The sequence below is a fragment of the Homo sapiens genome, chromosome 2 (assembly GCF_000001405.40).
Source record: "Homo sapiens chromosome 2, GRCh38.p14 Primary Assembly".
NCBI lineage: Eukaryota > Metazoa > Chordata > Mammalia > Primates > Hominidae > Homo > Homo sapiens.
Genome location: NC_000002.12, coordinates 239,852,853 through 240,119,171, shown reverse-complemented (window position 1 = coordinate 240,119,171; position 266,319 = coordinate 239,852,853). Strand labels below are relative to the sequence as shown.

At 46.2% G+C, this 266,319-nt stretch overlaps 3 protein-coding genes, 1 non-coding gene and 2 pseudogenes across 12 annotated transcripts, besides 18 other annotated features; 4 read left to right on the top strand and 2 right to left on the bottom strand.

Moving 5' to 3' along the window:
* On the bottom strand, positions 9,123-10,070 carry OR5S1P (olfactory receptor family 5 subfamily S member 1 pseudogene; annotated as a pseudogene).
* OR9S24P (olfactory receptor family 9 subfamily S member 24 pseudogene) lies at positions 38,812-39,739 on the bottom strand (annotated as a pseudogene).
* Positions 63,056-63,696: an enhancer, noted in NCBI's record as "H3K4me1 hESC enhancer chr2:240994893-240995533 (GRCh37/hg19 assembly coordinates)". NCBI's record gives its function as "activates a minimal SCP1, AML or CMV promoter by ChIP-STARR-seq in naive H9 embryonic stem cells {active_cell/tissue: H9 hESC(naive)}" and the evidence as "EXISTENCE:reporter gene assay evidence [ECO:0000049][PMID:30033119]".
* Positions 63,697-64,339: an enhancer, noted in NCBI's record as "H3K4me1 hESC enhancer chr2:240994250-240994892 (GRCh37/hg19 assembly coordinates)". NCBI's record gives its function as "activates a minimal SCP1, AML or CMV promoter by ChIP-STARR-seq in naive H9 embryonic stem cells {active_cell/tissue: H9 hESC(naive)}" and the evidence as "EXISTENCE:reporter gene assay evidence [ECO:0000049][PMID:30033119]".
* On the top strand, positions 65,651-74,601 carry OR6B3 (olfactory receptor family 6 subfamily B member 3). Its single transcript, NM_173351.2, has 3 exons — positions 65,651-65,712; positions 72,112-72,220; positions 73,075-74,601. The coding sequence occupies exon 3, from the start codon at positions 73,100-73,102 to the stop codon at positions 74,093-74,095; it is 996 nt and encodes a 331-aa protein (NP_775486.1). The 5' UTR covers positions 65,651-65,712; positions 72,112-72,220; positions 73,075-73,099; the 3' UTR covers positions 74,096-74,601.
* Positions 72,187-73,386: an enhancer, noted in NCBI's record as "CDK7 strongly-dependent group 2 enhancer chr2:240985203-240986402 (GRCh37/hg19 assembly coordinates)". NCBI's record gives its function as "activates an origin of replication core promoter dependent on BRD2, BRD4, P300/CBP, MED14 and CDK7 cofactors, with strong dependence on CDK7, by STARR-seq in HCT116 cells {active_cell/tissue: HCT116}" and the evidence as "EXISTENCE:reporter gene assay evidence [ECO:0000049][PMID:35650434]".
* Positions 74,602-88,742: 14,141 nt separating the features above from the next.
* OR6B2 (olfactory receptor family 6 subfamily B member 2) lies at positions 88,743-89,681 on the top strand. Its single transcript, NM_001005853.1, has one exon. It carries the CDS (start codon positions 88,743-88,745, stop codon positions 89,679-89,681), a length of 939 nt encoding a protein of 312 aa, NP_001005853.1.
* Positions 93,006-93,835: an enhancer, noted in NCBI's record as "H3K27ac hESC enhancer chr2:240964754-240965583 (GRCh37/hg19 assembly coordinates)". NCBI's record gives its function as "activates a minimal SCP1, AML or CMV promoter by ChIP-STARR-seq in primed H9 embryonic stem cells {active_cell/tissue: H9 hESC(primed)}" and the evidence as "EXISTENCE:reporter gene assay evidence [ECO:0000049][PMID:30033119]".
* Positions 93,006-93,903: a biological region, named in NCBI's record as "H3K27ac hESC enhancer GRCh37_chr2:240964754-240965583".
* Positions 93,644-93,903: a silencer, noted in NCBI's record as "silent region_12505". NCBI's record gives its function as "represses an Ori minimal core promoter by ATAC-STARR-seq in GM12878 lymphoblastoid cells {active_cell/tissue: GM12878}" and the evidence as "EXISTENCE:reporter gene assay evidence [ECO:0000049][PMID:35858748]".
* On the top strand, positions 93,830-226,730 carry NDUFA10 (NADH:ubiquinone oxidoreductase subunit A10). 9 transcript variants are annotated; one of them, NR_136158.2, is made up of 11 exons: positions 93,830-93,945; positions 96,832-97,000; positions 97,760-97,975; positions 100,533-100,619; positions 104,312-107,555; positions 111,802-111,856; positions 113,877-113,962; positions 206,182-206,371; positions 206,738-206,923; positions 223,858-223,967; positions 226,465-226,730. NR_136158.2 is itself a non-coding variant. In NM_004544.4 (10 exons), exons 1-10 carry the CDS (start codon positions 93,871-93,873, stop codon positions 158,052-158,054), a joined length of 1,068 nt encoding a protein of 355 aa, NP_004535.1. In that variant the 5' UTR covers positions 93,830-93,870; the 3' UTR covers positions 158,055-161,800. The 9 variants fall into 9 exon arrangements, 5 of the variants coding, with proteins under 5 accessions (NP_004535.1, NP_001397916.1, NP_001308948.1 ...); NM_004544.4 differs by lacking the exons at positions 206,182-206,371; positions 206,738-206,923; positions 223,858-223,967; positions 226,465-226,730 and adding exons at positions 128,990-129,098; positions 157,986-161,800 and having other exon boundaries at positions 104,312-104,433; positions 107,476-107,555; NM_001410987.1 differs by lacking the exons at positions 206,182-206,371; positions 206,738-206,923; positions 223,858-223,967; positions 226,465-226,730 and adding exons at positions 128,990-129,098; positions 149,410-149,952 and having other exon boundaries at positions 104,312-104,433; positions 107,476-107,555.
* Positions 97,647-97,696: an enhancer, noted in NCBI's record as "active region_17393". NCBI's record gives its function as "activates an Ori minimal core promoter by ATAC-STARR-seq in GM12878 lymphoblastoid cells {active_cell/tissue: GM12878}" and the evidence as "EXISTENCE:reporter gene assay evidence [ECO:0000049][PMID:35858748]".
* Positions 161,756-162,676: an enhancer, noted in NCBI's record as "H3K4me1 hESC enhancer chr2:240895913-240896833 (GRCh37/hg19 assembly coordinates)". NCBI's record gives its function as "activates a minimal SCP1, AML or CMV promoter by ChIP-STARR-seq in primed H9 embryonic stem cells {active_cell/tissue: H9 hESC(primed)}" and the evidence as "EXISTENCE:reporter gene assay evidence [ECO:0000049][PMID:30033119]".
* Positions 162,677-163,597: an enhancer, noted in NCBI's record as "H3K4me1 hESC enhancer chr2:240894992-240895912 (GRCh37/hg19 assembly coordinates)". NCBI's record gives its function as "activates a minimal SCP1, AML or CMV promoter by ChIP-STARR-seq in primed H9 embryonic stem cells {active_cell/tissue: H9 hESC(primed)}" and the evidence as "EXISTENCE:reporter gene assay evidence [ECO:0000049][PMID:30033119]".
* Positions 167,517-168,016: an enhancer, noted in NCBI's record as "H3K4me1 hESC enhancer chr2:240890573-240891072 (GRCh37/hg19 assembly coordinates)". NCBI's record gives its function as "activates a minimal SCP1, AML or CMV promoter by ChIP-STARR-seq in naive H9 embryonic stem cells {active_cell/tissue: H9 hESC(naive)}" and the evidence as "EXISTENCE:reporter gene assay evidence [ECO:0000049][PMID:30033119]".
* Positions 172,515-173,450: an enhancer, noted in NCBI's record as "H3K4me1 hESC enhancer chr2:240885139-240886074 (GRCh37/hg19 assembly coordinates)". NCBI's record gives its function as "activates a minimal SCP1, AML or CMV promoter by ChIP-STARR-seq in naive and primed H9 embryonic stem cells {active_cell/tissue: H9 hESC(naive and primed)}" and the evidence as "EXISTENCE:reporter gene assay evidence [ECO:0000049][PMID:30033119]".
* Positions 173,451-174,387: an enhancer, noted in NCBI's record as "H3K4me1 hESC enhancer chr2:240884202-240885138 (GRCh37/hg19 assembly coordinates)". NCBI's record gives its function as "activates a minimal SCP1, AML or CMV promoter by ChIP-STARR-seq in primed H9 embryonic stem cells {active_cell/tissue: H9 hESC(primed)}" and the evidence as "EXISTENCE:reporter gene assay evidence [ECO:0000049][PMID:30033119]".
* Positions 173,593-173,702: an enhancer, noted in NCBI's record as "active region_17392". NCBI's record gives its function as "activates an Ori minimal core promoter by ATAC-STARR-seq in GM12878 lymphoblastoid cells {active_cell/tissue: GM12878}" and the evidence as "EXISTENCE:reporter gene assay evidence [ECO:0000049][PMID:35858748]".
* Positions 173,833-173,882: an enhancer, noted in NCBI's record as "active region_17391". NCBI's record gives its function as "activates an Ori minimal core promoter by ATAC-STARR-seq in GM12878 lymphoblastoid cells {active_cell/tissue: GM12878}" and the evidence as "EXISTENCE:reporter gene assay evidence [ECO:0000049][PMID:35858748]".
* Positions 176,078-176,157, top strand: MIR4786 (microRNA 4786). The gene has a single exon (NR_039949.1). It is a non-coding gene; the product is annotated as a microRNA 4786 (primary transcript).
* Positions 190,047-190,268: a silencer, noted in NCBI's record as "fragment chr2:240868321-240868542 (GRCh37/hg19 assembly coordinates)". NCBI's record gives its function as "represses an EF-1alpha promoter that drives an FKBP-Casp9 reporter gene in an ReSE screen in phorbol 12-myristate 13-acetate-treated (for megakaryocytic differentiation) K562 erythroleukemia cells {active_cell/tissue: K562(+PMA)}" and the evidence as "EXISTENCE:reporter gene assay evidence [ECO:0000049][PMID:32094911]".
* Positions 214,729-215,636: an enhancer, noted in NCBI's record as "H3K4me1 hESC enhancer chr2:240842953-240843860 (GRCh37/hg19 assembly coordinates)". NCBI's record gives its function as "activates a minimal SCP1, AML or CMV promoter by ChIP-STARR-seq in primed H9 embryonic stem cells {active_cell/tissue: H9 hESC(primed)}" and the evidence as "EXISTENCE:reporter gene assay evidence [ECO:0000049][PMID:30033119]".
* Positions 222,278-222,778: an enhancer, noted in NCBI's record as "NANOG-H3K4me1 hESC enhancer chr2:240835811-240836311 (GRCh37/hg19 assembly coordinates)". NCBI's record gives its function as "activates a minimal SCP1, AML or CMV promoter by ChIP-STARR-seq in naive H9 embryonic stem cells {active_cell/tissue: H9 hESC(naive)}" and the evidence as "EXISTENCE:reporter gene assay evidence [ECO:0000049][PMID:30033119]".
* Positions 222,779-223,279: an enhancer, noted in NCBI's record as "NANOG-H3K4me1 hESC enhancer chr2:240835310-240835810 (GRCh37/hg19 assembly coordinates)". NCBI's record gives its function as "activates a minimal SCP1, AML or CMV promoter by ChIP-STARR-seq in naive H9 embryonic stem cells {active_cell/tissue: H9 hESC(naive)}" and the evidence as "EXISTENCE:reporter gene assay evidence [ECO:0000049][PMID:30033119]".

Genomic DNA, 266,319 nt, shown 5'->3' with positions numbered 1-266,319 from the left:
GGCAACAAGAGGGAAACTCCATCTCAAAAAAAAAAAAAAAAAAAAAAGGTAAAATGAGGTTATATGGATGGGCTGATGTTTTTATATGAAGAGGTGATTAGGACACAAACAACACACAAACTGGGGGGTAGCCATCTGCAAGCCGAGGAGAGAAGCGTCAGAAGAAACCAACTCCACTGACCCCTTGATCTTAGACGTCTAGCCTCCAGAACTGCGAGAAAATAAAAGTGTGTTGTGTAAGCCACCCAGTCCCTGCACCTACTTTGTTATTATGGCAGCCCTGGCAAACGAATGCAGGTTTCCAGGGCTTTGGTTGCTGCCAGTTTGGGGCTATTACAATGACGAACGCTATGACCATTCATGTACAAGTCTTCATATGGACATACGCTTTCATTTCTCTTGGGTAAATATCCAGGAATGGATTGGCTGGGTCACATGGTAGATTTATAACTTTTTAAATGGGCTGTTTCCCAAAGAAGCTGTACCACTTTACATTCTCATCAGCAGTCTATGAGAGTTCCAGTTGCTCTCTGTGATCAGACTTTTATATCTTAACCACTTTAGTTAGCATGTTATGGTATCTTATTGGGGTTTTAATTTGTATTTCCTAATTACTAATAATGTTAATAGTTTGTTACATGCTTATTTGCTGTCTATATTCCTTCTTTGATTAAGTAAATGTATGTTAAAATTATTTGTCCATTTGTTTATTTGGTTGTTTTCTTATTTCAAATTATATATATATGTATTATATATATGATGTTAGTCCTTTGTCAAATATATAATTTACAAATTTACATATATTTTCTTCCAGTTTGTGACTTGTGTGATATGTGGACAGCTTCCAATACAGCCCCCAAAGATCCCTGCCTCCTGGTATTCCCACTGTTGTTTAGCCCACTTTCCTCAAAGGTGAGCTGGAGTTAGTTATTTTCCTGTAATAAGTAGAATATGGCAAAGGAGATGGTATGTCTCTCCCAGGATTAGGTTGGTTATGTAAAGACTGAGGCTTCTGATTTGAGTACTCTTTCAAAATTATGTCTTGAGGCCTTGAGACATAAGGAATGTTCAACTTTTTCTAGCTGAATTTTGAAATTACTGTGGTCCAGTGGCCCCTCTGTGCCTCCCATTCTCCCCACCATCTACACTTTCTGAACAGGAATGCCTATAGATGTTATCCTGGGCCTGTCCAACCATTGTAATGTTGGATGTTGGGATCAGATAACTTGTATCTTTGGTTTCACCGTTCTACAGATTGAGAAAAACTGTACTCAAGAAGCTGTAATTAAGAAACTACACCTGAGGAGCCTCATCCACACCTGGACCTAATATATATAATAAGCTCTTAGACTTTGAGTTGGTGTAATAATGAGATAAAATTTTGGAGAATCTTGGTATGGAGTGAATACATTCTTTATGGGGGAGAGAAATAAATCAAATGAATAAAATACAGCAGAAATTATGTATGGTTACTTCTGTTTTTGGACTATTAAAAGGACTGTAGCTTCTGTCTTGAGGTTCTCTCTCCCTCTCTCTCTCTCTGTCACTGCTTATTCTGGAACAAGTTAACTTCAATGTCATGGGTCAGTCCTTATATGCTGCATAAGTGACCTTGGAAGTAGATTTTCTGAGGCCCGACCACGGCCAATGTGTGAGTTTAGAAGTGGCTTCTCCCACAGCTGAACCTTGATATGACTGCAGTCTGTGCTGACACTCCAATCAAGAAAGACCTTGAGTCAGAACAAAGCTGCTAAGTTTCTCCTATGTTCTTGACACTCTGTTCAACCCCAAAGTTTTGGAGGTAATTTTTTAAGTAGCAATAGATAACTAATAGCACTATCCTAGTTCCTTCTTCTTTCCATGTAAATGTTATAATCAGCTCATCAATACCCACAAAAAATGTCTGCTAGGACTTTGATTGGGATTGCACTGAATCTGTAGATCAAATTTGAAATAATTGATATCTTAATATTGTAGAATATTCCAATTCATGAACACAGTTTATCTCTCCATTTATGTAGGCCTTCTTTAATTTTTTTATTGTTGTTTTATAATTTTCCATAAGCTAAACATCCTTTGTTTATTCTGAGGCATTCCACTTCTTTGATTCTATTGTAATTGGTACTTCTAAAATATTCAAATTGCAATTGTTTATTGCTAGTATATATAAATATTATTGATTTTGCATGCTGATTTTCAATCCTGAGATTCTGTTAAATTACTTATTTTTCTAGGAGTTTTTTTTTAGATTTTTTAAGAGATTTTCTATGTAAAAAATTATTCAGTCTTCCTATTTGAAATTATCTACTAAAGCGAAGCATATGTCTCAGTGACCCACCTATTGTACAGATTTCTTTACATATTTTCAATAGAAATAGTTGCATATGACCATCAAAATACATGCAAAATATTGCTTATAACAGTCCTTTCAAAAATCAGAACAGCTCAAATGTCCATCTACGACACAAGGAATACACAACCTGTGGTATATTTTTGCAGTGGAATAATACACAGCAGTGGGAAGGAATAAATGACTGCTACCTGCAACAGAATGGATCACTTTCAAAGGCACTATGTTGAGCCAAATAAGACTGACAAGAGTACACATTATATGATTCCATTTTTACGATTTTTAAAGACAGACTAAACTAGTTTATGCCACAAGAGATCAGAATAGTTGTTAACCCTGGAAGCAAAATATTAATTGGGAAGGAATATAAGGAAGTCCTTTTTGGTTCTGAAAATGTTTTCTACCTTGAAGAGTGTGGTAGTTTTATGAGGATCTTTATATGTGAAGACATTGAGCTGCATGCTTAGTATATGTGCACGATGAATGGGAATAGATGAGATCAGAGGATCTCATATGAAGACAGTGGCCTTGGATGTCATTGAGGGAGGGAAAATAGATTACAGACACATTTAGGACAAGAACATCCCCTTAGGGGCATCTACATTTAAAGGGCATGAAAAAGAGGGCTCAGCAAATACGTGTGGGCAGGAATAATCAATGGTGTTTGAAAAGAGCAGGGATTGCCAAAGATCCCACCCACCAAGGGAGGAGGACTGTCAAAGAATAATGGACTAACACACCCAAATCCACTCAGAATCGCTGTCTAAGGTTCATTCATCATCCAAACTGGTGTACCCTTTATCGTTCAAGTGTTCCAGGTAGGCAGGGATATTTCTTCTTAATTTTCTAGGGCTTCTTTTTAAAGTTGGTTCCTCCATAGAAATTTTAGAAATAATTTGTCCAGTTCTATATAAAAATTATGTTAGGGGCCAGGCACGGTGGCTCACACCTGTAATCCTAGCAGTTTGAGAGGCCAAGGTGGGTGGATCACCTGAGGTCAGGAGTTTGCGACCAACCTGGCCAACATGGTGAAACCCCGTCTCTACTAAAAATATTAAAAATTAGCTGGGTGTGGTGATGGGCACCTGTAATCCCAGCTACTCAGGAGGCTGAGGCAGGAGAATCGCTTGAACCTGGGAGGCGGAGGTTGCAATGAGCCGAGATTGTGCCATTGCACTCCAGCCTGGGCAACAAGAGTGAAACTCCAACTTAAAAAAAAAATTATGTTAGGATTAAGATAGTATCAATTGTATTGGCCATGTATAATAGCATAATCAAGGTCTTTATAATGTTGAATAATGTTGAAATCTCCTATCCTTGAACATGGTATAGCTCTCCATCTATTCAGTTCTTTCATAGCTTTCAATAACATTTAAATTTCACACATCATTTGTTATATTTATTCATAAATGTTGAAGAGTTTATATTACAACATTTTACCTTTAAAAAATCCAATATTATGAAAGAGTAGAAGAATGGACAAATAGCTCAATAGGACAGAATATAGACTCTAGAAATCAATCTACATATAGAGACACTTGGTTTATGACAAGATGACACTGTATAACACTGGAATAAAAATGTTTAAAATGTGGTCAGCAGGATAACCATATGGAAAACATGAAGCTGTTAATCCCCTCTATCACAGAAACAAAAAATAATAATTTTATGTGACTTATAAATACTAATATGAAAGACTTAGTGAAAAGACCTCACCAAACTATAAGATAAAGAAGAATATATTTTTGGATCTAACGCAGGCAAATATTCTTTAAACATGACAAAAAATGAAGTACCTATGAAGGAAATGACTCATAAGCTTATCTTATTGAGCAAGTTTAAGAAATTATGTTAATCAAACTTAAAATCGACATGAGTGTAAATACAGAAGCTTCAAAGTGGGAGAAATATTTGCAAGCCATATAACCAAAAACAGGCTCATATTCAGAATATGTGAATAATTTTATGATCAATATGGAAAAGCAAAGCAACACGGTAGAAATAAAGGGCAAAACACATATACGTCCTAAAAAAGAATATCCAAATGACTGCTAACTATATGAAAAGCTGATTAAGCTCTATAGCCACTGTAGAAATGAACATGAAAATCGCAATGATCTATGGGCACAGATCCACCAGAATTGCTAAAATTTATACAATGAACAACACGGACTATCCCTGATGATGTGCAGCAACGGCAACTCTCATTCACTGTGCGTAGGAACAAACATGGCTATAACATTTTAGGAAAACCATTTGGCATTATCCAAAAAACATGAACAATTCCACTTCTAAGAATATTCGGGAGAAATTCATTCACAGCTGGAGACATGTAAAACTATGCAAAATTATTTTAAAAGCCAGTGATGAAAAACAACCCAAATGTCCCACAGTAGGATGGATAAGTGAATTACATTATAAATACTGTGAGGTGAAGCCTTGTCCTGGAATCATATACTGCAGTCTTACTGCGGCAGGGAAAAGCAAAGAACAACTGGAAGAGGCGTTCACATGGATTAATCTCAAAAAGATATAATTGAGCAAAAAAGTGAGTCACACAAAAAGACAAACTATGTTTCTATTCGTAGAATGTTCTAGGAAGAGAAAGTAGGACTAATCTGTGTGTTAGAGTTGGAATAGGAGTTAGTCTTGGAGGTCAGTGACTGGAAGGAGGCATGGCAGAATTGCAGATGTGGGCAGGTTTCTGTCTCTTGACCTGGATGATGTTGAATTACCTGAATTGTGAATATGATTTGAATATTTTCCTTAGATATGTAAAAATTTATATATAAATATATATATATATATATATGTAAACTTATATATAAAGTGAATGTTGACACTTCTTCACATCTCCATCTGCAGGTAGAAGGGTGGATGCCGTGTCTGGAGCTCTGAAGCAGGACAGTGTTGTTCATGTTCGTGGTGTGACAGGGCGGGAGGCTGGGGGAGAGCCCACATTTGCTTCAGACCTCTGGCCTGGCTCTGTGAAAGCAGCACTGTGTGTCAGATCTGAGCCACTCAGAGCCAAGCCTATTCCTGCTGACACCTAAGCCACTTTGGGAGGATGCTTTGGCTATGTGTTTAAATTATTATTATTTTTTGCATGGCACATGTATTGTTCATTCACTGTTCAGAATTTTCATGCCATCTTTCTGGATTCACCCAGAGCCATTGGGTAGCTCCCCACTGGCATTCTGTTGTGTTTCTAACAGCCTCCTCTGTCCCTGTCCTCATTTGTAGGATGCACTGCCAGTGTCCGAGGAGCTCCCGGGGTTGTCCTTATGAGGGAGGGAGAAGGAATGTGTGCAGAGCCGGCCTCAGCAGAGTGATGAGCTTTGCATCCTGCACCCCAGGGGTCTTTCCTGTGACTTTCTCTCCTCTCCACCTCCTCCCTTGCCCAGCAGCCTCCGGGCACCCAAGGGCTAAGGAATCAGATCGGGTTTGAATCCTGACTCTGCCAGTAGCCATGTGATCTCAGGGAAGTTTCCTGCTCTCTCTCAGCCCTTTTATCTCCTTCTACTATGTGGGGAAGAGACCCCCTCTCTCAAGGCTTACTATGAGAATTCAATGACTTCAGGTATCTAAAGCAGTGGGCACAGTGCCTGGCATACAGTATGCCCTAAATACACCAGGGAAGAGAAGACATCTATCTAATAAATCAAAGTCAGAGCCAGCTGCCTAGGGGAATTTGCTTTATAAGAGTCTGGTCCCTTTAACAGAGCCCAAGAAATGACTCTCTAATGGTGGAATTTCAGACAACATAGCACAGAGAAGGGGAAGATCTGGAGGCATAGGCCTCCTCAGCATCATTTGAGTCCAACCAGGAAGACTGCTACTTCTTCTGCCCAGGGGCAAGGCTGGTACTGTCAGAAGGTATACTGACCCTCTCTTTAAGGCCATGGCATTGTAACCAGGCAGAGGCCCATTTCAGGGAGCTGGAAGAACACGTCTAATGTGTATTTATTTAATCATCCCTGCCAGAGAGGAAGCAGCTTCCTCTGTGTGGGTGTAAACCAGGGGCTTTAAGAAGCACAACAGTCTTTTAGGACACTAAATCCCTTCCTAGTGCCCCTGAAAAGTTACTTGTCACAGCCCAAACCACCATGAGCTCTCACAGTGGGGAGTTCATGTGTCACTTACCCTCAAAACCCACTTTTGAAGAGGATCCCAGGTGTCTGGCTAAGGAAGAAATTATGCACCTAATATGAGCTTTACCCCTTGTTCTTGGCAGCCCTCATAGTAGGTGACCATTAAAATAAAAATCTGATAAATGGCCACAAGACTGAAATAACGGGACCAGTAAGAAGCTGAATATTCCATCCAATAGTTGATATGCAAATAGAGCCACATTCTTCTTCCTTGATAGTAATCCTTTTAATTTAAAGCTGATCTATCAGTCGGCTCTGTGCATGCATAATTCTCAGTAAAGATACGGGGCAGCTAAGGTGTGTGTGCCTTTGATTGTTTCAGGTTTCCAATGAAACAACAAAATGCCACTCAATGGATAATCTTAAAACATGCAACGGCTGGGTGTGGTGGCTCACACCTGTAATCCCAGCACTATGGGAGGCCGAGGCGGGCAGATCACAAGGTCAGGAGATTGGGGCCATCCTGGCTAACACGGTGAAACCTTGTCTCTACTAAAAATACAAAAAAAATAGCTGGGCGTGGTGGTGGGCACCTGTAGTACCAGCTACTCAGGAGGCTAAGGAAGGAGAATCGTTTAAATCCAGGAGACAGAGGTTGCAGTGAGCTGAGATCACACCACTGCGCTCCGGCCTGGGTGACAGAGCAAGACTCTGTCTCAAAGACACACACACACGCACACACACACACACACATACAATGTGCACCAACCTAAACTGTGGCTGAAACTATGGAAAAATGTCTTCCAGACCAGAGAAAGAGAGAGAGAGAGAGAGAGAGAATGAGCACAGAGTTAAAAGATTAATGAGACAAGAGGACTAGAATGGCTCTACAAGAAAACATCGGCCAGTCGGAGCTGGGGGCAAAGCAGATGAAACCAAGGAAAGCTCTATGGATCTGGGAGCGTCTCTCCAAGTATTTGGTTCATGCTAAAAAATAGAGCACATTTATTAAAAATATATGCTTATAAACCTCGATCTGAACAGATACACACATCAAGCCAATGAAAAAAGAAAAATAGGTTATCTCCCTGGTATCAGATAGACACTCCTGATGAATGGAATGCCCGTGAAAGGGCTGCCTCTGTGATGCTTCCACTGAACAGCCTGCAGAGTTCAGATGCCACACTTGTCCTGGAGACGCACATCTGAGCCGTGTCTGCCCTGTTCATCTGTAGGAACAGGTGGTCTCCATCAGCCATCTGGGATCATGAGCTTCTGCACGCATGAGCTCCGCATGGTGTCAAAGGCTGGTCTTCCAAGCGTTCCTCTGGCTCCCTGCCAAAGACATTGAGTTCCTTGTGGTGCGAATCAGTTTTATGGGATTCTTTGTGTTTTCATATCTGTCCCTCGGCAGCAGGATCCGTTTATTTTTGTGGCCTTTTATAAAGTTCAGAGGTGTGTTTGATCCAGCGGTGTGTGGAGGTCAAGCCTGCTTGTTCTCGCAGGGTCTGGTCCTGATCCGTCCACGCACAGGACTCCCATCTTTGGCCATCCCGAGACTTCTGAGGATGCTGGGGCCACGGCAGTGTGGTGTGTGCGGATGGATATGATCACCATCGGGTTCAGAGTCAACCTCGTAATCCCCAGCCTCGCCAAGTCTCTCTCCCCTTCCTCTCTTTTCCTTGAGGTCCTCAGCCTTCCTCATTTCTACACGCCATTACCACCTTAGTTGCAAACCTCTTCGTCTTCCTTGCCAGGTGAGCCAAGAAGTACATCTAGAGGTGGTCAGTGGGGCACAGCGGCATGCAGCAGAGCCACAGCCTGGCCTGGAGCCTGAGGAAGGTGAGGAGGAGAAGAGAGGAGGAGGGGAGGAGGAGAGGAGAGGAGGATGGGAGGAGGAAGAGAGGAGGAGGGGAGGAGGAGAGGAGAGGAGGAGAGGAGAGGAGGATGGGAGGAGGAAGAGAGGAGAAGGAGGAGGGGAAGGAGAAGGAGAGTGGGGAGGAGGGGGAGGTGTGTATTCAGCCAGGTGGTTTCCAGATGGCACCCGGGGGCTTGTTGGGAGAACCTTGGGGGTGGGGGGCAGCATGGAGGGAAAGCGAGAGGTAAGTTACTATTTTAAACAGACCTATTTGAGGATGCTGTGGAAGATGAGCTGAAAAGAGGCAAAAGCGGAGGCAGGAGGCCCTTTCAGTTCGTGCTCTCAAGAGGCCACCGGGCATGGCAGGCCCTGCCTGGAGTGGGGGAGCAGGGGTTTGGAGGGTTGGGGATAAATTGCACGTCGACATTTTTTTCTTTGACAAGTTTGATCAGGATGCACAAATACCTAACCTCTCTCCCACGAAAACACATGGAATGGCCCAGAAGCCATGCCGGGTGGGAGGTAGAAGGCTCGCCCTGCTTTGGACCCTTCATTTTGCTGTGCTGGGTCTTCACATGACTGGGACCATTGCACCCTGTCTGACCCTTTAGAGCCCTGGACGCAGAACATGCCTGTCCATCTCTGCATCACACACTTAGTCACTGCCTGCTCATAGCATGCTTTGCAGGGGGATTAGAGGGATGTGAATACATTGCCCAGTGCATCCAATTCCATGTGCACCTGGGGAAGGGTGGGGGCTCCTCACCACCCAGGGTCTCCCTCCTGCCCTCCCTCCAGCCCCCAGGGCACCCTGTCTTTCTCAGGCCACCATCCTTCCCATGAGTGCTTGTCTCTGGCCCAGCCTCCGCAGGGCCTCCTTCATGTCCTTGTTTCGTAGGCTGTAGATGAAGGGGCCAAGCATCGGGATGACCAGGCTGTAGAAGACAGACACCACCTTGCCCTGCTCCATGGACTCCATAGTCCCTGGCTGGGCATATGTGACAAACACAGTCCCATCAAACAGGGACACGGTCATCACGTGGGAGCTACAGGTGAAGACCTTATGTCACTGGCTGCGGAGGGTGTCCTCAGGATGGTCACTGTGACACAGCCAAAGGAGACGAGGACCACAAGAGTGGCGTTCCCATCATGAGCCCACAAAGGCTGAACTTGGTCAGCTCATTGAGGGCCAGGCATGCACAGGCCAGCCGGAGCAGCTGGGGCATGTCACAGAGTGGTCAATGTGGTTGGTCCCTGCAGAAGGGAGCTGGAACATGAGGCCGGTCTGCACGATGGAGCTGAGGCAGACCCTGCAGTAGGTGCCTGGTCCCAGGATGATGCAGATCGAGAGGCACGTGGTCACTGGGCACCACACCAGACTACAGATGGCCACGAAGCAGTCATAGGCCATCACGGCCAGCAGGAAAGTCTCAGTGGTAGACAGCAAGGAGAAAAAGAACCGGGCAGCACAGCCTGCAAAGGTGACGACCTTGGACGAGGAAGAGAAGTTAACCAGGGCATTGGGGTGATGGAGGCATGGCCAAGGTCCAGGAAGGGGGAGGCTCCTGAGGAAGAAGTTCACTGGGAAGTGCAGGTGCGTGTCCAGGATGATGACCATGGTCATGGTGAGGTTTCCCGGGATGGTCACCATGTATAGACCTGGGAACACAGCAAAGAGCAGGGCCTGGTTCTCCAGGCCACCCTCAAGTCCCTTCAGCATGCTCTCCCACAAAGGAACCACTGAGAGATTTCCATTTCTGTGGGTTGACATAACCCCTGAGCAGGGACATGGTGGGGCAAAGAGAAAGTAAGAGGCCATGAGAGGAAGTAGGTCACAGTCTCAGGATCACATGTCCCATGGAGCACAGGGACCAGCCGGTGCATTGCTGGCCAGTGTGCAAGAGGCCACCAGCTGCCCTGTTCAGCTTCTGGATGAGCTCACGCTGGCCCGTAAGGGGGATATTCCCTTCTGTTGATGCAGCTCCCATGCAGGCGTGGAGCACTCCCTATGTGGGGAATGTTTCCTCCTTTTGATGCAGCCCCCACACAGGTGTCGAGCACTCCTTGCATGAGGACATTCCCTCCTGTTGATGCAGCTCCCATGCAGGCGTGGAGCACTCCCTGTGCAGGGACGTTCCCTCCTGTTGATGCAGCTCCCATGCAGGCGTGGAGCACTCCCTGTGCAGGGACGTTCCCTCCTGTTGATGCAGCTCCCATGCAGGTGTGGAGCACTCCCTGTGCAGGGACGTTCCCTCCTGTTGATGCAGCTCCCATGCAGGTGTGGAGCACTCCCTGTGCAGGGACGTTCCCTCCTGTTGATGCAGCTCCCATGCAGGTGTGGAGCACTCCCTGTGCAGGGATGTTCCCTCCTGTTGATGCAGCTCCTGTGCAGGCGTGGAGCACTCCCTATGTGGGGAATGTTTCCTCCTTTTGATGCAGCCCCCACACAGGTGTCGAGCACTCCTTGCGTGAGGACATTCCCTCCTGTTGATGCAGCTCCCATGCAGGCGTGGAGCACTCCCTGTGCAGGGACGTTCCCTCCTGTTGATGCAGCTCCCATGCAGGCGTGGAGCACTCCCTGTGCAGGGACGTTCCCTCCTGTTGATGCAGCTCCCATGCAGGTGTGGAGCACTCCCTGTGCAGGGACGTTCCCTCCTGTTGATGCAGCTCCTGTGCAGGCGTGGAGCACTCCCTGTGCAGGACATGCGGAGCTGCTGCCATGGGGATGCAAAGAGGCTTCCAGAGCTGAGTGACTCTGGTGTAAGAGCAGTGCTGCAGCCTCCCTGACCCTCCACCCAGGTGCATGCCCTCCCGCCCCCAAGGGATAGCCCACACCTACCATTTCAGCTCATTCACGTATCCAGTCCTGCCCGTTCTATGCCTTATTTTCCTAACTCACTGATTCAAGAAATGCTCATTGAGAGCCTCCTGCCCACCAGGCCCAGGGCAGAGTGGCCACTCCATCTCCTGGACTCAGAAGAGAGCCCTACACTCCCCAGGCTGATGGGGGCTCTCTCTCTCCACTGCAGGACCCTGAGCCCCACCTCAGTAGAGTCAACTCTGAGCCTGGACCGCACTGGCATTTAATCAGCTGAGCTTCCTGCATCCTTGAGGATATCAGGAGCTTTCTGCCCATGTGCAGATATTCATGAAGCCAGCCCATAGTCTGAGGACCAGCAGGGCGGCAGCTGAGACACATTCCAGAGATGGCCGTGGTCCGCCTTTGTTCTCACTGCAGCCCTTTTTCTCTGTCCTTGGCTTCTCCGGGCTTGGCTTGTTTGAGCAATAAGAAGCACTGGGCACCCTCACTTCTGCACCTTCCCGGACTGGGTGCTGTCATGGCCAGACCACGCAGGGCTGGGCACTGCACCCCAGAGTGACATTGGTAACCAGTGGGGTTCCATGAAGTCCAGAGGAATGGGGAGAGGTTGGGTGGCTCCCCCTAGCAAGGGAGGAGCAGGAATGTGGGCACGGAGCTGCTTGTGCATCCCAGGCAGAGGAGCGAGACCTGGGTGGAGATAGATGGTGATTTCACAGCAGACTGCACGTTCTCTAGAGGTCAGGTCTGGGGCTTCATGGCGGGGCTGCCTTGGGAGGGAGTGAGGTCACTGAGAATGGCGGTGTGCAAGCACAGGCGGGCGGGCAATGCTGTCAATGCAGGCAGGACTCTCCCCCAAGTCCCTCTTAGCCCACGTCCTCCTGGGTGGTGCTCTATGACAGCCCAGATACTCTAACAAAAAGTGAGTCAGGTGAAACGATAATAGTGTCATTTTCCTCTCCTGGGACAGCAGAGACGGCAGGCAGAGCGGTGATGCCCGGGCGGGGTCCCAGGGAGCATGGGGGTGACAATAGGTGGGACTGGACACCGAGCTGAGCGGGGCCTGCCCTGCACACCTTGAACAGTGGCTCAGGTGACTCCCTGGCTGTAGCCACTGCCCGGGGCCTCCCTCCCCCTCTCGCCCACCCCAGGCCACCTACACTGTCACTCACCCACACAGGAGCAACTACAGTGACCAGAGGGACCTATCTTCCTACAGCCACCTGCAAGTCAGCAGAGTTTACACCTCTCCCCCATGAGGGCCTCAGCTTAGCATCTCTGCAGCTATTTCCCAGGACAAGGAAGCCCCTCCAGGGCCTTGGGTCAGCACCCCTGAGGCGGCCTGGAAGCCTGTGGCACCTGAGGAGCTATTGCAGGCGTATCTGCAAAGCCAGACGCCGTTTCGTGTTAGAAGAACAAACATATACAGTGCCTCCTGCTTGCCTATGAGGCTCAAGGGTTACAGCAGGGACACCAAAAAAAAAAAAAAAAAAAAAACTGGCCATTAACTCGAGCCTGAGCAATGTCATTCTGGGTAATGCAGAGGCACCAGTGTTCTCTGTGACCCGCGGTTTGTGATGACTTGGCCCTGTGTCCCTTCACCGTAAATGCTTGCTACTCAAGTGCGGTTGGGGCTGCAGCACCCACGTCACCTGTCACTATCTAGAATGCAGAATCTCAGGCCCACTGCGTTAAACTCACATTCATATGGGTCTCCCTGCTTATTCCTCTTCACATTCAGTTTGAAGTGACCCTGGAGCCCAGGCAGTGCTCTGCTGAGGCACAGGGAGTGCTCCACGCCTGCACGGGAGCTGCATCAACAGGAGGAACGTCCTCACACAGGGAGTGCTCCACGCCTGCACGGGAGCTGCATCAACAGAGCAGCCGGGGCCATGCTCAGGGTTCCATCCCCCAAGAGCGGCCAGGCAGGGCCCACTGTGCCTCACGCCCTGGGGACCACACTGTCTCCTGCAATCATCGTGACAGAACATGACTCACCAGAGCCTGGGAGCTCCCAGGTGCTCCGTGCCCTGGCCTGCACTGAAGTAATGAGGTGGGCACCAAAGACTCAGAGTTTCTATTATCACTGAGGATGACAATGAGGTGCCCCCAAGGACTACTGCCCCCTCACACTTCAGCTGTGACTTCCTGTGCAGGGAAGTGACAGTGGGAGGGGCAGAGGTGGCACCTGGGGTCTCAGTGAGCATCACCCTGGTGCTCCACATCCTGGCTACAGGAGGTCCAGGTTTCTGGTGAAAGGAGGGAGGGATGGGCTCATACACCTCCCCATCCTCACCCCTTTCCCATCTGCTGGGCTCTGTGTAAGGCACCTGCACTTGGGGTCACTGTGCTGGGGAAGATTCTCTGGCAGGGCTGGGACTCGGGGCCTCCCGTGGCCAATTAGGTGAAACTCTGCCTCTATAGGGCACCAGGACTCCAAGTTCTCCTGGGTCCTCTGTCACCACCCTGTCTGATCCTCCTTACCCACAGGGCAGGACCAAAGCCCAGAAGTCCCTCAGGGGGCCCAGAGGAGCAAACAGGAGACAAGCAGAGGATCTAGGAGCAGACCCAGTGGCCTCAGCAAACTGTCTTCCAGGCACGGATGTGAACTCCTGGGTGCAGAGCTCCTTTCTTGAACCAACCCCTCCTGACCCAGCCCCAACATTCTGGCTGAGGAAAAGTGACCTAATGGGACAATTCTTGATTTGGGGAACTGGATCCCTTGGCTCCACCCCAAGTTCTCCATCCAGGAGCCCGTGACCTTGGGCAAGTCACTCTTTCATTGTCATATATCCAGTAATTAAATAAGGTCATCTCTAAATTCCTCTCTGCATTTTTTATTGCCAGCAAACATGCTTAAAATTCTCTATTTTTTTTTTTGAGACAGAGTTTCGCTCTTGTCACCCAGGCTGGAGTGCAATGGTGCTATCTCAGCTCACTGCAACCTCTGCCGCCTGGGTTCCAGCCATGCACCCGCCTCAGCCTCCCGAGTAGCTGGGATTACAGGCATGCATCACCACACCTGGCTAATTTTTGTATTTTTAGTAGAGACAGGGTTTCACCATGTTGGCCAGGCTGGTCTAGAACTCCTGACCTTAGGTGATCCACCTGCCTCGGCCTCCCAAAGTGCTGGGATTACAGGCGTGAGCCACTGCGCCCGGCCAAATTCTCTATTTCTAAAAAATTCAAAATAAGCACCTGCTTGAAAAAACCCAAGCTATAAAGAAGTGAGTAAGTGAAAAGGGACCTTCCCACCTTTCCCTACAAAAAGTTAGCCCTCTTAACAATTAGTTTGACTCTGCAGGGGTGTGTGTGTGTGTGTGTGTGTGTGTGTGTGTGTGTGTGCGCGCGCATGCATGAGTTTTACTTTTGTCATTTAAAAAAACTAGATCACGATACTCATTAGATCTTCAGTTTGATTCTTTTTTCACTTAACTCAATGCCATGCACATCTTAGTTTTTTTCTGCCTCTGAATGGTTTACTGTAATTTGTTTATATATCATATTTATGGACCTTGGGGTTATTTTTTCCCCTGTCATAAATGATATTGCAAAGCGTGTTCATGATGTCCTCATGGTAACATTCCCATAGGCCAGTAATTGACTGTCATGCCAATTCTCTATTGTACTCCAAATAATTAGTGCAACTTCTGCCACTGGCACTTCAAAACATGGATTTGTCTCCCCTCACTAGTACTTACTATCATCAGTTTAAGAAATTTGTACGTATTGGGAGGCTGGGGTGGGAGGATCAATTGAGCCCAGAAGTTTGAGACCATCTCTACAAAAAATTTAAAAACTTAGCCAGGTGTGGTGGCATATGCCTTGTAGTCCCAGATACTTGGGACGCTGAGGCAGGAGGATTGCTTGAGCCTTGGAGTTCAAGGCTGCAATGCTCTATGATTGTGACACGGCACTCCAGCCTGGGCAACAGCAAGACCCCAACTCAGGAAAAAAAATGTATGCATCTCACATAGTGTAATGGTTAATTTTGTGTATGAACATGACTGGGCTGCTGAGTGCCCAGATACTTGGTCAAGCATTATTCTGAATGCTTCTGTGAAGGGGCATCAGATGTGTTTAACAATTAAATCCGGCCGGGCGCGGTGGCTCACGCCTGTAATCCCAGCACTTTGGGAGGCTGAGGCGGGCGGACCACGAGGTCAGGAGATCGAGACCATCCTGGCTAACATGGTGAAACCCCGTCTCTACTAAAAAAATACAAAAAAATTAGCTGGGCGCGCTGGCGGGCGCCTGTAGTCCCAGCTGCTCGGGAGGCTGAGGCAGGAGAATGGCGTGAACCCGGGAGGCGGAGCTTGCAGTGAGCCGAGATCGCACCACTGCACCCCAGCCTGGGGGGCAGAGCCAGACTTGTCTCAAAAACAACAACAATAACAACGACAACAACAACAAACAACTAAATCCATGGACTAAGTAGATTGATCTCCATAATGTGGGTGAGCCTCATTCAATTAACTGAAGGCCTAAATAGAACAAAAAAGTTGACCCTTCTCCATGTAAGAGGGAATTTCTCCTGCCCAGCTACCTTTGAGCGGGGACATCTGGTTTTTTTACTGCCTTCAAACTCAAATGGAAACTTCAGCTCTTCCTGAATCTCCAGCTTGCTGACTGCCAACCTGCAAACTCGTCAGCTCCAAAACTCTGTGAGTCAATGTCTGACAATACATCTATGTATGTGTGTACATAAATACATGGACATATGCACATATGTACACCATAAGATATACCCATATATTCTGTTTCTCTGGAGAACCCTAATATGCATGGCACCTCATTTTAATGAACGTAACTGTATTCGTTAGTGTGGCTGGTTGTCTTTTCTATACTTGTGGGCCATTTGTGTTTCTACTTCTGTAATTTGCTCCTGTACATTCACACATTCTGTCTGATGGTGATGCAGTCCTGCTTGGGGACCATGACTGGAATCAGATGGGGACTGGAGGCTACGCCCAGGTAATGCCTCCTTCCCTGCAGACCCTAGCCCCAGGCCCAGGCACACCAGCCACGTCACTGGGGTCAACGACTTGGCAGAGTTGCTTTCTCACCCTGAGGCAGAGTTGTTTCCATTTGTTTTGGTTTGGGGCTTTAAAAGTTCTACCCAATCTTATGTAGGAGTAAATCCTGGACTCCTCACTGGGTCCAGTTCCCTGCTGGGCAAGAGCACTTTCCACGTAGTGCTCCATCTTTGCTGTTCCATTGTCTACTTTTTTTGCAATAATGTTTCACTTTCCCACTGGATTGCTGAGTTTCTTCTTATTGAATTTTATGAGCTCTTTACATAAAAGAGCTTTATGGACCCTTTATACTCCTCAGAGTAAATACGCAAGGATATTTTTCACTTCCACAAATAAAAATGGAGGCTCTCATTTTTCTTGAACCAAGGGTAAGAGAAATACGGCATTTCACTTAACCACATGAAACACTTCAATACAACTTTAATGGTAAGTGCTAATTGACATGAGTTTAGAGTTGGAAAGACAAGAGAGAGGTGGAGACTGGGGTAAACGTCAAATAAAGGCTGTAACTACAGCTTGCCTCCAGCCAACTATTGCTGAGTATCAACACAGGCTCTGTGTTACCAGGTCTTCTGAATTTCCAAACGAAACAGAAGTCTAGATTTTATATTTTTTAGATACTGGAAACCAATTGAAGATTTTATTTTTATTTCAATAGCATTTGGGGTACAAGTTGTTTTTGGTTGCATGGATGAATTATATATTGGTGAATTCTGAGATTTTAGTGTGCCCATCACCTCAGTAGTGTATGGTATACCTAATGTGTAGTTTTTTCCCTGGCCCCTCTCCCACCCTCCCCTTTCTTAGTCTCTAAAGTCCATTATGTCACTCTGTATGCCTTTGCATACTCATAGCTTAGCTCCAATTGATAAGTGAGAAAATATGGTTCTTGGTTTTCCACTCCTGTGTTACTTCTGGCCTCCAGCTCCACCCCAGTTGCTGCAAAAGACATTATTTTGTTCCTTTTAGTGGCTGAGTAGTATTCCATGGTGTACATATGCTACATTTTCTTTATCATAAGTCAATGGACACTTAGGTTGGTTTCACATCTTTGCAATTGAGAATTGTGCTGTTATAAACATGTGTGCACAAATGTCTTTTTCATATAATGGCTTCTTTTTCTTTGGGTAGATACCCAGTAATGGAATTGCTGGATCAAATGGCAGATCTACTTTTAGCTCTTTAAGGAATCTCAATACTGTTTTCCATAGAGGTTGTACTAATTCACATTCCCACCAGCAATGTATAAGCATTCCCTTTCTCCTACATCTGTGCCAACATCTATTGTCTTTTGACTTTTTAATAGAGGCCATCCTTGCAGGAGTAAGGTGGTATCTCATAGTGGTTTTAATTTGCATTTCCCTGATGATTAGTAATGTTGAGTATTTGTCTATATGTTTCTTGGCCATTTGTATATCTTCTTTTGAGAAATGTCTATCCGTATCCTTTGCCCACTTTTTAATGGAATTATTTGTTCTTTCTTGCTGATTTGTTTGAGTTCGTTATAGATTCTGGATAGTTCTTTATTGGATGTGTAGTTTGCAAATATTTTCTCCCATTCTGTGGGTTGTCCGTTTCCTCTGATGATGATGATTATTATTATTATTTGCTGTGCAGAAGCTTTTTAGTTTAATCAGGTCCCATTTATTTATTTTTGTTTTTATCACATTTGCTTTTGGGGTCTTAGTCATGAATTCTTTGCCTAGGACAATGTCTGGAAGAGTTTTTCCAACATTGTCTTCTAGAATTTTTATGGTTTCAGGCCTTATATTTAAGTCTTTGTTCCATATTGAGTTGATTTTTGTGTATGGTGAGAGATAGATAGGGATCCAGTTTCATTCTTCTAAGTGTGGCATGACAGTTTTCCCAGCTCCATTTATTAAATAGGGTGTCCATTCCCCAATTTATGTTTTGGGTGCTTTGTTGAGGATCAGTTGTCTGTATGTATTTGGCTTTATTTCTGGCTTCTCTATTCTGTTAAATTGGTATATGTACCTACTTACCTACTTTTATACCAGTACCATGCTGTTTTAGTAACTATAGTCTTGTAGTGTAATTTGAAGTCTGGTAATGTGATGCCTCCAGATTTGTTCTTTTTGCTTAGGATTGCTTTGGCTATTTGGGCTCTCTTATGGTTCCATATGAATTTTTGGATTTTTTTTCTAATTCTGTGAAGAATGATGATGATATTTTGATGAGAATTGCATTGAATCTGTGGATTGCTTTGGGCAGTTTGGTCATTTTCACAATACTCATTCTTCCAATCCAGGAGCATGGGATGCGTTTCCTTTTGTTTGTGTGATCTATGATTTCTTTCAGCAGTGTTTTGTAGTTCTCCTTGTCGAGGTCTTTCACCTCCTTGGTTAGGATATTCCTATGTATTTTATTTTATGTTATTTTATTTTATTTTTTGCAGCTGTTGTAAAAGGGATTATGTTCTTGATTTGATTCTCAGCTTGGTCACGGTTAGTGTATAGCAATGCTACTGATTTGTGTACATTGATTTTGTAACCTGAGACTTCACTGAATTTGTTCATCAAATCTACAAGTCTTTTGGTGGAGTCATCAGGATTTTCTAGATATACAATCATATCATCTACAAACAGTGATAGTTTGACTTCTGCTTTTCCAATGTAAATTCCCTTTGTTTTTATCTCTTGTCTGATTGCTGTGGCTAGTACTTCCAGAACTATGTTGAATAGAAGTGGTGAAAGTGGGCATCCTTGTCTCCCTGTTCTCAGGCAGGGGGATGCTTTCAACTTTTCCCCATTCAGTATGATGTCGATTGTGGGTTTGTCACATATGGTTTTCATTATTTTGAGGTAGGTCCCTTCTACACCTAGTTTGTTGAGACTTTTTATCATAAAGGGGTGCTGGATTTTGCCAAATGCTTTTTCCATATTTATTGAGATGATCATATAGTTTTTGTTTTTAATTCTGTTTATGTGATGTGTCACATTTATTGACTTGCATATGTTAAAGCGTCCCCGCATCCTGGGGATGAAACCTACTCGATCATGATGAGTTATCTTTTTGATGTGCCTTTGGATTCAGTTAGATAATATTTTGTTGAGGATTTTTATATTTATGTACATCAGGGTCTATAGTTTTCTTTTTTGTTGTTGTTGTTATGTCCTTTCCTTGTTTGGGCATCAGCATGATACTAGCTTCATAGAATGATTTAGGGAGGATTCCTTCTTTCTCAATCTTTTCAAATAATTTCGGTAGGATTGGTACTTTTTCTTTGAATGTCTGGTAGAAAGCCGTGAATCCATCTGGTCCTGGGCTTTTTTTTGTTGGCAAAGTCTTAAATTACTGATTTATTCTCGCTGCTTGTTTTCAGTCTGTTTAAGGTTTCTATTTCTTCCTTATTTAATCTAGCAGGGTTGTATGTTTTCAGGAATTTGTTGATCCCCTCTGGGTTTTCTCATTTATGTGCATAAGGATCTTCATAGTAGTCTCAAATGCTCAAATGATCTTTTGAATTTCTGTTGTGTTGGTTGTAATGTCTCTAGTTTCATTTCTAATTGAGCTTATTTGGGTCTTCTCTCTTCTTTTCTTGATTAATCTAGTTAATGGTCTATCAATTTTGTTTATTGTTTCAAAGAACCAGATTTTTGTTTCGTTGATCTTTTGTATTTTTTTTGGTTTGAATTTCATTTAGTTCTGCTCTGATCTTTGTTATTTCTTTTCTTCTTCTAGCTGTAGGTTTCGTTTGTTCTTTTTTCTCCGGTTCCTTGAGATGTGACATTAGGTTGTCAATTTCTGCTCTTTCAGACTTTTTGATGTAGGCATTTAGTGCTATAAACTTTTCTTTTAGCAATGCTTTTGTTGTATCCCAGAAGTTTTGATAACTTGTCTCAGTATTATCATTTAATTCAAAGAATTTTAAAATTTTCATCTTTATTCCATTGTCAACTCATTCAAGAGCAGATTACTTAATTTCCATGTATTTGTATAGTTTTGAGGGTTTCTTTTGGAGCTGATTTCTAGTTTTATTGCACTGTGTTCTCAGAAGATATTTGATATGATTTTGATTTTTTAAAATATATTGAGACTTGGCTGGGCATGGTGGCCCATGCCTATAATCCCAACACTTTGGGAGGCCAAGGCAGGTGGATTGCTTATGCTCAAGAGGTCAAGACCAGCATGGGCAACATAGTGAAACCCCATGTCTACCAAAAAAAAAATTAGCCAGATGTGGTGGCTCATGTCTGTGGTCCCAGCTACTCAGGAGGCTGAGGTGGGAGGATTGCTTGAGTCTGGGAGGTGGAGGTTGCAGTGAGCCAAGATCTCGCTACTGCACTCCAGCCTGGCTGACAGAGTGAAGTTCTTTCTCAAAAAAAAAAAAATTGAGATTTGTTTTATGGCCTATCATATGGTCTATCTTGAAGAATGTTCCATGTGTTAATGAGAGAAATGTGTATTCTGCAGATCTTGGGTAGAATGTTCTGTAAATATTGTGAAATCTATTTGTTCTAGCATGTCATTTAGGTCCATTGTTTCTCTATTGACTTTCTGTCCTGAAGATCTGTGTAATGTTGTAGTGGTGTATTGAAGTCTCCCACTGTTATTGTTTTGCTGTCTATCTCATTTCTTAGGTCTAGTAGTAATTGTTTTATGAATCTAGGAGCTCCGGGGTTAGATGCATATAAATTTAGATTTGTAACATCTTCTTGTTGAATTGATCCTTTTATCATTACATAGTGACCATCTTTGTCTTTTTGTTGTGTTATTGTTACTTTGAAGTCTGTTTTGTCTGATATAAGAATAGCTACTCCTGCTCACTTTTGATTTCCATTTGTGTGGAATACCTTTTTTTCACCCTTTTACTTTGAGTTTGTTTGAGTCATTCTGTTGTTAAGTGAGTCTTTTAAAGACAGCAGATATTTGGATTGTGATTTGTTATGCATTCTGCCATTCTGTATCTTTTTTTTTTTTTTCACTCTGTTGCCCAGACTGGAGTGCAGTGATGCAATCTTGGCTCACTGCAACCTCCTCCTCCCAGGTTCAAATGATTTCTCCTGCCTCAGCCTCCCAGACCATTTACATTCAACGTTAATATTGAGATGTGAGGTACTGTTCTCTTCATCATGTTAATTGTTATCTACATGGTTTGTGTGTGTGTGTGTGTATGTGTGTGTGTTATTGTTTTATAGGAACTGTGAGTTTTAAGCTTTCAAGAGGTTCTATTTTGGTGTATTTTAGGCTTTTGTTTCAAGAGTTAGAACTCCTTTTAGCATTTCTTGCGGTGCTGGTTTGGTAGTGACAAATTCCATCAGGATTTGTTTGTCTGAAAATGACTTCATTTCTCCTTCATTTGTGAAACTTAATTTTGTGGGATACAAAATTCTTGGCTGACAGTTGTTCTGTTTAAGGAGGTTGAAGACCCCAATCCCTTCTGGCTTGTAAGGTTTCTGCTGAGAAGTCTGATGTTAGTCTGATAGGTTTTCCTTTGTAGGTTATCTGTGGCTTTGTCATACGGCTCTTAGAATTCTTTCCTTCATGTTAACTTTAGGTAGCCTGATGACTATATGCCTTGGTGAAGATTTTTTTTGCAATAAATTTCCCAGGAGTTATTTGAGCTTCTTGAATTTGGATATCCAGATCTCTTGCCAAGCCAGGGAACTTTTCTTCAATTAGTCCCTCAAATAAGTTTTCCAGACTTATTATTTTGTCTTCTTCCTCAGGAACACCAATTATTCTTGGGTTTGGCCACTTTACATAAACCCATATTTCTTGGAGACTTTGTTAATTTCTTTTGGTTTTTCTTCTCTGTCTGATTGGGTTAATCCAAAAGCCTTGTCTTCGAGCTCTGAAATTCTTTCTTCTATTTGTTGTAGTCTATTTTTAAAACTTTCCACTGCATTTTGTAATTCCCTCAGTGTGTCTTTCATTTCCAGAAGTTCTGATTGAGTTTTCTTGATGATATCTATCTCTCTAGAAAATGTTTATTCATATCCTGAACTGCTTTTTAAATTTCTTTATGATGTTTTTCACCTTTCTCTGATATTTTGAGTAGCTTAATAATCAACCTTCTGAATTCCTTATCTGGTATTTCAAAAATTTCATCTTGGTTTCAGTCCGTTGCTGGAGAGCTAGTGTGATCTTTGGGATGTATTATGTCACCCTGTTTTGTTATATTACCAGAGTTATTTTTCTGGCTTCATCTCATTTGGGTAGACTATTTCTTCTAATTATTCTTGAATTTATGTTTGGTTTGACTGTATTTCTTTGTTTTTAAATTTCTTTTTTCCCCCTTGAGGATGAGACTTTAATGCTTATAATTAATTATAGCCTGATTCAGTTCTTGGTACTTTCAGGAGTGAGGCAGACTCTGAAATTCCTTGGTTACGGATGGCCTCAGTGTCTTGGCCTTCTTGAACATGGGTTATAGTAGTAATGAACTGGTCGTGTAGACAGACTCAGGACCTCCTGGTTAGCTAGAGTAGTGCAGGTAGAGGTGATAGCTGAGATTGCACAGCGGTTTTCTCCTTCCTGGGTGAAGTGTTATTCTACCAGGAGATGCTGTCCTGGACTGTGTTGATTGCCCTTCAGCCATGAGGTGGTGCTTGCAAAAGAGCAGCAGTGGGATTTGTGCTCGCCTTAGGTTGCCCAGGGAGATACTCTGGTTTCTTAGGCAATGGGCGGGGTCATGTAGCTCCCAAGAGATTCTGTCCCTTGTGTGAAGCTACCAGGGCAGGTGGCGGGGCAAAGCCAGGAGGGGGCTGGACGGGGCGGGTTTGCGCTGATGCTCCCTGTGCAGGGTAAGCAGTAGCCCCTGTGCGTTTCGGGGCACGGGAGCGGTCCTCAGGCCACGGGGTTGACATTCCAGGGGGAGCGCTGCTGTCTCTGCAGCACAGAAAAGTTTGTGCAGGGCGTGGGGAGTGGCAGGCGGTGGCTAGCCCCACAGTTCCCACGCACTTGGAGAGTCGGATCCACTCCCACAGTGTTCGCTGGCAGCAGCGAACTGAGTTCCAGTCAGCCTGTAATCCGACCTTCCACTGCCTGGAGTCATAAGCTTTCCCCATGGAGATAGCAACCGCCGCCTTCAAGCCACGCCCCTCCCTGTCTGCTGCAAAGGTGGGCGTCCAGCCCCTGCACCCGCGGGCCCTGCGCCCGAGGCTCCTGCACCGGCCGTCCCTGCACCCTGGCCCCTGCATCCAAGGCTCCCGCACCCGGGGTCCCTGCACTCGAGACTCCAGCACCCGCAGCTCCTGCACCTGAGGCCCCTGCACCCAAGGTTCCTGCACCCAGGGCGCCTGCACCCGTGGCCCCTGCACCCCAGACTCCCGCATCCGCAACTCCTGCACCTGGGGCCCCTGAACCCAAGGCTTTTGCACCTGGGGCTCCTGCATCCGCGGCACCTGCACCCAAGGCTCCTGCACCGGGGTTCCTGCACCCGGGGCCCCTGAACCCGAGACTCCTGCACCCGCAGCTCCTGCACCAGGGGCCCCTGCACCCGGGACGCCTGCACCCACGGCCCCTGCACCAAAAGCTCCTGCACCCGGGACCCCTGCACCAAAGGCTCCCGAACCTTGAAACCTGCTTTTTACTCTCTCCCACCTGGGGTTATGTCGTGAAACGCCCCCATTGGGAGCTTCTTTGAACCTGAGACCACGCCTGAAGTTCTTGGCTGTCCGCAGGGTCCCCTGTGAGGAACAGTAGGGAACGACTGATCTTGGTCTGCCTGGGCTCTGGGAGTGCAGGAGAGGTCTTCCCAACGCAGCTCCTGCTTTTATATCCCACCACCCTCCCCAAGTCAGTTCCTGCTCCGGGTGGGGTTAGGGCCTTCCTTCTTGTCCTCCTGGACTTTCGGGGTCCCCAGGGGTGTTGCGTATCCCAGAGGCAAACTCCCCCCTCACACTCGGACTCGCAGCCCCTGCCTGACTCACAGGGTGGGCTGCAGCCTCCCGCTTCCTTCAAAGGTCCCTAGAATCCTGCGGTTTTCCCGTTCAGCCATGGCATCTCTTGTTGAAAAACATTTCACAAGGTGAATCTCTACACACTTTTGTCCTTCCAAGCGGGAGAGATGTGCTAGCGACGCCCCTAATCCGCCATGTTGGGGTGAAGATTTTATTTTAAATACTGTGTGGCCAAAGAAAATACGTCTTTGACCCAGACTCAGCCTGCAGGCTGCTGGTTTTCTGTTCATATCAGAGAGTATGTTGGCCCATGATGTACCAGCTCACAGACAAGGCCTGGATGAGCTGCCGGTGACATCTGTGAGCACAACATAAAGGAATTTTAAAAGGTATCAGCAGGTCATTTGCACCACACAGGATAAATATTGTGTAAAATACAGATAAATGTGTTTGTTAAGTACGCTTAGCATTGCAGGAAATTAGACCATCACTTTTTATAAGATAGGAGTTCTGTAACAATAGGGAGAAATAGAAAGAAAATTCATAGAACTAAGAGGATTTCAGAGCCAAAATAGGTATTTAAAAAGTTTTGCAATGGAAACAGCATGTTGTGGAAAGGGATTCCTGGCATAGAGAAAAGTCCTGAGTCCATCCTGGTGAGTGTACAGAATAAAGAAAGAGAGACTTCTTAGAGCAAAGTAAGTAGAATTGGAGGACAGATACGTAAAATTCAATGTGAAGTTAACAAATTTTGAAACAGAGAAACCAACAATGGAAAAAAATATTTTCAGAAAGATAGTAGAAGGGAATTTTACAGCATTGAAGAAAGAGCCACACTGAGAATTGAGTTTTGGGAAAAAATTGATGCAGAAGCCAACTCTGACATGCACCCTAACAGCATGATGGTGATGATGAAGATAGAAAATTTAAACATATGCAAAAGTAGAGAGTGCAGTATAATGCACCTCAAGCAACCACCACCCAGCTTTCATGGCAACCAACTCCTGGCCAATCTTGCATCCTCCCTACCCTACGCCCACAGTCTCTGTAGTATTTTGAAGTAAATATTAGACAAATAGAGTTTTATCTATAAATATTTAGCAAGCATTTCTTTAAAAAGACCATTTCTCCTAAAAATATCTACAATACCTAAAGAAATATAATTTCTTAATATCAAATATTCATCAGTGCTCAAATGTTCATTTTCTCATTAATTAAATGTAATAGATTTTAAAAATAGAGCTTGTTTTACTCAGTCAAAAATGGTTCACACTCTGTGACTTGTATAAGGTCCTTTTAATATGGGCTGACTTCTCTCTCTCTCTCTCTCTCCCTTCCTCCCTCATTCTTTCTTCCATTTTCCATCCTCTCTCCCCCTTTACCTCCCCCCTCCCCCCTTCATCCGTGTACGTCTGTGTCTTGCTTTAATGTATTTCCTTAAGAAACTGGAGTTTCATTGATAAGCAACTTCGGCAAAGTCTAAGGATATAAAATGAATGTGCAAAAGTCACAAGCATTCCTATACACCAACAACAGGCAAGCAGAGAGCCAAATCATGAATGAATTCCCATCCACAATTGCTACAAAGAGAATAAAATACCTAGGAATAGAGCTAACAGGGGAAGGGAAGGACCTCTTCAAGGAGAACTACAAACCATTGTTCAAGGAAATCAGAGAGGTCACAAACAAATGGAACATATTCCATGCTTATAGATAAGAGGAATAAATATTGTGAAAATCGCCATACTGCCCAAAGTAATTTATAGATTCAATGCTATTCCCATTAAACTACCATTGACATTCTTCACAGAATTTAAAATTCATATGGAACCAAAAATGAACTTGTATAGCAAGACAATCCTAAGCAAAAAGAACAAAGCTGGAGACATCAACAGACCTCAAACTATACCACAAGGCTATAGTAACCAAAACAGCATGGTATTGGTACAAAAAGAGACACATAGGCCAATGGAACAGAAAAGAGAATTCAGCAATAAGACCACACGTCTACAACCATAGGATCTTCGACAAACCCGACAAAAATGAGCAACAGGAAAAGGATCCCCTATTTAATAAATGATGCTGGGAGAGCTGGCTAGCCATATACAGAAAACTGAAACTGGACCCCTTCCTTACACCTTATACAAAAATTACTCAAGATGGATTAAAGACTTACATGTAAAATCCAAAACTATAAAAACCCTAGAAGAAAATCTAGGCAACGCCTTTCAGGACATAGGCACAGGCAGAGATTTCATAATGAAATTGCCAAAAGCAATTGCAACAAAAGAAAAAAGTGACAAATGGGATCTAATTAAACTAAAGAACTTCTGCACAGCAAAAGAAACTATCAACTGAGTGAACAGGAAACTTACAGAGTGGGAGAACATTTTTGCAATCTATCCATTTGACAAAGGTCTAATATCCAGAATCTACAAGGAACTTAAACAAATTTACAAGAAAAAAACAAACAACCCAAATGTCCATCAATGATAGACTGGATAAAGAAAATGTGGAACAGAATAGAGAATTCAGAAATAAGAGCTTCTGCATAGCAAAAGAAACTATCATCAGAGCGAACAGGCATGAAAAACTATGCAGCCATAAAAAGGAACAAGATCATGTCCTTTGCAGGGACATGGATGGAGCTCGAAGCCATTATTCTCAGCAAACTAACACAAGAACAGAAAACCAAACAGCACAAGTTCTCACTTATAAGTGGGAGCTGAACAATGAGAACACGTGGATACAGGGAGGGGAATAACACACACTGGGGCCTGCTGGGTGGTGGGGTGGGGGAGGGAGAGCATTAGGAAAAATAGCTAATGCATGCTGGGCTTAATACCTAGGCAATGGGTTGATAGGTGCAGCAAACCACCGTGGCACATGTACACCTGTATAACAAAGCTGCACATCCTGCACATGTACTCTGGAACTTAAAATAAAAATAAAAATGAAAAACGAAAAAAAGAAAAACTGGACCTTTGTTATATAGATTTTCCGACAGTTTAAGTTTGCCAGTTGTCATTCACCATGTTCCTCTGCCGGGCGTATTTCCTGTAAGTTGGTAGTTGGATCTGGAGTCTTAACGGGATTCGAGTTAGTGCTGTTGTTTATTTATTTGTTTTTATTTTATTTTATTTTATTTTATTTTTTGAGACAGTGTCCTTTTCTGTCACCCAGGCTGGAGTGCAGTGGCACAATCTTGGCTCACTGCAACCTCCATCTCCCGGGTTCAAGCAATTCTCCTGCCTCAGCCTCCGGAGTAGCTAGGATTACAGGTGTGCACCATAACGCCTGGCTAATTTTTGTATTTTTAGTAGAGACGGGGTTTTGCCATGTTAGTTAGGCTGGTCTCAAACTCCTGACCTCAAGTGATCCACCCACCTTGGCCTCCCAAAGTGCTGGGATTACAGGCATGAGTCATCATGCCTGGCTGTGTTGTTGTTACTATTATTATTCGCTGATTACTTTATGCGTGGCAGGGGGCTCTTCGGTTCTCTTTTTGTGGTGTTATTGGTCATTACGATCACTATCTATTTTCATTAAGTCACCATGGCCTGTAAATGATGACAGCCTAATTCTTTTTTAAAAAATATTTTTAACTTTTATTTTAGATTCATGGGGTACATGTGCAGTTTTGTTACCTGGGTATACTGCATGATGCTGATGTTTGGGGTATGAGGGATCCCATCACCCAGGTACTTAGCATCGTACTCAGTATTTTTTCAGGCCTTTTTCTCCTCCCTTGCTTCCCCTTCTAGTAGCCCCCAGGGTCTATTGTTGCCATCTTTGTGTCCATGAGTACTCATTGTTTAGCTCCCACTTATAAGTGAGAAGATGCAGTAGCTGGTTTTCTCTTTGTGCATTAATTCTCTTAGAATAATGGCCTTTAGCTGCATCCATGTTGCTGCAACAGACATGATTTCATTCATTTTTATGGCTGCATAATATTTCACGGTGTATATTTACCACATTTTCTTCATCCTATCTAGCACTGATGGGCACCTAGGTTAATTCCATGTCTTTGCTATAGTGAATAGCACTGCGATAAACATGAGTGTATATGTCTTTTTGGGAGAATGACTTATTTTCTTTTGGATATATACCCAGTAATGGGATTGATGGGTCGAATGATAGTTGTTAAGTTCTTCAAGAAATCTCCAAACTGCTTTCTACAGTGGCTGAACTAATCTACATTCCCAGCAACAGTATATAAATGTTCCCTTTTATCCACACCCTTGCCAGCATCTATTATTTTTTGACTTTTAATAATAGCCATTCTGACTGGTGTGAGATCGTGGTGAGATGCTATTTCTATCATTCCCTCTTCACTGGAGTACCTATTTCTCAACTCAATGCCTCTGTGAACATAAACTACCCTCATTGGTGATCTGGTTCCTCAGTGATAGGAAAAGCAGGATGCTTGAGTCTTGCTCTCTGGGTACAATTTCTAAGACATTGAATTGTTGCATTAGCATCCTCCAATGGTGACTAAGTTTTTTGTATTGTTATGAACTCAGATTCAACATACTTGATGTATTTCAGTCTATTGCAGTTATTATTATTATTATTTTTAGACAGAGTCTCGCTCTGTCACCAGGCTGGAGTGCAGTGGCACGATCTCAGCTCACTGCAACCTCCGCCTCCCGGGTTCAAGTGATTCTCCTGCCTTAGCCTCTCGAGTAGCTGGGGCTACAGGCACGTGCCACCATGCCCAGCTAATTTTTGTATTTTTAGTAGAGATGCATTTTCACCATGTTGTCCAGGACGGTCTTGTTCTCTTTACCTCATGATCCTCCTGCCTTGGCCTCCCAAAGTGCTGGGATTACAGGCGTGAGCCACCGTGCCTGGCCTGCAGTTATTACTCTTGCGTATGTTAAAACAGTTCAATTTTTAGCCAGCGTTAGAACAGTTCAATTTTTAGACAGTGGGCACCTCTTCAAATTGGTCTGAATCCTTTTGACATGGCCTACTGGTCTATGATAACTCTTTTGCTTCTAGGAGGGCATGCTGTCCTTACTTGTAAATTCCTCTAAGGATCCAGATAACTTTTAGTGTGCTTGCAAATCACAACTGCCTGGCTGAATGAGCTATTGAACTTACTTCACTGGCTTCTCTGTCTCAAATTCCTTACTGGATCCTCCTTTTCCTGCCTTCTGTTTGTGGCAGTGCCCAGAACTTGGTCATCTGTTGTTTCCTCTTTGCTGTCTTGGTGACATCAAGTAACCTCATGGCCTTATAATCTCATTCTACACCAACACTTCCCAAATGTATACCTTCAGAGTGGACTTCTCCCCCAAACTCCAGAATCCTATAGATCCAGCTGGCTACTCAGTGTCTCCTCTTGCATGTACAAGACTGGCATGGCCAAATTGAGCCCGTGATTCTCCTCACCACCACTAACAGCCCTCCCCAAACCTGCTCTTGCCATCATATCAGTGATAACCCCATCCCTCCAGAGACTCAGGCCAGTATCTCTGGGGCCGCCTTTGGCCCTTGATTTGCCTTCGCCCCTCTTCTGTTCTGTCAACAAAACCTATCAGCTCCAGCAGCCTCAAGACTTCATGTCCTTTGGCTACTGCCCCAGTTCAATCGCTATTATCTTTCTGTTGGATTCCTGCAATGGCTTCCAGCCGGGGTCAGTAACAAACAGATAAAACCTGCTAACCTGAAGTCAGACAATCTCCCTTTTCTACTCAAAACCCTCATAAGGCTTAATGTCTCACTCCAGGTGACAAACCGTCTGGGGAGTGGGGGTGGGGAGTGCAGAGTGTAGGATGCCTTGGAGCTACACTGCACCCTAACCTGCCTGGCCTCTTCTCTGCAGCATTCTTTCTCCCTGGCACAGGCACACCGGATTCTGGAACATCCCTCAGACAAGCCTGTCCTGCTCTCCTTAGGGACTTTGTATCTGTGCTCTGTCTTCCTGGAACGTCTGCTCGGCTGTTCTCTCACCGTCTCTGTTCTTCTCACCTTAGACTGCTCAGCACCAGGAACTGATGTTCAAGGCTGCAGGCATTTGTGATGATAAGAGGAAAGCCACGGAGGCTGGCCAGACCCTAGCACTGGAGACTTGTATTGGCTTCTGATATGTTTTAAGCGTCCCTGTGGTCTAAGCCATTGTTGGCTATTTTACAGATCTGTTTGTATACACTACGTTTCCAAATGTACGTACATTTCTTACTAGACTCTCCACACTTAGATTATTTCTTTTTAAAAGTATTCTAGTTTCTGAATGTAGACATCTTTTAATTTCTTTATATGTACACAGATATGAAGCTTCATGTACATGAATACATTTTTAAAGACATACTAAATTCTTACAGTTGTTTTTAATTGTAGTGATGTTTTGTGCAGTCTTTTTAAAATTTTTATCTTTTTAATTGGATCATTTCCTTCTCCAGTAACAGTCCCTGACTTGTGATCTCAGATCACCCATATTAACAATCCAGCTTACATTATTATGTATAATATGTCTGTACCTAATTACATGATTATTTAGAAAACATTATTTGTGTATATATCTAATCTCAATATGTATATGTTTGGAGGTTTTGGGTCTTTTGAGGTGCAGATTCAGTGCTTTTACCAAAATGGTATCATATTAGAAACACTTCTGCACTTCAGATTTTTTTTTCGTTTCCATTCAATTATAATTTATGAAAATCCTTCCAAGTTGACTAGAAGAGAGGCAATTCATTCTTACCAGTAGCTAATGAATTTTAATATGGTGTTCCTATGCTATAATTTATTAAATAATTCTCTTAATTGTGGGTCACTAATTTTATTTTCAGTTTATTTGCCGCTATAAACAATGCTACAGTAAACATCCTTGTCCACAGATTATTTAATGGGATAAGAATATATACATTTTGTTCATCAAAGTTGGTTTTGATTTATTGTTTTAATCATGGTACTTTATCTACTTAGACTAAAACATTTAAGCTAATTTTCCTCCTTCTTGAATTGGATCTTATATGAGTACTTTTAGAGGATGTCTGTTAATAGCAAACTTTATTTTTTCTTTTCTTTCTTTCTTTTTTCTATTTTTTTTTTTTTTGAGACAGAGTCTCCATCCGTTGCCCAGGCTGGAGTGCAGTGGCATGATCTCGGCTCACTGCAACCTCCACCTTCTGGGTGCAAGTGATTCTCCTGCCTCAGCCTCCTCAGTAGCTGGGATTACAGGCACGTGCCACCATGCCCAGCTAATTTTTTTTTTTTTGGTATTTTTAATAGAGATGGGCTTTCACAATGTTGGCCAGGCTTGTCTCGAACTCCTGACCTCAGGTAAAGACAGAGCAGGAGCTCCGTCATCTTGGACAAACACCGCCACTTTAAGTTCCAGCTCCCTTCTAGCCTCATGTACTTCAAGCAAATCACTTCTCTTCTAACTACAAGCAGCCAGAAAGAGCAGACAGTAAAACACAGATAAGACAGCTAGGGCACAGGGGGAGGTGAGGGGAAAGTCTCTTGGGTAACTGCCAAACTTCATCCTCATACAATGGGCCCCAGTAAAACAGTGGGCCTTAATAAGCGTATTTCTTTCTCTTCAGGCACACTAAGATAGGGAAGCTAAAAGCAGACTCACTGCAGAAAGATGTATGGGAACAGACACACAACTCTCCCTCCCAGATAAGCACAACAAAGAGACACAGAAACAGTCCAAGCCTCTGATAAATGTTCCCACCCTGAATCCTTAAAAACTCTTAGGCTGTAAGAAAGTATTCCTCTAACCTAACTCGGCAGAAGGCACCTCTCATGTGTGTTTTCTCTAAAATAAATCTGTCTTGACTGGTGAGCTGCCTTTTGTGTTTCTTTCCTCTTTCTTTAATTCTTTCAGGTAATCTGCCCACCTCAGCCTCCCAAAGTGCTGGAATTACACGTGTGAGCCACCATGCCTGGCCTATTTTTTCTATTTTGGAAAAAAGTGTTCATATTAACATGTTTTACTGAAAGATATTTCAGATATACAATTGTTGGTTGAAAACTGTTTTCAAGTAGCACTGTGAATACAATTTCCCTCTATTTACTGGCTCCCATTGATGCTTGAGAAAGTAGTGTCATTTCAAGTGATATTACTTAGGAAGGTTGCCTGTATTTTCTCTTTGGTTGTTTTTCTCTCTAGTCTCTGTTCTGCAGTGTGTGTTCTATGGTGTATGCCAATATGTGCTTTTAAAAAATATTTCTTTCTTGAAATTTTCTGGGATTTCTGATGCTGAGGCTTAGTGTCTATGATAAATTATTGACCATTAATTCTCTTTAAATATTGATTTTCACTCATTTTCTCTCTTTTGTAACTTCTGTTAAGTGTATGCTTGGCATTCTCACTGCATATTTCAGTTCCATAATACATATTTATGTTATCCATTTCTTTGTTCTTCTGCCCTGAATGCTCTGTAATTCCTCTAGATAGATCATCCATTTTACTAATTCTACATTCAATGCTGTCTACTCTGCCATATAACTTATCTATTGAGTTTCTAATTTTAATAATAGTATTTTTAATTTCTAGAACTCTTTTTGGCATTTCCCCCCTAATCTTCTGGATCATTTTTGAGTGTCTCTTGCTCTTTACACAAACTTTTGACCCCTTTTTGCCTATCTTCCGGCTTAACGTCCTTCCTTCTTTTTTCTTTTTTTAAATTTGTACTTCTGGCACAAAGGCATGGATTAATTAAACTATTTGGCTCAGGACACACTTTCAGTATTTGCATAGCTTTCTGTTTTGTGGTTTTAAAACAATATTATAATGAATGCTTGTGAACGTACCATTTAACTTATAAATCAGAAAATTATCCTTCTCCATTGGTATCCTGTATTCTGAATTTCAGGCTTATAATTCCCTTGCTTGTTTTTCTTTTGTTTTCTCCACCCCACCCCCACCCCACCCCTTGCTGCACCTAGCCCCATCTCATACACACACACATACACTCACACACTTAGTATTGCTTATATTCTAGCTTTCTAACTTTGTAACAATGCATTATGCTTTCTGTAATCTTCTGGTGCTTGCTATTTTCACATTGCATATGTCACTAAGATTCGTTCTTTTTTTGCCTAAAATGGAAGTCTACTGATGCTCAGAGCTGAGAAATAGTTTATTGCTTAGGAAATATTGTTGGAGAACACAATGTATTCACTTCTTTGTTGATGGATACTTGGGTTACTTCAGGCTTTTTCTTCTTTTTGTTTTAATTTTTGCTAGTACAAGCTGTGATGTAATGAGCACTCTTTTAAATCTAGAGGAATTTCTGCATTGTAGGGTAGGCAAAAATATAACTTTAAAGGTAATGCTAAATTGCTCTTAAAGTGTTATATCAATTTATATTTTTACCAACAATGCATACAAAATCCCATTGATCAACATAATCTTTAATACTTGCTCAAATTTAATTCTTTATTTTTGGCTAATTAAAGAAGTATAAAATACTTTTTCATTGTGGCTTTCGTTTTCATTGACCAATTTTTATTTCCCTTCTTACTTTTCTCCTTCATGGTTTTTTTTTGGGGTATTCTTGTCTCCTTGATTTTGTAACCAATTTGACAATTTCCATTCAAAAGCCTACTAAAATGTTGATTAGATTTGTACTAAATCTATAGGTTTTGAGATAATTGATTTCATTGTCATGTTAACTCTTCCTACCCATGAACATGGAATGCCTGTCTTTTCATTTAGGTCGAAGTTCAAAGCCTTCAGTAAAGATATAGAATTTTTGAATCATAGGACTCATATGTATTTTATTAGATTTACATTTCCATTATAAATATTATTTTCCAAAGTGGCTACAACACTTTGCATTTACACCTGTAATGTATCTGGAGGCTGAGGCAGGAGAATGGCGTGAACCCAGGAGGCAGAGCTTGCAGTGAGCCGAGATTGTGACACTGCACTCCAGCCTGGGCGACAGAGCGAGACTCCATCTAAAAAAAAAAAAAAGAATCCTCACCAACACATGGTGTTACCTATCATTTTAATTTTAGCCATTTTACTGTGCGTGGAGTGGTGTATCATTGTAACTTGCATTTCCATAATGACTAATGATGCTGAGAATCTTTTCATATGCTTATTTGCCATTCTTATGTTTTCTATTGTGAAATATCTGTTCAAAGCTTTTGCCCATTTTTAACTAGGTTGTTTGTCTTCTTGCTATTGAGTTGAAGAGTTCTTTATATATACTAGATATAAGTCCTTTATTAAATATGTCTTCTGCAAGTATTTTCTCTTCATTGCTGGACTTTGATTTTAAAATATATTTTGTAAAGCAAATATTTTTAATTTTAAAAGTCCAAATAATCAAATTCTCCCTCTCTGTAGCTTCTACTCTGTGGTCCTATCAAGACATCTTTGCCTAACCTAACATCTCAAAGATTTTCTCTTTTACTTTTTCTAGATGTTTTAAAGTTTAGCTCTTATACTTAGGGATTTTATCCATTTGAGTTAATTATTGTTAAGGTTGATGTTCTTATTGTTTTGTGTGTTGATATCCAAGTGTTTCAGCACAAATTTTTGAAAAAACTATCCTTTCCCTCATTGATTTACTCTGCCAGTTTTGTCAAAAATCAATTGACCAGGCCGGGCACAGTGGCTCACGCCCATAATCCCAGCACTTTGGGAGGCTGAGGTGGGCCTATCACCTGAGGTTGGGAGTTTGAGACCAGTCTGACCAACGTGGAGAAACCCCATCTCTACTAAAAATACAAAATTAGCCGGATGTGGTGGCACATGCCTGTAATCCCAGCTACTTGGGAGGCTGAGGCAGGAGAATCGCTTGAACCTGGAAGACAGAGGTTGAGGTAAGCTGAGATCACTCCATTGGACTACAGCCTGGGCAACAAGAGCAAAACTCCATCTCAAAAAAATAAATAAATAAATAAATAATCAATTGACCATACCTGTGTAGGTCTATTCTGTAACCTTGATTCTGTTCCAGGTACCCAAACAACATTGTTGTGATTATGTTAGTTTTTACAGTAAGGACTTAAATCAAGTGGTTTAAGTCCTCCAATTTTTAATTTCTCTTCAAAACTATTTTGGCCACTCCATGTTCTCTGCATTTCCACAAAAATTACAAATTCACTTGTTAACTTCTATTAAAATGTCAGGTGTTATTTTGACTATAAGTGCAATTAATCTATTGGTAATTTGGGAGGAAATTTGACATTTTAATACTATTGAGTCTTTTGCTTATTGAATACAAGATACATCTCAATTCTATTTCGGTAGTCTTTAAATTTTCTCAGCAATGTTTTGAAGTTTTCAATGCACAGGATTTGTGTTATTTTATTAAATGTATCCCTATTTTATGATGCCACTGCATATGGTATTTCCAATTGTTCATCACTGCTATAAAAAAACAATAAATTTGGTATATTGACTGTATCCTGTGATGTTACTATACATTATTAGTTACAGTCAAGTTTTCTGTAAATTCCTTAGAATTTTCTAGGAGACAATCATGTGATTTGCAAATAAGAACTGTTTTACTTTCCAATTTGTATGCCTGTCCAATTTGTATTTTTCAATTTGTATGCCTATTCAATTTGTATTTTACTATCCAATTTGTATGTTTACTTTCCAATTTGTATGCCTCTATTTTTCTTATGTCATTGCACTGGGCAGGACATCTAGAACAATGTTTGCTAGAAGTAATTAGATAAGACACCCTACTCTTGCTTCTCATGTTGAGGAGGAAACATTCAGTCTTTCACCATTAAGTATGATGTTAGCTAGATATTTCAATAAACGTCTCTTAGATTGAGGAAGTTTTCTTCTATTTATAGTTGCCCGAGAGTTTTTAATTGTAAACGAATTTTGGATTTTGTTAATTCCTTTTTCTGCACTTTTTGAGATGATCATAGGCTTTACTTTTTAAATCTTTTAAAATGTGGTTGATTGCACTGAATGTTAGACCCATTTTGCATTCCTGGGATAATTTCTACCTGATTATGGTATGTTATCATTTTGATACATTGCTGGGTTTGATTTGCTAAAATTATGTTAAGGATATTTTAATCTGTGTTGTTGAGGAATATTACTCTGCAGTTTTCCTTTTATATAATGTGGTTTTCTAGTTTTACAAGTGGGGTAATGCTGACATAAAAAAATGATTAGCAAAATGTTCTCTCCTTTCCAATTTTCTGGGAGCATGTATGTGGAACTGGCATTATTTCTTCCTTAGATGTTTGGCAGAATTTACAAGAGAATCTATCTGGGCCTAAAGTTTTAATATGGGAAGGTCTTAAACTATGAACTCAATTTATTTAATAGATATAAGACTATTCAGGTTATTAATACTTATATTATTCTTGAGTTAGGTTTGGTAGTTTGAGTCTTTTCAAAGAAATTGTCTATTTCATCTAAGTTTTCAAACTTATAAGTATAGAACTGTTTGAAGTATTCCCTTGTTATCCATTAATGACTGTAGGATTCTTAATTATGTTTCCTTTTTTATTCCTAACATGGATATTTTATGTTTTTAAATTTTTTTGTAATCAATATCCTTAGAGGCTTATTGACTTATTGATCTTCTTCAAAGAAACAGTTTCTGGTTTCAACAATTAAAATTTTGTTTTCTGTTTTATGTGTTCTCTTTTATATTTGTTATTTTCTTAATCCTGCTTATTTTGTATTTCTTTTGCTCTTTTAAAATTATTGTTTGTTTCTTAAAGTGAAAGCTTAAGTCATTCATCTGAGGTGTTTCTACTCTTCTCTCATATAAGCATTTAATGCTATAAATTTTCCTCTAAGAAGTGGTATTAGCCTGGAGAGGCTGCCTATAAATACATTATCATAGACTGAGTGGCTCCAAAAACAGAAATGTATTTCTTATAGTTCTGGAAGCTGAGAAGTTCAAGGTCAAGGTCCAGCATGTTTGGTTTCTGGTAAGGGCTTTCTTCCCGGCTTCAGTCAGCTGCCATCTGGTTCTGTGCTCAAAAGGCCTTTCCTTAATGCATGTACTCTGGGAATTGGGGGTGAGGGTCTCTCTTCCTCTTCTTGTAAAGCCACTAATCCCAACATGAAGGATCAACCCCCATGACCTAATCCAACCATCATTGTCTCCCAAAGGCCCCATCTCCACGTACCATCACACTGGGGATTAGGACTTCTGCATATGGATTTGGGGAGGGCATAACAATTTACTCTCTCATAGCACTTCTTAGCAGAATTCTACATATTTGAATTCTTAGATTTTCATTTTCTTTAATATGAAATTTCCTGAATTTCTTCTTTAATGTCTTTTGACAAGTGTGTTAATTTCCAAATATTTGTGACTTCTAAAACTACTTTTGTGTGACTTCTCATGTAATTTTATTGTATCTGAGATCATGTTTTGTATGATTTCAATCTTTTAAGTTGTATTTAAACATTTTTTGACCCAGAATATACCCTGTCTTGGTGACTGTTTCATATGTACTTTAAAAAATTTTGTATTCTAGTATTGTGGGTAGAATGTTTTATAAATGTTGGGTTGGTTTATAATGTCATTCAAGTTTTCTATATCCTTGCTGATTTACTGTGTATTTGTCTTCTTGAATTCTGAGATAGAGATTGTTGATGTCTCCAACTGTAATGGAAGATTTGCTTATTTTTCCTTTCAGTTCTATATGTATTCATGTATTAGGACATTCTGTTATTAGATGTATACATATTTAATTTGTGATGTCCTCTGGAAAAATTGGCCTAAGTGGTTATAACATTCCCTCTCTATCCTGGGTAATATTCTCCGTTTGACATTCTAATACTAATGTACCCACTTCATGTGTTGTTTTTATTGTCACTTGCATGGTACACTTGTCTGTCCTTTTACTTTTAGCCACTATGTGTCTTTGCATTTAAAGCAGATTTTTTGAATGGCATACCATTTGATATTACTTTATTTATCCATTCTAATAATCTCTGCCTTTTAATTCTTAGTGTTTCTATATATGTACTTAGTGTAGTTGTCAATATGTTTTAATTTAAATCAACCGTCTTACCATTTGTTACTATTTATCCATCTGATTTTCCCCCTTTCCTGTTATTTATTTCATTTTATTATTTTATTTTTATTTTTATTTTTTTGAGACGGAGTCTCACTCTGTCGCCCAGGCTGGAGTGCAGTGGCACTATCTCGGCTCACTGCAAGCTCCGCCTCCCAGGTTCACACCATTCTCCTGCCTCAGCCTCCTGAATAGCTGGGACTACAGGTGCCTGCAACCATGCCTAGCTAATTTTTTTTTTTTTGTATTTTTAGTAGGGACGGGGTTTCACTGTGTTAGCCAGGATGGTCTCGATCTCCTGACCTCGTGATCTGCCCGCCTCGACCTCCCAAAGTGCTGGGATTACAGGCGTGAGCCACCATGCCCGGCCTCCTGTTATTTTTTTTGGATTGATAATTTCTTTAAAACTTATTTCATATACCCTACTGGGTTATCAATACCACTTTGTTTTAGCTTTTGGTGATTGCTCTGGAGTTTACAATGTAAATATCTTTAATGTATCAAAGACTACTGTCAGATTATATTAGATTCTCTTCCAGACTTTTTGCTATTATTGTCACATATTTATGTCTTCATATGTTATAAACAATACAATACAATTAATTATTTTCGCTCTATTAGGCTATTAATTATCAGAGGACAAAGACATTGCCATATGCATCTTTCCCAAGCCTTTGGAAAATGCCTAGAACACAGTGTGCTTTAAATAAATGTTGATTTAATGAAGGGAGAAAGAAATCACCTTCCCGACCCACATTCACAACAAAACGCTGTCCCTCTGCTGGGTCCTCAGGGTGCCCTGTCCCTCTCCGCTACTCTCCTTCACATGGCTGTGTGTTTCTGGCCCAACCTCTTCAGGGCTATTTTCACATCGTTTTTCGCAGACTGTACATGAGGGGTTGAGTGTTGGGATGAGCAGGGTGTAGAAGATGGAGATTGCCTTGCCCTGCTCCATGGACTCCACAGGCCCCAGCTGGGCATACATGACAAACACAGTCCCGGGAAAGAGAGGCACTGTAGTAATGTGAGAACCACAGGTAGAGAAGATTTTGCATCCCCTAACTGCGGAGTACATCCTCAGGATAGTAGCTGGGGTGTAGCCACAGGAGATGAGGACCACAAACGTCACACCCACCATAATGAGCTAGCAATCCCATTACTGGGTATATACCCAAAATATTATAAATCATTCTACTATAAAGACACATGTACACGTATGTTTATTGCAGCACTGTTCACAATAGCAAAGACTTGGAACCTACCCAAATGCCCATCAATGATAGACTGGTTAAAGAAAATGTGGCACATATACACCATGGTATACTATGCAGCCATAAAAAAGGATGAGTTCGTGTCCTTTGCAGGGACATGAATGAAGCTGGAAACCATCACTCAGCAAACTAACACAGGAACAGTAAACCAAACACCACATGTTCCCACTCATAAGTGGGAGTTGAACAATGAGAACACATGGACATAAGGAGGGGAACATCACCCACTGTGTGTGTGGGCCTCTTGGGGGGTGGGGGACTCTGGGAGGGATAGAATTAGGAGAAATACCTAATGTAGATGATGGGTTGATGGATGCAGCAAACCACCATGGCACGTGTATACCTATGTAACAAACCTGCATGTTCTGCACATCTATTCCAGAACTTAGAGTATAATAAAAAACAGAAATACAAATAAAATAAAATATTATATTTTAATATATTACTTTTTTCTAATCTATGAACATGATCATATTGTCTGCAAATAATGGTCATTTTGATTATTTTCTGAGTCCTATTTTTGCTATCCCTGGGCCTTTAATTTACATTTTAGTTAGTTTTTAACTTAGTGCACTTGCTGGGAACTCCAACACAATGTTGCATTTACATGGCAATAGAAGGTGTTGCATCCTTGACTTGTTTTCAATTTTAAGGAAAATACTTTCAATATTTCAAAGTAGAAGTTTTGGAAAACTCCTATTCCTGGTTTGCCAAGAGTTTTTTTCAAAATGAATGTTGAATTTCCCCAGATACTTTTACTGCAGCTATTGAGATGATCATATGTATTTTCTTTTTTCATTCTGCTGATAATTTAAGGTACAAAAATTGATTTTTAAGTATTTAACAACCTTGCATTTCTGATGTAAACACAAGTTGGTTGTAATATATGATATTTGTCTATATGTATATGTGTGCATGTAAGTACACACACACACACACACACACACACACGCAGGGTAGACTTTTAAGACTTTTGTTTTTTTCCTTTCTTTGTTTCTTTTTTGAGACTGGGTCTTGCTCTGTCACCCAGGCTGGAATGCAGTGGTGCAGTCACAGTTCATTGCAGCCTCAACCTCCCAGGCTCAAGTGATCCTCAGCCTGCCAAATAGCTGAGACACAGATGTGTGCCACCATGCCCAGCTTTTTTTTTTTTTTTTTTTGAGAGAGAGAGACAGGGTCTCCCAATATTGCCTAGGCTAGTCTCAAACCTCTAGGCTCACGTGATCCTTTCATCTCAGCCTCCCAAAGCATAAGAGATTTTTTTTGTTTGTTTATTTGAAAAATTTTCCATCTGTATTCATGAGAGACGAGGGCCTGCAATTCTATAATGTCTTTGTCAGATTCAGAAATCAAGATAATGCTGGCCTTATAAAATGAATTCATTAGCGTTCTTTCTATTTCTAATCTTGGGAATGCCGTGGTCATGTTTCTTTCTTAAAAGTTCAGGAAACTCATTGGCAGAGTTTTCTGGGTCTGGAATTAATACACATGCAAAATTTATAATTGTGAATTCAGGGTCTTTGCTTTCTGTATAATCACTGAGCTTTTTAATTTCATCTTATGTTGGCTTTGTTAAGGTTGCATTGCTGTAGAAATATTTGTCCTTTGCATCTAAATTTTTGGTTGATCTGATGTTGCTCATAACATCCTCTCACCACTGTTTTAATATATGTAGTCTCTGTGTGATGCCCTGTTTCATTCCTGACGTTGGTCACTGATGCTGTTTTCTTTTTGCTTAATCCACCTGGCCATGTGTTTATCACTCTCATTAACCTTTAAAAAGAATAAATTTTAACTTGGTTGATCCTCTATATTGTGTGTTTATTTCTTATTTTATTATACTCATAATTATTTCTTCCTTTCTACATTCTTTGGGTTACATTTGCCCTTTTACTAATTTCTTGAGATGGAATGTCATTGAAAGAGATAGTTGTCTTTCATAAGAAGATATGAATTTTTTTCTGTTGCACTTTTTAGATTTTCCATAAAAATTTGGTTTTCATAATCTTAACTGACATATCCAACTATCATTTTTTGGTAATAAATCTCTTACTTGAGGTTTCATCAATTTTGGAAAACTCTCACCTATTATTTTTTCAAACATTGCTTCCAGCTCATTCTCTCACTCCTGCACTCAAGGACTGCACTCTTACATATGTTCAGCCTTATTACCATATTATTCCCTATATCTTTTCTACTTTTTCAGCATTTTTAAATTCTTTTGTCTCTTCATGCTTAAGTGTGGATATTTTCTTTTGATCTATATTCCAGTTAACTAATTCTCTCTGCAGCTACATCTAATCTGTTGTTAAAATGATTCATTGAGTTCTTAATTACAATTATTTTATTTTTTAATTCCTGAAACATACTAATCATACTTATTTTGAAGTACATGTCTGATGGATTCTGTGAATCTGCTCCTAATGGTTACTGTTTCTCCTTGTTTTTTGTTATTTTTCTGTGAGACTGGTTACTTTTGATTACATACCAAATATTGTATATCTTAAAATGTGTGGATAATTTCAGGCTCTGGATGATATCACCATCCAGACAAGCAATCTCTGACCACACTAATTCAATCAGAAATTGATGAGATTTGAATTTGGGAGATAGTGTGAAACCTTGTGAAATCTAGTCTGCTTTTAGTTTACTGCTACTTCTAGGATATTGCTCTTCAAATACCCCTCTATTAGGTGCCAATTTTTGTCCACTAAACCCATGAATGCTAGTTACTTTTCAGCATCTCAGTAGCAACTTTAGCCGTTGCCAATTTTCACAAAGGAAAAAGCCCCAATACATTTTATTCTCACCTATCTTGGTTTAATCTACATTTCTATCTCAGTCCCCTAATCATTACTATCCTAGTCACTAATTATTTTAAACAATGTAAAAATATTTTTAAATATTTCATATTTCATCAAGAGGATTTGTGTAGTTTTTCCCTTCCATTGCTAGGAACAGAATTCTCGTTTTATCATTTTCCATTCTTTTCTTTTTGAACTTTCTGTGTCATTTTGTTTTAAATATATCTCATCAAAAAACAAGTAGTTGTTTGTTTGTTTTACCATTCTGGGAGCCATTTCCTCTGAATAGGCTAATTTACTACATTTATCTTTGTTGGGCTTTTGATATTTTTAAACTTATAACTCATATATTTTCTTGTATTTTGTGTTGGCCATCTTACTTCTTTTCTTACTAATTTTTGTACAAATCATTGAGTCTTTTCTTCCACTTTTTATTCTCAATATTTGTATATTACACATTTATTTCTATTTTTCCAGTAGTTACTCTTACATTTTTAATATATATGTTAAATATATACTTTGTATTGATGTCTGGAGTGAATCAGAATCTCCATTCCTCAAGAAACCCAGAACATTAACATGATCTTCCCCTTAGACCACCACCCTAATATTAACATCCTTCAGCAGCTTAGATTTAAAAATATAAACATTGTATTACATTCTGTATCAAAAGTCATGAGGCTTAAAATATATTTTACTTTCTTGTTTTTCACCATGATCTCTTTTACCTGTCTTCATCTTTCTTGAAAACATTTACTTTTCTGGAATACACCATGTACAACTGTCTCATTGTTTATTTGATAAAGGGGATGGGCCAGAATCTTGTCTTGTGATGTCTGTGCACACATCTGGGGACATACCTTTCTCTGTCTCCAGTTCCTGCAAAGCACCACTCTTTAAACCTGTGGATAGGCACCTTCTTATACCCTATGAGAAAACTGGGGAAGAGCTGACTGATCCAGATTGGTCCAAAAGTAGCTCCCAAGAGCATCACCTGGTGGATGGCCCAGAGTCTCTTCCTGTGTCCTGCATCTGTTCATACAGCCCCGCCATGCCCACCCCTTAGCAATCTTCTGTATATATTTGGGGCTTTGTACTGTATCGCTTACTCTACAGATTTTTTTTCCTTTCTGAAGAATTCTTCAAAATGCCTTCTTGCTGATGACATTTTTTCTTGATTTTCCAAATGATTATGGATTTATTACATTCAGAAACTATCTTTTGTATTATCTACTGGGATCTGGTGTGGGAGAGAGAAAAGAAAATATGCGTATTCAGCCATCTTGATACAATACGGCTTTAATTTGTATAATGACATAATCAATGACACTTATGTCAGCCAAGTATTTTGATATTTATTATGAATTTTTTATTACCTTTCAAATGAATTAAAGCTGTCCTTTGCTATCTGTCTCTATTCTAGTCCTATAAGAAGTGAGTCAGCCATCACTTTGAACTGTTTACTAAGAATCCCAGTGCTTGTTTTTTGCAACCTGAAAGTAACATACTCCCCCGGGGTTCTACCTTCAGACTAACTCTGTGCAGACTAACAGGCAAACTAACAAGCTTGAAACTCTTGCCTCATTAAGGAGTTTCTAATGAGCTAATCAAACGTGGGTAGAGTTTGGCCAAAGAAAGGCCCTTAGGGAATCTGGATTCTGAGACAGAAAGGAGAGGGAAGTAAACCCTGGAGACCTCAGCCTAGACAACATGAAGATCCTAATGAGCTGGGCCTGGCTGGCAGCCGGCTCAGTAAGCACATGCAGTCAGACAGCAGATCATAAGGATCCTGGGCTTTTGGCCCCAGCCTCTAGTGAGATAGCTTGGCCAGCTGCATCTTCTAAGGGATTCAAGTTGCCAAACCACCCGCATCTGCAAAGGCAGGCCTCACCATCCATAGGCCCAGATGAGCAACCCATCCCCATGCAAAGCTCCTCCTTTGTCTAAGCCATCAAAACACTGGGGTCCACATAGCTCAATATCTCATGGGACTAGAATCAGAGAACCTGGAAATATTCAGAAGTTCACTTAGTCCAATCCCATCATAAAATGAAGCCTAGACAAACTAAAATTTTACAAGCTGCATGCATTTTACAAGCCACATAAATTCCAATGTCAATCATAAAGAGAAAAGGTGCAAAAATGACAAAAGTTTGAAAAAGAACAATGAGGTGGGATTTTTTTTCAACCAGATGTTGACATTTATTACAAAAGTAGTGATTTCTGGTGCTGTTGGCTTCCTAGAAAGTCAACCATTTGGTCTGTTATCAGGCGATTAGCATCGCCACCCTTCCATGACAGAGACCAGACATGCAGATGCCAGCGCTCGGTCCCCCTTGCAGCTGCAGTATCCATATTTGATGCAGTTGTGATTCATCATTTGGAAATCATCTGGGAAATACTTTCCTCCTGATCAAAAGCGACAGTAGGGCAAGATAGACTCTGTAGAAGAGATTAATGGCTGTCCTTTAACACTGATTTCCTTGTGTGATGTTGTAATAGAATCCTTGTTGATAGCTGTTGCATATTCACCCAGAATAAAGACAGGAGCTTTCATCCTCCTGCAAAACACTGTGGTCATGTAACCAAGTTGCAGTTAAAGTAGTATAGCCAAAGTGTCACACAACAGCGTCCCAGAACCTTCCAAAGACACAGCACGATATGTCTGCTGCCCTCTCATTTTTCTCTTCCTTTAGCCTGCTATTTATTAGGCAGATGTCACCATGTGGAGCCAGGACTTCAAGTTCAACATTGGTGGAGCAAAAAGGCAGAAGGAATGTGAGTTACCATCATGCACCAGTGCTGCACCACCTGCCAGGAACTTCACATAAAAATAAACGACCCTGGCCGGGCGTGGTGGCTCACACCTGTAATTCCAGCACTTGGGAAGCCGAGGCGGGCAGATCATGAGGTCAAGAGATTGAGATGATTCTGGCCAACATGATGAAACCCCATCTCTACTAAAAATACAAAAACTAGCTGGGCGTGGTGTCACGTCCCAGCTACTCGGGAGGCTGAGGCAAGAGAATCGCTTGAACCCAGGAGGCGGAGGTTGCAGTGACCCAGATTGCACCACTGCACTCCAGCCTGGGCAACAGATTGAGACTCCGTCTCAAAAAAAATGACCCTTTCTTTTATTTAAGCCACTGTTGTTTGGGTTTTCCATCACTCACAGCTACTTGAACCATAAGTAACAGGACTTTTCTCCATGTGCCCTTCCTTTCTGTCTGTGGCTTTGTGGGAGCAAGGTATGATGTCTGGAGCTACGGTAGCCATCTTCATGCCATGAGTCAACCACCCTGAGCATGAAAGTCAACACTCTGAGGAGGGGCGAGGAGGAGGAAGAAAAAACCTGCACCTCTGAGCACTTGAAACAACCTTCAGACCAACCAGTCCTGGGCTTGTTATGCATGGTAATAGCACTATTAATTTTAAACCACTTTTAGTCAAATATTGGTTGCTTTCAGCCAAAAACATCCTAAATAAGTCAGATATGTTAATTGAAACTAAATTGTTAGTGGAGAAATAGACAAACAGATCAGTAGAACAACCTCTAGAGTCCAAAACAGATGTTTGTAAACATGGGATTTCAGACCAGTGGAGTTTGGGGCAATAGGCTTTTTACTTGGGGGAAAAGTGAGAATCCTACCTCAAATAATACAAAGAATAAACTCCAGATGGATTGAAATCAAAATATAAAAGTAATACAAATAAATAGAAGAATATTTTTGTGGTCTTGGAGTAGAGAAGTTTTTTTTATAAAGCTACAAATCTTAGAGGAAATAAAAAAAATTTAAGCTTCTCTATAATGAAGGACACTACAGATGAAGTTGGTAGATAAATAGAAAAACCTGGAAACAATATCCAAAACATGCTAGGCGAGTGAAAAATAATTATTGGGATATATTGAGAATTCTTACACATCAATAAGAAAAAGATTTTTAAAAAACTAACTGGAAGGCCAGGCGTGGTGGCTCACACCTGTAATTCCAGCACTTTGGGAGGCCGAGGCAGGTGGATTATGAGGTCAGGAGATCGAGACCATCCTGGCCAACACCGTGAAACCCCGTCTGTCCATTGAGATGGACAGACTGGACTCCATCTCAAAAAAACAAAACAAAACAAAACTAACTGGAGATGGACAAAGGTTAGAAACGCACAAATATAGGAGAGGAAATACAAATGAACGATCAACATGAAAAGATTGTAAGTCTCAATGATAAACATCAATTTTCCATGAACAAAGTAAACTATGAGGTTAAATATGCTCAACCTCAATGAAGAGACATTAAATTTCAATGATTGGGGAAAATAAAACCCGAAATAGTTATGTTTTGTTCATAAGTTTGTCAAACATTAAAAGGATCGCTGGCACCTGGTTTTTGATAAGAATGTCATCTTCACTTGGTTATCTCAGAGATCTCTCATAATGGACCTATCCAAAAAAATCCTCTCTTAATCTTTCCTTCCCAATCTCTTCTTTATTTCATTTCTGGATCTTCCATTCATCACTCAAGCCAAACATCTGAAATTCTTAAAAACATCTTTTTCTTTCTCTTATAATATCTAACTTATTTCCAGTCATAACCTGCATCATTAAGACATTTAAAAGTGGAAACAAGGCCCAGCACAGTGGCTCATGCCTGTAATCTCAGCACTTTGGGAAGCCGAGGTGGGCAGATTGCTTGAGCTTAGGAGTTCGAGACCAGCCTGAGCAACACGGCAAAACCCCACCTCTACAAAACATACGAAAATTAGCCGGGCATGGTGGTGCACACCTGTAGACCCAGCTACTTGGGAGAATGAGGTGGGAGGATCGCTTGAGCCCAGGAGGTTGAGGCTGCAGTGAGCTGTGATCATGCCACTGCCCTTCGGCCTGGACAACAGAGTGAGAACCTAACTCAAAGAAAAGAAAAGAAAAGCGAAAACAATAACACAAGTTTTAGCATATGTAGGATAACTTCATTCATGTTAAAAATATTCAATACATATCCATGTGAAAATCAATGTATATAAATGCAAAGGCAAATAACTGGGTGATGTAAGTCTATTTACATCACTTACTTCTGCCAAGGATAATGGGGAAGGAAAAGGGAGATTGGAAAGTAAGAGGGGGCTTCAGTGTCTCATTTCTTATTCTTATAAATTTATAGACTTCTTTCCATGTGACTGTGTTTCCAAGAAATAAGATAGCTGAATCGATAAACTTATTGTTTTAAAAAATATGAACTAACAGACAGCTACAGCTATTATGACAATTCCCCATAAATACCCAAACCCATTTTCCATGTTTTATTTATATGTTCTAAACGCTTTGTTGCATATTCCTCCAGATTATATATTTCTGGGTGCCTATCTCTGTGTCTGTCTGTTATTTTCTCCCTCTCTTTTTCTGACAGAGTCACAGTTTTTCTCTATATGGGTGGACTACAGTTTACATGCTTTATTTAACCAATGTCCTATTGAAAGATTTTTTTTTTTTTTTTTGGCAGGGTCTCACTCTGTCACCCAGGCTGGAGTGCAGTGGCCCGATCTCAGTTCACTGCAACCTCTGCCTCCCGGGTTCAAGTGATTCTCCTGCCTCGGCCTCCCGAGTAGCTGGGATTACAGGTGCACATCACTATGCCCGGCTAATTTTTGTATTTTTAGTAGAGATGGGGTTTCACCATGTTGGCCAGGCTGGTCTCGAACTCCTGACCTCAGGTGATCTGCCTGCCTTGGCCCCCCAAAGTGCTGGGATTCTAGGCCTGAGCCTCCATGCCCGGCCCCTACTGAAAGATTTATAAGTTGTTTCTTATATATTTATAATTTGTTTCTTATATTTCCATTGTTTCCTAAGGGACTGCAACAAAAGTCTGTCTGCACCAGAACAATGATTTTTGGAGGCGAGATTCATAATAATAGATGAAGAGTGTCAGAAGGTAGGTTCCTTTTACAAGGGCTGATAAATTATCCTCCAAACATGAAATGCTAATTAACACTTCAAAGTGCTGAGTTGGCCTATTTCCCCACAACCTGTGATGATTAAATTTAATTAGTATTTTTGAATTTCAGCTACTCTGACAGGCCCGAAGAAAAAATAATACTTCAATGTTATTTGTCAAACCGTATTCACTTAATTTTAAGTGATGTCAATCATATTTTCTTACATTTTTTGGCCACTGATAATTCTTTTTTTGAAGTTTTAAATCATATTCCGTGTTTATCTTGGAATATAGAAGCTGTTGGAAAGTTTACCTTTCGTGAATCCATTTTTTAAAATTACTAGAAATTTGACCAAATGATGCTTGACTTGGGATAAAACATCAATTTAAGAAAAATAAATGTTCAAGAAACACAGCAGTGAATAATGAATTCAGAGGCCGGACTTCCAAAATGGTGGCATGAGGGTTTCTATAAATCTGATCCTCCAGGCCAGGTGCAGTGGTTCATGCCTGTAATCCCAGCACTTTGGGAGGCCGAGGGGGGCAGATCACTTGAGGTCAGGAGTCTGGCCTGGCCAACTTGGTGAAACCCCCATCTCTACAAAATATACAAAAAAAATTAGCTGGGCATGGTGACAAATGCCTGCAATCCCAGCTACTCGGGAGGCTGAGGCAGGAGAATTGCTTGAATCCAGGAGGTAGAGGTTTCAGTGAGCCAAGATTGCGCCACTGCACTCCAGCCTGTGGGACAGAGACAGACTTGTCTCAAAAAAAAAAAAAAAAAAAAAAAAAATTCCTCCATTAAAGTAACAAGAATACTGGCAAAATTATCAAAGTCAACTTTTTCAAAATTCCAGAAATTAGCCAAAGTTCATGACGCTCTGAAAAGTGTTTACAAAAGAAAAATGACTGAAACTTGGTTAGAATAGCAAGGGCTATGGCATTTTAACTTGATATCTCTCATCTCATCTTTCCCACCAACATGGTGTGGTAGCCTGGAAAACCAGCTGCCTTGCAGCCACCAAAAGGGAAAGGCTGGTTTTGAAACTTCTCAAGAAGACAACCCTAGAGCATTGTCACTGTGACCTGCAGTTCCCCAAGAAATCCGTATTTATGTCATGGCTATTGGATCTGACCCAGAGAGCTCAGTTATACCCCTAGGGCATTGTTGAAGAGTCAGCAGCAATTGTTTACCTTTGCAATTGCCTAATGCTGCAATATCATTATTTCTAGGGCAAATAAGAACTCAACTAAAAATGTAAAAGAAAGACATGGGGTGTAAGATATCCAGAGGCTTTGAAAAGCTCCTATGTATTCCTGGGGATCCAGAAGTCTGCATACAAGCATATGTCTGCATGCCTGCCCAGGAAAGACTAGAGGAGCCCAGTCAGTCACCTCTGGCTGACCTTGAGGCCCTGTACAAGCAGAAAGTAAAGGTTAAGACAGATTTGAAGGAGTGACTCTAACACACACAGATACCCTTAGGAAAGGGTGGAAGACTTACTGGCTGATGGCATTTAAGAAAATCTAAATGAACATTGACTGACAATTAAGTCAAGGTGAGTCAAGGGTGACTCTTAGAAAGCCAAGCTTAAAAATAAAAACCAAAATTTAAAAAATACCCAGAGGCTTCAGTGGCCATAAACTGTAGAGAAAACAGACTCTACAGAATAATCTGAGGAAGGTCATCAAACAAACAAACAGCAACAAAACCACCTACAACAAACCAAGGGTGGGCTTATACCAGAGTTGTCACATTATATTATTTAAAATGTCAATTTATCAATGAAAAATGATGAGACACAAAGAAACAGGATAGTATGTCTCACACAGAAAAATAAAGCTGTCACTTAAAACTGTTCTTAATGGTACTTAGATGGTGGTTTGTCTAAAACTTATTAGACAAACACATGAAATCAGCCACTGCAAACATGTTCAAAGAACTGAGGAAAATCATGTTTAAATAATTCAAGGAAAGTATGTACAATGATGTCTTATCAAATGGAAAATACCAATACAGAGATAGAAATTACCCATCATATTATTATATATAATATACATATATATATATATAAAGATATATATATATATACGTATATCCCCAAATAGAAATTTTTGGGACAAAAAGTACTATAACTGAAATAAAAGAATTTACTAGAGGTGCTCAACTATAGAAAAAAGAATCAGCAGACTTGTAGATAGGTCAATAGAGATTATTCAGAGTAAGAAACAGAAAGACTGTAGAATGCTTAAAAATAATCAAAGCATCAGAGACTTACAGGATACCATCAAGTGTACCAACCCATACTTACTAGGAGTCCCAGAAGGAGAGGAGCAAATTAAGCATAAAAAGGATTTGAATAAATAATGGTGGAAAACATCCCAAACTTGATGAAAAACATTAATCTATAAATAGAAGAAGCTTAATGAATTTCAATTACAATAAATCCAAAGGGATCCACTCCTAAACATATCATAGTCAAACTTTCAAAAGCCCAAGACAATAAGAGAAAGCAGCAAGGCAAAAAATGGCTCCTCATATATCTAATACTCAATCAGATTAATGCTTAACATCATCAGAAATGATGAAGCCAGAAGGTAGTGGAATAACATATTCAAACTGCCAAAAGAAAAATTACATAACACTGGAATAACCTAATATAACACTGGAATAACCTAACATAACACTGGTATAACATGAAAAATGGCATCTGACTTTTCCTTGTACACAATGGAGGCTAACAATGGAACAACATTTTTAAGGTATTGAAAGGAAAACACTGTCAGCATAGAATTCTATGCCCAGCAAAAATATTCTTCAAAATGAATGCTAAATGAAGACATTATCAGGCACAGAGAAGCTGAGATCATTTGGAACCTTCAGGCCTGCACTAAGAGAAATTCTAAAGGAAAATCTCCCAGCGTAAAGAAGATGATATTAATTGGAGCCCTGAATCTTCAATGAAGGAATAAACAGGACTTGAAAGGGTAAGAATGAACATATGAGCAAAGGCAAAATAATTTTTTTTAGAAAGCAAAAAACAAACAAACAAAAAGTTCAGGAGGGGAGTACATGAAATTATACAAATGTAACATTTCCATATAGTTCATCTTATAGCATAGTATTAATTGAAGATAGACTGTAATATGTTAAAGGTACATATTTCAACTTCTAGAATAACCCCTGAAACTAACTGTATTAACTTCCTATTGTTGCTGTAACAAACTCTATTATCTTACAATTCTAGAGGTCATAGTCTAAAGTGGGTCTTATGGAACTAAAATCAAGGTGTGAAAAGAGCTGCATTTCTTCTGGAGTCAATTCAGAAGAGTCTGAATTTTCCTGTGTCCAGAAGCTGCCCACATATCTTGGCTCTTGGCTGCATCACACTGGCTTGGGTTTCCACCATTATATCTCCTTCTGTGACTCTTGCCTTCCTCTTCCATATTTTAAGGACTCTGCGATCACATTGAACCCACGAAGATAACCCAGGGTAGTTTTCCTATCTAAGGATCCTTGTCTTAATCACATCTGCAAAGTCTTTTTGCCATGTAGGGTAACATTAGCAGATTCTGGAGATTAAAATGTGGACATCATTAGGGGAATATTATTCTGTCTACCACACTAACAAAAGAAATGTAGCTAAAATATCAACATGGAATATAAAGCAGAACATTTTAGAGGTGCATAATTTATCCAAAAGAGGAGAGTAAAAGAGAAACAGAAACAATGAACAAAGGAAATAGAAAGACATTAAAATGGGAATCTTAGGACATGTCATTTATTGTATTAAGTGTAAATTGAGTAAATACTCTACACAAAAGAGTTAACTTTATTTTTAAATTTTAAAATACGTAACTTTGCTTAAAAGAGGCAAATTGTTTTGAAACAATGAAGTTGAGTGCTGTTGACTCAACTACTCTGTGCTGAATTCAAAGAGATCTGTCTCATTTCCTTAGTGGTTTCCTGAGCTCTAATAGATAGGAACAAGCATCTTTCTCCTCAAATATCCATGGCAAAGGCTGAAAAGTATTAAATTAGCATTTTCCCTTTCCCAGGAAGAATGGGGGATGTAGGCCAAGCAAAGCGGAAGAATTTTCCAAAAATGCTTGACTGTGAAATTCTCAGCCCAACACAGGTTGACCAGTCAAAATAATTTTCATCCTATAATTAGCTCTAAAACTCAAAGACTAAATAGACAAACTAAAGTAATCCTTGTGGTTAATATTGCTATTGCATTGCTTAGAAGGAAAGCTGTTCCAATAGAATTCTCTCTTCTTCTGAGAGCAGGAACCTAACAGAGATCCAAGGAACATTTAAGTTTAGCAAAAGGTTATTTCAGAAAGCTAGCAGAAAGGAAAGTTAGTGGAAAGCAAATCAGCTCAGACATTTTGTGGTGCTTATCCATATTTTTGCCTGCATGGAATGCCTTACCTTTCTGAAAAATGCCCTCCCGCAACACTGTGTGGTTTGAATGGATGCTGCCATCTTCTGACACGTTTGGAATCTTTGTCACTTGTGTTTTGCCAGAAGAAGGTACCTAACAGCAAGTGGGGCCTAGAGGACTTCCTTGAGATTTTTTGAAGCTCATAACCAGACGAGCAACCCCCCGAGGAGGTGAAGTAGGATAAACGAAGCATGGAAACTGTTGGCAACTTTCTTGCTGTACAAAGAAAGATCATCCGGGACAAAAAAGGCCAACTGATTAACAGACTGTATGAAATTCGAACATCCCTTGAGCCTTGCGCCCAGGTACCCTTGAGACCAGTTGGTCACCTGCTCTGCCTGCCGTTCCACAAACCTTCCAGCAAATTCCTATTCTTCAATGTCTTAGTTGCAGTTGGACTCCTTTCCTTTCCAAGGTAGAATATATGATATTTTTCTCATGAGCGACTCTTCTCCAAGACACCAAATATTTCTCTCCACCTCAGAGGTGACTCTGTTGCAAGTAGTTAATAGTCATTCCAATTAGAGCTGAAGACCTCATACTATGATTTGCCTTTCTGATGTAATGTTTACTTTCTAGCTTCTGAGCTCATAATTGACAATGGCATTACTTTTATTTGCAGCAGGATTTCTAGATGTTGCAAAAATCATTAATGGGTTTTTTTGATTTAGGTAGTTATAAAAAGTGAGAAAAATTAAAATGGCCTTTTTTGTCTGTGTCAAAGGCTGCCAATATTGAAGATGACTGGAATTGTAATAATAGTATGCCAATAAATTCAACAACATATTATTTTTAAGATAGAGACAGTGTCTCACTCTCTCACCTAGGCTGCAGTGGCGCAATCATTACTCACTGCCACTTTGAACTCCTGGGCTCAAGCAATCCTCCTGCCTCAGCCTCCTGAGTAGCTGGGACTACAGGTGCGTGCCACCAGGCCCAACCGAAATTCAAAAACTTCAATGAAAAGTCCAAATATTTTAAAAATGTACCTAATCAAAACGGAAACAAGCAGAATAGAAAACCTGAAACAGCCATGCATCTATTAAATACATGGAATTTGTAAACAAAACCTTCTTACCAAGAAAATGCCAGGACCATGTGGTTTCATTGAAATTGTTAACAAAAAATTTAATGACAAATAACACCAATCTTACAGAAATTGTTTCAGACAATAAACGCGGTGCTGTTTTCCAGCTCATGGTTGAAGCTAGTAAAACCCTGCTATCAAAACATGAAGAAGACGCTACAAGAGAAGGAGACTTCAAACCAAGCCTTCATTAACATAGACATAGGCACAAGAGTCTCTGAAAATATTAGCAAACAAATCCAGCAATACAAAACAGGGCATCTCATCATGACCAAGTAGGGTTTCTTCCATGAATTCACCATTAGAATACCCATAATTTACCATATCAACAGAACAAAAGAGAAACACCATACCCCTAGCATCTCAATAAATTCAGAAGAAAAAAGGCCTTTGACAAAAATTCAACACACATTCAAAGTAAATATTTCAGAAAATAGGAACAGAAGAATTGAATAAAACTGTCTCAATCCAGAAAAAGAGCATTGACAAAAACTTAAAGCTGACATCACGCATGATGTTGAAAAACTGAATGTTTATCCGCTAAGATCAGCAATAAGGCAAGGATATCTGCTTTTACTACCTGTTGTTAACATTGTGCTGAAGCCTTCAGCAAATGCATAGGGCAAGGGAAAAAAATGCGTAGAGATTGGACCAAAAAAAAGAATTTAAATGTTGTTTATTCACAACACAATTTTCTACATATAAAATACTCGAGAATCTATAATTCAACTATTAAATCAAGTAAGTAAATTTGGTAAGACCATGAGCCATGATATACAAAAATGAACTGTTTTTCTGTAATTAGCAACAAACAAATAGGAAAAATAAAAATTTTAAAAGGTATGGAAGATGCCTACCCTAAGAACTGCAAAACATTGGTAAGATAAATTAAAGAAGTCCTAAATAGAGAAATGTATGATGTCCATATTATTTAAATGTGAATTCCCCCTAGTGATCGCAGATGGAACCATCAAAATATAAAAATTAGTAAAGAGTAATTGAAGTATTAATAAGTAGGTAAACAATTATTAGCTGTTTGAACAATAAGAGCAAGGACACATACTTTAAGATTTATGTAGAATTTTGTAAACGTTGAGAAAGATGAAATGAAATTAAACTATTTTAAAGTTCTAACATTATCTTAGTGGTAATAAATATAATTAATCTTAATAGATTGTAATAAGAGAATAATGCATGTTGTCTTTTGTAGGATAGCCAGAAAATAATAAAGAATATATAAAAATTTAATAAAGGAAAAATTGAAATACAAAAAACAATTCAAGTGAAAGTAGATAAAAGTAAAAGTAGGGGTATAAAAGAGAGGCCAACTTTTAAAAAATAGGCAAAAGATGTCAACAAAATTATGTCAGCATTTACATTAAGTTATTTAAGTATTCTGTTTAAAAGACTGAGATTATCAGGTTGGCTAAGACATACCTTAAATATAACGACACAGGAAAAATGGAAGCAGAAGTAAGGGGAAATTCTATGTCATAAAGTTAACCAAAAGAAATCTTGTACACCTATAGCAATATCAGATGATTCTACCTTAAAGCGAGAAGCCATTCAAGAAATAAAGAGAAATGTTACAATGATAGAGGTGGGTTTGTATGCTGTGCAACCTAGGCAGGTTGTCTTACAGCCCTTTATGAGCTCAAAATTTCTTGGCAGTGATGGAAACTCACCTGATGCAGTATCCACCTGAACCACTTAACATTATCCTTGTGGTACCTGGGAATAGGCAAGGGGAAATGATGCAAGCATGAAGTTTATACATTCTCCCATATCATGAGTAGTAAACTCTGTTGTCTCTACCTTCTGTCGGCATCCATGAAAGTGTGGCAGACTTAATTGGTAGCTCATAATTAGGTAAAATCTCAAATTCTTCACAATTCCTGACAAATATGGATGGCCAATAAACCCATGAAAACATGCTCTACATTGTTAGTAATTAGAGAAAAGGAAATTAAAATCACAACAAAATACCTGGCACATTCACTTGAAGAGCTAAAGAATGGCATTACTAAATCTAGGTTAGGATGCAGAGCAACTAAAACCCTCATATATTGTTGGTAAGAATGTAAAATGGTACAGCCCATGAAAAGTTGTATGTAAGCTCAAAATACAATTTCTGCATAACCCAGAAATTGCATGCCTTATTTATTTATCCAACAGAAATCCCTGTACACACAGATACATACACAAATGCTCATAACAGCTTTATTCATAATAGCCAAAATATAGAAACAACTCAAATACCAATCAACAGATAAGTAGATTAAAATATGTGGTATATTCATATGCTGGGGATACTATTCAACAATAAAAAGGGAACAAATTATGCACCCAACAATATGGATGAATCTCAAAAACATGTTGAGCAAAAGAAGCCATGCTGTATGATTCCACTTACACAAAGTTTTAGAAAAGGCAAACATAAATCTATAGTGACCAAAAGCAGATCAATAGTTCCTTGAGCAGTGGGTAGAGATCATTTGCTGCAAATGGACATAAATGAACTTTTTTGGGATGACTGAATGTTCTATCTTGATTGTGGTAGTAGTACACAATTTTATACATTTGATAAAATTCATAAAACTCTACACTTAAAATAGTGTATTTTAATACACTATAGCTCATAAGGTTGTATCAAAAGGAACATTCCAATAAGAAAAATCTATAGCAATTTGATACTTGGTCAAATATTATAAGTTCTCCCACCACACACACATGCACGCACACACACACCCCACACACAAAAATATTCAGGTTAATTTATTCTTATTTCCATTGTCTCAAGATAATTTGTTAAAAAGCCTATCTTTCCCCATCAAACTACCTTAGTACTTTTACCAAAAATCAATTTACCATTTATATGTCATCAATTTCTGAATCATAGCATATTCTATACCACTGGACTACATATCTGTCATCATGCCAATCTCACCCTGACTTTATTACTGTAACTTTATAGTAGGTGTTGAAATCAGGCAGTAGATACCCTCCAATGTTGTTTTTCTTTTTTTTTTTTCAAAATGGTTTGAACTCTTCAAGGTCCTTTCCTTTCTATACAAATCTAGGGTCAGATTTTCAATTTGTGAAGCCTGCTAGTATTTTTATTGGGAGTGCTTTAATCTATGGATCCATTTGGGAAGAATTAATATCTTAACATTATTGAAATTTTTAATCCATGAACATGGTATATCTTAGTTTAGTATGGCATATTTTATTTTAGGCCTTTGTCATTTTCTTTCGGCAATTTATTTTAGTTTTTGGTGTTTCTCTTATCAATATTTTGCAGTACTCAGGCTGAGAATTGACAAAGCAGTAGGGTCTTCTGGCCCAACAACTGGTTGGAGACCCAAAGTCATATGTACATGTGTGGGGAAAAATGGCTGAAAGGTGAGACTAATTTTTCTGGGACCCCTTGACACAGGAGTCCAATGCACTGTGGCTTCAAACCTGTTGGTAAAGTCCAAATGGGGGCTACAGTTAGATTGAGTAAATTGGACAGACTAAATGAGAATCCATAGAATTTCCAGAACTCATAGAGGTTATTAATTTGAAACAATATAGAACACCTGGTAGACAGAAAGGGCTTACCACTTTAATTGACAACAGAAGCTGGAATGGTTATAAAGAGATTGTTTGTTCTATAGCTTTGTGGGGCCTGTGGAAAGGTAGATGGATCATGGACACTATCGGTAGATAATCAAGCCTTAAGTAAAGTGGTGAAGCCAATAGCTTCAGCAGTTCTTAATGTGGTTTCAATAATGCAAAAAAATACAGCAAGCAAAAGGAGACTATGCTCAGTGACTGGTCTTGGAGGTGCTTTTTTCTCAATCTCAATCTCAGAAAAGAGCCTTTCATGTAGAAAGGATCTCAATTTACATTTATTGTACGGCTACAGGGTTGTTTGAATTTACCAGCTTACTGTTATGATTCAGTTAGAAGAGATTTCAAATTGATGCAGGTCTTGAGTGTAATAAAACATAAAAAAATTGATATTGCAATAATATCAGAAACTGAAAAGCAAGCTAGAACTGACCTAAAGAGGATGCTGATGCACGTGACTAACAGAGGCTCGTTGATAAATCCAACAACAATAGAAGGACATGTCCAAAGGGTGAAATTCTTAGGAATAACATGGGCAGAAACCACTCTTGACACTCCACAGGCAACTAAAATCTAATTGCTGTCATTGCCTACCCCTGGAACTAAGGAAGAAACACAGTGCATGATTGGGACATTTGGATTTTCAAGGATGCATATTCCACAGCTGGGAATATTGGTAGCTCCAATCCATGACACTACCTGAAGGAGGCCACATTTGAACAGGGACCTGAACAAAAAGCAGTAGCTCTATCGATGTTCTTGAGCCCTAATGAGACACACTCAGACATAATTCCGGAATTATCTGCCACTCACACTGCATGCAGGAGCTCATAGCTAAAGCCTATGAGTGCCACCCAGTGGCAAACTCAGGGATTTTGAATCAGAATATTTCAGATGCATCAATATGACATAGACTATTTGAGAGATAATAACTAGTTTGCTATTGGGCATTCATTGACACTGCCTCTGTGATTGAATGACAGGAAACAATCTTGAAACCTGAAATGCCCATAATGTCTTGGGTGATGTCAGAGAAATACTCTCATCAGGAGAGCAATTCCCAGAAGAGTTCCAGAATAAAATGGAAATGGTTTACACAGGAGCATGCTACAAGGGGATGCCTGGAAAGTATTCATTGTATTCACAAAACAGAAGCCTCTTTTCCTCTGTGGCTGACTTTAGGACCACCTGAGGGACTGCTAGATCCCATTGCCACATGGGAGGTGCCCTATGAGCAGCCCTGGATTGACCAAGGATAAGCTGCTTGGTTTAGGGAGAGCGGTTCCAAGGAGGATGGGTAGCATCCTGTTTGGAAGGCTGCCACCCTATGACCAACTGATGGAAAAACTGATTGAAGAAGGTAAGAATAAATCAGTTCAGTCAGTGGAAGTGCGTCCTGTTTTCCTTGTGGTATTGGAAGAATTGAACACCAGTAAGAGCCCTTGTGTTTGGGTGTTTACGGACTCATGGGCAGTGGCAATGACCTGGCTATGTGGGCAGGCAGGTGGGCCATGGAAACTGCACTATTGAAGAATTGGGTAAGGCCCCATAGAAATCACTATGGGAATTTCAGGGGATGCATTAAAGGACATATCAATGTCTGTCAAAACCCCCTTCCAGGATCAGAAAGTGATTGGAACCAGCAAATGGAAAGCCTGGTGCACTCACTTGAGGTGGCCACCAGGGCCCATGGAATGAGTGGACGTGGGGGCTGGAGCTGTGCAAGGAGGGAGTGCACCTGGATATGCCCCCCCACACACACACCCTCTGAGGCACAAGATGCCAGCAACAACTGTCCTGTCTTCAAATAAGAGGGACGGAGACTGCAGACGATATGAAGCAGACTCCCTGGGTGGGCGTGGGAAGGGGGATGGCCCCACACATAGCTGGGCAGTAGACTGTCACAGCACTACTGGTCACTCCAGGACATTATAAATTGGCCATGCAGGAAGAGACACTTGCTCTGGACTGGGCATTGCATACCCAGTGGTAAATGCAAATGCTCAAAATACTATGAAAGGACTGGAACAGAAGATGCTACACCAGTTTGCTCCATGGAGTTATGTTTCCTCAAGAAAGAGCCTAGGAGAGCCAGAGTGACACCATTTTAAATCAACTCCATCTTAAAACTAGCAAGGAACACTCCTTGCCAGTCATGACCCATGGTCCTAAGATGTTTACAGCTAAGGAGGCAGCTTGGTGCTGTCTGCAAAAACACACTCCTGCAACAACAGAAAGTCCAGATGTGCTGATGCCCATAACAATGTAGGCTTTCTAGATAATTCTAGCTATGCTTTGATGGACTCACACACAAAAATGTTAAGGACAGTTTTCTTTAAATCAATAGAATAATGCATTTTGTCATGCCGTCAGCTCACCCGCACACAGACACAACTTAGCTTAGTCATTGTGTGGACGAAACACTTACATAAGAAAAAACTTAAAACAAAGCTGAGGTGCTCCCCATCTTGCTTCTTTTTTTTTTTCCAGACAGAGTCTTGCTCTGTCGACCAGGCTGGAGTGCAGTGGCGTGATCTCGGCTCACTGCAACCTTCACCTCCTGGGTTCAAGCAATTCTCCTGCCTTAGCTTCCTGAGTAGCTGGTACTACAGGTGCACACCACCACACGCGGCTAATTTTTGTATTTTTAGTAAAGACGGGGTTTTACCATGTTCGTCAGGCTGGTCTCGAACTTCTGACCTCAGGAGATCCACTCACCTCTGCCTCCCAGAATGTTGGGATTACAGGTGTGAGCCACTGTGCCCAGCCCCCATCTTGCTTTCTGAGGATGCCCTGCTCTGTAACAGAGCAGCTTTCAATGAACTCTTCTCACTGCACTCTGTGACTGGCCTTGAATTCCTTCCTGCGTGAGACCCAAGAACCCTCTCATGGGGTCCAGATCAAGACCCCTTTTTTCCAGTAAAGACGCAACTAAAACCAGGTGAAAGGCTTGAGCAGGTACATCAGGGAAGGAACCAACTGGCCAAGCAGCAGTGAGCAGGTGTTAGTGTTATTAGCAACGAGAGGAATGCACACTGGAAACACAGGCAGATGCCCAAATGGACAATAAAGATAGAAAATGTGAGATTGTCCATGTTGTGTGGATCGATATTCATTTGTTCTGATTGCCAAACAGGACCCCAGCATACAGATGCACTCCAATGTGCTTATCCATTGACCTGCTGAAGGGCAGCAAGGCCATTGCCAGCTTTGGGAGATGATGAATGGAGCTGCTATAAACATTCGTGTGAATATAGCTTTTGTGTGAATATACGTTTAACAGAAGCTGTGAGACCATTTTCCAGAGCAGCAGTAACATTCTGCATCCACACCAGCAGCGTGCGAGGCCCCAGCTTCCCTGCCTCCCAGACAGCACGTAGTGCTGTCCCTGTGTCTTATTTCAGCTACTCTGATGGGTGTGCAGTGGTGTCTCATGATGGCTTTGATTTGCATTTCCCTTGCGGCTAATGGTGATACACATCTTATAAATCCTCTTTGATAAAGTGTCTGTTCCAGTCGTCTGCCCATTTCTTTTATTCTTTTTTCTTTTCTTTTGCTTTCTTTCTTTCTTTCTTTTTTTTTTTTTTTTTGACAAGGTCTTGCTCTGTTGCTGAGGCTGGAGTGCAGTGGCACAATCACAGCTCACTGCAGCCTCTACTCCCCTGCTCAAGTGATCCTCCCACCTCTGCTTCCCGAGTAGCTGGGACTACAGGTGCGTGCTGCCACACCTGTCTATTTTCTTTTTTTGTAGAGATGGGGTCTCACTATGTTGCTGAGGCTTCTATTTCTTAATTGAGCCCTCCTTTGCTCTGTCTACTAGCCTTCCTGAGAGTCAGAAAGACCTTGGCAAGTTGGAGTATTTCTTTACAGGAATGCCAACCCTCCCCCACTGCCTTCTCCTCTCTTGCATTGGGCTTTTCTCCAAACAGTGTAGCTCCCAGACTTCCTAGGCAGGGACAGGCCTCTGGATCCTCCCATTTCTTCTGCCATCAGAAAACTATCTTTTGGAAATATTTGCAAGACAGACCTGTTTGGGCTAAGACTGATACAATGATGTTTATGTTGGCTGTATATTTGAGAAAAGAAATTATCTTATGTCAGAAACTCAAATTTCCTTGTCCCCTTGACAGTGACAACATTCCTGGATTCTGGAATAGAGTATGGTCCCTCCCTGTCCATGTTCCCTGGACCAGGTCATGGCCATTGAGTCTAGAAAATGCCTCTGTCCCCAAGCAGAAGTCACACCCCTCTCTGACCCCAAAGAGAGAGGGTAGCAGAACTTGTAGTGGGAACAGGGCTGTATGGGTGGACTCTGAATGGACAGGGGAGGAAGGTTGGTCAAGTGGCCTGAATGTCTGGACAGGGGACCAGAGATGGTCAGCAGTAAATGGGGTGAGTTTCTTACCATCCAGGGTTGGGGCCGCTCCTCAGCCAGGCACCATCCCACACATAAGATTCCAGGCTAATTGGCAGTGTGGGGCAGTGACTTCTCCGTGGCAGGATAATTGGACCCTGGAGTCCCCACATCTGTGCACAACGGGGAAGGAACACACAGCCCCTTCTTCCCTGGTGCCGCCTACAAACCAGCTCTCAAGACTGGCCGGGCTGCCTCAGAGGCCGATGGGCCACAGGTGCCAGTGGGCAGGACAGAGGGAAGTGCTGGGCTGCACCAGGCTGAGGACAACCACCGTGACTCCCGCAGCTCTCCAGGGTAGGTTCCTTCTGCCAGTGAAGTGACTGGGTCTGGGGGGCAGCCCCAGGATCTGATTCCTCAAGGGCAGTGGTCGGGGTTGAGATCCCTGCCCCATGACTGGCCCGGGATGTGACTGCACAACGTGGGACTCCCCCTCGTAGGGCCCTGCCTCCCACCTCAGCTTCCTCTCCCTCTGCAGTCTGAAATCTTCACCCAGGGGCACAGGCACAATTCCCATTCCCATGTGCCCCACCCTCTGGCTTGCCTGCCTGACCCACAATGTAGAAAGATGGAAGAAGCCACTGCAGGTCTGCTCACCCCGCATCTGTGCCAGGCATGGCATGTGGGTGGCACCTGCTCTGCTTCGCGCCCTCCCTGCCTGTCCACCACACACCGCCTCTCCCTCCCTCCTGCTGCAGCCTGCTGAAAGCATGCTGGCAGGCACATTTCCGAAAGGCCATGTTCACTGGGTCTCATGCCAGTGACCGGCTGCTGGGCCTGAGCAGGCAGGGCTGTTCTGGGGGGCAGGCGCGGGAGGTGGCGGGCTGGAGCTGCTGCCAGAACACCCACCTGTGCCTGTGCCCTCGAGATGCGGAGGGACCAGAACTCAGGTGGAGGACTGCCCCTTGCCTGCTCCACCTCCTCCTCTCTGCTCTTCCTGCTCACTCTCTGTCTTCCTCTCTCCTCTTTTGCCTCCCTCATTCGAATTTCCTCTTATCCCATCTTTGATGAGGCTGAAAATGACAGGAGGTTTTCCTCGCAATTGGGAGGTTTGAGGGCTGCGAGAAAGAAAAACAGACTCAAAAAGCCCTGAGCTTCGCTTCCCGCAAACATGATGCTCCAGCCAAGTGGATCAAGGGTGCCAGTGAGGCGTCCGTTCGGAAGCAGGACGGTTCCCCTGACCCTGATCCAGCCAGGGGCCTGACCAGTCCCCCTGTCTGACTCCCACAGGGAGTGACGGCCCTGAACCATCACATGAGGTCCCAAACTCAAACCTGTATCCAGTCCCAGACCCACCCCAAATTCCATCAACAACTAGCAGCTAGGGGGTGCCCCTCATCCCCTCACATTGGGCCTGGGCCAGACTTCGCCGTCTTGGTGATTTTGGGGACAGGCGTGACAAGGGATGGGCAGGAAGACGTAGGTTTCTAAGACCCTCCACCCCCTAGACCTTGCTGCCGTGTCCCCTCCAGCCGCACGCTCATCTCCACTGCAGCTCAGAAGCATGCGTTCCAGGCATCCTCCCCGGGGACAGATCTTCCCCAGAAACACATTCTGGAGGACTCTTGTTTGGTGTTTATACTTTCCATTGTGATATTAACTCCACAGAACTGGGTTCAGAAAAGCTTTCAAGTAAAATACCTACTTACACTTCAAGACACCAGAAGTAAAAGGATGAAATGTTTTGGGAAATGGTAAACTGTGAAAGTACACCAAATTGTATCACTGTTTTCCTTCCTCCTGAGAGGCATCTGCTCCTGCTAGCTCTGTGCCACTTCCTTTCCAATTCTGCCTGCCCCATTAACATTGAGCTTCTGCCCCCAAACCCTCCCTGATATGTTTTCCCTCTGCCGTTACCAATGGCCTCCTACCTGCCAATCATGCTCCCTCCTCTTGGAGGAGCCACCGTGTCCTGGCTTGGGCCACACGTCCCCGAGTGTCTCCCCACGTCTCCCACCACCTTCACCAGCCCCTCTTCCTCCTCTTCCTGCTTCTAGAGGGGGAGGCTTCTCAACTTTTATTCTTGCCCTCTTAGTCTTCATATTTTCCTTGGTCAATCTCATTCACATCCCTGCAGGCAGCACAGATTGACTTCCTGGTGTCACTTTTGATTCTCAGGGACCCAGCCAGAAAGCCTCGTTGAGGCTGCCTTCAGCACACACCGGACAGGTTTGCCCTTCCCACGCCTCCTGCCCTGGCCTGCGCTCCTGCAGCCTTTTCCCTGATGACCTCAGGGTCTCTGCACGGGCTCCCCCTCCTCACCTGACTCCTCCAGCCCGATCTCAATGCAGTGGTCAGAGTCAGCCATTTACAGTGTGGGTGGTGCCATGCCACTGCCGTCAGAGTGAAAGCCAACGTCCTCACCATGGTCCTCACCACCTCAGGCTCTGAGTGGGCTCCTTCTGCTCTTGGTTGTCACTGTCTCCTGCCACTCCCTATCACTCTGCTGCAGCCAGCCTTGCCCCAACCCCCTGACCCCCTTCTTGCACTCCCCAGCCTGCAGCCTTTGCACCTCATTTTCTCTCCACCTACGTGTGTCCGACAGACAGCCACAGGCTAACTCACATCTTCTTTGAGACTCTGCCCTGGTGTCGCCTCCTCTCTGGCACATCCCCACCACCACCCCCCAGCCCACCCTGACCTTCTGTTCCCATCCACTCACCACCTTCCACACTCTAAATAATTTCCTTACATATCATGGGTATTATTTATTTTTCTGACTTATTTCCTGCCTTCACTAGAATTTACATTTCATGAAGGCAAGAGTTTGGGACTGTTTTTTTCTCCTGATTTATCTCAATTGCCTGAAACAATGACTGGCACATATTAGACACTTAATAAACCTTGGACCGACCCCCTACACATCTTGACATCTGACCTCAGTCTCTGGTGGGCGTTCTGGATGTCAGGGGTACTCCTGGAGCTCTCTACAGGGTGTCCCATAGGCGCTGCAAGCCCAGCATGCCCCAAACTAAGCCCCTCATCTTCCTCTCTCTCCTCAAGTGCACTTTCCCCCTCTGCAGGGAAACCCTAATGAAAGCAGAAGCCTGGAGGCACCCTGAAATTCCTCATCTCTGGGAGCAGCTAACAGTAGCATCGGGAGCTCAAGTGAGCCCATCAGGAAGAAGCTACGTCTGAGGCAAGTCCTGAAGGGCAACTGGCAGGGCAGCAGTGGGGACTGAATCAGCACGGTGCTCTCATGGCACTGAAGAGGTGCCTCCTGCAGCAGCCAGGGATTCCAGGAGGGGCAGGAGCAAGAGAGGCAGTGAGGCCATAGAGAGGCTGACTCAGGAGCAAGGGGCTTATGCTAAGAACATGCAATGGACGTGGCCAGGAGAGAGGTCTGCGTGTCATTCCCTGAATGTCATTCCCTGCTACTGGGATGATGGATCAGACAGAGTCAGGAGAGACTGGAGGAAGACCAGTGAGAGAGCGGTGACAATAATCCAGCCTGGGAGGGACGGAACCTGAACAAGGACAGGGTGGATGGCAGCCCATGAACGTGGAGACAGCAGACCTGATTCTGGAGGCATTTAAGATGTGGGGCAGAAGGACTCAGGCGTGCTCGGGTGTGGAGGGAGGGGAGGGGAAGGGTCCACACGGGAGCTCAGTGGGGCATCCGGGGGGCGTGGGCAGCCGCACCACTCCCTGAGAGGAAGAGCACAGGGGCAGGGGCTCCATGGCCAGGGGAGGTCTTGAGTCATTGGCTGGACACAGGAGTTAGTTCTGCAGAGGGATCGGGGCAGCCTGGGAGTCGTCAGCTGGAAGTGACTACAGGAACCGCAGGGGCGGGTACATTGTTCTGAGTGTGGACGGTGGGGACGGAAGGCTGGGGCCACAGCGCCAGACACTGAAGGAAAGGGGAGCAGAACAAGAGCCAAAATGTGGGCCCAGAAATGAGCAGAACGTCGCTGGCTTCTGGGGACAGCTAGTCCCCGAGGTGCACAGCGACAGAAGCCGCATGGCAGTGGGAGGAGGGAGTATAACTGCCTGTGAGTCTTTATGTATGGGAGGAAGAGACCTCATCAGAGGCATTCGTGGGAATGTGCACCCCAAGAAGACAGGGGACATGGGGACCCAGAGGTATCTGAGTAGGAGCAGAGACACATCATTGCCTGCCTCGCGCCCTGCCCTGCAGCTGCAATCAGGTAAGCAGTGGGCAGACGGGGCAGGTGCTCCCAGAGAGAGGGGCCATGCTGCGAGCAGGGTGCATCTTGCACTGTCCACAGGGTGCATTGTGAGTGCAGGACCTTGAACGGTGTTGCCTCAGATCTTCCAGCTTTTCAAAAGAAACCAGATATTGGTGCCTCTGTGTGAAATGTTCTGATTTTCAAAAACAAAGGTCAAAGTGAAAGTTTTAGAGAATTGTCCTTCTGAAACGTGCAGGATAAATGACATCCCAATATACCCAATATACAGGCGTGTGAGGAACTGGCTTGAGAGGTGCTCAGAAGCCACTGGAATTCTCGGTCTGCCCCACCATAAAATCTGTCTCCCTATTTATGTTTAAGAAGCGGTGGCTCATGCCTGTAATTCCAGCACTTTGGCAGGCTGAGGTGGGCGGATCACCGGAAGTCAAGAGTTCGAGACCAGCCTGGCCAACATGGCGAAATCCCGTCTCTACTAAAACAGACACAAAAATGAGCTGGGCACCTGTAATCCCAGCTACACGGGAGGCTGAGGTGGGAGAATCGCTTGAACCCAGCAGGCGGAGGTTGCGGTGAGCCGAGATCATGCCACTGCACTCCAGCCTGGGCAACAGAGTGAGACTCTGTCTCAAAAAAAAAGAAAAGTCACAAATAATCTTTAATTGGATTATTCTTTAAAAATCAGTGCTGAAAGGAAATCAACGAGCAGGCTATGCGTGTCGGGCCCACGGGCTTCCAGCTTGGGCTCTACCCTGTCGTGTCCACAGAACAGCAGCTTAGGAGAGGCTGGAGGACCGGCAGGCATCGCAGGCTCTGTCCATCTGAAATGCACTTTCTGATGTAACATATGAAGAACAGACCCGGTTGGTTTTTAGCATGGGTTTAATGAACTATCCTGACATCATGTTTAACACAATCCAGGCTTTCCTTGCTAATAGTATCACAGAAATCCTCAGCTCTGATGTAGGGCTTTCTATACTTTCTCTATGCTGTTCCATTGACTTTATGGTGGTGCTCGTTATCTTTAGTATTTATTTTATTAAATTATTATTTTATTTTTATTGTAGTTTTTCTATCCAAAATAGAAACGCCTCTTCATTAACCTGCTTCTCTTTTCTTCTTCCTGAATTATTTTAGCTATTCTCATCTGTTTATATTTCCAGATGATTTCAAGAATTATTTCATCCTGTTTCAAGAAAAATATAATTTGGTGAGATTTCAAATAGAATTGAGTTAAATTTCAAAATTGATTTGGAGATACTGACATTTTTACAATATACTTTTTTGAATCTAAGAATATTCTAATTAGTCATTGTTGGTATACAGGAAGACTACATTTTTGATATTCATTTTGAAATCCCTTAATTATAATAGTGTAGCAGATTTTTCAGCTTAAAAGTCCTGCCATCTGGAAATAATGATAATTTTGTCTACTTCTTTATTCTGTTCTGTGGTAGCTAGTACAATGGCACATTGTTACGTAGCAGTAGTTACAACAAAGAGCCCTGTCTTAATCCTGACCTTGGTGGAGCAGGAATGATCCTGGTATTTAGCTGTGGGGATGCTGTAGGCTGTTGGTTGAGGCTGGTATTATTTATCATGTTAGGAAAAATCACTTCTTTGGGGATGACAGATGCATGAAAGTTTTGGGAGAGTTTTTAATCAAAGCCTTTTAGCATTAGCTAGACTTCAAATGTGATCCTTTCAGCAGATTTGCTAACCTCGAAGTCTCTTTGCACCGCTGAAATAATCACGCTAGTGCCACGTGAGCTCTTTTAAAGTGCTGCTGGGTCCTAATTGCTGACATTTTATTTGAGTTTTTTAAGTATAGTAAAAAAGAAAAAAATAATCGATACATAGTTTTTCTTCCCTGAAATCTTCATCAGGCTTTCGTATCAGGAATTTGCTATTTTGTAAAATGAATTGGGACTTTCCCATGCTCTCTAAGGGTTTACCTAATGTAGGAAAGATCTGCTCCTGGCATAGCTAGAAGCTGGGCACAGGCAAAGTATCTGGGCCTGTCGGTTTTCTCTGAAGCAATTTTAACATCATGATGCTGTTGAGCTTTCTGTCTTCACTCAGTTTTCTCAAAAATAGACCTTTTTCTTGCCTTTAACAGTCACTCTTCTATGATTGCTTTTAATCATCTTCTAAGCCCCCAGTCTTCCTTGTCATCTGTAAACTGAAGCTGGAAGAGGACCACTGAATAAAACACATATTAGGTGCTTGGTAAATAGCGCCAACCCTTCCCCTGTCATTTGGTGGGTCTCCACCTGCAGTTTACTCTTTTTTTAGTCTCTGAAATTGCGTTGCATGCTCATATTTTCCTGTTTCATCTGTTTTACTGTCCTCAACTCTAAGCCTACTTCAGAACAAGTTTTTGCTGCTATCGATCAATTCTATTATTTTTTCTAATTCATAAAAAATGATTTTTATGCCATTGTTTTTAGGGAAATGTGTTATCTGTGATTCTGCTTTGGAGACAGATTGAACATTTTTTGATGCCATTGCCGATGATTTCTCCACATTTTCTAAACAAAAGTGTATATTTTCTCAGGGTTGTGAGTTTATTATCCCTCAAATCAACATTTCAAAAATTTTACTATTCTAATTCCAATACTTGGCATTCTAATTTGTTTTTACCTTTGAGATCTGTCAAGCAGTGAGAGGCATGTACTAGAGTCTGCTGCTGCTACTTTATTTGTCTCTTTTTTTTTTTTCCTTTTTTTTTTTTTTTTGTCTCTTTGAGACGGAGTCTTACTCTGTCACCCAGGCTAGAGTGCAGTGATGCCATCTCCGCCCACTGCAACCTCCGTCTCCCGGGTTCAAGTGATTCTCATACCTCAGACTTTGGAGTAGCTGGGATTACAGGTGCCTGCCATGACGCCAGGCTAAGTTTTGTATTTTTAGTAGAGACAGGTTTCGCCACGTTGGCCAGGCTAGTCTTGAACGCCTGACCTCAGGTGATCTGCCCGCCTCGGCCTCCCAAAGGGCTGGGATTACAGGCATGAGCCACTGCGCCCGGCCCCTGTCCATTTCTTCTGATACTAAAGTCAGGTTTTTGCTGACTCCGTGTTGAGGATATATTATTCACTAAAAGGTTTATAAGTGAAACAGACCATTTGGGGTCTGAAATTTTACTTGATCAAATGTTAATTCTGCAGTCATGCTTTCTTTTTGTTTGATTATACATCTGAGCCTACGGTTGTCATTTCAACCTGAGTTGAAGTTTTTTGTCGTGCATCTTGGCATATAACCGCAATTACTTTTGCACCAACCTAATACAATAGATTTTTTTTCTATGACTTGGGCATTTTTTCCTTTTACCAGGTGAGTTTATCCTACATACATTTATTGTCACAACTGATTTTTTTTTTTTACTCCAGTCATTGTTGTAGTTAGTTTGGGGTGCTTTCTTATGATTTCCTTTATTTCTATATTTTTTGTTCTTTCAAGATTTATAGGATCTATATCCTTTTAAAAACCATGATTTACTATTAAAATTTTTAAGGACTCATATTACTCTAACAATAAACTCCAGGAATATAACATACCCTTTTGATTATCTCATCTGAAAATGAGGCAAAACACACTTTTTTTCTTATTACAATCTTATCCTTTCCCAAGGTTTTCCTCTTGGAAAAACAATTAGATAATCAGTAATTGTTTGGAAAAAGAAGAGTAACTGGTTTAAATCTAGTTACTGGCTTTAACTGTATTTAAGCCCAGTTTCTCTTTTTTTCCAAACAATTACTATTTTTCATTATATATTATTTCGATTAACAAGGAGAGACGTTTGCATTTTGTTTTGTAGCTATCCGGACAACATTTGCTAGAACTGGATACGCTGTGTCTGAATGTGTGTTTCTTCACTGCCCATGTTTTTACGCTGTGAAAGTCTTGATCGGGGATTGTTATTATATCTCAGGTTAATACCTGTGACATTTTGAGTTTCTTATTGAGGAAGAGTTTAAAACTCCTACATTCAGACCAGGTGCTTGTGCAGGCTGCCTCTCTGCTACCCTCAGGCATGAATAATTCCAGGTCTGGACACAACATTCGAGTTTCATACCCTCCAGCCCTCGCTAGAAGTTTCTCTGCTGTTTTCTGGACTCAAGTTTTTGATGAAAACTAAAGCTAACTCAACAGATCTTCTATTTTATGTACAAAAAAATATAACTTATTTTATTCTGGCTGGATGCCTTTAGGGTTCTTTTTCCTTGAAGTTCCTAAACTAGCCATGATCTCCCTGGTACCTGGTGATAATCCTGCTATCCTTAGTCTGTTTACAGCCACCAAGCGGCCCAGCCAGTTGCCTCTGCCCTTCTTAAATTTTGCTGATTTGTAGCCATAAAAGGACTTCCAAATAGTTTCCATCAGCCATACAGCCCACTCACACCTAGCCCTCAGCCCTCCTCCCTGCTGACCCAGAGAACTGTGAGATCCAGACTCCCACCATCCATGTCCCCTGGGCCACAGAGCTCTCTGGGCACCCTGGTGAGGCTTTCTGGACACCTTCTTCCCTCCCATGGGCAGGACGGTGGTAACATCCTCAAAGACTCTTGGCTCTGGGCCGCCTTTCTTCACTAGCTTTTTGTGTCATGAGGGTAGCCCTCTAGTTGTACATTTTATACGTAATTTCTCCTTTTCTTTAAAGATCCGGGATTTAAGGACTAAGAGGAGAGAGAAGAGGGGGCAGGTGGTTGTGGTGGTGAAAAGAAACACGTGCCATCACCCAGTCTGCCAGCTTTTGCTGCACCGTGTTAGTTTGGGCAGACCCCTGTCACTCCTTTACCTTTCCCATCGACACTCATTCCCCTACGGCTTGTGGAGTTTCTACTGCATGGTAGGAAGTGCTCTTGGTGCCTTGGTCAGTAGTGAGAGAGGCATAGCTCCTGTCCTCAGGAGCATGCGGCCCAGTGGGTGCGCAGCAAGAGGTGCTTCACAAGCACCTCCCAAATAGAGAGCTTCCACCAGCCCTGCAGCCGGCTCGTACCCAGCCCACATCCCTCCTCCCTCATGAACACAGCAAGTGCAACCAGGAGAGACAGTGCGGAGATGGGGGTAGGTGTGGGTTGATGGGAGCCCAGAGGACGGCCACAGCAGAAGCAGCCAGAGTGGGGACGGGGCTGGGGGGCATTCCAGGTGCAAGAAAGGATGTGAGCAAAGGGCCAGGGACTCCACTTTACACAGTTCTACGACGTATACTACTGTGGTTTAAACTCATTTTGTGTTTAATCGGTGTACTTGAAAGAAAGCTGTTTTATTAGATTTCATTAATGTAACTCCTATGCACAATATTGCTACCATTTATGGAACGAATACTGCATGCCAACACGAACCAGGTGTTTTAACAACTCCCTACATTTCCTGTGTGTTTTCTTTAAAGATCTGTTGAATTCATATTACTTATTTATATTCTTAATCATTTACCTACTTATTCATGCTCTAACAGATGCCATCAATATATTTCTATTTCATCTTTATTTTCGGTTTTCTTTTCTGTATTTCAATTTCTCTGCTATTTGGGGAAGCAAACTGCTGTTGATATTATTCTGTCGTTTCTGATCCATCCTCTGTTTTCATTAATTTTGATATCTGTGCAATATCATAATTGAAACTTTTGTCATTTTTAAAGGCACACGATACACTGCACAATACACTTTATTCTCATTCAGTCATTTAATCTATGTGTGTTTTTCAGTATAGATTTGGAATTATGGCCTGGGAAAATGTTGACTTATTGAATTTTTAATCCAGTGCATAACTTTTTCTTTTTAAAGGAGAATGTAGTAATTTAAAAATAAGTAATGGATCACTATTTTGAATAAATAATATACTCACGTGAAACAAAATTCAAAACACAGAAAAAGGGTTGCCATAAAAACATTTCCCTGCCATCTGTGTTCCAGTGACCTGCTCTGCCCCTCAGGACAGTGAGTGTCCCCACCACCTTGTACCTTCACGGGTCGTCTGCCCTATTTACATACTTTTACTTGTATGAGCGGAGGCATACGATCAGTGCTGTTTCAAACCTTTAAAACTGTGGCTACAGACCTTGGAAACCATTCCATATCTACAGACGGACCTGCCCCTTCTTTTCAGTGACCACATAGTGTTCATAATAGGGATGTGACAAAACTTACTTAGCCCATCCCTTATTAATGAACAATACGGTGGCTTCCAAGTCTTTTGCTTATTAATTTAAATATTTGCTTTAGGTTCGTTCAACCAACCTATGCCCTATATCCCTGTATTTCCTTCTGAAGGGGTCTTCTCTGCCTTTTTTCTGAATAATACTATTTATTTTGTGACTTTTTGTTTTCATTGCCTGTTAGTGTAGTGTCACAGGGCAACCAACAACTGAATCTACACATCTTTATAATTCAAATGTTCTAGCCTATGTCCACATGGGTTCACTGCTTCTGTTGTGGAAACCGCATTGGAAGGGCAGCGGCCTTGGTGTTAGAAGATTCCAGTCTGTGTCCTGGTGCTGCCCCGGCCCTGGGTAAGTCCATGAACCTTTCTTTTTGGGTCTCAGACTTTCCATCTCAACTTAGAGATGTAAGCCTTCTTTTTCCCAGGACTGTAGTGAGGATTAATGGATGTGTTTTATATAAAAATACACACTCAGGTGTGGGTGGACGACTCCTCCCTCAGCCACAGGCCCCTCGAGAACGTTCTAGACTTCCTCCTCTCTGCTGCCATCTGTTTTCTCTCTTCTGGGATTGCATTGCAATCTCTCCCTTGCTGATATTCCCCTCAGATTGACAGGGATAAGGATGTGACCACTTTCCCTTCTTGGCCTGGGAGGCTCCGGCTGCTGCTGTGGATGTGCCTGAGTCTGGGATCTGGCCAAGTTGGACCTGGGCCTCACCCCTGCCATGGTGTCACTTCCTCCTGTAAAATCAACCCTAAAACCAGGTAACAGGTCATATATCTACCAATTTAGAAAGAATGCGTCAGACTCAAACAATACATCCAGAAGCCTGGGGCAGTCAGGGCTCATCCCCTGGAGGACACCGGACACCCTGTGGATGCCCTTCATGGTTATTGGGTCCCTTGGAGAAGTCCAGGTGGTGAAAAATAGGACACAGCTTTGAGAGATGAGGGAGACTGGTGGTGACAGGCTCAGGAGGGCATTCCAGACCCAGTGTTACAGGCTGAGACCTAGAATCTATATCATCAGAGGTTAGTGCTTAACATGTATCTGGGTGGGGAGCTGCTTTTGCTCCCCACTGGTGCTCTGGGGAGCCACGTGGCCTCTCTTTACACCAAAACTCCCTATCCAGGTCCAGCTCCACTCTCCCTCTGCCCCAGCTTCCCTGCAGCCCTTTCCTCTTGCTCTTTGATGTTTTGTAGGCCTGCAGCTCCCAAGCACAGAGGCATGAGTGGGGAGAATGTCACCAGGGTCGGCACCTTCATCCTGGTGGGCTTCCCCACGGCCCCAGGGCTGCAGTACCTGCTCTTCCTCCTCTTCCTGCTCACCTACCTCTTTGTCCTGGTGGAGAACCTGGCCATCATCCTCACCGTCTGGAGCAGCACCTCCCTCCACAGGCCCATGTACTACTTTCTGAGCTCCATGTCTTTCCTAGAGATCTGGTACGTGTCTGACATCACCCCCAAGATGCTGGAGGGCTTCCTCCTCCAGCAGAAACGCATCTCTTTCGTCGGGTGCATGACGCAGCTCTACTTCTTCAGCTCCCTGGTGTGCACCGAGTGTGTGCTTCTGGCCTCCATGGCCTACGACCGCTACGTGGCCATCTGCCACCCGCTGCGCTACCACGTCCTTGTGACCCCGGGGCTGTGCCTCCAGCTGGTGGGCTTCTCCTTTGTGAGTGGCTTCACCATCTCCATGATCAAGGTCTGTTTTATCTCCAGCGTCACGTTCTGTGGCTCCAACGTCTTGAACCACTTCTTCTGTGACATTTCCCCCATCCTCAAGCTGGCCTGCACGGACTTCTCCACTGCAGAGCTGGTGGATTTCATTCTGGCCTTCATCATCCTGGTGTTTCCACTCCTGGCCACCATGCTGTCATATGCGCACATCACCCTGGCTGTCCTGCGCATCCCCTCGGCCACCGGCTGCTGGAGAGCCTTCTTCACCTGCGCCTCTCACCTCACCGTGGTCACCGTCTTCTATACAGCCTTGCTTTTCATGTATGTCCGGCCCCAGGCCATTGATTCCCGGAGCTCCAACAAGCTCATCTCTGTTTTGTACACAGTTATCACCCCCATCTTGAACCCCTTGATATACTGCCTGAGGAATAAGGAATTTAAGAATGCCTTGAAAAAAGCCTTCGGCTTGACGAGCTGCGCCGTAGAGGGGAGGCTTTCTAGTCTTCTGGAACTTCATCTCCAAATACACAGCCAGCCTCTCTGAGGAGGCCATTTGACTGTTTGCATTATTGTAGTACCGCATTTATTTAAAAATTACTTCCAAATCTATTTTTCTCCTTCAGGAAAAAAACTGAGGTTGAGGTTAATAGCATAGGTATTGTTGTTGGTGTTGTAATACCAGTACTTTCTTGTTTTTGTAGATGAGCAAAGCTGTAGTTAGTAAAGCTTAATGAATTTTCCTCGCCTTTAAAATTACCATGCACATTTCAGAAAGCAGCAAAACATGCCAGATCATCTGAGATTTTAAAGTCCCCAATAAATTGCGGTGTGTTAAAGTACTAAATATTTAACCATGTGGCAAAATGAGCTCCAGGTGTCCCTGAAGCAAAATGTGTCTGGGAAAAGTAAGGGCATGTAGCCTTCTGTTTTATACCCAACGAATGTTCTCTGATTGTCTTGGGTGGATGCCCCCTCTGCCTTTTTCCTAAATAAACCCCTACTGCATGCCCAGTCAGCTGCTGAGAAAATAAAAATTGTTTTATTATTGCATGAGTCGATTCTGATTGAACCTAAATATACGCAGATGCCCAGGCAGGCAGGGCCACCTCTGTCCTATTCACTGTTGGACCTGGCAGCCCAGCACCTAAATACACACAGATGCCCAGGCAGGCAGGGCCACCTCTGTCCTATTCACTGTTGGACCTGGCAGCCCAGCACCTAAATACACACAGATGCCCAGGCAGGCAGGGCCACCTCTGTCCTATTCACTGTTGGACCTGGCAGCCCAGCAGAGCATCTGGTGCCCGATGGGCATGCAGGAGAAAGAGGCTGGGTATGGGCTGGGTGGGACGTGTAGGGGATCAACAGTGCAAGAAGAGAGAAAGCAAACCCAGGTGGGGGCTGCAGGGAGGAGTGGAAGAGGGCCACCTGGATGGCATGATATCTACACCTTAAAACAGGAATAGAGGTTATTCAATTTAAAGGGTGGAAAAGGAAGGGTGTTCCAGGCAATTTCAATGATAGCAAAGCCTCAGAGGCAGGAAGCAGCATGGAGCTGTGCAGAGCTCAAAGACGCAGCCTCATAGGAGCCTGGTGTTCACCAAAGGGGAGACTTGAGACAAAAAGAGGACAGAGCCCCAAGAGCTCACATGTATGGTGGGTAACATCAGAGCCCCGAGAGCTCCCAGGTGTGGCGGGCAGATCAGGACCCGAGAGCTCCCAGGCATGGTGGGCAGATCAGGACCCCCAGAGCTCCCAGGCGTGGCAGGCAGATCAGAGCCCCGAGAGCTTCCTGCATGGCAGGCGGATCAGGACCCCCAGAGCTAACAGGTGTGGCGGGCAGATCAGGACCCGAGAGCTCCCAGGCGTGGCGGGCAGGTCAGGACCCGAGAGCTCCCAGGCGTGGCAGGCAGATCAGGACCCGAGGGCTCACAGGTGTGGCAGGCAGCATGGACTCGTCTGGCAATTAAGGTGGGGGTAGAGGTACGTTCAGTTTCCTGCCTTGGACCGTCTATTTGGCAGGTGTGTGACAGATGGAGAGGGGACCCCGTGGGAGGCAAGGAGGCTGTGAGGGAGGCTGCTGGGATTGTGCACGTGAGGGATGAGCACTACCCTGGGTTGAGCAGTGGATGCAGGATTTGGATGCAGTGGCCGGGCCCATTTGAGAGCTATGTAAGTGTTCAAATCAGCATTTGGGGTTAGAGTGGGAATAGGAAGGAACTGAGGAATGCATCCAGATACCTGTTAGGGACCGAGTAGACGCCAGAGCTGAAGGAGGATGTGCAGATGAGTGAAGGCTGTTGAAGGCTGAGGGAGTGGGTTTGGGCTGTAACTGCCACAGAGGCCCCCAGAGAGTCGGAACTGATCGCACCTGATCTTACAGTAGGCAAAGGGGTAATTCCTATCAAATGGGTAGAAATCAGATCCAGGTGAAGAGGTTCTTCCAAGGCCAGAGGAGACATGGGATTTAATGGGAGGGCAGGATGGGGTAGCAAAGGGCTTTGTGGGGTCTGATTTAAGGGATCAAGCTGACTTGGGGTCAGGAATTTAGAGCCTGCCTCTCAGTGGGTTGAGCAGGAGAGGGCATCGGGCTTGGGTTTGGCTTGCTCCCAGTGAAGCCTGGTGGTGCCTTGGCCACATGCATGCCTGTTCATCCACAGCTCTTCATCCACGGCCCTTCATCCACGGCTTTTCATTCACAACTTTTCTTCAACAGCTCTTCCCCCACGGCTCATCCACGGCTCTTCACCCATGGCCCTTCATCCACGGCTCTTCACCCATGGCCCTTCATCCACGGCTCTTCACCCACGGCCCTTCATCCACGGCTCTTCACCCATGTCCCTTCACCCACGGCTCTTCACCCATGTCCCTTCATCCACGGCTCTTCACCCACAGTCCTTCATCCATGCCTCTTCACCCACGGCCCTTCGTCCATGCCTCTTCACCCACGGCCCTTCGTCCATGCCTCTTCACCCACGGCCCTTCGTCCATGCCTCTTCACCCACGGCCCTTCGTCCATGCCTCTTCACCCACGGCCCTTCCTCCATGCCTCTTCACCCACGGCCCTTCCTCCATGCCTCTTCACCCACGGCCCTTCCTCCATGCCTCTTCACCCACGGCCCTTCCTCCATGCCTCTTCACCCACGGCCCTTCCTCCATGCCTCTTCACCCACGGCCCTTCGTCCATGCCTCTTCACCCACGGCCCTTCGTCCATGCCTCTTCACCCACGGCCCTTCGTCCATGCCTCTTCACCCACGGCCCTTCGTCCATGCCTCTTCACCCACGGCCCTTCCTCCATGCCTCTTCACCCACGGCCCTTCCTCCATGCCTCTTCACCCACGGCCCTTCGTCCATGCCTCTTCACCCACGGCCCTTCGTCCATGCCTCTTCACCCACGGCCCTTCGTCCATGCCTCTTCACCCACGGCCCTTCCTCCATGCCTCTTCACCCACGGCCCTTCGTCCATGCCTCTTCACCCACGGCCCTTCCTCCATGCCTCTTCACCCACGGCCCTTCGTCCATGCCTCTTCACCCACGGCCCTTCGTCCATGCCTCTTCACCCACGGCCCTTCGTCCATGCCTCTTCACCCACGGCCCTTCGTCCATGCCTCTTCATCCACGTCTCTTCACCCACGGCCCTTCATCCATGCCTCTTCATCCAAGTCTCTTCATCTACGCCTCTTCAGCCACAGCTCTTGCCTGGTGGGCTTCTCACAGCAGGGCAATGTCTTGCTGCTGTCTGCCAGGGCCACCTTCAACACCTGTCTTCTTGTTTCTAACATGTACTTTCTAATAATCTCTTACTAAGTCTATCTTTATCAACTCTGGCATCCATTCAGTCCTCTGCACATTTTTGAACCAGAGACAACCAAGAAAAGCTTCTTCAGCTCATACTGTAAGCTTCAGCCCACTCTAGAATTGGCCTTGTGAGTCTGGTTTTAATATAGAAACTGTTTTGTAGTCAGTCGTGCATCCTCAGGCTGCACAGGGCCCTGAAGCCCACTCCTCCTCTGGACCAGACAGTTCCCTGCTGGCTCCCAGGCGCCCAGGTCTGCTCTCACTCGCCAGGGGAAGGGACACTCGGACCCCTGGGAACCCAGTTGGCTTGGAGCAGCTGTCTGGGCAGGAAGGTTGCACAGCGGTGCTTCAGCCACCACTGTACGTCCCAACACTGGGAAATGATGAAGGTCTAAAATCTGCCTGTATCTGTATCTGAGTTATGGAAAAGTTGCTTTTCCTCTTCTGTACTCATTCTGACTGAGTTTGGATCCATTTGCAGAGCCTGTGTCCACCCCATTAAAACCCACTTGTCTCTTCCACATCTGCCAACCCCTAGGCTGCTGCTGGACACCCACGTTGTTGCACAGAAGCACCACTGTCCACTGACTGTCCACCTCCAGCTCATGTCCTTTCCAGAGTCCACTGCTCTCCTCTAAGTCTCTGGCGCCCTCTCAGTTGGTACAGAGTGAGCGCTGAGACTTCCTGCCATCCACAGTCAGGACCTCCCTCCTGGGTCTCCTGGGTGTCATGACCTTGGGTTTGCCTCCTTCATGTGCATTTGATCATCTGGGTCTCCACCCCGACTTGGCCTGCTGAGTCAGACCCCATGTCCCTGCCTTATTTGGAGGAAGGGCTCTAGGCCGGGTAGCCAGCCCAGGGACCCAGGCACAGGCTCAGAGTGATGCTACTGGTGCCATTCTCAGGGCTGTGGAGAGCTGATTTTCCTCCCCGGGCAGCTGGGCTGGGACATGGTTTGTCTCCTGTTAAATTACTCCATCTTCTCTGTCCATACCCTTCTCTGGTCACAACCAACTGAGTCATTCATTCATTTACTCATTTATTCATCTAAGCACCTACTATGTGCCAGACACTAATCTAGGCACTCAAGGTAAATGATGAACAAAATCGACAAAAATCTCAGTCCTCATACAGTTTACAATCTATTAGATGAGAGAGAAATACACAAAATAAATAGGTAAAATACTCAGAATGGTATTCAGGCATACATGCTAAGGAAAAAAAAATATATCAGCTCTAGTCAGCTGAAAAATGGCCCCAAAATATAGGTCTATGTCAAATCTCTGGAACCTGTGAATACAACTTTATTTGGAAAAAGGGTCTTTGCAGATGTAACTAAATTAAGGATCTGGAGATGGGGAGATCAGTGTGGATTATCCAGGTGGGCCCTAAATGCATTGATGAGCATCCTTATAAGAGACACATGGGGGGGAATTCCAGTTCTTTAATGATGGCATAGAAGCTGGCTTCTCCACCTGCCCCTGCCCCCATACAGAATGAACAACAAATACATAGCACCAAGAGTATCACCGGCAATACCCAAGAACTCAAATATGAGGAGGAAAAAGATCGTGCAACCACAGAAAAGTGAAAAAAACTCCAAGCCGACAGTAAGAGAATTGGACTTCCATATTCACGACATCCCTCTCCCCAAAACTGCCCAGCACAAAGGACACGGAAAATGTCCCCCTGACTCACAGTTTCTACGCTGGAAAAAGTGAGATTGAGGTGGACAACCAGCTTCCTCACTCTCTTAGGTTTCCTGGCAGGAGATCTGTCCCAGCCTCAACCCACAGGAAGTGCTGCTAGCACTGCTAGCACTGCTAGCACCTGAAGGGAAAAACAGCCTTAAGGCCAGCAGAGACAAAGCGGGAAGGTAGGACTACCAACCCCAGCTCTGGAGACTCTGTTCTGTAACTCAGCCAAAGAAGATGTCAAATCAGTGTGGCAGTTCAGCAGCACCATGCTGTAGGAGGTTTGTTCCACACCTTCCCTGGGCACAAACTGTGAGCCAGCCTTCCCACACTACCAGGATATTCCCTCTGGGGCCTCCCTCATTTGGGATGGTTGGCACTCTGACTGTTTACTAGAGCTGAGGCAAACCTGGGCTTAAGGAATCATCTAGTGTTGAAAAGAAAGCAGCAACATAGTGAGGTGGCAGGGAGGGAAGAAAGAAAATCAATAGATAAATTACAAGGAGTCTCTAAGCAAACAAATCTAATAAAAGCCAAACAAGCCAGACAGAGAAGACTGGAATAAATAATTAACCCTTCAGTGAAAAACTATAGATGCACATCTATGGGAGACAACAGCAAACAGAAAACATGACCTCCTTAAATGGACAAAGCAAGGATCCAGTGACAGACCCCAACAAGACAGTGATATGTGAACTCTCTGAACAACAATGCAAAATTGCAGTTTTAAGGAAACTCAGTGATCTCCAAGATAACACAGAAAAACAATTCAGAAATGTATCAGAGAAATGTAACCAAGAGATTGAAACAATAAAAAAACAAACAAACAGAAATCTTGGAACTGAGAAATACTTTTGCTGAACTGAAAAATTCATTAGGGCCTCACAAGAGATGAATGGATTAAGGAGAGGAAAGAATCAGTGAGCTTGAAGACAGGTTATTTGAAAACACTGAGTCAGAGGAGAAAAAAGAAAACAATGAATAAAAAGGAATGAAGATCACCCAATACCAGATACAGAAAATTACTTCAAAAACCTGAACCTAAGAATTATTGATGTTCAAGAAGGAGTTGAGCAAGGGCAAGGAATAGAAAACTTATTCAAAGAAATAATAACAGAAAACGTCCCAAAACTAGAGAAAGAGATAAACACCTAGGTACAAGAAAGTCTAAGAACACCAAACATAATCAACCCAAATAAGACTGTGCCAAGGCATATAATAATCAAACTCTCAAAGGTCAAGGACAAAGAGAGGATCCTAAAAGTAGCAAGAGAAAAAAAGCAAATAATTTATAAAGGAATTCCAATTTGTCTGGCAACAGACTTCTCAACAGAAATCATACAAGTCAGGAGCAAGTGGGATAACATTTTCTAAGTGCTAAAAGAAAAAAAAAAGGTCAGTCAAGAATACTGTATGCAGCAAAGATATCCTTCAAATATAAAGGGGAGATAAAGTCTTTACCAGACAAACAAAAGCTGAGAGAATTCGCCACCATCAGACCTATCCTACAAGAAACGCTAAAGGTAGTTCTTCAATCCAAAAGAAAAAAACATTACTGTGCAGAAAGAAAGCACGTGAAGGTATAGACCTCACTGGTAAAATTAAATACATGGACAAATCCAGAATACTATAATACTGTAATTGCGGTGTGCAATGCATTCATAACTTGAGTATGAGGCCCAAAAGACAGCTCTATCAAAAACAGTAATACCCACAGTGACTTGTTAAGAGATAGGCAATATAAAAATCTGTAAATTGAAACAACATAAAGTTAAAATGTGGAGGGGGATGGAGTTAGTGTAGAGGGTTTTCATTTTTCCTTTGTTTGTTTCTATTCTTTGTGACATAAGTCTTCATCTCTTTAAAATAATAAAACATCCAATATCTATAAGATATTTTTGTAGCTTCATGGTAACCACAATGCAAAAGTTTATAAGAGATTCACTAAAAATTAAAAAAGCAATAAATTAAACATACTACCAGAGAAAATCACTTAGCCACAAAGGAAGACATTAAAAAAAAAAAAAAAACGAAAATGGGAGTTACAAAACACCTAGAAAACAAGTAACAAAATGGCAGTAGTAAGTCTCTACTTATCAATAATAACATGGAATGTAAATGCACTCAATTTTCCAATTACAAGGCACAGAATGGCCAAATAGATGAGGAAACAAGATTAAACCATATGCTGCTTACAAGAAACTGACTTCATCTATAAAGACACAAACTGAAAGTCAAGGGTTGGAAAAAGATATTTGATGCAACTAGAAACAAACAAATATCAGTAGTAGCCATACTTAGATAACATAGGCTACAAATAAAAGACTGTAAAAAGAGACAAACAATGTTACTATATAATGATAAAGAGGTCAATTCAGAAAGAGGATATAACAAGTTTAAATAGCTATGCACCCAATACTGAAGCTTCCAAGTATATAAAGCAAACATTAAACAGATCTAAAGGGATAGCAGGGGACTTCAACACTCCACTTTCAGCAATGAACAGATCATTCAGACAGAAAATCAACAAAGAAATGTGGGAGTTAAACTATGCACTGGACCAAATAGGCCTAACTGACATTTATAGAACACATCAGCCAGCTGCTGCAGAAATACATATTCTTTTCAGCACATGGAACATTCTCCAGAATAGGCCACATCTTAAGCCATAAAACAAATCTCAACAAGTTCAAAAAAGTATAAATCACTTCAAGTACCTTTTCTGATCATAATGGAATAAAACTAGAAATCAATAACAAGAGGAATCTCAGAAAATACACGAACACATGAAAACTAAATAACATGCTTCTGAACAACCAATGGATCAATGAAGAAATTAATAAGGAAATTTAAAAAATAATTGAAACAAATAAAAATGAAAATATACCAAAATCTATGGGATATAGCAAAAGGGAATTTTATACCAATAAATGCCTATTTCAAAAACGTAGAAAGATTTCTAATAAACAACTTACTGATACACATCAAGGAACTAGAATAGCAAAAACAAACCAAAGCCAAAACTGGTGGAAGGAAAGAAATAATAAAGATCAGAGCAGAAAGTAAATTGAGACTTAAAAAATAATACAGAAGATCAATTAAACAAAAAGTTGTGTATTGAAAAGATAAACAAAATAACAAGTCTTTAGCTAGACTAAGAAAAAAAGAGAGAAGACCCAAATAAATAAAATCACAAACTAAAGAGGAAACAACAACCGAGACCACAGAAATACAAAGAATTATTAGAGACTGGTATGAAGAACCATACACCAATAAGTTAGAAACCTTGGAAGAAATAGATAAATTCCTAGACACATACAACCTATCAAGAGTAAACTATGAAGAAATAGAAAACCTTAACAAACCAATAAAAAAATAACTAGATTGAAGATGTAATAAAAGGTCTCCCATCAAAGAAAAGCCCAGGACCCAGTAGCTTCAGCGATGAATTATACCATGCATTTAAAAAACTAATAACAATGGTACTCAAACCTTCAAAATATTGAAGAGGAGAGAATACTTTCAAACTCATTCCATGAGGCCAGCATTACCCTTGTACCAAAACCAGGCAAGCACACAACAAGAAAAGAAAACTACAGGTCAATATCCCTGATTAACACAAATGCAAAAATTCTCAACAAAATACTAGTAAATTGAATTCAACACGTTAAAATGATCATTCACCATGATCCAGTAGGATTGATCCCAGGGATGAAAGAATGGTTCACCATACGCAAATTGGCACATGTAATACATCACATTAAAAGAACCAAGAAAAAAGACTGCGATCATATCAACAGATACTGAAAAAGCATTTGACAAAATTCAACATTTGTTTGTGATAAAAAACTGGGTTTAGAAGGAACATACCTCAAAATAATAAAGGCGATATATGACAAACCCACAGTTAACATCATATTGAATTGGGAAAATTTCAGAACCTTCCCTTTAAGGTTTGGAACTAAACAAGGATGCCCATTTTCACCACTTTTATTCAAGCATAGTACTGGAAGTCCTAGCCAGAGCAATCAGGCAAGAGAAAGAAATAAAAGGCATCCAAATTGGGAAGGAGGAAGTTATATTAGTCTTGTTTGCAGACAACATGATCTGATAGTTAGAAAAACCTAAGAACTCCACCAAAAAAAAAAATGTTTAGAACTAATAAACGAATTCAGTAAAGTTGCAGGATACAAAATCAACATGCAAAAGTCAGTACTATTTATATATGCCAACAGTGAACGATCTAAAAAAAAATTAAAAAGCAAACCCATGTATAATAGCTATGAAGAATATAAAATACCTAGGACTCAATTTATCTAAAGAAGTGAAAGATCTGTAAGATGAAAACTATGAAACACTAATGAAAAAAATTGAAGACGACACAGAAAATGGAAAGATACTTCATGCTTATTAGTTGGAAGGATTAATATTGTTAAAATGACAATACTTCCCAAAGGAATTTGCAGATTAAATGTAATCTCTATCAAAATACCAGTGATATTCTTCAAAGAAATAGAAAAAAAATCCTAAAATTTATATGGAATCACAAAAGACCCCTAATAACCAAAGCAATCCTGAACAAAAAGAACAAAGGTGGAGGCCTCACACGACGTGACTTCAAGATATACTATAAAGCTACCGTAACCAAACCAGCATGTTACTAGCATAGAAACAGACACATAGACCAATGGAACAGGATAGAGAACCCAGATATAAATCCACACATTTACAGTGAACTCCTTTTCAACAAAGGTGCCAAAGACATATGATGAGGAAAGGATAGTCTCGTCAATAAATCGTGCTGGGAAAACTGGATATCCATATGCAGAAGAATGAAACTAGACCCCCATCTCTCACCACATACAAAAATTCAATCCAAATGGATTAAAGACTTAAATCTAAGACTCAAAACTATAAAACCACTAGAAGAAAACATTGCGGAAACACTCCAGGACATTGGTCTGGGCAAAGAATGATCTTGTGTAAGACCTGGAAAGAACAGGCAACCAAAGCAAAAACAGAGAAATAAGATTACATCAAACTAAAAAGTTTCTACACAACAAAGGAAACAATCAACAGAGTGAAGAGACGACCCACAGAAAATGTTTACAAACTATCTATCTGACAAGGGATTAATAACCAGAATATATAAGGAGCTCAAACAACTCAGTGGCAAAAAAAAAGCAAAAAACCCAAATGATCTCATTTAAAAATGGGCAAAAGATCTGAATATATATTTCTCAAAAGAATACATACAAATGGCAAACAGGTTTGTAAAAAAATGCTCAACATCACTAATAATCACAGAAATGTGAATCAAAACCACAGTGAGATGCCATCTCATCCCATTTAAAATGGCTTTTATTTTAAAAAAGACAGGGAATAATAGTTTTTGGTGAGAATGTAGAGAAAGCAGAACCCTCATTCATTGTTGATGAATATACATTATTTTTGGTGGAGTTCTTAGGTTTTTCAAACTATCAGATCATGTTGTCTGCAAACAAGACTAATATAATTTCCTCCTTTCCAATTTGGATGCCTTTTATTTCTTTCTCTTGCCTGATTGCTCTGACTAGGACTTCCAGTACTACGATTGAACAAAAGTGGTGAAAGTGGGCATCAGTACAGCCACTATAGGCAACACAATGGCGGTTTCTCAAAAAAATAAACATAGAACTACCATAAAATCCAACCTTTCCACTACTGTGTATATCTCCAAAAGAAAGCAAATCAATACATTGAAGAAATATCTGCACTCCCATGTTTATTGCAGCCCTATTCACAATAGCCAAAATATGGAATCAATCTAAGTGTCCACCTCAATGGATGAATGGATTAAAAAAAGTGGTACTATATGCAGTGGAATATTATTCAGCCATAAAAAGAATGAAATCTTGTTATTTGCAGCAACATGGATGGAACTGGAGGTCATTATGTTAAGTGAAATAAGCCAGGCACAAAGACAAATATCGCATGTTCTCACTCATATGTGGGAGCTTAAAAAGTGGATCTCATGGAAATAGTAGATTGGTGGTTATGAGAGGCTGGGAAGGGTATAGGGGACTGCGGGATGAAGCGAGGTTGATTAATGGATACAGATGTATAGTTTGATAGAAGAAATAAGACTGAGCATTAGAGATCAGTAAGGTGACTATAGTTTTCAGTAATCTATTGCATATTTCAAAATAGTCATAAGAGAAATAATTTGAATGTTTCTGGTATAAAGAAAAGACAAATATTTCAGGTGATGAATAGCCCATTTACACTGATTTGATATTTACAAATTATAATTGCATTCAATTATCATATGTACTCCAAAAACATATTCATCTATTATGCATAAATTTGAAAATAATAAACACTCATATAAGGAGACACACAGAAGAGATCTGACACACAGATCATGGGAGGTGACGTGACCTGAGATGCAGAGATCAAAGTGTTGGTGCCACAGACCCTGAAGCCAGGAGCCCCCAGAAGCTGGGAGAGGCCAGACAGGGTTTCTCCCCTGGCAGCTGGGAGAGGCCAGAGAGGGTTTCTCCCTTTCCTCATCTGGCAGGGGAGGAAAAAGGAATGTCCTGGCTGGGTGTGGGATTGTAGGAAGTGAGGGAGGGGGCGGGCTGATGCGGAAGGAGAACATTCCAGAGGGCACAGTGAGTCCCAAAGCCCCAAGCGGGGTGGCAGGAGCCAGCCTATCTGAGGAGCACCTGGGGCCATGGAATTAGAGTGGCGAGAACAGGGGAGGTCGGAAAAATTGGACCAGAGAGGAAACAGAGGTCAGGTGGGACAAATTCTTCCCTCAGAGGGTGCGGGCTGTGCAGGAACAAGGGTGGCCCATGGACAGCAGCTCCTCCAGTAGGGAGTGTGGGAGATAGATAGCCACTGAGGAGGGCGAAGGGCCCAAACAGGGAGCCAGGAGCGGGCTCAACAGCCTCTGCTTGGGTGCCCTCAGCCAGGCAGGGGCCAGCCTGGCCCCAGAGGCACAGGCTCACCTAATTGGCAGTGTGGGCCTTTCCATCATCAGGGGGATAATTGGACCCTGGAGTCCCTATGCTCATCAGAAAAAGCCACAGTGGTTTCTCCCCAGTGCCTCAGGCAGCCCACTTCTCAAGAGCATGTTCAAGGCTCGTCTGGTCACTGTGGCCAGACTGGGAGTTGCTGGACACAGGCAGAAGCCACTCTTCACTCCTGCAGGCAGCTGCAGCCGTTTGCAGTGAGGCTTCCAGACGCCCCAGGTAGGATCCAGCACTTTCCATGTTGCCGATGGGCTCCTTTCGCTGTGATTTTAGGGTACGTTGTATTCCTTGCATGGGGAGAGAGCTCTTCTTTTATGTGTGTGATTGACAATCCCCACTCCACATGCCCCCCACATACAGTCTGGAGCAGGGACTCCCCTCTGCAGTCTCACGGCCAGCACCAAGCAGGATGGCTCATGGATGCTCCATAAATGGCCCTTGCATTTTTGAGTACTGTGCTGGGTACATATTCACAGGCATTGGGTTATGCCCTGATGTCTAACATCATACCCAGAATCAGCCAGCAGCCTCAGGTGGCTGAATGGGGCAGACAGCATTTGCTCACTCATCATTGACGAGGACTGGTTCTGGGTGGCTCTGCCAGGCACCAGGGAAGGCATCAGAGTAAATGGCTGCAGGCTGATGGTAGGTGCAGCCGGGAGGAGCTACTGCAGTACCCGTCTCACGGACCACCCCAAAATACATCCGTTCTGTGGTACGGAAAGCTTCACTTTCCTCTCTCAGATTGGAGACCTAGGTTTGAATTTGTGACTGGGCAAAAACAGTCTTTGTAACATATTGGAGAACCTTGTTTACGATGAGAGGATGCCAGCCTCCCTCGGCAGCGTCCGCTTGGACTTTCAGTCTGTCCACAGAAACCAGGGAGGTACAGCCAAGTTAAAAAGGCAGCCATGCCCGCAGCGATGGGGTACCCTGGAACAGAAACGGGCATTCGAGGGAAAAAAAGATGAAAGCCAAAGTCTGGAGTTTAGTCCACAGTAATACCAATATCAATCCCTTACTGTGACAAATATACCCTCTTCATGTAGGAAGTTAGCCTTGGAGGAAGCTGAATGGAGGATCTCCCAGAGCTCTCTGCACTCTCTTTGTAACTTTTCTGTAAATCTAAAATTATTCCAAAATAAAAAGTTTATTTAAAAGAAAATGCAGCCATTGTCTAACAAGTTCAGGGGATGGATAGAGTGTGCTGTAAAGGGCCCTGAATTTGTAAAGTAACACAGTTTCAATTTAATGAATCAATCCGGTATTAACTAGCCAACTCACTAATGATCAGTTACCACTATCCAAATAATCAAGAGAAATCTATAGGTGCCTCTACTGTTCTGGGTTAAAAGCACAAGAACCAAAGCTCACTACCCCCACCGCCAGCTCTCCCCAGCAAACCCAGTCAACAGGTGGGGGCTGCTGGCCTTCCAAGGAGCTCCTGTGGACCCCAACTTTCCTCCTTGTGGACTTTAAAGCCCCCTGTGGCCACTCAGCTGGGAAGAGGACACAGTCACCACCCTGGATGGTGTCTAGAGAGGCTACATTCAGACTCACATCTTGAGACCCCTTTAATGGCAGGGGTTCTTATTGCTTTTGTTTTGGGGAGACAGTAGGCGGTGACTGGAGTGAGTAGTAAATGCTTGTGAAATTGATCCTAAACTCTGAACTGCACGCTGGCATTTTAAGGCAGGGAATGGCCATGCCGCCCCAGTGGATGATCTTGGGTTCCCACAGAATGCTCACCCTAGACGGCAGGAGTACAGGTGCGTTTCCAAGTGTAAACCTGTCCCTGGGCAATTCCCTTCTAGAAGTTTGTTTTTCAGCCTGCAACTCTTCCATGAACTCGACTTGTCTAGCCAACCCCCTACACGTCACCATGAGGCTCTCCAGTAAGTGCCGCGCACCACGCCTCCCCAGCACAGACTCCAGATTATTCGGCACCCACCTGGCCCTCTCCTAGTCTTCTCATCAATTTTTAGCATCCTGGGCCAGAAACCTGGGGTCACCCTCCCCAGCTGTGAGCTGGTGGAAGTCTGCCATTCAACCCACCTAGACTGCCAATGAAAAGAACCACCAGATGCCCTGTGGGGCAAGGGGCTGTGGCTACCCTCTCTCTCCCCCACCTGTGGACCAGGTCCCCCAGAGCCAGGCAGCCCTTTCCTGGGAGCCCTCCCTGCATTCCTCCGGCTGGTTAGCCCAGTTTGGGGTTCTGCCCTGGTAGGCTGATAGCCCCTCACCTCATGCCGAGGCTGCTGCCCCGACTTGCAGGAACCCTCAGATGAAGGACCCTAAGGAGGGCCAGCTCTGTGTCCATGCCCACTTGGATCTTGAGAGCTGCCCCAGGCACGTGTGGACTGGTAGTGCCCCTGGACTCAGAGCTTTGGGTTTTGCCCACCCTGGAGCTGCCCGGCTCTGTTCCTCAGCATATACTCTCTTCCTCATTCCTACTTCATGGTTATATGTAAATGCAAGCACACAGAAGTTTTCTACTTTAAAACTCAGAAGATCAGCAGATCACTGCTCTCTCCTGGTGCTCTGGGGAGCCACGTGGCCTCTCTTTGCACCAAAACTCCCCATCCAAGTCCAGCTCCACTCTCTCTCTGCCTCAGCTGCCCTGCAGCCCTTTCCTCTTGCTCTTTGATGTTTTGTAGGCCTGCAGCTCCCAAGCACAGAGGCATGAGTGGGGAGAATGTCACCAAGGTCAGCACCTTCATCCTGGTGGGCCTCCCCACGGCCCCAGGGCTGCAGTACCTGCTCTTCCTCCTCTTCCTGCTCACCTACCTCTTTGTCCTGGTGGAGAACCTGGCCATCATCCTCATCGTCTGGAGCAGCACCTCCCTCCACAGGCCCATGTACTACTTTCTGAGCTCCATGTCTTTCCTGGAGATCTGGTACGTGTCTGACATCACCCCCAAGATGCTGGAGGGCTTCCTCCTCCAGCAGAAACGCATCTCTTTCGTCGGGTGCATGACGCAGCTCTACTTCTTCAGCTCCCTGGTGTGCACCGAGTGTGTGCTTCTGGCCTCCATGGCCTACGACCGCTACGTGGCCATCTGCCACCCGCTGCGCTACCACGTCCTTGTGACCCCGGGGCTGTGCCTCCAGCTGGTGGGCTTCTCCTTTGTGAGTGGCTTCACCATCTCCATGATCAAGGTCTGTTTTATCTCCAGCGTCACGTTCTGTGGCTCCAACGTCTTGAACCACTTCTTCTGTGACATTTCCCCCATCCTCAAGCTGGCCTGCACGGACTTCTCCACTGCAGAGCTGGTGGATTTCATCCTGGCCTTCATCATCCTGGTGTTTCCGCTCCTGGCCACCATACTGTCATATTGGCACATCACCCTGGCTGTCCTGCGCATCCCCTCGGCCACCGGCTGCTGGAGAGCCTTCTCTACCTGCGCCTCTCACCTCACCGTGGTCACCGTCTTCTATACAGCCTTGCTTTTCATGTATGTCCGGCCCCAAGCCATTGATTCCCAGAGCTCCAACAAGCTCATCTCTGCCGTGTACACTGTTGTCACGCCAATAATTAACCCTTTGATTTACTGCCTGAGGAACAAGGAATTTAAGGACGCCTTGAAAAAGGCCTTGGGCTTGGGTCAAACTTCACACTAAGACAACTAAATGTCCTAGAGTAAAATCTGTAGTGATGAAACAACATTGTATGTGGCACTTTGTGCTCTTTAAATTAATTTTTAAGTTAAATTTAACAAACCTACAGAACTAAGTGAAATTTAACAAACCTACACAACTGTGCACAAGTAACAAGCCTTCGTCTGCATATGTTTTCACAAAAGGACTGTGCTCATGGAACCAGCTCCCAGATCAAGAACTAGAAGCTGCCTTCACGCCCTCTCCCAGTCATTAACCCTTCTCCACAAAAAGCACTGTCCTGACTTCCAAAACCAGATGCTAGCATTGGTGTTTCTGAGGGGCTTACACATAAAGTATGTGCCCTGTTATGTTCAGCTTCTTTCATTCACCGTGTTGCTTGAGTGAATCCTTGATGTTTTTGCATGTAACAATAATTCATGCATTCTCATTGCTATCCAATATTCATAATAAATAATACATTTATACTGTATAATACACAATGCATAATACATTCATACTGGGATAATACATATACTGGGATAATGCATATACTGTATTGTGTATTATATATACATAATACATTATGCTGGGTGAAACCCTGTCCCACCTGTCCCAGCAGGTGTGAGCCACTGTGCTCATCCATAATTTATGCATCTAAACACAGATAAGGTAAGTCAAAATATAATGTCATAATCTTATGGGACCACCATCTTATGTGCCGTTCAGTTCATCATTCACCAAATGTCATTGTGTGGTGCACTACTGCGTCAGTTGAGAATATTTGTGCTGGCTTATTTCTGGATCCTCTGTTCTGTTAAATTGATCTACGTATCTATCAATATCACACCCTCCATCCATACAACACAGTCTTGATTTATATGATTATGTAGTAAATCTTAACACTGGAAGAGTGACTCCTCCCACTTTATTCTTCTGCTTCAAAATTATTGTGGCTATTGTACAGCCTTTATATTTTTATATAAATTTTATAGTAAGCCTGTCAATGTCTACAAGAGAACCTCGCTGAGATTTTGCTAGAAATTCCATTAAACCTAAAAATCAATTTGGGAAGAACTGACTTCATTACTCTGTTGAGTCTTTCAATCCATGAACATAGTAAACCCCTCCAATTATTGAGGTCTTCATTCTTTAAATCAGTGTTTTGTACTTTTTAATATGCAGATTCTGTGTGTGTTTTGCTGGATTTAGACCTAAATATTATATTTTCTTTGAAGCAACTGTAAATGGTATTCCATCTTTTATTTCAGTTTCCTTCTGTTTGTTGTTAGTACATAGGATGCAGCTGATTTTCATATGTTGACATTGCAGCCTGCAAACTTGCTGCGCTCACTCATTAGTTCCAGGAGGTTTTTGTAGATTCCTTTGGGTTTTCTATGTGAACAGTCATGTCAACTAAAAATAGACAGTTTTATTTCTTCCTTTCTGATCTGTATGAATTTCATTTTTTATTTTTTGCCATACTGCATGGCCTATTACTAGAACTTCCAGTGCTCTGTTGAATAAGAGTGGGCAGAGCAGATATCCTTGCCTTGTTTCCTCCTTAGAAGGCAAGCATTCAGTCTTTCATGATTAAGTACAATGATGCAGAGTTTTCACGCATGTGCTTTATCAAGCTGAAGCAGCTCCCCTTTAGTCCTTATTTGCTGAGAGCAGTTTTTGTTTTTATCATAAATGAGTATTTAATTTTGTCAAGTGATGCAGAAAACTGCATCAGGCAATCTGGTCATAGATTTCGTCTTTCACCTGCTGGTAAGGTGTATTACATTGGTTGATTTTCAAATACCAGATTAGCCTTGCATCTTCTGAATAAACCACCTTGGGTTGTGGTGTATGATTCATTTCATATAGTGTTGGATTCAATTTGCTAACATTTCGTTAAGGATTTTTGTGTCTAAGTTCACGAGAGATATTGGTCTATTGGGGTCTGAAGTTATTTTCATGCTGTCTAATATAGTGTGGACGTCAAAGCGACCTCCTAGAGAACATTCCTAGCTCTCAGAACGTTCTAGCTGGGGAGGGAAAACGGAAAAAGGGGGGCGAGAAGCGGAGGGACGGGGAAGTATATAGTAATACTTCCCTTGAACCAGTAAAACTGTAATGCCCAACCTGGTTTTTACTAACTGTTTTCAGACTCTCCCTTTTCCTTTAATCACCTAGCCCTGTTTCCACCTGAATTGACTCTCCCTTAGCTAAGAGAGCCAGACAGACTCCATCTTGGCTCTTTCACTGGCAGCCCCTTTCTCAAGGACTTAACTTGTGCAGGCTGACTCCCACCACATCCAAGAATGCAATTAACTGGTAAGATACTGTGGCAAGCTACATCCGCAGTTCCCAGGAATTTGTCCGATTGATAACGCCCAAAGCCCCGGGTCTATCATCTTGTAATAGTCTTAAAGCCCCTGCACCTTGAACTGTTTACTTTCCTGTAACCATTTACCCTTTTAACTTTTTGACTACTTTACTTCTGTAAAATTGTTTTAACTAGACCCCCCCCCCTTCCTAAACCAAGGTATAAAAGTTAATCAAGCCCCTTCCTCGGGGCTGAGAGAATTTTGAGCGTTAGCCGTCTCTCGGTCGCCAGCTAATAAAGGACTCTTAATTCGTCTCAAAGGTGGTGTTTTTCTAACTCGCTCAGGTACAACAAAACATCCACGCAAACAGGTTGTGAGAAGTTACGTCTGCGTGCTGTGATACCTAGAGGAACCACTACGAAAACTATACATAATGATATTTCCCAAGACATTATCAGTAAATCAAGATGGAATTCTAAAAAAATGTACTGTATCCATTGGAAGGCACAAAAAAAAAAAAAAAAAAAAAATGCAAAGGAAACAAGGCAAAAAACAGCAGACATGAACCCTAAAGCTTGTTAAATGGATTTCAGGTGCCCTCCAGGATCTAAAAACCAGACCCTCCTGCGTTGGGGACCGGGAATCCGTATTTTTGACAAAAAGCAATTCTTCAATTATAGAAACATCCATAGAACCGGCCGTAGTTTACACAGCTGCATTCCCACTGTTTTACAATCGCATGATCATTTCTGAAAAGTTGAAAACAAAGTTAAAGAATATTTAAGGGGTTAAGAACAAAAAGCCTGGGGAACACAAAAGATTATAAAAACCCTTCCCAACAGCAGGCATACTTGGAAGGAAACCTCACATGCAAGGCTCCTTCGTGGAGCCCAGAGCCCAGGTCCTGACGGGAGCACATTTTAAGAGATGGACTTGCCGGCGCGGTGGCTCACGCCTGTAATCCTAGCACTTTGGGAGGCCGAGGCGGGTGGATCACGAGGTCAGGAGATCGAGACCATCCTGGCTAACATGGTGAAACCCCGTCTCTACTAAAAATACAAAAAATTAGCCGGGTGTGGCGGCGGGCGCCTGTAGTCCCAGCTACTCGGGAGGCTGAGGCAGGAGAATGGCGTGAACCAGGGAGGCGGAGCTTGCAGTGAGCGCGATGGCGCCACCGCACTCCAGCCTGGGCGACAGAGCGGGACTCTGCCTCAAAAAAAAAAAAAAAAAAAAAAAAAAAAAAAAAAAAAAAAAGAGATGGACTTGGAGCGTGTGCTTTTGTTTTCTATGCTATTCAATGTGTTCACAGCAGGTCCCCTGGATGAGACCACTTAGCCTTCAGCTCCGGAGGCGACCCAGGCCGGCCTTGCCAGGTCCCTCTCCCTGACAGGCGCCCCGCGACAGGGGTCCCACCCCGTCCCTCCGCTCCTCGCCCCCTCTTTTTCCACTTTCCCTCCCCAGCGAGAACGTTCTGAGAGCTAGGAATGTTCTCTAGGAGGTCGCTTTGACGTCCACACCGCGCCTGGGGGATTCTGCGGGGAGCACAGGACCCTGGGACGAGACGCAGAAGTCGCTCCACGCCCTGGGCGGCCTCAGCTCCCGCGACACCGCAGCAACTCAGAACCCAGGCAGGGGCCGGGCAGCCAGCATGCTGCCCCCACGTTCACCTCCAACTCCCACCTCTCGGCCCTCGCCCCAACCCGCAGGACCCTGGCAGCGCACTGGCTGTCTCCGCGGAAGCCCCCGAGGGCCTCGGCGCGGCCCCGCCCCCTGGAAGGTTCCCGACAGGCGCCGCGGGCACCCCGGCCGTGACGTCACGGCAGCGCGCCGGCCGCGAGAGAGGGCCCCGTCGCGACCGCGTCCCCTTGGGTCCTTGATCCTGAGCTGACCGGGTAGCCATGGCCTTGCGGCTCCTGAAGCTGGCAGCGACGTCCGCGTCCGCCCGGGTCGTGGCGGCGGGCGCCCAGCGCGTGGTGAGCGGGCGGCGGGGTGGCAGGGTGGCGGGGTGGCAGGGTGGCGGGGTGGCGGGGTGGGGAGCAGTTCCACATCTCCCCCGGCCTCTGGCGGCGGCTCCCAGGTCGCTCTCCGGGTGGGTTTGGGGGACCCCTCCTGCCTCCGGAATTGTTTGGTCTTTGGTCGTGGACAGACCTCAGGGGGCCACGAGCTTCTCCAGGCCATTTTATCTCAGCTTTAAGCAAAACGCTGGAGCGCGGAGGTGATCAGGGCCCCGAGGCTGCCCTGATGCGGGAGGCCCGTGTGCAGGTGGCAGGCCGGGGGCACACGCGCTTGTCATTAGATAATTCACGTAGCAGCCCTGTCAAGAGCCGTTTAAAGGTCGGGCCCTGCTGGGTGCTTGGGTGATGCCATGTTGAGCAGACACGGAGTTCAGTGCTTGTGTCCGCTTCCTTTTGCCTTTACTCTGACTGACTACTCTCATTTCTTAGCATTTTGCCCCCACCTTCTTCAGTGAAATCGTTTCATACATTTGTAACACAGTTGGATTGCTTTGTCACATTCTGCCTTACATCTTGGGATCCTTCTACCTAATGCGTTTTTTAAAATGTGCATACATTGAGCGCATTCTTTGTGCTATAAGGTTCTATGGATTTTTTCTTTGTGCTATAAGGTTCTATAGGTTTTGACACGTGTGTAATAGCATGTCTCCACCATTATAGGTTCGTACAGAGTAGCTTCACTGCCTTAAAAAATTCCCCTCTGCTTTACCTATTAAACCCTTCTTTTTCTCCAACCCCTGACAACCACAGATCTCATTAACATTTCCATAGTTGCCTTTTCTGGAATGTCATATAATTAGAATCATACAATATATTGCCTTTTCAGACGCCTTGAATACTTGGAAATATCTATGTAAGATTCACTTATGTCTTCGTGGCTTGGTAACTCATTTCTTTTTAATCACTGAGTAATATCTCATTGCATGGATGTACTTCAATTCATTCAGCAATTGAAGGGCATCTTGGTTGCTTCAAGTTTTTGGCAATTATGAATAAAGCTGCTGTAATCGTGTACATGCAGATTTCTTTTTGGAAATACATTTTTATATCATTTGGGTAATACCTGGAAGAGCGATTACTCATGTAGTAAGACTAGTTTTCTAAGAAGCTGCCAAGCCATCTTCCAGAGTGACTGTGCCATTTGACTCCCACCAGAAGTGAAGGCTCTCCTTGTTGCTCTGCGTGCTCGCCAGCATGCGGGGCTGTCGGTTACTTTGGATTGCTATCCATTCTGATAGCTGCGTAGTGGTATCTTGTTTCAACTTTGGAATATCTCATGATATACAGTGTTCATCTTTTCATATACTTATTTGCTATCTGCGTTAATTTCATTTGCGAGAGGTGTTTACATCTTTTGCCCATTTTTAAATTGGGTTGTCTGCTTTGCCTTGTTTTGTAACTTGTTTCTTCCTTACTCTTCAGTTATCAAATCAAGATCGAAAAATATCTTGATATTTCATATTCTCCTGTTTTATTTAAATTTCACTATAAAGTATTTTAATATTTTTGTGTTTTTCTGAGTACTTAGTATTCCATAATATGGATATGCCTTAATTTTGTTTAACTATTCCTCCGTTGTTGGACATTTAAGGGTTTCTATTTGCATTTTTGGTGTTACATCATACTTCATTGAGCATCCTTATAGGTCAATCTTATGTATATACTCTTTGAATGGATTCCTAATGCTGTAGACCCAGCGTCCTCTAGGTTTCATTACCATTAGCAGTTTAGGATGGTACTCATTGTCTTGTCCTAACTCTGTAATCATTTTTTAAATTATTTCTCATTTTGACACATGAAAAACTAATGTTTCCTTGTTAATAGTCTTTTGTTTTTTTGTAGCAAGGTTGACCACTTTTTCATGTGGTTTTTGGCTATATTTTATAATTTTAAAATAAGCTGTGTGTTTTTATTCTTTGTTTTCTTATTGTTCTGTACAATTTCTGTATATAGTAAGGTTATTACCCCATCATATCTGTTGAACTTCTTCAGTTTGTTTTACTTTTGGTTATGTTTCTTTTCTTTTTTTGGAAGGAATGTTCCCACTTTAGTGTGGAGAGTAAATTGGGCTGCTGGAGACAGGCATTGAAGCAGGTCTTTGCCTTGTAGATGAGAGGTGTGAGGGTGCCGACAGAGTCAGCACATGGCATAGGGAGGCGATGCAGTGTCCAGAGAGTCTGAACAGTTAGGATTTTGTGTGTAATTCTGCAGTTGAAGGAAGGAGAAAGGTATCAAAGACGACACTCAAATTTGCTCTCTTTTGCTTGTTAGGTAGTGGATATTCCTTGCTGTGAGGGAAAGCAGACTTGGGGGCTAGGATATGGATGTTGCATTTCACCTTAGCTCTGTTACCTTCAGGTGCCTTCAGGACATCTAGGTGGAGCTGTTTAATAGGCAGTGGGGTAACGAGGTCAGGACATGGGGACAGAAGCTTGGATTAGAGAAATGTTTTTTATTCCCTTCCCTTCACTCCTGAGCTTCCCTCCATCCCTGTCTTTCTTCCTCCCGTCTGTCCGTCCATCCATCCATCCATCCACCCCTCCCTCCCTCCCTCCAATTTTTATTGAACATAGTAAACATATTTAATAAAAATTTCAGGCATTGTTCCAGGGCCTGAGGATTTAGCAGTGAACAAACAGACAGTATATCTGCCTTTAACGAAACTTACATGGACAGAGTGGTGGGGGATAGACAGATAATTAAACAAATTAATAGGCAATAAAGATGTAGATGTTGGCATTTTTATCACTAAGAGGTTTCTTGGTATTTTTACCTAATAGTTACTAATGCCTACAGGAACCAGAGTGGTCACAATGTGCTGCTGTGTGATTTTGTGTTTTTCAGAGAGGAATTCATAGCAGTGTGCAGTGCAAACTGCGCTATGGAATGTGGCATTTCCTACTTGGGGATAAAGCAAGCAAAAGACTGACAGAACGCAGCAGAGTGATAACTGTAGATGGCAATATATGTACTGGAAAAGGCAAACTTGCAAAAGAAATAGCAGAGAAACTAGGTATGATTTTATGTTACACAGAATGATACCTTTTTCTCAGATATATGGTTGCTTATTTCACTGGTTTTTCTTCAATATTAATATTAAATAATATTAAATATTTAATAATTGGGCCTAAGGTGGGTATTTCACATTTTTGTTTATTGAAAAAGCTGTTTTATAAAACGAAACAAGAAAAAGCTGTTTTTAATCTTTTATGTTTGGAAAATTTGTGAAAATCCATGCTGGTTGTCAATTTGAATTGGAATTTTATGTGGGCAGTGTAAGCAGGGCACTTCCACATAAACTGTCGTGTTTGAACTTTGTGACAGCCTCTGAAATAGAGCCGAGGATGGTACTCACTCACAGATGGGTGTACTCCTGAGTGAGCAGATGCCACATAGCTGGGTCCCAAAGCCAAGGTTAGAGCCCCTTCCTGACTCCTGGTGCAGCTGAGTGTCCATTGTACCTTTCTGTAGCACCTGCATGACAGCAGCTGCCCGCTAGAGGGGGCTCCTGTGGTTACAGGGAGCAGTCCTTTCAGGAGGAACCTGGATAAGGGCACTGTGCAAGCTCTTTCGCTCACATGCTTGCTTGTATATGTTGTGTGTTCCCTTCATACGTGATGAAACCCAGGCATGTAGGTGACTTTCTCTAGGTCATTGGCTCCATCCCTGGCGGTGAGATTCGGGCGGGCTGTGTGTTTTGGCTAGTCCCCACTGCTCCCTGCGGGGAGTGAGTGATGTGCATCAGACTGCATCCGACTGTTTCTCTTTTCAGGCTTCAAGCACTTTCCTGAAGCGGGGATTCATTATCCAGACAGTACCACAGGAGATGGGAAGCCCCTCGCCACCGACTATAATGGCAACTGTAGTTTGGAGAAATTTTACGATGATCCGAGAAGCAATGATGGCAACAGTTACCGCCTGCAGTCCTGGTTGTACAGCAGTCGCCTGCTGCAGTACTCAGATGCCTTGGAGCACTTGCTGACCACAGGTGCAGTATTTCTGGGCAGTTAGATCTGTTCTGTACTTGAACACTATTCTAGAATTCAACCACGTTAAATTGCCACTGAGTCGAGCTTTCCTTTAAGGGTGTTTGATGAGGTGAGTTCTGTCTTTCCAACAAGATCATGAATTTCTTGAGATTGTGTTATTTTTGCTTCAGAATTAATTTAATGCTGTTTCACTATGGATACTGGAGTGAGATTTATGGATTGTATAGAATTCTCAAGGCACTACTTTAAGCTTCTATACTTACATATTCATTTATATATGAAATGTGTCAAAACAAAGGGGTAAAGAGAGCACAGAAGTGTCCAGGAGGAAACGGGATCACACTTATGAAGACTGTGCATGTGCCATGCAGACAGAGATGTGGATGCCAACAACATAGGGTTGTCCCGGAGGGCCCAGAGATAGGCCGGAATCACCATAAAGCCACGAGGCAGACGTGAATCTTGATAAGATGACGGGGGGAGGCAGAACACACAGGGTCCCATAGGCCAGTGCAGTAGGGGAGGATGCTTCCCTTGAAGGTATCCAAAGCAGAAAGGAAGAGCTGTGTACTGGGGAGCCTGGGAGACGGAAACAGGGATCAGAAAGTATAGTTAGGAGAGGAAGGGAAGGTGGATGAAAGGGCATGAACATGGACTACTTGTGTGCAGAATGAGGTTAGGGTCCAGCGACGGGTTACTGTAATCATTCTGGGAAACAGCAGTGCATGCTAGACATCCTGAGAGTTGGACCGCAGATGCACTGCCAATTTTTGGTCAAAGCTACCATGCCACGGCGGTCCTCAGTTCACAGGTAGCAGCAAATGGCACATCTGTGTGCGGAGAGAGGGAGATGGGTGGACTCTTAGGGCCTTCGTGTCTGTTTTATATTGCAGTGCTTGCTGCTTTCGTTGATTGGCAGTGCCCCTGATGAGCTTCTCACGCACAAGCTCAGCCGCCACTAGGGTTGGCTTCATGGGGTCTGAGCCGTGAGAACAAGAATGTGGTTTTCACTGGGAGTGGCCGGCTCACAGGCTTCTTCTCAGAGCTGAGCTAGGAGCCGCTGCCTATGCTCCTTCAGGTCTCCACGGATGCAGTGTGTGTCCATGACACGTATCTACACAGTTGTACGGTGGTGGAGTTATTGTCTTGCTTTGAAAAAGTTGAAAACATTTTATTAGTGCTTCTTTTTTTCTTATATGAACGTAAACCCTGATCTTGGTTAGTGTTACTCCTAAGAAAACAATGTGGTCTGCTGTTTCTGGTTTGAGGTTCTTTACCAGGAGCCAATCCAGGAGCTGATGTCGTAGCGTGGACTTCACACTGACATCCAGGCTTACTCCACGTTCTTTTTTTTTTTTTTTTTTTTTTTTTTTTTTTGAGACGGAGTCTCGCTCTGTCGCCCAGGCTGGAGTGCAGTGGCGGGATCTCGGCTCACTGCAAGCTCCGCCTCCCGGGTTCATGCCATTCTCCTGCCTCAGCCTCCCAAGTAGCTGGGACTACAGGCGCCCGCCACTACGCCCGGCTAATTTTTTTGTATTTTTAGTAGAGACGGGGTTTCACCGTTTTAGCCGGGATGGTCTCGATCTCCTGACCTCGTGATCCGCCCGCCTCGGCCTCCCAAAGTGCTGGGATTACAGGCGTGAGCCACCGCGCCCGGCCTCCACGTTCTTTTTAAAGCATTCTTCAACCCTGTCTTCTGACTACTCATTTCTTAAAATGAAAAAGAAACATTTTACTTGTTAAATAAAGCCTTGCTTTTTTTGGTGCTATAGTAACCTATTTCCCATTTAGAAAAAAAAAGTGCAGCTTGCTCCCATCTCAGTATTCTTGGGGCAAATTGGAACTGGGTTAACGTATTCATTAAATATTTAGTGCATGTCTGCTGTGTGCCAGACCCATTCTGGGAGCTAAGGGCGCCACAGGGAGGGAAGCCTGTGTTTTAGTAGAGGGATGAAGACTCGATGTGGAAACAGGAATGTCTTGCCCCAAGTGAGTGGTGGCTGCTCTGAGGAAGGAGGCTGTGGGGAGAGGCTGGGTAGGAAGATTAGGGGAGGCCTCTGCCCAGACACAGCAGGGCTGACTGCAAGGAGGCTGGCTGGGGACCCTGGGGACTAGTGCTCTGAGCTGCACAAGTGTCCGTCGGGGCTGCTGTGATAGTAACACAGCCAGTGAGGCTGGGAGTGGACAGAGGTGAGGTTGAGAAGTAGCCCAACATCAGTAGATCTGACTGGAATGGTGGGGGCAGGAGCAGGATGGGGGTGGGCACTGTAGGGGTGGAATACGTTATTTAAAAACAAGCACTTTTTGTATTAACCGGATGCTTTCTGTTATAGCTGACTTAATGAAACGATGTTATATTGCTCAAAACTGAAAAGATACTTCAGTTTTTGAAAATGGTTTCCCACTTACAAATATGTCTATGTTCTTTTCAGTATTTTGGTGTGGAAATGGAATTGTAAATGATTGTTATTTTCTTTTCTCTGGAATGCAGTGATCAGTTGACAGTGCTTTGCTATCTGTCTGATTTTCAATTTCTGTTTGCCTATGTTTAAACAGGACAAGGTGTTGTGTTGGAGCGCTCCATCTTCAGTGACTTTGTGTTCCTGGAGGCGATGTACAACCAGGGATTCATCCGAAAGCAGTGTGAGTCAGCATTGCAGACCCACTTCTGGGTGTGTGGTGCGACTTTGCAAGGGCTGTGATAGACTCACCTTGCACTTACTGTGTTTATGAATGTCTGTTAGATAGATGAATAAATGCCATTACTTAATCGGTCTCCGCTGGAAAAAGGAACTTCCTAAGTATCTTCCACCCTTTCTCCCTCCTGAAATAGGTGTCTTTTGTGCTGTCATGTCTCCCTGTGAAAGCAGATTGGAGCCCTGGACCTCAAACACACGCAGCTTAAAGTGCAGCCCCCACAGCCTCCCGTTAGAACCTCCCCCGCTCTTAGCTTGCCCTAGCAATACCTAGGCTGTAGCTCTAATTGTAACAGACTTTCCAGTTTCTAGTGTGTGATTTTGATGAATTGGGATGTTAGCCCTGCCAGTTGCCAGCATCATCACAGTGCTTCCCTCTGACACGCTGCCGTTTTTCAGGACAGTAGCTTTGTGTTGCTGTATTGGGGAAGGTCTGACAAGTGGCAAATGGAAAGGAACAAAGACCCCCTGGTTTGAAGCAGGCTGACCTTGAGGAGTCAGGGTGGGGTTGGGGTGTCTGTGACTAGGACTGTGTTGGGCGGTGGGTTGAATAGGCCTGGTGGACAGTCTGACTGACGGCATTTTCATCTGTAGACTGGGGTGGCTGGAGCCAGTGGAAAGCTGGAATCTGGGAGCTCAGAGGAAGTACTGTTGATTAATGAAAGAGGAGGCCGAAGCAAGCCAGGTGACCATTCTGTGGAGGAGGCGCCTGCTTCTGGCTGCTTGTGTGTCCTGGTGTTGCCGGTACTCCACCTGTGAGCTTGCCGCCCGCAAGAGCACTGCAAGCCCGTGCTTCTGATAGGGGCTGATCCTCCCTGGACATGCTGAGCAGCGGGTCAGGTCACCAGCAAGTGTTTCTGGAGTGCCTGTGGTGTGGCAGGCTCTCTTAGGTGCTAGGGATATGAATATGAAGAAACTTAAGACAAGGCTCCCACGGGCCCGGGGTTGGGGGCTGTTGAACCAATGGGGATGGTTCATTGTAATAAAGTGTACTTAGCACTCCTGAGCATTACTCCTGGGTGCTTTGGGGGCACATAGGAGAAATGTGTAACCGGCTGGGAGATGGGATAGTGTCAGGGACAGCTGTTTTGATGAATGGCCTGTCATCTGTAGCGCAGTGGGAGTGAGGGACGTGTGGGGATGGTGGAGAAGCCTGCGTGTGCCACAGGCTGGTGGTGGTGTCCTATAGTGAGGGCTGGGTGCTGGGGGAGAATGATGCTGGATGAGGCTGCACGAGGAAGGAGCTGCGCCTCGGCGAGGATGCTTGGCTTCTGTCCTGAAACTAGTGAGGGACCACTGGAGGATTTTTAGCATGGCAGAGACATGGTTAGATGTGAGTTTAAAATGGTTGCAGGCCTTCATCTGAAGGATGCATTTGGTGAGGAGAGACGGAAGGGGAAGGAGCCTATCTGGGAGGAAATTGGGGTGGGACAGGCGTGCACAGCAGGGAGGCTGCACTGGGCAGTGGGAGTTGCCGCTCAGGAGGGACACTGGGCAGGCCTGGGTGGGTGGTTTCCTGTGTGCACAGTGGGGAGTGGCGTGGACCTGCCCTGGCTAGTGGGCCGCTAAGGGGGAAGGATGCACAGGGGCAGTGGACCGATGTGGCTTCATGTTTGGGCGTTGGATTCCTGAGTGTGAGGTTCCCATGGCAAGGTGGCAGGAGATACCTGTCGGCATCTGCTGAGTGTCTGCTGAAGTCTGAGGACTGGCCTGGGCTGGAGTCTGCAGGCGTTGGGGGTCCAGCACTGACCGTGAGCATGCTTTCCTTGGGAAAGCCCAAGGGGTGATGGGGGAGGGCTGAGACCAGATCCTTTGGGGACCATTTCTGGGGTGATGAGACCCCCACTGAGGGATTGAAGCTGAATGATCAGAGGTGCACAGGAGGAAGCAGAGGGGATGTGGGGAGGGTTGGTTGTTGGTGTCACATGTGCTGTGACTCTGATGGGAACTGAGAAGTGACTGTCACGTTTCACCTTTCGGGGGCTGGTGATGTTAGCCAGAGTCGTTTGAGTGCTGGGCTGGGGGAAAGCAGATCATGTTGGCTAAAGGACAGGTGGCATAGAGCAAGGTGGGGACCACCTGAGAAGTGGGTGTACTGACAGGAGTAAGGGTGAGGGTGGGAAGCAGGGTGAGAGCAGACTCGGTGAAGGGAGGTTTCACCTCAGCAGCAGGAGAGACCGGCCTGCTACCGGTCCAGCAGTCAGGAAGCAGACCCGAGGTCCCGTGTGCTCTGCCTGGCTGCGGGTTTGTGTTTGTATGCTCAGGTGAACGGTACTCCACTGGCAGCCTCCGTCCTTTGCTTTGTCACACCTCCTCCTGGGTGGTCTTCCTTGTTCTTTAGCTCGTGCCGTTCCTGACCCTGAGCCAAAGGCTCATCCCACAGTTGCCTCTAGAGTGAGGTTACTAGGAATGCTCACTGGAACTTTTTTTTTTAATTTAATTTTTAAAATTTTTATTTATTTATTTTGAGACTAGGTTAGGAGACTGGCTAATGTTTGTATTTTTGGTAGACATGGGATTTCACCATGCTGCTCAGGCTGGTCCTGAACTCCTGGGCTCCAGTGATCTGCGCCCACCTCGGCCTCCCAAAGTGCCAGGATGACAGGCGTGAGCCACTGTGCCCAGCCCATTTCCTTTAAAGCAAAATAGTTGTCTTTCTGTGGACCCTAGCATGGCCATCTGTCACTTCTGGAAGGTTCCACACGTGAAAAGCTGCAGAGGGGATGGCTTCTCAGCATGGCCTCTCCACATGCACTGGCGTGCACTCTCTGTTGGCTTCTGGGAGGTCGGGTGTGCATGAGCATGTGCAGGTGCAGAGTGCTCTGAAGAGCGGCAGGGTTCCCTTGGGTGGCACGGGCCCTGCGGGTGCCCCCTGGATTATGCATTCTGTGTAGTGATCACTTTAGGAGAATTATTCCTCAGCCTTAGCTGCTTTCAATTTCATGTTGTCACTAAATCTGACTCAGTAGATACTTCTGTGCAGCTGATTATACTACTGAAACGGGATAAATGCAGCTTGATGATTTTCAGCTGAGTTATTTGAAAAATAAAGTATTTAAAGCTGTTCTTTATTCTTCAGAGAAGACCAGACTCTTGTATCTATTATTACTGTGAAGAAATATAGTAGCATGTATACTATATACCTGCAACATATATACTGCAAGTATATGGAATATATTTCAGTTCAAAGATCACTGAACTGTGACCTCCATCTTGCGTGACCTACGTCTTGCCTCAGGAGCAAAAGTGAACCCTTAAATGTGGCTAAGATGTGCTAAAGATCTGTCTTTTAGGATGATTAAGGTCACAGTTTAAATGCTGCTGTTTTACTCTGTGTAAGTAGCTTAATTTCTCTGGGCCTCAGACCTTTGGTTTGTAAATACAGTGGAGGCGACAAGCCCTGTTTTCAGGGTTGTGGGCACCACAGCTGCTGTCTGCACATGCCCCGTGGCACCTGGAGCACAGTCACATGCCATGTGTGTGGTCAGTGCTTAGAACTGTGACCGAGATAGGGTTTGTAGATTGGTACGTGGCTTTGAGAATTGCGTGTATGTTTGCCCTTTTATTCAAGGAGGAGTGTGTTTTGGAAACCCGTGTGGGGACTGGTAGGTGACAGCGCCCCTTTCTCCTATGTGCCAGGTGTGGACCACTACAACGAGGTGAAGAGCGTCACCATCTGCGATTACCTGCCCCCCCACCTGGTGATTTACATCGATGTGCCCGTTCCAGAGGTCCAGAGGCGGATTCAGAAGAAAGGAGATGTAATGCAGTTTTCAATCAAAGGCCAAGCATCTCTATTTTGAATGTAGATCAGCACTAAAAGCCCTGTTTTAATAGCATTTATACTAATTCCTACCAGTCCTCACGAGGAGGGTGACACACACCCTGTTCCCACTTGAGAGAGGGCATCTGCAGGGGTGGAGGGGAGACCCCATGGCTCGGCCTGGTGCCACAGCCTGCGGGCCTGCCGCCCACCAGTGCTCTGCGGTCCCACTGTGGTCCCCGAGTCCCCTCAGCTGTTTAAACTTGGGAGGCTGGTGAGGGCCTCCTGGCAGAGCGTCCTCCATCCCTCTGTCACGTACCTTTCTGTTCTCTGATGAGGTTTTTGTGTCCTATCGTTTTCTTCCACATTGGAAGCAATTTCTAATATCCCTCATCACTTCAATCTATTTAACGCAAATCGTGCCTCTCCCCCTTTTTCTTACTTACCAATTCTAGAACAGTAGAGCAGTGATATCCACACACATCCATTTACTCTTTGTAGTTTTCATTGGATCTTAATTAGGTGGCCTCGAAGCAACGCCTTTTGAAGTGACCCTGTGGCCGTTGGTAGCTCTGTTGGCGGCTTGATGGAGGATCCTGAGATGAAACAAAGACCGTCTTTGCCCTGTGGCGAGTTCTTTGTTTTTTTTTTTTGAGACAGAGTCTCGCTCTGTCACCCAGGCTGGAGTGCAGTGGCACGATCTCGGCTCACTGCAAGCTCCGCCTCCCGGGTTCACGCCATTCTCCTGCCTCAGCCTCCCAAGTAGCTGGGACTACAGGCGCACGCCACCATGCCCGGCTAATTTTTTTGTATTTTTAGTAGAGACGGGGTTTCACTGCTTGTTTAATACTATGTTATTTTTTCCTGGAGGAGAATATGGTCTCCTTTTTGATACTGTGATGAAAATGCAGGGCTACCTGCCTGTTCCTCACTCTGATGCCCATCCTCAGTGCCGGAATTCTTGTAGGTGCTCAGGAAATACCTCTCTGGATGGTGGGTTCTTGTCAGGGCAACAGTAAAGCTCTGGTTATTTTTTGCTGCTCCTGAAAGATCCATGGGACTAACTTTCCTTCTCTGTTGCAATAGTAGAAACAGCGAGATGTCTATGTATGCCTTTCTATTGCCACTCTGGAACTTTTATTGTTTAAGCATATGCTTGTAAGTATGTTGTATAGCTAGACTTCTAAGAACCTTCCATCAAGTGGCAAAAGGAGGGAACTGCAAGTTCAAAATGTTTGTTTCTCAGTGGACTAACTGGACACCTTTGCTTATTATGCTGACATTTATTGAGAAAAACAAAGTCATACATTTAACATTCTCTAGATAATTCTTTTGTTATCTGGGAAAACAGTATTTCAAAAATAATTCTGAGGTCTAAAGTAGAGCTGTCAACTTCTTAATTTTTCCAAGTAAAGTCTTCAATACTGTCATCAGGTAAAATTACCCCATTTTATAAAAGACATCACATTATCAGTAAGTCTGTGTTCTTATTTTGATTTTTATTTCAATGCAGTCTGTGTCTCAGTATTGCACCTTTTGGGAATAACTGATAGGAATATCCGAAAACCATTTCTAGATTCTAAGAAAACAGTCAAAGTGATCAATAACTACATATTTTATCAAGTAACTTCAGGTCAGATTTCTGAGATGGTTGTGTTATGTTGCATGTTATGGGCTTATATTACACTAGAGTTTCTTTTATAATCAGTTAACATTTAATCTTATTCTACTTGGCACATAGCTAATGATAGAGATTTAGAATCATATCACCTCTTTTATACTTTTGTTGATTTCACTCACTCCTCTAATACAGAGCACCTCCTATATGCAAGGCGCCTGTGCCAGGCACCTAGGAGGCTGCAAAGATGAACAAAGATGGTCTCTGCCCAGACACCAAGTCCTTATTGGAAAATAGAACTCCCAATTACTGCCTTTCCCCCTTTTGACAGAGCAATGAAGTGCAGCATTGCCTGTATCATCCTTTCCCTGTGCCCCGTCGCATTACTGGAATTAATACATGTTCAGTAAATATTCTTTGAATGATAGGGTTTTTCTTATTTTGAACAGCTTTAATGAGGTATAATTTATGCTCCATAAAATTCACCCATTTTAAGGGTACGACTGAATGATTTTGGGTAAATTTACCAAGTTGTTGCCACTCTTGCCATAATCCAGTTTTAGAATGTTTTCATCATTTTGTAGGTTGAAACCGCAGGCCTATTCATTTCTTTCTTCCTTCCTCTCTCTCCTGTAAGTGTTGATTGAGCATCCACCCTGTCCTAGACCCTGCTTGGTGCTAGGGACATACCAGTGAGCAGGGTGGATGAGGTCCTCACCCGTGAGCTCATATGCTGATGGGGGAGACCTACAGCAAGCAAGGAGATAAATAAATACATCAAATAGAGGTAAATGATGTGAAGAAAACAAAACGGGCTGAGAAGATAGTGTGAGACTGTAAGGAGTTTTAAATTTTAAAACTTGCTACTCATAATTAGATATTCAAGTTTCTGAAATTCGCATAGTGCATTTCAGATGATGAGAGAGGTGACAGCCGTAGAAAGTGGGAGAAGTGGTTGCGGGGAGATGGGTGAGCGATGGAGGTGGCGAGCAAGTTGGAGAGATGCAGGGAGAGTCAGGTGACAAGAAGAGAGTGTGCTGAGGACAGATGGCGGACAGACAGGCCGCTGCCCCCAATTTTTGGTGCTCTTTCATTCCTGCACTCAGGCACGAGGCAGACAGGAAAGACAGGCAGTGCTGCTTCGTAACAGGCATCTTTCTTGCCCTAAGTATACATCTTAGAATGTGTGGAGAAAGTCACGCTATGGGAGCACTTGGGCAGGCTCAGGTGTTCACTGTAGTAGAAGGAGAATGACTCTAGCTGATGTTGGGACCCTTTGCTGTCACCCCGCAGTCCCCACAGTGCCCGGTGTGAGTTGTAAGAAAATGGTGGTCAGTGATTGTCTTCGCATTTTATATACGCACAGGTCAAAGAGAATGAACTCTAAATGTTTCCCAGTTTGATTTTTCTGCTTCTGTTTAGCCACATGAAATGAAGATCACCTCTGCCTATCTACAGGACATTGAGAATGCCTATAAGAAAACCTTTCTCCCTGAGATGAGGTGAGCCAAACACACGACTGATTTACAGGGCTAAAACTTCTTCGCCACTCGTTTCTTAGGCCCCAACAGCCCAGGGAGTTTTCTGTCTTATTTACTGCAGTGGATATTGTCTGAGATGTTTAATCTGATGTTTATAAATAAGAAAAACAGGAGACATTTCAGTTTGATTTTTGTGGGGTTTATTGGTTTATTTGTTTTGGTTTGCTTATCTTGTCAGTACTTTTGCTCTGCTATATTTCTGAAGTTTTTTGATGCTAGAAGTAAACCAAGCTCTATTCCATGACAGGTTTTACCATAGAGAACTTGTGTATTTTTACTTCAGGTGGCAACTAAACATTCGTGTTTACCTAGAAGGATTGATTGGAAGTGTATTCATGGAGAAAATTCATGAAAGATAACACTTTCTCTAGACATTCTTAATTGATGTCCTTGAGAGATGTTTGGATTAGATGAAGGAAACACCACCAGACTGTTTTTCTTTCTTTTCCCCCTTTCTTTCTTTGTTGAAAGCACATGGAAAATGTGGTTTCACTCATCCTATGGCTTGTCATTCTGCGCTCCTTGGGTATATTCGTGTGTAAGGAATGTCTGCCACACTCATTCACGTCCAGTTAAACTCAGATTGTTTGAATAATGCTTGAATTGAAGATTTTTATACTATTTCTCATACTTTTTAAAACCCTAAGCCTCTTTCGGTGCCTAAAAATCTCATGTTCTTGTTGTTTAAAATTTCAAAGTAACTGAAGTTGTGAATAAAAACAAAAGTATAGCAATTTTAGAAAAAAAGTTTTATTTTTACATTTATTTTAGTTAAATACTGAATATTTACAATGAACAGCCTTAGAAGATAATATTGTTAGACCATAGGTAATAATAAAATCAAAAGTGAATAAGAGAAATGTTCTATTCAGGGAGTTTTTTCTGTACCGTAAGTATTAACGTTTATGTCATCTCTGCTTGTTTGTGGTGAGCGTTTCTTTCTTAGGTGGTAAGAAGACTGGGTGGCCTCTGGCTTCCTTTTAACCTGTTGTACTGCCCTATTTCCAAGGCCACAATACCAAGGGAAGTATCTAGAGCCAACGTGAATAAACAGCATAAACAGAGATAGTTGACCCTAGAGTTTCAGGCTCAAAAATTACTCTTGGAGATCTTCTGGCTTCAAAAACATCACTGAGAAAGAGCTTTGTCATAATTTCTCAAATGGAGTTTCTAGCTACAACATCAGCAAAATAATGGCTGGTTTCAGCCTGTGCACAGGGCAAGAGTTTCTTTTACTTTGCCGCCCTCATAGACTCGTTAAGCCTCAAGCATTTATTTCTTACCACTTGGTCTTGCTGTGTTTTTAACTCCTGTTTTAGGAACAGATACAGTCTCTGTTCATTGTTAAAGTAGATCTTATCTGACAGCTCAAGCCGTATGGATTGATGGGAGCCACTTGATGTAGGGGTCATTTGTCACACATTGAAGAATGAGTACCAGATGTACTCTATGCAGTATGCATTATTTTAAGTGCTGAATTGTAGACCAAGATCAAACTGCAGCTTTGTGATGGACTTGGATCTTAAAAGTTTTCTCATAGAAATTCACTATGAAATTTGGCTGAAACTATTTTTTGTAAAATTGCAAGAAACCTATGACGAGTTGTATTTTAAAATTTATTGGCCATTAGCATTTTAGAATTCAGGAGTTATTTTCCAACAGAAACAATATTAGGTTTCCCGGGCTTGTATATTTAAACCATTGTTTAGTTAAATACTGAATATTTTTATTGTTAGATCTTAGGTTAGACCTTAGAAGACAATATTGTTAGATCATAGATAATTAATAAACAGTAAAATCAAAACTAAATAAGAGAAATGTTTTTAGTTTTAATACTAGTATTTGAAATAAAGCAGATTGACCTGACAAGATGATGGCTCCGTTGAAGTTCTGTGTCTCCTGTCTTTGAGCAGTTCCTCCTGTGTTAGCCCTTCTCTCTGTCACGTGCTGATACATGGTGATGCTTCACTGTTTTTGTATTTGTTGCTTATGAATGCATAAAGAGCATTGCAGCCTTTTCCAAAATATTTGTATTGTGGGATTTTAAGAGGTACAATGAGCTAACTCTCATAGGAATGTGTATTTTCTGGCTTTGTCAATATTTATGACCCAGATCTTAGGCGTACATGTCTTTCTCCTCATTACCTTAATTGTGAATGTGTTAATGAGTATCAACTTAGTTTCACCAACATTTGGCCATTCCCGCGTTCAACATATACTTATTTACTCAGCTCCAACACTGCTAGCTCCCAGTGTCAGTGTTAGCTGAGACACAGAGGTACACAAGACAGAGTAGGGAAGGCCTTTCTGAGAAAGAATCGTCACCTCTGAGATTTCAGAGACAAGAAGAGGAGCACTGAGTGACCAGCCTGACATGTAGCGAGTTTTGTAACTGTCTTTATTGTTTCAGATTGTTCTAAGGTGGGTGAGGAGCTGGGGAGGCTCTGGAAGTATTGAAATAACTTGGGGGTTCAGTAATACAGCTTGTGGCTCTCCTCGGCCCTGAGCTACCTATAGGAATAACCACCATTGAGGTTGCACGTGAACTGCTGGCCCAGCCCTTTATGGGGGTTTCCTCCAGATCCCTGACTCCACACTTGATACCTTCTTATTTTAGGCCTCCTTTCACAAGGCAGTGGGAATGAGAGGCAGGTGTGACTGGACGGAGGCGGTTTTATTTGTCTGTTGCCGAGGTTGTTAGCATGCTGAATGGAGGCGCACAGAAGATAGAAAATGGACTCTCCAGGTTGCTCTCATCAGGTAGTTTGGGGTCTGGAGCTCATTAAGGGCAGGAGCCCTGTCTTCCCCACCTTCCATACCCCACACAGCACCTGGCTCCTGGTGGGGCTTCAGCTAATGTCTGTTCAGTTATGTGTGTTGAACGAAACTGTCACATCGTCCTGATCTCTCATGACCACTCTTGTGCAAATATGTCAAATAGTTTGTGACCTTTCATATTGCTGTGTGAGAACAAATAATGTTTCTGTGCCAGCCCTGTTCATCAGGGATGTTTAAGACCTCTGTCTCCTATACACTTCAGTTGAATATTCACTTAGGTGACTTGCAGAGGGAATTATTCTCCTTTGTCACTTTGTGCCTTTCTCTTCGTATTAACAATGGGTAGCTGTAGAGGTTCAGGAAGCAATACAGCAAGTCCTGTAATTAGTGTGGCCTTTTCCTTGCCAGCCCTAATGGCAAATGCAGTAAGTTACTTTCCTCACTATGGATTTATTGTTCATTCTGCTTGCAGTTTCTGACCATTTATGTTGATCTTAAGGGTGCTGTGAGGAGTGCAGTGATCTCGTTGCAGTAAGAATCTGTTATCCAGTTGTATGACTCTGAATTGTGAGTTATAGACTTGTGTGGAACAGATGTGTTACTGAGTGATTGTAGAGCTTGAAGACTTTTTTCTTTTTCCTACACTTTGGAAGTGATGTGAGTCAGTAATGATGAGACTTAATAAAATACAAGCACTTTACCTGTACTACGTAATTTAATCAACCAGTGGTCTGTTGAAGATGGTCAGCAGAGTTGGTGAAGTTTGTTTGGTACCATTGTAGGGGTCAGATGCTGATTTCAGTATGAGAATAAATAGCTTGTACATTCTTGGAGTATTTACTTACCCTGTATGTTTACATCCTAAATGTGTGGAGGGTGCTCTGGTGTAAAGATGCCCTCTGTGCCTGTGCTCATTTAGGCCCTGCTGTGGAGGGTGCTGTGGTGTAAAGATGCCCTCTGCCTGTGCTCGGTTAGGCCCTGGGCTGTGGAGGGTGCTCTGGTGTAAAGATGCCTTCTGCCTGTGCTCGGTTAGGCCCTGGGCTTCGTTGTCCTTCCGTGCAGCGGGCACTGCCTTTGGCGATGGTATGTGCAGCTGCTGACATGGCTCATGTACCTTGCTCCTGTGGACAGTGATGGCTGTGGTCTGTCACGCCCTTGGCTTGGGGGCAGTGTAGTCAGGAGAAGGGAAACGAGGAAATGGTCCTGCTGTTGTCACTGTCAAGCCAGCCATGAGAACATTCTGGCTTTTAACATGTCCTCCTGAACCAGTCAAGCTCTAATGCACCCTCACATGCCCAGCACAATGCCCAGTGCAGAGAATGTGAGGTTTTAAATTTGAGCAGGAGACTTTAGCGGTATGTATTCATTTGTACATTTAACTTCAGCTTGGAAAAGTTTACACTGAATTTCATCTTGTTTTTTCTTACAGTGAAAAATGTGAGGTTTTACAATATTCTGCAAGGGAAGCTCAAGATTCAAAAAAGGTAAGAAAATGGTTGAAAAGTTGAAAGTTATTCCTACATTTGATTCATGTGTAAGGTTCTTGCAAATCAGATCGTCAGTTAGATTCCCACTGGTCTTAACAAACATCACTGTTTTATCACCTGAAAGCAGTGCCAGTCAAACCCATCATCACACTCCCCTGGCCATGAGGTTTCGAGTTTCTTTCAAGTAATTCGGTTTCTACGATCTGAAAATTACAGATGTCACAGAATCTTGGGTCATCCACTCTACCATTTTTATTAAAGAGATGGAAAATTGAAAGTTGGATTAGTTAATGGGAAAGATTTACATGTAAAGATAACAGTTTTCCTTAAATTCGTGTGTTTTGTGAAAGTCTAGTAAATCTTGGTGTAGTTTTCAGGGAACTTTATGAATAACAGCCAGACAAACATTAAAACATCTGAAGAAGAATAACGAAAGAACATTTGCCCTCTCACATACAAAAACAAACTATACGATTGTAGTAAGGAGAGCATTGTGGTGTTAATGCAAGAATTAATAAAGAGCTTAATGGAACAAAACAAGAGTCCAGAAACATGTATGCACCTGTGTGTAAGTATCTTCAGTTTGGCAAAGTTAGTTCCTTAAAGGATAATTACAAAAATGAAGTAGAGGAAAATTGTTTCCTAAATGGTACTGAGGCAACTGAGCATCCATTTGTTAAAAAACAAGTTTTTTATTTTGTATTTTATATATTAAGCATAAATTACTAAAAACAAAACGAGGTGTAACAATTCTAGAAGAAAATACAAGTTTCAGGATCTGGTCTTGAAGTGTGAGTGGTGCCCGTGTAACAGAGAAGCTTTGCATAGTTGGCTGCTGGGGTGACAAGCGTGCTTCAGTTGCCTCTCAGCATTGGGAGGGTGAGAAGAGGGAGGTTGACTGAGCTTTTCTGCACAGAGAGTAGCATTCTCCTTGCAGAGGGAAGCCCTGCATTCTCGCCCAGGCTCTCCTACTACCAGTTGTAAAGTTCTTTTGAGACCTTGGTTTATTCTACTCAGACTGATTAAATTACATTTCATTTTCTCCTCCGCCTTCTGTTTCTGTTTTTAGAGTATTTATATACCTTTGAGAGACTGTTTAGGTGGCATGTATCTTAGAAGAAGAATAATACGTTTTGTCTCCAATACTATGTTATTTGAGTTCATTTTTGAATTTACTCAAATTCCCGAAACTAAAGAGGGTTCATGAGTTTGGCCTGTTGTGAGGAGAGAATGCGTATGGAAAGATTACTCCTCTGGAAAGTCAGACTGTGTAGACAGCCAGCCTTGAGGCCGGGCACCTAGATCATTAGGTCTCTCTAGGTAATGGGTTTGTATCTTATTCTTTTGTCATTTTGAGGGGCTAGGTTTTGCCTTTTAGAAGGAACTTACTTGGGAAGAAATGAGTAGCCTGTCCTGAAGGCTGATTTTTCTCCCCTAGTCTTCATTGTTCTCACCTGTCCTTTTCTCCCAGCCTGCAGGGTAATGTCTGTCCTACTTGATCCCTGAGTGTTAGCTAGGCAAGGCCATACTGTGATGCAACACTCAACCCCACCATTTCATTAAAGGTCAGCCAGCTTCACTTCCATTCTGACTGTTACGGTGTGATTCTTCCTGCCAAATATTCATAGCTTATAATGTATTAAAATGTTACCTCTTGGCCAGCCATGGTGGCTCACGTCTATAATCCCAGCACTTTGGGAGGCTGAGGCAGGAGGATCGCTTGAGCCCAGGAGTTTGAGACCAGCCTGGGCAACGTGGTGAGACCCCATCTCTACTAAAAATACAAACATCAGCCAGGTGTGGTGGCATATGCCTGTAGTCCCAGCAACTCGGGAGGCTGAGGTGCTGAGGTGGGAGGATTGCTTGAGCCCAGCAGGCCAAGGCTGCAGTGTGCTGTGATTGTGCCACTACTTTCCAGCCTGGATGATAGAGCCGGACCCTGTCTCAAAAAAAAGTTATTTCATTTAAATTTCTAAAATGGGGTTCTCTGTTTAAATTGGAATTTTTCCTGTCTTAGGTGGTAGAGGACATTGAATACCTGAAGTTCGATAAAGGGCCGTGGCTCAAGCAGGACAATCGCACTTTATACCACCTGCGATTACTGTAAGTGCATCTGTGTGGGGGCTGCTGCATGTCTGGGGTCTACTTGCATGATGGGGAAACTTAGGGAAGTTTGAAATAATTATGTTTCAAGTTAGGTGTTAGCAGCACCAACCCAATACTTAGAGGTATTTTTTCTTCCAAACAGCTCCTGAATCCCCTGGTCTGATACTTAATTTATTGAGTGCCATTATTAATTTAACAGGCATTTTGCTTCCACTATGTGCAACACCGTTCCAGATTTAAGAGATATAGTGTCAGATAAAATTCTTGATGTCTTTGAAAATGTGTTTTAGTAGGTGAGACAGAGTAAACAAATAGATAAAACTGCGTCAGGTCACAAAGGCCAGGGAGAGAAGTAACCCTGAGTAACAGGGTGGTGAGTAGCTAGGGGTGACAAAGGGCCTCTCTCGGGATGAGGCCTAAGTGAGGCCAGGATTGGGTCCTGTGGGCCGTGGGGTGAGCAGAGGGCAGGGGCTTGGCAGGTGCAGAGGCTCTTCAGGCAGGAGTGTGGTGGGAAGGTGCGCCCAGCAGCCAAGCCAGTGTGGCCAGAAAAAGTGTGGGGAGGGGAGGCCACAGCGGAATGGAGCAGGACTAGGAGAGGAGGCCATGGCGGAATGGGGCAGGACTAGGAGGGGAGGCCGCGGTGGAAGAGGGCAGGACTAGGAAGGGAGGCCACTGCAGAAGGGGGTAGGACTAGGAGGGGAGGCCACAGCAGAAGGCGGATAGGTCTTGGTGCGTTTGGTGGGTTTTCTTCTGATGAGATGAGATGCCGTTTGGGGGTTTGAAGCAGAGGAGTAATACGATATGACTTATATCCATTCAGCTATTGTGTGGATTCTTTGGTATCTATTAAATGAAAAACAAAAACCATACCGATTAGGTAAGGTTGAAAAAAGCTGTCTTCATCTGCACCACTCTATTGAAACTGCTCCTGCCAAGGAGACGGCCTCGCCATTCCAGATGCGGCAGACCCTTGTCTGTCTTCATGCTGCTCCCTGGCCCTGGAAGCAGCACCGCTGCCCCTCTTCTCCACTCCCTTCTCCTGGTTCCATGCCCTCCTCCTCCCCCACTCTCTCACTCCTCCACCAGCTGCTGCCTTCTGGGGCCGGGCTCTCTTTTTCTGGTTCCTTCTGCCTGCTGCTGGGCTCTGGCAGGCACAGTGACCCCGGGCAGTGTCTCGTCCGTTGAATTCAGTTTCTTGAGGACGTACCTAGTCACACAGCTGTGGATAGCGTGGATACCACCGTAGGTCTTGGCCCAGACCTTTACCCTGCACACCCAGCAAATATCCCTCGGCTGCCTCTTGCAGTGTCTCTGTGCATTGACCTTCCCACCGGTGATCCCCAGCTCTGCCTCTTCTGTCCTGGCTGGTGCTGGCCACCCGGGAATCTCATCCTGCTTGGGTCTGTCCTCCACCACCCACCCCCTGCTGCTTCTCATCACTGCAACGCCCAGTTCCTGGTACAGGCCTCATATCCAGCGTGCACTCAGGAGATGTATCTGGAGTGAGTGACTTTGATTTCTTTTAGGGCTATAAATTCTACAAAATTCAGAGATGATTTTGTAATGAGAAGTGCTGTTGTATCATAATTCTGATTATTTATAAATCAAGATTGGAGTAATTTGAGGGTCTTTGACTTGTGAAAATGCAGGAAACATGAGTAGCTATTTGGGGATCTGCCTTTTGTGTTAAGTCTCGAGCCCTTGGCCTGAGCCTGCCCTGTGCTGCTTCCTGCCTCTACCCAGGATGCTCTGTGCAGACTGCACCAACACTTTGCCTCTCGAGGGCCTGGAGGCACAAGGATGGCCGGGGCACTCAACTTCCCTCTCCTCAACGTTTGGATGTAAATTAGGAAGTTGGTGCCTACAGATGGCAGCTCTGTTCTTGGCCCTGTGATGTTGGTGTTCTTAGGCCGTTGGTGCTTACCTTCTTTCTCTGCCTGATGGGATGTGAGTGATACAGTAGTCTCCTAGGATGACCAGAGGGACAGCTGGCTCACTGCACATGTCACTAAAAGTTCACTGATCAAAATGTAAACAGAATGTGTAATAAGTTTACTTCTGGCCAGGCAGCGTTCACGTCTGTAAACCCAGCACGTTGGGAAGCTCAAGTGGGAGGATTGCTGGAGCCCCGGAGTTCGAGACCAGCCTGGGCAATATAGTGAGACCCCATCTCTACAAAAAATTTAAAAATTATCTGGGTATGGTGGTGCATGCCTATAGTTTCAGCTACTTGGGAGGTTAAGGTGGGAGGGTCACTTGAACCTGGGAGGTTGAGGCTGCAATGAGCTGTGTTCACGCCACGGTACTCCAGCTTGGGCGACAGAGACTCTGTCTCTCAAAAGAAGTTCACTTCTGTTTGATGTTTTTAGTACAGCATTAATAAGCAAAAAATAGGTTTACATTAAAAAAAACTAGTCATTCTACTTAGTTTGTTAATTCCTGCCCCCCTGTTAAAATAGTATTTGCAAAATCAGTTTTCTAGTTAGTGGAATGGATACTGAAGGGTGAGCAAGGTAGGCACACTGTGGGGTCCTCATGTCAGACTGAGGAGACGGGAAGGGTCAGGTCAGCCCTTAGCTGGCTGTGTGACTTGGGACAAGTCACTTTATCTGCCTGTGCCTCCATATGTAAGATTATGGCAGTGAGGTAGAGTGCTAGGCCATGTGTATTGAAGGAAAAAACAAATATAAATTTCATATATTATATTCCATATACTGACTACTGTATAAAATGGTGTTAATCTAAAAGTAGCTTACTGAAATGATTGGCTCTCTAGAAAGTCTTTTGAAAGGAATCTAGCAAATCTTCCATTAGAAAGTAAAACAAACAACAAAACCCGCTTTCCTTGTCTTTTTTTTTTTTTTTTTTTTTTTTTTGAGTCAGAGTTTTGCTCTTGTTGCCCAGACTGGAGTGCAGTGGCGCAATCTCAGCTCACTGCAACCTCTGCCTCCTGGTTCAGGCGATTCTCCTGCCTCAGCCTCCTGAGTAGATGGGATTATAGGCATGCACCACTATACCCGGCTAATTTTTTGTATTTTTAGTAGAGACAGGGTTTCGCCATGTTGGGCAGACTGGTCTTGAACTCCTGACCTCAGGTGATCCACCTGCCTCGGCCTCCAGAAGTGCTGGGATTACAGGCGGGAGCCACTGCGCCGGCCTTCCTTGTCTTTCTGAGCCATTACTAGGAGATGGAAGTAAAGCACAAAGCACTGCTTTTGGCCTCTGAATAAATATTCTGCATCCTGGAGACAATGGCCAAGGGTTACAGTGCCTACTCCAGGTGGACAACACATTTCAACCTGAGGGCCGTGAGTTTGCTGATTGACAGGGCGACCGACCAGAAATTAGAGGGGTCCTCTGAGGTGTCTGAATGTAGAAGTTTCTCTGAGTCATTGAAGTCAGCTGATTATTCCCTGTGCAGCCATTTTTGTTGCAAAGTCAGTGTGTGCTTTGCTGTGAACTGTGGCAAGGGCCATCAAACATTGGTTTATTCCGAGTAATTTTAACTTTAGGACAGGGATGCGTAGGTGATGGAGACCAAGAGGAGAAAATAAAAGTATATTTCTGAGAAGAAAATGATTGTTGTAATACCAGAGACTCACCATTTCATAACCAGGTCAGAAGGATCCCTTGAGAGGGACTCAGCCACTCACCTGTCACTGTGCCCCTGGGCAAGGGGCCTAACCTCTCTGAGCCTCTGTCTCCTTGTTGTAAAGCAGGAAGAAAATAGAAGCTACCTCATAGGACTGTTGTGGGGATTAAATGTGGGAATAATTTGAAAGGCTCAGAACCATGTGTATATATCATAAGTACTAAAGTTTTAGGGACTATGTTATGATACTGTTTATGGTATATTATTATACTCTGATTGTAGATGCATGATGTGTTTACATTTCTCCATTAATATTTTTGTTCTTTAATACTAAGCTTTTTTTCTTTTACTTTTTAAGTAGTATTTTTCTGATCTTAGAAATAATTTACATTAATTATCCTCAATTCACGCTTTATGGAAATCTACAGTGAAGTTGAACGAACCCACCTCCTAAAGACAACCGTGTTGAAGATGCTATTCATATTTTTTTCTGTGCATGCCCCAGTGCAGTTGATTGTTGTAAGCCAGATTCCCAGTGTGCCCTGCCCCTTGGTGGGAGAGCTGACCTTCCGAGTGATGTGCTCACCACCCTTGCAGGATTGAGCACCACAGGGCTTAGCACTGCTTTGTGTATGTAGTTCTGTGTTGCTTAACGACAGGGATATGTTCTAAGAAAGGTGTCGTTAGGCGATTTCATCATCGTGAAAACATCATAGTGTGTGTTTACACAAGCGTAGATGCTATAACCTGCACACCTAGGTGGTGTGGTGGAGCCTGTTGCTCCTAGGCCATAAACCTGTACAGCATGGTACAGTACTGAATACTGTTGGCAGTTGTAACACGACGGTAAGTATTTGTGTATCTAAACATAAAAAATAATATGGTATAAAAGGTGAAAATGGTCCACCCGTCTGGGGCATGTACCGTGAGTGGAGCTGACGGGACTGGCAGTTGTTCTGGGTGAGTCAGTGAGTGAGTGGTGGGTGAATGTGAAGGTCTAGGACATCACCGTACACTGTGGTAGACTTTGTAAACAATGTACAATTAGGCTACACTAAATTTATATAAAAAGTTTTTTTCTTCAGTAAGAGATTAACCTTAGCTTACTATAACTTTCTTTATAAACTTAAATTTTTTTCTTTCTTTATATCCTTATTCTAGAAGTATTTTCTGATTTTTAAAATTATTTATTTTTACTTTTTAAACTTTTGTTGTTGTTGTTGTTAGTTAAGATACAAACACAGTGGCCTGGGCCTACCTGGAGTCGGGAGCATCTGTATCACTGTCTTCCACCTCCACACCTTTCTCACTGGAAGGCCTTCACGGGCAGTAACACGCGTGGAGCTGTCACCTCCTGTGACAATGATGCCTTCTTCTGGATGCCGCCTGAAGGACCTGCCTGAGGCTGTTGTACAGTTACTTTTTTAAATAAGTAAGATGAGTACTCTAAAAATCACGATGAAATGTCTAGTATAGTAAATAACCTAAAGCAGTAACATGGTCATTGATGAGAATATCAGGTATTCTGTACTGTACATAATTGTATGTGCTGGACTCTTCCACGACTGGCAGTGCAGTAGGTTTGTCAATGCCACATCACCGCAGACACGGGAGTCATGCGCTGAGCCACGGCGCTGTGACAGCTGCTGTGATAGGAAGTGTTCAGCTCCACTAGAATCTTGTAGGACCACATTGTATATGTGACCTGTTGTGGATGGAAACGCCATGCTGTGCATAACTGGAAACCGGCAGGAACCTGTCACATGGTACAAACAACATGGGTTTCACAGGAAAGCCACGGGAAGGCTCTGTTGTGCACTCTCCATCAGTATAACTTTGTGAATTTGCCGTAACATTTCCATTTTCCCAAAATTCAGCTTTAGCTGCAGCTGTCAGGTTCCTCGTAGGAAACAGATGGCACATTTGACCAGAGAACAGAAGAGAGTTACGTAAAGGAACCATTGATAAAGAGCAGGGCAGGGTTGAGGGAAGCAACAGGATGGTGAGACACCCAGGCCATCCACAGTGGGAAACTGGCAGTTGAGGGCGGGGGCACTGGGTTTTGGAGTCCAGAGCTGCTGCTGCTGCTGCTATGGAAGAGGCTGTCCAGCATCAGATGGAGCCCGAGGGGGATGGGGAACCCGCATGCAGGGAACCAGCAGAACAATCATCCACCCAGCTGTGCTTGAAGTCAGAGGGCAGTAGAGCCCCTCGGATGCAAGGAGCCAGCCTCTGGGCACAGAGCACCTTGGAGGAATGGTAGAGAGGAGATCTAAAGGGCCAGGTGGAAAACAGCCCCAGACTGTCCACCCAGAGAATGCAGAGGACGGTCGGCATTCACCGTTGTTCCCTGTCCAGAATGAAAACGTGCATCCCTACGTGAAACAGGGGCAGCCACCATGTCATTGTGCGGTGATGACCATTCATAGTCTTGAGTTGGTCACTGCAGGTGTTTTTCATATAAAGTAGAGGGAGAAAGAAACAACCTGCCACAGAATTCCTGGAGTCCCCGCTTCTGTGGTGAGTTCGGAGACCCAAGTTCACTTTGGTAGCTTCCTTGGTTCCCACAGCCTCCTCCCCTCTGCCAGCAGCTCAGCTCCATGTGGTCCTTACCTGGTGCAGCATCCTGAGCCTGTGTGCTGTGGGTTGGAGCCTTGGGGGCTCCCTCTGTGGTAGCTGCCTATCTCTGTTCAGAATAAGATTTATCACAGTGAATGAGGACAGATACGCAGACAGATCAATACAAAAAAAGACATGTTGGACTCTGGAGAAATCCATGCACAGGCTCTTCCTCCTGTGAGGGACACTGACACATTGATTGAGCAACTTTCTCAAGCAGTGAAAAATACAGTAACATATGGGCAGTATTTCTGCCTGGAAAGCCCTTTAGACACTCACTGCCCGTAATTTTTACTGGGGGCTGGTCACGTAGGAATCCTCTGCTTCGCAACTACTCAGGTTCCAGACTCCCAGAAAGAAGGCAGGTGTTCTCCATAACTCCCATCGTACCCTGGTAGGGCTGAGTTTGCTGCCCAGCCTCATTAGCATGGGGCACTTTTTAGAAGCTGAGTTTCCAGAAGCCAACCAAGGGCCAGCCTCGCAAGGAGGCCCTGCCACAGACAGCAGCATAGGCCTGCTCTGTGTGTGGCGAAGGAAAGGCTTTCTGAGAGCGCAAGAGCTGTGCTTTTGGCAGAAAAACTTCAGGCAGGGGAGGCAAATCCGAACCTAGGAGATGTGGTTTTTTACCTTGGGCAGAGCCTGGGATTTTAACAGGACTGAGGTTTTGTAAGAGAGGGGCAAGGGAACTGAGCACAGACAAAATCGCATGTGAGTAGTGGTGAACCATGACGCTTAGTCTGGGTAAGGAGGAAAGTGAAGGAGGGAGGGGTGAGGGGACTGAAATGACAAAGTGGATGAGAGGCCAAAGGCACACCCTCTTGGAAGAGAAAGTCGGGAACAAAGGTTGAATATAGAATCAAATCACCTGCGCTTCTGCCACCACAGTGCCAGGATTAACAGTTGAATGCAGGTTCTTCCAGTCTTTAAATATTTGTGTGTGCATATATTTCTAAATATATCTTGTGTGTATTTTTGTATTCTACTTCCAATATTTTGAGCATGTTCCTGTTTTGTTAAACATTTTAAAATTTGATTTTTTCATGGCTCCCCATATATGCTGCACTTACCATTGATTGAGATGCAAATCAGGGCTTGGCAAACTGTTTGGCCTGTGGGCCAGATCCAGCCGTCAGCTGCTAAGAATGATCCTTAACGTTTTTAAAGGATTGGAAGGAAAAGGAAGGATTATGTGATGGAAACTGTATATAGCTCTCAAAGCCTGGTATTTGCTATCCGGCCATTTACAGAAAAAGTTTTGACTTCTCCGACACTACATAATCTGCATAATTTACTGTTTCTTTAAAATAGATCTCTTGGATTATTTCAGTTTCTTCATGTTCATAATACAGTAAAGAGCATGTAGTACCCCTTCTTGTTCAATTTCAGGTTACTTAAGGTATAAAAGTGGTCAGAGTATATGAACGCATTTTACAGCTATTGAGTTTTTGCAAAATGATTCTCCGGAATATGTGTACCAGTATTCATACTTGGACCTGGTTCTCTGAATTTCCCTATAAAGAATATAATTAAACAAAATGCAAACAAAAACTTTCGATTCTGATACCCATACAAGTATTTGTTTTACTTTGCATTTTATAAACACTAAACTTCAATTTATATTTTTATTGGCTATTTATTTGCTCTTTGTGAATTTTCCCTTCATATTTATTAACTTTTTCGAAGAACCTGGTTTTTGTTTTGATGATTTATCCAGTTGTTTTCTGTTTTATTGATGTATACCCTAGTTTTATTATTTTTTCTCTGCTTTCTTTAGGCTTCACTTGTTCTTTTTCTATAGATTCCTAAGCTTATTGACTTTAGATCTTTTTTCTTTTCTAATATAGTCAGCCCTTTGTATCCCTGGGTTCCGCATCCTTGGATTCAACCAACCTTGGATCAAAAATATTTGGGAAAAAAGCCAATAAAAATAACACAGCAATAAAAAAATAATAAAAATGTAAAAATACAGTATAACAACTATTTATATAGCATTTACATTGTATTAGATATTATAATACTATATTATTGTATTACATTGCATTAGGTATTATACATACTCTAGAGATGATTTAAAGCAGGGGTGTCCAATCTTTTGGCTTCCCTGGGCCACATTGGAAGAAGAAGAATTGTCTTGGACCACACATAAAATAACACTGACGATAGCTGATGAGTTAAAAAAAAAAAAAGGCAAAAAAACTCACAATGTTTTAAGAAAGTTTATGAATTTATGTTGGGCTGCATTCAAAGCTGCCCTGGGCTGAATACAGCCATGGGTTGGACAAGCTTCATTTAAAGTGTGTGGGGAGTGTGTGCATAGTTTATATGCAAATACTGTATGATTTTATGTAAGGGACTTGAGCATCCTCAGATTTTGGTATTAGTGGTGGTCTGGGAAGGAAGCCCTGGACAACAGAAGAATGGTTGCATATGCATCAGTGCTGTCAGTTTCCCTGTAGGTGCTGCTTTTGCTGTATCACACAAATGTGGATAAGTTGTATTTTTATTTTCGTTCAAAATGTTTTAAAAAATATTTTGAGACTTTTTCTTTGACCCACATGTTATTTAGAAGTGTGTTGTTTAATCTCCAGGCATGTAGGGATTTTCTAGGTATCTTTCTGTTGTTGATTTCTAGTTTAATTCTCTTGTGGTCTGAGAATACACTGTGTATGATTTCTCTCCATTTACATTTATTAAGGTTTTCTATGGCCAGTGTTTCCTATCTTGATTAGTGTTCCAATTCAGCTTGAGAAGAGTGTAGATTCTGCTGTTGCTGGAGTGTTGTATAAATGTCAGATCGAGCCGATTGACGGTGGTATTCAAGTCATCGGTATCCTTACTGATTTTCTCTCTGCTGGGTCCATCGGTTACTCAGAGTTGGGGTCATCGGTATCTTTACTGATTTTCCCTCTGCTGGATCTGTTGGTTACTCAGAGTTGGGGTCATCGGTCTCCTTACGGATTTTCTCTCTGCTGGATCTGTCGGTTACTGAGAGTTGGGTTTAAATTTCCAACAGCGCTGGATTTGTCTATTTCTCCCTTGGGTTCTATTAGTTTTTGCATCATATATTTTGAGGTACTGTTGTTAGGTACATAGTTTATTATCTTAGGTTATTATCTTCTTGAAGAATTGGCCGCTTTATCGTTATGTAATGCCCCTCTTTTTCGCTGATGTTTGTCCTTGTTTGAAGTCAGCTCTATCTGAATTTAATATAGCCACTGCAGCTTTCAATTAGTGTGGGCATGGTGTGTCTTTTTTCCTCTTCTATCTCGAGTCTTTAGTTTTCTTGTAGATAGTAAGTAGTAATTGGGTCTTGTGTTTTAATCTACTCTGACAGTCTCTGTCTTTTAATTGCTGTATTTGGACCATTCATGTTAGAAGTGAGCGTGAAGATAATCAAGTTCCATTTTACCATGCTTTTCCCTGTTTTCTGTTTGCTGCATTTGTTGTTTCTCCCTGCCTCTTTTTCTGCCTTCTCTGGATTTCATTGAGCATTTTATAAGATTCTCTTTTATCTTTTCCCTTAACATCTTGATTGTACTTTAAAAAAATGTTTGTAGTGGTTGCTGTGGAGTTTCCAGTATACATTTACAACCCATCTAGGTCTACTTCGTGATGGTGCTGCTGCTCCATGGGGCTGCAGGTACCGACGGCACAGTCTTCTTGGCTCCTCCTGCTGTCACTGTGACATGGCTGCCATTCCTTCCACTTTTTTTTTTCTTTGAGACAGGGTCTTGCTCTGTTGCCCATCGCCCAGGCTGCAGTGGCATGATCTTGGCTCACTGCAGCCTCCCCTTCCTGGGTTCCAGCAGTTCTTATGTATCAGCCTCCCAAGTAGCTGATACTACAGGCGTGCACCACCACACCTGGCTAATTTTTGTATTTTTAGTAGGAATGGGGTTTTGCCATGTTGCCCACCTAGTCACAAACTCCTAATCTCAAGTGATCTGCCTGCCCTGGCCTCCCAAAGTGCTGAGATTACAGACATGAGTCGCCGCACCCGGCCTCTTCCACTTTTTATAAGCTATAAAATCACTCAATTCATTGTTGCTGTTAGTCCAGGAAAGGCCATTGATTTTCAGTTTTTTCTTATTGGAAGGATGGAAATTACAGCTTCCAGCCTTCACCCTTTGGAGCTGAAGCTGGAAGTTCCCTCTTTGTTTTTTAAAACTCTGTTAACATTTTGGACTAGATGCCTATATTTGTGTGTGTGTTTGTAAATTTACCTAAATGATATACTCTATTATTCAAAACTTTGCTTTAAAAAACCTCCACCTTCTCTTTAAACTGCTCTATTGCAGCGGTCCCAAACCTTTTTGGCACCAGGGACCGGTTTCATGGAAGGCAGTTTTTACACAGACTGGGGCGGGGATGGGTGGATGGTTTCAGCATGATTCAAGTGCGTTACATTTATTGGGTACTTTATTTCTCTTATTATTACATTCTTATATATAATGAAATAATTCTACAACTCACCATGATGTAAAATCAGTGGGAGCCCTGAGCTTGTTTTCCTGCAACTAGATGGTCCCATCTGGGGGTGATGGGAGACAGTGACAGATCATCAGGCATTAGATTCTCATAAGGAGTGTGCAAACTAGATCCCTTGTATGCACAGTTCACAATAGGGTTTGTGCTCCTGTGAGAATCTCATGCTGCCCTGGTCTGACAGCAGGTGGAGCTCAGGCAGTAATGCGAGCAGGGGAATCGGCTATAAATACAGATGAAGCTTCACTGGCTTGCTTGCTCACCTCCTGCTGTGTGGCCAGGTTCCTAACAGGTTGCAGAGGTTTGTGGCCCGGAGGCTGGGGACAGGACCCTGCTGAACCGTGTTTTGCTGTTATGTCTGAAATCTCATAGTTAACAGTAGATGTCAACACAGCGTCTGGAAGGTGTTTCGGAAATAATTTGTCTGTTCCACAGCACTTCTGTGGGGCGGGACTCCCTCATTTTACAAGGAGGAGACCATGACTCGAGAGCTCGAGCCTGCCAAGGTTGTGTGACTGTGTGGGGCATCTCACCTCTCGGGCTGCAGGAGCTAGAGCTGCTGCTCTCTGCATCCTCTGTGTGGTCCTGTGCCCTGGGCCATCTTGCCTTCCCTCCTGCCGTCTGTTCAGGCTTGAATCCTGGTGGAACCTTTGACTCCTCTGTCAACCATAATCCTAGCTTGAACCCTCCTTTTTCCCTGCTGACCCCCTTATCCTCCCCAAAGTCACACCCTGCAGGTCAGTGTGCCACTTTCAGTGACTTCTCTCCCTTGTCTCTAACACTGCTGCTCCCCTTGGTGTGTAATCCCCTGGTTCTTGGTCTCTGCTCCTCTGCCTCTTTATTTCTTCATCCCACTCCCACCAGGTTTATTTTTTTAAAAAGTCACAGTGACCCTGTTTTCTCTTTACTTGAATCTTTGAGTGGCCTATCTTCATTTAGTCATAGGTCTGAATTTCCTTTCCCAGAATTAATTCAGAATCCCAGTCTGCCCTGGTTCTGCGTCTTCTACCAGGATACCAGGCAATCTGCCAGGCCCTTCTTCCACCACCACCTGCCCAGTAGTTACCTAGAAATCCTAGCAGTCTTTAAAGCTTGGACGTAATCACCCTTTTTTCTCCCTGACACCTTCCCTTAACTCTTGTAGGCTGTTACTTATATGAATGTATATGGTATCCTTGTTTGTTAGTATTAGCTACTGCTGGGCATCATATGACATCTAACAAACTTACGGAGACAAGGGATTGTGTCTGACTTGACCTCCCTGTGGTAACAGTGTCATTTTCTAAACACAGTGTGAAATGTGTGTTGGTTCGATTCTGCACCATTCATGTAGTTATTTAGTTATGTGCTTATCGGAGCATAGAGAAGGATCCTGTAATTCCCCCATAGTGTATCAATTATAGCATTCCGTTGTTTTAATCTAGCTCACTATGAATGGCTTTGTCCTTTTTTCTCCTGGTATTTTGCCTTTCTTCCTCCCCAAAGATGTTTCATAAGTTTACAATATCAATTGTGTTTATTTTCATTTGAGTACCATTTCTCAATTGAGGGACTCAAGTGATAATTATGACCAATTTTCTAACATAATTATTGTAAACATGCCGCTTACCAGTGACATTCATTTTATCCATAACCTGACCAAATTATTGGTTTAGAACATTTCTGCACCATCTCAGTTACGTGTTGCCAGTGTCTAATTATGTGTATGTGTATAGCTATGCTTGTGCTGAGAGGCAGTAATTGTATTTTTCAGTCTTGTTCATATCCACATCCCTAACTGACTGGCGCCTGCTTGGGCTGGTTTCAGTCCAGTCAGGACCTCCGAGGACACGTCAGGCCTCCAGCTGTGCAAGCTCCTCTCAGACCATCCCTGCTTCTCCAGAGCCCAGACCTTCACACCCACCTTCTTTTTGCTTAATTGCCAAGATTTTTACATGACTCCTGGAGCACGTCTTTTTAACATGAAATTTCAGTGCTACAGAAACTGTAGCATGTGAGTTTGGTTTCAGAAGTACAGTGTTTCAGATAGAACTTTGCAATTCAGGAGAAACTGAAAAATAGGGTTTGGAAATGTTATAGGACAAAGTGTTGACATTCAGTTAATTGGGAAACAGCTTGAGTCATAAAACACTATTTACAATTTTATTCTTTTTTCTGTGTTCCTGCCTTACTCTTGTTTTAAAATACGTGTCCCAGCACCTCATATTGTAACCAAGCTCTAGTATATTTTATATTCTTCTTTAGACAGTGACTTATGATATTAAAAGGATATATTATCCTCAATCAGTTTTGAATTCTTCTTAATGAAACTAAGTGCTTTGTGAAGAGAATATTTTCTTTCACTGCCTTTTGCTTCCTGAGTCATAAAATGATTCCTTGTATCTTTATTTCTTACTTAAATCTAGGAGTTTACTGGAGATATACCATGGACTCTTCCTAGTAGTCATCATTAAGCTCATAGTAATAAATTGAAAGGGTAGTTTGGTTAGGTATAAATAAATTGTAGAATCATTGCAACAGATTCTTTTTTTAATCTTCAAAAATAGTTTGAAGCCTACTTGTTAAAAGATTTTCCGGGACTACATGTAATGTTGCCAAATTAAGCATAGATGGCGCTGTTGCTCTCTATACTACACATGGTCCAGGCCACTGATTGCTTTCGCATTTTCTAGCATTTTCTTAGGTTTTTCAAACTGTAAAGAGAACCATGTCACCTCCCTACATTGATATTTGTTAACATTTAAAATATGAACTTCATTTTTAGTTGGAATTTCTTATTGTGAGATCACTTCAAAAATTATCCTTATATTTGTGTTAACAGTAAGAAGATACGTACTTGTAGATTATTGACACATGCATGGAAGTGTTTAGATAGAATGCATAAGGAAAGCTAGCAGCAGTTTCCTCTGGAGAGGGAACTTGTAGTCTTACAATTAATGCAGTCTTACAAAATACAGCAACTTTATGCCCTTCACAAACTTTCTGTTTTGCTTGCTTGAGTTTTTAAAAAATATTTGCATATCTTTTGGCAAGTAAAACCAACTTAATAGTAAAACTAAGAAAACGATCTTATCTGTAAGTATGTACATTACAGCCATTTGCCTACCCATGTGGAAACGCACATAAATACACTTAGGAAAGCAAACGATCATTGTTATCCTGGCAGCAGTTTCTTGGAGGGGCATTTGCATTATTGGATCACTAACCGTGTATGAGCGACGCGGTTTTTACTAGGACGCTCCTGACGCTATACCTACCGTCCACTCATCTTCAGCTTGCCGCAGGTTCGCAGCTCTGTGGCTGTCTGTGGAAGCATGATTCATGGATCCCGTGAGCCTTGGGTTCTGGTCAGGTTGTTCTGTTTGTGGGAGAGCCTACCTGGGTACTGTGGGGAACAGGCCGTGGGTTTGCTCAGTGGGCCTGGACTGTCTCACAAAGTCTGGCCGAGAGCCAGATACACTCACATAATTTCCATTTGAGCCATTACAAATGAGAAACGTCTCCTGCTTTTATAACTCAGTAATGGGAATGTGACTGTTGAAAATAATTATTTTCTTTGTTTTGAGCCCTTAAGAAAAGAGACTTTATTTTAATGTTTTTTTTTCCAAAAGCTGAAAAAATGCTTTTTAAAAATCTTTAAGTATAGTGGTTATATTCAGACTATATTTAATTTAAAATAAGCAAATTGTAACAAAGTATAAATATTTTAACATTCAGCAAAATGAAATGATAAAGCTAAGAGACTATCCTATGATTTGTATATTTATTGGTGCCAAGAAAAGTGGAGAATTAGACCTTTTACAAGCCGTGGTACAACAGACCATCCTATGTTGGCCTCAGCATACAGAACAGAGCAGTAAGACGCTGGCTGCAACCCCAGAGGGACTGAAGCTACTCACCGTTCCTGCCCCAAGATCCACTCATCTGGAAAATTGTTAATGGGGGCATGCTTTGTGTGTAGCACTGTCATGTAACCATTTGCTTCTAGCTTTTTGTTCCTGCTATTCCTGTGTTTAAAGCACACTTTGCCTCCTTTTTCTATGTCTCCAAAACAGCATCCATTCCCAGAAGGTCGTCCTATGTAGGTACTGAGGCTTTTAAAAGATGCTACCTCAGGTTCTGAGAGTAATATTAAAAAGCAGCTCCAGATCGACCATGTGGTCTTTGGGAGGAAGGCTTTGCTGCTGGGATGATTGCTTGGCAACGAATAGCATTTATTGGGATATATAGATTTTTTATATGGATGTTTAAAAAAAATCGGACTTACACTTCTTTTATTGTATTTATTTTGATGGTTTGGTGTGATCCACATGTGTCTTATTTTTTAGGGTTCAGGATAAGTTTGAGGTGCTGAATTACACAAGCATTCCTATCTTTCTCCCGGAAGTCACCATTGGAGCTCATCAGACTGACCGTGTCTTACATCAGTTCAGAGAGGTAAGACTGTGGAAATGGAGAAAGCTGGCCAGTGGATGAGTCTGCAGCACCTGGGGACAATGCAGTCACTTCTCCAGAAAGGAGTTTTTGTTGTTGCTGTGTTTTGTTTGTTTTAGTGAAGGAGCCTCTTTTTCATTGAAATAATTCTCCCTTTTCCCCGTATTTCTGTGTGGAAAGCTGATGAAGTCCTCAGATGACAGCCCCAGAGCAGAGATGTTCTTCTGGAAGGTTCTTCATCAGGCATATTATCTTGATAGGAGAACACTCTGTTCATCAGCTGTTATGTCAGTTTCTTTACTGTCAGATGTTACTTCTGGTATTTTCTTACTCTTTGTCTGTAAATAATGAGGGTTCCATTTCTGCAGAAGGCCCTTAGGCCATATGGGAGGACATAGGGAGGGCAGGCAGAGCTTGGGACAGACAGCGAGGGTGGAAGTTGGTAGGGGCAACTGTGTCATTGATCTTCTTATCCAATTGCCATACCTTCTTAGTGAGTTATTTGTTCTGGCAAGATTCCATTAGGTTCGAGGCGTGTGTAAGTTTCGCTGGGAACCAGCGGGTGAGTTGCAGCCTGCACTGCAAATCCCAATGTCAGTGGACTGGGAAGAGCACGATCCATATCCGCGGCAGTGGTGGCTGTGGTTTGTTATGGGTAAAAGTGAAATAGTTGTATTAAATCAGAACTCCAAGCTATGCCTTCAACATGTAGATGAGTTGAAATCTAAATCTTTTTGCATTACTATAATTGTCTGAGTTGATATGAGCAAATTGCCTGAAGCACCCACTGAAAGTCTGAGTAGATCCCCTTGCTTGCTTTCTTACTCTACTTGGCATTTTCTTTTAAGTAAATTTTTTGGATTGTTTTGGAAGTGGTTTTATTCAGTGTGAGGATTTGGGGAAAACACATAAAACCATAAAGATATCTCTCAGAGGCACCTGCGGTTAATAATCTGTGTTCACCTCCTTCTGTCTTTGTACACGTGTGTGAGTGTGTGTGCTGTTTCTCCCTTTGTCCTTGTATACTTGTGTGAGTGCGCGTGCTGTTTCTCCCTTATCTGTCCTTGTACACGTGTGTGAGTGTGTGCTGTTTCTCCCTTTCTGTCCTTGTACACTTGTGTGTGTGTGCTGTTTCTCCCTTTCTGTCCTTGTACACGTGTGTGAGTGTGTGTGCTGTGTCTCCCTTTCTGTCCTTGTACACGTGTGTGAGTGTGTGTGCTGTGTCTCCCTTTCTGTCCTTGTACACGTGTGTGAGTGCATGTGCTGTTTCTCCCTCTTTGAGTGGGGCTCTGCGGATTTGCTGCTTCCCTGGCATCAACGCTGTAGCTGGTGCTTTGCTTGCTGCTCTTGTGTAGGCCAGAAAACCCACACTTGGTGTTCGTTCCCTGTCTCTGCTTTTGTGAGTGGCCAGGTCCTGTTGCGTCTGTTTCACAAGTGGCTTCGCTTCTTCCTGTTGACCTCCAGGCTGCCATCATTCCCACCTGAGCTTGTTCGGCGGCTTCCTCTTGGTCTCCTTGGGTTTAGTCTCTGCCCTCAGTCCTTCTCCAGTAAGGCAGAAGCAGCCGTGATCTCAATGCAGAACCCACCATCTCAGTCCTGTGCCTGAAGTCCTTCCTTTCCTGTAGGAGGTGTGTTAAAGTCTGCCACTCTTTGTGGATTTGTGCCCCCTTTCCGTTTTGTGAGATTTTGTCTCATGTATGTTTTAGGGCCGTATGATTAGATGCGTACCAATTTAGAATTGCCTTGTTAGGAGGGTCACCCTTTTCATGATGATGTTTTCCTCTTTACCTTTAGTGGTGCTTCTTACTGTAAAGTTTATTCAATATTTATGTAGCATCTGAAACTTTCTTTTGGTTAGTATATGCATGATGTAACTTTTTCTATGTCCTTTAATTTCAAGCTTTCTGTGTCTTTATATTCAATATGGATACCTTGTAATTTGCAGTTATTTTTAAATTTTTTATTCTGAATATTTAGGATATTTATCTGTTCACATTTAATGCAATTACTGATATATTTGTAAATAGTTATCTTACTGTTTTATATTTTTTCTACCTGTTCTATGTATTTTTTCTTCTTTTTTTTCTTTATTCCATTTACCCCACCTATTTCCCTACTACTAGTTATCATTCTTTTAATAGCTTTTTGTTACTAAACTGATAATTAAAATATTTATCTTTGGTTTAATGATGTTGAAGATCAATTAGCTTTCCAGTTCCAGAGCAGAGTACCCACTCGCATGTTTTGCATGATCTCGGTCGTCTTAATTCTCCATACGTGTTAGTCCCACAGGCATCTGCGACTGTTCGGAGCTGTGCTCGGCAGCTCTGCCTGCGCATTCGCCCCACGGCTGCCCACCCCTTCCCTGGGCGCTGCGCCTGCATGTAGCATCCTTGGCCTTCTGCCTGAAGAATTTTTTGCTAATACTAAATTCTCACACTTATTTTTTAAAATGGTCTTTATTTGATCATCATTTTTACCTATTTGTTTTTTTTTAGTTTGGGTAGTTTGGGATGTTCCAAACTAAAAAAAGAAAAATAACTTTTCCTGAACCATTTAAGGTAAGTTATTAACATGATGGTCTGTTATCTTCAAACTCTTGAATGTGATGGTTCGCCGAGTGTGGTCTCGGTGTCAGGATCATTTGAACTGCTGTTGGGAATGTAAGTTCTCAGGCTTCAGTCCAGGCCTCCTGGACTAGACACGCAGGGGATGGGGCCCAGACACGCATTCGAGCGAGTCCTCCTGTCGATGCACAGCGCCTGGTTTGAGAATCGTGGCTTGAATGTGTAATTCTCACAAACAAGGGTGTTCTCCTCCACAACCCCAGGACAGCTGTCAGAGTCAGGAAATGAGCATCACGCGTTACTGCTGTCCAGTCCACAGGCCCTCTTCATGAGCATCACACGTTACTGCTGTCCAATCCATAGGCCCTCTTCATGAGCAGTCATTTATCCTAGCCATGTTCTTCTGAGCAAGAATAGCCAATCCAGGGTGATGGCCTGCATTGAATTGTTTCCTCTGCTACATCTCTTTGAATCTGGATCAGTTCCTCAGGCTTTTCTTGGCATTCAAGACCTTGACATTTTTGAAGACTACAGAACAGTTACCTTGCTGAATATCCCTCAATGTGGTTTTGAGGGATATTTGGCATATGGTTCCCATTTGTCCCATCACTGCTTTTGTTACCTTTATTGCTTGTTAAGGTGGTGTCTTCACTATAAAGTTATCTTTTACTCTTAATATTTAGTCAGTATTTTGAGGGGGACATACTTTGAGAATATGTACATGTCCTCTTCCTCATCAAACTTTCACTCAGTAGTTTTAGCATCCATTGATTTTCTTGGCTAAATTATTACTATGATGATTGCCAAATTATAATTTTCTGTTTCTATCGTTCTTTCTGTATGACCAGGTAGTGTCCTACTAGAAGCAAGTAGTTTCCCTTCTCCCCATTTATTTATTCATTGATTTCCATATATCACTATGGACTCCCAGATTCCTGTTTATTCAGATACATCTATACTTGTTTCTGTGTTTCTATTTGTTGAAAACTGTGAATACACACCAGTGTCTTCAGTTCCAGTGCAACACATCAAGGTTCATTTTAGTGCTCTCGTGGTCCATATCCTTCTCAGATGATGAGAAAGCCAGCCCCTGTCATCTAAGTGTATTTACCTGCCGGAATCCCACGGGGCGTAGCTAGTCTCCTGTCTCTGCTACCATGGCGTCCCTAATCCCTGCCACCCAGGCAGGTGCAGGCAGGCATTCTCCAGTCCCGCAGAACAGCTTTCCATTTGAACTTGAAGGAAGGAAGGCTGTCTTCATTCCTGCAGGTTATTTTCATTGGGTATTGAGTTTTAAATTGCCAATATTTTCTTTCAGTGCTTCCAAACTTCACTGTTTTTTATACTTCTGGCTTTTGTGTTTCTAATGGTAGTTCCTCTTCGGAAGATATTTCTTATTTCTCTGGCAGGTTTTTTCCCCTTCTTTTTAAAAGAGATTTTTCTGACTTGGTTTTATGCATTTATACTCTCTGGGGTGTGTGTTGTGTAAGTAGGTGTGCATGTGCGTCTGTACTCACTTGGCCTGAGGTTCATAACACTCTTTGAGCCTTTGGCTGGTGTTCATTGTCTGTAGCACTTTTTTTTTTTTTTTTTTTTTTGAGACAGAATCTCACTCTTGTCACCCAGGCTGGAGTGCAGTGGTGTGATCTCAGCTCATTGCAACCTCTGCCTCCCAGGTTCAAGCGATTCTGCTGCCTCAGCCTCCCGAGTAGTTGGGACTACAGGCATGCGCCACCATGCCCAGCTAATTTTTTGTATTTTTAGTAGAGACAAGTTTTCACCATGTTGGCCAGGCTAGTCTCAAACTCCTGATCTCAGGTGATCTGCCTGCCTTGGCCTCCCAAAGTGTGTCTGTATCGCTCTTGCCACATTTTCTGTCTGCCTTGGCGTCCCACAGTGTGTCTGTATTACTCTTGCCATATTTTCTCTCTGCTCTCTTTCGGTTCCAGTTGGTCATATGTTGGACCTTTTCACCATGCACCATATTCTTCGTGTGTCTGCTCCTTTCTGTATATCTTGTCTTTTTTTTTTTTTTGAGTGTGCATCAGCCTAGATGTGTTCTTCTAAACTGCCTTTCAAGTTACTAATCATCCTTTCAGCTCGTTCTAATCTGTTGTTAGACCTGTATTTCTTATATTTGAGTTTTGAATTTTCATCCTGGTTTGTTTTTGATTCTAGAGTTTTCATTGTTATAATTTCAAGTTTACTGCTGATATTATTTTGTCATCTAATTTCTTAAACATATTCATCACAAAGTTACACAGAATTATCTGATAATTGCAGTATCTGTGTCTTTTGTAGGCCTGTGTGAGTGGTCTGGTCCCTAACGTTTGGTTTGGGGTTGTTTAATCTTGGCGTTTGGTGGCCTCATCATTGGTGTTTTGTTGTTTTCCAATGGCAGTCATTTTTTGTGGAGACTTTGCCTGGAGTCATCTCACCCTGGAGAGGATGCGCTTTACCGTCTTCTGGCAGGCATGGAGGTCAGGGCAGGTCCCCTGAGAGCGCTCAGGAAGCAAGCTGGTGACGCTGGGCTTCCGTTTTGTGAGGTCTGGAGTGTTTCTAGCTTGCGCTTACTGAGAGGCCATTTTTGCCAGGGTCCCTTCTTTTTGTTGGGTCCTGAACTGCATGTTTGGCCCCACAGTGCACTCCTGCTGCTGAAAGCTCTGCCGGGCTTCTCAGCCCCCCGGCTCTGCTGGTGGGACCAGGGAGCGCCTCAGGGACGGGAACGTGCAGCCCAGCTGTGTTTGCTTCTTCTCTGGACCTTGGCATCCAGGGCCCTCCCTGCCCTGTTGCCTTTACAGCCTGATGTTGCCTTTGTAGAATTCTTTTCTACATTGTCCCCTGTTTGGTTGTTCAGGAGGGGACAGATGTGTTAGCCGTTTTAACAGTTACATGGTGAGCTCACCTAGCAGTTTTTCAATCACTGTGTTTTATGTGGTTTTGTCTGCTTTTCAGTTTGTGAGCATTAAAGAGAATCTAAGAGAATATATGATATTGGGCTTGTGGTTTGAATTAAATGTTTAGAAATGTTAAAATTTTGAATCGTATTTAAATGACTGGGAAAATCCGATTTTTAAATTTCTAAGCATTTCAAAAAGTAAACTTGAATGTTTAGAACAGTTTTAGATTTACAGAAAAACCGTGACGGTAGTAGTGAGCTCTCATATCTCACATCCAGTTTCCATTTTATTAACTTCTTCTGTGAGTATGGTACACTTGTTATAATTAATGAATTAATAATACTTACTGGGTTTTTGTTTTTTGTTTTTTTTTTTTGGAAACCGATTGTCACTCTATCGCCCAGGCTGGAGTGCAATGGCATGATCTTGACTCACTGTAACCTCCACCTCCCGGGTTTAAGCGATTCTTGTGCCTCAGCCTCCTAAGTAGCTGGTATTATAGGTGCCTGCTACCATGCCCAGCTAATTTTTGTATTTTTAGTAGAGATGGGGTTGCACCATCATGGCCAGGCTGGTCTCAAACTCCTGACCTCAAGTGATCTGGCCACCTCAGCCTCCCAAAGTGCTGGGATTACAGGTGTGAGCCACCAAATTCGGCCCTTATTGTTAACTAAAGCCCACACTTTGAATTATTCAGATTACCTTAGTTTTTCCCTAATGTCCTTTTTCTGTTCCAATACCCCGTCTAGAATATCACATGACATTGGGTCCTCATGTCTCCTTAGGTACCTCTTGGTTGTAACATTTTCTCAGACTTTGTTTTTAATAAGGAGTGCTGGTGAGGTATTTTGTAGACTCTCCCTCAGTTGAGGGTTGCCCGATGTTTCTCTAGCGATTAGATTGGACTGTGTGTTTTGGGGAGGAATCCACAGAGGTGAAGCATCAGGGGCACTTGCTGTCAGTGCAGCCTGGCACCGTGGCCCTGACCGTGGGCTCCTGGCTGAGGTCGTGCTTGCTGGGTCTCCACTGGAAGCTGCTCTTCCTCTTTCCAGAAAGCCCCATGCACACCACAGCCTTTATGTTCCTTTGTTGAGTAAGAATTGTCTGACTGTTTAGAGGATTTTGTTTAAGGAAATTCGGTTGCTTGATATTAAAAAATGATCAGTTGAAATTAAATAGTAATAAATAATAATGACCATTTCTGGAAATTCATAGAATTCCTTTTGTCCATCAGAGACATCAGCAGCAGTTCTCATTGCATTTCCTTCTGGAAACAGCATTGTGGGGATACCTGGAGGTGAATGAACAAAGCCCCTCTGGGTTTCATGTGCAGCTGTTTCAGATCTGGGAAGGTTTGTGGCTTCTCACAAAAGGCTCTCTGCATGGGTTGCAGAGCTGCTTTCTAGATTGGCTTCTCTGGGTACTGGGGAAAGCTCCCTCCCCTCCGGTAGTCCCCTCCCTCCTGAGCCTGTGCTCAGGGGGCCCCTCAGGGAGCTTCATTCTGACCTGAGTGACTTCGGTAGAGCCCTTAGCAGACAAGGAAGCGAATACTGAAATGTCTTGTGTGAAGCCTTCTGTAACTCCTTGCACACACCCCTGAGAGAGTGCAGGCCTTCCCCAGGAGTAGGAGGAGATGGAGGGTTTTTATTTCTAACAAAAGGCCCCACCCTGGTGAGAGTGGCTTCCTTTTATCTGGCCACCCGACAGACAGCTTGTGCTAGCAGCAATTTCCATCAGATGCTGAGCGGAAAAAACAACTGTTGCTCTAAAAACACGTTAAAAATCAAACCCTAACTATAAAACCCATTTTCTCCAACTCTTTTCCTTCTTTTGAAAACAAATACTAATGGTGTAATAGGAAGGCAAATGTTCATGAAAATGTAGTTTCTCTTGGATCATTTGTGTTTCAGGTTGCCTTCATCTCATTTCTGTCTAGTTCAGCTGGAGACAACAGGCATAGCTAGAAAAATGGAAAGTGTATAGGAAGAGATAGGGCCTGGAGACAGGAATGTGTGCAGGTGGAGGTATGTCTGATCTCATCAGAACAGATGGAGAACATGCCAGAGCCCAAGGAGCCATCAGTCTCTGACACCTCAACTCGCAGAGGCCACCAGGCAAAGACAGTTGAAGTTGTTTTTAGTTGGGTCACAGTTAGAGGTTCTGAGGTTTAGCAAGAATTATTGTGATGTTTGAATTGCTAACAAAATTAAATGCTGTTTTCTATAATTACACGTTAGAAGAAACAGTAAATACAATCAAGACAAGAATCTTTTTAGAAAAGAGTTCAGGTTTTGCTTTATGAAAATTGCAAAAGACAAGTAACTAAAGAAAAGTAAAGTCGGCCTTTGTCAGAGGCGAGGTGAACAGAATTGTTTCGTCTAACCTTGTAGCTGGGGATCCCCTACCCGCAGCGGGCTGTGCAGAGTACAAGAGAGGGTCCTGAAGTGCTTCTCACTGGTCTTTGGAGGTGGGAAGACCTTCTCATCGGTCTTCAGGTACACGTGTCAGGTCACTGGTTTGCTGCAGGGGAGCAAACAGCATTTGAGGACATTCCACAGAACGTGTGACTATTAGAGCAGAAGGTAGTTGGCAGCCGGTTATTTCCTGGAGCAAGTGGAGGCCATGGATGCCTTTTCATGGCAGTGGTTCTTAGAAGCCCATTACCCTGCTAGGCAATTTCTCGCTTTCTGGGAGACTTTTTTTTTTTTAATGTTGAAAATATGTGTTTTAGCCAAATTCTGCCATTAACATGAGAATTTCTATAATCCCAATTAATTTTCTAAAAATAATAAAATTACTAAAACTATGCCTTATAATTTCATGAGAAACTTAAAATATACTTGCACTGTGCTTCTGTAAATAGGTGGTCTGTGTATTGTAACATGCCCAGGACGTTGCATGCATGTTTTATGATGGGTATTGTCCTTGTTGATACCTGGAGGTTAGGAGTTATTAGGTAGCACTTCTGATTCTTGGAAAACGAGTAATGCTTTGACCTTTATTCTTTAGATTAAGGATTATAGTCTTCGTTTTTCTTCCAGGATTTTCCTGATTTTTCTGACTTTAGTGTTTTTGTAGTTTTGTGAGATGGGTCTAGATTTGAATTTTTCTTTATGCCAGTGCTATTTGCATCTTGTTGGTAGGATCTTATTCCTTGTTGGTAATTCCCCCATTGCTTCTCTCTGTAGACATTTTAAACCTAGTTATTTTATGCTCTGTCTCTGGAGCGCTGCTCTGGACGCTGTCTGATCTTGTTCGTTGTTTCTTCTTTTTCTCACCCATGGTGGCTTCTTTTCTTGACTGTGTTGGAGACTTTGGGTACAGAGCTTCTGCCCTGTGGGGCTCCATCCATGGGCATTTGGTGAGAGTGGGTCCCTCCTGAGTCAGGTTGCCAGATGAAGTACAGGATGCCAAGGTAAGCTTGAACTGAGAGCAGCTAGTATTTTAGTATAAGTATGTCCCAAGGTTTTTAACCGGGTATCCTATATGATTTCTCAGTCCTGGCAGCCCTACTCCTGAAAGGACCCTTTGCTGCTGCCAGGCCTCAGATTCCTGAGGAGCAGGGAGGGATTGATGGCACCTTTGTTGCTTGTGGTATTCCAGGCCCTGGAGGTAATGCAAATTTCAACCCTCGAACCTGTGTGGAGAGAAGCTCTGGTTACGAATTCCCAGTGGAGAATGGTTTCACCACTGGGTGCCAGCTGGGGTCTCCTTGCTGGCAGGAGGCCTTCTCCCCGCACTGAGGTGTGGCCCTTCAGGAGTCACCTCACAGGGACACCAGGCCGTGTCTTGTGGCTCTCTGCAGCTCTTGGGCGTCCCGAGGGCACCGCGGCTTCAGCTCACCACTCTGGCTTTTCCACTCACTCTTCCTTCTTAGCCCTTTGTGATTTCTTGCGGAGCTCAGCTGTACATGTAGAAGCATTTCCAGAGGTTTTTATATCAAGAAGCTTTTCTGCATATTAGGGCTGCTGTTTTGCTAGAAATGGAAGGCTCCCCTATTTTTCTTTATAACTGGAAACCCTGTTTTGGTGCTGGTTCTTTCTGTAGCCATTCTGTGGAGGACCTGTCTGAATTAGAAAGTCTACATTTTATATACTCAATAGGTATTTACCCAATGAACAGTCCCCCAGAATGCAGAATTGATTAAATCCCCAACCCCGAAGGCACAGAAGGGAAACCTGGCTGATCAAAGAATTCTTGCCTTTTAATTTAATCTGAGTTCTATCCCAGAGATAGAGTCAGGCATCTTGGGAGTGCTAAGGTAGTAGGAATGACAGTTTATCCCAATACCTGCTGCCAAGCCTGACATTTCAGACCCCCTGCCCGACAGTGTCATCCCAGTGTCCTACCACTTCTGCACTTAGCCCTGATTAGATCTTTATCGTGCCAGGCACTGTTGTAAGCATTGGGGCCACACCCGAGAGTGAAGCCAAGCCCTGCCCTCATGCAGCTCACCTCCTAGTGGGCAGGGAGAACAGATGATAGACAGGTAACAGGGTGCCAGGGTCTTGGAGAAAGCACAGCGAGGAGGCTGCCATGTGGAGAGAGGTCTCAGGCACCTGACGCAGGGGACTGAGGGATGTGGGGGTGTAGGGGAGCAGGCGCCACAGGGGAGTGAGGGATGTGGGGGTGTAGGGGAGCAGGCACCCCCCGGAAGGCAGGAACAGGTGGACATGGTCTGGAGCTAGAGAAGAGCCCGTCATGGTGAGGTGTGATGCGGGTGGGGTGAGCTTGAGCAGGGAGTGAGCTGAAAAGGCAGCAGGCCAAGGTCAGCCGGGGTCCGCAGCTGCCACGGGGACCTCAGTTCAGCGGTACTCCTGGTGAGGTGGTGGCGTTGGTGCGCCAGAGAGTGGCATCATCTGGGTCTCAGGTTTAAAGGGTTGCTCTGCTTGCCACGTCGAGTATCAACTGTGGGGGCAAAGGCAGAGGGCCAAGGCGGTCAGGGAGGGTCCTGGTGGTGCAGGTGAGAGTGCTGGTGCTATGGGCGGGGGCGCTGAGAGTAGGCACTGTCTCTTTTCCCGAGAGCCCCCACTTAACAGGGGCATTGTTGCCCCTCCTTGCCCAGCCAAGTTGCTTCTTGCTTTTTAGGTTTTCAAAATTAAGCAGACTATTGCTGAAGGATTCCAGCAGAGGGAGTCAGGGAAGAGGTGCAGGGTGGGGAGCGGGCTGCTGAGGGCCTGGTGGTGGCCTTTCCTCACCGGACGGTGGAGCCCTGGGCCTCTGCTGTGTTGCCTCTCCTGCAGAGTTGTGTGTGTGACTGGAGGAGAGGGGTGGAGCCAGTTCAGCCAGCACTGGGGTCTAACTATAAAGCACAATAGAGACAGGTAGTGGCAGCTGGGTGGGGTGGGCTGTGGGGTGGGGTTCTAAGATAGGAATTTGCCGTTTGTAACAAAGGAACTTTGGTGTAAAGGCTTTAATTTAGGAATCCCAGGCATACTTCCTCATGGATCTTTTCCTGACCCTTATGTTTAATTTAATTTACTGATGGATGGATGAGCCCAGAAAGGGTTACACAGGAGCACACTTCTCAGGGAGTGGTGTGACGCTGGGGAGGCTCGCCCACCCTGTGTCTGAGCTAATTTCTGAAATCTGTTTGGAGCTTATATATTGAAACAAAGCCGTTATTCTAACTTTCACATGAAAAGAGCTCCATGTCTTTTAAGATACTTTTTTATTAGAGCTCAAGTTCTTTTATAAGCAGAAACTCCTTTTTTAGGTTTCTAAAAAGCATACAAACGGTGGGAAGACAGAATTCTTCCCCAAATCACCTACAGGTGGTTCGCCCACACCTATTTCAATAGACCTTATTTTAGCGACTCACCTTCATCAAATGGTTCCAAAGTGTTTCAGCCTAGTTTTAACAGAACAGCAGCTCTTCCTTTTCAGACGCGTAGTTTTCATAACATTTAATTAAATTTTGCAATTGCAATGACAAGTACAACTGGCGTCGCTGCTGGGAAACAGACCACTGACTCATACCACTTGGTGGGAGGGACAGAAGTGCCTGTGGGCCAGTGGGAGCAGGTCCTGCCACTTGGTGTCCTGTGTAGGCTGGCTTGTGAGTGATCCAATCGGGGTTGGTCAGAAGAGCTTTCTGCTGAAAGGAAGAAGAGCTGGTGAAGAGGACCAAGCTCGCCAGAGTATTAGGAGGCAGGCCAGACTGTGTGGGCCCTGGGCGCCAGCAGAGGAGCCTGTAGAGGAGCTTCAGTGTCTGTCAGAGGCCGCAGGAAGGTCAGGGGTGGTGAAGGTTGACCATGCCCAGGATACTGCGTTGATGACCAGGTCATAGGTGAACCTTGAGAGAAGTGTCAGGAGACTGGTGGGAATTAGAGATTCCATCTTCTATAGCTTGTTATTTTGTCTTGTTTTTAAGGGCTAAGGCATTCTCAGTGTGTTTATAGGCAAAAGGGTAAGTGCTTGTGGAAAGAGGGAAAAGATGCAAGAGAGGAATGGGACCGTTGATGGAGCAGGGATCCCAGAGGCAGGGGGGCCTCTTGGCTCCTCAGAGATCCCAGTTCACCAAGCAGGGATCCCAGAGGCAGGGAGGCCTCTCAGCTCATCAGAGATCCCAGTTCACCAAGCAGGCGTGGCCAGGCCAGATCACTGTTTGTTTCATAGGACCCCAACCTAGTCTGCTGAGGGGAGGCTGGAGGGGTGGGTGAGGGCTCTTTCCTCCCATGGGGAGACACTCTGTTGGATTGGCCATGTGTGGAGTGGAGGCACAGAACCTACATCCAGGGTGCTGCGAGCGTAGCTGAGAAAGCCAGCTGACCCATGCTGGGTGGTTGACCAGGCCCAGTGACCACGTTGGCCATTGTCATTGAAGCATCTCATTCCTTGATTAAAATCCACTGGTGCTCTTCACATCACAGGGCCAGTTCCAGACAGTAGATTACAGCCATTTGATGTGTCATATTTACGTTCTCCTAGCGTGAAAGCAGCAGTTTGTGTGCTTAACATTATAAATATACATGGTTGAACATCCTGGATGTGATGGCTAATGAGTCTCTCTGGAACAGATTGGTTTTGGAGATGTCTTGACTGGCCTTTAAGGGGCACGGTCGTCCAGCTGTGGAGCACTCGTGGAGTCAGATCTCCACACAGTGGTTCAGGTCCCTGTGAATCCTCTCACCTGCGTGAAGGGCCTGGCTGCCTCTTCTAGGTGTCTGGGAAGCCTGCTCTTTCCCATCAACTGCACCCTTAAATGGGGACTCCAGAAACAGGAGCAGTGTCAGGGGCGAGTTAGAGGGCCTAGCACGCCATACTCAGGGACAGTGGCGGGACGCTGGCAGGAGCAGTGGCAGCTCATGGGGCTCCGGATCCCAGGTGCCTGTGCTCGCCCACCTGCACCTGCCAATGGATGGGTGACTTTGAACAACACGAGAAGACGGCAGTTGGGGTCCAGTGGCCTTCGTTACTGTTAGGAAGAAGGTCCAGTTGCCCATTCTAGACTTGCTGTCTCTCTTGTCTGTGTTTCCTTATCCCTGAACCTGGCTTCCAGTCTGAGTTTAGGGAGATCTGCTTGGCGGGGGAAGGTTTCCCAGCTCTTCCTGTGGCTGGATGGAGTCAAAGGCACCAAGACCTGAGTCTGGGAGGGGTCCAGCCAACTCGTTTTTCTTCTTGGGGTTCTGTAATTTTTGCTTTGCTTGCCCTTGTGTAATTCTAAGAGGTGCACAGCTGCTGTTTGGGTTGCAGTTGTCTAAATCAGTGGTGCCCCAGAAGTTGCCAGTGTTCTGGGAGCTGCTCTTACTGAGAGAATCATGTCTTTTTACTGGAACTCCTTCCTAGGGCCACTCTGAGCGCTCTCAGCCTCTGCCACAGCTCATAGTTTCTGGCTCCGCATGGTGGAGTCGCCTCGCCTTCTGCTGTGGCTCCTCCTTGTCACTCTTCAGTACACTCAAGGCTGTTCAGCCTGTCGGCGGGAGCTCCACCTTCCCTGTGCATTCGTCTGGCCCCCATTTCACCGCACTCAGTGCCAGACACTGCACCAGGGCTGGAGACACAACCCAGTTTCCACACCCTGGAGACTCGGCAGAGACACGTGCGCAGATGATGCGATGGAATCCCAGAGGCTGTGGGGACCCGTGAGAGGGTAGGGATGTGCGGTAGGTTGCTGTGTCTGGGGTCTCAAGACTCGCACCTCACAGGATGGGTATGAGTTTGCCAAGTAGAGTCTTGGGGGGGGCAGTTGAGGGAGAAGGAGGATGGCTGTGAAGGCCGGAGGCTGCAGGGCATGGCCGGCAAGGGCCATGATGTGAAGGGAAAGGAGACAGAACAGGTGGGGAGGGTGGCGAGTGGGGCGAGATCGCACAGGGTCTCAGGGTGGACCGTGGAGCTTACTTTCCATCCTAAGCCACGTGGGGGTTACAGCAGGCATGAGATTAACCCGAGGAGTTCAAATATAGCAGAGTCAGAGGGCATTGCACATTGTTATGTAACCAAGCCTGGAATTGCAGTGTGAAGAACTTCTCATCAGCGTTGATGGGATGATTAAGAAAGGTGGTCAGAGATGTTGGAATTTGAACCAGAATTTAAGATTCATAGATACTGAGGATTTATGGGCTTTATTTAGAGTAACTTCTTGACTATTAGAAACCCTATCAGATAAATTTTAAAACAGAGACCCAGAGCTCAAGGTAGGACTACTAAATGGATGATGTGGAGTGATGGTTAAGATGACATTTTCCTGGCTGGTGCTGTGGCTTTGGTTGGGAACAGCGAGAGATACAGAACCGACGGTCTGGGATCCAGGAGGGTGGCTGGCAATAGGGAGGAAGTGTGGACGCTTGATCCAGGAGGCACTTAGGATTAATCTGGCAGCCATGGCCTGCGAGGTGGGGAGAGGCTGGTGGAAGGAAGGATTATGGGCTGGGGGCTGGAGTGTCATGGGCTGAATAGGACCTGACAAGAAGGGGAAAGAGCAGAGAGACTGAGGCTGAAGAGGGCACCACTTCTGCTGCTGATCGCAGTGGTAACAATACCAGGTCACCCCGAGCACCTTCTGTGTGCTGGGCACTATGCTGTTGCCACAAGAAGACACTATTATTCTTATTCCCATTTGCAAATGAGCAGTTTGACACAGTGGCTTTCTGAGGTCCTGCAGCTTCTGGGAGGGCAGGACTCACATTTGGGCAAGTGTGGCCGGGCGGCCATGCTGCTTCCCATTTCCCTGCTTCTTGCAGGGCCCCTGGGGTGAGCACCATGCACAGACTAAGGTGTGGGGGTTGTATTAGGCTGTTCTCGCATTGCTATAAATAAATGTCTGAGACTGGATAATTTATTTAAGAGGGTTTTATTGGCTCACGGTTCTGCAGGCTGTACAGGAAGCATAGCAACTTCTGCTTCTGGGGAGGCCTCAGGAAACTTACAATCATGGTAGACGGTAAAGGGGAAGCAGGTACATCCTAATAAGGCAGGAGCAAGAGAATGGGGCAGCAGAGTGTCACATATTTTTAAATGACCAGATCTTTGGTGGCAGAGTGTCACATATTTTTAAATGACCAGATCTTTGGTGGCGGAGTGTCACATATTTTTAAATGACCAGATCTTTGGTGGCGGAGTGTCTGTCACATATTTTTAAATGACCAGCTCTTTGGTGGCGGAGGAGTGTCACATGTTTTTAAATGACCAGCTCTTTGGTGGCGGAGGAGTGTCACATGTTTTTAAATGACCAGCTCTTTGGTGGCGGAGTGTCACATATTTTTAAATGACCAGCTCTTTGGTGGTAGAGTGTCACATAGTTTTAAATGACCAGCTCTTTGGTGGCAGAGTGTCACATATTTTTAAATGACCAGATCTTTGGTGGCAGAGTGTCACATATTTTTAAATGACCAGATCTTTGGTGGCAGAGTGTCACATATTTTTAAATGACCAGCTCTTTGGTGGCGGAGTGTCACGTATTTTTAAATGACCAGATCTTTGGTGGTAGAGTGTCACATATTTTTAAATGACCAGGTCTTGTGTGAACTCAGAGTAAGAGCCTACTCATCACCAAGGAGATGGCCCAAGCCATTCATGAGGGATCAGCCCGCATGATCCAAACACTTCCCACCAGGCCCCACCTCTGACACTGTGAGTTACATCTCAGCATGAGATTTGGAGGGGACATCCACACTCTCATTTGATGAACATGCTGGTGACATGGGTACACAGACGAGTAAAGAAAGACCTTTTCACAGCAGAGTGGATCTTAGATTTTCATATGAATAGAAGGGTTTATGATTTTTGGTTTTGTTGATCCTGTGACCTTGGAGTGTTTGTCTTGTCACTTGTCTGGCTAGTGTCCTGATGGCTCTCAGGCACCTGTCCACACTCTAGGCGACACCCAGCGCTAGGGCACTGATGCCTCAGGAATCCAAGTTTTCATCTAAAACAGCGTTTTCATTGGGTGCAGTGGCTCACGCCTGTAATCCCAGCACTTTGGGAGGTTGAGGCGGGCGGATGACTTGAGGTCAGGAGTTGGAGATCAGCCTGGCCAACATGGAGAAACCCTGTCTCTTCCTAAAAAACACAAGAATTAGCCAGGCGTGGTGGCGAGCACCTGTAATCCCACCTACTCGGGAGGCTGAGGCATGAGAATCACTTGAATCCAGGAGGCGGGGGTTGCAGTGGGCCAGAATTGCCACTGTGTTCTAGCCTGGGCAACAGAGTGAGACTCCATCTCAAAAAAACTAAAATTAAATAAAAATAAATAAGTAAAGCAGCATTTTCAGTGGGGCATGTGTACCTGGGGTCTGAGCAATATATATGAACATGTTTTTCCTTAGCGACCCTCCTCATTTTGTGCCCGGAATTGACCCTGTGTAAGTTCATGAAAATACTGAATGTGTGCAGGACAGGCTGCTGATTTTTTAAAGTCACGTTTTAAACATTGTATCAGGTCACTTTTTATTTCTGTACAGCCCTTCTTTGGATTAGACAAACTGTGATTTGGTTTCTATTTTACCAGTTCAGTCTCTTCAATGGAAGGAAGCCAGATGCTGTTAAGATACTGTGCTCCCTCCTTGAAGCTGATCGTTCCCTCCTTGAAGCTGATCGTTCCCTCCTTGAAGCTGATCGTGTCCAAGATAGTTGCTAGGACAACAGAATCTTCTGTTTTCTCGCCTGCTATTTTTGTTTCTTTTACTATCTCAAGTTGTTTTCATTTTCAGTATTGAGTTCTCCCTTACCATTTTTTAAAACAGAGATGTTTTTATTAACTTTAATATGTTAATACTGTATGTTCTTGCCTTTATGAAATTCACCTTACAGAAAGGCACTAGGATCAGTTTACCTAAACATGCGGGAGACGGAAGGCCAGACGTGACTGCTTTAGGTTCCTCATGACATTCAGACCTTACTTGGAACTCAGTTTGGTATCTAGTTGTGTTAAAATACAAATTTTCAGTTTATAAGTTACTTAATTAAGTTTGAAAGTAAATGCGTAATGCCTTCAGTGTTCTCTCCACTTTGTGCCCTGCCACCTGCACTGTGGAAATTAATCATAGAAACTCGGCGTTAATCTGTATGCCCGAGTTATTTACATCTCTGTGTATGGAAAATTATCAGCATGTGTCCCTCGAAGAAGATGATGAGCATAAAAGGTGATCTTTACCAGGTCCATTGGTTTGTATGTGATTGCTGTGGTATGTGGTATCTGCCTGTCTACTGATGGAAAGTGGTAAGATACTGTCTTACATGCAATCTGGAAAATCAAGTGCCCTGACTTTACAGTGTGTTACATATGATTGTATTTACTTTAGAATTTTTAGAAAGCATACCATTTTCAGGTTTAAAACAAGCACTTAGGTTAGGAGCTTTTCTATTATTCACAGCTAATAAGAGTTAAGGAGGATTAAGACATTTGAACTATTGTTAATACTCATTGCAACAAATATGACAGCTAAATAATGATATATTTGTAGGAAGCTATAGTTTTATGTGTTAAAAAATAGAACACACATTTTCAAAATAAAAATATGGTTTTTGAAAGTTGACTGTTAAAAGATTTTTTGAAAATTTATGCCAATTTTGTTACATTCGATTTGTGTTCTACAGTAATGGAAATTAAGGGAAATTGTGTATCAGAGAAGTGTCTTTAATATCTATAGTGCTCTTCTTTAAAATTAATGAAAAACTCCAAGCAGAATTGATTAGCATTTATATGTTATAATGGAAAATAGGAGTTGGAAACTGGAATTTCCAAATCACCCCAGAACTTTGCAGTATTTTGAAGCTCCTTAGTGCATCTAGAGAGAGGGGAGCCAGTCATGCTTGGCATAACCCATTGCTTGCCCCAGCAGAGTGAAGCCCACCCGGTACACAGGCCCTCACTCAATCGTTTTTTTGTTTAATTTATATATTTACAGTAATACAATAAAGGGTTTGTTGCTGGAATATACACATATTTATTTATATGTATAATATTTATCAATATATTTACAAATATATGTATACATGTACACACACACACACACACACACACACACACACATCCTTCATGAAAACTCTTTCAGCTGGGAAACTGAGCATCCTTGAATGTCCCTGAGGTGACTACTAGGATATAAACATCCCCCAAGAGAAGTGCTTTGAGTTACATACGAAAGGACCTGCAGAAAGATTGGAGTCACCTTTATCTGGGTAGAGTGGATTGTGGACCATAACCTAACAGACACCCAAGAAATCTCATAGCTGAGACCTTGAGCAACATACCTTTACTATATATATGCTGATTGACAGATAAATGGAAAATTGGAGGGAATGAGGGGAATTCAGTAAAACCTCGTATAAGTAGTATGTGATTGAGGAAAGAGCTTATTGTGTTATTTTTAAGAGTTAGCACACTAAAAGTTACAATTTAATTCAACGAATATTTACATGCTGTAGTGGGAAAAAGATCCTGGACTTGATCATTAAAAGATCGGGGCTCCACTTTCAGCCTGCCACCAGCTAGCCACGTGACCGTAGGCAAGTCAAGTCTCTGAACACCCTGTCTCTTTTAAAACAGAGACTGTGCCTTCCTTTACCTCATGCTGTCAGGGTCACAGGAAATAACACTAGTAAAAAGGTTTCTACTTAGAGGCTGCCCACTAATATCAGTAAGTGTATCAATGATTGCATTGGACATAACTTTGTGATGAGTACCAAAGAAAAGTCAAAGGATGAAGGGAGCTCTGAGAAGGAAGGGGCATTATTTCATGGCAGGATTCGAGGAGGCAGAGGTGGCTCAGGACAGCACTTCAAAAAGAGTGAGTGGCATAGGTGTTCAGTAGAGAAAAGCCATGGCCTTGGCCAGGAATAGCAAGTCAGCTGCCACACTCAAGGAAGACCTACTTGGAGACCCTTGCGATGTACCTGGGCGGGGAGGTGCTTGTTCAGGAGGTTTCTTTGGCTTTCTCCTGAATGACATTTCCTGAGATATATCTACTATCAAGTTAATCACATTCACTCACCAAATAAGTTCTTTTCTGCTTTCTTCTTACAAAGTAGCATTTGAGAATGTTTTTATGTGGCACTTCTTTCATTACTGTAGTTCTCTGATAAGTAACTGCCTAGAGCAGTAGTAGGGCTGTTAAGTGTTAGAGGCTGTCTTTGCAAAAACTGAAATAATGACACAGAGAAGCTTGTCCATAAAAATGAATGATTCAGTGACATCTGTTGTTATTAGCCAAACCCTGGATAGGAACTTTCTTAGAGGGAGGTGAGGTGCCCTCTCTGGCTGAACTACCTGCTCATTCTTACCTTACATTTCAACCATATATAATAGCAGGTGAGATTCACATTTACATCTTTTCCTAAGTTCTTTTTAGAATGGTTATGTACTGTAATTCCATCTTATTTCCTTTGTGGCCTTACGAGCTACCCCTCTTTATTTCATTTCTGATGATTGCTGTAGGGTTTCACCACGGGCAACTCTAACTTGTCACAGTCAATCCACACCTTGTCAGCATTTAACCGCCTCACACAGAATGCAGGTATCTGGCCCGAGGCCACAGCTGTTCCTGCCCTCTGTGTTCTTTGTGCTGTTATTCTCATATACTTTCACAGAAACCACACAATGGACTGTTGTGATTTTGGCTTTAAACAGTAAGTTATCTTTTAAAGAGATTGAAACAATTTTTTAGTCTTTTAGTCTTTTATCCTTCCCTCTACCATTTCTGATGTGCTTCATTCCTTTGTGTGGACCTGAGTTTCCACCCGGCATCATCTTTCTCCTGTGTGAATAACTTCCTTTAGCAGTTGTTATAGAACAGATCTGGGAGCAGTGAATTCTATTAGCTGTTGCTTTTCTGAAAATATATAGTTCAACTTCATTTTGTTGAGTATTTTCTTTTGATATAGAATTCTAGGTTGACAGTTTTTTTTTCCCCTCCAACACATAAAAGATATTCCATTGCCTCTTGGCTTGCATAGTTTCTAATGAGAAGACTGCAGTTCTTCCTAGCTTTGGTTCTTGTCCCTGATGAACCTTTTTTCCCTTTGGTTGTTTGTAAGATTTTCTCGTGATCTTTTTCTTACTAGTTTTTCATAATTTAATTATGGCATGCATCTGCGTGGTTTTCTTGGTATTTATCCTGCCTGGGGTTTATTGAGTTTCTTGGGTGGCAGGATTATCATTTTCAGAACACATGGAAAGTGTTTGGTTATCATTTCTTCAGATTTTTTTCTATCCTCCCCCTTTTGGGGACTCTTATGTATCCATGCATTAGGTGACTTGCTATTTTCCACAGGTCCCTGTGACTCTGTCCATTTGTTTTTGGCCTTTTTCTTTCTGTGCCTAATTTTGGATAGTTTCTGCTGCTCTGCCTTCAAGCTCACTTATCTTCTGTGGGTGTATGATATGCTGTTAATTGCATTGTGTTGGTTTAGGTCTTCCAAGAATCAGAAGCCAAGAGATTAGATGTCGAAGAGGTCTGTTGGAAGAAAACACCTTTGAAGGATCGGGGAGAGGAAGTCTGAGATGGCAGGAGAGCCTTTGCTCTTCCTTGCGGGACTGTGACAAGAGACAGGAAGAAAGAATCCAGGAAAGATTTGGCCAGGCTGATGAGTGTCCTAGAGCCAAAGATGCCTGTCAGGGAGTCCCATGTCCACAGGAACAGCTGGCACCAGAAGCTCTTCTGTGCTCCATCACTGACCAGGCACATTCTGTAACGTGCGTGGCCGTGGCATGAACAGGCAGCAGATCCTGAGGGTCAGGAGCAGCAGGAGCGTTGCAGAGGAGCACACTTTCCTCCCTGCAGTAGGAGCTCGGCAGAGCACATTTTCATGGCCACCACACTTATCCAATAGAATTGTGTTTTAGGAATCCTGTTTTTTAGCTCTAGAAATTCTGTTTGGTGCTTTTTATGTTTTCCAGTTCTCTCCTTATGTTTTTCATTTAATTCTTAGAGCATACTGAACATTTTTATAACAGCTGTTGTAATGTCTTTGTTTCCTAATTCATCGTCTTTGTCAGTTCTGAGTTGGCTTGATATTTTCCCCTTGTTATGGGTTACATTTTCCTGTTTCATACGCCGAGAGATGTCTCATTGCTTTGCCATACGTTGCAAATTTTACGTTTTTGAGTGCTAGATCTTGTTCTATTCCTTTGAACTGTGTTAGAACTTTTTTTCTGACAGCAGTTAAGGTACTTGCAAGTCAGTGTAAACCTTTTGAGGCTTGATGTTTCAGCTTTCTGGTGAGCCTGCAATGGGCTTTCTTCAGGAAGGGCTTAGCCCAGTATCAAGGCATGGCCATGGGGTCCCTGTTGAATGCTGCATGCGTGCAGCGAGAGGCCCCTCTGCTCTGGCCAGTGGGAGCTCGCCGACTCTCAGCCCTAAGTGAACTCTGGGAGTCATCTGCTTGCAACTCCCTGGAAACTGTTCTTTCCCAGAAGTCGACTTTGTCCAGCTTCATGGAGTTTTACCCCCTGCACACACTGATGGCTACTCAGCCAGAGACCGAGTGGGTCCCCTGTGCAGATTTCTGGAGCTCTTTTTCTGCCTAGGCCCCACCCCTTTAGTGCTCTACTCCGTAAAATCTAGTCACTGTGTCCTGCCCAGAGTCAGATGCAACCACCAGACTCAGTTTCTCCAGTTTCTAAATGTATCTGGCTGGGAGGCAAGTACAGACCCTGTTACTGCCTCATGAAAGGAAACTGTTGACTACTACTTGGCCTGGTGCCTCTCACTTAGGCCCTAACAGTATAACTGATTGCCCAGGAGCTGCATAGTTCACGTTAACTGAAGTCTGAAGTGTATTTCGGGAGGGGGCATTTTTCCATGTCAGGGCTTCTTTAAGACCACAAAGCTGAAGTCTGTGCTCGCTGCTCAGCGGAGGCCGTGCTCTGCGCATTGCGTGCATTTGCTGCCTCCTCCCTCCTCCTGAATGGCCACCTCTTCCCTGCTGATCCGCATGCTGTCTGCACCTGAAGCCTCTCTCCGTGTTGGTCAGGTAGGATTTCTCCACCCTTTTCGCCCTCCATCACCTTCCATCTTCTACTTTGGGCTTCTCCCACATTCCAACTCATTTCTAGGTTTTTCTAGCCAGAGAAGAGAGGACTGGCTTCGTTCATCTCTCTCAAAGTAGTTAGGACACAGCGTTTCACCAGTAGAAGGAGTTTCCTCCATTAGAATGAGTGACTGTGTGTGTGTGTGTGTGTGTGTGTGTGTGTATATTTTTTTCCTTGACTGATTTCTGTGCGAACAGCTGGCATTTGAAGCACTATATAGGGCATGTCTAAATTGTGCACCCAAGAGAAGAGCCTGGGAGAAACCTCATTGTGCGGCCTTGGCCCTCATGGCACAGATCCCAGGTTGGCTGTAGCATTTAGAAGTGGACACTTTTCTAACATCAGAACTCATCCAGTCCTTACGTTGAATCACACAAACTCAGTGGCGTCACTTTGGATCAAAGAACAGCACGTTTCAGCTGCCTCTGCGACCTCACCTGGAGCTGGAGAATCACCCTGTTCCCCGCTGTTGCCAGGCGCAGGACCTGGCACCTGTAGGCACTTAGCCGGCACAGGACCTCGTACCTGTGGGCACTTAGGAAGTAATTGTGGGCTAAGTGAACTTAAACCACGTCGTGGACTCAGCTTTACTGTCTTGTTGTTACCTTCCTGTACTTTCTTAGGCCAGTGATCAGCAAAGGTTTCCTTTAAAGAGCCAGAGAGTAAAGGTTCCCAGCTCTGCGGGCCACACAGCCTCTCACAGCCGCTCAGCTCTGTGCTGTGTGAAAGCACCACCAGCCAGTGTGTAAATGCATGGGCCAGGTTGTGCCAGTGAGGCCTCATTTACAGAAGCAGTCAGCGGCGAGATTTGATCTGTGGGCTACAGTTTGCCGACCCATGCATGAGGCAGTAAAAGGCCAAGAGCCTGGTATAAATTCATAACGAGAAACCAAGGCTCTGAATCAGCCCCGAAGTGTAAGCAGCAGCATAATGATCTGGAGCAGCATCTTGGCGTTATTAAATTCAACCCATTCCGATGGCTGCGTCAGCATCTATTGCTCTGTTTATTGTTTTTCCTTAAGCAAGCAGTTCCATTTCTAGAAATTTATCTCAAGCACATAAATCTAGAGGGGGCACATCGGTGTTATTTATGACGGGAAAACTGGGAACAGACACAGCCCTAGGCTGGAAGAGGCACAGAGTGATGTACAGCATGGGCCAGTGGTTAGGAGCAGACTCAGGAGCCAGGGGACACGGCTCCAATTCTAGCTCTGTGAACACACTGGCCGTGTGCCACCCTCAGCAAGTTACTTAATCTCTCTCTCTTAGGGAAAAAAAAAAAAAAAAAAAAAAGAAATCCTTGCACATGCTGTAAAATTCAAAAGATGAGAGATGTTCCTTCTTTGTTCCCCAGCCGCCCAGGGCCCCTCCCTCAGGCAGCCTGGTTCAGGTTTCTTTGTAGCCTTCCGGTTGGTGGGGGAGAGGGTAGCACCTGTGTGTGTGTGCCATTCACCCTCTTAACTGTGAGGGTCAGGAAAATCATCATGTTAGTTTACATTAAGCATGGACTTCTGACACACAGATTTGCACACAGATATTTGGGGGAAATCACGAGTGGGTTTGATGAGCGTGTCCAATACTGTCTCTTCTCCAGTCTTTCCTGTATATGAATCAGGATGCACGGGTGGGAACAAGTCCGGTCCTGTGGGGTTTTCCGGGAGAAGAAAGTACAGATCCACATTCCCAAACAGGCTGGGCCACATCCCCAAGCAGGCTGGGCTGCAGTGTGCACACCCTCATGTGTCATTTTGTATCTGCTAGTACAAATGTGCACACCCTCTGCAGCCTGGAATGGAAGCCCACCCTGCTCATCCTCCATGTCTGGGCTCCATCGGGGGCCAGGGGGAGTTGTCATTTCCAGCCCAGCCCCCTGTGACCAGCAGCCCTTAGGGAAAGGAACTTGGTTTGTACACTGAGTCAGCCCAGGTTGTCGGTGACTGGGCAGGGTGCCTCCCAGTGCACTGTCTAAAATCCCTTCCCAGCTCCAGGCCTCGCCCTGGAACACTCCCGGTGGGCCACCAGGGACTGACACACGCCAGGGTCATGGGTGGAGGGCAGCTTAGCTGCTTGGCTCTGGAAGAGGACTTGGAATGTTTGGCTTTGTAATTTATTGAGGTTTTTTTTCCCTTCAGTAAACTTCCTTTTTGATTTCTAATGGAAAATGGAATACAGGGAAAGAGCCTCCTGAAAGTGTTAAACTTATCAGAGCCCTGTGAATGTAATGAGTCCAAAATGCCTTGAATTTAGAGATCCAGCGAGGGAAACTCCGTTCGCATTGTACAGTAGAGGGGATTGCAGAGGATGAGCATTGGAGGGGTTTGTTCCTTTTTCTGTTAGGCGCTCTTTCTTCTTTTGCTCCTTAAGGATTCTTGGTTTGCTCACCCGGTGTATACTCGGCAGAAGCCCTGACTTCTGACAGGAGGAAAATGATTTTCTTTTCATTTTAAAGTGGGTGTACGGCCTTGATAGTTCACCTGAGATAGTTCACCGCATGCCCTTTGCATCTCAACCTTTGGACGCACAGCCACACACATGGGTGTCACGCACCCGGGCACCGTGAACGAGCAGATCCGGGAAAGCGTGGCTCGGGAGGAAGGTCTGACGAGGCCCGTTGCGGCTCCCGGAGTGAGGCTGCCCTGCGAGGGAACGGGCTTTGCTGCTTTCCTCCCTGAGGCGTTATCATGCGCGTTTTCTCATGTGATGAATGAGCACTGGGTTTTGGGGGTGGAAGGCTTATTTTAAATTAGCAGATACAGACGTGAAGTAGACATGTAAACAAAGTGGATGATTTTGCATTTTCCTGGTGTGAGATGCTGCAAATGAACCCCTCCCCCCCCGCATGGTTCTCTGTTGGCCTAAAACACTGAAAAGAGACCCCAGGATCTGAGAACCCTCCTGGGTATCAAAGGCCAGTTAACTGCTGCCTGAGAAGTCCAGACACAAACTTTCCGAGACAATTAATGGCCACTGGCTGGACTTAGCAGGTTTGGTATTCTGCTAGTTTCTATTATCTGCTCTGATTTAAAATTCTATTTGCAAAGATGAAAATGGAGCCAGACTGTCCCAAACCCAGCCCTTCCTCTGTCAGTACTGCTGTGAACAGACCTGCGTGGCTGGTCCTGTGTTTGGGTAAAACATTAAATGACAACTTTAATTGAAAAACCCTGGGGAAGCTGACCCAGGGCGTCTTAAGAGAGGCGCCTGCTGGCCGTCGTGTGGGTTTGCAGCAGGTTGGTTAAACGGGAAAACCTTTCGGTGATCTTTTGTTCAGGTGTCAACTTTCTGTTCTTTGGGCTTAATTCTGCAGTTGGTCCTTTAGGGAAAAAGAAATGAATTTCTGGCAGGACCACCTCTCAGATGTGGAACCAACTACAGCGTTACCGTTTCCTGGCTGCGGCAGTCGTGTTTGAGTGTGGTTCTGCTGGAGGTGTCCTCGCCGGCAGTGTTCCTGGAGGGCCTTGCTGCTTTCACAGCTCTCTGGCCTGCCCCTCCCTCCGGGTTTGTGTTCTTGGGGTTGACCCACACTCTCCTGCATCCTCGACCTGTTCCCCTGCACAGTTTTTTTCTTCCTGGTGTACAGATGTGACCCGGTATCTCCCATCATAAAAAGCAGACACCCGGCAGGAGTCGTCTGCTGCTGCTGCTGCCAGCTACCACTCTCTAGCAGCTTAAAACAATACACATGCATCCTCCTAAAGTTCTGGAGGCAGAGGTTCTAAAATCACGGTGCAGGCGGGGCTGGCTCCTTCCGGGGGCTCAAGGGGAGATTGGTGTCCTTTCCCTTTCCAGCTTCTAGAGGCCGCCCACATTCCTCAGCACCTGGCCCCACATTACTGTGGCTGTTGCTTCCATTGTCACATCTCCTTCTCTGATTTCTGAGGACCCTAGTGATGGCCTGGGGCCCACCCAGATAACCCAGATGATCTCCCAGTCTCCTGCTGCAGAGGCCCTTTTGCCAGGTGAGCTCATGTGTTCACAGGTTCTGGAGGCTGGGCATCTTGAGATAGAGATCTCCACCACTTCTTGATGCAGAGACCCCGCCTACCAGCCCCCTGCACATGCATGGGCGTGCAGGCATAGACATACGTGCCATTACCTGGCGTGTGAAAGGTGGCCCAGGTGTTGTGTCCCCTTCCTCAGCTGCTGACTGCTTCCCCGCTAGTGTGGTCTTTTCCCACCCCGCTCCTCCTGTCTTCGTGCAGAGCTAGTGGCCATCTGGTGACCGTGACGCGAGGCCCCGTATGTCACGCGTGGTCACACCCAGCTCCTCCGGTGGCCTGTGTGCCTCACTCCTCAGTCCCTCTGCAGCCTCAGGCCTCAGCCATGCAGTGCTGCTCTTTGGCCTCTTCTCTTGTCCAGCACCCTGGATGGTCGGCTCACATGGCGCTGCCTCCCTCAGTTACTGGGAGGTGGCTGCACAGCCCTGTCTTCTAAGCCACAGACGCAGGTTTCCAACTGCCCACGGGTCATCTCTATGGGGCAACCCGCCATGTAGCCCCCACACCCTGCACATATTCTATAAGCAGACCGGACACTTACCTTCCCTGGGGCTGACCAGCTCTTTCTCTCTCTCACCCAGGCCTTCCTGACCCCGTCAGGCCCTTTGAGGCCAGCCCCAGGTGCCCGTCACTGCTCCCCGGTCTAGAAATAGCACCTACAGCCCGTCTGACACAGGTCACAACTTAGGCCAAAGGTCTTGTCAGACTGTGAAGCCAGAAAGTCACGTCCCTCTCTTGCGGTCTTCCTGCCACTTGTAGACACCTGTAGTTCGAGCAGCAGTGTTGGGGGATCCCCCTGGCCCTGGAGGGTCCCTCACTCTCCTGACGCCTCCCTGGACTCTGCCAGACTAGCTGCCTGCGCCCCCTCCTGGGATCCCACAATACCAAACCCCCTGGGCTGTCTTGGCATCACTGGCTGAATGACCTGGGCTTTCATCTCAGTCTCTCTTCAGATTTCAAACTCCTGAAGGAGCTGGGTTTTTCTTTTTTTGTGTGTGTCCCAGAATTCTCCTGGCACCCAAACAAAACCGTCTGTATCCACACTGTATCCTGGGCCAGAAAGCTGGAGGCTGGCTGTGCCACCCTCCCCCCCGCCTTTAGATGGGCATTGATGTAGTTAGGATGTCTGTCCCTCCAGATCTCATGTAGAAATCTGATCCCCTGTTGGAGGTGGGGTCTGGTGGGTGGTGTTTAGGTCATGGGAGTAGATCCTTCATGAATGGCTTGGTGCCCTCCTGGAGGTAATTAGTATGTTCTCACAGAGTGCGCGTCGACCTCTCATTTTAAAGTATATGGCAGCTCCCACCCCCTACCCGCCTCATGCTCTTGCTCTTGCTCCTACTCCCACTATGTGGCGTACCTGCCCCTGCTTTGCTTTCCACTATGATTGGAAGCTTCCTGAGGCCTTCCCAGAAGCAGATGCTGGCACCATGCTTCCCACACAGCCTGCAGAACCATGAGCCAATTAGACCTCTTTTCTCTCTGCATTTCTCAGCCCCGGGTATGTCTTTATAGCAGTGCAAGAATGAACTAACAGAGCACCGGCCCCTCCACTTCCAGGTCCCACTTCACAGCTGTGCACCTAGGAGAGGAGAGGCTTTCTGGGGAGGAGGAAGGGTGGCTCCTGGGCCTTGAAGATCCTAGAGCTTTGCCTGTCCTGTGTGTGAGATGGCTGGTCTTGGGGCGACCTGTCTGCTGCTTCATAGGATGCATTGTGTGTTCGTCTGTCACTGCGTGGCCACTGTGGCAGAGGCCAGGCAAGGCACATTTCAGTGATTTGTGATCCAGGCAGCCATGGCTGTGTGGATGGCTGTGAATGCCTGCTGCTGATTAGGATAAAGGAAAAGCTGATTCTTTTAAAAATGGTTTTAGTACCTGTTCTTAAGGGCAGAATTTGGAAGGGGTGTGTGTGTGTGTGTGTGTGTGTGTGTGTACACAAATTGACTGTGTGCCCATGCTGATTTGAAAATATGAAAAAACTCATCATTTTCCCACCTGCCATCGCTGGGCGACACACACCGTGCTGAGCGCTTTCTCCTGGCTCCGCAACGAGGTGGTCCTGCGGAGCAACACTCCTCTTTCCGTCTCAGCCAGCCCTGTGCTGGCCGCCTACCCTCATGAACAGGCGTCTTTGTGCTGGCAGGGGCTCTTGTTGCCCCCCAGATCTCCCTGTGCCCTGTGAGGTTGGCCTCTGTGGACCGCCACCTGAGCCCCTGATCTCTCCCAGATGGTGGGAGAAGTGGGGCCTGTAACATCCTTTCTGCAGCTCCATCACTGCCAAGCTCAGCCCCCCACTGGCCTCTCTGGCAGCATCCGCTCCTCCTGGGCTCTGTCGTCCTGTCGCTCCTGGATGTTCAGTGGCTCCCGCTAGGGTCAGTCCTGCAGTGCTTCCCCCTCCTTTGCTGGTTTTCCTGAACCCTGCCCATGTCTACTTAAAAGGCCTGGATGAAACTCACTTTCCTACTCCGCCAAGGGCCCCTTACAGCCAGCGGCCCGGCCTCTGCAGGCCCTCTTCAGAGGGAATTTCACGCGGGGCTTTTTCAGAGAGAACTCGGTGTTTCAGTTGGTGAACTGTGGTTCCTGGGTCCCAGCCCCACCCCTGTGTCTGCGTGGCTGTCCCTGCTCAGGGCCTCCCCTAAGTGCCACCCATTGCTCTCTGTCCCCCTCCTGTGGCTCTTGTCACCCTCCTGACATTAATGAGAACACTCAGTAGTTCGTTTCCATTTGTGGCTCCCAGCCCTAGGACAGAAGCTTCTGGCAGGCAGGGCTGGGTTGTGGTTTGTGTACCTGTGGCATCCTTGCACTCACAGGAGACACCTGCCACAGATCATGTGCTCACCAGCATTGCTGAAGGAACTCATGAAGTACAGGCATCTGCCGGGTAGACATTGAACTATGAGCTGGGGAAACATTCATTCACGTTAAACAGAATGCACCAATGCCTTTTTCCCCCACAGCTGCCGGGCCGCAAGTACAGCCCTGGGTACAACACCGAGGTGGGAGACAAGTGGATCTGGCTGAAGTGAACGGGCCGCCTTCTGCTCCAGCTGCATCACAGTGATGGCCAAGCTGCATCAGCCGCACTCTCCTGGACGCCATATAGCTTTAAGATCGGGGGAGGGTAAATAATGCAAAAATTGCACAGTGGAAGAAGGGGTCTCACAAAAAGCAATCCATCCTGTAGTATAGGTAATGGAGTTGGGGGAAGCAGCTTCCATTCTGGATGTTTGGAACCCTTTAGCTTTGTTTTGGAATGGCCCACCATTCTCACTGGAAAACAGTGGTCTGCTGTGAAAGGCCAGCTCTCGGCAGCCCCTGTGGTTTCAGCGCTGCCGCTCTGTGTCATTCAGGTTGTGCACATTGTTTTTCTTCTGACTTCCAGAAATAAAAGTGTTTCCATGGGAATTTCCCCATCGTACGTCTATGTGCGTGCGGGCACGTCGAAACTGCACACGTGCACACACGCTGCTCTGGGCCCTGTTTGGTGTGGTGTGGTTTAATTGAGGCTTACATTATGCTGAAGAGTTTTTCTAAAGGCCTACTGTATTTATTTTAGTAATGTGCTACATTAGAGTAGAAAAAATAAGAACGTGAAGAAGAAATAGCAAAAGGAGAAAATTACCACAGATTTACAGAACAATATGTTTTAAGAGAGACGTTGAGAAAGATTCACGTGGCCGTCCTCAGCGTCTCAAACTCCTTTGAAGGGAGATTTGAGCTTAGGCTGTTGATGACATAAGATGCAAAAGCAAAATAATATACTCTCTTTATTACCCAGAAAATCAAGTTGCCAGTCAAAACTGAGAAATGAGAAAGAAAATCAGATTTCTTTATTCATCTCTGTTGAAGCCTAGAAAACCAAAACAAGCTGGTTGTGGTTCAGCATCATGGTTTAGGAATCAAGCTGTCAGTTGTGAGTCCTACTGAACTGTGGGTTTTCCACTGTAAAGCTCCACTGTGTCCATTAGGAATCAGGCTGCCAGTTGTGAGTCCTACTGAACTGTGGGTTTTCCACTGTAAAGCTCCACTGTGTCCAATATGGTAGCTCCTAGCCACATGTGGGTATTGAAATTTAAATGAGCTAAAATGTAATAGAGTTTAAAATTGGGTTCCTTGGTTGCACTGGCCATAGTTCAGGCACTCCACAGCCGCCTGTGGGCAGTAGTTCCAGTGCTGGTGCAGAGGACGATGCTCTGCTCCCCGCGGAAGCTCTACCAGGCCTCGCTGCTGCGGAGCATGCGAAGAAGATGCACACTCCTTCCCTCCTTGCGTCCGCCTGCCTTTTTCCCTCTCCCCTTCCTTCCCTCCTTCTTTCCTCCTCCTTCCCTCCCTTCCTTTCTTCCTTCCATCTGTCCTTGTTTTCCTCCCTTCCCTTCCTCCCTGCCTCTTTCCTTCCCTCCTTCTCTTCCTTCCTTCCGTCTGTCCTTGTTTTCCTCCCTGCCTCTTTCCTTCCCTCCTTCTCTTCCTTCCTTCCTTCCGTCTGTCCTTGTTTTCCTCCCTTCCCTTCCTCCCTGCCTCCTTCCTTGTTTTAAGAATTTGAAAATAAAGTTTCCCAGGAGTTTTGAATTGGAGTCGAGATTTAAGTGGCTGAAGTTTTGCATTTCACTAGGAAACCAACAGCTTTAATCATGAAATGAAAGCACAGCTGGGCATTGGGCCAGTCACAGAGTGTCTTTTGCTCTGAGCACTTCACAAACCCATTGTGGAGGGGAGGAAAGAAAAAGAAAGCCATCTTTAATTATCTTAGCTGTTCCTAATGTCTTTGGCTGCAAAGAGCTAGCTGTTTCCTTCAACCTTGGTGGTTGCACGGGTAGTGTCCTCAGCAGTGAGAGGGCAGGTCTGCCCTGTGGTCAGGATTGCCCTTGTGAGGGGCAGAGCTCTCCAACCATGCAGGGCTCCGTGTCGGCATGGTGTGGACTCGGGTGCTCTGATCATCCCCTGTGTTTGCGTCTGACCCTGTGTGGTTGCATTCCCTTGATGGAGTGGGAAGTATGTAATTTGTAGTGCTGAGGACATTCGTCTGTTTGATTTTCTGGTGTTTTCAATGACATGCATGTTCAGCAGAGAAAGATGAATAAACACTGTCCAATTCTTCTCTCCACATAGAAGCCTCAAGAAGAGGTGAGGAGATGCCCCGATTTCCTTATTTCAGAGCAGTACATGCGTTCGTCTCACGAAAGCTCTTACAACTAAAACAACAGCACCAACAAACCAGGATCAAAATAATCGTGCATTTTCCAGGATTCCATGTTGGACTTCTCAGTGCTTTGGAGATCAGGAAATAATCATGCTGTTGCAGCAGTATGGTTTTGTGTCTGGATTTTATTCATACAGGCATGTGTTTACAGGCATGAGAATTCTGTATTGAAAAGAAAGTCCTTGTTTTTTTCTAACGTATCTTTCTGTTCCATCAACTGTTAAAACCAAATTGTTAAGAACATTGAGCTTCTTAGGAGAGATTACATGCAGCTACTTAGGACCACCTCAGCAAAATGGAGTTGCCTGGGTAGATAGCAGCAGCAGCTCACCAGCCCCACGCTGCCAGGCTGCTGGCTGCTGTCCACCAGGCAGCTGTGGAACCTCCATGTTCTGCCTAGGTGTTGTGGCAAGAACAGCAGGGAAACAGGCGGCCGCCTCCAGGCCACAGGTGGACCCAGGGACCTTCAGTTACGCCGCTTCAATTGAATTCGTGGTGGTTTCTCTGCTACAGCAGAAGTGGAAGAAGCTCTTGTCTTGTTTGGCATTTGTCCCATTTTTTGGCTAATAATTGGCTTTGAATTTCTCTGTGCCCTGCTTACCAATTATAGCTTTCTGGATTGGCTGTTCTTAGCAGTGCAAATGTCAATGCAAAGAAGCAAGCAGGCGGCTACTTTCTGGGAAGAAGCATAGTCCGTGCTCACACTGGATATAAATCTGCAAGATTTGGGGGTTTGGCAAAATAGGGGTGGAGGGAAAGCTGCCATGGCTGTCAGAAATTGGGGCTTTTTGAAGAAAAGCTTGTGTAGGCATCAGCCACTGGCTGGCCAGAATTCCATGAATGGAAGCAGGTGCCCGAGTGATCTGGGGCTTTACATGTGGATATAAATAGAAGCCGGGAGCCTGAGGCTTTGCTTTAGGAAAATCATGAGCCAGAAAACAGAGGAGGTGATTGTCAGTAGTCACCTCACGCCGCTAGTGTTTTCTAATACTCTCTCGAATTGTCAAAGCAAAGGACCTTATAACAGCAACACGTGTGTGACTCGAAGCAGCGAGCTTCCCTTGGGAAAAGGAGCCTCTTCTCAGCAGAGGGTCCCAGCCTTTCTGTCCTTCCCCATCGGAATGCCAGGCTCTGTGAGTTTGGATGTTGGACATTGCCACCTGAATTCCAGGAGGCCGGGGAGCTCCAGTGATGGACTTGTCCCCAAAAGAGTGGTGCTGTTCTCAGAGCCATAAATGTTCCACTGAAAGTGTCTGTCCCCTGGCTCACGCTGGCTGCGCTTGCTTGAAGGAGGCTGATTTAAGGGTTCTAATAGGAAGACAAATGAAACTGTCAAATTTTATCTTTAAGCATGTGAGTAAGTTTGCTCATTCGCTTTTACTATTGATGTATAGTTTTAAAATTCTTAATTTAAAAATTATTTTAATAGTAAATTTTTCACAAGTGAACACTTTTTATCTTTAAATTAAAATTCTGAAGCTCCCTAGTTAGTTAGATCCAATTGCTGGTTACATTTTGGGAAGCTCTCATTTTAGTGCTATGTAGTTTCATTGAATAAACATGTTTTTAATGAGACTATACCTGGTGATTATATTAAAAATCCCAGCTTTTAATTTGTAAAAAGCTGTTTCCTCTGGCATGTTACGCGTGGTCATGTGGGTTTTCTTACAGTGAACGTTGATGGGGCCTCCTGCATCCCGGGCAGCATCTCAGCGCTGGACACGTGGCAGTGAGAGCAGAAATGCTAGCAGTGGCTGAGGGGCGAGGCCCAGGTGGAAGCCCCTGATGCAGGGTTGTGCATGTGCAGAATCTGAAAGCTGTGAGACTTGGCGAGCCCGCAGTGGAGGGGGGTGTCTGAGCCGCAAGGAGGGTCTGGCCTGAGCTGCAGGGCACCCCCCAGAGCCCACTGTAGGTGTTGGAGGGCTGAGGAGAGTGCAGAGGGCCTGGGAGGCGAGGGAAGGAGTGAGGCGGCCAGGCTGGGTCAGGTGCTCCACACGCGTCAGGGAGAGGAGGACCTGCAGTGACTGTCGACATGACTTTGGCAAGCTCTGTGTCCGCAGAGCTGGAGCTGAGCTGGCTGGGGCAGGAGTCACAGTGTGGGAATTAAGGAAAAAACAAGCAGGTAGGGTAGAGAGCCGGACTACCATCAAAGCATGAGTTTTCTGCTGCCCGGCTCCGCCGTGACGCCACTCCTCCCACCAGAACGAGCGCGTTTGTCTCCACACTCTCCCCTGCTTGTCATTGAGCTTTGTTCGGTTTAGGAAGCACGAACAGAAAGGTGGCTGTGACAGGCAGTGGGCTGGAAAGTGCATTTCCACTGGTCTGCCCTCTCCTGGGACAAGGTGAGCTTGGTGCTTAGCACTGGGCCGTCCCGACTCCAGGAGCAACGCCAGTCCTCCAAGCACGGGAGGCTTTTCCTCCTCTCAGTATTGCAGCAGGCAGCGCACAGCCCTTCTGTCCAAATCTGGGAACCTGAAAGACCTTCGGAATCTTGCTGTTTTAGACGTTGTAAGAGGAGCGGGTAGGACCCCACGTGCTCAGGCCCCACGCTTTGGATCTACCCCCTCTGCAGCCAGAGGGACAAGCAGCTGCTGTGCTGGTCATGGCCTCATCCCGTGTGTGACGATGGCCACTCACGTCTTCTCATTCAACAGAAGTTATCACCGTGCGTCAGACTTTTATTTGGATTTTGTGCGTCTTGCATGTATGGTGGGGATGACCGGCCCCACCTCCAAGTGTAGGCGCTGGAGCCCCTGGGGACGCAGCGCTGCTTGTTCCTGACAGATGGGTTGCACCCGTGGGAGGGGTCCAGATGTGCTAGCTCTTGGGAGTCAGTGATGGGTGTACCGGGAATGGCCTGGCGTGCATTTCCATTCAGAAACTCCCAGTCCCTGCCTGGAACCTGGCTCCTTTTGCTGTTTTTTTCCCCCTTTCCTGTCCCTTTCCTGGGTGGCTGGTCCCTGCTGTCGCCCCTGCCTCCCTGGCTGCAGAGCTTTCCTCTGGAGGACTCGACACAGAGCCTGCGCCGTCTCTGACTCCGGGCTCTGCTGCCCTGCCCCACTTTGGTCTCTCAGGTTGGAGTTGAGGTTGCATCTGCTGAGAGCCGTGCCCACAGGTGAGGTAGTATCAGGGTCCTGAGCCAGAGTCCACTGTCCCCTGGCCGTGGGTTTGGAGCTGCCAGCCATCCTTCCCTGAGAACCCAGCCTATGACTCGGCTCCCCTTGGGCCTGCCCTATCTTTCCTTCCTGCCCTGGTCTGTCCTGCGGCCCCCTCAGTCCTCATGGCCAAGTCAGCCAACAGCAACCCACACACAGAGGCCACTTCTGGATGGGTGTCTGGCAAGGTGTGGGTCTGAATTCAGCCTTTTGCCTCGCGTGCCAACCCCCGTGTCCTGGGCTCTCCAAGAGCCACCTTAGGAAGATGGGGAGTGGGTCTGGACCACTGAGCAACTGGTCATTCTGCATCAGCTCCTGAAAGTCCCTTGTGGACCAGCTCCCTGATGAGGACAAGCTCTTAGCTCAGAACAACACAGAATCCAGCGCTGACCATAGGACGGCTGTCTAATGGTCCTTCTCTAGAAACCTCTCTGTGCCATTCTGAAAGTGGAAAATGCCGGCATTGGTCATGCGACCTTGCATAGCTGTCTATTTTCATGGTCTCTCCACCCACTCTGGCCCCTTCATGTTTTGTGGAGAGAATAGCAGACCTCGCCCCCCGCCCCAGTGTTAAGAGGTGACTTAGACACCCTCACCTTGAAGTTTTCACATATTTTCTATCCATAGTATTTGTATACTTCACACGAAGACTTATTAGTGGATAAATATAATAAACTCCTTCCTATTGAAATAAAATTTGAGAAGAACATGGTATGTGCCAGCCAAAGCCCAAATTCAAATGAACCCTTCTGTGAAGGGGAAGAATCAGTCTTGTTGAGAGAAAGTAATTTAGATGCAGAAGGAATCCCAGCTGCCTAGAAATCCCCGTTGCCAACAGCAGGCGAAAGGAACCACCCATGGGAGGGAATGTCGCAGGGCAGCGGCAGGTCGGGCGGCAGTGCAGCAGCCGTGAGAACGCAGGACTCACACTTCCGGGCTGTGTCGCCAACATTGGCAACCAGTCGTCACCTGCCAACCCACTTGGGGGAGCATGGATGGTATTGGTCGGGCTCTATCCAGCTGTTTGTTAGCAGTGAGTACAAAAAAATAAAAAAATGCTATTTTTTAGCTGGTCAGAAATGACTTGAAAGACCTCAGACTGTTGAGTTAACTTAAAACAGCCCCTCCTTTGCATCTAACAAAGTAATAAAATTGTGTGTGTTCATCCAATGGGTAAATATGCAGCCTCTGCTGTTTCAAGGAAAGTGAAAGGCTCAGCAGTATGTGTTATCTTGCCCTCCTTAAGGCATGCTTTTCCTCTGAATGTCCTTGGCTCAGAAAGCTGGTTGTCAGGGAGCTTCACTGGGGTCTCTGAGGGGACTTCTCCAGAGGAGCTGGTGAAGGAGCGCGTGAGGACACAGGAGAGCAGCATCTCTGGCTGGCACTCTGCCCAGCCGGGCAGGTTGAGCCCACTTTCACAACCCTGAGGCGGTCACAGCCCGACCGTCAGGGGGAACCCACTCTCACGGTCCTGGGGTGGTCACTCAGCTGGCCTGGCAGGTGGCACCCAGTCTCACAGCCCTGAGGCAGTCACAGCCTGACCGTCAGGGGGAACCCACTCTCACAGTCCTGGGGTGGTCACTCAGCTGGCCTGGCAGGTGGCACCCAGTCTCACAGCCCTGAGGCAGTCACAGCCTGACCGTCGGGGGAACCCACTCTCACAGTCCTGGGGTGGTCACTCAGCTGGCCTGGCAGGTGGCACCCAGTCTCACAGCCCTGAGGCAGTCACAGCCTGACCGTCAGGGGGAACCCACTCTCACAGTCCTGGGGTGGTCACTCAGCGGTCCCGGCAGGGGGAACCCACTTTCACAGCCCCGAGGCGGTCGGTCACTCAGCCTAGCCCAGCCCAGCAGGTGGAACCCACTCCCCACTGTCACAGCCCTGAGGCGGCGGGGGCGTCCTCCACCTCGCTCTTCCTGGAGAGACGCCAGTGTGTGGGTTTGGAAGCGGAGTCTATTTTAAGTTTGCAGTTCCTGAAGGAGCCTGTGTTGGCTGTGCTGTCTCCACATGGTCACAGCCTTGAAGCCTCCAGCCTTTTAAGGACAAGCCTCTGCCTGGCTGCCTGTGGTTGGGGCAAGCCGCTACTTACGTTCGCGGTGCCTGTTGCGTTTTCCCACCTAAGAGGGCACAGGAGGTGGTGGAAGGGGAGTGGAACTAAGGTGGGGGACTTGAGAGCAAACTGTGAGTGTCCAGAGCTGTAGGAGGTTCGGAGAAGACACCGAGTGCTCCTCCTGCAGGGTGAGAAACCCTCCTGTTTCTGATTGCCTCATGCACCACCATGCTCAGGTCACCCGGCAGGCACCCCTCCCTGGGGCTGAGCCCAGATCAACGCGGAGCAGTTTCCTAGGGCTGCGGTAAGCAGCTGCCTTGCACTTTGCGGCTAAAGCAGCACAGATCTATTATCCTAAGTTCTGGAGGCCAGGAGGCCTCCAATCAAGGTGTCAGCAGGGCTGGTCCCTCCTGCAGGCTCCTGGCCTTCCCAGCTTTCCTGGTTTCCTGGCCTTCCCAGCTTCTAGAGGCTGCCTGCGTATATGGTCTTGTGACCCCTCCTCTAGTCACCTCTCCTCTCTGCTGGCCCCTGCTGCCTCCCTTGTGCAAGAACCCCTGTGATGACATTGGGCCACTCAGTCCAGGAAACCCCCCATCAAGATCTTCAACCCCATTTGCTCAGCCCCTTTGCCACCCGAGGTCCCATGTCCCAGGAGCTGGGGATCAGGATGCGGCTGTCCTTGGGGCCCTGTTCTGTGCACCACAGTCCCCACCTTGGGCCGACAAGAAGGCCCTGTGGAGACTGGCAGCCACAGGCCCTGCTCTGGGTGGCCCTTCAGCTTCTTCTTACCTCCCACGTGGCTGGAGAGGAGGGTCTCACCCACCACAGAGATGGGCCTTCTGCCTCAGAGAAGGCGTGGAGCAGCGGGGCTGGCGTCGGCAGCTGTGCCTTGCGTTTTCTGGCAGCTGTGAGCAGCCCTGCCTTGCCAGCTTGGTCAGCAGAGCCTCGCGTCTGCCGTGGGCTGGCTGCACCCCTCCGGGGCCCTGGCCCAGGCCCAGGCCCATCCCTGTCCCCATGTGGTGCACACCGTGGGGAGAGGTGGACATAGGCTGTCCCATGTGTGGTGACAGGTGGTCTCCATAGCCATGTCTGGCACAGGGTTGCCCATCCAGGGGAGGGAGGCCTCTGGGAGGAAGAGAGGGGAGGCTGCTTTGTCCATCGTGGAAGTTCAAAAAACCCAGAAAAACCCCTACAGGGGTACCTGGAAGCTGTTGGTGCTCAGAAGCTCTTCCCACCTACAGATCTTGTGATGGGGCCTGCAGGTGAGTGCCCACCGGCTGCCAAGGAAAGCCTCAAGCCGCACAGTTGGGGCCCTGCCGGCCAGTGGGGGTGGGTTTGCTGCGGGCTGCACAGTGCTGGCCTCCTGAACTCTTCACCTTCCACAGACAACAGCATCCTCATCTCTGCCCAGGAGGTCTGCTCCTTTCTCCTGGGCCCCCCTCCCCACTCTGCCTTCAGAGCCCTTTGTGCTTTGGCCCCCACCCTGCCAGCCCCCTCCCTGCGCCCCCCTCCTCACCACCCAGTCCTTCATGCAGCCTTTCCTCTCCCTGGGCTTGCAGGTCTGCCCCACCAAGCCCCCATTCCAGGACGCAGCCAGGCTGTCTGCCCTCTGCGAGCAGGTGTGGCACATGTGTTGCTGGTTCATCCCGTGGGCTCACAGGCGGCTCCTGTGCAGACCTCTAGTGGGTGTGGGACTTCAGGCAGCAGCCTTTGGCCCCTGCCGGCCCACACCCCAGGACCCATGCCACAGCACCTACCGAGGGAAAGAGACCAAAGGGCATGCACCATCTCAGGTCTCGAGAGGGACAGAGCCAGGCAGGAGCCTGGGCAGGCGTCAGCAGGGCCCTCGTGTTCCTGGGTCCCACTGTCCTTCCCGCTGCCCAGGGCATGGCCAGGCCGGAGGCCTCGGTGTGCCGTTGGGACCAGGCCTGGGAACCCCTCTGGCTTGTTTCCCCTTTTTAGTTACACAAATACTTTATGATCACTTCTGAAAATTTAGGAATTTTAGGAATGAACAAGGAAGATAGCTTTAGAGTTATATACATTTTCTTTTACTTGCCATTAGAGTCTTCCTAGACCCTGTTTTTTAAAGATGCCTGACTCTCCACGCCCGGCTGTGACCAAGCCTGCCGCCCCTCCATCATAGCTGCTTCTCAGTGTCCGGCACATCCTGTACTGGGTGCTGAGGGGACCCAGGGAGGGTGTGGCGAGAGGAGGACCCTGACCAGGCATCCCTGGGACACGGCTGCCCAGCACGGGCATTTTTTCTTTTATGGAGGCTCAGAAGTGAGGCCTGAGAACACAAGAGAAACGGCCTCGTTAGACCCTGGCCCCACTTTCTTCCCAATCTCAACCACCTTCGACGACTCAGTCATCAATGTCTGCGTCTCTCCCCCTGCTGTCCTCTGTAACCCACGGGTGGCTGACGCAGCCATTGTCCCTGTCTCCAGGGCAGCAGCACAGGAGCGTGTGGCCCTCCCGAGGCCCCTCCCGCACGCCCTGTGGGCACCCCGGGTCCCATCGCTGCAGGGTTCCCTGTCTCAATAGTAGCCTCTCCTTCTGATGTCTTGTGGTCAGATGTTTGCTGGAAAGGGCCCCAGAGCCCCAGTGAAAATCCAGACTCAGAGATGAGACTGAAACGGGAAGTGTCAGCATTGTTTTAGGGTTTTTCACTTCAAAAGCCAATAATCCTCTGAAGCAGGGCCCTTCTGCACTCCTTCCAGGCTCAGCAACTACCTGACAAAGGAACGAGGGGCTGAAGCGGAACGTACTGGAAGCCCTGGCCAGCAGGTGGCCAGTGGGACGCTGACTTGAAACCTCTTTGAAGCAGTCATGGGAGCAGTGGGAACAATTGCCCCGTAATTGTTGGACAGTGTCACACAACTAGACAGGCACCTACTTGAATCACAGAATGGAGCTGTGTGGTGTTTCTGTGACACTGGGATGAAGCTGCAGGCACGAGCAGGGGTCTGCACAGCCGACCACGGGGACAGACAGGCGTGCGGCTGCCACTCACCTGCACGTGGTGGCCATGTGACATGCACAGGCCCTTACACCGCCCCAAGCTCCTATCCGTACCAGTGTTGGAAGAAGCCGCTCAATCAGCAGTTGGTTTGCTTTGATTTTACCTTAAAATCCTGACGCTATCCTGGTCATAATGAGCTCTCATCCGTGTGTGGGGTCCTTACACCGAGGACACCAGGTCTAAACACAAGTGGGAAAGGTCAATGTTTACATCTACACTTCAGATGCCTAAAAACAGAGTCTTCGGGGAGCAAGGAGGAACCGTTCCTCAGATTTCCAAAGGTCATGCCCCGAGGGGGCAGCTTGGTGGACTGGAGCCGTCTGAAAAAGAAGGTGGTGGGTCGGGAGCCCTGAGCCTCCTGCTTGGGCCAAGGCATGCCCACAGGAGACCTCTTGCCCGCTCAAGGACTCGGGGGCCTGAGGGATCCCTGAGGAAGCTGTGAGTGGTGGGCAGCCGTCTGGCTGTAGGAGATGCATCATCTCAGCTTCTTTATAACAGGGCCAGCCTGTACTGCTGAGGGTGGACCAAAGCCACACAGCATGGGGCGGAGGGGCTATAAGGACTGGAAACCTTTCTAAATCTCTGCCACCACTTCGTGAGCCCACTCTGAGGTGTGCCCCCTCCCTAGATTCTCACAGCAAGCTTGGCTGCAGGTGGGGACGGCCTGATTTTTCTCCCATTATGTACGTAAGAAAATAGGCTCTAGGGTGGGACCTCCCCAGTCTCCCAGATGGAATGTGGTGAGTCCAGGTTCAGGCTCAGTCAGGGCTCTCCTGAGACCAGGACCCACAGGATGAACAGATATGGAGACAGTTACAAGGATTCTGGAGGCTCAGAAGCCCCAAGATCTGCTGTCTGCAAGCTGGAGACCCAGGAGAGCCAGTGGTGCAAGTTCCAGTCCAAGGGAAGACCAATGTCCCACCTCAACAGGCCAGTGTCAGGTATGGTGGCTCGCGCCTGTAATCCGAGTGCTTTGGGAGGCTGAGGTGGGAGGATCGCTTGAGGCTGAGTTGGAGACCAGCCCGGGCAACATAGATGAGGCCTTGTCTCTTCAAAAAGTAAAAGTGTGGTGGCACGCGCCTGTTGTCCCAGCTATGTGGGAGGCTGAGGTGGGAGGATTGCTTGAGCCCAGGAGTTTGCACTCCAGCCTGAGCAACAGAGAAGACCTTGTCTCTAAAAAACAAACAAACAAAAGCAAAAAACAAAAAACAGGCAGAGAGTGGGAATTCTTTCTTCCACCACCTTTCTGTTCTTTCCAGACCCCCAGTGGACTGGAGGATGCCTGCCCACGCTGGGGAGTGCCGCCTGCCTTCCCGAATCCACCAGGTCACATGCTGATCTCATCCCCCACAGATACACCCCAAAAATCTTGTTTGACCAAATACCTGGGCAGCTGTAGTCCAGTCGGGTTGGATGTCTAAAGCTGATCTGTACAATTGCTAACTCGCTTCGCCCTCCGAGCCGTGCATCTCACTCCTCAGACACAAATGCTGGTGCTCATTCCTGCCCCAAGCTCCTATCCGTATCAGTGTTGGAAGAAGTCGCTCAATCAGCAGTTGGTTTGCTTTGATTTTACCTTAAAATCCCGACACTATCCTGGTCATAATGAGCTCTCATACGTCCGTCCCAAAGAGGGACATGTGTCCATTGCATTCGTGGGGTTAAAGCAATGAGAAAGCCTGCAAGGCAGGAAGCTTGGGGTTGGGGGCTCCAGGGGAGCAAGGAAGGGTTGGGGGCTCCAGGGGCAGAAGGGGGTGCCCTGTGACTTCTGAGACACTGCATTTGAAGTAGAGAGCCTTCTCTTCTGGACTCCTGCACGCTTTATCTTTGTGTGAACTGTTCCCTGCAAAATAAATACACAGGCCTCTGCTGGCTCCTGCCTAGGCCAGGATGGCTCGAGGCTTGGTGAAGTCCCCAAGGAGGGAGGGCCACCTCGGCTGGCTCTAGTTTTTTCTGTCCCAGACACTGGAGGCCTGGATTTGTGGAAGATGAAGGGACATACTGAGTTGCGTCGTCAGGCTGGCATCTGAGCCACCTTTGCAATCCCTAGTTTGTCCTTGTATTTGGAACGCTGGAGGCTCGAGTCAGGATCCGGGTCCCACCGACGTGTATTTGTGCTTTCAAGATGGCTGGGGCTTTTAGCCTTGGCAGCTTTGCTCGGGCAGGCCTGCTGCTTTTTACATTGGGTTTTCCAGCGACTCCACTTACAGCTGCAAAATGGACAGTGGGCTGTAGACCCTGAACAACGTCAAGTGAGTGCATGTTTTGAACGCCTGTTACTTTTCCGTCGCCACTCATGGAGCGGAGGCTGTGGAGATGTCGGTTACTTTCTGTCCCCTGGGGGCTCAGGACCCAGCTGCAGAGCAGCCTTGAATGAGACCACAGGGAGCCTCTGAACAGGGCCTTGAGGGGCCAAAGGGAGAAGAGCAGCCTGGAGGCCATTGTCCGGAGCACAGCCTGGCTTCGTCTCTGGAATGCGTGGCTGAGGCTGGGAAGAGGGACGGACGTGTGGGCAGGGCCCAGGAGGTTCTAGCTCTTAAGTGTTGGTGGAAATGAGCTGCTATTTCCCTAAGAATTGTACACAATCCTGAACCTTGCTGCCGTTAACTGAACCTCTGGACTTTTGCTCAAACAGCTGTAGTGACGACAGAGCTTGTCCCCCGACCTCACCTCCTCCACCTCACCACCAGAGGATGTAAATTGGCTAACTTGGCCTCGGAAGACCAGCTTGAAGGGCAGGGCCACCTATGCACATGTGACCTCCATGTTCACCCAGTGCCCACGCTCAAGAAGGGCCCACACTTGATTTAATGTTCAGCTGTGGCCGTCCTGAAAGTCTGAACAAGTTTTGGACCAGAGCCTCCCGTTTTCATCTTGCACTGGGGGCCACAGGTTATGTCGCTGCCGTGGGCGTGTTGAGGCACCACCCCGTGCTTCCTGGAGCCCTCATCCCTCTTGCCATCTGGCAACAAGAGCTGGGCTGGCCTGTTGCATAGTCTTTGAGGCCTTCAGTGGATGGAGGAGCTCACGGCAGCAGGAAGGCCGGTGTGTGAGAGGAGCCCCGGGAGGACCCTCACAGGACCCTGGGCCTGGAGGCCTGGGGCTCGGCGGGGAGGGCGGGGCTTGCTCTGGGCCTCAGAGAGTCAGGAGCCGTCCCTGTCTGTGTCTGGTGCGCAGAGAGGGCGGGGCTTACTGGGCCCTGGTGAGGCAGGGACTGTCCCTGTCTGTATCTGGTAGCAGCTGCCTCCCGGTCTTTGTCCAGCTTCTTCCTTAGGCCGAGCATTTGGCTGTGGCTGCAGGAAGCCCAGCGGGGCGTGCAGAAGGCAGGCACACAGGACAGTCACTGAGCCATTTTCCTCTGTGGGCCTCAGGAGCTCTGTCCCTGGGGGCTCTGGGAGTTGGTGTGGGATGTAGGCCTTAGGCACCTGCATTGGTATAGGGCTGTCCTGGTATGACTTCTTGGTATTCCCAGGCTCGGATGCCTGCTGCCAGATAATGTCCAGGGCCTTGGTCTAAGCAGTGTGAGCAGGCGGGACGGCCCCAGATGGCCTGGCCTAGGCCTCCAGGGATTCTGTACCCATGAGGAAGGGGCTGCACTGCAGCCTGGATCCCAGCTCCTTACCCAGGATCCCACCCACACTACCTGCTGAGCACCGGGCTTCAGGACTGAGGAGTCCCATGGGAGGCACAGCACCCACCACCATGGGCTGGGCATCCGTCTCCTGGACACTGCCCTGGCACTTCACGCAGGGTTCCCTCCTTCCGCCAACCCTGTGAGGCCGTGGCCTTATCCTCATTTCACCAAAGGCGGCCTGAGGTTCAGAGAAGTTAGGCAGGACATCAAAGACACACAGCAGGCATTTCCAGCATGGGGCCCTCTGGCCCCAGAGCTTGTGCTTGTAGCCTTCTCTCTGCCTGCAGGAGCCTCACTCTGACTTTCCCCAAAATCTGACCAAAGGGAGTGAGTGCATTTAGCACACCTGGGCACACATCCATGTCAGGCGTGCCTGACAAAACCTCGGTCCTGCCTCCTTCAGGGAGGTCCTGCACCAGCGTCAGGAGCCGTTGAACTCAAAGCTTTAATGTGGACAACAAAGGGATTCATCGAGATGAGCTGGAGCTGGGCTGGAGAAGGTGTAGCGTCCGTGAGTGTTGACCTGGATACCTGAACGGTGTGGGGGTGTTTGTGATTGCAGTGAGCCCTTGGGCTTGAGACTCACTCCGTGGCTCTGAGCGCAGTGCCTGCGGGGAGGGCCCCGGAGGCATCACTGAGGGGTTTGCAGGCCCAGCACCTCATACAGAGCATGCGGGTTAACGAGCTAATTCCACAGAGGGTGGCAAGGGACAACGTCTTCCCCTAGTAACACACTACCCTTCGGAAACCCTCCCAGCTCATCACTGCACCCATCTCCCCGTCTGCTGGGGCTGGGGCCGGAGCTGTGGTATGGAGTGCAGGGCTCATGACCACCTGGGATTTGAGTGGCTTGAGTGGCCAGGTGCCACCTAGGAGGGTGACGGAGCCCCAGCTGGGGCTGAGGAGGAGCAAGTGGGAGGAGCGTGCAGCCATCCTTCCTCGACTTCGAGAAGTCACTGGAGCAGGGGCCGAACACACACAGCTGCCAAGGTGTGGCCCCTCTCTCTGGAAACCTGCAAGGGACACGTCTGCCCTGGAAGCCTGGGCTCCCTGTTCAGAACGGAATCCCTGGGGCCCTCCTCTCCTGTCCTGGTCTGGGGGTGCAGCTCATTATGTGAGGCTCTGGGCTGCTTCCTGTCCGCAAGCGGATCCCATTCTCAGCGCAGTGTCTTCCACCCTCCTGCTCCAGGCACCTGGGTTGCACACAGGGTGCTTCTGGCTTGCAGTCCCGGAGCCCTGTGGGCCCTTGAAGCCTGGGGACGGCCTTCAGGGGGGTCTGGAGTGGTCCACTCTGCACGTTTGGCCGTGATGCCTGGTTGAGCTGCAGCACTTCTCTTGGTGTGCACATTCATTGTGTGTTTAAAAAATACAAAGTAACTGGGTGGAAGCTCTGGAGATGCTTCTGCTCTGACATGCTGGTTTTCATCCCAGGGCCAATCGATCCATTCCGTGAGAAAACTGTTCATGAAGGACCAGTGTGTGGCCAAGTCCTCCCTGGAGGGAGCCTCAGCCCCCAGGATCCTCCCAGCCTGGCCATACGGGGTAGACTGCAGCCCTGACCGGCTCGGTGGGGCGCAGGGAGCCTCGCGGTGCAGCCTGCGTTCCGGTTGGGGTGTCCGCTCTTCCCCCGAGGGGCCTCCCAGCGTCTTTGAAAGGAGCTGGAGCGACGCTCAGAGGTGAGGAGCTTGGTCTGGGTAGCAAGGAGGCTCTGATTTCCTGTCTCCACTCAGCAGCAGCGTGACTTTGGGCAAATTGCTGATCTGTGAGCTCGTGTCTTCCTGGCTGCAAAGCAGGAGGAATGATGGCGCTGCCGCTGCGGTTGTGCAAATGAAGGAGCCCAGCGTCTGCAGAGCGGCCTGCTCAACGCCTGCCGGTGACCTGAGAAGTGGCTTGTCATTTCCTCCCCAGTCAGGCCCTCCTGCGGGAGGGGTGCCGGGGCTCTGATGGCTGTACACGTGCCTGGGTTTCTGTAGAGGATAGAGAGAGGAGAGGCAGGGAGGCTTGCCTGGGAGTCTGCTACCAAAACCATGGAATTCTGTCTCGGGGAGGCACCTTGCAATAAAGAAGCAGCCTCCACAGGCCCCCTGGGAAGTCACCCCCATGGCTGTGTCTGGAGATGAGCTCTGGGCGCGGGGTGCAGCCTGGGAGGGCCAGTGTGCCCCCCACCTAGGGTGGTCCTGCAGCCTTTGCCTTCTATTGCGGATGGTGGCGGGTTGGCCGAGCTTTGGGGACCAGTTTCCTCCAAAGTTACTATGGCCCCAAGGCTCTGGGGACAGGGGCAGGTGGCTCTGGGCGTGGACAGAGCTTGCTCCTTGAGCTGGAAACCCTGGCTAACGAGCGAGCAGAGGCCCTGGGACCACCAGGGGCTGTCGAGCTGCACTCTCCAGGCTGCCAGAGGCTTCCATTAGGCACACTGGTGTTTGATTTTGTTTCCTTGGAAGACCTGGAGTTTTTGTCGGTTCTGAGTCATTTTTCTTGATCCGCGCTGCCAGTTCCATGAAGAAAATCACTTTCAAACAGATGTGGAGGAAAGTGCACCTCCTCACTTGTCCAGACCCGGCCTGAATTCACATGGAAAGGTAATCATTTCCCGCCATGAGCTCACTGAGAGTCTGACAGCACTGTGAGGGGAGGTGGCCAGCCAGGCACCCAGCCTGAGCCGTGACCAGAGGTCCGAGCCAGAGATGCAGCCTTGGGATCTCAGCCTGCGGCGCTGGCCCTGGGGCCACACTCAGCATGGGGGACGCCAGGCTGGAGCAGACGCCAGACCCAAACAGCCGCTCTGCCCCCGGGGACTTTGGCAAGGCTGCTGCCTACGTGAAATGATGGAAAGGTCTAGGCTGGCCCCAGGTCCTTTCTGGCATGGCCTCAGGATCTTGGCAGGAGGATAACAATGCCAGGAGGGGGTGGGCTGAGTCATGTGCCTCCTCTCAGGGGCCTGGCTGCAGTGGTCAGGGGCAGGGTGGCTCATTTTGCGGGCACCGGTGCCCTGCACCTGGAGGAGGACCAGCAACAGGACTAGCCAGGTGGCCGCAGGCCCTTAGGACACAGGGGAGGCCCAGGATTTATGGGAAGGAAGGAGCAGAGCACCTGAGTCTGGGGACATCTCGGGACAGGCACTGCCCCCAGCAGCCTCAGCTTCCCCCCATAAAAGGGACAGACGCTGCCCCATGCCTTTAGCTCCATCACTGTCCAGGGACAGGGACTAAACCCTAGACCCCTCATCCCCAAGGAGTCTTGGACTGCAGGTCCAGCTCTGCAGAGGGGCTGCAGGGAGCATCCAGGGCCCATACTCGTCTGCTCATCTCTCAGTCTCTGTGTTTATGGAACACCAGGGGATGCCAGTGCTGTGCCAGGAGGGGCGGTCGGTGCTGAGTGAGGCCTGCTTCCCAAATCAGGCACATTCTTATGAGACTAAGATTTGTCCCTGCTCATGGACATTAAAAAAATGTCAAAGACAGCAGGATTAAGCGGAATCACAGTGTCCTGCCCCCAGTCCCTAACAGAATAGAAAGGAAAAACTAGAAAAATAATCCCAGCAGAAAACAAACAAGGCCATACACTTTGAAAATTTGTAGCCAAAGACCAGGTGTAGTGGCTCACGCCTGTAATCCCAACACTTTGGGAGGCTGAGGCGGGAGGATCACTTGAGCCCAGGAAATTGGGGCTGCAGTGAGCTCTGATTGCGCCACTGCACTCCATCCAGCCTGTGTGGCACTGTGAGACCCCATCTCAAAAAAAAAGAAAGAAAAATTAGTAGCCAATAAAATAAGCAAAAGATTTCAGAGTAGAGCAGAAGGCAGATTCGTGTGGCTCTGACCTGCCACCAAGCCTGAGTCCCACTGGTACACAAGCGGAGCCCCAGGCCGCCTCTGTGCTTGGGATCTGGAGACAGGGAGTCTTGCAATGCCTCTGGCAGACATGGGAAGATAACTGTGAGTTGAAACTCTCCGTAAGAAGTGGAGGCTCCAGGGATGCGTTGGCCTGTGGGCATGGCCTGAGACCAGGACTGGATGCACCACTCTCCCTGTGATGAGGTGAAGCCAGCTCTGGTCTGGGCCATTTCACAGGATTCCAGAAGCAGGAGCAGAGCCTCAGCATTTGAACGAACCTTCTTCCACTTCGGCTGAGCTCCTCCTGCCACCACCATCCTTGCAGGCTTCCCGAAGGTGGCCTGAACACAAACTGCCTGGGCTTCCTGTGGCTAAGAGGGGAAGACGAGCCTTTGCCAGGTTTTGTGGAAAGAGTTAAAACCCCTCCAGTGCTGTGTTAAAACATATGAGGACCCAGTCAGAGCTGCTCGGGCTTGAAGAGAATGGAAAGGCAGGGAAGGGGAGGGCAAGTGACAGGCAAACGTCCCACAGAGAAACCCGTGACTCAGTGCTGGAGAAGGGACCACAGCATGCGCAAGATAAACATGCGGAAGGCAGAGGACGCACAGCTCGTGAACAGAAAAAAAAAATATTCCTGTGCTTTGCCTAAGAGAACAGTTTGATAAGAACATGAATTCAATAAAATAAATGTCAACAACGTATAAGACTAAGAAATGAAAATAAGATGTCAGACCTCAGGAAGCAAACAGAACCGAAACAGTGTCAGAACCAAACCAATACATTTCAAACAGCAACAAACGACATAGCAAGGCTGAAATTGCTATTGACAGAAATCCATCGTTCTCCAAGTGTGGCTCCTGGACCAGCGGCCCCAGCCTCCACCTGGGAGCTTGTCGGAAATGCAGGTGTCTAGGCTGCACCCAGGCCTGCTGGCTCAGGCGCCCTGGTGGGTGGGCCCCAGCAGCATCTGTGTTTAGCAAGGTGATTGCAGCGCACACTACCGCGTGAACACCGCTGCCCTAGAGGAAAGGCTGAAGACAGCCACAGTAAGTAAAGGTAAACGTGGTAGAGGGATGAAAACTGTTGTGAACTTTGTATATGTAAAACTAATTTATAGGAAGGTGGACAAAGGCAGTCCGGCAAAAGAATCACTGGTGTTCAGACCAAAGTGATTCCAAGTGAAATAGTTTGTGCACACATGGTGTGATCTTTCAATATGCAGAATCCATTTGTTTTTCTCATTTCAGAGGATTTTAAAATCTAAGGTCCATACTGTTTTGGTGCAGAAAATTCACTAGTTTTACTTTCATTTGCTTATGTTGAAAACTGATATTAAAATAAATTAAATGTAATTTAAAATAGCATTGATAGATCCCATTTCATGAAAGCATACCTGTGTTTCTGTTGATATACAGGCATAAAAATATCAGGATGTTGTTCACTGATGTAGATGGTTTTTCTGAAGAGAGGAATTTGGAATTTTTTTTCCTTTCTTCCTTGAACCTTTTTTTCTTTTTTTTTTTTTGAGACAGAGTCTTACTCTGTTGCCCAGGCTGGAGTGCAGTGGTGCGATCTTGGCTCCCTGCAAGCTCCGCCTCTCAGGTTCAATCATTTTCCCACCTCAGCCTCCTGAGAAGCTGGGATTACAAACGTGCGCCATCATGCCCAGCTAATTTTTGTATTTTTAGTAGAGATGGAGTTTTACCATATTGGCCAGTCTGGTCTCCAACTCCCGACCTCAGGTGATCTGCCCGCCTTGGCCTTCCAAAGTGCTGGGATTATAGGTGTGAGCCACCACGTCCTTGAACTTTGTCGTTTTGATGTCGAGGAAGGAACCTCTGACACCGAGGGTGGAACAGCCGCAGTTCTGTGCCCCCGGTGCATTCACATCATCGGGCGTGGGAAGTGTCTGTCCCTGTTTGTGAAGATACTTTACCCTATGTGCCACTCCCATTGCCCTTGTCCAGGGAGGCCAGCATTCCCTGTGCTTGAGAGATCTTTTTGTTTGCATATGTTCTGACATAATGTGTTGTTTCGTGTGTTTGCATTTTTAAGGAACGTAAATGGTTATGGGTCATACGTCTATTGCCTGTGTGTTTTCACTCAACACTGCCTCTGTAAGCTCCTTCCTTGTTGCCGTGGGTGCATCTGGCTTGCCTGTTTCTGCACCTTGTAGTGACCTTGCTGCTGTCCAGTTTCGCTTACCCTTCCTGGGTGGTGGGTACCCAGACGGCCTGCAGTGCTGCAGGAAGAACCTCACACATGGAGAAGAATATCTGTGGTTCACAGAAAACTGTGCATTGCCTAGAGGACACTCCTCAAGGTTATTGGATTCTACTCTGTCATCATTTAGAACTATCTTATAACTCTGTTCCTTGTAGGTCACTGATAGCAGTACAAAAGAATTCATATAGACGGGAATGTTCTGTGCTGTATAGTGGAAATCCAGTGAATACCTCCCATCCCCAGGAGAGAGCCCGGTTTGCCTTCACTTGCATATTGATTTAAATATCTCTGATCTCTAAGTGTGGCTATTCTTTGGATTCTGTTTTGAACTGGTGATAACATCTGTCTGATACCTTCCTTGATAAGTGAATAGACTAAATTTCAAATGTGTTCCTTTTTATATTTCTATGAGAGTCATGATTTTACTTTTTTTCTGAAAATTAGCTTTTAACACACATATCTCCTTATGGATCTGTGTAGAAATTTACTTGGAGAAATTTATCAAAGAATAGCATTGCTGGATGTGCTGGGCATTACTGATGTTCATCAATATTCAATCCTTGCCTCCTTCTGGAAACTCAGAGCGTACTTCCAGCAATGTGGCTCATTCTGTCCCCAGGCTGGGAATAGCCGTGACAGTGTCATTAGTGGGCCAAAGCAATGATAAGCTATGGTGAGATCCTTATGCCACACACTCTCTTCCCTTGCCACAGTGACTGCCAGTGTTTTAGCTCAGGGCTGGCAAACTGGCCCGGGGGCCACATCCCACTCACCACCTGTTTTTGTAAATAAAACTTTATTGGAACACAGCTGTGACGTGTCATCTGTGGCTGGTTTTGCCTGGAGTTGAGTATTTGTAACAGAGGCTGTATGGCCTGCAAAGCCGGATGTGATGTCTTTACCCTCCAACCCTTTACAGAAAGTTTGCCAACCCCTGTTGTGGATGGTGGAGCTTTCAGCCGCCTGGGTTCCTCAGAGGCGGTGGGAAGCAGAGCCTACCCCCAAGTCACACCAGACACCTGAGCAAGACATGACCCTTCCCCGGGCTGAGCTGCCAAGCCTGGGCAGACTTGTTGCCAGGCCTCTCCTGGTCAGCCCTGACTGAGTAGGGCTGGCTGCCCCATGGAATCGCAGCTTGGCCTGCACTGCAGCCGGTTCCAGGAGGGGCCATGTGGCCCTCGTCTCCCACACCTGGGATTATCAGCGTTCTGACCGTCCCCAGGGCCAGGCATAGCTGTGCTTCCAGTGGGTAGTGCCCTGTTTCCGTGTGCCTGGTAGCCCCTGGATTTCTTCTTTCCATTGCCTGTTTGCATCCTTTCCTTCTCTTTGGCTAGGATAGCTGTCCCTTCCTTGTCGATGTGGAGAAATTCCTTTCCTATTTGGAAACTTTAGACATTACAAATAACCTCTCACCATTTCTTGAATATTCTGCATGGGTCAAATCCTTCATAATGAACTTGTATAATCTTTATCCCCCCAAAATGATTCTCCTTAAAAATGCAAAAGCAAACAAAAAGTGTGGCAAAAGCAGAAATGCCTTCAGCAATGGCAGACACGTTGGAGTACGCGGGTGGCCCCCCAGGGAGCTGTTTCCACTGCAGCTGCCTCACTTCCTGGGACAGATGTGGGCTTTGCTCCTTTGTGGTTCTACCCCTCTCTCTCCGCGAGTTCCACTCGCCCTCCCCACAAACCCAGGAGCATTTCAGCAGGTGCCCTGCTGGGGCTGGTTTGAATAAGTCACCTCTTTGGAAAGTGTCCAGAAGACACTGGCTGGCATGTTGGGGCTCACCAAGGCAGGAACCCGACAGACCCCCAGGCCTCCCTTTCCACTCAGTGAGGATCATGACAGTGCCCGGGGCATGAAACGCGGGCAGCTGGATCCTGACTGTCCGCGGGTCCGAGGATCCTCCCCACGCCTGGGCGCTCAGGGCCACCAGCTTACGTCTGCCTAAGCCCTGCGAAAGGAGAGCATTGTGGGGCCTCCTGAGGCAGCGTCTTTCCGCCGAGCACTGTTTCCCCCAACCCAACGGCTGAGCATTGCGGGGCCTCGTGAGGCAGCGTCTTTCCGCCGAGGAATGTTTCCTCCAACTCAACGGCTAAACAGGAACCAAGCCGTCCGCGGGGGCCGCTGACCCTCTGGCTGTGCTGGGTATGTGTTGCTCAGCTCATGCACTTGTGCACCGATGCTCGCTGGATGGTGCATTCGCTGCGCCGTCTTCTCTGTGCCGTTTGGGTGAAACTTCCTTACTCCTGCCAGGATCTGCACCCTCCCCTGCCTCGTTTCCTAGCCGCCCCCGTTTAACTGATCCACAGGTCCCCTCTGCCGGCATCTGCGCAAGTCCACCCTGCAGCCCCCCAGGGCAGCTCATGCAAAGGCAGAGAGGAGACTGAGATCCAGAGATCATGGCAGTGGATTAACCACAGCTGCCCGGGAGCAGACCCCACTGGGCAGGAAGAGACGCTGCCCTGGAAGTAGCCGCCTCCCAGGGCATCCTGGAAGAGGCATCCTGAAGCTCACACACATAGAAGAGCTTCTCCATTGATCATACAGCCTCTGACAAACCAGGAAGCAACTGACCTATTGCACAAGTTGGAGACCAAAAGCATAAACCCCGTGTGTGTCGGTGGCTGCCCAGGCCAGCGGCCACCTCAGTGCAGGTGAGGTCTGTCCTCAGGGGGGCCTGTGCAGCATGCGGAGTGGCGGGAGGTGTGGGACGGCCAGCCTGGACAGCAGGTGTCTGTAGTGGGCAGAGCACTGCCATTGCCACGCTACAGGTTTATTCCATATCACGGTGCTGTGAGCTACATGCTGTTATCACCCCCATTTGCAGATGGAGAAACTGAGGCCCTGACAGATGGGGGAGCTGTCCGAGAAGAGAAGTGGGGACTGCTGGGGAGTGGGGTGCTGGGGTTGCGGCCGAGCACTGGGCTCCCTTCTCTTATCCCCGAGGCTGTCCTGGCGTCAGGGATGCAGGGAAAAGGCCACCAACCAAACAGAGCCGCAGAAGCACAGCAGTGAGTATTTGCGGCTGCTCTCCAAGGATTTAAACCATGGCTCGGTGGCCCCAGCCAGTGACAGTGTGGCACATTGGGGTGCTGTGAGCAGTCATGATCAGCTGTGAGGTGTGTTACAAATAATTTGTTACAATTAAAGTCGGGCTTCCACCAGAATGGCTGTAATAAAAAGGTAGATGGTAACCAACGTTGACAAGGATGTGGAGAAACTGGAACCCTTGTGTGTTGTCAGTGGGGTGTAAAATGGCCCTGCTGCTTTGGAAAACAGCTTGGTGGTTCCTCAAAAAATAAATGAGTAGAATCAGGATCAGCTCAAGAGCACTGAACGCACATGTCCTCACAGAGTCTTGTACATGCATGTTCAGAGCACATTATTCACAATAGCCAAAAAGTGGGAGCAGCCCACATACCCGTCAGCTGATGACTGGATGAGCGGACTGTGGTGCATACACATGGCAGACTCATTAGGCCATAAAATGAATGAAGCTGGGATCGAGGCCACCGCGTACATGAACCTTGACAACAGCCACAAAAAGCACATAGTGTATGATGCCAGTTACTTGACATGTCCAGAACTGGCAAATTCAGGAAGACAGAAAGTAGATGAGTGGTTGCCAGGGGCTGGGAGGAAGGGGAACGGGCAGTGACTGTCCATGGGCATGAGGCATCCTTTTCAGATGATGGAAATGTTCTAAAATCATACCGCAGTAGTTACGCAATTCTGTAAATTTCCTGAAAACATCGAGTTGCATACTCGAAATGGGTGTATTTTATGGTATAGAAGCTATGGCTCAGTGATGTTGCTTTTAAAAACTGATGGCAAAGTAGAGTGCATGGGCTCATGTTGGCAGGTTCTTGACCATTTTGCAATCACAGCTGTGCGGTGAGCGTCTCTGGGGTGGCCACTGCGGACTGCCCCCAGCCCTCCCCTCTGCTCCTGATTCGTCAAGAGGGGGCATGTGGCCATGGACACACGAGGGGAGGGCAGCTGGGGCTTCCAGAAAAGATTACATCACTTGTACTTATTTCTTTTTTATTTTTATTTTTTTGAGACAGGGTCTCTCTCTGTCACCCAGGCTGGAGTCCAGTGGCGCGACTGTGGCTCACTGCAACCTCCGCCTCTCAGATTCAAGCAATTCTCCTGCCTCAGCCTCTCGAGTAGCTGAGATTACAGGCATGCACCGCAACACCCGGTGCCTGGCTAATTTTTTTATTATTAGTAGAGACAGGGTTTCGCCATGTTGGCCAGGCTGGTCTTGAACGCCTGACCTCAGGTGATCCACCCGCCTGGGCCTCCCAAAGTGCTGGGATTACAGGCATGAGTCACCACAACCTGGCCAAGACTTACTTTTTTAAAAGCAGGTTTAGGTTCACAGCAAATCTGAGCGTAAGGCAGGGATTTTCCCCATGCCCCCTGCCCCACACTTGCATCCTTGTTCCCCACCAGAGTGTCCCTGTCCTGGTGTGTGAGCCTGCACTGACCCGTCGTCATCCCCCAGCCTGCAGTTTACTTTAGGGCCCCCTCGGTGTTGTGCCTGCTATGGGTTTCAGCAAACGCATAATGACACGTATCCACCGTTTCAGTGTCACGCAGAGCAGCCTCCTGCCCTAACAGCGTCTGTGCTCTGCCTGTTTATTTCCCTGCCCCCACTTACCTTTAAGGAGACACCAGGAGCAATGCCCATTCTCTGCCTGGGGACACTGCCGCCTCTACCATGTCCTGCTGCCCTGCCATCCTGAGGAAAGCCAGCAGAGACCCTGGCAGATCCTGGGGCCCGGAAGCTGCTTGTGTGAGTCAGCATGCACAGGGCATCTGCTGCCCACACCTCCGCTTGGCCTGACCAACAGTCACTGTTCACTCTCTTCCTGCACCCTCATGAGTGCTCTTGAACAGGAGAAGTTCTGGGGCTGGAGCCACAGCTGCCCTTGTAATAACTGCAGGATCCCAGCACCTGGTTCAGGCTGCCCAGCCCTGGGGGAGCCGGGAGTAATAACAAGGTCTGTATTGAGAAGCACCTTCCAGGTATTGCAACACAGGGCGTTTCTGAAAACAACAGTTTCCCTGTGTGTTAGTCTGTTTTCACGCTGCCAATAAAGACATACCCGGTCAAGACCGGGTATTTTATAAAGAAAAAGAGGTTTAATGGACTCACAGTTCCATGTGGCTGGGGAGGCCTCACAATCATGGCAGAAGGTGAAAGGCATGTCTTACATGGCGGCAGGCAAAAGAGAATGGGAGCCAAGAGAAAGGAGTTTCCCCTATAAAACCATCAGATCTTGTGAGACTTACTCCCTACCATGAGAACAGTATAGGGGAAACCACTCTCATGATTTAATTATCTCCCACCAGGTCCCTCCCACAACATGTGGGAATTATGGGAGCTACAATTCCAGATGAGATTTGGGTGGGGACACAGCCAAACCATGTCATCACTATCGTTATGTCAGTGGGAGTGAGACAGCCAGGGAGTCCCCGTCCTCAACTCTGTGGGAAAATATTACGCACCATGAGCTGAGCGATGGGGACAAATGCAGAAATGGGAAGTGCAGGCTGCTCCCCGAGGCCCGATCTCTGACCCCCACACGGCCCTGTCGGCCTGCAGGGCCCAGGGAATCCGGTCAGCGATGAATTGTAATTTTCCCATCCAGTGGCACCGGTCACCATCCACATTACAAAAGTGGATTTTCACTGGATGAGCTAAAATCTGTTCACCAAATGTGTTTGAGTGGCCTTTGGGTTGGCTCTTACTTTACACTTAACACCACAGGGCAGGCAGGGACTGGGGGAAACGAGGGCCTTCCAATACTTGCCCAGGTCCTGCAGGGCAGGGCTGGCCACAGAGGGAGGCACCCCGTTCAATTTTGCATCCTGGGAACCAGCGCTGAGAGACAGCCAGGAAGGACATGGCAGGTGCTATTTCGGACCAGAGGCGAGAGAGAAGGACTCTCCCAGGAAGAGCAGGCAGCATCCATGCAGGGGAGGCCTCCATTCCAGGGGCGCCAGAGGTGGTTCTGAGGCTGTGGGTAAGGCAAAGTGGGGAGGGCCAGGCTGGTGGGCACGCGGCAGCTGCACCAACTACACTCCTAGGCCCCAGTGGGAGCTTGGATTGAAACCTGGTGAGCGAGAGGGAGTGGGGTTGTCTGAGTTGCAGGCCCATGTGTGGAAAACGGGTGGGGGCGGAGGTGGCTGGTCCATGCGGTGGACAGAGAGAGCCAGAGAAAGGAACGAAGTGATTGATGCTGCACGGAGGTCACAGTGAGAACGCTGCGCTGAGACCTGTCAAAGGACAGACAATCGCAGCTGACAGGACGAATGAGGTCCAGCGCCCTCTACCGCTCTAGGATGACTCTGCACTTACTAATCACATGCAGCTTCAAACAAGGAGGATGTTGAATGCTCCCAGTACAAAACAGGGATAAATGTTTAAGATGATGGGTAAGCGAATTACCCTGATCTGATCACTGTACATTATATGGATCCAAACATCATGAGTATGTACAATTCGTCAATAAAAAAATAAAATGAAAAGGTGATGAGAAAAGAAGCCAGACGTCAAGGACCCCGTATTGTTACAATTCCTTTCATGCCACATGTGCAGAGTGAGATTTGGTTCGTGGTTCGTCAGGCTGGGGGTGGGGGTGGGGAGGCAGGAGGTGGAGTGGGAACTAGGAGAAGGTTAAGACCCACCTGCCCCCCACTCCCTCCCAACATGGCAGTGACTCTGCTGATAAGTGGCTGGTGTCATCACATGTGGGAGGCAGAGTTCATGGGACAGTGTGGAGACTAGGATCCAGGGCAGGAGATGGTGCCTATTAGTTTACTTAAATCTGGCCAGGCATGGTGGCTCACACCTGTAATCCCAGCATTTTGGGAGGCCAAGGCAGGAGAATTGCTTGAGGCCAGCAGGAGGATCGCCTGGGGCCAAGAGCTCAAGACCAGCCTGGGCAACATGGAGAAACCCCACCTCTACAAAAATTAATAAATTATCCGGGCCTGGCAGTGTGCACCTGTAGTCCCAGCTACTCTAGAGGCAAAGGCAGGAGGATTGCTTGAGCCCAGATGTTCAAGGCTGCAATGAGCTGTGATCGTGTCACTCCACTCCAGCCTGGGTGACAGAGTGAGACGCCCTCTCTAAAAAAATTCAAAATACAAAACTGGATCATTCAAATCTATGATCCAATCCGCTTATGGAATGGTGTTACCTTGATTAATCTCTCTTCCCTGTAATTTTGGGACGTGCCCCTGTTTCACTGACTTCGTTCCGTACAGGGCCCTACATATCATTCCTTAGATCCTTGGAGCACCTGATGCCTGTCAAAGCATTTTCACACACAGGGTTTTACACGACACTCCCCGTAGCCCTGGGAGGAGGCTGCAGGGACTTCCTGCAAGTGTAGCTGTGCATTAAGTTGGAGGCTCTGAGAGATCCCGCCACTGCACTCCAGCCTGGGTGACAGAGCGAGATTCCGTCAAAACAAAACAAAACAAAAAAACAAAAAAAAAACCATGGAGGCTCCGTGGCTTGGCTGTCCCAGCCTACAGCAGTGGTGGCAGGACTGGCAGGACCAGCTGGCTCCAGGTCGCTCCCCAGGCCCGGCTGCAGCCTTTGTCCTCAGGTATAGACACATCATTATTGTGGCCTGGGATGTCCCCAGGAGACAGCGAGACAGGGAACTCCTGAAGGGTAGAGATGGAGGCCTGAGCTTGGAGCATCTCTGAGCAGTGTAAGAGGGACCCGAGGCAGATGGGATGGAGGGATATGGCCTGGGTGGGCAGAGTTCCTCTGTTCCTCAACTGCTGTTAGCCTTGAGAAGGGCAAGGGCTCCCAGCATCCAAACTGCTTGCCTCCTGGGGGTCCCTCCCTAGCCTCCTATCCCTCACTCCGATGTGACCTGCTACTGCCTGGGACCTGCCCCTGTGCTGGGAGGTGCTGAGATGCCCCCATCCCAGGCCCTGCCACGGGAGACAGACCACAACCTACACGGGCTGCCGTCACTTGTCATAGCCTGCCTTCCCCACTGAGGGCTGCTTCTAGCGTGTACGGTGGAGTCTCGCTCATAGTGTAGGCTCTTAAAAATGGTTTGTAAATAAATGGATTAATAAAGCCCATTAAATACTTTGATCAGAGGCCAGGCGCGGTGGCTCACACCTGTAATCACAGCACTTTGGGAGGCCGAGGCGGGTGGATCACGAGGTCAGGAGATTGAGACCATCCTGGCTAACACGGTGAAACCCCGTCTCTACTAAAAATACAAAAAAAATTAGCCGGGTATGGTGGCGGATGCCTGTAGTCCCAGCTACTCGGGAGGCTGAGGCAGGAGAATGGCGTGAACCCGGGAGGTGGAGCTTACAGTGAGCCGAGATCCCACCACTGCACTCCAGCCTGGGCGACAGAGCGAGACTCCGTCTCAAAAAAAAAAAAAATTCTTTGACCAGAGAGTTTCACTTTTGGAAACTTATCCCAGAGGAAGACCTAATTTACAAAAGGGCTCACAGCTTCATTTTCTAAAATAGCAAGAAACGTGTAAGCAATCTACACGCCTGCGGGCTTGCGGGGGTGCCGTGTCATGGAAAAGCGCAGAAATGTTTTACTGCTGTCGCATGGTAACCGTGTAGGCTTTGCAGGTGCTTGGAAAGTAGTTTTTTAAATGGTTAGAAGAAAAGCAGAATGCAGAGAAACACAGGTACAACAGTTTCGGCCAAGCACAAGTGTCAAAATAAGGGTTTCAGCCAAGCAATGAATTAATAGATTCTTGGTGCTAAGAGGCAAAAGGGTATTTGGGTTTTTGTTTCCCATTTTTTCGCAAAATATAAAGATGTCTATTCAATAAACATGAAAAAGGAACCATGTGTGATTAAAGGAGCAGAGGTGCAGGCCGGGCGCGGTGGCTCACGCCTGTAATCCCAGCACTTTGGGAGGCCGAAGAGGGTGGATCACGAGGTCAGGAGATTGAGACCATCCTGGCTAATATGGTGAAACCCCGTCTCTACTAAAAATACAAAAAATAGCTGGGCGTGGTGATGGGCGCCTGTGGTCCCAGCTACTTGGGAGGCTGAGGCAGGAGAATGGCGTGAACCCGGGAGGCGGAGCTTGCAGTGAGCCGAGATCGCACCACTGCACTCCAGCCTGGGCCACAGAGCGAGACTCCGTCTCAAAAAAAAAAAAAAAAAAAAAAGCAGAGGTGCAGATGAAGGGCGGCTCTTCAGAGCCCAGTACTGTGAGTGTGATTTGTCCAGAGGGATGGAGGCTCTTGGGGAGCCCCAGGGCAGCTGTCTTCTCACAGGACGTTACAGCTTGGGGGCCGCTATGGCCTGTGGGCCAGCCTTCTCATCTTGCTGAGCTTGTATTCATTCACTGAGTAAACACTGACTGGGCACCTGCTGTGTGCCAAGCACTGGTTTGGGCGCTTGGAGATCTGGAGGGCACAGTGCAGGTGGAGACCCTGCTTGGGGGAAAGACGCTGTGGCGAGGAGACCCCGCTTGGTGGAAAGACGCTGTGGCGAGGCGAGTGGTGTCCCCAGAACGTGTCCACCTGGGACTTGTGAATGTGACCTCATTTGGAAAAGGGATCTTTGCAGATATGTTAGTTAAGGATACTGAGATGAGCTCATCCTGGCTTTCGGGCACATCCTCATCCAATGACAAGTGTCATCGAAGGAGAGGGAGGGGGCTGTGTGAGGACGGGCAGGGGCTGGAGCGAGGTGCCTGCATGCCAGGGGTGCTGGGCACCTCCAGAGAGGCCCGGAACAGCTTCTTTCCTGCAGCCCTGCAGACACCTTGATTTCTGCAGAAGTGAGAGAGACTACATCATGTGGATTAAGCCGGTCTGCCCCAAAGAGCTCATGCCTGTGGCCAGGGTGAAAGTTGCTGTTCAGATGCTCACAGGGAAAAGCCAATGGGACCAGAAGCACTCAATTTAGCAAATCAAGTCACTGCTCTGCTCAAAACCCTCCGAGGCTCCCACGGCCCTAAAAAGCTAAACGCCATTCTCCACAGGGCCCTACTGCCCCCTGACCTCCCTCCCTGCCACACCCCTCCTGGACCCTGCCCCCCCTCCTGGGCATGCTGTACCCGTCCACCAGGACCCTGCGGCCTCCTGACCTCCCTCCCTGCCACACCCCTCCTGGACCCTGCCCCCCCTCCTGGGCATGCTGTACCCGTCCACCAGGACCCTGCGGCCTCCTGACCTCCCTCCCTGCCACACCCCTCCTGGACCCTGCCCCTCCTCCTGAGCTCGCTGTACCCATCCACCGGGGCCTCCATGCCTGCTGTTCCCCTGCCAGGAACTCTTCTGCACGCCCTCTGGTCCGGCTCCCGGTGCATCCTTGCCTTCCACCTCCCTGTTTCCCACAACCCCGCCCTGTGTACCTTTCCTTCCTGGTGCTCACCACTGATTGGCCGGGTGCCACCTGTGAGTCTGTAGAGCTCTTTGGGGGCGGCAGGCAGGGTCAGCAGAGGCTGCGGACAGCGGGGTGCAGAGGGACTGGAGCCACTGCCTGCAGACAGGCAGGACCGTCTTTCTGCTTGGTGTGACCTGGTCATTTCTCTCGGCGAAGTGGCGATCAGGACGGGATCCATGGGGACGGGGTCAGGAAAGGTCTCTGAGGAGGGCATCCTGGGAGATGATCTGCATGCACGGCTGAAGGAGGAAATTTGCAGGGGATGTGAAGGTCATGGCAAAGGTCAGAGCAGGGGCAATGGAGGAGCAGGGGTGGCAGAGGAGCAGGGGTGGTGGAGAAGCAGGGCTGGCGGAGGACTAGGGGCGGTGGAGAAGCAGGGCTGGCTGAGGAGCAGGGGCAGTGGAGAAGCAGGGCTGGTGGAGGAGCAGGGGCGGTGGAGAAGCAGGGGCAGCGGAGGAGCAGGGGCAGTGGAGGAGCAGGACTGGTGGAGGAGCAGGGGCAGTTGAGAAGCAGGACTGGCTGAGGAGCAGGGGCGGTGGAGAAGCAGGGGCAGCGGAGGAGCAGGGGCAGTGGAGGAGCAGGACTGGTGGAGGAGCAGGGGCAGTTGAGAAGCAGGACTGGCTGAGGAGCAGGGGCGGTGGAGAAGCAGGGGCAGCGGAGGAGCAGGGGCAGTGGAGGAGCAGGGGCAGTGGAGGAGCAGGACTGGTGGAGGAGCAGGGGCAGTGGAGGAGCAGGGCTGGCTGAGGAGCAGGGGCAGTGGGAGAGCAGGGCCGGCGGAGGAGCAAGAGCAGTGGAGGAGCAGGGGCAGTGGAGGAGCAGGGCTGGTGGAGAAGCAGGGGCAGTGGAGGAGCAAGAGCAGTGGAGAAGCAGGGCTGGTGGAGAAGCAGGGCCGGCGGAGGAGCAAGAGCAGTGGAGGAGCAGGGGCAGTGGAGGAGCAGGGGTGGTGGAGAAGCAGGGGCGGTGGAGGAGCAAGAGCAGTGGAGGAGCAGGGCTGGTGGAGAAGCAGGGCCGGCGGAGGAGCAGGGCAGCTTGCTGGAGCAGCAAGGGCTGCCGCACTTCCCGGGCTTGTGAGGTGCACTAGCCTCCCACAAGAAGGAAAATCACCACTGATTAAATAACGTTGAGAGGTGAGGAAACACTGCCATGGCTTATTTTGCATTCCTTGCAAGAGCTCTTTTTGACTCATTTTTTCCTTTTTATGGAGGCTCAGGAGTGAGACCTGAGACCACAAGAGAAATGGCCTCGTGAGACCCTGGCCCCTCCTTCCCATTCTCAACCACCTTCGACAACTCAGTCATCGGTGTCTGCGTCTCTGCCCGGTACCGTCCTCCGTAACCCATGGGTGGCTGATGCAGCCATTGTCCCTGTCTCCAGGGCAGCAGCCAGGCCACCGGTTGGTGCCAAGCACGCACATCACTGCAGTGTCAGGGCAGCGTCTCGCCTGGGTGGCTGCATCCCGGCTTTGGAGACGCCGGGTGGCGATCTTGTTACGATCTCGTTAGCCAGATGCAGCGTTCTCTTCATTTTTAAAGAGCAGTGGGAAGGCACGGGAGGGGGTTCAAGCCTGCTTTGGTTCTTGTCTTCAGCTCACCGGGCGCCAGTGGGGAGCACTGGACAGAGACAGGAGTAGGTGCAGGAGGAAGAGTCGGGGGCTCCTGACCTCGGGAGTGGGATCCGGGTGGCCGCGGGGCGATGGGAGACAAAGCGTTTCGGAGTCAAGGCTGGGAGGATTCGCGGAGGATCCGCTGATGGGAGGAGTGGGGTGAAGGAGCAACCACACAGGCTCCGAGGTTGGGCCTGGGCTGCTTGGAACACGGATACCACCTGTTTGGAAGGGACGCTGCAGGGAACGCGGAAGGGTCTGACATCCTTGCACAGAGGGACCTGGAGCGGGATGTCCGGTGGTTGGCTGGGTGCCTCTGGAGCAGGTGAGGCAGGGCTTGGAGACAGCTTGGGAATCACAGGTGAGAGTGTCCCCCAGGGCCCTGGATGAGGTCACCTGTGGGGAGAGCATAGTTGGAAACGAGATGTCGCTGTCACAGCTCCAGGGTGGGAGACAGGAACTGCATTAAACCCAGCAGCGGCTCGCGGTGGGCCAGGGCCGAGGAGTCTGGCGTGGATTCGGGGGATTTCCTGCCATGAGGAACTGACTTCACAGAATAATAATCACAATAGAAGTAATTTTCAGATCGCAAGTGGTTTTCCTTTTTCCTCTTTGTGTTCTCTTTCCAGCTCTGTATTTCATCTTGTCTTTTGCCTTCTTTTCTTTAGTCATGATTCATGGAATTCATGTGCTCCTTTATTTCTTGGAAAACATGAAAGCAGTTGAGGTATACATTTTCTTCTGTTATGGAACAATTATGCCTTCAAAGTGGCATTGGTACCTGCCTTTTTTTTTCTGTTACATTTGTTTTCTTCTTTTGTTATTTTTTTTTTAAAGTCCTGGAATCTTTGTACAGACCTTCTGCTCCTTACTCGCGTTTGTGGTGGGGGCTGTGCTGGGGTCTGCTGTTTTCCCATGTGGGATGGGAGGGCCCTTCTTGACTTCAGTCGCTCTTTACCTGGGTACTGGTGTTTTGTGTCTTTGCTTTTAACTTTTAATTTGATGACTACACATGCACAAGAAATTGCAAACGCAGCATGCAGAAGTCCCCTGTGTCCTTGCCCAGCACCCCCACAGCCACCGTATTGGGGTACCAGGGACCTGACAGTGATGGGCCCACCAGCCTTGCCGAGTTTTTGCCAGCTTTCCTCACACTCATTTGTTGTTCCATGTGGTTTTATAGAATTTTGCCACCTGTGGCGGCTGCCACGCTGATGTCATCGTGTGAATCTCCCTCAGGCTGTCCCCAGTCGCCACCCAGGCTCCTCCCCTTGCCCCACCCCTAACCCTGGCAACCAGGAAGCTGTTCTGCAGCTCTGTGATTTTGTCATTTTGAGAATTTTGTATAAATGGAATTGTGCGGCATGTGACCTTTAGAGATTAACTTTTAAAATTCAGCCTAATGCCCTTGAGCCCCCTCCAGGCTGTGAGAGTGGCAATACAGTCATGCTTTGTGTAATGACGGGGATACATCCTGAGGACTGCACCGTTAGGTCGGTGAGTCAGCCAGTGGGTGGGGAGTGAACGTGAGGGCCTGGGACATGACTGTGCACTGCTGCAGACTTTATAGACATTGCACACTTAGGCTAAACTCAATTTATCGTTAAAAGTTTTCTTTCTTCAGTAAGCTAACCTTAGCTTACTCTAAGTCTTTTACTTCATACACTTTTTGATATTTTTTAACTTTCTGACTCTTTTATAATAACATTTACCTTAAAATACATGTTACAGCTCTATATTCTTTCTTCATATCCTTATTCTATAAGCTTTATTCTATTACTTTTTTAACTTTTAAAACTTTAAAAAAATACTAAGGCACAAATGCACACATTAGCCTAGGTCTACATACGGTCAGGATCATCCATGTCTGATAGGGTATAACTGTGTCCCCACCCAAGTCTCATCTTGAATTGTAGCTCCCATAATCCCCATGTGTTGTGGGAGGGACCTGGTGGGAGGCCGTTGAATCGTGGGGGTGGATCTTTCCCATGCTGTTCTTGTCACAGTGAATCAGTCTCATGGGATCTGGTGGTTTTATAAAGAGAAGCTCCCCTGCACACACTTTCTTGCCTGCCACCATGTAAGACGTGTCTTGCTTCCCCTTCGCTCTCCACCATGATTGTGAGGCCTCCCCAGCCATGTGGAACTGTGAGTCCATTAAACCTCTTTCCTTTATGAATTACCCGGTCTCGGGTACGTCTTTATTAGCAGCATGAGGACAGACTAATATGACGTCACTGTCTTCCACCTCCACCTCCTGTCCCACTGGAAGGTCTTCAGGAGCAGTAGCACACATGGAATTGTTCTCCCCTGTGGTAATGATGCCTTCTTCTGAATACCTCCTGAAGGACTTATCTGAGGCTGTTTTACAGGTATCTATTTTTTTTTATAAGTAGGAGGAGTACACTCCAAAATTATGATAAAAAGTATAGTGTACTAAAAATATAATCCAGAAATATCGTCAGTTATTTTCATCAGTATTATGTACTGTACATAATTGCATGTGCTAGACTTGTATATGACTGGCACACAGTAGGTTTGCTTACACCAGCCTCATCACAGACAAGCTATGACATATGCTGGCTACAGTGTCACTAGGGGATAGGATTTCTTCAGCTTCATTATAGTCTCATGGGACCACTGTAGCATATTTGGTCTGTTGTTGACTGAAGCATTGTATGCTAGTTTTTTCTGTTTATTGCTGAGCTCACATTACCAGTGTACCACAGTTTGTTTAACCATTCACCCATTGAAGGAAATTGACATCGTTTCCAGATTTTGACAATTATGAATAAAGCCGCTATGAACATTGATATACAAGTTTTTGTGTAGACAGAAAGTTTCATTCCTCTGGTGTAAATGCCCAGAAGTGTAATTGCTGGATCGTAGGGTAAGTGTATGTTTAATTTTTTATCAGAGACTCCAAAATGTTTCCCAGAGTGGGGTACCACCTTACATTCCCACCAATGATGTGTGAAGGACAATCTCTCAGCATCCTCGTCAGGCTTTGGTGTGGTCTCTATTTTTAATTTTAGTTGCTCTGAAAGATGTATAGTGATATTTCATTGTGGTCTTCATTTCTCTAGTGACTGGTGATGTTAACATGTTTTCATGTGCTAATCTGTATATCCTCTTTGTGAAATATCTGTTCATGTCTTTTGCACATTTTCTAACTGGACTGAGCTGATCATTGTTGAGATTTGAGACCTTCTTTATGTATTTCAGATTTTGTCCTCTGCCAGGTGATCTCCCACCTTGTAGCTTGTCTTTTCATTCTGTCACTAGGGCTTTTCACAGAGCAAAAACTTAAATTTGCGTGAGGTCCAATTTTATGTATATTTTTTAATTGATAATACTTTACGAGTCAAGTCTTAAGAATTCTTCACCTAACCCTAGATCTCAAAGATGACCTTCTCTGTTGTTTTCTGCAAGTTTAGTAGTTTTACACTTTACATTTAAGTCTGTGGTCCATTGTGAGTTAATTTTTGTACATAAAGGGAGACTTAGGTCGCAGTTCATTTCTTTTGCCAATGGATGTTCACTCACTTCAGCACCATTTATTTGTAGAAAGACTATCCCTTCCCCATTGAATTGCTTTTGCACCTTTGTCAAACATCAATTGGAAGTACTTGTATGGATCTGTTTCTAGGTTCTTTATTCTGTTCTCTTTTCTCTCTGTTTCTCTATAGTCTTGATTACCGTAATGATGGAGTAAAAATTAAAATCAGGTAGAGTGATTCCTCCCACATTTTTCTTCTTTTTCAAAATTTGTTTAAGCTAGTCTAGTTTATTTTCCTTTCCATATAAAATATAAGATATGCTTATTCACATCTGCACAGATTTCTGCTAGGATTTTAATAAGAACTACACTAAGACTATAGATGAATTTAGGGAGAATTGAGTTTTCCAATTCATGAATGTGGTATTTCTCTCCATCTATTTAGATCTTATTTTACTTATCTCATTAACATTTTGTAGTTTTCAACATACAGATCCTGCACATGGCATGTTTATTTATACATAGGTAATTTTTTGAGTTATTGTAAATACACTGCATTGTATTTTTAATTTCAGTTTCTATGGGCTCATTGCTATTATACAGAAATACAATAATTTTTACGTGTGTTGTTCTTGTATCCTGCAGCCTTGATGAACACGCATTAGTTCTAAGAATTTTAAAATAATTGAGGGGAGATAATTTCTATGTATACCATCATGTCATCTGCAAATAAGAAGAGTTTTTCTTTATTTTTTTCCAATCTCTATGCCATTTGTTTTCCTTTCTTGACTTACTACTCTAGTTAGGATTTTTGGTCCTACATTGAATAGGAGTGGTAATAGTAGACATCTCCAACTTCTTAATGATATTCAGGATCCGAGTCTTTTATCATTAAGTGTTATGTTAGCTGTGATTTCTTTTTTTTGGTAAATGTTCTTTATCGAGTTGAGGAAGTTCCTCTCTCTACCTGTTTGCCGAGAGGTTTTTTTTTAACATCATAAATCAGTGGGTTGACTTTTGTCAAGTACATTTTCTGCATCATCAATTGATATGATAATGTGAGTTTTTCTTCTTTACCTGTTTACCTGTTGATGGTGTATTATATTATTTTCAATGAACCCTACTTTGCATTCCTGCAATAAAACCCACTTGATTGTGGGGTATGATTCTTTTTTTAATGTGATGTTTGATTGAATTTGCTAGTGTTTTGCTGGGGATGTTTGTATCTAAGTTCATGAAGGATATTGATATTTTTCATTTTTGTGCTTCCTTTTTCAGGTTTTTATTAAGGTAATACCAGTCGCATAAAATGAAAAAGGATATGCTTTTTTCTCTTTTATTTTCTGGAAGAGACTGTGTATAATTGGCACTAATTACTCTTTGAATGTTTGGTAGAATTCTCCACTGATACCACCTGGGCATGGAGACTTTTAAAGAAGCTTTTAAATTAAAGATTAAATGCATTTTATATTGGATGAGCTGTAGTTTTCAAGTAATTGATCCATGTCATCTAAGTTGTGAAATTTATGTGTGCAGTAATGTTTGTAATATTTGCTCCTTTTAATGGCTGCAGGGTCTGTAGTAATATCACCTGTTTCATTTCCAGCATTGGTAATTTGTGTCTTCTCTCTTTTTCCTTTGTCTGTCTTGCTAGAGGTTTATTAATTTTATTGATATTTTCATGGAAACAAGTTTTTATTTTCTTGATTTCCCTTATTTTTCTGTTTTCAATTTCATTGATTTCTGCTTTTTAATTTTCTTTTTCTTTTTTTTCTTGCTCTGTGTTTATTGTGCCCTTTTTCCTAGCTTATTTGTGTAGGAATTCAGATTATCTTGGCACTTAAATTATTGATTTGGGACTCTTCCTCTTTTCTAATGTAAGCATTTAATACGCACCCCACAAATTTTGATGTGTGTGTTTTTATTTCTATTTTTTCTGTATTATTTACTTTTCTTCTAGGATATTTCTTGAACCCATGTATTATTTATAAATCTGTTGTTTAATTTTCAAGTGCTTTGAGATACTCCTGTTATCTTTTTGTTATTGATTTCTTCTTTGGTTTCCTTATGGTCAGAGAACATATTTTGTATGGTTTCAGTTTTTTTTATGAACCAGGATATGGTCTATTTGGGGAATTTTTCATAGGTATAGAATGTATATTATGCAGTTTGAAGTGCAGCAGTCTAGAATATTAGATACTTTTGTTTGATAGTGCTCAGTTTTTATGCATCTTTGCTGATTTTGTGTCTAGCAGTTGTATTGCTGAGAGAAGGGTATTGAAGTCTACAAGTTTATTTGTGGATTTGTCTATTTCTACTTTCAGTTTTTGTGTTATGTATTATGAAGCTGTGTTGCTCAGTGGCTATGTATTTTGGATTGCTGTGTCTTCTTGCATATTGACCCTTTCATCATGATGTATGTAATGGCCTCTTTTGTCCCTGGTAATTTTCTTTGCTCTGACACCTACTTTATCTGATAACATATATAGCTACTCATACTTCTCTTCTTTTAAGCCAACATCTGCCTCCATCCTTTACTTCTAATTTACCAGACTTTGATGTTCTTGAGCCCTGGCAATGCCAGTTGCTCCTTGGTTTGCAGCCTCATGGTAATCATTGTCCTTTCTACTTCGCAAAGGTGTGGTATCCGTACCCTACCATCTTACCTGCTGGCACACTGCACACCTGTGATGGGGCCGGGGATTCTTAGGGTGCTTACAGCTCCAGGATGACACCTGGGGTGGAAACCCACTTCACTCTCCCTCACAGTCTGCCTCATCAATTTTAAACCAGGTGTCCCTGGAATCATAGCTGTCATATCATGTTGGTACAGGGGCTGGGATGAGCCCAAGGACCAAGGCATTGTGGCGTAGAAAAGTCAACCTGACGGACGACAGTGGTAATGGCAATGCCCAGCCTCTGATTTTTCCCAGGTGACACCGCCTCTATCCCCTGAGAAGTCATTGTACTGTCTAGAGGAACACATGGTCACTATCCGAGAAAGACATCCATGTGTGGGAGAAAGACCTGTCTCTGTGTACCTGTCATGGAAGGTGGAGGTAGGGCATGGTCTGTGAGTGCTCCTCTCTGTCCTGGGGTCCCTGATGCCTTGGCCTGCAGCTCACTGCCTGCCTTGAGCCCCTCTGAGACTGGGTGGTGGCATTGAGGGCTCCCAGGCTGCCCAGCCATAGTCAGCAGAAAGGCAGACTGTGGGGTTGGCCAGCTGAGGTGCCTAGCTGCCTTTCAGCACAGAATCCAAGTCACCCAAAGATAACTGGCCACTCCAGAGCAGAAGTGGGTATAAAGACAAAGGGACACTCAGGACATTTAGCAGCAAGGTAGGAAAAGCTCATTTAGGGGCAACTGCTTATAATTGAGGGGAAAATGGAAGGAAGGGAGGAAGGGAGGAAGGAAGGAAACAAGCAAGGAAGGAAGGAAAGAAGGAAGGGAGGGAGGGAAGAAGGGAAGGAAGGAAAGAAGGAAGAAGGGAAGGAAGGAAAGAAGGAAGGAGGGAGGGAAGGAAAGAAGGAGGAAAGGAGGGAGGGAGGGGAGGAGGAAAGGAAAGAAGGAAGGAAGGACAGAAAAATGGAGGAAAGGAGAAAAGGAAGGAGAGAGGGAAGGAGGGAGGGAAGAGGGTCAGGAGGATGGACCTGAGCAAAGAGCCAGCAGTGTCCCGTCCCCACCCTGCCCCCAGATCTGGCTGAGCCTGGTTCCGTGAGGCCTCACCCAGAGGGAACTGGAGCTCCATCCATAGAACCTCACTAATGTCTGACCCGGCCTCATCCCGGGTCTCCTCGGCCTGGCCTTACAAGGGGATTGTAAAATGCGCCAATCAGTGCTCTGTAGTAGCAAGAGGTTTGTAAAATGCACCAATCAGTGCTCTGTAAAAACACACCAATCAGTGCCCTGTAGCTAGCAAGAGGTTTGTAAAATGGATCAATCAGCGCTCTGTAAAATGGACCAATCATTGCTCTGTAAAATGGACCAATCAGCAGGGATCCTAAAAGTAACCAATCACGGGGAAGATTGAAAAAAGGGCACTCTGATAGGACAGAAATGGAACATGGGCAGGGACAAATAAGGGAATAAAAGCTGACCACCCAAACCAGTAGCTGCAACCTGCTTGGGTTCCTTTCCACGCTGTAGAAGCTTTGTTCTTTCCTTCTCCACTCTTTGGGTCAGTGCCACCTTTAAGAGCTATAACACTCATGGCAAAGGTCCGTGGCTTTGTTCTTGAAGTCAGTGAGACCACAAACCTACCAGAAGGAAGCAGCTCTGGACACAGCAGGGTTGGGCCCAATGAGGTGCAGCTCACTCGCCTACCTACACGGCTCATGCCCCGGTTCCTGCAGGTTGTGACCTGCCCTAAAGTTTCCTTAGGTTCGAGCCACCATATTGATTTGCAAATAATATTGGTTGATTGACAAACGATCACACACTCCTGTGGGACAGGGGCTCTGGCTCTTGGTTGCTCTGTCCACAGAACCCTGTGGCTGTGTGGAAGATGCTACTTCCTGGACAATCATCTCTAGGCATTCAGCCTTCCCCAGGATACCTGAGGAGAGACAGGAGAAACCTGCCCACCTGGGGAGACTCAGAGGGGTTGCCCAAAGATTAAAGGGGGCAGCCAATGACCAGGCACCTCAGACGACCCCACCCCTCCGCCTTCTAGGAACTGTGTTCATCTGCATCTGCCAGGCTTTCTTTCAATAGCAGGTGTGGCTGGGGCTGATTCTGCAGAAAAAGCAAGAAACAAAACCACAGCGCCTCCATCGCCGTCACGCAAAAGGCCTGGGAGCCCCTCCCTTAAAGGCCACGTCCCTTCCTTTACCTTCAGAGTTGCTTCCTTCCAGAAACTGTGTGGAGCAGTTGGATGTTGGGCTCTAGGGAAGTTAAGGAGACGGAGACACAGCTCCTTTTGGCAAGTGGGGATGCTATTTAAGGACTCCCGTTCTCAATTTTTAGCTTAGGAGAAAACACTTTAAAAATAGTCTGCGGCTCCAGCCCCAAACTGGCTGTCTGGCTGCTGAAGCCTTTTGATTTTCTCCCCCTCGGATGCTCCTGTCCCTGGGGCCTCAGCCTCCAGGATCTGCCCCAGGACGGGGCTGAGCAGGCACTGTGCCCAGTCCCCATGGCAAGGGGACCTTATCCACGTGTCAGTCTGGGCTGCTGTACAAACTGCTGCTGATGGGATGTCTCAAAGGACATTCCATTCTCAGCTCTGCAGGATGGCAGTCCCAGGTCAGGGTGCTGAGGTATTCTGTTCCTGGGGAGGGCCCTCTCCCCACCTTCCTGCTGAACCCTCACACGGGGTTGGAGAGAGAGGAAGCAGCATTCTGCTGTCCCAGTCCCATCATGGGGCCCCACCCTGTGACCCCACTGAACCCTGACCACCTCCCAAAGGCCCCACCTCCAAATCCCATTATGCTGGGACCAGGGCTTCAACATATGAATGGGGGGGAAGCACCCTGGGAGCAGGGTGAGGGGGCCCCCAATCTCACAGGTGCTGGGGCACACACAGTACTGCACCTTAATTTCAGGCCTTGGACCGTGGCTATCCTGATGGGGAAGGACTGGCGTAGGCAGGGGCACCAGCCTCCTTGCCTCCCTATGGCAGACCTGGGCGGCCCCACCCCTCCTTCCGTAGGGGCCGTGTCTTCCCCCGCATTCTCTCCAAATGGCAGGAGAACTCAGAGTTCATGGAAGATGTGTTCAGGGAAGGGTGAAGTGTGGAGAGAGGCTGCAGGTGGAGAAGCCCTTTGGAAAACGAGGTATTCTCAGGGATGGTTTTGTTTGTGTGTCAGGTTTTCTGAGAATGTGATCCTCTTAGGATGGGGCCTCAGTTTCACAGGAATTACTTGGATTACTGTAGGAAGAATGCTAAAATCACCCATAACCCCACACCCAGTGGCGGGCACTGCAGGTGTTTTGGTGAATCTGTTTCTGTATGAGCCTTAAGGCTGCGTTTGGTTATTCCTTCAACTTACCCCGTTCCGCATGCCCACTGCGTGTTAGGAATCATCCTGGGAGCTGTAAGTGCAGCAGAGAACAAAGCCGTGAGGATGCCCCTGCCCTCGAGGAGCCAGCATTCTAGAAGGAGACAGAAGTAGGCTAGTCGAGTAATTCAAGGAGCCATGAAGGACAGGGAGGGGCAGAGAGTGAGGAGGGAGGGGTGATTTCAAGCAGGGGTGGGAGGCCCCAGTGCAAAGGGGGCATGAGACAAACCAGGAGAAACAAACCATCAAGAGAAAACAGCCCGAAGAGGGGCAGGGCTGCTGTTGTCAGTGGCTCCAGAGCTGCATGCCTTCTGTGCCACCGAAGGTCCACATGGTGGCTGGAGCAGGGACTGGAGTCCTGGTCTGGCTTCCTCCTCAGCAGTGGGTGTCAGTCTGTCCCACCTCGGCCCCTCTGCTGCCTCCCAAGATGGTGCTTAGACCTGGAGAGACAAGTGCCACCTCCCATCCCTGCTGTCTTCAGATCTTGTCAGGAGTCTGCCCTTCATGGGGTGGAAGCAGCCGGTTACTGTGTCCCTGCCATTGGCCTCCCACCTGCTGTGAGTGGGGATGGGAAGATGGACACTGGACGAGCAGGAGGAGGGTGAACTCCATCAGAGGCAGCTGGACCCAGACCTGGAGGAGACCCTGCCACACGGGCCACCCCTTCCTGAACTGGCTGTGTCCTTGGCAAGCCCTCAGCGTGGAGAGCGAGGACACGGGTGGGAGCTGACGTGGGTAACCAGTCACCATGCGTGGTCCCAATGCTGGATTTCCATCTTTGTTCTGTGAGGATGAGGCACCAACTCCACCCCTACCCACACCTGGGAATAAAGTGGAGGAGAGAGAACTTGTGAATGGTGGAGAGCTGTTCTCCAGAGCTGGGGGCTTTCTTAGGGTCTGTGGATGAGGCTGCCACTGCAGGAGGGGAGGGAACTAAGGTATGAGATTGTGTTCATGGGTGAGAAAGTGATTTTGCCAAGTCAGGTTTTCCCTGGCCTCTGTGTCAGGGTCTGTCCTTGGGAGACAGGATTGGGTTAGCACAGGGGTGGAGGGGCTCAAGAGGAAGTCTCCACTGGTACTGAGTGTCAGGCCTGGCGTGCGGGGGCACCTGAGGAGGCCTCGGGTTCAAGGCTCCTGCAAGGGTGGGCTTCCTGAGAGCAAGGGCGATGGGGCGCATGTATGTCCAGTGTCCAGTCCTCCTTGGTGAGGGCCTCCCTGGCCTGTTGCTGCCCAGGGCTGTGGGACCTCAGTGGAAAATACCCAATGGTGGGTTTTCCTGGCAACATGGCAGGTGCTGGCCATGTGCCAGAGCATGCATGGTCCATCTGTGGCACCCTCCTTGATGCAGAGGGTCCCTCAGGCCCCAGAGCAGGTCCAAGGAGGGCAGAGACCCCATAATTCAGGCCCAGGCAGCAGAGACAGAGGCCCTTCCCCTGAGGACCAGGAGCAGGCCCACCTGGACAGCCCAGGCCTCCTCTCCCCACCTGGAGTCCAGGGCTGCTGGGCTGCCGCCACACCATGACTGGCTCTGTGGCTCCCATTCTGCACTGCAGCCCAGGGCTGGGGGTGCTGCTCCTCTGCTGAAACCTTCTCAGGGCTCACATGTCACTGGTACCTGCCATAGCTGCCATCTTCCCAGAGGGGCTCTTGTTGTGGGAATCAGGAGGATGAGAGAGACCTTGGGGTAAAGCAGGAGGATCTTTACTGAGTGCATTCAGAGCCAGCGGACTTAACATCTGGAAAACTGGGCCTGGAACAAAGACAGCACATGACTTTTATGTACACTTCAAAAAGGGGGTGGGCTAGCTTGAAGCAGGCTTACAGTTACAGTGGTGTGGAAGCAAGGATACAGAGGCAAAACAATTAGTCAAATTGTGACAGGTTCATAACTCAGGATTACACATGACTGTTGCTATGCAACCCAGATGTCCGTTATCTAGGTTTTTCTCTCGTGCCTAGCATGGCTTATTCCATGACCTTCACTGTGGTGTCCAGGTGGCTGGATCTCAGGCCTGCCCAGATAGTTTATGATCTTCACTCCACTGCTTAGATAAAACAGAATGCTTGAAGTTACTAGTTACAGAGAACAGGAATCTATAAACTCATACCATAAGAGACAGGAAAATTTGTTTTTATTCTCCCTATGTTGAGGGAGTGCTGGGAGAGTCTTCAGAGCACATTCCTTTTTGTCCTAGCTTCTTAAGACAGTGTTTATCAAGACTTTTCATGGGTGTGGGCCTTGCCTGCTACTGCCTTTGGGATGAGTCAGCCTAATCCAGGAAAGCCTATTTCTTTCTCTTTTTAATTTTATTTTTATTATTTATTTAATTTCCCACCTCACTCTGGCTTCCTGGACCCTTTCCTTCCTTGGTGCTCAGTGTCAGCCCCTCCCTGGCCTAACCTGAGACCCCACCCCCAGGCATTCCTGCCTGGATGTGCTCAGGGCCTCACTCTGGCCGGCGACTGTGACAGGTGTGTGTGTCTCTCTGGGTGTGACCACACTGGAGCAAGTGTTATGTCCACAGTGTTTCATGTCTGCCCTGTAATGCCAGAGCCTGGGACGGTGCCAGCACCCCATGGCTCCTGGTCAGATCTTGGGCATCAAGTCTGAGTCTGACCCCAGGGGTTGAGACATAATGGCCAAAGGGATGGTGCAAAGAGGTGGGGCCACCAAGAGCTGGTGAGGCCGTGAGGGCTGCTCCTCCTGAGGGAATCAAGGCTCTCGTGAAGGAGGCTCACACAGCGCCTGTTCCGCACCTGTCCCTCACCTTCCACCCCAGAGGTGGCAGCACAAGGTGCCGTCCTGGGAGCAGAGAGCGGCCCTCGCAGACACCAAACCTGCTGGTGCCTGGACCCTGGACTTCTCAGCCTCTGGAATGGGGAGGAAATAAATGTTTGCTCTTTATCACTTGTGCAGCGTTGGTATTTTGTTAGCTGCATATGCAGATGAGGATGTGGTCTTTGCTGGATCTGGAGATGTCAGGGAACTGAGCTTGGCCTGTGACGGGCATTTGGGCTCTTCCTACAGGATTCAGTGTGGTGCATCTCTGTGTCTCTGTGTGTGTCTGGCTGTGTCTGTGTCTGTGTGTGTGCGCTACTGTGTGTGTTTGTATGTGTGTCAATGTGTGTGTGTATCTGCATGTCTGTGTATGTGTGTCTGTGTGTGTTCTGTGCATGTGTGTATGTTTGTGTATCTGTGTCTGTGTGTGTCTGTATATTTGTATCTGTGTATGTGTGTGTGTTCTGTGTGTGTGTGTATCTCTGTGTGTCTGTCTGTGTGTATCTGTATATTTGTGTGTGTATGTATGTGTGTGTTCTGTGTGTATGTTTGTGTGAGTATCTCTGTGTGTCTCTCTGTGTGTGTCTGTATATTTGTGTGTGTCTATGTATGTGTGTGTTCTCTGTGTCTCTCTGTGTGTATCTGTATCTTTGTGTCTGAGTATGTATGTGTGTGTGTATGTTTGTGTGAGTATCTCTGTGTGTCTCTCTATGTATCTGTATATTTGTGTGTATCTGTGTATGGGTGTGTGTGTGTGTGTATGTCCATGTATCTCTGTGTGTCTCTCTGTGTCTGTCTGTGTATGTGTGTGTGCTGTGTGTGTATGTGTATCTCTGTGTGTCTCTCTGTGTGTGTCTGTATATTTGTGTGTGCCTGTGTATGTGTGTGTTCTGTGTGTGTGTTTGTGTATCTCTGTGTGTCTCTCTGTCTGTATTTATATATTTCTATGTGTCTGAGTATATATTTGTGTGTTCTGTGTGTGTATGTGTATCTCTGTGTGTCTCTGTATATTTGTGTATGTCTGTGTATGTATGTGTGTGTTCTGTGTGTGTATATGTTTGTGTGTGCATCTCTGTGTGTCTCTGTGTGTCTGTATATTTGTGTGTGTCTGTGTATGTGTGTGTGTGTGTATGTGTATCTCTGTGTGTGTGTCTGTATATTTGTGTCTGTGTATGTGTGTGTTCTCTGTGTATGTTTGTGTATCTGTCTGTGTGTGTCTGTATATTTGTGTGTGTCTGTGTGTGTGTTCTGTGTGTGTGTATGTATGTGTATCTCTGTCTCTCTGTGTGTGTGTCTGTATATTTGTGTCTGTGTATGTGTGTGTTCTGTGTGTATGTATGTGTATCTCTGTCTCTGTGTGTGTCTGTATATTTGTGTGTGTCTGAGTATGTCTTCGTTCTCTGTGTGTGTGTGTATGTTTATCTCTGTCTCTCTGTCTGTGTCTGTATATTTGTGTGTGTCTGTATGTGTGTGTGTTGTGTGTGTATGTTTGTGTATCTGTGTCTCTCTGTGTCTGTGTATTTGTGTGTCTGTATACGTGTGTGTTCTGTGTGTGTATGTTTGTGTATCTCTGTGTGTCTGTATATTTGTGTGTGTCTGTGTATGTGTGTGTTCTGTGTGTGTGTATGTTTGTGTATCTCTGTCTCTGTGTGTGTCTGTATATTTGTGTGTGTCTGTGTATGTGTGTGTTCTGTGTGTGTATGTGTATCTCTGTGTGTCTCTCTGTGTGTGTCTATATATTTGTGTGTGTCTGTGTGTGTGTTCTGTGTGTATGTTTATATATCTCTGTGTCTCTCTCTGTATCTGTATATTTGTGTGTGTCTGAGTATGTATGTGTGTGTATGTTTGTGTGAGTATCTCTGTATGTCTCTCTGTGTGTGTCTGTATATTTGTGTGTGTGTATGTATGTGTGTGTTCTGTGTGTGTATGTGTATCTGTGTGTCTGTATATTTGTGTGTCTGTGTATGTATGTGTGTGTTCTGTGTGTGTATGTGTATCTCTGTATATTTGTGTGTGTCTATGTATGTGTTCTCTGTGTGTGTGTGTATCTCTGTGTCTGTATATTTGTGTGTGTCTGTGTATGTATGTGTGTGTTCTGTGTGTGTATGTGTATCTCTGTATATTTGTGTGTGTCTATGTATGTATGTGTTCTCTGTGTGTGTGTGTATCTCTGTGTCTGTATATTTGTGTGTCTGTGTATGTATGTGTGTGTTCTGTGTGTATGTTTGTGTATCTCTGTGTGTGTCTATATTTGTGTGTGTCTGTGTGTGTATGTTTGTGTGTGTATCTCTGTGTGTCTCTGTGTGTGTCTGTATATTTGTGTGTGTCTGTGTATGTATGTGTGTGTTTTGTGTGTGTATGTGTATCTCTTTGTGTCTGTATATTTGTGTGTGTCTGTATATGTATGTGTTCTGTGTGTGTGTTTGAGTATCTCTGTGTGTCTATATTTGTGTGTGTCTGTGTATGTATATGTGTGTGTTCTGTGTGTGTGTATGTTTGTGTATCTCTGTCTCTGTGTGTGTCTATATTTGTGTGTGTCTGTGTATGTGTGTGTTCTGTGTGTGTGTGTATCTCTGTGTATCTCTGTGTGTGTATCTGTATATTTGTGTGTGTCTGTGTGTGTTGCCTGTGAACTCCGTTTCTCCTGCTGGTCTGGGGAAGTAAAGGTTTCTCAGATCTTGCCAAGCCCAGAGTTTTGTGCTGTCCTGTGCTAAGTCCACGTCCGCCTCAGTTCCTGCCCACCCTTGTTCCACCTGCTGGAAAGGGGAGCTGCTGAACAGACTGACCAGAGAGTGGGAGAAACTGAAGAGGCCACACATGTGGATGACAACAGGACGCTCTTGGCCACGTCCTCCTGCACGCCGAGGTGATGCCCCTTTCTGGCATCTGCACACATGTGCACAGACACTGGCCTTTGCTTCAGGTGCTGGAACATGCAGCCTGCCAGATGGGGTGGGATCCTAAACTGCATCCGGTTGAGCTCAGGGACTCTGCAGTGTTGACAGATCAAACATGGTTGAATACTACAATTTTCCGGTTCAGCCTGTAGTGTTACAGCAACAGGAGGCAGAAGGCCTGCACAGACGTGAGCCTGACGCATACATGCAGGAAAGGACCCTGCCCCTTGGGCCGTGTGGCCCAGAGCTCCCCGCAGTATTGAGATGTCTGCAGTGGTAGCAGACAGCCCCAGGGGGAGAATCACGTGGAGGCGTCTGAGGTGCAGAGCAAGGCCACGCCACCCACCCAGCATGTGTGCTGAGCCCCTTAGAGATGAAGCTCTTGGCCAAGGTTCACCACGTGACCACAAGGCCAGCCCGCCCATCGTGGCAGAGTCCTGTAGGACCCGTCATGTCCTCAGGTTGCGTGGGCCGAGCAACGAGCCCGCACAAGATGGAAGTGGTGCGCCTAGGCCAGCGTCCTCGGAGGAAGGGAGCAAGCTAAGCATGAGTGGCCTCACCCCCAGTCAGCTACGACTCCCACCTGGGTCACTCCCCACGGAGGGCAGTCTTGGCTCAAGGTACAGCCCCACAGAGGGCAGTCTCTTTCAACCAGCTGGCAGAGGAGGAAGAAGGCTGGGCATGGTTCAGGGATTGGTCAGCTTAATGATTGGATGCAAGCCAAACGTGGGCTGGTGGTTATCCTACAGCCCCACTCAGCAGTGGCCCCGAGTGGCAGAGGTGGGGGAAATCCTCCCCTTGCCAGAGCTTTGGGCAGGTCACCTGCCACTTGCTTTCCACAGAAGGAAAGGAGCTGGAGGAGAATACGCATGTTGACTCGGGCAGCTGGGAACAGCTTGGCTGGCTGGACCAAGGCTTGGAAAGACTCGGGAATCGGAAGATCAGGGACAAGGAGGTCTGGAGTTGAGGCAGCACGTGGACCCGATGGAGTGACCTGAATGTGAAGATCTATGGATGGACATTGACACCCAGGTAGACAGGATGACCTGGCCAGTTGACCACCACCAGCCTCTGTCACCTGTGTCCTCAGTGTGACACAATGGGCTCCTGGGCGGAGAGGTGGTGGTGGCAGGGATAGGGGTATGTGTGGCCCCAGCATTGTGGGCCCCAACTCATGGAGGCTGATCCACCTACTGCCAGATGTCCAGCCTACGAGCAACAGACACCAATGCTGAGCCCCACGTGGCACCATCCCTGGGAAAGGCTAGCCAGCCACTCAGTGGCAAGTTAATTGCATCAAGGGCATTCTGCCCAGGAAAGACCCCAGAAGGGTGAGCAGCTACTCTCGCCTGGCTCCAGCATGTGTTCTGGGTACAAGTGTGTCTTTTCTGCCCTCAGGGTCTGGCCAGCACCACCAAGTAGGAGCTGACCCAGCGTTGGCAGGGGCGGCAGGAGGATGACTATCAGCTACAGCCTGGAGGCCAGCTGCAGCTCGGCCCCACGAATCCGCTTCCCACCCTTCCTCTCCCAAGCGTTCTGCCCAGGATGGGAGCCTAGCCAGAATCCTGGAGGAGATGTTCCCAGGTAGGCAGCCTTATTCTATGGAGCCAGGGGAGCCCAGCAGGACCAGAGGGGGGTGCAAAGTGCTGGGTGCTCTGTGTGCCGCCCAGACCCTCCTTCAGGACTGAGGCCTGAATGTTCCAGCTACAGGAGTATTGGCTTTGGATGGTTCATGCCTGAGTCCTTTAGAAAGTTCTGTGGGCACGAGGGGTGTACCTCCAGCGAGTGAGCAAAGCTGCGCCTCCTCTCTGGGGCAACATGCAGCTGGTGCCTGCTAGACGCATGGTCCCAGCAGCTGCCCTTGTACACAATCCCAGGAAACCCCCCAGGGCTGTTCCAGATTCAGAGCTGCCAGTGGGGTCCCACTGGAGTCGGTGCCTCCCCCACTTCCTTGAAGCTGTGATTCTTGTCTCAGTCTGTTTCTGGGGAATCTGGCCTGAAACTGCTGGTCACCGAGGGCGTGGACTGGGATTTCTGGGTGGTGTGTGGTGTGTGTGTGCACAAGAGAGAGACTGGGGGATGGGCTGGGGGAAGGAAGAGAGGGAAGGGGAGAGAAGGAGCAACAGGGAGTAGGACACACACACACACACACGCACACACACTCTCTCATGTTTTGGTGTCTGGGCTGGGCTGGCTTTGTAAGTGTTTTTGGGTGCTTTTATGCTTTGTCTAACCTTGGAAAGGTTTGAATCATGCCAGCAGCTCTGCCGTACTGAAACTGTGAAGGAAGTAACCAGTGGAAGGCTCAGGGTGTGGCCCTTTTCCGGGTATGTTGAGCAAGGCTGGAGGATGTACCTCTCAGGCAACTTCTCCTTTCTTGGTTTAAGCAAAACCTCTCTTGTTAGATGAATGTGCATGCCCCAGTCCCCCAGGGTTTGCAGAGCTGGTGGCAGGGAGAGAGGGCTCCTCATTCTACACAGAGGAAGGGGAGCCTGCTGGAAAAGAGCAAGAAAGAGTCGCCTGCCGCCCTGGGGGACGCAAATTTCCTGCAGCAGCCTAGGGGCTGGGATAGTCCTGAGCCCCTTCTCCCAGGTCAGGGTGTGAGCCAGGATTACACACACAACTCCCTCCAGGGAGGCGGGGACAGTAGTAAGTGGTGTTGCTTGGAGAACTGGAGGACACATAGAACCCATTCCAAGGGGACTTGAGTTTCTGGCAGGAACGAGGCCCCAGCGTGGTGTGACTACGGCTGAGTGCCCTCTGCCCAGCAGACCCACTAGGGTGTGTGTGGTGGGTCTAGACCACTGGAGGTGCTCTGGGGAAACACGCAGTGTGACTGTGGTGGGGTGGCTGGGCTGCAGCCTCCTCTCTGCCGGGCACTTGGAAATAGGACTCTCTGCTCAGGACGGAGCGGCCTCTGCCTCCAACGGAGCTGTTGGACAGCTCACGAGGAGGAGCCGGGGCCTCCAGAAGGAAATACTGGACTTCCTGCCATGGTGGGCAAGGTGGCTTAAGTGATTGCTTTTGGAAAAGGCTGATATCAACATTTGTCTCTCAAGCTAGTGACAATGGTCATCTCGGTCACATGATTATTATTTTTTTCTTCCACTTTCATTTTGAGTTCGGGGGTACAGGTGCGGGGCGTGTGGGTTTGTTGCACAGGTAAACGTGTGTCATGGTGGTTTGCTGCACACATCATCCCATCACCCAGGTACTAAGCCCAGCATCCATAGCTACTCTTCCTGATCCTCTCCCTTCCTCAACACCCCCCAGCAGGCCCCAGTGTGTGTTGTTCCCCCGATGTGTCCGTGTTCTCATCATTCAGCTCCCACTTACAAGTCAGAACCTGTGGTGTTTGGTTTTCTGTTCCTGCATTAGTTTGACTGAGGATGATGGCTTCCAGCTCCACCCATGTCCCTGCAAAGGACATGAGCTCATTTCTTTTTATGGCTGCATAGTATTCCATGGTGTATATGTGCCACATTTTCTTTACCCAGTCTATCATTGATGGGCATTTAGGTTGATTCCATGTTTTTGCTATTGTGAATAGTGCTGCAGTGAACATACACGTGCATGTGTCTTTATAATAGAATGATTTATAATCCTTTGAGTATATATGCAGTAACAGGATTGCTGGGTCAAATGGTATTTCTGCTTCTGGATCTTTGAGGAATCGCCACACTGTCTTCCACAATGGTTGAACTAATTTACATTCCCACCAACAGTGTCAAAGCATTCCTTTTACTCTGCAACCTTGCCAGCCTCTGTGTCTTTTGACTTTTTACTAATAGTCATTCTGACTGGCATGAGATGATATCTCATTGTGGTTTTGATTTGCATTTCTCTAATGACCAGTGATGTTGAGCTTTTTTTTTTTTTTCATATGTTTGCTGGCTGCATGTTTGTCTTCTTTTGTCTGCCTTTCTTCTTGCATATTTGTTTAAGTTGCTTGTAGACTCGATATTAGATCTTTGTCGGATGGGTAGATTGCAGAATTTTTCTCCCACTCTGTAGGTTGCCTGTTCACTCTGATGATAGATAGTTTCTTTTGCTGTGCAGAAGCTCTTTAGTTTACTTAGATTCCATTTGTCAATTTTTGCTTTTGTTGCAATTGCTTTTGGCATTTTTTTATCATGAAATCTTTGCCCATGCCTATGTCCTGAATAATATTGCCTAGATTTTCTTCTAGGGTTTTTTTGTTTTGTTTTGCTTTTGTTTTTGAGATGGAGTCTTGCTCTTTCGCCCAGGCTGGAGTGCAGTGGTGCGATCTCGGCTCACTCCAACCTCTGCCTCCTGGGTTCAAGCAATTCCCCTGCCTCAGCCTCCTGCGTAGCTGGGATTACAGGCACATGCCACCACGCCTGGCTAACTTTTTTGTATGTTTAGTAGAGACGGGGTTTCACTATGTTGGCCAGACTGGTCTCGAACTCCTGACCTCGTGATCTGCCTGCCTCGGCCTCCCAAAGTGCTGAGATTACAGGCGTGAGCTGCCGTCCCTGGCCTAGGGATTTTTTAAAAATAGTTTTTGGTTTTACATTTAAGTCTTTAATCCTTCTGGAGTTCATTTTTGTATAGGGTGTAAGGAAGGGGTCCAGTTTCAGTTTTCTGCATCTCTGTCACGTGAATATTAAGACCCCACTTTGGTTTTGTCTGATTCCTCTAGGGTCCATCTGTTTTGCTTTGGACTTTCTCAGAAGCAGCCTGTAAGCCAAGGATTCTAATGCAAGAACTGTTATTTCTTTGGGAGGCGCTGGAGGAGGCAGTGGGGTGACACGAGGAAGAGACCAGCCAACAGAGGGCATGTCATTAAGTCAGAGTCAGCCAGTGGAGAGCTTGGGAGCCGGCTCAGACCACACCTTCGAGTTAGCTGCCCAGAGGGGATGCGGGAGCTGGGGCACCAATCCACTGACTCTGGGCACTTGGTGCTTGGGGGCTCCTCCTGGGGCAGGGACTGACCCTTGTCACTCCAGGTTTCCAACAGGGAGGTAGGTGCAGGTGCCACGATGGCTGTCGTGGTGTGCAACCCCATGGGAAGGTGGGCTGTGGAGGGCACTGAGGGCCTGGCCCCTTCTCTAACTGAGACCTCTCACGCTCACTTTCTTTTCAGTGTACCTCATGTATTGCGAATAAGGGAGTGATCTCTGTTAACAGTAAGTTTATCCCATTTTCTTGTCCTTTCCTAACAGCGCATTGGTGGACATTCTGCCATCTTACTTAAGGTTTGCTGAATTAAAGGCCTGCCTGCTATTTCTTTGTGAAAGTCACAAAGCAAGTCAGGGAGCCCTCAATCCCCATGGGACAGGAAGGGAGCTGCCTTAGCAGTGGGCGGCACTGTCAGGCTGTGGTGGGGCCCTGACTCTCAAGTCTGGGAGCACCGTGCCCAGGGGCAGGGCCTGCAGTCTCCAGGACATCTTTTCTTTTTCTTTTGTTTTTTTAATTATGCTTTACGTTCTAGGGTACATGTGCACAATGTGCAGGTTTGTTACGTATGTATACATGTGCCATGCTGGTGTGCTGCACCTGTTAATTTGTCATTTACATTAGGTCTATCTCCTAATGCTATCCCTCCCCTCTCCCCCCACCCCACAACAGGCCCCGGTGTGTGATGTTCCCCACCCTGTGTCCAAGTGTTCTCATTGTTCAATTCCCACCTATGAGTGAGAACATGCAGTGTTTGGTTTTCTGTCCTTGCGATAGTTTGCTCAGAATGATGGTTTCTAGCTTCATCCATGTCCCTACAAAGGACATGAACTCATCCTTTTTTGTGGCTGCATAGTATTCCATGGTGTATATGTACCACATTTTCTTAATCCAGTCTATCATTGATGGACATCTGGGTTGGTTCCAAGTCTTTGCTATTGTGAATAGTGCCGCAATAAACATACATGTGCATGTGTCTTTATAGCAGCACGATTTATATTCCTTTGGGTATATGCCCAGTAATGGGATGGCTGGGTCAAATGGTATTTCTAGTTCTAGATCCTTGAGGAATTGCCACACTGTCTTCCACAATGGTTGAACTAGTTTACACTCCCACCAACAGTGTAAAAGTGTTCCTATTTCTCCACATCCTCTCCAGCACCTGTTGTTTCCTGACTTTTTAATGATCACCATTCTAACTGGTGTGAGATGGTATCTCATTGTGGTTTTGATTTGCATTTCTCTGATGGCCAGTGATGATGAGCATTTTTCACGTGTCTGTTGGCTGCATAAATGTCTTCTTTTGAGAAGTGTCTGTTTATATCCTTCGCCCACTTTTTGATGGGGTTGTTTGATTTTTTCTTGTAAATTTGTTTAAGTTCTTTGTAGATTCTGGATATTAGCCCTTTGTTAGATGGGTAGATCATAAAAACTTTCTCCCATTTTGTAGGTTGCCTGTTCACTCTGATGGTAGTTTCTTTTGCTGTACAGAAGCTCTTTAGTTTAATTAGATCCCATTTGTCAATTTTGGCTTTTGTTGCCATTGCTTTTGGTGTTTTAGTCATGAAGTCCTTGCCCATGCCTATGGCCTGAATGATATTGTCTAGGTTTTCTTCGGTTTTAGGTCTAACATTTAAGTCTTTAATCCATCTTGAATTAATTTTTGTATAAGGTGTAAGGAAGAGATCCAGTTTCAGCTTTCTACATATGGCTAGCCAGTTTTCCCAGCACCATTTATTAAATAGGGAATCCTTTCCCCATTTCTTGTTTTTGTCAGGTTTGTCACAGATCGGATGGTTGTAGATGTGTGGTATTGTTTCTGAGGGCTCTAATCTGTTCCATTGGTCTATATCTCTGTTTTGGCACCAGCACCATGCTGTTTTGATTACTGTAGCCTTGTAGTATAGTTTGAAGTCAGGTAGTGTGATGCCTCCAGCTTTGTTCTTTTGGCTTAGGATTGACTTGGCAATGTGGGCTCTTTTTTGGTTCCATAAGAACTTTAAAGTAGTTTTTTCCAATTTTGTGAAGAAAGTCATTGGTAGCTTGGTGGGGATGGCATTGAATCTATAAATTACCTTGTGCAGTATGGCCATTTTCACAATATTGATTCTTCCTGTCCATGAGCATGGAATATTCTTCCATTTGTTTGTGTCCTCTTTTATTTCATTGAGCGGTGGTTTGTAGTACTCCTTGAAGAGGCAGCACACCTTTTCATCAAGAAGAAAGGAGGAGGCACCTTTAGGGTTGGGTGCAGGGCAAAGCGTCTGGACCAGCATTCCCGGGGGCACGCTGGTTGGCTCTTGCCATCCATGGGGTGCACTGCCATTTTCTTTAAATCTTGGGCTGTCCTCTGTGTTTTAGCAACAGGTCCTCTTCATGTTGTCCTGCCTGCCTTAGCAATGGGAGGCACTATAAGTGCGGGGACTCCATGAATTGGCGTGGGGGCCCCCGTCTGGTGTTCTCAAGGCCTGGGGTGCTTCAGGAGCCCTTGTTGCTCTGATTTCAAGGGTCAGCTGGGGTGCTGAGGTGAAGGTGCCCTGAGTATCCCAGAAAATGGCCTCGGCGTCTATCAACAGGGCGTGGTCAGTGCCTAGACAGTCAGCAAGGCACAACTGAAGCCGCAGTTTTGCTAAGAGCTTGAACAGTAGATGATTAAATGACTTTTAATTATATACTGACTTCCTTCCGGGTAATATTTCCAACCACCTGGAGGGCCGGGGGTTCTTGTTAAAAGGTGTGCTGGAGTGTGAAATATCTAGGCACAGAGCAGGGCCCGCCCAGAGCCCCCGAAGGTCATGAGCTCAGCACACATCTGTGGCCAGGGCTGCTTCAAGGTCCCCTGAGCACCTTGGAGGTATCACCCCTCAGGGCTCCAGGAATTCCTTAGGGGAATTCTGATCCCACCACAGGAGGCCAGGCCTCCCGCGCATGGGACAGGATGGGGGCTGCGATCTCTTTTTGCAGCATAGGGGAGGCCGGCCTCCACTTGGCAGGAGACCTCCTCTCCCACTTGGACTGCTTCCTCCCCTCCTGTCCCCTCCCAGGCTGCTCCCCTCCCCTCCCCTCCCCTCCCCTCCCCTCCCAGTCTGCTCCCCTCCCTTCCCCTCCCCTCCTCTCCCCGCTTCTTCTTCTTCAGAGATAATTAGCCTCATCCCTTGGCAGATCTGCAAATGCCTTCTGTCCTCTGTCCTGGGCCTACCTTTCCTCGGAAGCTCTCCCTCTGATGGGGCTTGTGTCCAGGATCCAGGTCTGTTAACAGATGGGACCACGCGAACCAAGGGGAAGAGCAAGGAAATCCGACTGACCTCAGGCTTTGCTGCGTAAACCCCCCGACGCGGCAGCATCCCGTGAAGAACATGTCAATCAGCATTGCTCAGTGCAGAACCGACAGCAGGTGCTGTTGGCCTCACACGCGTGTAGACGCACATACCCCGCCACCACACACACATACGCATGCCCTGCTCCACCTCGGTAGCCGAGAGTCCCGGTGCAAATCTTCGAGGCTGCTGAGGAGCCCAGGAGCACATGTGGTGCCTGGAAATCCCTGGAACCTAGACGCCCTTTGAGCCGGGAGGACCAAGAACACCCACTGGAAGCACTGCCCCTCCTCTGTCCTCTGTGAGACTCAAAGGGTTGTCCTTCCATGTGGTGGCCAAGGAAGCCCCCTTCCCATACTGTGCAGTTAGAGGGGGTCTTCACACTGCATGGGGTACACAGGACCCCAACAGGCCCGGGCACACATTGCGTTCAACCCCCTGGGCTGGGAAGGATCCAGTGAGTTTATACCCAGCAGAGAGGGTAGAACAGCAGTTTCCAAAGATACCCTAACCTCTGGAGCTTGTGAATGGGAACTTATTTGGAAAAAGGGTCTTTGTAGCTCAGTTAAAGGTTTTGAGATGAGACCCTCCTGGATTAGGGCTTCCCAATGACAGGTGTCTATATAAGAGGCGGAAGAGCAGAAGGCACAGACACAGTGAGACGCCGGTGTGAATGCAGAGGCGGGATCGGAGCCATTCCACCACAAGCCAAGGAAGCCTGGAGTCACCAGACACTGGACGAGGCAGGAGGGACCCTCCCCTAGAAGTCTCCAGGAGAAGACAGCTGTGTGGACACCCTGACTTCAGACTTCAGCCTCAGAGCTAAGATAGTGTGTCTGCTGTTGTAAGCACCCCGCCTGATGTGTGGCCAGGTGTTATGGTGGCCCCAGGACACTGATGCACCAGGCTGGGGTGGGGCCCTGGCTCTCAGGTCTGAGGGCACCGTGCCTAGGGCAGGGCCTGCAGTCTCTAGGGCGCCTTCTCAACAAGAAGAAAGCAGGGGCTGGGCATGGTGGCTGACAGCTGTAATCCCAGCACTTTGGGAGGCTGACACAGGCAGATCGCTTGAGGTCAGGAGTTCGAGACCAGCCTGGCCAACATGGCGAAACCCCAACTCTACTAAAAATACAAATATTAGCTGGACATGGCGTGTGCCTGTAATCCCAGCTACTCAGGAGGCTGAGGCAGGATAATCGCTTGAACCCAGGAGGCAGAGGTTGCAGTGAGCCAGAATCACACCACTATACTCCAACCTGGGTGACAGAGAGAGACTACGTCTAAAAAATATGTATAACGAATAAATAAATAATAAATAACTAAAAAGAAAAAAGAAGAAGAAGAAAGGAAGAGGCACCTTTAGGGTTGGGTACGGGGCGAAGTTTCAGGGCCAGTGTCCCCCGGGGCACACTGGAAGGTTCTGGCCATCTCTGGGGTGTACCACCACTTTCTCTAAAGCCTGAATTTCTCTGAGATAGGCCCCCACCCCTCCTCCTTTTGCCCCCTTTGCCTGGCCTCCTGTAGTTCTGTGTTCCTGGAGTGACCCCATGCGCTCAGGACAGCCTGGGCTCCCTGGGATGGGCAGACGCCTGCATCATCCAGGGCGTCTGGACTCTGTGCTGCCCCACTGTTACCATTGCCTGCCCCTGGTTCTCTGCAGCCCTGAGGCCAGGCGGCCCCTGCCCCACCTGATCTCAATGACACAAAGTTCTCCCCTGCATGGAAGAGCTGTGGGACCTTCTCTACCCCACTCTCAGCCCAAAGTGATTCTGTTCCAGCAGGGCCCGGTTAGAAACCGGCAGCTGCCAACAAAAAGGACCCATCTGTGAGAAGGGAAGAAACTGGCTTTTAGAATATCTTGACAATGGGGAAGGAAATTGCAGGAAATGGGAAGAAATGGCAGAGCCGGGACACATTTTCCAAACTGCAAAGATTTTCTGAATATACATATAATAGGTATAATTGACATTCTTTTCCTTATAAAATGCTTCCAGATGATCTCCTTTCCCCTTTTCAACAGGGCAGCGTCCAGCCTTATTTGTCAGGCATGCTCACGCCTTATGTCTGGCCTTATAGAAAAACAGACTTTCACCCAGAGCCTCACTCCAGAAGCATCAGGAGCTGCCCTGTCCTGGGACATGCAGAGCAGCCCAGGGAGGGCAGGGACTGTGGGATCATTCTGTCCAACGCGACTGCAGGTTGGCTGGGCTGAGGTGGCCAAGGCCCTTCCTGGTCACCTCCAGGTAAAATGCAGAAGGAGCCTCCTCGCCCTGAGCTCAACGTAATATACAAGCCCCCCGTGCTGACGTTCTGTGGCCACATTCCTGAAAGGTGTTTTAGGGTCCAAAGCACTCATGAGAAGTCTGGTTTTCTAGAGAAATGTTCCTCAGTGGGGAAGGAGCGCACGTCTCACCAGCTGCCCTGTGTCATGTCCAGCTGTGACCCTGGGAAGCCTCAGAGCCTCAGGGTGACCTCACCAAGCAGAGGTGAGGTGAGCTGGGTCAGACAAGAACGTGCTCTGGATTTCCACCACAGCCACTCATTGCCCATGTGAGTTCCGGGCCTGCCTTTCCACGTCTGTGAAACAGGCACGTGTCTGACCTGAAAGGGTGTTGTATAGATTGAGTGCAATGGCCAACTGCAGCCCAAATATTGGCTGGGCTCCTGCTGTCTCTTCGTTTTAATTAAAATCAAGTCAAATCTGCATTCGGGGGAGCAGGAGCCCAGCCCCCTTCCGCAGGAATCCTGGCTGTTTCCAAAGAGTGGCTCTCAGGGCCGCTTTGGGTCTGGACTGCAGGTCTGGGTGCTTTGTTTGCCTCAGGAACCACCCTGCCACTAAACGGTGTCACCAAATTACCTTTGCCTAAGGTCCCACAAACAGCGCACACCAGGCATGCACAGAACGAGGCCGTTCCCACTCAGGATGAGAAATGTATTTTAGAGCACAAGCCCAGTCCTGTGGACACAGAGTGTACAAGTGTGTACAGACATACCTTTGGGGTATTGCGGGTTCAGTTCCAGACCACTGCAACAAAGTGAATATTGCAAAAAAGTAAGTTGCACAGATGTTTTGGTTTTCCAGGGCATATAAAAGCTATATTTATACTGTACTATAGTCTATTCAGTGTGCAAATAGTATTATGTCTCACAAAAACAATGTGCATACCTCACCTTAAAAATACTTCATTGCTAAAAAATGCCAACAATCATCAGAGCCTTCCGCAAGTTGTAATCATTTCACTGCTGGACTGCTGGAGGGTTTTGTCTGGAGTTGGTGGCTGCTGACTGCATAGGGTAGTGGCTGCTGAAGATTGGGGTGGCCGTGGCAACTTCTTAAAATAAGACAACAATGAAGTTTGCTGCATCTGTTGACACTTTCTTTCATGAAAGATTTCTGTTGCTTGAGATTCTATTTGATAGCATTTTATCCATAGTAGAACTTCTTTTAAAATTAAAATTTTAAATTTTAAAATTGAGAGTAAATCTCCCTGCCACTGCTTTATTAACGAAGTTTATGTAATATTCAGAATCCTTTGTTGTCATTTCAACAACGGTCACGACATCTTCACCAGGAGTAGATTCCATTTCATGAAACCACTTTCTCCGCTCATCCACAAGAAGCAATTCCTCATTCACTCAAATTTTCTCCTGAGATTGCAGCAGTTCCATCCCATCTTCAGGCTCCACTTCTGATTCTAGCTCCCTTGTCATTTCCACTACATCTGCAGTTGCTTCCTCCACTGAAGTCTTGAACCCCTTAAGTCACCTATGAGGGTTGGAATCAACTTCTTTTAAACTCTTGTTAATGTTGACATTTTGACTTCCTCCCATGAATCAAAAATGTTCTTACTGGCATCTAGAATGACGAAGCCTTTCCAGAAGGTTTTCAATTGACTTTGCCCAGATCCATCAGAGGAACCACTATCTATGTCAGCTATAGCCTTACAAAATGTGTTTCTTCAATAATGAAACTTGAAAGTCAGATCACCCCTCGGTTCATGGGCTGAAGAATGGATGTTGTATTAGCAGCTGTGAAAACAACATGAACCTCCTTATGCCTCTCCATCAGAGCTCTTGGGGGGCAGGTGCATTGTCGGTGAGCGGTAGCATTTTCAGGGGAATCTTTTTTTTCTGAGCAGTAGGTCACAACAGTGGGCTTAAAATACTTCGTGAATCATGCTATAAAGAGATGTGCTGTCATCCAGGCTTTCTTATTCCATTTATTACTAGTATTATTTTGGGGACAAGGTCTCACTCTGTCACCCAGGCAGTGGCGTGATCATAGCTCACTGCAGCCTCAAACTCCTGGGCTTAAGCGATCCTTCTGCCTCCCAAAGTGCTGGGATTACAGATGCGAGCCACTGCCACCCAGCCATTGTTGTTTCATTTGTAGAGCATGGCGGAGTCAATGTAGCATAATTTTTAAGGGTCCTAGGATTTTTCAGAATGGAAAAGAGTGTTGGCTTCAGTTTGAAGGCACAGCGTAATGCCCCTAACCAGAGAGTCAGCTTGTCCTTTGAAGCCCTGCATTGACTTCTCTCTAGCTATGAAAGTCCTAGATGGCATCTTTTTCCAACAGAAAGCTGTTTCTTCTACATTGAAAGTCTGTTGTTTAGTGTAACCACCTACATCCATGATCTCAGCTAGATCTTCTGTATAACTTGCTGCAGCGTCTCCATCAGCACTTGCTACTTCACCTTGCACCTTTATGTGATGAAGATGGCTTCTTTCCTTCAGCCTCCTGAGTCAACCTCTGCTGGCTCCAGGCTTTGCTTCTGCAATTTCCTTCTCTAGCTTTACCGTCACAGAATTGAAGAGAGTGAGGGCCTTGCTCTGGATTAGGCTTTGGCTTCAGGGAATGTGGTGGCTGGTTTGATCTTCTAGCCAGACCACTTCTCCATATCGGCAATGCCAGGGGATCTGACAAGGTTCTACACCCACCCATCAGTGTCACTCAGCTTTGCTGGGCTATGTGGGTGACTTCCCCACCCCTAGCCCACACACATGGGTTTTTTTTTTCCTATGGAAGAAAAGACCACCCAATGAAAAAAGCACAGGTTACCTACTCAGAGCTTGCTATAGCAGGGGAGGCAGCCATTATCACCTGCATTTGGCAGAGACAAAGATAAGCAGAGGAGTGGGGAAGCTTCATGGTAGGAAAACGGGGAGGCTCAGGTGTGCCCTGGCTAGAGGCCTGTATTAGTCAAGGTTCTCCAGAGGGACAGAACTAATAGGATAAATATATATATATATATATATATATATATATATATATATATATATGAAGGGGAGTTCATTAAGGAGTATTGACTCACACGATCACAAGGTGAAGTCCCACAATAGTCTGTCTGCAAGCTGAGAAGCAAGTCCAAGTCCCAAAACCTCAAAAGTAGGGAAGCCAACAGTACAGCCTTCAGTCTGTGGCTGAAGGCCCGAGACCCCCTGGCAAACCACTGATGTAAGTCCAAGAGTCCAAAAGCTGAAGAACTTGGAGTCTGATGTTCAGGGGCAGGAAGCATCCACCACGGGAGAAAGATGAAGGCTGGAAGACTCAGCAAGTCTGCTCATTCCACTTTCTTCTGCTTGCTTTATTCTAGCCTCTCTGGGAGCTGATTAGATGGTGCCCACCCAGATAATGGGAAGATAACTTCCCAGGCTAGTGACTTTTTAAGATGGGTGGGCTTCCTGGCCTACTGACTGTGGATGATTGGTGGGCTTCCCGGCTGGTGACTGTGGATGATGGGTGGGCTTTCTGGGCTGGTGACTGTGGATGATGATGGGTTTTGTGTGCTGGATGCTGCAGGTCGTGGAATTCTGTTTTTACATCTGGGCTGGACATTGTCCATTCAGCCTCTCACTCCCTTAAGTGTTGCATTGAGGCCCAGGAGCTTCTCTACCCTCAGGGATGTGCAGGGTGGCCCAGTGGCTCATTGCTTTGGCTCTGATGTCCACCTGCCTTACTAACTGACTTTGTTGAGTTGGAGACTTGTTTTGCCTAGAATAAAAATAACTATCAACCATTTTCCAGGTACCTGGCCTGGAAGCTCTAGTGGCGCAGTTTTCTGTTTCATCCTGGCAATTGTGGAAGGGACCATCACACCCCTCCATCACACCTCTCCATCACACCCCTCCGTCACACCCCTCCATCACAACCCTCCACATTCCTCCATCACACCCCTCCATCACACCTCTGCATCATACCTCTCCACCACACCCCTCCACACCCCTCCATCACACTCCTCCATCACACCCCTCCTTTACACCCCTCCATGACTCCCCTCCATCACACCCCTCCATCACACCTCTCCATCACACCCCTCCGTCACACCCCTCCACCACACCTCTCCATCACACCCCTCCGTCACACCCCTCCACCACACCCCTCCACACCCCTCCATCACACTCCTCCATCACACCCCTCCTTTACACCCCTCCATGACTCCCCTCCATCACACCCCTCCATCACACCTCTCCATCACACCCCTCCGTCACACCCCTCCACCACACCCCTCCACACTCCTCCATCACACCCCTCCATCACACTCCTCCATCACACCCCTCCTTTACACCCCTCCATGACTCCCCTCCATCACACCTCTCCATCACACCTCTCCATCATACCTCTTCATCACACCCTGCCACACCCCTCCACACCCCTCCGTCACACCCCTCCATCACAACCTTCCATCACTCCCCTCCTTCACACCCCTTTACATGTGGAGAGAAGGAGACAGGCCTGGCATGCTGTAAGCTCAGAAAAATGCTTGCTGTGCTTTCGTATGATGACAGTTATTCTTCTGTGGTCCTTGCCCCATCTGTGTAGGACTTCGTTGTGCACTCGTGAATGTGGTTTCCAAGATGATGCAGAGTTGACACCTGCATCTTGCTCTTCTCATCTTGCCTGTGATGCAGTGGCACTAAGTAGCAGGAACCTGCAATCACAGGACATGTCCACATGCTCACCAGTGCAAGAGAGGGAAGGAGAGGAAGGAGAGGCGTTCCTGGAGAGGCGTTCCTTGCCTGCCCCTGCTGGTGCCCTCTTCGGGTCTGATCTCTTTTGGGGTTGGAAGCCCCAGGGTTCAACCTCACCAGGAGCAAAGCTCGTAAATACGGCATCAGCTCCCAGTCCTGGGAATTCACTTGTGGGCCGGGGGCTGACAAAAAGAGCAGAGTGTGTGTAGGCAGCTCCCTCGGGGCCACCTTCCTGACTCTGGAGGCTGGCAGGCAGGGGCAGCGCCTCCTCCAAACAGCCCCGGGCGCAGGCTGAGCACCTCCTGAGTGCTGTAAGGGACTTGGCTTTCTAGGTACTGTAGGAAATGCCACTGTAGACTTCAGAGGAACACGTTCTCTCATTTTATAACCTCCTTGGTATAAACATCATTATTTTATTGCAGAGTATTGGGAAGTGGAGGAGAAATGCCCATGACTGCGTAACCCTGAACAGTCCTGACTCCATTTGTGAGCTGGGCCCTGGGTGGTTCTGAACAGTCCTTGCTCCATCTGTGAGCTGGGCCCCGGTTGGTTCCTGCAGTTCCGTTTTCTCACAGAGCAGGCAGCCTGGCTCTATATTCCAGCTTAGCCAGACACCAAAGCCATTCCAGTTTTCTTGGTAGGGATGGTTCCTTCTCCCAGTGTCCTGCTGATGAAAGGAAGAGGGATCCCAGAAGGGAAGGAACTGAAGGGATGCAGGAAGGGGCTGTGTGCCCCAGGGGATGCGCGTGCTTCTGGAGCTGAGGCTGGGATGGCAGAGGGAGGGGTGAACCTGGCTCACTCCCACTACTGGCCTGGGTGCTGCAGTCTCTGGGGGCTGAGTGACCTCCAGGGCGGCCATCAGTCTTCAGGGCCTCCCAACAGCAGGGTTTGGTGGCTTTAGGCCTGGGGACAGGCAGTTAGGTAAGAAGAAGAGGAGGAGGAGGAGGGCCCAGGAGAGGAACTGAATTCAGAGGGAAGCTGCCGGCCTGGAATCCGGAAGCCTGGGACTCTCTTCGGCCCTCCAGCACTTCATCAAGTATGGATGCTTTTCAAAATATAACAGACACTTGTCAATAACAACAACAAAAATAGTCAGCTTTTCCCCATTTGGTTTTATTAATCTGAGGCCATATTTAGGCAAATCCAATCTACTCCTGTGTCTAAACTTGTCTCTAATTTACATGTGTGTGGTACGTGCATGTTAATTTTTTTTTTCACTTCAAGAAAAAGTATGATCTAAAAATGTATTTTTTCCCTAAAGAGTCATGGGAAGAATCAATTTATCACAAATAATTTTAGTGATAGAATTTCTAATAAAAATAGGATTTTTCTTGAATTTTTACTAAATAAAAACTTGAATAATTAGCTACTGCAATGTATAGAGTTACATCTTCAAGAAAGAACATTATAGTGTGTCCTACATGCTGGGAAATTTTCCATATTGCTCGAAGAAATGAAAAGAAGGGATACGAAGTTGAGATAAAAAGTGATTTCCATGCCAAAGCTCTCATGTGTGGATCATAGTTCAGTCTTCATTAACTCCTTACTAATTTATTGCAAAATAAGGTAATTAATTCAGTGTTGAAAATATAATTCCTTATAAACTAAAAGAAAAGATTTGTTTAAGGAATACATAATAAGTACACACACATACACACATACATATGTTATTTTCCTTCTTTCTGTTATAGAACATTTAAAAAACTTTTTAAAAAGTAGAATAAAATGATGAACCTCTGAGATTCAAACATTTTCAATATTTTGCCAATCTTGTGCCAACTATTCCCCTGCTGTTTTTTTCTAAAATACATCAAATCCCAAACATCTTGTTGTTTGACTTGCAGATGACTTGGTCTGCATCTTTCACGGATCGGGCATTTTCCCCACGTAACCACGACACATATGACTATCCTTCACTCTAAACTAAGAAGACTTCCTTTACCTCTATAGCATCAAATACAAGTTCATATCCAAGTTTCCCTAATTATCCAGAAATGTGTTTTTACAGTTGGTTTGTTTGAATTAGGAGCCAAACAAGTTGGCATTTCCGATGATGGAACCTGTTTCAGCCTCTTTCCTCCCTTCCGTGGCCCCACTGGCTGGTTGCAGTGTCTGGGTCATTGGCTGCAGTGCCCCCAACCCTGGATTTGCTGTGTCCTTGTGGTGGTGTTTAACATGCTCCTCTACCCTTGAATTTCCTGTCAATTGCAGTTAAGACGAGGGTACTGCCAGCTTCACAGGCGTGCAATCTCATGGGGCCTTGCACTTAAGAAGGGCTCTGTGCTGGGCTTAATGCTCGGCCAGGTCTGCCCTGAATCTTGATACCTTTGCCTTTGAACTTGTGTTTTGGAAGCACTGCACAGCAGGGGCAGGAGCACAGGAGATTTGCATGATATGCACGTCTGCCATTCCTTGCCTCTCCATTCACACGCGGCATTGGTGACACAGTGAGCACAGAATTCCAGTGACCCTAGGATGCACGGGAGACCAGCAGGACTCGAGGCCAGGAACAGGTCACTGTGTGTGTTTGCCACTGAGTCTGTGGGAAAGCCACACCTTCCACATGAGTCCACTTCAAATGTAGAAAGAAGGCAGTGGCCTTGTGAATAACACCAACAACCAAAGACCCTATTGTACTTTTTCTTACTTATTCTACTTTCGTGTATTAGCCAAGCACTTACACTGAAAACAATGCATGGACGGAAAGAAGACGGGAAAAGCCACAGTTCCTTCTTTCAGTTCTTCCATTTTCACCAGTAAGCTGCAGGCAGTGTCAAGAAGGCAGTAGCACGGCCAGTATCGAGAAGTGAAATCAAAACCCTTGGTTTAGTTTTGCACAGCACTTCCACTGTTAAGGTAAAAATTAAATATACATACATATGTGAGCTACAAAATAGGAATCGTGTAATCTCTGTGTTTCTGCATGGGGATCTAATGCTTTTATATTTGTATTTAAAACTGACATTGCACAATATAAAATGAACAGTAACATTCAGCTAAAACATAAAAATTGAAATTTTCTTTACTTAGGATGACCTTAAGTAGCAAATAACAATGGTAAATTATTAGAGAGAACAGAGGAAAAGGAAAAGTTTTGTTTTTTAACACTGTTAAGAGCAGTTTTCCCTGTTTTGTGAACAAGGGACTGTGTGTTTTCATTTTATAGTTTCTCCCCTAACCTATCACTTTTGAAGTTGCTGCCCTGGCTTCAGAACCTATGAGTGTGGAGTAAAGCCCCACCTACACCTGCACAGAGCTCGGGCTCCCCTCCTCACTCATATGCTCTGTGGTCACTGTCCTCTTCGTCTCTAGGTCCCAGCAGACCAGGAGCACAGATGGGTCAGCCTACTCAGTTCTCCACTGGGCTCCCTGTTCTCAGAATGGTCTGTGTGTGGAGAAGACTCCTAAGTGCCTGGGAATAGGTAAGTGAGTTGGGGCAGAGGCCTGGCAGGCATCCTGGAGAGGGAGGATGTGACGTGGACTGGGTCAGTGATGGATGGTGGGGATAAGGAAGAGAGGGTGAAGGCAAGATTCTTCTCTACAGGGCACTGAAAGCCAGTGCCCGGCTAAGATAGATGTGGGGGTGAAGGAGAGACTGGGAAACTGGGTTCTGGGTTTCTGGTTTGGGCGACTGGGTGGATGGGGTGTCTTTACCTGAGCTGCTTCCTGAAGAAGGGGTCAGGGTTGTGGGAAGAGACTTCGTGTTCCACTTGGGACCTGCTAAATTTGAGGTACCTCAGGATCGTGCCTGTAGCCATATTCATCATGGAAGAGGGCTCCTGATTTGGGAGTTGGTGGCTCATATATTTCAGCCATAAAAAGATATGACATTATCAAAAGACAGCCATGGTGAGAGAAGAGGCGAGGGTCAAGGAGAGAATGTTGGTGAGGGAGAAAAGGGGATCCATAGAGAAGGTCAGAAGGGACAGCCACAGAGACGGAGGAATGCAGGAGGGGGCATTGGCAGTAGAAGCTGGCGTGGGGACTGTTGACAGAGCAACAAGGCAGAGAACAAGAGGAGCCAAGTCCTGAAATGGCCCACTGGGACAACAAGAGGACCCAGGCTGGAGAGCTGTGGAGGAGGCAGAAGAGACAGATCTTACTGACAGATCCGGTGTTGGGGACTGATGAGAGGGAGATCCAGAGGAGGTGGCAGGAAACTTGCAAGGCTCTCATCCTGGGGAGGAGGTGGAAGCAGAGGACGGGAGGCAGGGAGAAGGAATGAGGCTGGGATGATGGAGCTGAGGACGGGAGGCAGGGAGAAGGAATGAGGCTGGAATGATGCAGCTGAGGACAGGAGGCAGAGAGAAGGAATGAGGCTGGGATGGAGCTGAGGACGGGAGGCAGGGAGGAATGAGATTGGGATGATGGAGCTGAGGATGGGAGGCAGGGAGAAGGAGTGAGGCTGGGATGGAGCTGAGGACAGGCAGGGAGAAGGAGTGAGGCTGGGATGGAGCTGAGGACAGGAGGCAGGAGGAGTGAGGCTGGGATGATGGAGCTTAGGATGGGAAGCAGGGAGAAGGAATGAGGCTGGGATGGAGCTGAGGACGGAAGGCAGGGAGGAATGAGATTGGGATGATGGAGTTGAGGATGGGAGGCAGGGAGAGGGAATGAGGCTAGGATAGAACTGAGGACGGGAGGCAGGGAGAAGGAATGAGGCTGGGATGGAGCTGAGGACGGGAGGCAGGGAGGAATGAGATTGGGATGATGGAGTTGAGGATGGGAGGCAGGGAGAGGGAATGAGGCTAGGATAGAACTGAGGACGGGAGGCAGGGAGAAGGAGTGAGGCTGGGATGGTGGAGCTCAGGACCACCTGACTTTATCTAGGCACCTTCCCTGCCGTGCTTCCCACTCCCACTGCGTGGTTTGAATGATGTGTGTCCCCTCAAAATTCGTGTTGAAACTTAACCCCCAATGCAGCAGTGTTAAGAAGTGGGGCCTTTAGGAGGTGATCAGGTCCTCATGAATGGATTAGTGCCTTATGGAAGGGCTTGAGCAGGGCACTTCCACCCCTTCCATCTCTTCTGCCACGTGGAGACACAGCAGTTCTCCGCTCTGGAGGATGCAGCCATAGGGCTGCGGAGATCAGCCCTCACCAGACACCAGACCTACCCTGATCTTGGACTTCCTACCTCCAGAGCTTTGAAAAATAATGTTCTATTCTTTTTCTATAATCTATCTAGTCTGTAGTATTTTGTTACAGCAACACAGATGGACTAAGACACATCCCAACAGCCACATTCATGGCAGGGCTGCCGTATTGGCACAGACTCCTCCCCCAGGCTCTCTGATTGGCTCAGAGGTGGGCACATGGTCCACGCTGGGCCAATCAGAGCCCTTCTGTGCACATACTTCCGGTCCTCTGTGCGATCATGATCCAGTTCTCTACTGTGTTCTCTGCCGTGTACCCTGTGCTGCAGCTGGCCTGATTGAGCCGCATCAGCCCACCCCCTGCCCTGGCTTCCTTTTGGGTTTGCCTGGTGGGGAATCTCAGCAGGGGATCAGAGGGGCAGAGAGTACTGCCAGGGCAGGGTACTTACTCCTGGCTTCATCCCAACTAGTTTCCTGTTGCTGGCTACAACCCCCAGTGAGGGTCCCGGCTCCCCAAGGCAGCCTCTCCACGTAGGCGTTCAGGGCCAGGCTCTCTGCCCTCGTTCCTTTAGGTGAGGGGGGCTAACAGCCTCACCGTTGCTGGCCTCCAGAAATGATGCTGTCCCCTGTGGTTTCCTTGCCCCCCTGCCTACACATTTGTAGATAGTCTCTTTACCAATTCCTCCTGGGATAAACCTGACTCAACTGTGCCAGCTGGTTTCTGCCAGAACCATGGTCTCCACCATGGCATTGGAAACAAAGCTGAGAAAGAGAAGTCATGTTTTGCTTGGGTGGTGGAACTAAGGACATGTCCACTGTGTGGCATAGGTGGGCTGTGGGTGAAGCGGATGAAGGCGATACAGAGCGAGGACGTGGCCTGAAACCGAGAGCAGCATTCTCCCTTCCCTGCTTCCATCCGTTCCTGGTCTGCGTCCCAGCCCTGGTACGTAAGGCTGTCCCAGAATCCCTGTAAATTCACTTTTCTGTTAAATGATTCCAGATCATTCGGTTATGTGCAACCAAAAGTCCTCACCCATACGTCATCTTACAGCATTAAAGCTTCAGGCGACTTGGGTATGTTTTAAAAACAAAAACATAAGAATTGTTTTCTTCCTTCTAGCTACCAACTTACTCACAAACCCAGCACTCTATAAAATGTTGATTTCAGGTACTGTTAGAGAAAGGTGGTCGTTAGCAGAACTTAGCAGGGATGACTCAGGCCATGCACCCTGGGCACTGGGGAAGCATCATCCTGTGAAGGAATCCAGACATTCGAAGAATTTACAGAGAGAAAAATCGATGACGGGACTACAGCCATGCTGTCACGTATCTGAGCCACAGCAATTTTAGCAGAATTTCTAGAGACCATCTAGAAATTCTCCCTGCTTATCCTTTCACTCACCTGACCATCTGACATCCATCCTGGGCCACTAGGTCCTGCTGGTGTCTGAACCGGTCCAGCCTTGTTCGGAAGGCATTGATGCTTAGTGCTGGAGCACACAGGAAGGACTGTGAATGAGAAAACTATAGTCATGCATCACTTAATGACAAGAATATGTTCTGCAAAATGCATTGTTAGGCAATTTCATAATTATACAAACATCATAGAGTGTGCCTGCAGCTCCCCTAGGTGGTATAGCCTATTACACACCAAGGCTGCATGCTGGATGGAGCCTATTGCTCCTAAGCTGCAGACCTGTACAGCATGTGACTGTGCTGAATACTGCAGGCAACTGTGACACAATGCTAAGTATTTGTGTATCTAAACATATCTCAACATAGAAAAGGTGTAGTAAAAATGTAATATGACAATCTTATATGGAACTGCCACCGTATATGTGGTTCTCGTTGCCTAAAATGTCATCCTGCAGCACAGGACTGTACTTCTGTGGGTCAGCTTTACTCTGAAATGTCTGTGTCTTAACCTGTAATATTCAACCTGGACAGTGAAGAACTTAGTACAAGATATGGTGCATGTAGTTTTGTCCTGGCCAAACTTTGTTTTTCAGGTACACAGAGGCCATTGAGAATGTTGAATAATAACTGAAGTTATGCTTCCTGCGGAGATGGTACTAAGAAATGCTGTATTCCAACACTAATATTTGTGTATCATTGCAAGGGGGTCCTGGACCCTAAGCCAAGGACCCTGTTTTGATCAGTTTCTTCATGTGAGGGCTGACTGTGGGGCCACACATTGTGATGGATCAGGAATATCTTTTTTTTTTTTTTCTTTTGAGACAGTTTCACTCATTCAGGCTGGAGTGCAATGGCGGGATCTCGACTCACGGCAACCTCCGCCTCCCGGGTTCAAGCAATTCTCCTGCCTCAGTCTCCCCAGTAGCTGGGATTACAGGCACCCACCACCACGCCTGGTTAATTTTTGTATTTTTAGTAGAGATGGGATTTCACCACGTTGGCCAGGCCGATCTCAAACTCCTGACCTCAGGTGATCCACCTGCCTTGGCCTCTCAAAGTGCTGGGATTACAGGCATGAGCCACCATGCCTGGCCAGGAACTCTACTAAAAATACAAAAAATTAGCCAGGCGTGGTGGCAGGTGCCTGTGGTCCCAGCTACTCAGGAGGCTGAGGCAGGAGAATGGCATGAACGCGGGAGGTGGAGCTTGCAGTGAGCCGAGATCGCACCGCTGCACTCCAGCCTGGGTGACAGAACTAGACTCCGTCTCAAAAAAAAAAAAAAATTGTGTATTTATCTTATAAGCAACAATCAAACATGTGTTACTGCTTTTTTAAAATGTTAAATGAGAACTCAGCAAAACTTCTCCACTCTGAGGTGTTCCAGATCAACTCTGGAGTCTAAAAGCTCTGACCTAGAGAGACACCTTGAGTCAACAGAGACCGTAGGCGTCGCAGTGGGCTACAGAGGAGGCCAGGTGTCCTAAACAAACACATTTGCCAAGCCACCTGTTTGCTTGTGAGCACCAGGAGCAAGAGAGGAGCAGGGATACCCCAAAGTTCTGCTATGGCTTCATCCCTCTGCTTTATTTAAATGCAGTGGGGTTCGGCATGGCTGTTAAACACTAGGTGGTTTTAGAAGTAATGCAACATCCGCTTGTTCCTCCAAATCAGAGCTGTGATCCTGCTCGCCCACTGACTGTATTTCAGCTGCCCGGGTGTCAGCTTATCATCTTTTTCCGCAGCCTTGTCATCATTCTCAGTGAATTCCAACATCTCCTTTTTACCATGATTCACTGAAATCACAAGGCGCATGCTAGTTCTCAGTGTCAAATCCTCCATCTTCCACAGAAGTGCCCCTTTCTTCCATTCTTCTTATGCAAATGTAACATTCTCTTCCAGTTCATTTTTCTAACAGTAACGTTTGTTTAATTCACAAATTAATTCTTGTAGACATGGCTGTTGAATGACCCCGATTGGAAGTGACTTGTCTTGCTTTATGTCCTAAGACCATCTTTTTGGCCTCTATCCATCTGAAGGCAGCTGCATCAGGCCTTTCCTTTCGTATTCCGAATGGGAAGCTGCGGCCCCACTCTCTCCAGGCTGTCTGCGCCGCCCGCTCCCTGTTGGCTAGCACATTGGAGAGGGCAGCCAGGCCCAGGGCAGCTGTGACTGCAGCCGTCTTGCCCTCCCATCTGCTTCAGCAGAGCCCGTGCTGGCTTGGAACACAGGACGGACAGCTTCTCCTGGACCCTGGTTCCTGCCCCTGACCTTGGGATGTCACCATCAGCAAATCCCCAAAGGCTCAGATTGACAACTCCTATTAGGATTCCATCTGCTCATGCTTTAATGTTTTTGACCTGGGAGAGATGAAGGCTTGTTTTTCCTGTGTCCACTGTGGGGACATCAGTGGGGAGCTGGCCCCAGCCCAAGCCTGTGTTCTCCATTGCTATTATTTGCAAGTTAATATAATGATTTGAGCCAAAATAAACTCAAGACAAGCTGCAGAAATTCTGCAAGTTATCTAAGCAAGTGTGTGAGGTGCATCTGATCAAGCCCTTACTGAGAAGGGTGGGTGCCCAAATCCTGCCATTTCCCACTCCTGCTTGGGGAAGGAGCCCTTATGGGTCACTGTGGGGATGGAGTGGGACCGGGGGATTTCTGCCAGAGGCTGCTAATGGTGCGAGGGGTAGGGGCTCTGATTTGTCCTGCCAGAGTCCACCGGAGAAAGCTATACTTTCAGTGTTTGAGGCGCAGGATTCTGACCCTAAGGAAGGTGAGACAAGGCAGGAGTCAGGGTTGGGATCCTTCCAGCAGGCGTTCAGGGCCAGGCAGACACGTCCAGTGTGAGGCCAGGTCAGACATTACTGAGATTCCAGCCATCCAGTGGGTGGGTGAATGGGCTGTCTTTTAAATGGGTGTCCTGTGAAGCCAGGATCATCCAGCCTTTGGGTGAGATGGAGCTGGGCATGTTTTGATCTTTGCTAGGGTTATCAGAATTCCAGACCAAATTACAGCCAATGCTCAGCACCTGATGGGTATTATTGTTTGCTACCCAGGCTAATCTCATGTTTCTACGGTTACTTTCCATTCTCCTCTGTTTCATTGTAGGAATCTCGATAAGCTTTTTAAATTTTTTTCAGGCATAAGTTATTTTCCCATTGATGTGTTGCTGTGCTCATTAGGCTAACTCTTTTTTTTTTTTGAGTCAGAGTTTCACTCTTGTCACCCAGGCTGGAGTGCAGTGGTGTGATCTTGGCTCACTGCAACCTCCACCTTCTGGGTTCAAGCGATTCTTCTGCCTCAGCCTCTTGAGTAGCTGGGATTACAGGCATGTGTCACCACACCCAGCTCATTTTGTATTTTTAGTAGAGATGGGGTTTCACCACATTGGTCAGGCTAGTCTCGAACTCCTGATCTCAGGTGATCTGCCCGCCTCAGCCTCCCAAAGTGCTGGGATTACAGGCATGAGGGCTCTTTTTGTATGTTTTATTTAAGTGTCCAACTCAATGGTTCTTAACACATTCAGAGATAAATGCAACTGTCTTCGTCTTTTTGTGCTGCTGTAACAAAGTACCACAGGCTGGATAATTTATAATGGACAGAACTTTACCAGCTGACAGTTCTGGAGGCTGGAAAGTTCAGTTTCAAGGTGCTGTCAGCCTTGATATCTGGTGAGGGCCCCAGTCTGTGCTTCCAGGTTGGTGCCTTGAACACTGTGTCTTCCAGAGGAGAGAAACACTGTTCTCACATGGCAGAAGAGTGAAAGAGCCGGGAGAGAACTCACTTCTGAAATACCTTTTATTAAGGCGTCACACTCACCCATGAGGGGACATGCTTGTGACCTAATCACCTCTTAAAGGCCCCACCACCCAAACCATTACATTGGCAGTTAATTTTCAACATGAATTGTGGAGCAGACAAACATTCAAAGCATAGCAGCAACCATCACCCATTTCTAGAAAATTGTAAGAAATCCTATGCCCTTTAGTATCGACCTCACTATTTTCCCCTCCCCTCACTAAGCAACTGCTAATCTACTTATGGATATTCCTTTGGGAGTGGATTGTTTTTTGCTTAGCATGATGTTTTCAAGGTTCACCCGTGTCGTGTTAGTACTTCTTTCCTTTCCGTGGCCAAACAGCACTCCATTGTATGGGTATATCACATTTTGTTTATTCATTTATTAGCTGAGATGCATTGCTCCTTCCACCTTTTGACTGTTGTAAATAATGCTGCTATGAACATTAATACATGAGTTCCTGCATGGACATGTTCTCATTTCTCTGGGGTATTTACCTAGGAGTGACATTGCTGTGTCATATGGTAATTCTCTGTTTAAGTGTTTGAGGAAGTGTTGTGCTATATGCTAAAGTGGCAGCACCATTGTCCATTTCCACCAGCAATCGTAAAGATTCCAGTCTCTCCACATCCTTGCCAACACTTGCCATCCTTTATAAATCCTTTTTATTTCTGTAAGGATCAGTAGTAATATGTCTCCTTTATATTTCTGATTATAGTAGTTTGAGTCTCTTCTCTTTCTCTCTCTCTATATTTTTTTTTTTGGTCAGTCTAGCTAAGGGTTTGTAATTTTTGTTGATCTTTGCAAGGAAACTGGTTTTGGTTTCACTGATTTTTTTCTATTATTTTTAAATTTTATATTCCACTAAATCCCAATCTAGTCTGTATTATTTCCTTCCCATTGCTTCCATAGGTTTTATATGTACTTTTTCCAGTGTCTTAAGATGTTAGAAAAATTCGAGATATTACTACTTTTTAAATACAGTCACAGTCATAAATTTCTAAGTACTGTTTTAACTGTTTGAACCCCATTAGTTTTGATATGTTGTGTCTTCATTTTCATTTATCTCAAAGTATTTTTATAATTTACCTTTTGATTTCTTCTTTTACACTTTAGTTGTTTAAAAGCGTTTTATTTAATTAATACATATTTGCAAGTTTCACAAGTTTTCTCTCCATTCTTGACTTCAATTCCATAGGATCACAGAATATACTATCATTTCCATGCTTTAAAATTCTTTGACATTTGTTTATGGCCTAGCATATACTCTCTCCTAAAAAATGTTCCATGTGCACTCAAGAAGAATGTATGGTTTACTGTTGTTGGGTGTGGTGTTATATTGAAGTCTGCTAGATCTAGTTGGTTTATTGTGCCATTTAAACCTATTTCCTTGTTTATCTTCTACCTAGCTGTTATATCTATTGTTGGAAATGAGGATACTAAAATATCCAACTATTATTGTTGAATTGTCTAATTTGCCCTTCATTCCTGTTAGTTTTTGCTTTGTGTATTTTAGTGGTATAGTGTTAGGTGCATATACGTGTATAATTGTTGTACCTTCTTAATGGATTGAGCCTTTTATTGTTACTATTTCTCCCTAGAAACACTATTGTTTTAAAGTCTATTTTGTCTGATATTAGTGTAGCCACTCGAACTTTCTTGTGGTGCTGTTTGCATAATATGTCTTTTTCCATCCTTTTCCTTTCAACCTATATCCTTGACCTAAAGTCTGCCCTGTGTGGACAGCATGTCATTGCTAGATCTCTTTTTTTCTTTTTGTAATCATCTGACCATCTCTGCCTTTTGAATGAGTTGTTTAATTCATTCAAATTTACTGTTGTAATTAATATGGTTGGATTTATGTCTACCATTTTAATTTTTGTTTTGTATATTTTATGTATTTTTTGTTCTTCATTTTCTCTGTACTGCTTTCTTTTTCATATATATGTGACTATTTTCATACATATGTGACTTTATGTATATGTGACTTTTTTCTAATGTAACATTTACATTTTTAATCTTTTTTTCTATAGTTTTAAATGTTGTTTTCTTAGTGGTTGCCATAAGTCTTACCATATACATCTTATCAGAATCACCTTTAAATTTACAGTAGCTTAATTCCAATTAGATGTAGAAACATTTCTCTCTCTCTCTCTCTTTTTCTTTTTAAGACAGGATCTCACTCTTTCACGCAGGCTGGAGTGCAGTGGGTTAATTATGGCTCACTGCAGCCTTGACCTTCTGAGCTCAAGCAATCCTCCCACATCAGCCTTCCAAGTAGCTGGGACTACAGGTGTGTGCCATCATGCCCAGCTAATTTTTGTATTTTTTGTGGAGATGATTTTTTGCCATGTTGCCCAGGCTGGTCGTGAACTCCTGGGCTCAAGCTATTACCTGCCTCAGCCTCCCAAAGTGCTGGGATTATAGATGAGAGCCACCGTGCTTGGCCAGAACACTACTCATATATATTATATTTTTCCTTTTTTGTGGTATTATTTTCATGCAGATTACATCTATAAATGTTACTAACCCAATGATATGCATTGTTGTTATTATCTTATACAATTTTATGTTTCTTAATAAAACTGAGAGGGAAGGAGAGCAAGTATGTATTTATAGCTTTTGTTATATTAACTTCTATTTACTATTTCTGGTACTCTTCATTTGTTTCTATGGATTCAAGTTACTCTCTGGAGTAATTTCTTTAGCCCCATACAGCTTTGTTCCCACCCACCTCTTTTGTCCTGTTATTGACAAGTATATTACATTTCCATATGTTATGCACCCCAAAATACATTATATGCATACCATTTTGTACAATAGCTCTTTTGTTTTTTAAAGAAAGTTATCAGGAAGAATATACAATTACCTTTTAAATCATTTAAGATAAGAAAGGAGAAGTAGCATGCATTTTACTGTCTTTTATAGTTGCATACTTGTATTTAGTGGTGCTTTTTTTTAAAATGTGAATTTGAATTACCAACTGGGGTCACTTGCTTTTAGCCTGAAGAACTTTCTTTAGTATTTCTTGGGTATGCTACCAATAAATTCCTCCAGTTTTACTCATTTGGGAATGTCCTTATTTCATTTTAATTTTTGGAAGATAGCTTTGCTGCATATATAATTTCTGGGTGACAGTTTATTTCCTTGAGAATTTTAAATATATCATCCCATCACCTTCAGTCCTCCATTGTTTCTGATGAGAAGTCAGCTGTTAGTCTTATTGTGTTTCCTCTGTAAGTGATAAGTGGCTTTTCTCTTGTTGCTTTTTCAAGATTGTCTTATTTTCTTTGACTTTCAGCATTTTTACTATGATGTGTTCATTTGTGGATCTCTTTGTGTTTCTTTTACTTGCAGTTTATTGAGCTTTTGGATGTATAGATTGATGTTTGTCGATATATTTGGGATTTTTTTGTTATTATTTCTTCGAATCTTTTTTCTGTTCCTTTCTTTCTCTGTCTCTCCTTCCCCTATCTCTGCCCTATCCCCAGTTTCTATTACTCTAATTATGCATATGTTGGTGCACCTAATGGTCTTATACATTTCTCTGAGGATCTGTTTTACTTCATTCTTTTTTCCTTTGATCTTCATTTTGCATAATCTCAATAGACCTATCTTCTTCAAATTTGTGATTTTTTTCTTCTCCAAGTTTAAATCTACTGTTGAGGCCCTCTACTGACTTTTTTAATGTCAGTTTTTATACTTTTCAGAATTTCCATTTGGCTCTTTTATTAAAAAAATTTTCTATCTATTGATATTCTCTCTTTAATGCAACATTGTTCTTATACCTTTATTTTCTTTTTGCTCATCACCAACCTGGGAGCTAGCCCAGGCTAGGCCAGGTGCATGTGTAATAACCAAGTGGAGTAATGTACACTCCCCAGATCTTGGTAGCTTAGCATGCAGTGTAATATTTGCAGGCACACAGTCTACTGCTGGTCCAGCTGAGGGTCCCAGGCTCTGTCCCCACATGGAAGCTCCTCGTGGTGGGGGCCTGGCCACTGCAGGCTGTGGCTCCTCCGCTCCTGCCTTTGGAGAGCCTCTTCCCATCACTGTGGGAGGAGACAGCTGGAGGGAGAGCTGCAGCTCCTCAGTGCTTTCTCCCAGAAGCCACACGTGCCTCTCCTTTCCATGGCCCCGTGGCCAGGGTTAGCAGCCAGCAGCATAGTCTGCAGAGGCTGGTGCGGAGGGACTCAGTCTCCATGTGCCTGAGGGAAGGAACTGGACACTTGGAACACTGTCTGCATCCACTGCACTGACACTGGGCATCACCGTGGTAGGCCCCCAAGTCTGGACACGGCCTTCCTGAATCCCCTCTTTCTATGTAATGATGAAGCCAGGCTATTCATGCTGAATTCTCCCTGCTCAGGACAGTGCCTCTCTCCTGGTGACTGCCAGCAGGGCAGAGGGTGGTGTCTGTTCTATTGTGGGGAAATACTTTTGCTTAGCATTGCAGTGGGAGTGGGTTTTTACGGCCTGGTGGGGCAGCTGGTGGGCGATCGTCCTAGAGATCTTATTGTAAAATCATCTTCACGCCAGCACGACCTCCCTGCTTAGCTTTGATGACTGCACAAGGGGCTTTCCTCACTTCCAGCATGTGCTGCTGTGAACCTGCCTGGTCCTCTGTGTGGCTGCCACCCTCAGTGGGGTTGGGGTCCTGGGTTGGGGCTGTGTGTCCAGCTCTGGGGAGGCTCCCAAAGCAGGGATGGACTCCCAGGCAAACAGCTTGCCCTGGCAAATTGGACAGTAAATGTGACCGGGTACTGGGTGTCCATCCTACTTCAGATGCCCCCGATCCAGGGCTGCTGACCAGGGAGGAACTGGACTATCAGGGAACAGACACAGTGGCAGGAGCCCCTCTGTCGGTTGCCACACCTTGCTGGCCCCACAATCCATGGAGCACCGAGCATCTGCTTGTCCCCTGGGCTCTGTCCCACCCAGGTCCTGAGCCTCTTTGTTCCTGGCTGCACACGGAAGGGCATTGCCAGGAAGCCCTGGGATGCCCGAGAGGTAGGTTTGTGTGCCATATGGAGGGGGCAGCAGTGTCAGGCCTGTCATGCGTCTGTCATACATGTGTGTTACTCATGGAGTCACAGAGCTGGGGAGGAGGGCCCTAGAGTTCTTCTTGTCTATCTGCCCCTTCTGCAGCTGAGGATACTGAGGCTCAGCACAGGGACGTGCACCTCAGAGTGACTCAGGTGAGAGGACGTTGATCCCGGGTACCAGGTATGTTGGTGGGCTCCAGGCATCACCAGCAGCACCTGCTCCTCAGATAAGGCCCCAGCCTGAGGGCAGAGTTGACCTCCCCCAGTCCCACCAGCACTTAGTGGGCCTCCTGCCAGCCCTTGTCACAATCTGCTCATCCAGTGGTCCTCCATAGAGTATGAGAAACAGAGCTTGGCTCGATGCCATCTTTCCTGGACCTCAGAGGACCCAGTGGTCCAGACTGGATATTGTGGGCTCCCAGGATAGCAGAGCCACCTCCCACCCTCTTCCAATTGACCCCAAGCTCTTGTTTCAATCCTTCAGGAGACAGGAAGCTCTCTGCCTGCAAGTCTTACAGTTCACGTGCTGGAAAACGCTGATTAAAACCTTCTACTCAGCTGCTGTCTGACACTCAGACCCCAGCCCACAGCCCCTCTTTGGATTGCCAGCACATAGTGCCTGGACCAGGGCAGGCTCTCGGAAATAGTGGTTGAATGATGCACCCAGAAAAACCATCATGGTCTGTGGTCATGCCCAGCCCTCAGCTCCCTGCAGTTCCTCAGCCTTCCTTCCTGGATGGGTGCCTGCAGGACGGGCCTTCAAGAAGGAGCCCACAGGTGCACACCTGCCACCTTGACTTGGAAGATGTTCCTGAAGTCGCCACCAGATGGAGCACCTGTTGGAGTCTGAAACGTCTCCCGCTCATCCCTATGCTTTGGGTCAACAGTGACTTTAGCATTGACTCAGTAAAGAAGAGGGTGGCCTGTTCCTGGGCCAAACAGGGATCCAAAGACTCACAGATTTCATTTTTTTCCAATAACCAAGTATCTCACACACAGAGACAAGTGCGGAAGGTAGATGTCACTCACCTGTGCCCACCACCAAGAACTAACCAGACTCGCAGTTCAGGGAGTACTCTGGCCACCCCTGTGCTATGAGGCTTCGAGGCTTTCCCAGGCGGTGGTGGGGTGACCTCCAAGTGCAGGTGCCCACAGCTGGGCAGTGTCCCCGTCCCCTTCTCTGGCTGTCTTGGGACACAGGGATCCAGCCTGAGGGAGCCTCGTGTGTTTCTCCACTTGCTTGGTGCGGGACCTGCGGATAAAACAAGGCTGAGCACCCGCCTCTGTGCCAGCTGCTGCTGCTCCTTTTGTTTTTGGTTGTTTTTGTTTGTTTGCTGTGGCTTGCCTGGCTGTTTAGGGAGACTATTGGCATTCGCTCCAGGAAATCCTCTCTGGGATGGAAGTACTTATTCACGCAGGCGGCTGGATCGAGGGAAGCACAGTTTCCAGCAACTCCGCTTGGTTATGATTAATGGAGATAAATCTGCCCAAGAGAAGCTAAATTTAGCCAAAAGTTGAGCCCCCTGCTTCCGCACTCCGCCCTCAGGCACCGGCAGAGTGTGTGTTGCTGTTGGCCAGAGCCCAGATAACATCAAGAGGTGGAAAACAATCCCCAGAAATCTGAAAAATGTAGAACAAGGAAAGAAAATGTTCAATCCATCAAAACAAACAGAGATACAATCTCACCCCCCTTGGTTTTTGTACCACTGGGTTTAGGGGAAAAGAAAACAAGAGACTGAATGAGAGAGATATGCATTAAAAACACAAAAAGATTGAAGACAGGAACAGAGTGCTCCCGCACAGGGTCACAGGGCTTGAGAGACCCCGGACCCTCAAGTGCAAGGCCCTGGTGGGGCAGGGCAGTGGGCAGGAGGGAGGCCGGGTTCCCCAGGGTCCACGCCAGGTGTCCCTCAGCCCTGGCTTCCCTCCCTCCATGCGTTGCGTGCTCACCTTTTTCTCTTCCCGACCCTGGCTGTTTCGATAATCTTCAGGCTTTGAGAGTGAATGCATTACTCCTGTCATTTATCCCACAAAGATGTACTGTGCTGGGCACAGGCAGGTCCTGGGCCTGCAAAGAGGAATAAGATGGTCCCTGATCCCCAGGACTCGAGATTGCTGGGAGGGCGGCCCAGATGGAGGTGGGAAAGCTGGAGGTGGCGTCTGGGCTGCCCTCTGGGTCTCCAAGCAGGTTCTGGGGTTGCAGGGCTCTGTGAGCTAGGGGAACCCTGCTGGCATGCTGCTTGTTAAGATCATGCTTCTGGTGGCTTCTGTGTCTGGTTGGAATGCTGGGGGGTGGGCACTGGGGAAGCATTAGAGCCCACGATTTGGGCCCTTCTTGTTTTGATTTCGGGTAGTACACCCTTAGGAAACACTTTGGGAGCCACAAGCACCCTACAGATGAAGTATTTTATTATTTTTAATAACTGATCATGAATTCAGGGACCATGAACCATCCGCCTGAAGAGTCAGTATTGCAGAAAGTTTGAAGCATTGAACTCACATTTCAGGAGTGCTGGGTCACTGTGATGGGCTCTGGGGAGTGACCGGTGAGTAGCAGAGGGGCACAGTGAGAGGTGACGAGTTCCTGAAGGTCCCTCTCCCCAGGGGCACTTGGGGCCTCTTGGTGGGTGCTCCAGTAGGGCCCTGGGGGGACACACTGATGTCCCCTTGCTGGTGGGGTGGAAATTGTCCCATCAGGGTGTGCAGGGCAGATGCATCCCTCTCTTAATAAATGGTGATGTGGCAAAGCTCCAGGGTGAGGCACTGAGGGGTGCTGACTTCTAGGAGGATTTGTGTTTGGAGAGTTCAGAGCTAGGCCTGAAAAAATCTGCTGTCACTCCAAGACATTGCACCTATGCCAGGAGTTGCGGCTCCCTGAGAGCTGGTGTCTGACCCAGCAGGTCACCTAACCCCCAGGGGACCACAGGTGAGGGGTGCAGGAGCAGCAGGGGCCCCCAGCTCATGGCCCCACTCCTGGAAATCAGTGCATGGGGTGGGGGGGTGGGGCTGCTCTTCTCTTGTGTTTATCACATCACAGCTGCCTTTAAAATAGAGGAAAATATCTCCTCCAAGCAGGAAGAGTAACTTTCCACTGATTGGCCGTTCTCTCTGCTCTCTCCCTTTGCACAAGCTCTGCCTGTGGGTTTCAATGAGTTCTCTGTTCCTGAACAAAAATGCAGCTCAGAGTGACCTTCCTTTCTCTTGTAGAAAGTTTCATCTTTTTACACATTTATGGTACGCAGAATTCTAAAGTGGCCCAAGGATTTCCACCCCCTGTTGTACCTGCCTTGGATTATTTCCTCCCCTGGGATGTGGCAGACCCTGTGTGATACATGACATGGCAGTGAAGATTTTTCACAAATGTAATTAAAGTCACTAATCAGCTGGCTTCGAGTTCACCAAGAGGGCAACTATTTGGGTGCTGATTGAAATCGCCTGAGCCCTTCACATCTGATTTGAGGGGTGAGAGACAGGGGAAAGGAGGGACTCAGGGTCAGAGACCTGTGCTCCTGCAGCCTGGAGGAAGCTGCGCTGTGGCCTGTAATAAAAGAAAAACTTCAGCCAAATTAAATTTAAAAGAGTTTAATTGAGCAATGAACAATTTGCGGATCGGGCAGCCCCCAGAATCACAGCAGATTCACAGACTCCCGCGCAGCCACATGGTGGAAGATTTATAGATAAAAAAAGGGAAATGACGTACAGAAATTTGTAGTGAGGTGCAGAACGGCTGGACTGGTTGTAGCTCGTTGTTTGCATTATTTGAACACAGTTTGAACACTCAGCAGTCTATGAAGTGTGGCCACTGGGATTGGCCAAGACTCAGCTATTGTTTCAGGCAGGCACATACTCCTAAATTAAGTTTTCAATCTTGTCTGACTTTTTTTTTTTTTTTTTTTTTTTTTTTGAGACGGAGTCTTGCTCTGTCGCCCAGGCTGGAGTGCAGTGCAGTGGCACGATCTTGGCTCACGGCAACCTTTGCCTCCCAGGTTCACGCCATTCTCCTGCCTCAGCCTCCCGAGTAGCTGGGACTACAGGCACCTGCCACCACGCCCGGCTAATTTTTGTATTTTTTAGTAGAGATGGGGTTTCACCATGTTAGGCAGGATGCTCTCCATCTTTTGACCTCGTGATCTGCCCATCTCGGCCTCCCAAAGTGCTGGGATTACAGGCCTGAGCCACTGCATCCAGCCTTTTGTCTGACTTTTAAGCCAGGTTACAGTTCATTCACAAGGACTCAAATATAGAAGTACGGAGTCCATCACAGGCCATATTTAGTTTGCTTTAACACCTGGCTAAGGAGACAATGAGCCGAGAAGCTGCAGGCAGCCTCCACAGATCAGAAGCAGCCCCAGCTGACAGCAAGCAAGAAACGGGACCTCAGTCAAACAGACGCAAGGCAACAAATGACCAACATCCCTAATGAGACGGACAGGGATTCTGCCCCAAACCTCCTCACAGAAGGCAGCCCTGCCACATCTTGATTTTGGCCTTGTGAGACCCTAAGCAGAGAGCCCAGCCATGTGGTGCAGAATTTCTGACCCATAACACTGTGAGCTAATGAGTGTTGATTAAGATGCTAAGCATGTGACCATTTATCACTCGGTAATGGGTAACTGTTACAAAAAGCAATGCAAATCTATGGCACCCAAATTAGAAAAATCAGACAGGAAAAAAAAAGAAAGAAAGTGAAAACCACTAGTAATGAACCATCTAGACATGACTATTGTTAATATTTTGCTGAATAGTCCTCCAAATATGTCGTATGTTTAATTTTCTCTCCCCCACTACGTATCACAGAATTATGGAGCTACAATTGACATGAATAAACTGCATGTTTTAGCATTGTACAGTTTGGTAAATGTGCTGTGTGTTTACACCCACGCAGCCTTCACTGCACAGGATGACGACCATGTCCACCACCCCAGGAAGTCTCCTCACACTGCTCTGAAGTCTCTTTCTCCCACCCTGTCCATCTTTCTGTCACTATCCATTAGGTCGCACATCCAAGAATTGTGTATCAGTGCAGTCACACAGCATGCACGCCTTTCTTTATTTGTTAGTCTTAAAAATCTTTGTGTTTCATTGTGGATGGTTTCTATTGCTGCCTTTAGGTGCAGTAATCTTTTCACCTGCAACCTTAAATCTTCTGTGGATCCCGTTCTGTGTACTTTTCATATCAGACATTGCAGTTTTCATCTCTAGAATTTTGATTTTGGGCCTTTTTGGTGTCTTTAATGCTCTATTTAATGGAACCATCTTTCCCCTCACCCCTTGGACATATGGAGCTGTAAACAAAATATAAAATTCTAAGCCCCCCACCTGACGAATGGACCCTCCCTCCCCTTGGCCAGTGGAATTCCCAAGTTAACCTGAAAAATTAGTTCAGGCTGTGGTGGGAAGGTGGGGGTCAGGCATGCCTCCTTCTACCCTCCTCCCGTTTTAATTCAGGCACAGCTGACCAGCATTAACATTAAAACAGAGACCTTCAGATTTCAGATCTGAAGACGAAACAGACGCTGTAGCAGTAAGATACCAAATTCCAGCCCGACTCTAGTATAGCATCACTTGACAGATTGCAGGCCCTGGAAGAAATGGAAGTATTTTACCCCAAAATATATTTCTTTGACATATTTTGAAACGGCCCTGCAAAGCTGTCTCTCGTGGGGAAAGTCTACATTCTGTAGAGAATCCTCATTCTTTTCTAGGTCTTTTCCCTGATCGGGGAGAAAACCAACAGGCTGGCACCGTTTTAGGTCTGCTAAGAGCTCTGAAGCCTGCTACCTGGAGGCTTCATCTGCATGACACAACCTTGGTCTCCACAACCCCTTATCCTAACCCAGACATTCCTTTTGATTGATTCCAGGTCTTTAGCTAGTGACTCTCAACCAATTGCCAATCAGAAAATCTTTGAATCTGCCCCTGTTTCCAGTTATCCCTCCTTTCCAGACCAAATCAGTGTACATCTTACATGTGTTAATTGATGTCTTATGTCTCCCTAAAATGTATAAAACTGAGCTGAGACCCGACCACCTTGGGTGCATGTTCTCAGGCTCTCCAGGTGCCATGTCACCAGCCATTGGTCACTCATATTTAGCTCAGAAAAAAATCTTTTCACAACTTACAGAGTTTGAATCTGTCAATAGAGCAACGTCGTACAACTACCTCAGTGTCCTTGAATCCCAACCCCACGATTCGTGCCCACTAAGGTCAGGTTCCATTGACTTTTCTCATCATGAGAGATCACATTTTCCTTCTTCCTGACAGGACTGGGCATTTTTAATTGGATCCAGACATAATGAATCTTACCTTGTTGGGTGCTAGGTATTTTTGCATTCCTATAAATATTGGTTTGTTCACACATGCTCTGATCTCTGCACTACCGAACCCTCGAGTGGGTCCCTTCATGGAACCTGGCATTGAACTCTGTGCAGCTCTCTCCTCTGTCATAATACAGCCCCCTCCTCAGATGTTAGACTCTGCCTTCTCAACCCAGGGAGTCCTGCAGGCTGGGCCCTCTCCAGGCAGTAAGCAGGCCCGTGACGGGGCTCAGCTCATCTTTGTTTTCTATTTCTCAAGCATAACGTCCTTAATTTCCTCATATCCAGAGTCCTGAAAAGTGTTCTTGCCTATATTGTGTCTATTTTTTTGTTGTTGATTCAGACAGACGGGTAACTCAGGTTCCTGTTATCCCATCTCAGCCACAGCAGAAATATTGACATATGTTTTGAAAGAGGTAGACTCATACCAGGCTTCATGTTTTGAAACCTGACCACGATGCCTGGAAATTCAGTTTTTGCTCCTCTAAGGGTTATAAGGTCAAATCAACAAACCCGTGTTCTCGGCAAAGCTCCGTTCCTCACCTGTGACCAGGAGTGAGGCAGGAAGTTGCCTGCGCTGATTGTGAGAAGTGGCTCCGGCTCTGATAACGGCGGTCCCAGATGGTAAGATGAGTTCCTTGCACGGGGGCGCAGACCGGGACTGGCTTGGGGAGCCCTCCGGAGTCCCAGTTGCTATCACAGCAGAGGTGTCCCCAGGGGCTTTTATTTCCAACAACACTTCGGTTTTCCTCTCACATTTATTCTTACAGGTGAGCTCCAAGATCTCCAAAATGCTTTTCCAACTCCAGGAAGAATCCTCCTCCTAGGATTGACAAGGGGTCACACTCTCTGCTTATAGTTAGCCCAAAGCCTCCCCACCCTTCCCTGCCTCCTCCGCAGGGCTGCCCTGTCATCCACACTCCAGGCGTTGCTGCCCAGCCCCTCCTCAGCCCTGCACCGACCTATGTCCTGATCTGTCTCTCTCTCTTTTTTCTTTTCTTTTCTTTCTTTTTTTTTTTTTGAGCTGAAGTCTCGCTCTGTTGCCCAAGCTGGAGTGCAGTGGCATGATCTCGGCTCACTGCAACCTCCACTTCCTGGGTTCAAGTGATTCTCCTGCATCAGCCTCCCGAGTAACTGGGATTACAGGCGCCCACCATCACGCTTGGCTAATTTTTGTATTTTTAGTAGAGACGGGGTTTCCCCATGTTGGCCAGGCTGGTCTCGAACTCCTGACCTCAGGTGATCTGCCTGCCTTGGCCTCCCAGAGTGCTGGGATTACAGGCGTGAGCCACCGCGCCTGGCTGCTCTGTCTCTTGAATGGGACGATGGCGTGCCTCAGACCTGCACACACCTGGCCCTGGCTGTGCCCACTGGGGACAGCCCTTCTCAGCGAGAGATGCTTACCCTTTCACTCCATGAAGAGTCCTTGCACTCTGAGCAGTGTGAAGCAGTCAGCAGATCAAACCCAGGCAGAACAGTTTTCAGAGATGGGAAAGTGAGTGGGATTTGGGGGCAGAGGTCCTAGAATCAATGTCATTAACTTAGTGGGTGGTGAGTTAAAAAGGCACCCCATGGGCTTACCATGACTTCGTTTCATATAATCTGTGCAACAACCCTCATCTGTGCTCTGGACAAGGGTGTCAGGGGATGAAGGGCTAAATATCAGAGGCACACAGCTGGGAAGCATCAGACCTGAGATTCGGTCCTGGGCTGTCAACCACCCTCTCTAGGGTGGGACTTTGGGCTTCAGTTTCCCCATCTCTAAATGTAAGCCTGCCCTGGAGGGCAGCCGTAGAGGATTCACTGGGATGGACCAGAGATGGTGTGGCATTTATGTGGAACTCTGTTTTGTGGGTTGCAGACCCCACAAAAACCAGTGACCACACCTGGGGATGGGTTTGTACATTCCTGCCTCCACTGGGGATCATCCAGGCCACTGAAGTGACCCAGGTCCACGAGGTCCAGCAGCATTTCCTTCAACACAACAGCCTCCAATCCTTGCTGCTTCCCACCGTGGGCAGCAGCCAGTTCTCTTCCTGCATCCCCCGCCTCTTGCTACAACCTTGGCTTCTCCAGCAGTGTTAATGACCTCCATCAACGGGAGACTTGAGACTCACTGCCATAGACAGAACCCAGACAAGAGGCTGGCGTGGAAGCTAGGACAGTCGTGGTCCTCAGGGAACATGCCGGCAAGGGGAGCAAGTGGGCCCAAGGTGGGCTCCATGGATCACAGGGTGAGGGGCTGCACAGGAGGCCTGGAGAGCCGCACTCGGGCGTGGGCAGGTCTGAGAGCTCAGGGGCCTTCCCCTGGTTCCCCTGTTCATTCCCTCATTCCCCAAATCCTTGATGAGCGACTGTCACGTGCTAGGCAAGAGAGGGGTCAGTAGGGAAGAGAGAAACCTCTGCGCCTGAGACCTTGCGTTGCAGAGGGTCATGCAGACAAAACACAGGAGCGCATAGGAAATAAAATGACTCTAGAACTGAGTGCCGTGAAGCAGGAAGGAGGGCAGTGGGGCGGGGAGGCAGGCAGGGAGCACACCATGCAGCTGCAGTGGCCAGGAGAGGCCACTGACAGGGGACCCGAGTCCGAATCCAAATGGCGGGGAGGAGGCAGCTGCACACGGCTGTGGGAAAAGCCTTCCGGGCAGAGGGAGGAGCAATGCGAAGAGTCAGGAGTGAGACCAAGATGGTGATGGGACAGAAGGAAGTTCTGTGGCCAGACGGGAGGGCCCAGGCAGAGGCAGGTGGGTCAGCAGGAGGGAGCAGAGACCTGAGGCTCAGGGTGGTTGGAGGCCCTGGGGGCTCTGTGAGCAGCGAGGTCGCATGCTGTCGTTCATGGTTTTAAAAGTTCGCTGTGGCTGCAAGGTTACCAGGGGAGACGAGGCAGAGAGAGGGGCACCCTCACATACCTGATGCAACAGAGGGGACGGGTGCTTTGTTCTGACACTGTTTCCCAAACTCTTTCGTAATGAAAATGAAGTGAGTTGAACATATTAGTCTCATAACTAGAGTGAACCTGTCTCATGGCCACAGAAGAAACCTCGCTTTTACATCTCTCCAGGTTCCAGACAGCGCATCGAAAACCCTCTCTGAAGTTCCTGCTGCCGACCTAGACAGCCGGCCACACCCAAAGCCACCCACACACACGGCACCTGCTGTGGTCCCACCATCCTTTCCCTGTGCTGTCCAGAACAGAAGGAAACAGCACACCCAGGAAATCTTCCAAATGAGCTTCATTTATAACTCACTGTGCTAAAAACTGGAATTCTCTCCAGCTTCAATTCGAGCAATTGTGTAATCACTTAACTACAGCAGTGAAATCAAATGAGAGAAAATTCAATATTAGCTCTTAAGAGAGATGGAAATTGGGTTTCTGGATCAATAGGAGACACTCTTTAAATCACAGTGACAAAAATATTCTACTTGCACTGTCTGGAAATCAAATAAGATGTGACAATTTAGTAATAAGATTCACATATGATATAATATACATTTATAAAACACTGTCCTAAAAATCATAATCTTATTAAGTCTCCATTTGAGATATTGTGTAATCACTTACATAATAGGAATAGAACTAAAAGACAAAAAAATCAAATTTAGAAGTCAAAATTCTGGCTATGTTACTGGGTTATTTTAGTGAGTTTATTAGCAATAATAAAGATACCATAATTACGCTAGTTATAAATAGGATAAAATGTAAGTAACTCACATAAGTTATTTAAATACTCTGAAGTTATAGAACATTATCTCGGAATTAGAATATGAGCAGTTTCCACTTTAGCCATTGAATAGTCACTTAATAGCAATAAAATTAAAAAAGAAAAAAAAAACAGCCGGGGGCGGTGGCTCACGCCTATAATCCCAGCACTTTGGGAGGCTGAGGCGGGCGGATCACAAGGTCAGGAGATCGAGACCATCCTGGCTAACACCGTGAGACCCCGTCTCTACTAAAAAAAAATACAAAAAAATCAGCTGGGCATGGTGGCAGGCGCCTGTAGTCCCAGCTGCTCCGGAGACTGAGGCAGGAGAATGGCGTGAACCCGGGAGGCGGAGCTTGCAGTGAGCCGAGATCGGGCCACTGCACTCCAGCCTGGGCGACAGAGCGAGACTCCGTCTCAAAAACAACAAACAAACAAACAAAAACAGGCTGGGTGTGGCAGTGGCTCCCTCCTATAATCCCAGCACTTTGGGAGGCTGAGATGAGAGGATCCCTTGAACCCAGGAGTTAGAGACCAGCCTGGGCAACACAGCCAGACCTCATCTTTCCAAAAACATTTTTAAAAATTAGCTGTGTGTAGTGTTGCACACCTGTCGTCCCAGCTACTCAGGAGGCAGAGGTGGGAGGATTGCTTGAGCTCAGGAAGTCAAAGGCTGCAGTGAGCCATGATTGTGCCACTGTGCTCCAACCTGGGAAGGAGAGCAAGACCCTATCTCAAAAAAAAAAAAAAGAAAAAAAAAACACAAGAGGAAAAATAAGAATTACTTTACAGAGAGCAACGCGTCTTGCCATAGTTCTGGATCTTAGAAGTGGGCACGCTGGAAGTGGGGTCACTGGAAGGTGACTCACCTCTGCTGAGACACATTTCTCTGCTCCCCAGTGGAGGAGGTTCTGGGCCAAGGACATCCTTTCGGGGAGATACTCGTGGTGGGTGTCTTCCCTGTCTTCTGGAATCGGGGGAAGGATAGAGTCTTCTTCCCAAGAGCTGCCCCCCGGGGACTCTCAGGACGCTCTGATATCTGACAAGAGAGGATGGAGCTGGGTCAGTGGCACCCCTTTCCTGCAGGACAGTTGGATCAGAGCAGCCCAGGGCAACCCCCAATCCCATGGGAGGCGTTGGATCAGGGCAGCCCAGAGACACCCCGGTCCTGTGGGAGGGTTGGGTCAGGGCAGCCTAGCTGAGGGGCATGGGAGCTGAGGCTTGCCATCTGGTGCAGGCTCTGAGTAGGGCTGGGGGGGTTCTGGTGGAGGCTCTTGTTCTTGGGCCTGATCCTGTGAGGGGCTACACCTTGAGCCCTGGGCCCTGACCCCCCACCCACTGGGGCCTGGTGCTCCTGCTCCTCTGGGTCCTATCTTCCCCATGGTTCTCTGCTGAAAGCCCCACAGCAGCATCAGGGATGTGAGGATGCCTCAGGAGCCCCTCGATCCTTCCTCCATAATGTATTTCAGAGCGCATTCTCTTTCTTAGGCTGTGCAGGTGTGTCTCAGCCAAAAGTGCTCTCAACTCATTCGCATGAGCTTTTCTCGCAGGGAAAGTAATCTGCCTTCCATGATGGCCAGGGATTCTCTCTAGGGTTTCTGGAGGATTTGGATGGCATGTTATGCATCCAGCTTTTCCCAGTGCGGTGATCTTGCCATGTGCCCTGGAGAGTCCCCTCTGTCCTCACAGGGCAGACGCTCTCCATCAGTATCTGCCAAACACTCTTTTCCTTGGTGCAGGTTGGGGGTCGGGGAGGGAGATGGGGGGATGGGGGGATGGGTTTTCCTTGGTGCAGGTCGGGGATGGGGAGGGGGATGGGGGGATGGGGGGATGGGGACATGAGTCTTCCCGGGAGCTGAGCCTCTCCCTTCTGACAGTGATTTTCTGAGTGTGGCAAAGCAGTCAGAAGCATGGGGATTTCTCATGTGATCTTCTAAGGACGTCGATTTTATTTTCTACGGTTAATTCTTTCTTCCTCGAGAGTTTCAAATCAGTATTTAGCTCAGCTGCACCAACTGTGTCTTCGGAACTCCTTTTGATTTATCTTCCACGTGGTCTCTGTTCCCATGAATTTGTTCCGTGCCATCCTGAGCTCCCGTCCCCAGCCCACGAGGTCCCCTCTGTCTCTCGTCTTCCCTCGGTGTGCACCCAGGGCTTGCTCTGTCCGCTTTAGAGGTTCCAGTGTTCTCTCCACCACACAGCACATTTACTCCCTCTCCCCTCCGCTCCTTCAGCCCCCCCAGGGAAGCAGCTTCAGGCTTCCCTGAAGAGGGGGATTTTCTCCTAAAGCGACGGGCAGAGCTGCCTGAAACTGTTCCTCATTCTTGTGACCGATCTTCAAGGATGCTATGGTGTCAGCTACTTGATTCTCATGGGTCTGGCCACATTGGATCTTTCTGGAAATGTCAGCCATCAGTGCGGGTTGCCCTAAATGTTGAGAATTGTCTTCTCGTTTTCCTTTGTGGAAGGCATCCATTTTGTGCCCGAGGGGCAAGCTGGACCTTTCTGGCTCCTGGATGAAAGCCTCCAGTTTTCATAGTTTGATGCTGGCTTCTCTAACCTGGGTGTGATGAGCTAGGGAGCAGGGCCTGGCTGGGCCGAGTTGTCCCTCCAGGCGAGCCTCAGGTAAGCACAGCAAGGGTGAGATGGCGGGATTCTGGGTGTATTTGAAGGTAGGGCATCAGGATCTCTGGGTGGATTGGATCAGAGATGTGAGAGAAGGATGCTGACTCCAGGATGCTCTATCGGAGTGACTGGTGTCCCAGGTAAGCCTATGCGTTCAGGATTCTCCATCAGAGTGACAGGTGTCCGAGGTAAGGCTGCGTGTCCAGGATTCTCCGTCGGAGTGACAGGTGTCCCGGGTAAGGCTGCCTGTCCAGGATTCTCCATCAGAGTGACAGGTGTCCCAGGTAAGGCTGCATGTCCAGGATTCTCCTTCGGAGTGACAGGTGTCCCAGGTGAGGCTGCGTGTCCAGGATTCTCCATCGGAGTGACAGGTGTCCCAGGTGAGGCTGCGTGTCCAGGATTCTCCATCGGAGTGACAGGTGTCCCAGGTGAGGCTGCATGTCCAGGATTCTCCTTCGGAATGACAGGTGTCCCGGGTGAGGCTGCCTGTCCAGGATTCTCCGTCGGAGTGACAGGTGTCCCAGGTGAGGCTGCGTGTCCAGGATTCTCCATCGGAGTGACAGGTGTCCCGGGTGAGGCTGCATGTCCAGGATTCTCCGTCGAAGTGACAGGTGTCCCGGGTGAGGCTGCGTGCTGCCCTGAAGGTGATGCATATCCTGCAAGTGTGTTTTCAGTGAGCCTGGGCTGCTCAGAGGCATGTCGTCTTTCCTCCAGAAAGGCGGACACTCCGTGGCCTGTTTGCCTCTGTGTGAACCTAGTCAGATCTCGCCAGCAAACAGACCAACAATCGCCATTAACGATGCCATCCCCGGTGCCCTCAGGTCCCTTGGCAGCATGGCCAACACCCGGCAGCACACTCCCAGGACCAGGGTGACCCCAAGCATCACGGGCTCCGTGACCCTCCTAGGTCCTGAGGCCCCATGGACCGGTGGTTTCCCGCAGCACAGTGGAGGTCCAGGTGTCAGAGACAGGGAGGGGCTGGACAGGCCTGAGGTGGACTCTGCACATCTGGGGTACCCAGGAAAGGCCAGAGCCTCAGACGCCCCTGGCGATGGACAACCTGTGTTGGGGGTTGAGGGGGTGAAGGTGGAGGATGCCTGCACCCCACTGCTATGGAGGCGGGGGCCCCTGATCAGAGCAACCGCTTGGGTCTGGGGCTGGTACGAGTGGCCTGAGTTTGGGGCCAGCTTAAGTCCCCAGGACAGAACACGGCCCAGACTGGAGGGCATAAATTGAGGACGAGGGCCTTCCAGGGAGCCCTGAGGTCCTGGAGAGCAGCTTTGGAGCAGCAGGGGCCTGTGTGTGCACATGTGTGTGCCTGCGAGTGTGGGTGTGTGTGTGTGTCTGTGGTGTGTGTGAGGAGGGATGTGTGTATGATGTGGTATGTAGAGATGTGTGTGTTTGGTCAGCATCTAAGTGTGTGGTGTGTGTATTTGTGCATATGGTATGTGTATGCATGTGTGCAGTGAACATGTAGGTTCATGTGTGTGCATGTGTAGGTATACGTGTGGTGTGTGTGATTTGTGTGGTGTGTGTAGGTATATGTATGTGTACATATGCGTGTGGTGTGTTGTGCTTGTGTGTGGTGTGTAGGTATGTGTAATGCATGTGTGTGGTATGTATGTGTATGTATTATGTGTGAATGTGTGTAGGTGTGTGTGATGTGTGTAGTGTGTAGGTTATGTATGTGTGTGGTGTATATGAATGTGTATGGTGCGTGTGTGTGTGTATGGCTGGTGTGTATGTATGTGGTGTATGTAGGTGTGTACATGCAATGTGCATGGTGTGTGTCATGTGTGCATGTGTGTGGTGTGTGTATGCATGTAATATGTCTGGTGTGTGTGTGATGTGTGTTGTGGGTGTGTAAGTGTATGTGTGGATGTGGTGTGTGCAAGTGTGTATGTGCAATGTGTGTGGTGTGTCATGTATGCATGTAGATGTGTGTGATGTGTCTGGTGTGTGTGGAGGTGTGTGTGTGTGGTGTGTGTGATGTGTGTACTGGTGTGTTCGTGTGATGTGTGTGGTGTGTGTGTGATGTATGTAGTGTGTGTGTATGTGGTGTCTATGATGTATGTAGGTGTGTGATGTGTGTGGTGTATGTGTGATGTGTGTGGTATATGTGATGTATGTGGTATGTGCGTCTGTGTGGTGTGTATGATGTATGCAGGTTTGTGTGTGGTATGTGTGGTGTGTGTGGTGTTTATAATGTATGTGGTGTGTATATGTGTGGTGTGTATGTGTGTGCATATATATGTGGTGTATGTATGATGTATGTAGTTGTATGTGATATGTGTGATGTATGTGGTATATGTGATGTATGTGGTGTGTGTGCATCTGTGTGGTGTGTATGATGTATTGTGTGTGGTATGTGTGGTGTTTGTGTGCATGTGTGGTGTTTGTGTGTGCATGGTGTGTATGATGTATATGTTGTGTATATATGTGGTGTGTATGTGTAGTGTGCTGTGTGTATATGTGATGTCTGTGTGGTGTGTATGATGTATGTAGGTGTATATGTGGTGTGTATGGGTGGTGTGTTTGTGTGTGGTGTGTATGGGTGGTGTGTTTGTGTGATGTTTGTGTATGTGTGATGTGTACAGTGGGTAAGTGATGTGTGTGTATATGTGTGGTGCATAGGATATATGTAGGTGTATGTATGTGGTATGTGTGATGTGTATATGTGGTGTGTATGTGTGATATGTGTGGTGGGTGTGTATGTGATGGTGTGTATACTGTATGTGGTGTGTATATGTGTGGTGTGTGTAGTGTGCTGTGCTTGTGGTGTGTAGGGGTGGTGTGTATGTGTGATGTGTGTGTATGTGGTGTATGTGGTATGTGTGATGTGTGTTTATGTGGTGTATGTGGTATATGTGATGTACGTGGTGTGTGTGCACATGTGTGGTGTGTATGATATATGTAGGTGTATGTGTGTATGTGGTGTGTATGCGTGATGTATGTATATGTGTGATGTGTGTGTATACGTGTGGTGCATATGATGTATGTGAGTGCATGTGTGTATGTGGTATGTGTGATGTGTGTGGTGGGTGTGTGGTGTGTGTATATGTGTGGTGCGTATGGTGTATGTACGTGCGTGTGTATGTGGTGTGTATGTGTGATGTGTGTGGTGGGTGTGTATCTGTGTTTTGTGTCTGATGTATATGTGAGTATGTGCAATGTGTGTGGTGGGTGTGTATATGTGTGGTGCATATGATGTATGTAGGAGTGTGTGTATGTGGTTTGTGTGGTGTGTGTAAGTGATGGGTATGTAGTATGTATGAGTGGCGTGTGTGTTGGTTGTGTATGTGTGATGTGTGTGGTGGATGTGTGTGATGTGTGTGGTGGGTGTGTATCTGTGTGATGTGTATAATGTATGTAGGTGTATGTGTCGTGTGTATGTGTGATGTGTGTGGTGGGTGTGTATGTGTGGTGTGTGGTGGGTGTGTAATGTCTGTGTATATGTGTGGTGCGTATGTATGTAGGTGTGTGTGCATGTGGTATGTGTGATGTGTGTGGTGGGTATCTATGTGATGTGTGTGATGTATGTAGGTGTATTTGTGTATGTGGTGTGTATGTGTGATGTGTGTATGTGGTGTGTGTGTGATGTGTGTGGTGGGTGTGTATCTGTGTGATGTGTGTGACGTATGTAGGTGTATGTTGTGTGTATGTGTGATGTGTGTGGTGGGTGTGCTTATGTGTGGTGCGTATGATGTATGTAGGATGTGTATGTATATATGTATGTGGTGTGTATGTGTGGTGTGTGTGTTGGTTGTGTATGTGTGATGTGTGTGATGTATGTAAGTGTATGTGTCATGTGGTGGGTATGTGTGATGTGTGTATCTGGTGAGTATGTGTGATGTGTGTATATGTGTGGTGCATATGATATATGTAGGTGTGTGTCTATGTGGTATGTGTGATGTGTGTGGTAGGTGTGTATCTGTGTGATGTGTGTGATGTATGTAGGTGTGTCATGTGTGTATGTGTGGTGTGTATCTGTGTGGTGTGTGTGATGTGTGTGGTAGGTGTGATGTGTGTGTGTTGTGTAGGCCTGATGCATGTGGTGTGTATCTGTGTGTATGTGGTGTGTGGTGTGTAGGCCTGATGCATGTGGTGTGTATCTGTGTGTATCTATGTGGTGTGTGTGTATGTGGTGTGTAGGTGTGATGTGTGTGTTGTGTATCTGTGATGTGTGTGTATGTGGTGTGTAGGCGTGATGTGTGTGGTATCTGTGTGTGATGTGTGTGGTGTGTAGGTGTGATGTGTTTGCTGTGTATCTGTGTGATGTGTGTGGTGTGTGTAATGTATGTAGGTGTATGTGTGTATGTTGTATGTAGGTGTGATGTGTGKTGTGTGCATCTGTGTTGTGTGTGGTGTATCTGTGTGATGTGTGGTGTGTATGTGTAATGTGTGACATGTGTGGTGTGTGATATGTGTGGTATGTGTGACGTGTGTGGTGTGTGATGTGTGTGGTATCTGTGATGTGTGTGGTGTGTGTGTGATGTGTGTGGTGTGTATCTGTGTGATGTGTGTGGTATGTGTGACGTGTGTGGTGTGTGATGTGTGTGGTATGTATCTGTGATGTGTGTGGTGTGTGTGTGATGTGTGTGGTGAGTATCTGTGTGATGTGTGTGGTATGTGTGACGTGTGTGGTGTGTGACGTGTGTGGTATGTATCTGTGTGATGTGTGTGGTGTGTGTGTGATGTGTGTGGTGTGTATCTGTGTGATGTGTGTGGTGTGTATCTGTGTGTGGCGTGTGTGTATCTGTGTGGGGTGTGATGTGTGTGGTGTGTGTGATGTTTGTGTGTCAGGGGTGCAAGGGCTCCCCCGTGTTCTGGATCCACACAACTAAGGAGAGTGGGCTTCAAACCTTTACTTTTATTTTAAACAGGAAATGTCCCTGTTGCCACTGAGGCTCACGGGGCGCTGGCAGTGATCACACGAGCAGAGAGACAGAGGAAGGAGGGAGGGATGGATTGAGGATGGCGAGTTTCTCCCTCCCTGCCCGAGTCCAGCTGAAGCTCCGGGAGGTGCCCTCCGAGCCGGGTGCTGGACCGTGCGTGGGCAGCAGGCGGGCCCCGAGCGCTCCTGGGCGCCCGGCCGTCTTCCCGGCGCTCGGGATCCGTGGTGAGGGGCGGAGTGCGCGGAGACGGTGACGGGGAGCAGCCCCAGGTGAGCAGGTGCTGAGGGTGAGTTTGCTGGGGGCTGAGCTGAGGGATGGGGAGGGAGGGGGAAGGGAGAGGCTCTGCTTAGTTCAAGACCTCGGGGTGGCCCCCGTGAGAGCTGAGCGGGGTTCTGTGGGAGCCGGGCCCGGGGCCTGCGTGGTTGAGGGCGAGGCCGCTTCTGGGGCTCAGGGCTGCGCCCTGGGTGCGATGAGCGGGAAGCAGAGGTTGGCTGGGCCGAATCATCCCTCCAGGTGAGCCTCATGTAAGCGCAGCGAGGGTGAGGCGGCGGGATTCAGGGTGGATTTGAAGGTGAGGCATCAGGATCTCTGGGCGGATTGGATCAGAGATATGAGAGAAAGATGCGACTCCAGGATTCTCCATCGGAGTGACAGGTGTCCCGGGCAAGGCTGCGTGTCCAGGATTCTCCAGTGGAGTGACAGGTGTCCCGGGCGAGGCTGCGTGTCCAGGATTCTCCAGTGGAATGACAGGCGTCCCAGGTAAGGCTGTGTGCCGGGGCTGGAGGTCCCGGTCAGCCCCGGCCGCCATGAGAATGGAACTCAGAGGAGCTGAAAACACCAGGCATTCATTAATCAGCCTGGAGGCTGGAAGTCCAGGATCAGGGTGGCAGCTTAGACGGGCTCTGGGACTTGGGCTCTGGTGCCATCTTTACCGCACTCCCGCATGGCGGGCAGAGAGTAAGGCGGCTCTCCAGGGTCCAGCCCAACACGAGGGCTCCACCCTGACCTCACCACCTCCCGGAGGCCACCCCATCCTGACACCATCACCTTGGGGTTGGGTTTCAACTTATGAATATGGGAGGACCCAGGGAAGATCACTTGACTAAGAGGCAGGAGACCACAGGGGAGTCTTGGTTCTTCCCCAGGTGACCCTGGAGACGTCCTCAAAGCGCTCTGGGTCTCCATCTTCTTGAAGTCGGCCTGCCCTTCAGGCCTCTTCCTCTGAGCTCCCCCTACCCTCCATAGCTGCAGCACTCGCTGGTCGCCCTGGATGCCAGCCTCCGGGAGCAGAGTGAGGACATGGTCTCCAGTCCTACTGCTCCTCCTCTGCGCTTGGCGCAGATGGCCTGCATACTGCTCCCCTCGGGGCACCTCCCAGGTTCCGTTACCTCAGTGTGTGTGAAAAGAGCAGCCCTCCAGCCCAGGGGCAGCAGGATAGAGGCTCAGCTAGGCCACCAAGGAGCTGGCTCAGGTCCGAGGAGCTTTGCAAAACCTCTCTCCAGTTTCTTTCATTTGCTGTTGAGTGCATTTTTTTTTTTTTTTTTTTTTTTGAGATGGAGTTTTGCTCTTGTTGCCTAGGCTGGAGTGCAATGGCACGATCTTGGCTCACTGCAACCTCTGCCTCCCGGGTTCAAGCGATTCTCCAGTCTCAGCCTCCCAGATAGCTGGGATTACAGGCACATGCCGCCACGCCTGGCTAATTTTTGTGTTTTTAGTAGAGACGGGGTTTCATCATATTGGTAAGGCTGGTCTCGAACTCCTGACGTCAGGTGATACACACGCCTTGGCCTCCCAAAGTGCTGGTATTACAGGCATGAGTCACCATGCCCGGCCATGAATTCTTTTTACTTAAAAGCTAACAGGATTTTATTTTCCTCTTTTCTTACCATCTTTGATACATTTTTTCAAAGCAAAATTTATTTCTAAGGTGTATTTCTTCTCCCTTGAATGCTCTTTCTCCTCCCCATATTTATTTCATATCCAATCAATATTTATTGAGCCTTTTCTCTTTGCCTGGCATATAAAGATTATTAAGAAAATGTTCATGGCCTCAAAAAAAAAAAAAAAAAAAAAACCAAGTTATTAGCAAGGGAGACAGGTTGAAGTCACTGTGGATTAATTCACAGTAAATACAACCTAGAATACTTTCTCCTACCAACCCCACTGTATCCTCTAGGATACACAACACCCGTGGAGATAGATAAAGCTGGTAAAAACAAACAAACAAACAAAGCAAACAAGAACTTGTTGAGGCATACTATTTGCAAAGGATTGTGTTATGTGACTGTTGTACTTGATATCATTCGTTTTTTATCCTTTTTTCCTTTTCCTCTCTTTTTTGCCTTCATTTGAGTTAGTTGGTTGTTTAGTAGTTGACGTAGGGTTTATATAAACTGTTTAAGTGGTCGCATTCTACCTTCAGATAGTATCATACAATTCCATGCATACCGTAAGATCCTTACAAAATGTGTCCATTTCTCTGTCTCATCTTCTGTGCTGTCATCATCCTTCATTTTACTTCTACCTGTGTCATAAACCCCACAGTATATTACTATTATTATTTAAATTGTCAATTGTATTATAAAAAAATTTAAGAAAAAATTCTTAATTTCCCAATAGTCACCATTTTTTATTCCTCTGTGTAGATTTAAGTTACCAGCTGATAATATTTTCCATATACGTTTTTCTATTGCATGTATAATTGCAGAATATATTTTGTTTTCTACTATGACAAGTGACCACAAACTTAGTGACTTTAAGAAACCCCACACGTTTATTATATTACAGCTATGTAAGTCAGAAACTTAACATGCATCTCACCGGGCTCAGATCAAGGCGTCAGCAGGATGCACTGCTTTTTATATGTTCTGGGGGAATCTGTTGCCTCGACTTTTCCAGCTTCTCCCACATTGCTTGGATCCTGCTGCCCTTCCCCCATCTTCGAAACCAGCAACCTTAGGCTAAGTCTTTCTCGCAATGCCGCTTCACTGGTTGTTTCTTCCAATTCCCTCTTTCAGTTGTGAGGAGGCTTGTGATTGCATTGGACCCACCTGAATATTCCCAGATACTCTCCTTTATTTAAGGTCATCTGTTGGCAACCTTAATTCCATCTGCAAACTGAATTCCTCTTCTCCAGGTACACTAGTATAGTCACAGGTGTTGAGAATTAAGATGTAGTATCATTGGGGTGGCATTATTCTGTACATCATGGTCAGTCTTTCTAGAGGTTTGTCATATTTTTAATCTTGCCAAACATCTCTTTGATTTTCTCTACTGCTTTCCTGATTTCAATTTTACTGAATTCAGTTCTTCGTTATTTTCTTTCTTCTCCTTTTTTGAGTTTAGTTTGCTCTCCTCTTTTATAGGTTCCTGAGGGAGGAGATTAGATTTTTAAATGGATACTTTGCTTCTTTTCTAATGTATGCATTCAGTGCTATAAATTTCCCTCTCATGTGGCTTTAGCTCTGTCACAAACATTTTGATATGTTGTATTTTCAGCTTTATTTATTTGGATTTTTTTTTTATTTCCTTTGAGACTCCCTTTTTGACCTATGAACTATTTTTGAGGGTGCTGTTTAGTTTTCAACTGTCTGGAGAATTTCCTGTTATCTTTGCATTACTGATCTTGAGTTTGATACCACTGTGGTGGGAGAACACATTCTGCATGATCAATTCTCTTACTTTTGGTGAGATTTGTTTTATGGTACAGGATATGGTCTGTTCTTACTATGTGATCCTTGGACACTTGAAAGTATATTCTGTCGTGATTGAGTGGAGTGTTCTGTAAGTGTCGATTATATCTTACTGATTAATGGCGTTTTGAGTTCTTCCATACTCTTGCTTTTTGTCTCATTTGTCTATCAATACTTGAGAGAGAGGTTCTAAAGTCCCCAACTCTAATTGAGAGTCTATTTCTTCTTTCATTTCTATCAGTTTTTGTTTAATGTATGTTATAGCCTTGTTTTTGGCTCATACACATTTGGAATTGCTGTTTTCTTGAGCAACTGACTTTTTATCATTATTTAAGGTCCCTCTGTGTCTCTCTGTCTTTTGAAGTTTCTTTGCTATAAAGTCCACTTTAATATTTATGTAGTCACTCCTGCTTACCTTTAACCAATGTTTAGATGGTACATGGCTTTTATTATTTTATTTTCAACTTTTCCATATTAATATAAATTTTTATAGTCAGCTTATAGTTGGGTCATAGCTTTTTAACTTCCAAGCTCTGCCTTTTAATTGGTGTTTTGAGACGATCTACATTTAATGTAAAATAATTGATATGTGAAGGCTATGATTTCCATTTTTGTTATCTATCCTGATTTGCTTCTATGTTTTCTTTTTATTGTATTTCCATGGGTTACTTAAACATTTTTAGTATTCAATTTTGATTTATGTATAGTGTTTTTGAGTGTACATTTTTATATAGCTTTTTTAAAGGATGCTTTGGGCATTGCATTATATATACATAATGTCACAATCTACTGGTGTCATTGTTTCAAGTAAAATATAGAAGCCTCCTAACCCTTTACATCACTTTAACCTCTTTCACTTATAATGTAGTTGTCTTAAGTATTCTGTCTGTATACATTTAGAACCATATCAGAGAATTAGAATTTTTTCTCAAATTGCCAAACATAATTTAGAAAACTCAAGAAGAAAAGGAAAGTCTGATGTATTTACTCCAGTTTTTTATTTCGCTTGTCTATTCTTTCTTCATTCCTGATCTCCAAATTTCCTTCTTTTATGTTTTCATTTCCGTTTAGAAAATTTTGTTTAGTCATTCTTTTAGAATGTATCTGCTGGTGATACATTCTCTTGTTTGCTCTTCCTCTGTGATGTCTTGATTTCCCTTTCATCTCTGAAGGTTACTTTTACCAAATATAGGACTCTAGATTAGTATTCTTTTCTTTCAGTATATAAAAATGTTTTGCCATTCTTTTTTTTTTTTTTTTTTTTGGTCCCCATGATTTTTGATGATAAATTCACTTGAATTGTTTTCTCCTATAGGCAATACTTTTTTTCTGTCTATAAACTTCCACACTTTTTCTTTGTCTTGAGTTTATAAGTTTGACTATGATGTGTCTTTGTTTGGATTATTTTGAGTTTATTCTTTTTGGCATTATTTCAGCCTCTTTTGCTAAGTTAGGAAAGTTTGGGGCACTATTTCTTCAAGTACCTTTTTTAGTCCCACCATCTTCATCCTGTCTTTCTGGGGACTCCAGTGACCCAAACATTAGATCTTTAGTTATAGTCTCATAGGTCCCTGAGGGTCTACTATTTTTTTAGTCCATTTTTTTCCTGTTGTTCAGATTTTCCTGTTTCCAGTTCATTTATTTTCCCTTCCTGTCTCCTCCAATTTTCTGTTGGGCTTATCTACTTATTTTTGTAACATTTTAGTTATTGCATATTTTTAAGCTCTAAAATTTTCATTTGGTTATTCTTTGAATCTTTTTTTTTTTTTTTTTTTTTTTTTTTTTTTGAGACATTGTCTTGCTTTGTCACCCAGGCTGGAGTGCAGTGGCACAATCTCAGCTCACTGCAGGTTTGACTTCTCGGATTCAAGTGATTCTCCTGCCTCAGCCCCTGAGGTAGCTGGAACTACAGGCATGTGCCACCATATTCAGCTAATTTTTGTATTTTTTGTAGAGGTGGGGTTTCGTCATGTTGTCCAGGCTGGCCTTGAACTCCTGAGCTCAAGCAATTCACCCGCCACGGCCTCTCAAAGTGCTGGGATTACAGGTGTGAGCCACCACACCCAGCCTTTGAATCTTATATTTTATTGCTGGGACTTCATATTTTGTTTGCCAAAACAATTTTTTAATTTATTTCAAGCATACTTGTAATTGTTTTTTGAATATATTCATAATGGCTACTTTAAAAATATTTGTCAGATAACTCTTACACCTATGTCATCTCACTGTTGGCATATTTTGATTTTCTTTTATCGTTCAGTTTGAGATTTTCCTGGGTCTTGCTATGGGAAGTGATTTTCAATGGAAATTCATACTTTTTTGCATTATGCTAAGGAAATTTTGATTTAAATCTTCTGTCTTAGCTAACTTACTGTGATACTTCTTTTGCAGGGGAAATGGAGAGGTTGCCTTAGTATTGCCAGCTGGAGTTCCGGCTCCCCACTAGATCTTTGATGGTACCTCTCTGTGTCAGTGGTAGTACCTGATGTGTAGAAATTTATTTCATAAATGACATATCAGTTAGGATCTTTACAACCTCAAGTAACAGAAAATCCACCGACATGATTCGAATCATCAGGATATTTATCATTATGTTGACAAGAATTCCAAAGTTAGGTAGTCTCAGGATTGTTCTTTCAGCTCAGTAATGCCATCAGGCACTGTCTCTTTCTTTCTTCTGCTATGAAAATTCTCAGCCTTATGCCTACATCGCACTGGTCCAGAAATCATGTCTCCATTCCACATCCAAACAAAGGGAGAAGAGCAGCACTAGGGAGCTCTCCCCTCACATCTATCCTTTTTTTAGGAGGAAAAAATCTTTGCCAGAAGTCTTCCTGCAGTTCTCTGCTTACATCTTTTTTGGCATAGGGATGTCAGTGTCATAGGCCCAATCCTTGTACAAGAATGAGTATCTGATAAAGGGGATTAAGATTTTCAAGATCAGTTAAAAAGCATTATAATGTATCAACTGAAATTGGCAGAACAATGTACTCTCCCTAAGTACATGGGATCTCTTTCTGCCTCCTGACCCAATTGACCATCTCTAGGAGGGAAGAAGAAATGGGGTTGGGGGACAACTGTTGGGAGGCAAAAAGTCACCGGCACCATCAGCAATGCACTCATTCTCCTTTTGGAACAACTTCTGTGTCCATTATCTCTTCTCCAACATCAAAACCTAACTACATACCTAACTAAGCCCTTCCACATTGGAGGGCTTCAGCACACAGTACATGCTTCCAAAGACTGTACTTGCTCTGATTGTGGTCACTTCAGGTGGGTCATCATGTAAATGTGTATTCTAAACCTCAGCATTAATTCACATCCTAAGACACGATGCAAGGAGGCACCTCCAAAGGCAGTGGGTGCAGGGACAGGCAAGGAAAGACACTTCCTTTCCACAGGATTCATCCTGACTTTCCTTTCTTGGGTCAGTCTGAGGCATACCAAGCCATACAGGTTTACATGAAGCCAGTTTTGATGGGGAGACAAAAGAATTAAGTTCATTACTCCCCTCCTTATTTGTCTCCTTATCGGCACTGACAAGGGCATCCATCATTTACTCTCTCTAGCTGTGTCCAGATGTCTCCACGATTAGGATTCAAGAAAGGCAAACAAAGGCGCATTCACCACTCTTGCTGCTGACGCTGAAAGAGGCTTGTCAACTGAGATTAGAGGGGGAGTTGCAAGGCAGAGGAAACAGATGGGGAAATGAAAGGACTCAGAGAACAAGAAAAGTGCCAGGGAGATACAATGGGAGGAGGCGCTGGGACATACAGAGGATGTCTGGGGAAGAGAGATAGAGGAGGAACAAAACAGAACCACCTGTGAAAGGCCAAGGAACCTCTTCATCCTCCTTCCCATCCACCCAGCTCTGCATATAAATTTCTTACAGAGAGGACAGAACTTTCAAAAGATACGAAAGGAGCAGTGTTCAGGGTCAAGAACAACAGTACAATTTTGTTGTGAGACAAAATATAAGAAAAATAAAAATACAAGAAAGTTATTGACATTTGAAGGAAAAGGAACATTTTGCCCAAATGTTGCAGAGGATTGCAGCATCTGGTCTGTGTTAGGTGGGATGACCCTAGCAAGACCCCTGGAGGTGATGACTCCCTGCCACCCAAGTTAATGACCTGGAGGTGATGTTCCAGGAGGCGATGACTCCTGGAGGTGATGACTCCCTGCCACCCAAGTTAATGACCTGGAGGTGATGTTCCAGGAGGTGATGACTCCTGGAGGTGATGCCTCCATCTCTCAGAGTTGATATCCCCTGCAGGTGATGCTCCTTGTAGGTGATATACCCATGAAGGTGATGACTCTTGGAGGTGATGCCCCCATCCCTCAGAGTTGATATTCCCTGGAGGTGATGCTCCTTGTAGGTGATATCCTGTTGGAGTTGATGCCCCCTGGAAGTGATGGCTCCCCCAGAGTTGATGTCCCTGGAAATGATCTTCCCTCAACTTGATGTCCATGGAAGTGATGTCCCATGGAGATGATGTCCCCCTGGAGATGATGCCCCCTCAGAGTTGATGTCCCTGAAGGTGATGTCACCCTGGAGTTGATGTCCCTGGAAGTGATGTTCCTTGGAGATGATGTCCTCCTGGAGTTGATGTCCCTGCAAGTGATGTTCCTTAGAGATGATTCCCCATGGAGGTGATGCCTCCTGGAGTTGATGTTCCTTACAGGTGATGTCACCTTGGAGGTGATGTCCATTAGAGGTGATGTTCCTTGGCGATGATGTCCCTTGGAGATGATGTCCCCTTGGAGATGATGTCCTTGAAAATGATGTTCCTTAGAGATGATTCCACCTGGAGGTGATGCCCCCTGGAGGCGATGTTCCTTAGAGGGAATGTCCCCCCAGAGGTGATGTCCACTGGAAGTGCTGTTCCTTGGAGATGATTCCCCCTGGAGTTGATGTCCCTGGAAATGATGTTCCTCGGTGATGATTCCTCCTGGAGGTGATGCCCCCTCAGTGTTGATGTCCCTGGTGGTAATCTCCCCCTGAAGTTGATGTCCTGGAAGTGATATTCCTTGGAGATGATTCCCCCTGGAGGTGATTCCCCCAGAGGTGATGTCCCCCTGGAGGTGATGTCTTCTGGAGTTGATGTCCCTTGGAGATGATGTTCCCTTGGAGATGATGCCCCCCATCAGAGTTGAGGTCCCTGAAGGTGTCTCCCCACTGGAGTTGATGTCCCTGGCGGCGAGGCCGTTCACAAGTGAAGCCCCCTGGAGGTGACGTCTTTTACCAGCTACTGAGTAAGACGAGGGGGTGCTGGCCTCCATGTGCCATGAGGCTCCATGGTAGAGCTGCTTCTGGTTGGGCCCTAGCATTACCTGGCTTCATGCCCCAGAAAGTCAGTTCCTCTCTCTAGTATCCCATCCTTCTCTGGAACATGACGGATGAACATTAGAAGTGTGACTTACAACTGGCTCCTGCCACTCTTTTCAGCAGCTGCCCTGCCCATTCTTCACAGTGCAAGCCTCCCAGTTAACATCCTTGTCTTGCCCCTGCCCACCTCCATGGACCCTGCAAGCAGGAAGCTTCACTTGTTCAAGGCCATGGAGTTCTCCGCTGGGCTCGACTCAAACCACCATAGGGCTCTCCCTCCTTGCCTGGAGCCCTTCCCACTCAGGCATGAACCTTGGCTCCACTTCACTTGCCAGTGATCCTGGATCTTGGAGGCCATAGGATCAGCTGGGGAGTAGTGAGGACCTAAAGTGAGACCGCTCAGCCCTCATGCAATCACTGGACTAAACCAACATCTCATATTACATCAACAACATGGTACATGAATTGAGAGGCTGAGGAAGCTGGACTTTCCTTTTTCCTCCTTAACCACAAGGTCGTGAACATGAAAATTGGAGCTGACCAGAGTGTCAGGGAGTCCTCTAGCTTCAGAGATGCAGGAAATCCAGCCAAGCAGGGCTGGAACCAGCCAGAGGCTCCTGGGTTCCCGAAGCCACAGGGCGGGTGCTCTAGAATTGCAGGCCAGAGTCCAGGTCACACCACCTCCTGGCAGATAGGGCCAGTCGGAGGGGGAGCCAGCCCGTGGAGACTCAGCCTGTGTCCACCCAGCTCTCAGCACTAGGATGGAATGACACCTACGATCCCAAACAGCCCTGCCGGCTCATGCCATCCCCATTTGACAGACAGTTGTGGGTTAAATTATGTCCCTTCCCCCCAAATTTATGTGCCCTGATCTCTGGTATCTGTGAATGTGACCTTTTTTTGGAAGTAGGATCTTTGCAGATGATCCAGTTGTCAGCCTAAATAGCAGACAGAGAGTATCTCTAAACGAAAATGATATTTATTCAGGAGTAAGTTTTGCAATAGGTACATGGTGGGCATTTTCAGGGAGGAAAAGTAAGACAAGAGTTTTAAGAGGAGAAATGAGGAGGATTACCTAATTGTTTTGAAACAATTATCCTTGGCTCCAAAGATCAATAACAAGGGTGGACAGGCAGTTGCTGGCCAGATGTCCTTGCAGAAGATTTTTCTCTGTGTGGTTGCTATGGCCTTTGTGCAAGGCTATGTTTTTTGCAGAGTATTTTTTTTTTTTTTTTTTTTTGAGACGGAGTCTCGCTCTGCCTCCCAGGCTGGAGTGCAGTGGCGTGATCTTGGCTCACTGCAAGCTCCGCCTCCTGGGTTCAGGCCATTCTCCTGCCTCAGCCTCCTGAGTAGCTGGGGCTACAGGCGCCTGCAACCACGCCCGGCTAATTTTTTGTAGTTTTAGTAGATACGGGGTTTCACCATATTAGCCAGGATGGTCTCGATCTCCTGACCTCGTGATCCGCCCACGTCGGCCTCCCAAAGTGCTGGGATTACGGGTGTGAGCCACCACGCCAGGCCCTTTTGCAGAGTATTTTTGGTAGTTCTCTTCAAGCATATGTGCATGCAAGGCTGTGTTTTTTGCAGAGTATTTTTGATAGTTCTTGTCTTCAAGCATACGTGCATGAGAACCCTGCCTTCATGTCCCACCCACGTCCATTTGTCAGGGCTTGACACAAGTGACCCATTTGGATTCTGACAATTTTCACAAAGTTAAGATGAGGTCATTAGGGTGGTCCCTAATCTAATATGACTAATGACTTTATGAAAAGAAAAATTTGGACACAGAGATAACACACACAGGGCGAATGCCATGTAAAAATGAAGGCAGAATTCTGGGTGATGATGTGTTTATAAGCCAGGAATGCCAAAAGGGACCAGCAAGCTGCCAGAACCTAGGAGAGAGGCTGGTAACAGATTCTTCCCGACAGCCTCAGAAGGAACCAACCCTGCCGACACGCTGATCTTGGACTTCCGCCTCCAGAGCTGTGAGGCAGTAAATTTCTATTATATGAGACATCCAGTTTATGGAACTTTGTTATGTCAGCCCCAGGACTCTAATGTGCAAAGACCCTGCAGCACAGGGCCACCAGGTGACCCAGGCAGTTGGAGCATAAGGGGCAGGTGCCTCCCACCCTTGCCACGCTGATAGGAGCTGGTCAGGTTGCCTCACTCCCTCCAGGCATCCTCTCCTGGGTGAGCTGTAGACCCAGGGATCCATTCCTGTCCTTGTTGCCGGTCCCCTGTGAGCTAAGTCTGGGTCTCTGACCTAACCTCTGTCAGCATTTTTGTAAAACCATCTTTTGTGAAAGTCGGAGATGCTGCAACTCTCATGGTCCCTCTGCTGAGGCCCAATAGGTGGGTCATGCTGATGTTGGTGCTGCATAGTCCATTACTGTGAACATTCCTGAGTCCACCCAGGAGCGAGGCTCAGGGTTCACTTCTGGGTGTGCCGAAGGGGATAAAGCAGGCTCGGCCACCCTCATGGGAGCCTGGATTCTCCCTCAGAGACACAGCAAAGGGAGGGGCTACATATAGGTGGGCATATAAAGGAGTTTGATGCTGCCGATGAGCTTTAAGGCTCTGGGGTCAAAAATGAGCGTGGGGTGTGTGCACACACATGCCTGGCTTCTCTAATACTGGATGCACCTGCACCTTGGAGGGGTCCCAGCTCACAGGCCAAACAGCAGGAGGAGGTGGAGAAATGGCCTCAGGTCTGGTGACAAAACACCAGGGCAGTGGAAGGCTGCAAGTAAACGTTTTTCATGTACACTGGAATAAAACTGTCAGCCTTGTACTTCCTTTGCCAATTTCCTTTTCAAGGCAAGGGAAACAGAGCCAGCTGTGAGCCTAACACAGCAGGACATTTTGCTCGGGTACCAGTGTAGTTGACATCAAACTCAATGGGATCAGTATGGGCTTAGGTTGTCAAGGGAACCTAAGATCCCTTTTGCCACCCAGAGCCTGTTCAGAACGGGGACATCTAGTCATGGAAAATGGTAAAATTATCATAAGATCAAAGAGCAACTTGTGCGAAAGGACCTCTCTTCTTCAAGGGAAAAATCAGACTAGATTGATAGACAGTTGGGAATCTAGCTCTGGTTTGATTCTTAGATGAAGGAGAGCCCGAGGTAAAAATCAGAAAAGAGACCACATTAATTTTCAGGACCAAAAAAGTAGGAAAAAATAACTTTTTCTGAACAGAATGTTCTTGGTTGACAGGGATGCCTATAAGTGAGACCAGCCTGGAAGGCAAGGTTGTGTCATGCCTGGAAGCCAAAGTCCCTGGGTAGTCCCTGCGCCCTTTTTAACCGCTGGGCAACATGGGGAAGGCACGTGGCTTCCCCGGGTCTCCCTTCCCTTCCCTGTGTGCTGGTGGACTGGAGCGGGAGGGCCTCTGATCTGCAGGTGCCGAGGTCCCAGACTCTCCCCAGGTGGAGCCAGGCTCCGCCTGATCAGGGGAGGAGGCTGCAGGATTCTCATCCTCATACTGAGCTGGAAGGAGCTGGGTCAGCAAGGAATGGCCTGTTCCTCAGCCGGATGGTGAAGAAAGTAAGGCAGCATGAGAGGCCTGCTTGACACTTTTATCCATTTTGCTACTGGGATTCCCAATCAGATTTTATTTTTCAAAAGTGTTTGTGCTAATTGTTTGACAAATATGAAATTAATCAGAGTTCAGCGGTGTAGCTGACATGAGCTCTCTGTGTGAAAATCCAAATCTTGCCTATGCACCAGTAGACATCAATTAAAAAATTATAGTACAAAAACAGATTGTGTTTCAAATCCCTACAAAAATATGTCCTTAGAAACATGCCTGAGAATTGTTTTATGGAGAAAGTCATACAGATTTCCTGACAGACAAG

Excerpts from the sequence above, each read along its gene's own strand:
- NDUFA10 (NM_001322019.2), top strand. The coding sequence starts at position 93,871 with ATGGCCTTGCGGCTCCTGAAGCTGGCAGCGACGTCCGCGTCCGCCCGG. Across the intron at positions 97,001-97,759 it reads AGAAATAGCAGAGAAACTAG|GCTTCAAGCACTTTCCTGAA; the intron begins GTATGATTTTAT and ends TTCTCTTTTCAG. Across the intron at positions 111,857-113,876 it reads AAGCTCAAGATTCAAAAAAG|GTGGTAGAGGACATTGAATA; the intron begins GTAAGAAAATGG and ends TTCCTGTCTTAG.
- OR6B2 (NM_001005853.1), top strand. The coding sequence starts at position 88,743 with ATGAGTGGGGAGAATGTCACCAAGGTCAGCACCTTCATCCTGGTGGGC.
- OR6B3 (NM_173351.2), top strand. The coding sequence starts at position 73,100 with ATGAGTGGGGAGAATGTCACCAGGGTCGGCACCTTCATCCTGGTGGGC.